Source organism: Mytilus edulis, chromosome 9, assembly GCF_963676685.1.
Source record: "Mytilus edulis chromosome 9, xbMytEdul2.2, whole genome shotgun sequence".
NCBI lineage: Eukaryota > Metazoa > Mollusca > Bivalvia > Mytilida > Mytilidae > Mytilus > Mytilus edulis.
This window is the reverse complement of record NC_092352.1, coordinates 26711081-26999438: the sequence shown is the minus strand read 5'-3', so window position 1 is coordinate 26999438 and position 288358 is coordinate 26711081. Positions and strand designations below refer to the sequence as shown.

Here is a 288358-nt window from a genome sequence, read left to right as displayed (position 1 = left end):
GCCAAACAGTACATCTACATATGGTAATGTCTGTAACATTGGGTCTTTAAAGAACTGACATAAAAATGGTGCCGACAAGTTCATACAGAAAGTTTTATTCTTCTCATGGGAATGTTTAGCTATTCTAAGGATGGATGGTGGTGAAACTGTTAATGCAAATCCCTGTAAAACAACAAAAATCACTCAGTTAATGAACATTTTTGGCATTAATCATTGTCATCAATTTTCAACATTAATCTTAACACAAATAGTTAATTTTTCTAAATTAGTAAATAGTTGCATTTTCTGTGACAAAAATACTGCTACATCGACAACAACACTTATTAAAAGTAAACTGTATCTTTTATTGTCAGCTTTAAGTTAAAAAATATTTTTTTCTAAATAATGACTGATTTTGTTTACAAGTTTTTAAAATTTTAATATACAAATATCTTAGATAAATAAGTAATAACTTACAGCGATGTAATAAAACTGTGCTTTTTCTACCAAAGACCAATTTTCTGGATTATTCAAATGGTCCTCTGTGAAAAGGTTGGCTGCTGCTAAATTTGCACACATTGATCTAAAATAGAAAAAGTCTTCTTTGAAAGAAATATGATAATATCATCTTTATCTTTATATGGATCATTTACAGTCACCCGATATTTCATAAACAGTTGTCTCATTTTCTGATAATACTTAAACCCTTTCCTCCATGTTTTTTTTTTTTACATACTAGATTCGCATAGGATTTTCTCAATAAAAAAAAATCATTAGGTTTAAAGTATTGATGCATTGTGAAAACAAATATTTCATCAATGAAATTCAATTCAGATATTCTCATGGATATCCTTTTCATATTGGATACAACTTTTTCTAAGTCTGATCCATACATTTCGTAGTCAGAGCATTTCAACTGAGGTACTCCACAGGTGTCAAAAGGCGTCATTATGGAGGAAAGGGTTAAATAATTTTTTAACAATGTTTAAACAAAATTCATAACCATCATATAGATGACTGCTGACACAGAAATATGTCTCGACTAATGGTATAAAATTCAGAAAAAGACAATCTGATGGACATCAACATTGCTCATTATTACAAAGTTGCCTGGCAACAAATGAGTGAGCAGGACCTCAATATGGTCAACAAAAGGAGATGTACAGACAGCAACGTGACTATAGAGAACATATCATGGTCTATTGTAAGTAGTTCCTATCAAACTAACTTAAGCTGAAAACTTAACTCGACCATTTTATTGATGCTATGTATAATTCCTTGATAATTCTCACCTGTTTTTTCCAGTAACAATGACAGCACAAGTGCCTGTTGATTCTTTATCTGTGTATTGGAATTTAACATTAACACCTATTTCCTTTGCCTTTTTCTCCAAAATATCACCAAACTCATCTTTTTTTACACAACCAAAGAATGATGTTGCATCAGGAACTCTCAACAACCACTATATTAATTATAAATATAATGCTAAAGCTAATTGCATAAACTTGATGACATATGATTGCAATCATTTTGTTGATCTAAATTTACAGGTTGTTTCTGTTTCACCTTGATGTAATAATTTGACATTTGCAAAACAGTTTGAATATTTCATATATTTTTCTTAGGCCGAGAAAAAAAAGATCGATGTTTCCGGTAACCCGACCGACCCTGTTTTTTTAGCCCCCGACCCTAACTTTTTTATTGGATCTTCAAAAAAAAAAAAAAAATTGTATCAACCGACCCCGTTTTTGAAACAGGCTTCTGATAGATGACATAATATTTTTTCTCTCTTGCTTCTATTTGCATAGAAAGCCAGTAAAACATTTTATTAATGTCAAAAGGTATTCCAAATAGGTTAAAATTCAAGAAATTTGCACAGCAGGTGCTTCAAAAACATTGCAAATGGCACACTTCCGGTTTTTGAAACTAATTACGGATCCGGACTTGGAAAAACCATGATAATTTTTCGGATTTCATTTACGATGTCAAAAAAAAAAAAAAAAAAAAAAAAAAAAGAATTCCGACCTACCGACCCTATTTTTCAAAATGATGTTACTGGAAACACATATCTTTTTTTTTTAGGCCTTAAAAGTTTTTTGCTATTCTGCACTTATTTTTAACCCTGCCACATTATGTGTGTCCCTGTCCCAAGGCAAGAGCCTGCTATTCAGTGGTTATCATTTGTTACCGTATTTCTTATTTATTTTTCATTTAAGGATGTACTTAGGTGAGGTTAGGTGAAAATTGATAAATCAAGAATTCAGAATTAATACTATAACCTGGTACAGGTTAAGGATAAAAAATAGCTAAAGATATTGATAGGTCATGGACCTCTTTTTCGAGATATTTGAGAGTTAAAATATGGCTGGAAAAGGCTCACTCAGACTTTTACCGTATATTTGACTTGGTACTATTTGGGTCTCAAAACAAAAAAAAAGGAAATCAAGAACCTTCTAAAATTTTGGTAAATGAACTTTCATGAGCTATTAAGTCATGTATGAAAAAATAAATGGGTGTTATGGGGCAAAATATCTTACCTTGTATTGTAATCCGAACATTTGACATGAATTTCAAAACCTCACCTAAGTACATCCTTAAGTTGATGTCTCATTGGCATATACCCCACATCCTCCTTTTTTTCATATCAAATATGCAGTGGTAAAAAAATGATGTTAACCTTAATACAACAGACATTCTGACTTCTGGTAGTCAATCTTACCTGTGCTAATTTGATGGCATTTAATGTAGCTCCTCCAGGAATATACTCTACATGATCTGCAAATGTCTTGGCCATGTCACTGTACCTGTGAAGATTATTATCATAATGTGTTATCATTTAAGAATATGAAATGAACAATGGAAACAGTATATATAATTCTCACTTTTATTTCATTTACTTTAAACGTCATAAAATGACAGTGTAGTCTATATCTTCTTTTAAAGACAATAAAAATGTGTTTCATTCATGGCATACATATTGTCAGAATTCCATCACTAGACTAGACTCACTGTTTTGTTATGTATATCACTAGATCTCAAAGATATACACATATCAACTGCATGCTTTACAAAAAATACAAACAATTTGGTGGAATACAACCAACCTTCTTTTATATTCTGTTGATGTAAATATAATACTTACATGGACTTGTGTTTATCTTCTGCCAAAATAGCATTGTCTGGTTTTAAGTCATATCTAAAAGAAAAAAAATTAGCATTTATGATTTAGTATGCTGTACAAATGTAATGAATTGAGAAATTCAGAGATGCAACTAATCGTCGGACCCGTCGGACCTAAGGGGCAGAATTTATGCAGGTCCGGCAAAACTCGTAGCTGTGCAGGACCTGATGGCCGGCAATATTTAAGTCCGCTTGGGTCCGCCAAAACTGAAATCCCGTCGGCCCCGGCAGAGTATTTTGTTTATAAAATTGCGATCATCTTTAATAAAAGTAAATGTCCTGTTCCCCCGCATTTTCTAACTCCGGGAACCAGTATTTCCGCCCAGTAATAGTCTTTCGTACCTTGTCCATCTCGCCCCGAACAATTCTCTGTATTTCCGTCATGTTTTTTGTTTTAGAAATTCGCTCTCTAGGAAGGAGGTCTATTAAGCATAGTTGATAAGTTCAGGAAATATGTCATGGCCGATAAAATTTGTAAGTGGGTCGAAACCCGGTAAAAGACCAAAGGAGAGAGTATGTACATGTAGAGAAAGAGAGGGTAGAGAATGTAGAGGATGAGAGGGTACAGATTGAGATGGTAGAGAATGAGAGGGTAGAGAATGAGAAGGTAGATAATGAGACGAATGAATCTGGGAGTGATAATGATTCTGACTATGAGTCAGATTTTGAATTTGAACAGAATGAAACTACCAATGACTATCTTGTTTCCAAGTACTCTTGTGAAGAATAACTTTTAATCAGATCAATATTATGTAATGTATTATTCAATAAACTACAATTGTTATGAATCACAGGTTATTTTAAAATAATAATAATATCAACAAAATCAAAATTAACGTTTGTTCAATAGCATAATTTCATTTGATTTTTGAGTGAAAATATGGGTCTGGCAGAAATTTGATGGGTCTGGCAAAACTTGGTACCCTGTAGGCCCCATTGTCTGACGGGGAAAAAAAACTGTTTGCATCTCTGGAAATTATGCTGAAATACTAGGATACAATTAATTAAAGATGAAAATACATTTGGTAAGTTTAATCTCAACTAAAAATATGTCTCTTGTTTGATACACTTCTCATAAAAGTACAATATTGATTGTTTCTACTCACTATTGTTGATAATATAAGTACAATCAATATAAAATAGTCTCAATTATAAGGTAAAATTATTTAAAATAGTTTGCATGGATATCCATTTCTTGCAAACAGCAGAATTTGATGGCTTCACTGAGAATGCAAAATGGAAGTGGATGTGTTATGCAAATTAGTACAGCAGGCAATTATCTGACATTTTTTTTTAAAAGATAGTTTCAGATTTGATCAATTATCTTCTTACCAAACCCCTCTTTGGATTTCATAGCATTGCTGATGGAATCCAGAAAATGCTTTTGACACTCCGAATTTTATAAGGTGAAATGTTTGTATTCATTTACTCTTAATCTTTATTCCTATTCATCATTGTTCATAATATATCCTAAAATAAATACTGCTTCATTTTCAATACATCACTGTGTATCTATATTTCCAAAACACAAAATTGTTTCAGTATAAAAGATAAGTAGGTTTATTTGGCACGATATGTATAAAATTTAATGTCACAAACCAAACCATACTTTAAAATGTTTAAAGGTGGCACCCTAAAAATAGTTGGCCACAGTCACACTGATAGTGTGATAGTGGTTCAGGTTGTATAGTTTTAAAACAGAATGTTGTAAATGTACACGTAATGCAGTACTTACTTATTTAGAAATTCTTCTGTTCCATTCACAGAGATATCTAGGAGTGGGTTACCATAACCAAGTAAAATACCTTCCCTGAAATGCAAAAATGTATTCATCATTAGTACAATAGAAAAATTAATATAAACTTATAGTACTTTTATTTTTGCAATTTTAGCAAAAATCTGTTTTACAATTTTTATAATACTTCTGTGAGAGGCATGACAGGTATCATAGTCAAATTATTTAACTACTGTATGCAAGTTTAAAGTGAATCTAGATAAAAATTAAACTATTTGAAACCCAAAATGGCATTTTTTAATAATTAAAGCATAGCAAAAATACTTTATATATTTTCTTTGATCAGGTACATAACAATGTACTACATTGTAGTTTGCAACTAGCTATATGAAAACAAAAACATTTTCCCCTTCAATATCCAAGATTAAATGAAATCTGAAAAATAAAGATCATGGCCTCCCAAAATCGTACTTTTTGATATGTTAGAAGGCTATCAAATTTTACCAAAATGATATTTTCTGTCATGGTGTCTTAAGGCAAAATGTTGTCATTTACCCATGTTTACATGAATGTGTGCTTAATTACAGCGACTTTTGAAATCCAAAATTCATTCTTTAATCACTGAAAATTGCTACATTTTTAGGGGTATATAATATAAAAACTATGATGTCTTGAAGGCTAGGTTTCTACAAGGCCATTACTGCATAAGGTGTAACAAAAAATAAAAAAGCCTTTCAAAGACATATAATTTGGACTCATGTTTACCCATCAATGGGGATAAATCACATTTGTGAGTTTCTTCTCAAACCAGTTGAAGAAAATGACATGAAATAAAATGTGCACATTTTATAAAGTTGAAAAATAATGTATCCTTGATCCTAGAAATGGGTATTGTTACCCATCATTCAAATGTCAATTCCCAATTTGGGTAATTTGTTTAGTTATCCACCTCCTTTATCAGTAAAATTCAGAAAACAAAATCATTCCCGTGACTTGATAAAAAGTTGTACGTGGTGCTTTATACTAGAAAATAAAGTTCGGTATATTGGACTTATCTGTCACTATATATTGACCAAATCCATTATCAGTTAAATAATAACACAACCTTGCCATTCTAGTTGTTTGATAGAGAGAGATTATTTAAAGTAGACTTAGGTAGATATATAGCAATATGCAAATAAGGAGGATTAGTCTATTTCATGACAGGGTTTATTGACGACAGCTTAAATGAGCCACGTGGCCCTTGCATTTTTCTCCGTTCAGTTTTACAAAATAAAACAGAACCAGTGAAGAGTTTGTCGATCTTATGGTGGAAATTTTTTAATTTTCATGTTTACTTTACAGATGGTGATGTCTTCTGCTTCTTTTTGTCTGGTCCAACAATTTCATCATCCCCATTGACAGTGTTGACGTCCGCCATTTTATACAATTTACAGTGAAAGTTCAGTAATCGAACCTGATAAAGATGTTTTCGCGGGAATTTACAAAACAGTGACGCGGACGTCGGAGAGATCACTTTCGTTATCGAATGGATAACGAAAGTGATCTCTCCGACGTCCGCGTCACTGTACAACGTGTTTCAGCTCTTGATTTTGACATTTGATCAGGGAAAAAGTAAAAAACACAAAAATACTGAACTCCGAGGAAAATTAAAAAAGGGAAGTCCCTAATCAAATGGCAAAATGATCCAAAATCAAAAACTCATTTACACCTGTTTTTTTTAGCGATCTAAATCTCACGTCTTGTAACACAGTCGCATCAAATTCCATTATATCGACAACGATGTGTGAACAAATAATTATACAGCGTTATACTGTTGGTTTTCCCGTTTGAATGGTTCTACACTAGTTATTTTGGAGCCTTTTATATCTTGCTGTTCGATATGAGCCAAGGCTCCGTTTTGAAGACCATACTTTGACCTATAATGGTTTTTCTTTTAAAAATTGTGACTTGGATGGATAATTTTATAAGAACAATAAAATATCAAATAAGGAAATGAAAGTTGAAAAATCAAAGAAAATTTACTACAAAACGTTAATAAAATGTATTCACAAATAATCATTAGACGAAAGAGATCCACGTTCAGAGTGCCTGCGAATTCGTCTCATAATTTAAGCTTACTCAATACTTTTTTACATTGTCTTGTACACCGATGAACCTTCGTTGATTTTTGGAAGCAGATCCTCTTGAGGAAATTAACCTACGTCAGTATACTATACCAAGAATTTAAGGACTTTTCAAATATATTAATAATATAAAAATGAGAATTAGGCTGAAAAGAAAATGAATAGCTTGTAAACGTTCAAGACAATCGAACTGGAAGTTATAAACCTTAAATCAAATACAAATAAATATACTTGTTATAGATCATTTATTGTAGCTTAATAATATTTTGTAACTGAATTCTGGTGTATGGTCCATAATCTATTACAATCTGTAAAAACGTGGAGGCCGCTGAAGATCCTCGACACCATAAAAAAATTAGAGGTGAAACACACCAGAAAATATCCCGTACAGTAATCATATAAAACATCAATATAAATAAAAACAATGTCAACAATATATAATCTATGACTATTTCAAAAAATAGTAGCAATGCATATTAGCATATATATATGGAAAGCAAAACAAATACTTTTAAAATTACCAATGCATATGAGCATATAATTATTGAAAATAGTTCAATACTTTCTGCTTGGGTGGTGTGCTTGGATGACGTTTAAATAAAACATATATAAAAAGAATGCATAGTAGAGACCTAGGCTACACGATTTGAAACAATCCCCTGTATATTTTACAAGTCATGATATCGGTTTTCTTGACTATAATATAAAATATGAATGAATAAAATTAAGAAGCATTTTTTTCTAACTATGATCATTTAATGATAATTCAAAGGGGAGGAGGCATGTCTTTTTACATTAATATTTTTGTAAATGTTACATATTTGAATTGTTTTTGTATTTTTTGTGTTTGTATTTAGTAGCAATCCGATTGTCTATACTACTAAAATATCTTTAAAATCAGATTAATGAATTTTGCAAATTTACTAAATTTAAAGCTATATATCCCCAAAGCAATACGTGATTAAAATATGTAGATGGATTTATGCTATTAAATTTTGTTGTAGATAACTAAACACGTGATATTAATTGTTTGATGATATTCAAATGTTGTACATTTTCATCCAAACTCCTTGTTCTACAGAACAACTTTTAAAATCATGTTCTAGTGTATGCGTGGAAAAGTGACCAGCGAGGGAATTGAAGTGGATCTGTTGGGAGCATAGTTAGTCTCGTCTTCAGGCAGCACTCTGTAAGTGTGCAATGATAATAAAATTGAGAATGGAAATGGGGAATGTGTCAAAGAGACAACAACCCGACCAAATAAAAAACAACAGCAGAGGGTCACCAACAGGTCTTCAATGTAGCGAGAAATTCCCGCACCCGGAGACGTCCTTCAGCTGGCCCCTAAACAAATATATACTAGTCCAAGTTTACTAAGTTGTTCAAAACGCAATCCCGTATATATATTGATGGATTTTTGTTAAAGAAAAAAATGAAGAAAAAAAATTATATCAACTCTATGTAAATGTAATAAAACCTTTTAAAAAAGTTTACAGAACACGTTATCGTAATCCATAAAAAGAAGAAACAAATAGACGGATTTACGCACGACATCCGCCCTCCTTTCCGTGACTGTAATCTCCTTCTATCTCCGTTTTAGGTCCGGCATCAAGACGGATAACACTTAAACATTTTCTTAATGTTTGATAAGATTTTGTTAAGTGGTTAGATTTTTTAAACTTGTTTTTATGAGAGGTGGACTGTGAAAAATATTTAGATTGCTTGCCATGTGTAGTGTTCCAGTAATCGATTAAGGAAGTGCAAGTTAGCCGTAACGTCTTTTCTTTGCACGAGTCCGTATATTAATAGAGACAACTGCAAACGGCCAAACACGGTTATGAAAATTTGATTCTAAGAATTCAATAGCTAAATCTTTTTTGCTCTGTGTTGAGACCTCACTTTGTCTTTCAGATGAAGAACAGCAATAAAGCGCTGAATGAGGAATTTGAAGGCAAGATGATTCGTAATACATATTATCTTCCAAAAAGTCGTAAATGTGTTACTTCCCAGGGCTCATTACAAGCAATCAATCAAATTACAGATGCAGACAATACAGTACAACATAATTATGATAAGTTAACAATGTGGATTTTGTTAATGAATAAAACGGAAACTGAGAATCAGTCCATACAGTATACAAAGGAGGATAACTCCAGGTCAACATCTGATTTTCATAAACTTATTTACTAGTATTTGGTTTTTTTTTTTAATTTCAAGATAGAATATGTATGTTCTGATATTTTTTACCCTTTTGTTTCAAAGGATGTATTTTAAATATAATAATTGAATTCAAATCTGTATTGCATGTTATAATTTGACTATTATCCAGATTAAAAGATCCGTCTTGATGCAATTTTCTCACAAGCAATGCAACTTATGAAAACTGTTATTACGATATGATTCTCTTATATCATTATACAGGGGTGCGACACGTTAATAAGAAATGAGCTCCATCTTCAACTGTGTTGAGTGAGCAAACCTTGCAGGTCCCATCATTGGAGAAGAGGTAATACGGCCATCAATTTTCCTCGACTATTAACAATTCTTTCATAGCAAACTCTCTTAATTTTGAGTCTAAATCTACACAAAGGTATTTGGGTTTGTTAGTTTTTTTACATAAATAAAATGTTTAAATTTAAAGTTGAGTTTGAAATTTTAATAGGATTTTTATTTGCCGTGTTGACCATGCGACATGGAAACTGTTATCATAGTGTTTGTCAATGCTAAATAAAATCTAAATTGAGACATGTTTGTAGCAATCTCTTTTTGTTTTCACTTTACTTTTGCAAAAAAGATGGGGCATAAATTATTATTCTCGTTAAAGAATTAAATTTATTATCCCATGAATTGGTTGTAATTACCTCTCCTGTTTGATATTCATTGAAAGCTGATGACAATAACTTTTTGTGGCGAGTTTATAAAGCGGTGCCAATACTCACACATGTAGATAACAATATCGATATAAAAAGGGAATCTTTATTCATAGTTCGGATAAAACCAATATTTATCAAAATTTCAAGAACTTTAACCACATAGTACATATTTCTTCAATGTTTTGTAAAAAATGTATTCAAATATATTTAGCTTCTCTTGCTTCCAATATTTGTAATACCATACTAGTATAAGGACAGATTTATCATTCCTTAGAGTGATGTTTCTAAAATTACATTACCCCTAAATCATCGTTCAGATCTCTCCATTGGGCTTCGCTGTTCATCTTTGGCCATGCTATCCTTTCTTTCTGATGTGATGTCTCTTGCCTTTGCTGTGTAAAGTACTCCTCACCATTCAAGCTTTGACTGCTGTCGTGGAATGTGACTGATGCTGAGAGATTCCTTGCGCTATGGTCTACAAGGACCAAAGAGGCTTAAAGATCCACCAGTCAAGGTATGGATGCAGTCGAGGAATTGTTACAGAGTAGGGCACAGATTTATCTGATGAGACGTAGGAGAATCCTAACCATGACACAAACCATAGCGCAAGGAATCTCTCAGCTTAGAGGTAATGTAATTTTAGAAACATCACTCAAAGGAAGTGTTGAGAGGAGAATAGAAACACTGACTACACTAGTATATAACATCGGGAAGGAGAGATTTGGTGTTGAGGAGAGGAAAGAAAGGAGTAACACCAAGCAGACGCCAAACAGGAGAGAACAAAAGATTAAACAGCCAAGGAAGGAGCTCAAAGACCTAAACAGAAGGTACAAGAAAAGCAATGAGATAGAGAAGTTGGGAATAGCTTGCATTACAGACAGTGTTAGAGAGGAATTGAGAAGAACTAGAAGGGCAGATCAACTCAAGAATAGTAATAAGAAGAAAGCGAAAAATAGAGCAAACTTTATTAAGAATCCATACAACTACACAAAAACACTGTTGTTGGAGAAAGAACAGGGCATCTGCATTGTAGTAAGGACGAAGTAGAAAAGTATCTACATGAAACACACTCAGACAAAGAAAGAAAAACACCTTTGGGATATTGTCCAAGAGTTGAAGAAGAACAACAATAATCGAATTTGAAACAAAGGAACCAACATGGAAGAAAGTTTGTGAGGTGGTAAAAAAGGCAAGAACAGGATCAGCACATGGGTACAGTGATGTACCATACAAAGTCTACAAGAAATGCCCAAAGATACTAAGAAAACTGTGGAAAAAAGGAACCATTCCTGAAAGCTGGAAGAAAGCAGAAGGATGCTTTGTACCAAAAGAAAAGGATTCAAAAGACCACACAAATTGATAGAGATGGCAATGGATCACTACCACATTCCAGAACCCATCAAGAAGATAGTCCAAAAGTATTTTGATGGAATACAGCTGCGATCTACTGTAGATAACAAGACAACATCATGGCAGACGTTAGAAAAATGAATAGTTACAGGTTGTACCATCTCACCGATACTATTTATTATGAGTATGAATATCATCATGAAGGCAGCAGAAAGAGAAACAAGAGGTCCAAAGACAGATTCAGGGATTTTTCTACCAGCACAAGAGGGTTCATGGATGACCTCACAGTAACAACATCATCCCATATTAAAGCAAGATGGATACTGTCAGCACTGGAAGAAGTAGTCAATTGGGCAAGGATGAAATTTAAGCCAAGGACGTCAAGATCAATGATACTGAGAAAGGGTCAGATAACAACGAAGTTCTAGCTTGTGATCCAAGGGGACGAAATACCAACAATAGTAGACAACCCTATACAGTGCCTTGGAAAATGGTTTGATGATACCCTTAAAGACAATACCAGTGTGAAGACAGTACAAACTCATGTTGTGGAATGGCTTAAGAAGGTAGATAAAAGTGGATTGCCTGGGAAGTTTAAGGCTTGGATATACCAACATGGGCTGTTACCAAGACTGACATGGCTTCTCATGATCTATGAAATGACAGCAACTGAACAACAGTCGAATCTATAGAAAGAAAGATAAACAGTCACATAAGAAGATGGCTAGAAGTACCACCAAGTTTTACAGCCATAGGCCTTTACAGTAAATCATCACAACTACAGCTACCTTTAACATCAACCTTGGAGGAATACAAGGTATCAAAGATCAGACTTGTTATGACTCTCAGAGACTCAAAGGATAGCAAGATCAGTAAGGCTGGAATACAGACACGTACTGGGCGGAAATGGTCAGCGAGAACTGCAGTAAATAAAGCTGAAAGTATTCTTCACCACAAAGACATAGTTAGCAACACCTGGTACTGGTAGACAAGGCTTAGGAATGACACATTTCCAACAGTGGTCAAAGGCAACACAAAAAGAAAAGAGCAGCATGGTGCAGTCAAAAATAAGAACAGTAGAAGAAGAACAAAGAAGGGCAAAAGCAGTAGAGCTTAGCCGTCAAGGAGCATGGATGAAGTGGTGGAACTTGCCAGAAAGAAATATCACATGGGAAGAGTTATGGAGGATGGAACCATTCAGAATTTCATTCATGCTTAGGTCAGTGTACGATACACTTCCTTCCCCTTCAAACTTACACCAGTGGGGACTGATAGAAGAACCAAGCTGCAAGTTATGTGGTGAAAGAGGTACTATGGCACATATACTTTCAGGCTGCAAGGTTGCTCTGACACAGGGAAGGTATCGATGGCGGCATGACAAGGTTCTAAAACTTCTAGCAGAGATCCTTGATATTGAGAGAAGAAAGAAGAGACCATCAAAAACAGAGGCAAAGCAGATTCATATGCATTTAACAGTTACTGTAGCTCTAATGGATATAACATTACAATGGGTCGTGTGGTAACTATTCCTCTAGAAGTCCGTACTTTTGCTGCTCGAATAAGTCTATCTCCTCCGTTGAGGACGTCTTCTATTGTTCCTAATCTCTGTAAAAGTCATGGTGATTCGTCAGAGAGGGAGATACGGGACATGCACCAAAGTCACAACAGCACTTCATCTTGGACAAGGGCAGTGAATGGAACACGAGAGCTGACATTGGAAAGAAGCTCGTGTTTCCAGAATGCGTACAACCCTCCGCCCAAACATTGTAGTTTGGTCACAGTCGTCAAAGATGATAGTTGCAATAGAACTGACAGTTCCTTGAGAAGAGAGATGTGAAGAGGCATACTAGCGGAAAAAGGAAAAGTACACAGAGCTGATGACAACATGTAGAGAGAGAGGTTAGAAAGCGTGGCTGTTCCCAGTAGAAGTAGGCTGCAGAGGTTTTCCTGCAGTCAGTATGGAGGATGCTACAGGCAATGGGAATAGTTGGAAAGGCAAGAACGACAGCAGTAAGACAGCTTAATGAAGCAGCAGAACGTTCATCTTGCTGATTATGGCATCGCCGAGATGATCTAAGCTGGAAGCCGAGTGCTGATGAGTAGAGCATTGGCCATCTCTACTGACCCGCCAACCGGAGGCTGTAATGGTACAGGGTCGGAACATCTGGTGTAGGTTGGAACCATCTGAAAATATCAAAGCACCGGAAGAGAGCGACAGGGATTCAGACTGATGAAGGAAGATGACCAGTCAAGAGAATTTGACAGCAGAAAAGCAGAATACCGCCATCTGTAAGTTAATCAGATTCATAAACTATCCTGGATTTTTACAAAACTTGGATAGAAGCTTCTTACAATCAAAAGATAGTATCGAGAGGAATATTTTAATTGATTTTTCTCCTCATTTTTGTTGAGCTTTCGATTAACAGCAAAAGTAGGCGAGACACTGGGTTTCGCGGAACCCTTACGAAATTTTGTTGTTCCATTGAACTTTCCATTGTTACACATCACCAGTCCAAGATATTTATATATTATTCTGTCCTATACACACAAAGAAAAGTAAAATATTCTTTATTTAATGTCGGATTGCATATAAATGCATAAAAACAAGGAACCTGAGCTCTTATTTTCTGTAAAAGATTGATTATTTATAACTTTATGAAGGACAAAATAATAACAGATTATCACACACCAAAGTGCATAATTATCATCATATCATCATAAAAACCACAATCAGACTTTGGACCTACGTCAGCTGATATGGGAGTCATGATATCATATATAATAGTCTCAATGCGATGCAGTTTAAATCAAATCTGCACATGCATTGGCTTAGTACTTTTGTAGTCCTGCGATATTTTGAAACGATTCAGTATAAATCTATGAGTTAGTCCCAAAAATAGTCTTAATGCAACTAAGTATAAATCTAAGATGAGATCATTTATAAACGACGTATTACAAAATTATAACGTTTTATAACGACTTTATAGTTTGCTTACACACAGATTATACAAATAAAATTTAGCATAGTTATAAAGTGTTGGCCGGCCCGGATTAGTTATAATATGATTACATAAACAATATGTGGTTAACAGGAGAGGGAAATTGGGCTAGTGCTCAGCAGACATTATAATGTTTTATGTTATATCTTATTGTTTTTGTTGTTTGGACAACGCACGAAACTACAAACAATACAAAAAGAATACAATAATTCAAAATTGTATTTGAATTCAGAGGTTAAATGTGCAATATACGCAGAAGTTGCAATTCTTGATAAAATTTGAAATTGAAAAATATAATATTGCCGTAAAAGCAAATTTTTTTCTCAGGAATCCGAATTTTTCTAAAATGTCCATGATGGAATAAGCTATCGTTTATAAAGATCTAAGAATGTTTCCATCTGTTCAAACTGCAACTCGTATGAACAATAAGGAGATGTGTGGTGGTTGCCAATACGACAACTATCATCAGAGTTATAAAAGCCGAGTGTGGCCAATTTAGCGTTTTCGCGTTGTTGCAAATGCGAATTCGTAAAAACGCGAAATCAGTTTATATAAAGCAAAAACTACATATTAAGTTAACAGTATGTGATATATTTTTTTTCCAATCTATTAAATGGAACATATATGGATCTTTGAGGAGTTTGGTCCTAAACTTTGCTGCATTACAAACAAGTCATTATTAAAGAGGCACACTTGGTGCCCTTGGGAATATATACTACATTCCCGAAATGCACATAGATGTTGCCAAGGAGAAAACTAACAGCTTTAATCAGATAAGATAAGATAAGATAATTTTATTAACCAATCATGGTGCCCAAAATTTGAGCTATACAATCAAATGAATTACAAAATAAAGCACAGAAAATGATTAGAATGATTAAAGTACATTTAAACAAAAACAAAAAAAAACAACACATGAATACACATTTACACTAATTAACCTGATATAAACCAAGTTATTGACAAAACATAGTTGTTATGGGTGCCACTGTGACCTGGAGAAATTACATAAATCTTTAGGATAGTTTTAGGTCTATGGGAGACAACTCCTGATCAATTTTATTTCCTATATATATATATATATCTATATATATTTTTCTTCTATTTTTTTTTTCTTCTTTTTTTTCAAACAACAATATTTTCTATAATTTTCTTTCGTTCTTCAAAAAGGGAGTGTAATAAATTAGATAAGTTTGAAGTAACAAACAAATCTTCAGATGAAAGAATCCAAACAAATTTCATTTCATCAGATAATCTTGAAAATTTTTTGAATTTAGAATTTAAATTAGATAGATGTTGAGATCGAGTATCTTTTAGAACAGGACATTTTAAAAGAAAATGTAGTTCGTCTTCAACTGCGTTTTTACATAGCTTACACTTTCTGTCTTAATTCCAATATACCTCCCTCTTTCAATTTCAAGATCATGACTGCTAGTTCTAAATCTTGTGATTATTTGCCTGTCTTTTTTTGAATTCATTTTTAAATATGGTTCAAACATAAAAATATTTTTAAATTTTCTGTAAGTTCTTAATTTATTGCCAGATTGTAAATTAGTACACTTCCCAGAATTGCTTTCTAAACTAGCTAACCAGCTTTCTTTAAATTTAATAGTTAAAGATGTTTTTACTTTTTTTAGAATATGGTTTTGTTTAAAGTTTGACTGGTTAACAAATAGATATTCTAAGTCTAGAAATTTAAATATATGTTTAATGCTTCCTATCCAAGATTCCTGGTTATGTTTGTCCATAGAATGAGATAGATTTATGGCTTCCCTTAGAATAATATTTGAAGGTTCAACATCTTTCATAAGATGGATCCAATATTTTACCATATTCATTATTACATAATACTGTGTAGGGAGTGAACCTAGTTCTCCTCTACATGCCATATTTGATGTTTTTATATTAACTCCAAGTGAAAATTTACAAAGCTTAGTATGAATTTTCTCTAGTACAAGATAATCAGTTTCTTTTGATATAAAGTTATCCAAATGTATTTGTTTCTTATGTGGTATATAACCCCAAATTTCAGATCCATACAACAAGATTGGTCGGATTGTATGGTTATAGATGTGTAATAAAGTACTAGGTTTTGGGCTTTCCACTGAAAAGGTCTTCCTTAATTTGAAATATGCTTTCATTCCTTTGTTATAAAGTTCTTTCTTTGCAGTTTGGAAACTTCCAGATGATGAAAAATTTATACCTAAGTATGTGTAGTTCTGTACACATTCTAAAGTCTGGTTTCCTAATGATATTTTAATATTTTTAAGTCTTCCTGATTTGTTAAATACAAGAACCTTGGTCTTTTTTATGTTAACTGTCATTTTATAATCAACTGTAAATTTATTTAATTTGAAGTCCTCTCACCACAGGTCCACTGAGTATTAAAGTGTAAACAAGAATTTCAAGTTCTAGAGGTATAGGGGGAGGGTTGAGATCTCAAAAAAACATGTTTAACCCCGCATCAATTTTGCGCCTATTCCAAGTCAGGAGCCTCAGGCCTTTGTTAGTTTTGTATATTTTTGATTTTAGTTTCTTGTGTATAATTCGGAATTTATAAGTATGACGTCCATTATCACTGAACTAGGATAAATGTACATATTTGTTTAGGTGCCAGCTGAAGGACGCCTCCGGGTGCGCGAGTTTCTCGCTACAATGAAGACGGTGACCCATTGGTGTCCTTCGGTTGTTGTCTGCCCTATGGTCTGGTTGTTGTCGCTATGACACATTCCCAATTTCCATTCTTGATTTTACTTAGGCAGCAACCATTTGATTTTCTGGGGGGGGGGGGGGGGGGGGGGGGGGGCTATGGTTTTTTTTTGGAAAAAAAAGTTTGTTTCCAGTTTTTGGAGAAAAAAATAATTTGTTTTTGATTCTGAGAAAAAAAAATTGTTTGTTTCACCCTTGGCTGCCACTATATGTAATGCTAAAATTGAAAGAAAAAAATAGTTTTCGACTTGTCGCGAAAAAAATAGATTGTTTTTCGCCGCAGGCGAAAAAAAAAGTTTGTACAGAAAAAAAAACCATAGCCCCCCCCCAGAAAATCAAATGGTTGCTGCCTTATTCAGATGAGATTCAGCAAATACATTCGCAGTCAGATTTTTTGAAGGTCCTTTCAGTGATCGAATAAGACAATTACATCCTCTTATGCAGTATTACGAAGATAGATTTTATTTTATGTTGTGTAGTCCGTGCAGGGCCGTAGCGTAATGGAGGCAAATGAGGCAAATGCCTCACTTTTGAAACGACGATCAAACTTTAGAAGTGGCAATTTTTTTTAATTTCATGTATTTTACATTATCAATATGCGAGTTACAAGTTTCAAACTATTTACTGGCACACTACATACAGTGTTTCCAATCTACAGCAGCGATTCTGAATATAATTATTTTACATGCATAGCGGTGACGGTAACAAAAATAAGTGTCCCGATTACAAATCAAAATACACAAATTGAAACAAATCTTATTTATGTCGTTACAAAACTGGTTGAAGACGGGTTCTTTAAAAAGAAAAAAAGATGAAAAGGGAAACTCATGAGTATAAACATCCCCGATAAGTATGCTGGCTTATAACTTTCTTGGTTTATTTTTGAATCTACCAATGTTTACACACTGAACAACAAACATGCCGCAAATGCAAATCGATAAAATATTTCATTGACCAAAAAATAATGATTATTTATAATTAATTTAAACAAAATCATGAAGCGCCTTTTATATGGAAGTCTTTAATGTATAAGGCAATTCATGATTTTTATTTATCTTTAATAAAAGCATGAAATATATTTTTGGTATTGTTTGAAAATATTTTTTTTGTGTTTCTGTGTTTTATTATTATTATTAGCATTGTCTGGATGTATGCTAGCATGTTCCATTGATTATATTGCGGTAGGCCGTGGGTTCGAACCCCGAACGCTAGGTCAGACCAAAGACTTAAAACTTATAATATGTTCTCGTCTTTTAGAAGCTTATAACTTGCTGTTGGACATAAATATATATATATACATCAGAACGTGTGTTGAAGCTTTTTGATAGTACATGTCATAGGAGAATCGGAAAGTTTTGGTTGACCAACAGAGTTGAAACTTGTTTTGTTACTTACTAGGCTAGCTAATAAAAAAAAAACGCATTTAGTCTGTTATATATTTTTTGTTTTTTTATTTAAGATAGTAATGCTGAAATAAGCATGATAAGCTTCTTCCGTTTCATGCATCCGAACCCCGCTAAAAAAAAAAGGGCCCAAAAATTTTTCGCCTCGCTCCGCTCGGCGAAATGCCTCACTTTAAAAGAACACGCGCTACGGCCTTGCCGTGGACTAGTTAATCGCAAAGAACACCTGTTTGAAGCGGAGATAAAAACATAAGTGAGGTTATTTATGTGTAGTTTATATTACCAATACCACAGGCACTTGTCTTTGATTTTTTTTGTCACAAAATTATTTTATACCTCTACCTGTGTGACGACTACGTACTAACGCCAGGCGCGCGATTCTGCGTTAGAGCCATGCTGATCTGGCCATTCGGTCCCAGTGCTTACAGTCTTTCAGTCGTTTAGGGGTGAATTTAACATACATAAACGAAATTCAAAAATAAGAAAGCAACGAATGAGGCTGTTGAGTTTGATATATGCCTTTCTTTGTTTCTTTGTTAAATATTTGTTTGTTTTTATTGTTATTGGGATACTTGTGGTACTTGTACGTCCTGTCATAATTGTTTACGATATTCTCGTATTCTTGTTTATCATTTTTGCTAATGTGCCTTGTCTATACATGCCTTTTGGTGTTACTTGGAACGCTTGTTTGTTCCTTGTCTTTCTTTTTTGATGTGTGCTTTGTCTATATGCCTTTTTATGTTTCTTTGTTACATAATTTACACATGTCACTATAATAAATAATTTACTTACTTATATGACGTGGCTCTGTACTTAAACATCCCGTCAATGTGTTTTTGTACTATGGTAAATTTGTGTACACTTGTCTTTAATTTTTGCTAATATGCTTGGACTATATGCCATTTTGTGCTTCTTTGTTACATATTTGTATGGTTTTGTTTAATGATTAAGATTATAATACATGTTGCCTTACAGGCACTTGTCTCAGAACCCCCCTCATCCATATACCTAAATATGACATTAAGGTATATATAAAAAAAAATCTGAGACAGGTGCCTGTGTGTCGACTGCTGTATTTTTTTTACATTTTTACCTATTATGTCTGATTGTTTTGTTCGCGTATCGTTGTCGATATATTAGAATTTGATGCGACTGTCATACAATTGAGAGGTTTAGTTAACTATAAAAATTATACATAAGAAAATGGTCAGAGACAAGTGCTTGTGACCAATACATGAGGGGGGGGGGACAGGGTGGTACCCTTCTCCCACCCCTCTTCTCCTTTCTCCTACCTCCGTTCTCCTTTCTCCCATTAGAATAAAACATCTCCTTTTGAGATATTTTTTCTTGAAATATTAGATCATTTTTTATAAGGAGAGATATTTTATTTTTTCTCCTTTCTCCCAGCCTTCCTCTCCTTTCTCCTACCCCCTTTCTCCTTTCTCCCACCCCCTTTCTCCTACTCCCTTTTTCCCTGACCCCTGTCCCCCCCTCATACATATAAGCAGACTGCCAGAGACATATTATATGTCTCTGATATAAGCTTGGGACCTTAACAAATTAGAAAAGGCCTTTAATGGCAACGATAGTCTTCTTTTCTTTTCTGTGTTGACTTGAATGTAAAAAAAAAATCTAGTTTGCTTTTTTTATGAACTTCCGTGTAGTATTGGGCGGTTTTGTCGGCTAGTACGAAAACAAAACGCTTTTCACGTTTTGAAAGTTTGTCATCTAATCCTTAAAATGGACCAAGTATTTTGGGATTTTTGTTCCGTAAGGTTGCTGTCTCGTTTATCCCACATCTTCTATATTTATATTTTTGTGAAATTCCATTTCAATATTTAGAGAAATTACAGAATGATACGAATTTTCTGCATTCATTTTACTACATGTATTTCTTTTTATAACCTGCTAAACAATGGACACACACGATAAAATTCCCACAATAAATTAATATATACATGTCAAAATATGACGGACATTCAGTTGTGACATTTCATCCCTCCAGGCCTCGAAAAAAATAATGTATGTTATGTTAACTTACTTGTGTTTTGCCTCATATTACAAGGAAACGTGTAATAGTAAAGCTATAGGATAACACGGGGGATAAAATAACAAACACCGTAGTACAAAGTGGTACCATAACACACAGAAGGTTCTGTAACTATGGCCGAAGCTTCTCCACTCACATCTGGTAAGTAAACCTTAGCTATATATAGAGCAGAAAGAACTGTGCTTCTGTTAAGCCGGTTACACGTATCATACGTTTTTCTAATATTTACCTAAACAATTAAAAGAAGGACTGAAAAAATAGTTCAAAATACCCATAATATGTAATGCAAAAGAAAGGATACGGTGAACTAATTCATGACACAAAATCTCTATGTGCACATATAAAAATTATAAGCAGAGGCCCCTTACAATTTAACAATACTTGTTCTGGATTAAGACATTTCTGAAACAACCTGCCAGTGTCCGGCTACTGCTTTGTATAACCATTCTATATATTACTGATTTTGTTTTGCTCAAAATGTTATACATTTCCATTAGTTCGAAGTATTGCAAAGTTTATACGACTTTTATCAAAACTTTCGAATGTAGTACAGACTATTTGATATTGATATCCAAAATGTTACTTGCCAAGGAAATATCACTGCACCAGTTAAGATAGGTTTCCAAAGCCATTCATAGAATTATGTACTTCTAGGAGTGTCTAAAATAACATCAATGACTCAGCTTATAAAGGGTCAAGCACGATATGGCCATAAAATGTAGACAGTGGGATGTTTATTCACGTCATTTGAACTCTTCAATTATCATTTAAACTCGGTTAATAGTTGTTTCATTGATTGACAATTATATCATACCTCCTTTTTTAATTGTATATCAAAAGCAATTGTAGACACAATATATATAGTGTGGCTGACAGCAATGTACTGGAGAAATGCATCAAAATTGCACCGCAAATTATAAGTTAATACTTTGATTGGACACCTTAAAGCTGGATACTTTCAGCATTGTGAAGAACTGTTCATCCTTGTCATAACATGCTTACCGATGGTTTCACACCAGGGCCATTTCACAAAGTCTTTCAATCTTTACTTAAATTCATCTTATAATTGATTGTTGGTTGCTTAACGTCCAGCGGCAAATATAATTTATCTTATGATAGCTGCATGTGTTTATCAATATCATGGCTTATTTCTAAGCTACATTAACAAATTATTTACTTCTAAATAGAGCCCAATACCAAACTTTTTTGAGACTTTGTCAAAGATTGAATATTTATTTCAAAAAGATATATGAAGGACACTCAAAACCATTTTAAATTCTGTAACTAGTGAAGCTTTATATTGTCCATCATGTAAACATTTAATTAATTTTGGTTAGAGATATCCTTTGATGCAAAATTTTTGCAAAATATCAAAATGCATTAATCATGGCTAAATAGTATTTTGAATTATTGAAATATGTAAAGTTGTCAAGAAATGAAGTAATATAAAAATATGATATAGATCAATTTCAAATTTCCATTTGCATATGATAACTTTTAGTTTTAGACCAAATGAGTGAAACAAGTACAATGTATTAGGCATAGATCACCTTAGCTGTATTAGGGAAAACTTTTAGGAATTTTGGTTCTCAATGCTCTTCAACTTCGTACTTTATTTGGCCCTTTTAACTTTTTTAGATTCTAGCGTCACTGATGAGTCTTTTGTAGACGAAACGCGCGTCTGGCGTATATACTAAATTTAGTCCTGGTATCTATGACGAGTTTATTTAGAAATTAGGCCTACCTCATTGTCTCCTTCTTTAATTTAATTTTTGGATTCACAAAAGCAGAAACACAATACTAAATGCAATACTACGCTACATATATCTATAGAAAACATCATATATATCTGTTGACATCCATTTAGTAACTGTCAACGAAATGTCCATTGAAGATCATAATTTCAGACAAAATGACTGAGCTTCACTGTAGAAGATTATTTTTGTTTTGGTTTAAATTTTGTAGTTGGGTCCCTAAAATTAACTTAGCAAGGCTTATTTGCATGATTTCCAGGCTAAGAAAGTAATATTCTTTCAGAGATGTTGTAGTAATTCTGAGACTGAAAGTTAGAACTTGGTCACATTGTTGTAGTTTTAATACATGGGTCACTTTGGTTTAGTTTTGTGATAATAATATGCTGGTCAATTCTTCTGATTTATTTCCTGGAGGCTTGGATTTTTATTTTCTTGACAAGCGAGATTTGTCAATATTAAACTGATAAAATTTTTAACTTTAAAAACTGATAAAATTTTTAACTTTAAAAACTGAATTAATTTTTAACACATACAGTTGATTTATTTTTGTATCTATAAACTGGTACATGCAATTCTTATTGCAAGTCATTTAAAAAAACTTATTGCATTATTTCATCAAATCAAATAAATATTAAATACAAACTCCCCTAGTAGTTAAATCTTAAAAAAATAGTAATGGTAGTTAACTTCTCTCAAATAGTTAATCAAAATTGTCAAGCTTGCACAATCACATAGTAGTGAGAACAAAAAAAATAACTTTAAATTAAGAATGACAATGGATTCTTTATTATTTGTGGGTAACTGATTTTTATGGATTTTGTAGATATAGAATAACCAAAAATTAACATGTTCAACACTACAAATTTTCAATAGGCTTGTGTGTAAACTTTGGCAAAACCATGAAATAAAATATAGAAAAATACAATTTTTTCTTTATGCATGAAAAAATGATTTTTTGAAAACATGAACATGCAGAGTTAAACTGTTAAATACGGTAAACAAGCAATTTTCAAGGGAGGCAATAAAGTAACAACCATTACAAATTAAAGAATTTATTTATTCACACTCAGTTATCAGTGCACAATTTACAATCACTGCATTATTAACTCACAATGAGAGAGAGTATAATTTACTGTTGTAATGGTTAGGATGCTACAAAATACAGCTAACAAATGATTTTTATTATGATTATTCATAATTTCATAAATTTTCTCATGTTTTAAAGTTGCATGAGTTATTTCCCTTTGACCAATAACAAATTCATGATCTCTTAAGACATAGTATTTCAGACCCAGCAGAACTTTAAACTAAACAGATAATAAATCAATTAAAATGAAGTTTACACTGTTTAATTGTATTAAAATGAAGTTTATACTGTTTAATTGTATTTTTTAGTATACTGAAGCTTATATCTGTCAAAAAAATGTAAAATTATTTATAGCATGATTTTGTAGCACCTAACTTAAACAGTTGTCTGAACATGATTAATGTGGTCATAACAGTAACAACAGACATACACAAACTAAAACAACAAAATCTCACAGCCATCCAATCATGTCATACTAGCATACAGAACAGCCCCTAACATAGGAACACATCAGCTACCTATTAATATATCAACAAATTATTCCTCAAATCAAAAAATAAGTAGATTACTTGATATAGCACCATTGGAATTACAAAAATGAAAAATTATATTTCACGATCTTCATTTTTGAAATTCCATATAAGATATGGCTCTAATATTCTATATCAATTTATAATAAATAAATAACATACCCAAATTTCATGTTATGATCTATAAAAATTGTGTATATCTATTTAAAGCATTGCTATTACAATAAATGAAATATTCTAATTCGAGGAAAAATTCACAAAACTGAAAATTATTCAGAAAAAAAACCCAAAAAACTTAAGTGCAACAAAAATGTAAACAAGTTTGATCACAGAAAATGTTTAGGTTTGCCATTTGTTATAAACATGAAAATGTTAATATTTGCACCACAAAATAGTCTAATTTCATTAAAGCTACCCTTATATTATATATAACAGAAATAGGTAAGAAACATAGTGATGGACAATAAATCTAGACTCAATAAAATATGGTTAGACATGTATATTGGAATGTTTGAAGATAGCCTGCCTTCAGAGCAACACAATATAATATAACATTTAAAATAAATTCAAATGAAAGCTATCATCATATATATTTTTGTAATTAATTTTGCACATATATGCAATGCTAGAAATTTGATCATTAAATATTTAGTATTTCTTGTAAATTCTGTTTTAAAAATATATATTGCTATATAATTCAGCAGCAGTATGTACATTTCGAAACATTATCATGTACTGTACCCCTATTTTTGAACAAAATTAATTTGAACAAATCCAATAAATATTTTATACTTTCGAACTTCTATCTCAATTTTCTTAAATCCTCGAAATCTGTTTTATTTCTTATATTTTATATAAAATCTTTGAATGTCAAACAACAAATATTTTTCTCAAACAACACCCTTAAATAAAAAAAAATTGTTTTGATATACCACTTCATTTTTTGAACTGCCCATTCATCATGCAACGCTAATTTTGCTTGTGTCATTATGAAAAAGATTGAATAGAATTAAACCATGATCAGCGAAGATTTTGGTTTAATGGAGTAAAATAATCTCATATATCCTTTCCAATCTACATGTATAAATGAACACACCCATCACAAATTATCATTATCTGCTAATTCTTATCAAGATCAGCATTTTCTAACCTAAATTACTGATAAAGTCAAATAACTGATAAAAATTATCTTGAAATAATTATAAATACAGAAAATAAAAGTTGTACGGTGAAAATCTCCTTATAAAATGTACATACTGCTTATAAAACCTATAAATGTATAAATATAAACTTATTATATAATTTCTCAGGCAGTAAAACACTAAAGTTTTGAAACCTAGAAAAAGGCAAGAATTTTAAAGAGGTTTTCATTCTCTAACAAAACTGTTGATTATCTCCTGAAATTTAATGAGGTTATACAATTTCTATCACATAACATAACATAATACAATAGTAACTTGTATTTATCACCTTGTAAATAAAATAAGATTTTTCTTTAAAAATAATATTGTATTTTTCTAAGTCTAAAACTTATTCAACAATTATAAAAATTCATAAAGCAAAGCAAAACATTTGTATTTTTAAAACAAATAGGGTTAAAACAATCAAGTTTTCATTAAACAAAAAAGTTAATATTGAATAAAATAATGATTTATCAGATAAAATGTTTCCCTTTATAAGAGATGAAAATGAAAGACTGAACTACAGTATTTATTCTATCACAGTCCTGAACAACAACACTTTAATCACTCCAAAAACAAAATATTTCAACAACTAATCCATAATTTGTATGCCACGATATGGTTTTGTGGTTAAGCACAGTTTATAAAATGAAGAGCTAATATCAATCCTGAGTTAAATTTTGGGTAATTTGGGAGCACTAACTACTGGATTACTCTGCTCTAGTAACTTTCTTCCTTCTGTTTTGTAATCAAAGGTACATTCATGGGATTCTGCATAACGATGAGTAGCACAAAAATTATTACCACACCTGAAAAAGAAAGACAATCTGATTATCTCCCCATTGACCATGTACATTTGTAAATAGAAATCTTTTTTCAGTAACACATTTTTTCAAACTATGCCTCTTTATCATGTTTATTACAAGTTTTATATTTTTAACATCTTAAATAAAATGACAACAGAAATACCATGCAGTTTAATTGAAAATCTGGTTGAAAATTATAAAAAAAATATATGCTTTTTTCAGGTTTTATATTTATGTTTGACAACAAATTAGCTTATGAATAACTGTTAGATACTACAAGACCTACAAAACTCTATATGACTGAAAAGTAATCTTGTGTCCATGCACAGATTTCACGTATATAACAATGCTACTTTCTGTTTTGAAGATTTCAGTCACACAAATAATGATACACACCTCTATTAATTTTGATACAGATGTTTCATTGGTGTAATAATTATCAGAACAGAAGAAGAATAGCAGTCAGATAAATTCTAAGTCCTTGGCTATAGCTACTTAGACACATTGTTTTGAAAATCACTTCAATTTGCACTGTCAGAACTTGGTGTTTATATCATTTAAAAAGGATGAGATTTTGAACATGTGATGTTATCCTAGTTTACAGTGTCATATCATAGCTTTTTACCTGCAAATATAACTTGTTGCTAAACCGGTCTTTTTAGCACAGACAAAGCATCTTTTAGCAGCTTTCTTTTTAGATTTGACAGGAGGAAGTCGGTGGGACGGAGACAATAAACGACCATCTCGACTACTAGCAACACGCTGTAATCTTGCTGACTGTAATAATAAATATTCTCTTTTTATATGAATGGCACAAAAAAGTACATACTAACATAGTGCATATTATTACAATCTAGTATAAATATATACAAAACATTATAAATTCAATTACAACAATCTGGTTGTGAATTGCAGGGTTTCCCGCTGGCAGTCGCCATTTTCGCAATTTGCGAAAAATAATAATTGTGGGGATTAAAATTCGTCATTGGCGAAAGAATTCGATTGAAAATATATAACGATTTATTTTCAACCATCTTGTTTATTTACTTTTTCGGGTTTCTCATACTATACTTGATCAGACAATACTCGGAATTCACCTTGAACTCGTTAAGATTTTGACAGAAAATCAATAATCAGCTGATTGCATTTTATAGCTATCGGCATCAAAGGACTAATTAATAAAGGTGTTGATTGTATTATATGACAAAATGATATGGTTAAATGGCGCCCGTCACATGTCACAAAGGATTTATTAACCACTTTGCGACGTACATGTTTGAAGCAAATTTTGACGACTCCTCTCCTTCTTTTAATGATAGTCCAGAAAAGAAAACTGTTGTTATGACAAAAAATGTACAAAAGCAAGAAAGGTCTCTGATTTAAACTTTATCAATTAACTTTGATATCGATAATTGATTTGAGTGGGTACTTTAAAGTCGTTTCAGTGACACACGTGTTTCAAGCATAGTTTTACATTTTTACGATGATCTAGAAAAGATAATTTAAATGCTTAGTATTTATTCAGTACAATGTAGACTCTAAGACAAGTTTGAGAGAATAGTCATAGACAACAATATAATGGAGCCAACTCACAAAAGGAAAATTTAAAAAGAAATATATATATGTGTTACTAGGCGAAAACAAATAATAAAGAGGCGAAAAATATATATTGTTTTGGCGAAAGTGGTGACGAAAAAAATAATTGACCCAGGGGAAACCCTGGTGAATTGTATTGATTTTATTGAATTCTATTTATCATATTAATTATTAAAACCTTGAATCATAGATGAACAGAAATTAAAATGGTTACAATTAACTGTAGCTATTCTTATCTTCAATATTAATACATATACATTTTGAAATCATCATGAATGTTCCACAATGATGTATATGAAACATATCTGTTGATAGACATCTATGTAGTAATACATGTGTAGTAGAAAGAAGTATTAAATCACTCAATAATGGTCTTTACATGATAGATTGACATATTTAGTGATAATTTCTGCCAACATTGACAACTGCCAAGCATTGATTGAAACGCCAAATAATTCATTGTATTACATAAAATGTATGTTTTTTTAATAATTGAAGATAAAAAGTGAAAATTTACATCCATAAATGTAGCAATTAACGCAACTGACCAATTAAATATATGATGGTCACACTCAATAAATCAGTCAGTATTATTATTGATAATTTGGCACCTCGTAAATTACACTGTTGTGAATTTGACCAAAAAAAATTATCACTAGCTAGCCCCAAAACATTTATTTCTGATTGACACCTGCAGCTGAGTAACACAATCTTATTAAATTTCAATGAAAAAACATACATGAATGGAACAACAGAAAATGTAAAGTTTTATGGCATGAAAGTATTTAGCCACAAAATGCAAGAAAGCTGTAATAAAAATATGAAATAAAAAAAATAATTCTAGCAGGCTTTGTGTATTTCCCCGTATCAGCTCAAATACACTGCCACTGGAATTGCCTTTTAAGTAATTTATTGGAAAAAATTCATGCATCTGGCTGCTACATTTTGTATTTATACATGATATATTTCCCTCTTTTTTACAATGGCAAGTGTGGTGTCTTCAAACATCAGCAAGATTTTAACACATGACTGGGATATTTAATTTCTTGAATGGTAAAACTCACCACAAGTCTTCCTTCTGGAGTTGTTATTCTGCCGTCCTGAACCGTCGATCCTATATTGTAGTTACCCAAACGTGATTTACTACCAGTAAAATTACCTATACGTGAAGAACCAATTTTTTCAAGAGAAGCTTGCCTTAAGAGTCCTGACATTGCTCTTGCTTCACTTGTACTTAAACTTTCTAATGTAAATTCCTTTCTCCTTTCTAGTCCTTTGTATCTGGAAGACGTTGTGGGCCTTCCAAAGGTCTCTTGTAAACTTTCTAACATTAAATCTCTAGAAGAAGTATTTGGTCTACCTAACACTTCTTTTAAATTTTCTATTGTTAGATCATTTTTGAGAAGTTGTTTTGCTTTAGATGTGCTAGGTTTGTTAGTGTCCTTTGAATTATCACTTCCAGTATCCTTTTTACTAGAACTAGAAGTAGGCACAGAATCCTTTTTGCCAAGAGAATTTACAGAGAGCCCAGAATCTTTTTTGGAAAGAGAACTTGCAGAGAGCACAGAATCCTTTTTACAAGGAGAACTTGTGGTTGGCAGTGTGTCCTCAGTTTTTGTTTCACTTAAAGACTTCTCTGAGTCTGATTTTGATATATTTTCTTCTGGTTTTGACAGACTTTTATCAACAGTTTTCTCAGGCAGAGCAGCAGTTTGAAACTGTCCTTCTTTATCTTTGATATCCTTTTTAGCTTCCTTTACACTAGAATTTTCTTTCACACTAGCTAATGTATGACTTAGTCTACTCAAACACTCAGTATTATCCACTAATTTACCACTTCTTGAGGATTTGGCACTTCGACTTTGTTCACCGAAAGAAGATAAAGACAATGGTTCTGTTATATTAGTCCTATCATCCAGGGTAAGAGGAGAATGGCGGGTATGACCAACTGGAGGGAGGCACATATTTCTATTTAAATGTCCAAGAGCTCGTCCAGAACCTGGAACATGTCGTAACCTAGTTGAGTGACCTGTAGAAGGTGGGCGGGGCTTCTTTCTAGGCTGAAATACAAAACATACTTAAATGAAATACATGTAGAACCCAACACAAGTTAATAAAAAACCCATTGATTATATAAATATTATGTTGTAAAACATTTCAAATTTCATTCTTTTGTGCCATTTTAATGACAATGGTTATTTTGATAATCAGCATTCCTGGTTGAATTCTATTTCTCATTAAAAGTTATTTAAATGAGGTTATGATTGTTAACAAACAAACATTTTGGCTTTAGTACTATTTGTTTAGACATTTTGTATGGCCTATTTAAGGTGTATACACACACAATTTGTAATACTACTTCTAATAAGACAGACAATATGTTTAGTATGACTATTTATAACTTTCAGTTTCAGTTAAGAATGTGTCATGATCAATAGTCACACACATGAATAATAAATCTAATCAAAATTGTAACTCTGACTCTATCAATGTTATATAATTCAGCAATACCCCAATTAAACTCACTTTTACTGTGACTTTATTAATGTAGTAAAATTAGCCCATACCACTATTAAATAGCTTAAACACATCGGAGAAGGAAGAATAGTTCATTTACTTGAATACTTCTTTAAGAGGCAATGTAATGAATCAGTGTTCTCCCCAGGGCCTTTTAGCATCCTATGAATGTGATGCTATAATTTCTGAATGTTATGATATCTGAATTTATTTTCTTATAGAATGTGATATGAATGTGATGCTATAATTTTCAGAAACAAGATGGTATTTCAAATTTACTTTTAACAAGGATAATATATAAAATATCTGGGGAGAACACTGATGAATACATGTATGTTCTTTTGTTACATCTTCTGACATCAGTCTTGGACTTCTCTTGAACTGAATTTTAATGTGCGTATTGTTATGCATTTACTTTTCTACATTGGGTAGAGGTATAGGGGGAGGGTTGAGATCTCATAAACATGTTTACCCCGCTGCAATTTTGCGCCTGTCCCAAGTCATGAGCCTCTGGCCTTTGTAAGTCTTGTATGATTTTTAATTTTAGTTTCTTGTGTATAATTCGGAGTTTAGTATGACGTCCATTATCACTGTACTAGTATACATATTTTTAAGGGGCCAGCTGAAGGACGCCTACGGGTGCGGGAATTACTCGCTACATTGAAGACCCATTGGTGGCCTTCGGCTGATGTCTGCTCTATGGTCGGGTTGTTGTCGCTTTGACACATTCCCCATTTCCTTTCTCAATTTTAATTTTATGTATGTTAACAATAATATAACCTTTTTAAGAGTTAATTTTTCCATTTTTCCTCGAAGAGTTTTCATTTTTTCTTTTAGTTGTTCATTTTCTTCCACCTTTTCTTTTGGAGGGGTGTCATCATCTTCTTCTTCATCATTGAAGTTGTACATGGAGGCACCACTAAAATATACATGTTTTGAAAAATATTTTCAGCAGTTAAATTTTGTCTAATTTATTACAATAACACTTTTTCTTAACAGGTGAAGATAATTTTCAACAACTGATAATGTTTACAAAGATTAGTCTTTGATCTATATATATGTTGTGTACAAGATGTAATTTTGTACAAATTATAATTTGTACAGGGTTTTTGTACAAGTTATAAGTATTTTTACATCTACCTTCTTGCAACAAGTGATAAAAGTTAATCTTTTAAAATATATCAGTTTACTGTCTTAAATTCAAATTTATATACTTCAACTTAACATTTTAACTTTAGTGCTATTCTCATTGTCCTCAAACTGGAAATGAGGAGAACCGAATGGTTTAAATTCTAATTTTATTTTTCTCCTTATACCAAAATCATATCCATAAAAAGTCTTTTTGTGTTCTTATAATGTTTTTTTGCATCGATGCTCAGTTTAGACTGTATCATGTAGTTGTGGAAAATGTACAGAAATAAGCAAAACAAAAGACTGTGTGCTTGCATCATACAGTTAGTTGTGTTGAGTAGTTCATGAAACACTGATAACTTGTACAAAAAAATCTGTACAAATTATAATTTATCTGTACAAATTATAATTTTGTACAACATTACAACTTGTACACAACATATACACAACTAAAATATGTTGTTGGTTTTATCATTTTTTTTGTCAAGTCTCTTAAACTTAAATCTTCATGTCCATGTAGGGCACATGAATACATATTATGTATACAATCTTATTAAATGTATGGTTCTTCCTGTAAATTAAATATTCAAACAGCATACATGTAAAAGTAAGGTTTTTGCTTATTCTTGTGCACATAATGATGCACTCATTTTTCTTTGGTAATGCCTTTTAAATAAACCTTTTTAAAACAGTTAGAATGCATGTATATCAATTTTAAGATTGGTTGTCAAAAGCATGCAATGTAGCAAGTATGAAAATACTGACCAAAGAAGGCTTCTGTTATGTTTATCATTATCATTGTATGTAACAATCTACTCTAAAGCATAAGTTTTACCTGGTGATAAATACACCTGTAATCTTTCACCATAAGACTCTTAGGTATCAAAATATATCCTACTATCTGATAGAGACGACCTACATACCTGAGAGACTCGGACAATGGTGTGAGTGTTCCATCTCCTCTATCAACTACACGGAAAAAGTTCAACTGGTCACCCTCTCTGAACACAAGTAAAGTAACCTGTCTGTTTCCTGGTACCTTCTCCCATATTTCATCTCTGTTAGCTTCCACATATTCAGCCATTTCCCTGAGTGTTGGATCTTCCATGGGAACTATAACATAAAGGATTTAATGTATCAAAGATTGAAGTCATGTATCAACAAATGGAAATAGAAAGTCAGTAACAAATATTTATTTCATATCACTTCCTTTGTGTATCTCATTTAATTTACTTTAGCCTTTTTTTCTGCTAGGATATAATATCAATGATCAATCTTTCAACAAATCTGCATTAAAAAGTCTTTACAACACAAACAAGGACAAAAGTAATTTTAGTTAGGGTTTCCTCTCGACATAATAAACATATCTGTGGACCAAATAAATTTTAAAAAGTTTTTGTACTGTACGACCAGTAAAACTTTTAAAGTTCACTTTCTTTCAGTCCTTCATTGTATGTTGGACAGAAAATACTGAAGTTTTACAAACTATTCAAATAAAAAGTCTCTTGGATTCACCAAAATGTAACATGTTCAAAAATAGAAAGCTTTTAGTTCTTATCACTTAAGTTTAATAAGAATTTTTTTAAATTATTTTATTATTTGTACAATACATTTTTGTATTTCATGGAAAAAAGGATTTTCGCAACAAACTATATCAAAAACAAGTTCAGAATAACAATACTAATATCTAGTGTCTGCAGTTTTTGACACACATTGTACAAAGAAAGAAATCTGGGCCTATGTGGTAGTTTTTGAGACTTGTGAATATAAGGAACACCTCATTTCCAGAATAAAATAGATACTATGCATTCAGAAAGATAACATCATTCATGTACTCAGTCACTGGTTTTGGCCTTCATGTACTCTGCTTCTTTTTTGTCTGCCCAAATGAAAATTACCACTTTCATATATGCGATCAGTGATTGAGGGAAAAATGATTGACTGCTTGTTGCTAGACTAACACCCAGTTGGACTCAGTTAATGCATATTCAGGTCAAGAACCTTTTGAGAATTAATACAATTGGTAGGTTCTCCAAGGTGGCAATGCGACACTAATCAGACAAGCAATTACATTGTATAAAGAGGAACTTCTGCAAAATGTCTCAAGTTCACAACTACATTTACTGTAACATTTTGTAAAAACAGTGCTACCAGTTTGAATAAGTTTATGTGAAACAGAGGATCATATGATGAGACTCACTTCTCCTTGTGTTGATGGGTCCTCCCCTCATTGCTAAGACTAGTTTAAGTGTGGCTCCATCATGGATACTATAGTCATGTAGACAGTAGTCATCCTCTAACTCCATAGACTGCCATATCAGATGTTGTTGAGCTATTGGTATTCCTGTAATATAAATATAAGATTTTTAATATTCATTTTATGAAAATCAGACTACAAATTGAGTGCAGGCAATCTTTAAAAGATGGATTCTTCATTGTACACTATATTATGAACATTGTTCATGTACAATGTAGCTTTTACATTTTTGTCATCTGGTACAACTTGTCATTTTGGTTAAAAAAAAAAATGCATCAAAGAAAATCAATCAGATATATGTACAATAAATTACAATGTATCTGACATGTGTTGAAAAATAATTGAGTAACCTTAGCATCCCACCATAAAATTCGCTTGACAATGAACTTAAATGAAATATTCAAATGTGCTTTTTCAATAGTAATCAGTATAAAAAATTATATTCTAAAAACATCAAGAAAAAAAAACGAACTTGTAATTTTATTGCAGATCAATATGCAACACTTAAATAAACTATTTTTTATGTTATCTTATCAAATTTTATGCATTCATTAGTCAGTGAAGTCTGGAGGGGGATGTGATAAAATAAAAGTGTAAAACAGCAGTCAATCCCCAATCTTTCAAACAATTTCTGGGGAAAAACTGGGTCTAGCTTATTCTATTGTAATAATTTGTATTTCCAATTTTGGTCTTTTTTAAATCAGAAAATGAAAAAAAAAACTTGTTTAGGTCAGTTTTTGTTTCATAAAAACAGGATCAAAACAGGTTGATTTTTTTTTTTTTATGGATGTAAGGTCTCCTTTCATGTTTCAATGTAATTTAACAAAATATTGATGGTCTGACTGACTCTGTTGTGTTTGCAATAGAATAAAAAGCTTCAGAAAACCATTATCTAAATAATTTGCTATCTCATATATATATACATAAAATAACTTCACATTTATAAGGTTGCATTTAAAAAGGAAACTAAAATTTGTCAGATTTTTTTATGGCCATAATTCTAATCAGAAGACGAAGCATTACCTACATTTTTGTAATAATGTTGTGACAACTTCATGCATACATGTATGTACAAGCTTTTACATTTATACTTAGGTCTTGAAGCTAGCAAATTTTATTAGGTGTGACAAATTATTACCAGAAATTTTTGTTTTACCGGCCAATACACTTTTTTAAAAAGCTTATCTTTACACAAAACAGTTTGGTCATATATACATGTACATGTATTGTAATTTCATATTAAAAATTATGTTTCTTCTTTTTCTCTAAATAATCCTTTAATTTGTAGACAGAATACAAGTTTTGGGATAATTTGTTATTAATTTATCAAAGATAAAAAGTATTGTTAATTTAATTTCTATACAGACAATCATAATGCTAAATGAATATTCTTAAGGAACATCTTCGAGATAATACAGCTAATTTATGTTGAATGAACGATCTGAATAATTGATCATTAATGTTAATAAATGATTAACTACAAGTATATTGATATTATCCTATTTTAAGCAATATATTAACATGGTTGAATAGTCTACATGATGAATGATATTTTTTTTACACTTTTATACAATAACATAACTTTTTTTATTTCTTTCACTTTGTTTACAGTTTTACCATTTTTGAAAGATTTCCTATAAATCTTAATGGGCAAACTGTGCATGCATGTTTAATTTTTCATGAATAACTAAGAATAAAAGTAACTGGACAAATAGGTTCTCAAATTATTCAATACATGTACATTTTGTACATAAATAATGGCAACAGTACTAGTAGTATAAGCTTTCCAAAATACATCTCAAACTTAAACAAAATTAAAACTTATGAATTAAAATATCATGTCTTCTTATCTTTATGAATTTTATTTGTTATTAATAATTATATCGAACCAGGCCAGTATTTCATATCTATATTTTGCCCATTCTCAAGAAGTGTCAAATATAACATTTTAGATTGAGAATGGAATGTTGTCTTGAGTTATGTCCCCCTGCCATTGTCCCAGGTCAGTTGACTTGCACCTCATGTTGTTCTTTGTTCTCCATATGTTATACAATTATCTTCATACACATGTAAAAAATGAGTACACATTTTTCTTATTATTCTGAGAAATCACGACCATACTGCATAAAATGACCCTTGGAACCTACCTTCGAGCCTTTGAATTTTTGCCTTCACAGACATTATCGTCTCAAAAGGCGACACTCTAAGCTCGAAGAATGTACCAGTCAATGTTTCTATGTAAAGCTCCATCTCTGTGACAGTCTCCTTTGTGCCCACCAACGTATCAGAGAAAGGGAATCAAGTATTTCACGACACACACCCCTCGTTTTCCCTCCATTTATCACAACACTAATGCAAATTAAACAGAAAATTTCCAAAGATTATCATGTTATAGCCATTTCTAATTATGTATTCATTTTTCTAAATAATCCCCTGAGGCTGTATGCAATCGCGTTCTGTGTTGTCAATAAAGGGTTATCAATTATTCCTTTGTTTTCCTCTACTGTTCTAGTTCACTTTAACAAAATGGTGGCTAAATTATTTCCGACACAGGAATTCGGTGCCCGTATGCTGTAGTTACGGACAACATTTTGTCACGTGATGTAAATACGAAATGTGTGTAAACACGTGCACACGTATTGATGACATCCAGCACCGGTGAAATTTATAAGAGAAACCAGACAAAAAGGGATGAAAGGATAAGAAGAACACATCACTAATTGACAAAAATGTCGTTACTTTATTAATCAAACATTTCCCTCCCAGCTGTCAAGAGCTGTACTGCATGGAATCTGTCCATGTGTAAGTTTCAACCTCCCTTATTATTATTATGATTGAGATTGAATATCTTATCTAATATAACATATCCAGAGACATATATATAAATTAACAGTAGAGTGGGGTTCTCATTTTCGCCACATCTTTCCATGTTTTCTACAGTTTATGTTCAGGTCAATGTTTTTGAAGTATACTGATATTTCTATATGAAGATAACTTCAAATGCAAAATATACTTAAGCTTGAAAACCGGTTTGTTTAAGAAAATCATCTGAAAAGTAAGTTGAAAGGGTGTTTGAAATTTCCGGATGTAGTGTCAATGGGGGACACATATTCGCCGTTTTTACACATCTATTTAAAACCAAATAACCGCAGCTTTTAACAATTTTTATCAAATCAATTGCATTATAGATGAATAGCAGACATTTCAAAGGTATAAAGAATTCAAAATTAGGGCATTCAGTCAAATATTTACTTAGAAATACTTCTTTGAAATCGTCCGAAAATCGTTGTCCGTTTTTCGGTCATTTTCGGTAGGAACCGCAATTTTGTCTCAGTTTAAAAAAATATTATATTTGTTATAAAAATATAATTTACGGGTACATTTCTTCCATTTCAGCCATCCTTTGAAGTTTTTACACCTCAAAATCCTTAAACGGCGAAATTGTGTCCCCGGCGAAAATGAGCACCCCACTCTAAATGCTGTGATTATAGTTATCCCAGTTTAACATGAATATACATACAGAGGCAAAAGGCTGAAAAGTAGAAATTAATCTATTCAAACTTATTCGGTTGTTCACAAGGTTGCAAAAATAAACAATAAAATATATCTAACTAATCTTATCAAAGAGAATAGACGAATTTGAATGTGCGCCCTTTTCCCATAAATTTCCTGTCGCATAGCTTAGATATATGTAATTAGTCACAGTCAAAACTGATTTTTCTATCACATCGCTTTGTTCATTCAGACTACATGGTCATCTGGTGTACTTCTTTAATAAAAAAAAAACTCGAGATTGGTGTATATGTGAATTTGAAAGTATTAGAAATATAAATCAAACATGTGTTTAATCATGCACAATCTGTTATATGGCATTAAATTTGGGGAAATCTGTTTACATGGTCTAAGATAAACATATATATGTTTCAAACTGAAATGTCTTCAAAAACAAATGATGGTATTCTTTGCACATTTTGATACAGCATATCAGAATTGACTGTGTAAAACGTTTTAAAGAAAAATCAATGTGAAATCTTTTCTGTATGGCACACCCTTATAGCAGTTCAAAAATTTTGTTAGATCTATAATTCTGAAGTTAAAAAGAACATTCCATGATGGTAAAAACAGTGCTTTAGGATTTTAATCTGACACCCCAAACCCTTGGTATCTTGGATACTTTTCCATAGACTTTTAACATACTTGAACTGTTGACGTCCTAACATGAAAGCAGTGTCATGCGTTCCCCTATGATATTGATGACCTAAGCAAAAATGAAACAAACAAAACATATTGATAAGTAAACAAAAAAGACAAGAATAATCTCTGAATTGCTGATTGCATAAGATTGTTAAAGTTATAAGCAATTGTGAATTATATTTTCTTGTGATAGTTTTACATCCTGCCTATTATTGAACCAGAAATTTGGTAGATAACTCATTTAATCTAAATGAACCAGTAATTCATATCGAAATAATCTAGTAAGGTACGTTTTCTTGTCCTGTCCTAACTAAAATGACCAGTATATCTTTTCTTAATGTTGGAATAACTTTGTACTTTACTCTACCTTGCACGGATGAACAGTAACAAACAAGTATGGAGTTGTCTTTAAGATTTTCCTGAATTTGTTGCTTATTTGTTGGGTTGCTGATTCATTGATGTATTTTAAAACATCTCCTTATATTCATATAATCTTTTCCTGTTTCAGAAAATTCTGAGGACTACAAAGAAGCTTTAATGCTTAAAGAAACCGACACAACAGATAATATGAATGGCGTTATTTTGGAAGAGGATAATGAAGAGACAGAGCAAGAGAGCGCGAGGAAATGTCATGGATGTAGGACATTTTGTCACAACTTATGCATGCCATGCAGAACAAAGTATCACCCTTTACCAGAGAATCCAAACTGTTGGGATAGATTTAAGTTTACATTTATGTGTCCACCACATGGAGTGATTGCTAGATATTTTCAGTTCCTGTTTCTCTGTGGCATAACATTTGGCGTACTATTAGCATTATTTAAGGACTATGCCTTACCCGGAGGAAATTTCTTCTCACTCTATGTGTTATTTTTTGGCTCAGTTCTTGGTGGCTATTTGATATCATTCATCAAATTACCTCCATTATTAGGTTAGTGTTTTGATCAAATGTTTACAAGAAGGATACATGTAGATTCACCATTTATTGTTTTAAGAACTTTTAATTAATAAAAACTTTTTTTTCTTCAGTAGTTTTAATACATGTAATAATAATAAAAAAAAATTTTAATTTAAAAAGCAAGAACTATAACAACTATTATCTTAACTAATGTTGGTAGTTTGTGATAAATGTCATTTATGATTTAACAATTTTAGGTATGTTATTGGTTGGTGCTTTACTCAGAAATGTTCCAGTGATTGATGTAGTGGGCAATCATTTAGATCCCAACTGGTCAGGTGCTTTAAGGTATGTATCAAAGTTTCATTTGAATTTGGACTTTAGTTCTGACAAAAATTCTGTTTAAATAAATTTTACATGAATTTTGTTGTGTTGTCAGCTACAAATGTTGCCCAAAGTGAATAAAAAGTATTCCTTTATGCTGGATACAGCAGCAATTATTTCTTTTTCAGACAAAAAAAAAACACAACTTGCCTTATTCAACAGTTGTGCAAAATTAGGATCATTCATGTTTTCATAATTATTTGTAGGTTCTTTAATTTATGAAGGGATGTGTTTGATTGTCAAGTTTTCTTGTAAGATTAAGTACTTTTACCCACTTTGCCTGCAGGTTTCATTAAATGTTTAGATTTGAAAAAAACTAGTGTCATTTTTGATATTGAATATATCATAGAATGCTTAAACAATGATTGTCTATTCCTCAGCTTTGTGTGTAGCTTAGAGATACTACATACGTACATTGTACAGTTATCTTGCCATTCTTGTTTTTTTTTAGTATGATAGACATCAAAATAAAATTGACACTTTCTTTGCACACAATTTTTTTGTAAATTTTGATACATGTACCAATAGATTTGTTTGACAAGATATGTTTTTTTCTTTACAGACAAATTGCATTGACAGTTATTCTGATACGAGCAGGACTTGGACTAGACCCTGTAGCATTAAGGAAATTGTCTTTCACCGTTGTAAGACTTGCCTGTTCTCCTTGCCTGGTAGAATGTATCGCAGAAGCTATAGCATCACATTTCCTTCTTGGATTACCTTGGGAGTGGGCATTCATGCTTGGGTAAGACTACACTGTTATTTATCTGAAAAGCAACTTTCATGGATCCAAGATTAATTCTGCTTAATTATTCTAAGCAAATGGAAACGCTATGATTTTTGTTGTTTCATAAACATAAATTATCATCCTAAATAAATCTGCTTCCTTCCCTACTGAAATTTCTGAAAATAATATCCCCAGATCTCCATACAGAAAAATTTCAATTCACTCCATACAGATACCTGTCAACTCACTCCATACAGATAAATGTATGTGTCAACTCACTCCATACAGATAAATGTATGTGTCAACTCACTCCATACAGATATCTGTCAAGTCACTCCATACATATATCTGTCAACTCACTCCATACATATTTCTGTCAGTCACTTCATAGTCCATACATATACCTGTCAACTCACTCCATACATATACCTGTCAAGTCACTCCATACATATATCTGTCAACTCACTCCATACATATATCTGTCAAGTCACTCCATACATATATCTGTCAACTCACTCCATACATATTTCTGTCAGTCACTTCATAGTCCATACATATACCTGTCAACTCACTCCATACATATATCTGTCAAGTCACTCCATACATATACCTGTCAACTCACTCCATACATATATCTGTCAAGTCACTCCATACATATATCTGTCAACTCACTCCATACATATATCTGTCAGCTCACTCCATACAGATGTTTGTCAACTCACTCCAAATAGATATCTGTCAGTCACTCCATACAGATATCTGTCAACTCTATCAGTACATATATATGTCAACTCACACCATACAGATACATGTGTCGGTCAATTCACTCCGTATAAATATCTGTCAACTCACACTAAACAGATAGATGTTGTCACACTCCATACAAGTACCTTACACCTCATTCCACAGAGGGGCAGATCCAGGATTTTTGAAAGTAGGGGTGTGAAATTGAATTTGTTTGGACCTTTTTGGGGCTAAAAACATAAAATTTGTGTAAAATGCACTAATTTAACGATGGTTCCTGACGTGGGGCATGTAAATGTTATAATTAAAGTTTAAGGGTTGGAATTTTTGAAGCCGTATTCTCCCCATTAATTGTGTACTATAAAATGATTGGATGGATCCAAAGCTATGTACCAATATATTTGATGTGGGATTTGTCAGTAAAAAATGGAAATGGAAAATTTCTTTTTAGCTAAGTCAGTCACAGAAATAGAAGTCACAACTAACATATTAAGAATGCATTGCAAATTTGTGCATTCTGATATAATTGATCTTTTACTTTATTCAATTATCAATAAAAAAGGAATCTACAAAATCATTCATGTAGAGTTTTCTAGTGATGACTTCTGTACAAATCTCCCGTTAAAGCCATAGGATTCACCAGAAGCATCTTCCTCTGATTTCCTCGAGAAAAATAGTCGTTGATTCTGTCATAGTCAAGTTGAACATTTTTATGGATATCCAAAAGTAAAAGGGCATAAAAAAAAATACGACCTTTTTTAAACATTTAATGCTAAATAATTTTGTTACAATTTTTTTTACTAAAAGCAAAAAACAGAGCAAGATTATTGTTTTCAACCCAGGTACGTCCTCAATGTTTTTAAGGCAAAAATCATTTTTTTCTCTAAAGTATCTGTCTTAGTCCAAACATTGGTGTTTATAAACATTTTTAATACTACCGGTACATACATGTAGGGGATAACAAAACCATTGATGAGTATTATTGTTTTGGAATTATGAATCTAAAAGTCCATTAACCTGAACCAGATTTATACAATTCCTACTTACCACTAAAATTTACATTATATAAATATATGGGTGACTATTTAATGGATTTAGGTACTTTAACAGTTGTTAGTGCCATATAAGTCAACAAGATCATGTGGTGAATTCACGAATAATGTTGTTTACAATTATCCACGTTATAGCTTATTTACAATGTTGTATTTATTTACTTTTGTTAAATATCCTTAAGTAGGTCAATATTTGTAGTAATAGTATACATTGGTATAGGTACAAAATAGTAAGCACTCGGAGAATCCTTTATAGAATTTAATCAAATGTTTTGAACAAAACGACACAACAGGATGAGCGGATCTTGATGATCAAGTTTACATATTAATTCTCAAGCAGGGGTGATTTCTTAAGATAAATTGTACCATAACTTAACTGCATGTGGTAAAGTCAGAAATAAAAGTTGTATGAAGGTGAAAGAATTTAGGTGTATTTTAAAAAGTTCAATCTCAAATTTGGCAAAATCTTCTATGAATAAAGACCTCATGCATGTATGATTAACAGTGGCAGACCCCCCTCTTTTTTGACGATCAATGTATTTGAATGGGGACATTTAGTTAGTACCCCCACTTTATCCTGGGTTAAGATCCCCCCTTTTAAAAATTGTTGGATCCACCCCTGGATTAATGAGGTTTTGGATGCATTTTCAATCAAGATTTTCAGAGTTAAGACTGAACAACTGCAAAACTGAAAATGCAGGAAAATGGAAAAGATTTGACTTGTAGGTGAAATAAGTCTTAAGCTAAACCATTTTAGATGACTACAATAAACTTTCAGTTTTTTCTTGCTTAAATGACCTACAAATTTCTACATCGAAAAACTTTTATCATACAATATCTTCTCGATCCTTTACAAGATAATTGAAATCAAATACATTTGGTGAATTTTTATGTCGATTTTTTTTCTATTTTATGAATATTTTGTCTAATTTGGCATTTTTTCATCAGAAACTGCTTGCTTGTTGTAAGTACAAAAGCACTCACAAAAAACAACTTTCAAGTGATTTTTGGTCAGATATATTATATTTGATATTTGTAAATAACTGACTGCAGTCATTTGTAAGATCTATCAATTTTCCTTGCATGTTATTAGGTTATTATACTTAGCATGATTTTACAAATAATGTATTAGAGCTTTATCAAAGGTCAGTCTTAATTTCTTTAAACTCACATCAAAGAATTTGTAATTCATGATGAAAATAATATATCTATAATAAAAACATTATGAATAAATTGGCGGTAGACTTTTGGGTGTGAACCTTACATTGTTCTATTATTTTAGGATAGCGTTATTAAAGTTCACACACCATAAATATTTTTAAATAACTAGTATTGGAAAGAATTAAATGTATATATTGAAACGAGAAATGGGTTACCTAATAAAAAAAGTACTTATTGTTGCGTTGCTTATTTCTTGACTCATCAGAAGGTTTAACCTTTTCTTCTTTACATTGTGGATTAATTTGTGATAACATGTCTAAGTACTTTTAAATAATGGGTAATTTAAACACTAATTCTATTGTGTGTCACAAATCATGTTTTATAATAGACACGTTTGAAGATGGAGATGAAATAATTGCATGAATTGGTCCCACACCTGAGTACGAGATTTTTACCTATATTTCCCCTGCAGAGTTTGTTCAATTTATTACATATTTAGATCATGGATAGTATTATTTATTAGATGGTATATGATATCTGAGGTTGTATATAAATCTTTTTTGTAATTGTAAAATAAACTGAACTAAATAAATTTGTTTATTCATTTTTGTGTGGCATATTCTTTTAAAGAATTGAGAAATTTACAATCATACCAATGCAGAGAATCACTTGATAGTCAACAATGACAGACAAAATAAACAATAAATCATTGCATTAAACATCCTTTACTGTCATTTGGTTTATTATACTATGGGGAGATCTGGTAATTATGTTGTTATACATATATGCAATAAAAGAATGAAGTGTAATTGTCTTTCTTTAAAGGGCTGCAGCAGTTATTTGTTTAGCTATATATGTTTATACAATATACAAAAAGAAGATGTGGTATGATTGCCAATGAGACAACTATCCACAAAAGACCAAAATGACACAGACATTAACAACTATAGGTCACCGTATACAAAATTGTTTCTAAAATTCAGATTTGTAGGTCGCCTAAACAATCATGCTGTATCAAAGACCCATTGTTGGCCTTCGACTGTTTTCTGCTCTTTGGTTTGGTTGTTGTCTCTTTGTCACATTCCCCATTTTCATTCTCTATTTTATATAACCTTCAATTCAGAAAAAGTTATGTAATCAAAAATCAAAATAATTCAAGCTCGAAATATAGGTCACATTTACATGTACACATGTATTTATTTGAGGCTTGTTCTAGAAACAGTCCAACTAATTGTCGATTCAACTCCGATGAAGTTATGGACAAAATGGAAATTTTATCTTTTTTGTAAATGTTCTAGCTGCAGTGTACAAAATGCTACTTCTATTTTTTATGAATAAAAGGAGATAATGGTATTCAAAATACACAAACACCCATCAACATCTGTCGAGATTGCTTTGTTTATTTGTTCTAGATATGACATTTTAAAATCATTTTGATATTTTTATTACTATGTAGTTGCTTTATTATAACTCTGCACTTTTAATACCATTTCACCTGCAGCTGACACAAAAAAAAACCAATTACAATAATTCTGTGTTTTATTTTTGAAGGTTTGTTTTATCTGCGGTATCCCCTGCAGTTGTAGTACCAAGTCTCTTGAACCTGTCAGACAGAGGTTATGGTATAAATAAAGGAATTCCTACATTAGTGATAGCAGCAGCCAGTATAGACGATGTGTTAGCCATCACTGGTTTTGGTGTTGTACTTGGTATGGCGTTTTCTACAGGTAGGTACTAAATGCTCTCTGCATTATGTCAATGAGAAGGTTTTGTTTCAAATGTTATATGATGGCTGTGAGGCAGTTTTGTTTTGTTTTTTGAAACCATTAAGTTTATTATGAAATGATTTTAAAGGAAACATTTGAATGGTATTTCATATAGGTGAGGTAGTTAATAGTACAGTGGTTTAGAATGTATAGTTATGGTTGTGAAACAGCTTAGCTTTGAATATAGTCAATGTACAAAAACGAATTTGAAGCAGTTTCCCTGCTGCTGGTTTCAAATTGATACTTCTGTTGTACCTTCTTGGCATTCGACATATCCCTATGTTTTACTTTCTATAATCAGTGGCAGATCCAGAACTTTTCCTAAGGGAAAAGCTCCAGTTATGCTTCAATGATTCCCTATATAAGCAACCAAATTTTTCCAACGAAAGGGGGGCCCGGGCCCCCCTGGATCCGCCTATGATAATGACTCTTCTGACTGTAGTTTATCTTATCATTATTTAGCATCATTTGTATGCTTGTTCAAGAGTTACATTGTTATTAATTTGCTGACTGTTCATGCTGTAGGCAAAGATGAAGTCATTTGGGGCGAAAGTAAAAACTTAGCAGTAAAATTTTATTTTCTACGAAGTTGATGAAAAGAAGATTCAGGGTTAACCACATTTTGTGTGTTTCTTTTTAAAATATTTTTCTACTTGAAAAAAATGTATAAAGGATTTCTATGTAAAAATAGGTTCCATCATTTCTCCTAGGTCACTAAAACGACCTTGGATAAATAAGAGACAAGAGTGTATTCAAAACATAATGCTGATCTAGCATATACTGACGTCACATATAAACATTGTCTTCAGTAGGTACTCATTCATTAATTAAAACTGTCTTCAAAAGGTTTTAAATATTTTGTAATAGGGTTTGTATACATGTTATTGCTGATCCATATTGCGTCAGATATATTGATGGTATCAACTCTTATTAAAGACCTAAAGTAGATGATTATTTGATAGGATCTAAGGCGGTTCTTTGATGGTTTTTGGTCTAATCATGTAATGGATGAACATAACCCATGTGACATTTACTTAAATTGTTATATAGCTAGATATGTTTCATAATTTTCAATAACATAAAGGTCACAAAACTTTTGATATACGCTATCAATATTTATCAATATGATTAAAACTCAATTTTATTGATTCTTTGTAAGAAAATGGGTTCACTGACACTTGATAGGTCTACACATTAGGCTTGGTTGGATATGTTCTGTTAAATATTCCAATATCAAGCACAGTCATAAAATGGAATACAAAACAAAAGAAAAATATTTTTGAAAAGAAATGTTTGAACTGTGTTAATGGGTGGATTGTTTTCCCTGATATTATAGACACATTGTCATTAACAAATAACAAAAGCTTCTCATTAACAATTTGAACTTGTTAGTTTCCTTGTTCTTGACTGTAACTGTAAGCAAATTTCTCCTGTATACATAAAAAAATTGAACTTCGTAGTTCTCTTATAAAAAAAAGTTGCTGTTAATGATTGCCAATGTGACAACTTCCCACCAGACCAAATGATGTAGAAAAAAGAAACTATTGTCCATTGTATGGCCTTCCACTATGAGCAATTCCATAATGCAAAGCAAGTAATAAAAGGCCTGACTTGACAAATGTAGCCCAATTTAAAAAAAAAAGGAAACTAAGGTCCTGATTTATGTACAAAACTATTAATAAAATGCAAATATTGTTGTACAGGAACACTTGATTACAGGCTCTTGACTTGGGACAGGCACATACAGAATGTGGCAGGGTAAAACATTTTTGCTCATCATATCGAAACAAAGTCCCATAAAATACAATTAACAAAAAGGCTAAAAATCAAAGAACCGTTCTTAGAGTACTCAGTTACTGCTAAAAGCTAGTTCAAAGCCAACAAACTCTGGTAGAAAAATCTTAATTTGTATACAAGACCAAAATGTCAAACAGTACACATCCAATGGATTTTTTACAGTCAGAGAAAAACACCATCATGCTCCATGCCAAAAAAACAACAACTATCGAGTATATTCCAAAAAGATACTTCTGTAATTATAGTTTCGTATAATTTTTCTGACACTTTTCATCTAATTTTTTAAAGGAAAATAGTTCTTTTTTGCACTCTGTTGAATGCTGTTCTATTATCTATTATTATTTGAGAATATTAGCTACATTATGTATTTAAAAAAGTCTGTTAATTTCCAGTAGAACCAAATTTACTACCTTTAAACAATTACTTTTAATTGTATACCATTAGATAGCTGATTACCAGACAATTCAATTACAAAAGTGTCATTTCAGAGACATCAGTGGTACTAAAGATGTCTCTTGTCTTATGGAACTGTAATCAAAAAGTTTAAGCTATCATTTCAATTTCACAAGGAAATCATAAATAATCAAAATTTCATTTTTTCATCTGACATTTTATTTATTTGACATATTTTGACCACAATCACTCAAACTTTCTAAATAAGTCTTAATTTTAGGATGCTCAAGTGTACAATTCTTCACAGATTTTATAAAACTTATGTTCTATCAGCAATATCTCGAACCACTTCAAATATCAGTGCTGATCAACTATTTTTAAAAGAGTTAATGTCCCTTGGAATATTAATTTATGGAAATGTCATTGTAAGTGCTATCATGTATGCAATTTCTGACATATTTTTATCAAATTTACATAAAGGGTTTCTAAAAGCAATGTCTCTGTCAAATTAGTGCCAATCAAATATTTGTTAAAGAGTTATGTCCCTTGGAAATATAACTTACAATGGAAATTGCTTTGTATTTGCTCTCAAGCCTTCATTTCTCTGGGATATTTATAAAAAGTTTTAAAGAACAAAAAAAAGATAGATAAAAAAATGTGCAGCCTAAGGGAAATTGAAACTCTGCTCTTTTATACCAGTAGTTTATCCTTTCTCATTCCAGATTTTACAATCTGTAATTAAAATTTTAGAAATAATGTGTGAAGAATTTGATAATTCTACATGTGTTACTTGTCTGCAATCAAGTTACCATGTGTGTCCTGTAACTTTGTTGTTCATTTCCATTCTGTAAAAAAAGAGTATGATATAATAATGTACTAAGAGGATTTTGATGAATTTGATTTAAGCATCATTAGTTTCACTGAATTTATTTTTGATATTACTTGACCTTCATCATTATTGATTTAAAATTATCAATAATTTTTATGACAATTTAATAGTTGAAATAATGGACCAAAAAGTTGGAGGTTTAATTTCTGCTATGTCATGATGATAATTCAATATAATCTGTGATATTTTGACATTCTCTTTAAAACTGTATGACAATGAAATATGAATGGTCCATTTTAACAATAGCATTTTGTGATATTTAAGGTAATTAATAAGAACAAAAATAGACTTGCATCATCTGTGTGTGGACATGAATTAATGAATTTTACTGTATCTCTTGTGTGGAACTTTAAATAAAGCAATGATTATTTTCTGTTTATATTAAAGAGAAGCTATTAACAAAACTTCAAGATTCTATTACAAATAAATAAAGGCAACAGTAGTATACAGCTGTTTGAAACTCATAAATTGATTGAGAAGAAAACAAATCTGGGGTTACAAACTAAAACTGAGGGAAACGCATCAAATATAAGAGAAGAACAGAAACACAACATTAAAATGTAACACACACAGAAACGAACTATAATATAACAATGGCCATTTTCTTGACTCGGTACAGGACATTTTAAGAAAAAATGGTGGGTTGAACCGGGTTTTGTGGCATGCCAAACCTCCCGCTTTTATGGCAATGTTAAATATAACATTAAAATGACAACATTACATGACAGGACTACACTACAAATAAATGGGAGAATATGCTAGACGTAAGTTTTGTCCACACAAGACTTACCAGTGACTCTCAGATTAAAAAAGTTCAAAAGCCAAAACAAGTACAAAGTTAAAGAGCACTGAGGACCAAAAGTTCCAAAAAGTGGTGCCCATTAAGGCTAGGGTTTTCTGCCTGGGATGAGAACATCCTTGTTATTTAGAATAATTCATACTTTTGCAAACAGTAAATTTTATAAAATGACTATATTAGAGATATACATGATAAAACTGAAGTGGTGACTAACTACAGAATGAAAACAGATACATTACATATAACAACCTGTTAATATAAGCCTTTAAAAAGATTTTTTTTCAATCCGCATAATCTCTTGAACCCTAGCTTTTCATTGATCTGTCTGTTCAAAAGTATATCTGATTTATCTCTCAGATTTTTTGATCTGTATTTTTATGGAAATATATAACTAAATTAAATGTTTCTATTAAAGATGAAGAAATCAGAGGCAGATTTAGAGGGTTTTTCAGGGGGTCAGGCCCCCCCCCCTTGTTTTGGGGAAAAAATTGGTTGATTATATAGAGAATCACTGAAGTATGACTGAAGCAGGCCCCCTCTTAGGCAGTCAGTGGGCCCCCACTTATGAAAATTTCTGGATCCGCCACTGGAAATTAATGCAATCAGATATTTTATTAATTTGTAGATTCTGTAGATATATGACCTTCCCTTGCCAGCGTTTATAAGATGCTTTTTAAAAACATCAAATACATCTTATCTTATATCATCTTTTAAGTTACAAACCAATCAAAAAGTAGTATTTTTGCCAGACCTTTTATTTTTTTACATGATAGATGGAACATTAAGGAACATACTTAAAAATCTGGTCAGAAAAAACTTTCACCTCTTAGTATGATACCTGTTATAAAAATGACGATAATACAGAAAAATAAAAAAAACTATTCAAAGTTAAGAATGTAAGAAGATACCACCGGAAGCAACTGTTCAATGTACTAAATCGGCTAATATAAAAATATTCTTTTAACGCTTTCCTTCATTGCATTACAGCTTCATATTTTGTCATGAGTTAGGTCTTCAAAAATATTGATTTGAATATCACATCAAACCAAAATAATTTGTACAGATATTTTTTGCTGAAAATTTAAAAATGAGATTTTTATATGGTGTGAATTCTTTTTTGAAGGAAAATCTATAATGAAAAAACGGCAAACTGTATTTCTTTTTATGCTGCTGCTGCTAGGCAAAGGGAGCATTAAGTGTTACCCATAACCGTTGGTCCTTCTGTTTGCTGTCTTTCCATCAGTCCTTCTGTCTTTTTCATATTTTCTCATATTATAAGTAAGCATGAGCAAGGGCATTCACTGTGTCCTCAGACACATTGTTCTTTCTTTTATTAGTATTTTGGTGTAATAAAAATTATATTAAATTTTCAGATTTTATATAAATTTAGGTTGTAATTTGATTAAAACTTTGTAACAATATTGACTGCTGTATGAAGATATCTTTTCTGTTTTTATTCGTAGATTGACTTGAAATGATGCCAAGGTCCAAACAATGACTTATTTAATATATATAAGGCATAAAATTCTGAACTTTGTTTACAAACAACGTATAACATCGGTGAGATTTTGTAAGAGGATAGGTTGCATTATTTCAGTTAAAAACTCCCACCGATTCTATTTATAGATATAAGAATAAAGTACAGAGTTGAGATGATTGTCAGATTTATCTTACAAAACTTTGATGAATAGAATAACCCCCACTATGCGAGGAAACTTTGGGCTACAGTTGTAATCCATATAAGTAAATATAAATAATCTTGCCTTTGTGTTACTCAGAAGGTAGATCAAATATAAAGGTTATATAAATGAATAGATTCACAGGTAGATTGGAATTAAATACGACTGTGAAATGGATTTCTATACATGTAGCTTTTAAAGATCAATCTTGGTCTTTTGTATTCCTCTTGTGAATTATAACTTGCACTACATTTTACTTTTATTTGAAACTGACAGACTTTTAAAAGTCTCAGATTTGTAATTGCTAACTTTTAGGTTAGATTGATTAAATAATTACAGCTTTTTCTACTCTTTCAATAATTCGATTTTGATATGACACATCGAATGATTTCAGCTTAGAAGCTTAGTATTAAATCTTAGTATGCATGATAACATAAAAAAGGAATTGAATGCTTATTCAGCAATATTCTAATCGAATGAAGACATTTAAAGAAATGCACATTAAAATAAAGTTTTGTAAAAAAATACTTGAAGAGATTATATTAGGAATCAAGGTTGTTATATAATAAAGTCATGAGAAACATGCATGGGTTGTAAGCATATTTAATGAACTTGAAGTTATCAGGTGAAAATAACTAATTGAAAATGAAGAGAATTCGATAATGAACCATGTGATGTATTGGGTATGAGTGCTCTTTTTTAGTCATTTTGACATGGTATAAAAATTATAGCATAGCCATACCCATTTCCAATGGTGGACATAATTTATTGTTTTTAAAGGAGTAGGTTCAGTAAGACCCCTTCTTGGCCCCAAAATATAGCAGTTTTACAAAATTGTTAAAATGTAAACCTTTAGTTATTTATTGGACAGTAGAATGCTTCTGCTACATAAATATGAGCTGTTTTTGACCATACAATGCACATATATCCGGTACTAGCACCATTAAGTCATGCTAAATTACTGAAATCCTCATAATTCTAGCATTTTAGTTAAATTTTAGACGGATTTTGTGTAAAACGAAAGTGCCGCATTCGTGTTCATCCTTAATATTGAAATGTAAGTTGTATTTTATGATAATACATAACATATATAAAGGTTGAGGATGAACACGGATGCGGCCACTTTCCTTTTTACCAAAAACCATCTGAAAAGTGACATTTTTCGGCATATTAGGTAGATTTTTCATATTTGAGCTTGAATCGGATCGTTTTTAATGACTTAATTTGTTAAAATCTTTCACATAAACTAATTAATTCAAATAAAATAGACACTTAAGGTTTTAAAAAGTGGTCAAAATCTTTCGTCAGATGAACTTGAAATTTGAGGCCAAAATCGGTCCTTACCGGACCTACTCCTTTGGGATAAAATAGAGCTCTTTATATACATAAAATTGGCACCTGTCTATTGTTAGGACCATATATTGACCTCTATATGTCTGTTTGGCTATTTGTGTAGTTTGGTTGGTGCTTCATTGGTAAATATCCTACATCTCCTGTTAAGTACTTGAATTTCTGGTTCACCCATTATGAAGGAATCTTTGAAAATTAGTATTTACAAATAATAATATATTAAATTCACTGTATCAGTATTCTGTTTCAAGATAACGGTTAACCACTCTTCATACAACACATTACAGTTTAACTCAAATGTATTTTTTCCTTTACCCTGTCAACTTTTATTAGAAAATAAACTTTTCCTCTGAAAAGTACTGTCAATAAGACTAATGTTTAAATACATGTACTGCAAAATGTTTTTAAAGTTGAATATTTCGGAAAATATTCTCAAAATAAGATAAATAACTGACTGGGCCTTACTAAAACTAATGTCAATTCTTACCAAACACTACACTATTCATATAACAATTAATATGGTTAAAACAGGGCACTTTTAATAGACATGATTATGTTTTGGGAAATTTTTGCAATGCTTCCTAGCCATGAAGGGTCTGTGGAATGACTTGACAGGTTTAATTGTACTACAGACAATAAAGTCAAAGCTATGGAACAATAGTAAAGCTTTTAGGTGAAGGCTGCCAGAAGAATCGATTCACAAAGAACATGAAACTAAGATTTGCATTTTTATGAAATTGATAGAAGTTTAGAGAGTGACCTATAAGATATTCAATATAATATGACTTGCATTGATTTTTAAAAGAGACCTTATGCATTCCTTTTGATATTTACTGTGCACCACTTTTTGAAATCAATGATTTTTATTTCGAATCAATAGACCACTTATATTCATAAGAAAATTTAATGAAATTTTAAATACTCTATTGCATGAGTTCTCAAAAGACCCACCTCAAGCAATAAATTGAAATAAGATGTTTAAATCCAGGGGGGTGAATTTTCACTAATTATTTGAATATTCTTCCAAGATAGTTGACAATTAATGGTCATTTGTCAACACAGAATTATTTATCTACAAAGAAATAAGTCACACACATAGAACTATTATTTGTACAAGTCAGTTACAAAATTAATGATCCATAATTTGTTTTTGAAAGAAGAATTTGTGAAGTTCTTTTTAAAATAAAAGAAATATAAAGATAATTTTAACCACAAAATAATGGAAGGCATAAACCTATATAAAGACATATGTCTATCATTGTTGTTTTGATATAAACAAAAATATGCTATACCGAGGGGGGATAGGACCTTAATCGGGACTCCAGGATCGGGTGTTTTTAAGCTCCGGATTTCGTGAATGACCCTTTCAGGATCCGGGAATTTTTTTTCGAATTTCGGGACCTCAGGATTTCGTTTTTTTAAGCCCAGGATTTCGGGATCTGGTGCTTTTAAGCCCGGGATTTCGGGGTCAGGACCCCTCCTACCCCCTCTCTATACTGTAATGGTCATTTATGAAAAACAAGGTTGAGTGGGTCCTGTCTGCAGATTGGGGTGTCCAGTGTTCTTGATTATGTTTTGTTGTTTGTTTTCTATATCATTGACTTGGAAAAGGACATTTAATAGGACCCCCTTCATTCCTGGCAATTTGGTTAGTATGAGGGGTCTATACAAAGACTTATAAAGATCTATTGTGAGTTCAATTTAGATTGGATCAAACCAAAAAAAAAATTATTCAGAAATAGGCTTTTTGGATGTGCACAGTGCAGTCCTCACATCTCTAGGCATACAATTCTGTGAACACCTATCTGGTTCCTCAGCGTTCACCTTAGCCCCAAAAATGCACAACAATTAATTAATTGATTATAATGCATAGTTTATCTGTAATTTTTAAGGCCATATTCTTCAAAATTTCCATTAATGTCTGAAATTACTAAGGATTATCCATTATGAACTCTACGATAAAATTGTTTGCTTTTAATATTGGTGAGAAACAGTAAAAATAAACCTTTCCTTTTAAATCTCTCCTGCTGAGAAAAATCAATGTAATTATTCCTCTCTCAACATTAATCATTTAATGTTAAATTAATGGTAAATAAGCAAAAAACTAAAAGCGCTTTTTAGCTGTGTCATAAAATATGATATAATCACAGCCTTCATAGTAAATATTAATTTTAGTGTAGTGAGCATACTATCAATTTACAATGCAACATCAAATTATTAATTAATAAATCCATAATATTAGTAGAATTTTAACTTTGATATTATTCTGTATGAACCCTACATATTTATAACCATATGTTCTGATTCAAAAGAAAAGTTATCGTTTGCATTAAAGTTTATTAAAGCATTTTATAAGATTACAATATTAACATGTAATATCCAGTCTTGAGAGTTTATTATATCATATCAAAATTTTTAATTAATAAATCCATTATATTAGTTAATAATTTTAACTTTGATATTATTCTGTATGAAGTTTTGAACCCTACATATTTATAACCATATGTCCTGATTCAAAAGAATAGTTTTCGTTTTCATAATAGTCTAGTAAGGCATTTTGTAAGACTATTTTATTTAAACATGTAATATCCAACTTAAGAATTTATAATACATGTAATGATTAATTTTTAAGACTAAGTAGAAGTAATATTGGATGATTGTGTATGCTTTAATCTGCTATTTAAATAATATTTGACAGCTTTATGTTGATTTTCTTTGGATCAGTAATTATTCTGCATTAGGAAATATTAATTCAGTAATCCTTAAATTAACCCTTTCAATGTGAAGTAGATATTGTATAACTTATCTGCTTACAAACCACAGTTTGGTAATTAGTACTGTGCTGTCTTTTAATATTGTCATTAATCCTTAAAGCTAAAGTGAAATTAGAAAAAAAGGGGGATTTTTTTTTTATTGTGGTGCTTAAAGAATTTTAATGTATAATTAAAAACTCATATGTAATGTTTATGTGCCAGAATATCTGGTCTCTTTTTGTTTGAACTGTAGTGTATGTACATACAACGTACAAGTGGAATCCTTTCTAAGTACGTACCAAGTTGTACTTTAAAATAAAAATATCTATCTGTCAATTAGCGTTCTGTTCACAGTGAATAACTGCATTGGTGAATAAATGGTTATTTTAACATCACAGTTTTATCTTTTAGTTGCCTCTATGCTCTGGCTATGCTCTGGTTTCCCCCACCAAGAAAAACTGAGTGCCATAATATAGTGTGCTGAAAGTGTTTTTAAACACCAACATATAATCAATCAATCCAGGCTCAAGAGAAAACAAATACACATCAAAAGTGAGAGAGAGAAAAGGAAAGATGTTTTATGTTATTTTTAGAAGCTTATTTTCCTCCATTGATTAACATTCTAACATTTTATTTTTTTGTAGGTGATATTGCTGTGTCTATAATAAAAGGACCAGCAGAAGCACTTCTAGGTGTGGCATATGGAGTGATTGGTGGAATAGTTCTCTGGTACATTCCAGCTAAAGGGGTAGGATTACAGTCAGAACATATCTCTTCATAAATTGTAGGAAGAAAATAATATCTTTCTTGTATTCAAGCACAAACTTCATTGCTTTGTCCATGCATGAAAGCAATATCATAGTAATAACAAAGCTTTCATTGATCACATGCTAAGAACCAATTACAAATCCATATCTTAAACCAACTAACAAGTAAGAGAGTTGGTAACGAAGAAAAAACCTTTGAAGTGTTATTGTTGTTTTTCCTGTCAATATAACACGGTAATACTTCCATGGTCCAATTGCCAACTAATATATTAGTTAAAGTACACACAAATTTAATGATATATCTGCAATGTATGAAAATTGGCACCAAGAAAAAGAAAGACTTTCATTGGATTAATGTTATAGAAAACAATTTGTCACTAATATAAAATTATGGAGATGTGGTTTGATTGCCTTTGAGACAACTATCAAAGACCAGGTAACCGGGAGTGAAAAAAACTTTTGGGCTTTGTATGGCCTTCAACAATGAGCAAAACCCATGCCATATAAGTTTGGTTTTAGATACTCATTTTTCTTGTATCAATTTCAATCTTGGACATTAAATAAACTTGAAAATATAAATATAGATTCAACTAGTATTTGTTTTCATATTTGTTAGTTACCAGTATGTCCCTTAGAACATATTCATCCATATTTTAAACAACATTGTATACATTATTTTGCAGGATAATTTCATTTTCTACCGAGGTATGACATTACTAGGGGCTGGATTATTGGCAACATTTGGTAGTGCTGCAATAGAACTGTCTGGAGCAGGACCTCTAGGTGTTCTAACTATAGCATTTGTTGCTGCTTTCAGATGGAGGAAAGAGAAAAAAGATAATGATCAGGTTTGTTGAGGACAAATAAAATTCTGTGTATTGAATCTTGACGTATACATGCATGCATATACTTAAATTAGTTGTGTAGTCATCTTAAGTTATACTTTTTTTGGTCACTTAAATTTCAAAATCAAAAATATCTTTCAAATGAAACCCTTCTGTGTTTGTCCTGTTGTTTTTATCCTGCAATATAACATTGAAGCTACAATGTATAATATTCTGGGGACATATTAGTATAGAAGCAAGTCAAGTTCAAAACCAAAATTATTAAAGCAAATAATGTGATGTAAAAATTTCAAAGATTTGAATGAGATTTACTTTCACTAAAAGAATAATATTGAAAAACTTTAAAAAAAAAAATAAAAGAAAATAGGGTCACAATATTTTTTTATGTGAAAAACGCCTGATTGAGTTTATTAAAATCATTGCTAAACAGGAGGCTACCATCCACACTTTAATTATCCCCACTTTAAAAATAGTGAATTTAGCACAGCATTCTCTATATCCTATCCATGAACATTCAAGAAATATATCATTGAAATATTTACTCCAATATTCATGCTGCAAAATAATGTGTAATGATATAACTGCACTGTTTAAGAAAATTACATAAATTGTGCATTGTTTGTAAATCTAGTAGTAGTATATGATAGAAAAATATCAATGTTATTGTTAAAGTCATATTTAAATTTGGAGTTATCTTCCTTTGTACACAATTGTTTCATAGTATTGGCTTCCATTTCACAATTCAATGCAATGTTTAATTTTTAGTTTCCACAGTAAAGTGAATTTATATCAATACCCTTCAGCGCTTATGAGCACTTAAATTTTACTTATTTTTCAATGGTGTCATTTCAGACTTTGCACGCCAAAAGTCTAATATTGATTTTGCTTCAGGTAGTATGATTTGGCAATTATTTTTTCAACATTTCAGGACCCAATCAAAGACATTGTTGCCATATTGTGGATGTTGTTCCAGCCCATTTTATTTGGACTAATCGGTGCTGAAGTACAAATATCAAAAATAGACGGACAGACAGTAGGTAAGTGAAAAGAAATTAAAGGTTAATGATATGAATATACAGCCAAAACAATTGTGTTAAGGTGGCACATCACACTACAGGGAGAAAACTCACGATCTATTGTTACGGAAATATTAAACTTTTCAATCATAAGTGTTTGTCAAACTGCTACATATCCAATGAAATTTTTCCAATAAAGTGTGCAGTTTGAATTTGTTTTTCAAATTTTATATTTTTGTCAAAGGCTAAAAGTGAATATTTTGTTAAAATTGAATGAAAATTGAATGAACCAAATTGATTTGAGTCAATGTGTTTGGTACAACCTTTAAAATATATTCCTTATGAAAATGATAAGAAATCCTTTATAGAAAACAAAGAAAAAGAAGATTTGGGACCAAATTGGCCGTATGGTGAAATATATTTGAAACTTTCTCAAATTTTAAGAATTAAATGTAAAATGTATGAACAAAGCTATTTTGTGAACAAAGCTATTTTAGTTCAGTAAAAATCTTAAACATCTTAGATAAGCAAATTATTTAGTGCATGATTTATATTTCCTAGTATAGCTTAAATCTTTATATGAGAAACCTTTGTAAATGCCAAGAAACATTAACAGCACAAATTAAGTTTATAACACAATTAATTATATATTTTTTGTTCTCCAACCATATTTTAATTTGTTTAATTTTCTTCAGGTTTGGGAATGGCAACTCTTTCCATTGGTATGGTAGTTAGATTGGTCGTATCATTCCTAGCTGTATTTAAATCTGGTCTAAACTTCAAAGAAATGTTATTTATTCCATTTGCATGGTTCCCAAAAGCAACAGTTCAGGTAAGGAGATATTTACATAGTGCATTTATAATGTTGTTAATTTTGTGAAAATTATTTCATATACTTTTAATGACAGAAAATGCTAGTCCTTCTTAAACACTGCTGTAAAAATCAATACAGCAAAAGGTTATAAACACTCCATTAAAACAAACTGACATTAACAAAACTGTATCTGAGATTACCCACAAAGAACTCTGTTCTATGGGTATCTCTTCCACCTTCTAAAAAACATACTCGTACCTAGTCTTATAACCAAGTGCTTTTATTTTGCGAAAATTTATTGGTTCTTTTTAGCAGAATAGTCCAAAACTTTATATGGATGAGAAGATTGTATTGATATTTTTTATGAACAATTTTGACTTTGTGATTTCAGGCTGCTATTGGAGGTGTAGCACTTGATGCCGCCAGAAGGAAAGGAGATGCCACATTAGAAGCATATGGAGAGATCATTCTTACAATGGCTGTCTTATCAATTATCATAACAGCACCAATTGGTGCAATAGCTATTGCCATCACAGGACCAAGGTTATTGAAAAGGACTGTAAAAGACAAAGAATATGACGAGGAAGATGTGCAGAACACTGATGAACAGGCAGAAATCACCAAAGTTTAACATTAATTGTAGTCATTTCATCATTTATAAATATGTTAGCATATCATTTGTGAATAAATACCTCACTATTTTATATTAAGAATTGTTTTATGTTATTGTATATTTGTCTTAATTTACATGATAAACTAGATAAAAGATTATGTGGTAAATATTTTTCTCAGCTTTTTGCCGATTTCAGTCATTTACAAATATTTCATATCTAACAAACCATTCCTTATTAAGATTATGATATGTTATTCAATTTCATAAAATAATGATCAAAGGTTTTATTGGAACAGTTTCAGTGACCTTTTCTTTCTTTTTTTCAAGACATTATAGGGTTTTTGAACCTCATTACATCAATATTCTTAGTCTGTTTTCTAGACATATTGAAGGGGAAGTAATTATGTTTTCTAGACTTATTGTAGGGGAAGTAATTACAAGATTAGAATGAAACTTATCATAAAATGTACAAACACAATGTTGATATTGACATTAACTCTCTATTACTGAATCAGATTTTACTTCTTGATAACTTTAAAGGAGGGGAGAGGGAAGTAATTTATATTTTTAACAAGTATTATTATGAAAAATAGATATTTTTTTATAAACTAAAAGACAGTTTTTAAATGTTCCTATAGTCTAGTCATATTGTGATTGTGGATATTACTGAAAATAAAAACATTTGATAATACATATTTGCTTGCCAATTTCTTTTAAGAGCTTAGATATAAATGACGATATATAAATAAAAATGAGAAGATACAGTATGATTGCAAATGAGACAATCACAAGAGACCAAACGACATACGAGTTAACAACTTTAGGTGACTGTACAAACTTAAAAAATTAGAAGAACACATACAGCATAGTCAACTATAAAAGGCCCTGAAATAAATAATTGGAAAACAATTTCAAATGAGAAAACTAACATTTCCAGATTTAATTATAAATAATGAATGACAAAAAAAAACACCAACAAATGATTTACAGCAACAAGGACAAGTACTGAATTACAGGCTCCTGACTTAGGACAGGCATGTACAGAATGTTGTGGGGTGTAAACTAGTTTGCTGGATTTAAACCCTCCCCCTAACCTGGGACAGTGGTAAAACAGTACAACATAAGAACAAACTATAAAAATCAATTGAACAGGGCTTTACTCATCTGATCAATAAAAAGCTGAAAAACAACTCACAAAAACACAGACCAGATAAAGAAGGGAATTTAATCTAACAATTTATCATTACATTCCACTGTACCAAAAGTCAAAAATTGCTCTGACATCAAATGTATATTTCAGGGACTGATTGAATGCAACTAGTCCCCAAAAGAGGATGTCAGACAATATAATCATCACACTATAACTGAAAAATATCAGCACCAATTCACTGGGATTAAAGGGAGAAGGCAGAAATTAATTGTCTAAATGCAAAAACTGTTTTTCTGTGAAAAGTAAGACAAAACACTAGTCTAATCATTATACAGTATATTACAACAAGAGTGCACATGCTGAAATGTCTCACCTTCTTTACTAATCATTGATATTATGTTGATAGTCCTAAATATAAAGCTTTACTACAACTATCACTTAAACTTAACATGTTCTAAGGAAATGAGGTCAAGGTCATATAAACCAAACAAGAAATACATGCACACCTTACAAACATTCAATACACTAAATATAGTTGACCTCTTGCTTATAGTTTCTAAGAAGCTGACCTAACCAAGTTCAAAATTGTGGTCAAGGTCAAATAACACATGCGTGACTGACATGTACATTATAAAATATTTCCGTACACCAAATATAATTGACCTATTGCATATAGTATCAGAAAAAAAGACCAAAACTGAAAAAACTTAACTTTGACCCCTGAACCATGAAAATAAGGTCAAGGTCAGATGACATGACATGTACACCTTACAATCATTCCATTCACCAAATAATAATAATACTTTATTCAGAAGCAATACAGCTTATAGAATATACAATTTTACAATACTTTTTTGAATGCATCAGTGAAATATAAATACAATAATTATTAATACAAGTACACACCCGTGATATCGCGGGTCCGTGACTGAATTAAAGTACTAGTATATAACTATGCCTAAGCCTTATTTTAGTAATTGGTATTGTCATCTGATAAGTCATGTCGATTATAAGATACACAGTTTTCTCTGCTTTCAAATCTTTCTGTTTGAACCCGTCGACCTGGAACTCATCAGTTATTGGAAATATTAATTATTTGGAAAACAAAAGGTCCTGGCTATCCAGGAATGGAGTATTTTTTAATCAACAGCATTGTCCTATATTAGTTATCTTAGAAAGTCTTGCTGATTGCTGAATAAAACTACAACAGGGAATAATTTGACAATGATTGAATTTAGTAGTGTCAGTCCTTTGATTATGACCCGTGTATATAGCAAAACCCTAAATACACCGTTTGGTGGTGCGCCTGTCAAATGCGAAACGTACAGATCAGGTAATAGCTGAATATACTATTTGTATCGGTATCGGATTCGACCCGGAACTTATTAATTATTGGCAATATTAATTATGCTGAAAACAAAAGGGTCTAGAGTGGTGTAATTTTTAATCTACACCATTGTCCTATATTAGTTATATATAGAGTTGAATTCTTTGATTTTTCGTTTTTACCCGATGACGGCTGACAAATTGGACCTCGTAATTTTAGTATTATAGATAGTAGACCTATTGCATATAGTATAAGAATAAAATGTTTTGCAGAGGTCAAACCCTGAACAGTTGGGGCAGGTATGGACACAACATTCAAGCTTGAACGAATGTGGTCTAAGTACTTACAAATTTTAAATTGGATATTTACCTTTTATGGTCCAATATTCAAAATCTAAATACATGCTTAGATTCAGCATATCAAAGAACCCCAATTTTTGATGAAAAATAACCAAATTTTAATTTTAAACCCTTTTGACCTCAAAGGGGCCCAAAATCATAAATCTAAATACATGGTTATATTTGCAGAAACCCATATATTCAATTTTAACAAGGAATTATTTGAATCTGGAATAATTTTGAATTCAAGAAAATTGATGAGAAATTTATGATGAAAACTAACCCAACTAACCATGCGCGCATGACTAATGGTGGTTAGTTAGTTCATACTGAAATGATAGTGAAAGTAAAATTAACCTTAGCCATGCGTGCAAAGCTAACCCTATTTAGTTAGGTTAGTTTTCATCATACATTTCTAATCAATTTTCCAGAATTCAAAATTATTCCAGATTCAAATAATTCATTGTTTTTTTGTTAAAATCAAACAAAGTTTAATTTTGGACCAACTTGAAAACAGGGCTCATAATCAAAAATCTAAATACATGTTTAGATTCAGCATTTCAAAGAACCCCAAGAAATCATTTTTTGTGAAAATCAAACTACCAGGTAAGTTTAATATTGGACCCTTTGGGGAATTTAACCTTAAACTCAATCCCAACCTTCCCTTTTGTTATATGGAACCTTGTGGTACAATGTCAGAGAGATCCATACACTTACACAAAAGTTATTGTGTGGAAACAAGAAAAATGCTTGTTTTTGGCCCTTTTTTTACCCTTAATTCCTTAACTGTTGGCCCTATAACCCCTAAATTGAATCTTAACCTTTTACTTGTGGTATCAAACATTGTGGTACAATTTTAGAGCAATCGAAATATCTATACACAAGTTATTATCCTGAAACTAGAATAATGCATGTTTCCGGCCCCTTTTGGCCCCCTAATACCTAAACAGTTAGGACCATCGTCCCCAAAATCAATCCCAACTTTCCTTTTGTGGTATTGAACCTTTTTTAAAAATTACAAAGAAATCCATTTACTTAAACTAAAGTTATTATTATTAAAGTCTTTAGACGACCATGCAGACAACTACGAGGATAGGATACCATTATACGATCCAAAATTTTTTTTGCTGTCTTATAAAAACAGACCAAAACACATAGACTTAACTATAACCACTGAACCATAAAAATGAGGTCTAGTTCAGATGACACCTGCCAGTTGAACATGTACACATTACAGTCCTTCCATACACCAAATATACTAGACCTATTGCTTATATTGTCTGAGATGGACTTAACCACCAAAACTTAACTTTGTTCACTGATCTTGAAATGAGGTCCAGGTCAAGTGAAAACTGTCTGACGGGCATGAGTACATTGCATGGTACCCACATACCAAATCTAGTTATCGTATTACTAATAATAAGAGAGAAATTAACATTACAAATTATTTTTTTAAGTAGTCAATGGCCATGTGACAGACAAAAACTTCATAACATGAGGCATCTCTATACAAAAGTATGAAGCATCCAGGTCTACCACCTTCTAAATTATAATGCTTTTAAAGTTAGCTTACACAACCTCTGCCGCCAAATCACTATCCCGATGTCAAGCTTTCTGCTGCAAAAGTCGCAAGCTCCACAAAAACAGTTGAATACAGAACAGAAAACTGTTTTTTCCATGTAATATGTAATATCAAAGGCCATATAAGGTAAAACAAACATCTCTAGGTAAATCTTAATGAAACTCATTTGAGGTTAGTATTTACTTATTAAACCAGATGCTCCACAGGACGACATCAGAGGTTGTACCCTGAACAGTGGGGCATGTATGGACACAACATTCAAGCTGGATAGCTCTAAATTTGGATTGTGATTAAATAGTTAACACAGCATAGGTTTCTGACACAGAATGCATGTAGTCTAATAAACTTAAAAACATTTTTTTTTGCTTTTGAGCAATACACTATGCTGCTGGATATTAAACCTTCACTTTCCCTTATTCCAAAAATAATCTCAATTCAAATTTCTAATGGAGTTACAATAACTACTCATTTTAATACATCATAAAATATTAAAATACAAGAGTGCACACGCTGATATGTCTTGCCTTCTAAACTAATCATTGATATTATGTTGATAGTCCTAAGTATAAAGCTAAGCTTTATTACAACTGTCATATAAACTTAACATTCACCAAAGTAACTACACAAAGACCAATGAACCTTGAAAATGAGGTCAAGGTCAGATGAACCATGCCAGGCAGACATGTACAGCTAACAATGCTTCTATACAACATATTATATAGTTGACCCATTACTTATAGTTGAAGAAAAATAGATCAAAACGCAAAAACTTAACACTGTGCAATGAGCTGTGAAAATGAGGTCATAGTCAAATAAAACCTGCGCGACTGACATGAAGATCATAAAATATTTCCATAAACCAAATATAGTTGACCTATGGCATATAGTATTAGATAAAAAGACCAAATCTCAAAAACTTAACTTTGACCACTGAACCATGAAAATGAGGTCAAAGTCACATGGCATCTGCCCGCTAGACATGTACACCTTGCAATCATTCCATACAACAAATATAGTAGACCTATTGCATATAGTATGAGAAAAACAGACCAAAACACAACCAGGTGCTCCGCAGGGCGCAGCTTTATACGACCGCAGAGGTCGAACCCTGAACAGTTGGGGCAAGTATGGACAAAACATTCAAGCGTGATACAGCTCTGAATTTGGATTGTGATCAAATTTTTGACATTACATGGGTTTTTTTACACAAAACAAATGTCAAGATTTTACAAATCAATTAAAGATTTCTTCTTATTTAAATCTAAAATTAAATAGTTGACACAGCATAGGTTTCTGACACAGAATGAATGTGGTCTAATGAACTTAAAAGTTTTTTTTTGCCTTTGAGCAATTCACTATGCTGTTGAATATTAATCCTCTCAAAAAAATGTTTGAAGAAATTTTCTTTTTATTTATGAAATCTGAAATGAGAAAAATTTAACCCCCCCCCCCCCTTTTTTCACATCCCCGTTTCCCTTTTTCCAAAACTGATATCAATTCAAATTTCTAATGGAGTTTGCAACAATAACTACTCTTTTAAATACATCATAAAATATTAAAATGTAAAATAAAGTGCTTGTTATCACTGAATGGTAAAGATTGGTTGGTAGTAAAAGTGAATATACATTGTTTATTGTATAAAACAATAAAAAAAACTTCATCAGCAACATTTTATATTGGCAAATTTCCAATGAAGTTATTTACATAAAGTTATTGGCAAATAAAAATAGAAAATGACATCATAGTCATGTCTGGCAAATTTCCAACATACATTATCTAAAACATTTTAGATAAGATAAGGAAAAAAAGCTTCATCAGCAACATTTTATATTGGCAAATTTCCAATAAAGTTATTTACATAAAGTTATTGGCAAATAAAAATAGAAAATGACATCATAGTCATGTCTGGCAAATTTCCAACATATATTATCAACTACTATTCTATACAAAGAAAGATAACTCCAATTGAAAATTAATTGCTATTGCACAATATTGTGCAATTAGATATTTCTTGCTATTGTGCAATACTGTGCAATTGAAAATTTCTTGCTATTGCACAATACTTGATATGGAATCCTGATTTGGACCAACTTGAAAACTGGGCCCATAATCAAAAATCAAAGTACATATTTAGATAAAGCATATCAAATAAGCCCAAGAATTCAATTTTTGTTAAAATCAAACTTAGTTTAATTTGGACCCTTTGGACCTTAATGTAGACCAATTTGAAAACTGGACCAAAAATTAAGAATCTACATACACAGTTAGATTTGGCATATCAAAGAACCCATTTATTAAATTTTTGAAGAAATCAAACAAAGTTTAATTTTGGACCCCCATTTGGACCAACTTGAAAACTAGGCCAATAATTAAAAATCTAAGTACATTTTTAAATTCAGCATATCAAAGAACCCCAAGGATTCAATTTTTGTTAAAATCAAACTAAGTTTAATTTTGGACCCTTTGGACCTTAATGTAGACCAATTTGAAAACGGGACCAAAAATTAAGAATCTACATACATAGTTAGATTCGGCATATCAAAGAACCCCAATTATTCAATTTTTGATGAAATCACACAAAGTTCAATTTGGGACCCTTTGGGCCCCTTATTCCTAAACTGTTAGGACCAAAACTCCCAAAATCAAACCCAACCTTCCTTTTATGGTCATAAACCTTGTGTTTAAATTTCATAGATTTCTATTTACTTATACTAAAGTTATGGTGCAAAAACCAAAAATAATGCTTAATAGGGCCCCTTTTTGGCCCCTAATTCATAAACTGTTGTGACCTCAACTCCAAAAATCAATCCCAACCTTCCTTTTGTGGTCATAAACCTTGTGCTAAAATTTCATTGATTTCTATTTACTTATACTAAAGTTATTGTGCGAAAACCAAGAATAATGCTTATTTGGGCCCTTTTTTGGCCCTTAATTCCTAAACTGTTGGAACCAAAACCCCCAAAATCAATCCCAACCTTCCTTTTGTGGTCATAAACCTTGTGTCAAAATTTCATAGATTTCGATTCACTTAAACTAAAGTTATAGTGCGAAAACCAAGAAAATGCTTATTTGGGCCCTTTTTGGCCCCTAATTCCTAAAATGTTGGGACCAAAACTCCCAAAATCAATACCAACCTTCCTTTTGTGGTCATAAACCTTGTGTTTAAATTTCATAGATTTCCATTCACTTTTACTAAAGTTAGAGTGCGAAAACTAAAAGTATTCGGACGCCGGACGACGACGACGACGACGACGACGCCGACGACGACGACGATGACGACGCCGACGCCAACGTGATAGCAATATACGACGAAAAATTTTTCAAATTTTGCGGTCGTATAAAAATTTAACTATAACCACTGAACCATGAAAATGAGGTCAAAGTCAAATGACATCTGCCGGCTAGACATGTACACCTTACAATCATTCCATACAACAAATATAGTAGACCTATTGCATATAGTATGAGAAAAACAGACCAAAACACAAAAATTTAACTATAACAACTGAACCATGAAAATGAGGTCATGGTCAAATAAAACCTGCGCGACTGACATGAAGATCATAAAATATTTCCATACACCAAATATAGTAGACCTATTGCATATAGTATGAGAAAAACAGACCAAAACACAAAAATTTAACTTTGACCACTGAACCATGAAAATGAGGTCAAAGTCAAATGACATCTGCCGGCTAGACATGTACACCTTACAATCATTCCATACAACAAATATAGTAGACCTATTGCATATAGTATGAGAAAAACAGACCAAAACACAAAAATTTAACTATAACCACTGAACCATGAAAATGAGGTCAAGGTAAGATGACACCTGCCAGTTGGACATGTACACCTTACAGTCCTTCCATACACCAATATACTAGCCCTATTGCTTATAGTATCTGAGATATGGACTTGAACACCAAAACTTAACCTTGTTCACTGATCCATGAAATGAGGTTGAGGTCAAGTGAAAACTGTCTGACAGACATGAGGACCTTGCAAGGTACGCACATATCAAATATAGTTATCCTATTACTTATAATAAGAGAGAATTCAACATTACAAAAAATTTGAACTTTTATTTCAAGTGGTCACTGAACCATGAAAATGAGGTCAAGGACATTGGACATGTGACTGACGGAAACTTTGTAAAATGAAGCATCTATATACAAAGTATGAAGCATCCAGGTCTTCCACCTTATAAAGCTTTTAAGAAGTGAGCTAACGCCGCCGCCGTACCTGCCGCCGCCGGATCACTATCCCTATGTTGAGCTTTCTGCAACAAAAGTTGCAGGCTCGACAATAAAATGACATAGTCATGGTTAAAATTAATATTAATTAATAGTAACTTCTAAAAATAATTTAACAGCTAATCATCATTTGTTAATACATAATTTTCAAGCAGTGTAAGGGAGGTAATCAAACATATATTTAACAGTATTCTTGAAATGGAATTGGATTACCACCCTTACACTGCTTTTAAACTATCATAATTGTCCTTTAACCAGAAAAACCTTTGTTTTACCCTTTTTCTGTCCCTAATTGCTAAATGATTTGAGACATAACCCCCATAACCATTCCTTTGTAGTATGGAAATTTGTGGTATAATTTTAGAGAGATTTATACACTTAAACACAAGTTATTGACTGAAACTACACAAATGCTTATTTGGGCCCCTAATTCCTAACCTTTTGGGACCATAACCCCTTAAAACAATCCAAACCTTCCTTTTGTGGACATAAACATTGTGTTAAAATTGTATTGATTTCTATTTACTTATACTAAAGTTATTATCCAGAAACCATGCATCTTCAGATGATGACGCAGACAACGCTGATGTTGCAGATGATGCTGACGACGCAGACAACAACAACATGATTAGCATACTATTGAAACAGCCCTAATACTACCAAAACAACATGTGTCATACTGGTGGTGTCGTACTGGTCATATAAATCACATGATCTATATTGCTGTTCGGCCTGGTCCAATATTTCCAATATGGACTGGCAATGAATCCTGAATTACAAGTAAACATATATTCTGCATGTAATTCAGGATTCATTGCCAGTCTGTATTATACAAATATAGCCTTTGTATGAGGTCGATACAAGGATATATTGACCTGAAAGAAGTATATTGACTGAGGACGAAGTCCGAGGTCGATATACTTCTTTGGGTCGATATATCCTGTATTGACCTCATACAAAGGCTATATTTGTTATATTATTAATTTCTGACCATATTTGTATCAAAATCGTCATTTAGGTTTGTTAAAATTTTATAGATATTACATTGTCTCCTTGACAATAACAAAATATTAGTTGTTATTTCATTTACTTTTTTGTTTTGGACATCTTATGTATTTGAAGATTTTTTTGTCAAATAATCGATCACAGATATCATGTGTTTCAAAACGTTAAACAATATCCTGAAATTCATTACATGACGTCACAAAGTATATTGGTTTTTAGATATTCTAAAAATAACCGTGCAATATGCTTTTTGCAGGTCAATATGCGTTTTGCTATCCGCCGTTTTCTCTCTACCTTCGAAAATATAGTTTAACATCTGACTGTCCCTAAACGAATCAAATTTGTTAAAATATACGAATTAATAATATTAGAAAATATTGGCCCAATATTCACATTTGATGTATGTAATACAGCATTTAGAACAAGTCTATATTGAAATAGTTGGATTACTTCATAAAAGTGTTATGAACTGGTTGTTTCTGTATTGGCACTGGTATAGATTCTTGGTCCGCTGTATTGGCCCTCGAGGCAAACATGTTCAGTTCGGTCAAAATGTTAAAAATTTCTTGCACAGTCTTCTTTTTTTTTTTTATATAGAAGACTTGATATTTGTCAAGTACAAGATACATTTCTAACCATGACATGAACATACAATAGAATCTGAACCTTAAATGTGTCAGAATTTGTCATCTCTTTAGATTATTTTAAAAACTTGATAACAGCATCCACAGACACTTGTCTCAGAAAAATAATTCATATATACCTAAATGCCTTAGAACGTAACTAATGAGTGTCATAAAAATTGTTGTTATATTTCATATATTAACTGAATATTTCATTAAACAAATTAGCTTCATCAGGCGGGTACAGCCATCCAGGTAAAAATTTGGAGGCTGTAAAGGAATTTTTGCAGCTTATTGTACATTACAAATCAAAATAAAAAAATTGGGAATGTGTCAATGGTACACAGATGATGCCCCTGCTTTCATATCATATAAAATGATGAAGGGACATAACTGATGAACGGTCAAAGTGAAGCTACCAAAATTTGTACTTGATCTGTGTTTCGGGTAAAAAATATTGTGTATCAGTTTTATAACATCAAAGCAATCTCAAATTAGAGAACACAAATGATAAATTCAGTAATTTTCCCTTTGGTTAAGGGAAATAACTCTAGAACAATTTAAAGTTACACAACAAAAATTCTAACAACAGTTAGAGAACAAAAACGTTAAAATTCAGCAAATTTTCCATTTGAGAGGGCATAACTTTAGAATGGTCAAAGTGACACAACCAAAATTCAAACCTGATCTGTATTTTGTGGTTATAAGCATTGTGTATACGTTTCATAACAGTTGGTTGAGGCAAACTAAAGTTAGAGAACGGAAATAAAAAATTCAGCAATTATTCTATTTGCAAAGGGACACAACTCTAGAACCATTTGTGTGAAGCCATCAAAATTCAAATTTGATCTGTGTTTTGAAGTAATAAGCATTTTGTATTATAAGTTTCATAACATTTGGTTGAGACAAACTAAAGTTAGAGAACGGAAATAAAAAATTCAGCAATTATTCTATTTGCAAAGGGACACAACTCTAGAACCATTTATGTGAAGCCATCAAAATTCAAATTTAATCTGTGTTTTGAAGTAATAAGCATTTTGTATTATAAGTTTCATAACATTTGGTAGAGGCAAACAAAAGTTAGAGAACAGAAACCAATTTTAGGACATCATACGTATGCACCTACGAACAAGCTAAAAACCTGATGCCCCATGGCTACAGCGTGGGCATAAAATTGTTTTAATTTAGTAGTATGATGTTCAGGTTTTTCTGGATATAAGTGCATGTGATCACACCAATTTAATTAAGGAATAAAATGCTTAAAAAATAAATCCCTCTTTTATTTGTTTAAACCAATCAAATATAGCATATAAAATGTTATAAACATAATAATTTATCACAAAACAGTATAACAAACACATTAAATTTAAATCAAACATTTCTTCAACATTATAAATAACAATGCTTATTCAAGAAGACAAAATCATAAGAACACTTTATTCTCCCTTAAAATTCTGAAATGGCAAACTCATTATTCATCAATTACAAGCATTAAGTTATAATTACATTAGATGTATGTTTCATTATAATACTTCATTCTGATTGGCTAACTGCACATCACTTGTTATTCCGTAGGCAGTTGCATTGTTCAATACAACTTTTCATTCATGATAACACGTGGTCCAACAATAAAGTGCACAGGTGAATCAAATAAAAAAAGATATAAAATTCGTGTGATCATAGCTAACCAGGTGCTCCGCAGGGCGCAGCTTTATACGACCGCAGAGGTCGAACCCTGAACAGTTGGGGCAAGTATGGACAAAACATTCAAGCGTGATACAGCTCTGAATTTGGATTGTGATCAAATTTTTGACATTACATGGTTTTTTTTTACACAAAACAAATGTCAAGATTTTACAAATCAATTAAAGATTTCTTCTTCAAACTTTTTAAATCTAAAATTAAATAGTTGATCATGACACAGCATAGGTTTCTGACACAGAACGAATGTGGTCTAATGAACTTAAAAGTTTTTTTTTGCCTTTGAGCAATTCACTATGCTGTTGAATATTAATCCTCTCAAAAAAATGTTTGAAGAAATTTTCTTTTTATTTATGAAATCTGAAATGAGAAAAATTTAAACCCCCCCCTTTTTTTTTCACATCCCCGTTTCCCTTTTTCCAAAACTGATATCAATTCAAATTTCTAATGGAGTTTGCAACAATAACTACTCTTTTAAATACATCATAAAATATTAAAATGTAAAATAAAGTGCTTGTTATCACTGAATGGTAAAGATTGGTTGGTAGTAAAAGTGAATATACATTGTTTATTGTATAAAACAATAAAAAAAACTTCATCAGCAACATTTTATATTGGCAAATTTCCAATGAAGTTATTTACATAAAGTTATTGGCAAATAAAAATAGAAAATGACATCATAGTCATGTCTGGCAAATGTCCAACATACATTATCTAAAAACATTTTAGATAAGATAAGGAAAAAAAGCTTCATCAGCAACATTTTATATTGGCAAATTTCCAATGAAGTCATTTACATAAAGTTATTGGCAAATAAAAATAGAAAATGACATCATAGTCATGTCTGGCAAATTTCCAACATATATTATCAACTACTATTCTATACAAAGAAAGATAACTCCAATTGAAAATTAATTGCTATTGCACAATATTGTGCAATTAGATATTTCTTGCTATTGTGCAATACTGTGCAATTGAAAATGTCTTGCTATTGCACAATATTTCATATGGAATCCTGATTTGGACCAACTTGAAAACTGGGCCCATAATCAAAAATCAAAGTACATATTTAGATAAAGCATATCAAATAAGCCCAAGAATTTAATTTTTGTTAAAATCAAACTTAGTTTAATTTTGGACCCTTTGGACCTTAATGTAGACCAATTTGAAAACTGGACCAAAAATTAAGAATCTACATACACAGTTAGATTTTGCATATCAAAGAACCCATTTATTCAATTTTTGATGAAATCAAACAAAGTTTAATTTTAGACCCCCATTTGGACCAACTTGAAAACTAGGCCAATAATTAAAAATCTAAGTACATTTTTAAATTCAGCATATCAAAGAACCCCAAGGATTCAATTTTTGTTAAAATCAAACTAAGTTTAATTTTGGACCCTTTGAACCTTAATGTAGACCAATTTGAAAACGGGACCAAAAGTTAAGAATCTACATACATAGTTAGATTCGGCATATCAAAGAACCCCAATTATTCAATTTTTGATGAAATCACACAAAGTTCAATTTTGGACCCTTTGGGCCCCTTATTCCTAAACTGTTAGGACCAAAACTCCCAAAATCAATACCAACCTTCCTTTTGTGGTCATAAACATTGTGTTTAAATTTCATTGATTTCTATTTACTTAAACTAAAGTTATTGTGCGAAAACCTAGAATAATGCTTATTTGGGCCCTTTTTTGGCCCCTAATTCCTAAACTGTAGGAACCAAAACTCCCAAAATCAATCCCAACCTTTCTTTTGTGGTCATAAACCTTGTGTCAAAATTTCATAGATTTCTATTAACTTAAACTAAAGTTATAGTGCGAAAACCAAGAAAATGCTTATTTGGGCCCTTTTTGGCCCCTAATTCCTAAAATGTTGGGACCAAAACTCCCAAAATCAATACCAACCTTCCTTTTGTGGTCATAAACCTTGTGTTAAAATTTCATAGATTTCCATTCACTTTTACTAAAGTTAGAGTGCGAAAACTAAAAGTATTCGGACGCCGGACGACGACGACGACGCCGACGCCAACGTGATAGCAATATACGACGAAAAATTTTTCAAATTTTGCGGTCGTATAAAAAATGTAATTATAAGTATTGAATGCTTCTTTTTGTAACTTTATAGGGTTGTAAAAGCGTTGACCGTGCGCACATTTTTAGAATGAAGCGCTTCCACGCTTCATACAAAATGTACTTCGGTCAACGCTTTTACACCCCAATAAATTTACAAAAAAAAGCATTCAATTCTTAAGTAACATGACATTAGCAACATAATATAATCAACATCTAAGAAAAAGTCTTAAGATGGGAGTCTTAAATGAAATAAGTGTTTTGGCTGCTTAAGTTTTTCATTGAATGACATTGTAATTAAATGGAAAACTTGAAAGAACTATGGAAAAAAATTGAAATCAGAAAGAATAAAAGATGCACATCTGAAGAGAAATTCATTTGTTAAGTTAAGTTCACTTCAACAAAAATCTTTTCCTGACACTACCTAGCCAATTATTTTTATCAAGTGTTGTTGACATTGGGACCCACATTGCTATTCAACAGCTGTTTTTAGAATACACAAATTATTTATTGTGTTATTCAAATGTTTACATTGGTATAAGATAAGATGGTTTAAATTTCACATTAAGAAAACTCTCACCAATAACAAATTAAGACAAATCAAATATAAACAAAAACTGTACAAAACAGTGTAAAAACAATTATTGCATCAATGTCTCCTATGAATAGTATCTTGTAAAGTTTAGATATTTTTCATGCCAATTATATTGTATTCCATTAAAAGCTCATCATCATACATAAATATAATATGAATAAGGAGATGGTGTGGTAGGAGGATTAAACAGGACCCTTGTTGTGTTCACATATTACTACACAAACAGGAACGGCCTAAATACCAGAGTCAGCATTCAGTCTACATGATTTAATAATTTCAGAGACTAGTGCATTTATATGTATCATATTGACAGGAACTCAAATGAGAAATAAGCACATTCTTATCACTACTGAGTTCTCAAAGATAAAAAATATACCCACTTAGTGTGTAAGGAATGTGATAATACAATCGCAAGGCATCAGCATTGACACCATCAGTTTTCAAAAACCATGGTTAATTGTGGATCTTATAAATACAACAGTAATGTTGTTCCACTATATAAATGAAATTGAATGTTCAAAAGATCTTTAAAAAAAACATTGGTAAATATTTGAAAGATCAACCTATACAAATTTTGTATTTCTCTTTCTAGCAATTAGAACTTTCAGTCAGATAAGTTTTGATTTTTTTTTACATCTTCCTAAAATACAAAAAAATGACATGTGCATATCTGGCAATAGTATATACTAAATACATATAATATATCCCAAAAGAGCTAATGTGTATAATAAAAATATATTATGCTTAATCTTGTAGTACGTCCATTTTAGAACACATCCGTATCATGTCTTAAAATGTGCAAGTTGTCAACAAGTTTCTGTCAATTTATAAAATTGTCAATATACATAATTGGTCAATTTCGTAGCAAATCATATAATTTGTAAGACTCGTCCATTTAACGCCAAGGTGACAATGGCTCAAATTCCTTCCTTCAGTGCATAGATTAAGATGGAATGTACAAGTACATTGAACTTATTGATAATCAAACAAAACAAAAATAAAAGTACAATAAAGTTATTCCTAATCAAACAAAACAAAGTACATGTACATGTAATTATTGATAATCAAACAAAACAAAATACATGTGCAATGAACTTATTCCTAATCCAACAAAACAAAGTACATGTACAACGAAGTTATTGATTATAAATGATTATAAAAAATTAATAATAATAGTATAGCAGAGCATAAATAAATCAAATAAAAAGGTGATGATTAAATCACTAACACAAAATAATGCAGAGATGCAATATTATGGATTCAATATTATATCACAAAAAAAGGTAGATTTTCACTAAATATAGATTTGTGACTTCAAAAAATTTGATCTGGATTTAATAAATTTTACCTGATTGTAGCAGGAAAAAGGATTTCATTAACAATTTTGTAGAAAACAGGCATGAACTTTTCAGTATCACAATAATTACATGTATATGTAAAAATAGTATTCTTTACTAATAAATAATAAATTTCTGTTTCATTCTTATTCATGTGATACCATTTTTGGGGGAATTTTGTAGGAAAAGGTGAAGCATGAATTTAAAATCAATTTGTGATAACCATGTATATGTACATATACTTCACAGGGGAAAGGTAAAAAAAAACTGAGCCCAATTTTACAATCAAGACGACTTTATTTTCAAAACTATTGAAGTTAACATAGGTTTTGTAATAATCAAGTTTCAGTATAGAACTTTTGAAGAGAAATGCAGTCACATGTAGGAAAAACTACAGACTCTCTTAATTACATTTCAATTCCAAAACAAATGACTGTGTGTTACAAAGTCATATCACAGAGATCTGAACCTAATTTCAGTGAAGGTGATTTCTGTGTGTTACAAAGTCATATCACAGAGAACTGAACCTAATTTCAGTGAAGGTGATTTCTGTGTGTTACAAAGTCATATCACAAAGAACTGAACCTAATTTCAGTGAAGGTGATTTCTGTGTGTTACAAAGTCATATCACAGAGAACTGAACCTAATTTCAGTGAAGGTGATTTCTGTGTGTTACAAAGTCATATCACAGAGAACTGAACCTAATTTCAGTGAAGGTGATTTCTGTGTGTTACAAAGTCATATCACAGAGAACTGAACCTAATTTCAGTGAAGGTGATTTCTGTGTGTTACAAAGTCATATCACAGAGAACTGAACCTAATTTCAGTGAAGGTGATTTCTGTGTGTTACAAAGTCATATCACAGAGAACTCAACCTAATTTCAGTGAAGGTGATTTCTGTGTGTTACAAAGTCATATCACAAAGAACTGAACCTAATTTCAGTGAAGGTGATTTCTGTGTGTTACAAAGTCATATCACAGAGAACTGAACCTAATTTCAGTGAAGGTGATTTCTGTGTGTTACAAAGTCATATCACAGAGAACTGAACCTAATTTCAGTGAAGGTGATTTCTGTGTGTTACAAAGTCATATCACAGAGAACTCAACCTAATTTCAGTGAAGGTGATTTCTGTGTGTTACAAAGTCATATCACAGAGAACTGAACCTAATTTCAGTGAAGGTGATTTCTGTGTGTTACAAAGTCATATCACAGAGAACTGAACCTAATTTCAGTGAAGGTGATTTCCATTAGGTTATTTACTATTTTAGAAAGCATTTGAATTCATCTGCAATGAATTAAAATCAGGGACCTTAAAGGCTTTGTAGGGCCTTCACAATTTGCAAAATGTATATAATAATTAGTGAAAATGAAGTCCTATTCTTAGACACACCACAACTTGAAAACTTACAGATTTAGAATAAAGAAGTAATTCATGTTAAAAACAAACAAAAAAATTATGTTAAATAACATGATTTTTAAAACAGTATTGGTTAGGCTGTTTCACAGTTTCAGAGGAGGGGATGAAAACGTAGACAATTACTGGATGTACTATTGATGCAGGTGATTTCTCCCAGTGTGGGCCTTTAGAGCCTGGTGAGTTAAAAATAGATTGATCGATTGATTGGTGATTGCTAGATGTTGCATTAGCGAAAAAAAGGCTATATCACAGTATAGCTAAAAACAGAATGTATATGAAAACAATACACTAATATTTGGCATTAAACTTAAATAAATAGTTATTTCATGATCTAATATATTAATTAAGGTTTGAATTTACACTTTTTCATGACTATCAGTCTGTTCTGGTATAGGTTTTAATTTACTAGTACTAGCAGAAGTTTTCAGTGATCCATTGGCGTACTTTCTAAAATCTTCTGCTGTAGATATACTTATAACTTTCTTTAAACTTTCTTCAGATCTGTGTTTTGATTTTCCTTCTGAGAATTTTGAAAAAATATAATACAAGCCACCGCTTAGGTTCATACCAATGCCTACATATGTGGCCATGTTGTGGCTGATGCCACCAAATGTAAACAAACCAAATAATGTCTGTAACATTGCCTTGATGCCACCAACAACACTCGTTGTCAGAGCTGATGTCATGCTAGTACATAGAAATAATGAATAGTTTAACAAACATCCCATAGAGACTGCTGCAAAAAAGACAAACATAAATAATGGATTTCCCAATCTTTCATAATGTACAGCTTCCACGATTTCGTTATTTATTATTGAGTATAACAGGAGGAATGGTAGAGTATTGAAACTGTTTAGTTGTAGCGTTTCCACTGTAGTTATGTCTTTTGCTATATATCTCTGGACAAGGAGGAGATATAATGACTGGGTCAGATTACTAAGACCGCCACACGTATAAGCTGCTAGATTGAATTGCAAATCCCCATATCCTGAAAAATAATGACAAATAGTTATTTACAATAATACATGTAATATAATACTATGTGAAAATTTTTATTATAAAGGTATATAATTTTTTTATAAAAAATATTTGCATGTACAATAGCAAGCACTCGTCTCTGAAGGTTTTTTTTCCCTTTATATATATCTTAATGTAACAGCAGCTTGTGACCAATTGTCAAAGGAAAAAAGAATGTTGATGGATAATATAGAGTTCTAGAATAGTTGTTGTTTCAATGTAGAAAGTGCAAAAAGTACTGTAGTATGTTGTGACATTTTTCAATGCATCCTCTTAAATTATTACACAAGCAAATCAAGCAAATTTAATGATTTCCACTTAATAAAATCGACCACCCTCCTGATGCAACCTTACTGTGAGATCACATTGCATTATGTTGATTTTTCAGGCATACCGGTACCATGTTCAATGATCATGTTGTATTGATCATGGCATAGATTTCTTAGATATCACATGAATTTTATTTGCAATATTAATTTTTAAAATATGGCAAAAACATAATTTTTCTTTAACTAATATATTAACAGCAACACTTTTTCGTACATAAACTGGATATCATTTGATTAAGCTTACCGATATTAATTTGCATGATTTGTAAAACAAGGGATATTATTTATGTAAAAAATATTAAATTAAATCCCTAGCATAAAAACATAGCCGTATTTGACACAACCTTTTTCAACTTTTGATCTTCAGTGCTGTACAACTTTTTACTTTTTTTCACTTTCGATCTTTTATATCAGGGCGTCACTGGTGAGTCTTGTGTGGACGAGGCGCGTTTTTGGCGTATTAATTTTAAACCTGATGCCTTTTGTTATCTATTAATCATGTGTTTCTTTGTCTAATACATTCTCCTATTTATTTGTATTGTAGTCCTGTAATATTATGTTGTCATTTCAATATTATATTTAACATTGCCATTAAGGTGTGAGGTTTGGCATGCCACAAAACCAGGTTCAACCCACCATTTTTATCTTTAAAAATGTCCTGTACCAAGTCAGGAAAATGGCAATTGTTATATTATAGTTCGTTTCTGTGTGTGTAACATTTTAACATTGTGTTTCCGTTGTGTTGTTTGTTTTCTCTTATATTTGAGTATGAATTCACATTACTATAAGACGTGTCAGGTTACTTTTCTATCCCAAATTCATGTATTTGGTTTTGATGTTACATTTGTCATTCTCATCGGAATTTTGTCTAATGCTTAGTCCGTTTCTGTGTATGTTACATTTTAATGTTGTGTCGTTGTTCTCCTCTTATATTTAATGCGTTTCCCTCAGTTTTAGTTTGTTACCCCAATTTTGTTTTTTGTCCATAGACTTACAAGTTTTGAACAGCGGTATACTACTGTTGCCTTTATTTACTGTGTCATTTGGGCTCTTGAGGAGAGTTGTCTTTTTGGCAATTATACCACATCTTCTTTTTTATATTTACAATATTAAATATTAATAATTTACCTGCTACAATACATCCAGAAGTTAAACATATAACACTGGCAATAGTCTTCTTCGATGGAAATCCCTGTTTGAGTATTACAACTGACAAGAACATGGTAACCAGAGGAACACATCTCTTAAGTACACCATACATGGCTACATTCATATGACTTAAAGCAGTTAAACCAAGTACAGAATTCAGTGCATAGAACAATGCTGGCAATGCAAATGATTTTCCTCGACTTAGGGTATATTTTGGCAGTTGAATAAGTTGTAAACAGCTCAATAATTCTAGTATAAAAATGGTAAATACCATTTGCACAACCATGATGAAAACAGGATAGTCGAACTTGAAAGTTGTCATCAAAGCTTTGTTGATAAATGCCATGGAAACTGAACAAGTGCCGTAGAAAACAGCAGAACCAACTGCTTTGATGGAATCACGGGCTTCATCCATACTGATGGTGCGATGGAATACATTTTTCTCCTGATTTGCACTCATTTATACCTGTAAAATAAATCAGTATATGAGTTGTTGATTTATATATATATCATGTGAAAATCTACAATTGTTCACCTTTTCAAATCTGGTCAACACAAAGACCTCTTGCTGATACATTTATGAATCCTGTACATAAATACTGGGATCATACATGTATGTACAACAAAACAATTTTGTAGTCAGATCTAGAAGTTATTGAACAGATCTAAATCCAATATTGTACACATATTGGTGTCCTATTGCTCATATCTATGAAACATCAAATTTTATGAAAATTCTATGTTTTTATATTGGAGATTTTACGATCTAATTAAAAAAAGAAGACTGTTTTTCATTGATTTTATGTGCTCTATATACATGATATATTCATTTGTACATGTGTGTATCTATTTTGGAAGAATTAATCTAGTAGTATTTAATAATAATTTAGAACTAGAGGCTCTAAAGAGCCTGTGTCGCTCACCTTGCTTGGTCTATGTGAATATTAAACAATGGACACAGATGGATTCATGACAAAATTGTGTTTTGGTGATGGTGATGTGTTTGTAGATCTTACTTTACTAAACATTCTTGCTGCTTACAATTATCTCTATCTATAACAGTACTTTCTGTGGAAAATGTTATTGAAAATCTTCAAATTTTAAGAAAATTGTTAAAAATTGACTATGAAGGGCAATAACTCCTTAGGGGGTCAATTGACTATTTTGGTCATACTGACTTATTATTAGTTCTTACTTTGCTGTACATTATTGCTGTTTACAGTTTATCTCTATCTATAATAATATTCAAGATAATAACAAAACCAGTTGCTTTGCAGGGCGCAGCATTATACGACCGCAGAGGTTGAACCCTGAACGGTTGGGGCAAGTATGGACACAACATTCAAGCTGGATTCAGCTCTAAATTTGGATTGTGATTAAATAGTTGACACAGCATAGGTTTCTGACACAGAATGAATGTGGTCTAATGAACTTAAACAAAAAAATTTGCCTTTGAGCAATTCACTATGCTGTTGAATATTAATCCTCTCAAAAAAATGTTTGAAGAAATTTTCTTTTTATTTATGAAATCTGAAATGAAAAAAATTGACCCCCCAATTTTTTTTCACATCCCCCTTTCCCTTATTTCAAAACTGATCTCAATTCAAATTTCTAATGAAGTTTGCAACAATAACTACTCATTTAAATACATCATAAAATATTAAAATGTAAAAAAAGTGCTTGTTATTACTGAATGGTAAAGATTGTTTTAATCTATCAGTTGGTAGTAAAAGTGAATATACATTGTATATTGTATAAAACAATGATTTAAGTTGATTCAACTACTATTCTGGACAAAGAAAGATAACTCCAATTGAAATCCAATTGGAATTTCTTGCTATTGCACAATATTGTGCAATTAGATATTTCTTGCTATTGTGCAATACTGTGCAATTGAAAATATTTGCTATTGCACAATACTGTACAATTGAAGATTTCTTGCTATTGCACAATACTGTGCAATTGAAGATTTCTTGCTATTGCTGAATACTGTGCAATTGAAAATTTCTTGCTATTGCACAATACTTTTAATATAATAATTTTGGATCCTGATTTGGACCAACTTGAAAACTGGGCCCATAATCAAAAATCTAAGTACATGTTTAGATTCAGCATATCAAAGAGGCCCAAGAATTCAATTTTTGTTAAAATCAAACTTAGTTTAATTTTGGACCCTTTGGACTTTAATGTAGTCCAATTTTAAAACGGGACCAACAATTAAGAATCTACATACACAGTTAGATTTGGCATATCAAAGAACCCCAATTATTCAATTTTTGATGAAATCAAACAAAGTTTAATTTTGGACCCCGATTTGGACCAACTTGAAAACTGGGCCAATAATAAAAAATCTAAGTACATTTTTAGATTCAGCATATCAAAGAACCCCAATTATTCAATTTTTGTTAAAATCAAACTAAGTTTAATTTTGGACCCTTTGGACCTTAATGTAGACCAATTTGAAAACGGGACCAAAAATTAAGAATCTACATACACAGTTAGATTCGGCATATCAAAGAACCCCAATTATTCAATTTTTGATGAAATCAAACAAAGTTTAATTTTGGACCCTTTGGGCCCTTTATTCCTAAACTGTTGGGACCAAAACTCCCAAAATCAATACCAACCTTCCTTTTATGGTCATAAACCTTGTGTTTAAATTTCATACATTTCTATTTACTTATACTAAAGTTATGGTGCGAAAACCAAGAAAAATGCTTATTTGGGTCCCTTTTTGGTCCCTAATTCCTAAACTGTTGGGACCTCAACTCCCAAAATCAATACCAACCTTCCTTTTGTGGTCATAAACATTGTGTTTAAATTTCATTGATTTCTATTTACTTAAACTAAAGTTATTGTGCGAAAACCAAGAATAATGCTTATTTGGGCCCTTTTTTGGCCCCTAATTCCTAAACTGTTGGAACCAAAACTCCCAAAATCAATCCCAACCTTTCTTTTGTGTTCATAAACTTTGTGTCAAAATTTCATAGATTTCTATTAACTTAAACTAAAGTTATAGTGCGAAAACCAAGAAAATGCTTATTTGGGCCCTTTTTGGCCCCTAATTCCTAAAATGTTGGGACCAAAACTCCCAAAATCAATCCCAACCTTCCGTTTGTGGTCATAAACCTTGTGTTAAAATTTCATAGATTTCTATTCAGTTTTACTAAAGTTAGAGTGCGAAAACTAAAAGTATTTTCGGACGACGACGACGACGCAGACAACGACGCCAACGTGATAGCAATATACGACGAAAATTTTTTCAAATTTTGCGGTCGTATAAAAACAGCAAAATTTCCTCAAAATTACCAATTCAGGGGCAGCAACCCAACAACCGATAATCCGATTCCTCTAAAAATTCCAGGGCAGATAGATCGTGACCTGATCAACAATTTTACTTCCTGTCAGATTTGCTCTTTTAATGCTTTGGTTTTTGAGTTATAAGCCAAAAACTGCATTTTACCCCCATGTTCTATTTTTAGCCATGGTGGCCATCTTGGTTTGTTGGCCGAGTTACCGACACATTTTTTTAACTAGATACCCCAATGATGATTATGGCTAAGTTTGGTTAAATTTGGCCCAGTAGTTTCAGAGGAGAAGATTTTTCTAAAAGATTACTAAAATTTACGAAAAATGGTTAAAAATTGACTATAAAGGGCAATAACTCCTAAAGTGGTCAACTGACCATTTTGGTCATGTTGACTTATTTGTAGATCTTACTTTGCTGTACATTATTGCTGTTTACAGTTTATCTCTTTCTATAATAATATTCAAGATAATAACAAAAAAACAGCAAAATTTCCTTAAAATTACCAATTCAGGGGCAGCAACCCAACAACCGATTATCTTCCTCTGAAAATTCCAGGGCAGATAGATCGTGACCTGATCAACAATTTTACTTCCTGTCAGATTTGCTCTTAATGCTTTGGTTTTTGAGTTATAAGCCAAAAACTGCATTTTACCCCCATGTTCTATTTTTAGCCATGGCGGCCATCTTGGTTTGTTGGCTGAGTTACCAGACACATTTTTTTAACTAGATACCCCAATGATGATTATGGCCAAGTTTGGTTAAATTTGGCCCAGTAGTTTCAGAGGAGAAGATTTTTCTAAAAGATTACTAAAATTTACGAAAAATGGTTAAAAATTGACTATAAAGGGCAATAACTCCTAAAGTGGTCAAGGTCGTTAAAAACTTCCATATATATGTGGTCAACTGACCATTTTGTCCATGTTGACTTATTTGTAGATCTTACTTTGCTGTACATTATTGCTGTTTACAGTTTATCTCTATCTATAATAATATTCAAGATAATAACAAAACTAGAGGCTCTAAAGAGCCTGTGTCGCTCACCTTGGTCTATGTGAATATTAAAGGAAGCAGATGGATTCATGACAAAATTGTGTTTTGGTGATGGTGATGTGTTTGTACATCTTACTTTACTGAACATTCTTGCTGCTTAAAATTATCTCTATCTATAATGAACTTGGCCCATTAGTTTCAGTGGAAAATGTTAGTAAAAATTTACCAATTTTATGAAAATTGTTAAAAATTGACTATAAAGAACAATAACTCCTAAGGGGGTCAATTGACCATTTCGGTCATGTTGACTTATTTGTAAATCTTACTTTGCTACCGGACACATTTTTCAAACTACTAACCCAAAAGATGATTGTGGCCAAGTTTGGATTAATTTGGCCCAGTAGTTTCAGAGGAGAAGATTTTTGTAAAATATTACTAAGATTTACGAAAAATGGTTAAAAATTTATTATAAAGGGCAATAACTCCTAAAGGGGTCAACTGACCATTTCAGTCATGTTGACTTATTTGTAAATCTTACTTTGCTGAACATTATTGCTGTTTACTGTTTATCTCTATCTATAATAATATTCAAGATAATAACCAAAAACAGCAAAATTTCCTTAAAATTACTAATTCAGGGGCAGCAACCCAACAACGGGTTATCCTATTCATCTGAAAATTTCAGGGCAGATAGATCTTCACCTGTTTAACAATTCTACCCCATGTCAGATTTGCTCTAAATGCTTTGGTTTTTGAATTATAGGCCAAAAACAGTATTTTACCCCTATGTTCTATTTTTAGCCATGGCGGCCATCTTGGATGGTTGGCCGGGTCACCGGACACATTTTTAAAACTAGATACCCCAATGATGATTGTGGCCTAATTTGGTTTAATTTGGCCCAGTAGTTTCAGAATAGAAGATTTTTGTAAAAGTTAATGACGACGACGACGGACGTCAAGTGATGAGAAAAGCTCACTTGGCCTTTAAGGCCAGGTGAGCTAAAAACAGCAAAATTTCCTCAAAATTACCAATTCAGGGGCAGCAACCTAACAACCAATTATCCGATTCATCTGAAAATTTCAGGGCAGATAGATCATGACCTGATCAACAATTTTACTTCCTGTCAGATTTGCTCTAAAGGCTTTGGTTTTTGAGTTATAAGCCAAAAACTGCATTTTACCCCTATGTTCTATTTTTAGCCATGGCGGCCATCTTGGTTGGTTGGGCGGGTCACCGGACACATTTTTAAAACTAGATATCCCAATGATGATTATGGCCAAGTTAGGTTAAATTTGGTCCAGTAGTTTCAGAGGAGAAGATTTTTCTAAAAGATTACTAAGATTTACGAAAAATGGTTAAAAATTGACTATAAAGGGCAATAACTCCTAAAGTGGTCAACTGACCATTTTGGTCATGTTGACTTATTTGTAGATCTTACTTTGCTGAACATTATTGCTGTCTACAGTTTATCTCTATCTATAATAATATTCAAGATAACAACCAAAAACAGCAAAATTTCCTTAAAATTACCATTACTAATGAACTCAAAATCGTTCAATTTTTTTTATGTCATGTTTTAAATTCCTGCATCTGCGCAGAAATCTACAATGTACTTCCTTTTTCCTGTCTTGTTTGTATGAAACTTTGAGTAAAATATCTATTTATCAGTCTAGTATAAAATAGGAAGGAAAGCAATACCAATTTCAGTTTTAATAATTCCTTGATATGAAAAAACGTCACCTGATGGTAGCGTTTCTTTGTTTACATTGCATATGACGTCAAAACTTAAATAACGTCACAACTAAAATCCCTAATAACAGAACCAAAATAGGAAACGTAACAGTATTTCTATTTCTTTTTTTTAACAAATGTTTTTAAGTTACAAAAAAATTATTCATAGACTTCGTCCCCATTTACAGGTAATGCCTGCCTCATATTACTATGAGACTAGTCTCAGTTATACTGCATACATTCCTGATTGACTGAATACAATTATTTTGTTAACAAATATCAATATTAAAGATAAATACATGTACATTGTATTCAAGTATTCTACTCTGCAAATCAAAGGGAAAATGATAAATTGATTGTGGCAATATAAATATTTTGTCAATTTTTCAACAAACTTTAACATATTTTGTTCAAATACTTAAAGTCATAATAAACGAGTGACCAGTGTTATTCCAATTCTTGATCCAATGCGTACAAACATCATACACTTAGTCTTCTGTGCTCGATTTTATCTTTTTTTTCCGCATAAATTTCGTATAATCGTCAATTTTGTTTCAATTGGTCAGTGTTGTTGTGAAAATATGGCAGGTAATTAAAGTTCGTGTTTTTAAGCTGAAGTTAAACGATTGTCACCTGTTTGTCAACAAACAACAAAAAAGCATGGATATTGAGCATGTGTAACATGTACAATCAGATACTATAGTTTATTTTAAGGACATCCATGCATATTGCGATAACCAGATTTTTACGAGATGGGTCACACTGAGGTCACTTTGCATACAGAAAATAAAATAAAGTAATATACATAAGTTTTAGGCCAATTAAAATTAATTGATAGATTTTCTTCCCCGCCCGCCCCTCTGAAATCTTCCCGCCCCGATTTTTTTTGTTGAAAAATTACGATTTCCGGATTTTGTTCATTTCCGTTACCGGTAACCGTCAATAATTTCGTTTTATGTAAAACTTCCTGTTTCAAATTTCGGTTTTCGTATTTCTTAAGAGTATTCTTACTGAATGATTAAGTCAATATATTCTGCTAATCTATGACTATAACAGTAGTCTCAGTCTATGATGACAACATCATCTACCGAGAATAGAGATTATTTACGAGAAGGGCGTGAAATATACGGGTTACGAGTAATACGCTGTGTCTAATAACACAAATCGCTGTATGTCACAAATGACACAAATGTTTGTGAGTAAAACATTGAATTTTATTTATACAACAACTTTGTGTCAAGAAATTTGGACTGTGAATGAAATCCAAAAGCGTAAGAATCGTGGAACACATTTGACTGGAAAAAAGAAATTGACACAAGCATGAACTTTTTAGATTGGTGACCGTATATTGAGTTCAGAAAATCGACAAACATAAGCATTTTTAATTTATTAATTTATAGCAAGCTCTTAGATTTAGATTTAGCCATGCCTTTCGTTTTTTGTATAAAAAAAACAGTAAACATCCTATGTCCCAATACCCACGATAGAGTCATTAAACAACTTTATGTTCTACATTGTAATTATATTTGCATCTTGCATATTTAGGACCAACCCTATTATTTCAACACTGTTTGAGTTTTAATTTTATTCTGTACTTATTGTACTCAGGTTGCATACCAATGCATTAGCTTCATTTTATTAGGACAACAAAACATATTGCTTAGAAAGCAAAATACAGTTGATGTAGGTAGTCCAACTGAAGAGAGCATTTCTCCACATTTCTGCTGTTTACTATAAAATGGGTTTCTAAAGTGGCAATTACATATAGAACAGTGGTTGCCAATCAGAGATATATATTTACGAATTTGAAAAAAGCAGCAGCAGCAGCATATGGAGTATATGTGTCTCAATTGAAACGTAACTCTAGAGCTAGCTCAAAGTACGTTGATTTTGTTGAACGAGGAATACTGCTTTCTCAAAAGTTGCTAAGACAGGGCTACATGTATGAATCAATCAAATTAAGGTCATCACTCAAGCAATTTTATGGTCGCCATCATGAGCTGATTGGTCATTATGACAAACATATATCAGTGATATTCTTCCTCAGTCATAACCACTTTCCATCATTACCGAACTGAACCAAGAAATAACATGACGGGTGCCGTATACGGTGCAGGAAATGCTTACCCTTCCTGAGCACCTGATTTTTAATGGAGGTCGTGTTGTTTCCTACTTATTATTTGTAACTGTTGATGTAAATGTCTTTTGGTTTTATGAGTCTTTGGTTACTCCTTGGTTTTGATTATTATTGTCTTATACACGATTCCTTAAGGATGTATTTAGATGATATAAGCTTATTATTAAACTTGCATATAAGAATAACACGTGACAAGAAGGTTTCATATGAAATAAAATTTAAAAAATCTACTAATTAATTTTAGTTGGCCTTATAATGAAAACTATCCATTGAGTTATAAAAAACATATGCATTATTTTTTTATAACTTGAGGTTTCTTATGACTTTAAAATTATGCGACTAGACAACAATTAGAAAAAAATAAAAATCATGGGAATAGACCCTGAGGCTGAGCAAACAGGTATCAGGGCGTACAAAAAAAAAACCGACCCTGATTCCTATAGGGGGCTCATTACAGGATCATGTCCTCAAGCACCTGTGGATCCAACGAAAACATTCATCGGACGCACAGACTGAATGACCGACGGATATAGTTTTTTTTAATCCCATTTTTTTTTATATAAATCCAAGATTAAAAGTAAATGTTTGACAGGGAGAACCGGAACAAGGGTCGAACTTAGAAAACTATGTTCAAACGGACCCGGATTCAAAAAAATGCATATATACCAGAAAAATGTTACAGTTTCTACGGAGAAATAGTGTGTTTTATCGTCTTAGACTACTTAGAAGAAATGTGCAGGTGGTCTTCTTGGCAGGTGAGACTCGGGTGCAGTCGCCAGTTGCGAATATTTTTTCGGCGTGACAACTGACAACTTCCTGTTACCTGTGATCTCAATCGTGTCGACGTTTTAGAGTTTTTCTAATAAGCAAGTCGGGTACCGTTTGGAACTAACAGATAAACACCAGTAAGCACTGGTAATATTAGTGTGTATTCATATCAAAAGCTATTGCTTAAACTGTCAAACTATTCAACGTTGCAAGTCAATAAAATGAGACTTGTCAATATCCACTTTTTCCAACAGATGACAAGTTTCTTGGTAACTTCTATTTTTCAGGGGGAGATAAGAATAGATGGGTGCAGAACAAGCATAATTTACACCAAGAGGGGTTCTGATCCTGGATTACTCTTACTGTTTGGAAAGATTCCTGTATCCCGCTTACACTGTGTATGTAAGCAATACACCTTATCGCTAATCCCGACTGACCCAGCCGCTTGAACTTTTGACGCATTCAACAATCACTTTTCCTTTGTGGCGTCAGATATTTTGTTTAATAACGTCAAAATTTTACGGGAACCTGATTTTTTCGACACAAGTTGAAACATTTTTTTCCTTTCAATTTTAGCATTACATATAGTGGCAGCTGAGGGTGAAACAAACAATTTTTTTTTCTCCAAAAAATGTAAACAAACTTTTTTTTCCAAAAAAAACATAGTACCCCCCCCCCCCCCCCCCCCCCCCCCCCCCCCCCCACCCCAGAGTTAACGCTGCGTATTCATGAAGTGCACACAATTAAACGCTGTGTTAACTTTTTCCAACTGTCTACATGTAATGCTTGGTGTGCACCCAACTGTAATCGAAAAAATATAACTATGACACCATCACACAAAAAATTTGAATAGCCTTTCAAGATGTATTGAAACCACACAAGAGAATTTCATAAACCTTTGTAGATAATAAGGACATAGTATGTACATGTAGATGTACATATCGGCTTAGATACTTTTGCAACAGTTAATCATCGCAACTTCTCTGAAACAGAATTCCCTGGATCTTTCTAGATAAGATAATATAAGGACATAACATGTAGATGTTTATCCACAAGAAATTATTATCAATTGACTTTTAGAGGAGCTATTAGTCTTTGAACTTAGGAATTTAGTGTGCTTTCATACACTGGTTATAATATATATAATACATTATTATAGAAGGATGCACACACTAGTCTAGCAATAATATAATACAGTAGCATACTTACATCAGAAATTATATAATATGGTAGCATACATAATCATACACAAACAATAATGAAATACTACATACTATGTAACTAATTAATAAAGCCCTGCCTCCCTACTTACCTAATATGGATAATGTACAACCTCCACACGGATGCTTCCTAGAAATGTAAATGAGATAAGATAAAATGGCATAATCCAAAAATAAAAAAAAATATAGGGGTCAATCACTACATACACTGGAAATGATTAAATATAATAGCATACCTACATTAGCGATAATATGCAGTAGCATACTTGCATCATCATTTATATTATACAGTAGCATATAAATGTACACACCAGCAATAATATATTAAATTAGCACAAACTCACCCACAATCATATTATACACCTATTGACTGGTTATGAGGATAATAGCAAGTTTGTTATCCCTGAGATATCAACTATTATTCCATATTGATAGAATTTTAGTAGGGTTTTCTAAATGAATTAGATTTCGAATAAAAAGCATATTCACCTAAGGAAAAAACATATTCACCTAAGGAAAAAGTATATTCACCGCACAAAACAAAACAAAAACATTCAATTGTGTTTTGGTAAATAACTGTTAGTGACTGTTACAGTTATTGAAAACACATTTTTCTCTTTGGGAACATGGAATAAAACAATCATTGTCTTTTGTTTCGGTAAATATGTGGTTTAACTGACTTTTAAAAAAAAATAGTGACATTCACTTCAGTCCTTGGTCTCAGTGAATATCAGTTTGTCAAAAGTCAATAAAACCACACATTTACCTTATAACAATGTATAATCAAAAGACGGTTATTGTAAATTGCTCTAGGTGAAGTCAAGGGCAATAGTATCAAAAGGACAACAAACTTGCTATTACATCACTAACCAGTCAATAAGTGTTTTACTATACTGAACATATCAACTTTCTAAAAACACTAGGGAAAAACAGTCACATAAACAGGTACAAAATGAACTATCAGTGTGGTATTTGTCGATATTTTGATTACTTAATCAAAACTAGGAATCCTTGTGTAAAAACTCCTGTGCATATATAATAAATGCTAGATACCAAGTAATATATTAATTTGAAATTACCACAACAAACACATACACGTTGTACTGTTTACAATACTTCACAGTTAAACATTGCCAAGTGCACAATCAAAGATAAATAGTCAATGATGTCATTGTTGTACATTGAAAATTTAGTATGAAAAAGGTATGGGAAATATGTTAATTAACTATTGACCAGGGTAATAGTCTTTGAAAATATTGACTGGCTAAGTGTCTGTGGAATGAAATAGCACATTATTTTATTCTTTTTTAATAGAAAAAACATACATGTACTGAGCGTATTATAAAAATACAGTGGCATACATAAATAAAAAATTATGTAATACACTGTAGATTACATAATCATACACCAACAAAAGTATAATATGAAAGCATACATATGTACTCCAACAATAATATAATGCAATAGCATACATCATGTACATATCAGCAATGATATAATACAGTATAGTAGCAAACATGTACATGTATATACACTAGCATTAATATTATATGATACAATAGCTTACATGTACATGAATAGACACCAGCAAAAATATAAAAGCATTCATGCACCAGCATAATTAAACAATATCATATGCAAACTATTTATGTCAATGTAATTTTTGTACCCCCAAAAATGTTAAACTTATGATTATACTAACTGTCATGATTTCTTTTACAGTAGAGGCATACACAGAAATGGAATTGAAAGACTGTTTTTCAATTAATAAAGAAAACAATGTTTGGACCGTGTTTATTCCATATCAGTTTCTCAGTCTTCCAAGCTGTCAGTTGAATGGCAAAGTTCACAGAAATTGTCATAGAATATATGTGCTATCTGTAGGAATGTTAGATAACAATTTAGATGCACAAGTTGTTGGAGAATGGACATGTGACATTTCACAACCAATCAGATATTTAAACAAAATATCAAGTGAAAATATATGGATATCTGTATACAAGCTTGATACAGGACAACTGGATTGTATACTAATATCTGGAAAGAGCAGAACATGTGTAGACTGTATACTATTTAATCCTCAAAATATTTTAGAGTCTTACTTTTTACAATCATCAGATATGATTCAGGATGAAAACAACATGATTCAGGATGAAAACAACATGATTCAGCCTCTTGTTAGTTATTCTACTGTTATATGTGATAATGAAAACCAACAACATTCAGCTTCTAGTCAGATTATTAATTATCTGAACAACATCAACATGTCTAGCATATTTCTACAAGTTTTAACAGTTTTGTATTCTCTCCTTACAGTATTAATAGATAATAGGTAATTATATACTTATATGTATAATTTTCATTACACACATTCTATAGAAAAAATTACAGTAATCCAAAATAACATGGCTTATTTACTGATATGTATTTCTCTAGTAAGTGGCTACTTCAAAAAACAGTCTGGATCTGTAGCAAAATGAGCTTATCTAAAAAGGGGCGATAAATCTGGAAATATAAAGCCAAGAAATAAAATAGTTCAATGAAAACAATTTGAAGAACAGACTTAAGATGACAATTAAAAGTATTAGTTCCAACCCAATAAAGATTGATTATGTTTGTTTTTAACTGTCAGATTGCTTTAATTTTTGTTTTACTTTTACAGATTTACAAGGACAGGATTATTAAAAAGTATCACTGAAATCCCATCTTTTTGTCAGCATTTAATTTTAAAGAAAAAAAAACTATACTCTGCAAAAACATCAAAGAACAAACTATTTGAGTAAGTAAATTTGTAATATTGCTAAATACTATGAATTAATTAATATTCATGGAATATAAAATTTTATGGATTTAGTGGTTCCAAGTGAATCACAAATTAAAAACTTCAATGAATTACAATTTTCTATAAGCTGTCAAAACCATGAAATCAAATATCCTGTAAGTTCTATTGTTCTTCAATCCACAAAAGTAAATGATTCCACAGTACTACATTGTTTAAATACGCAAAATATAAAGAAGATATGGTATGAGTGCCAATGAGACAACTCTCCATCCAAGTCACAAACATGTTTCTAATTTAGTAAATGTTTAATTTGCTTTTTGAAATATCACATTTATTGCAATAAAGTTAACTTGGTTAGTTTTACTAGAAAAAAGGATATGAGAATTAACAGAATTCATCATTTTAAATGTATTATACACTGTTTATCAAACTATAAAGTACATCATTGACATTTGATCTTTTTCTTTTCATCAGAACCCAAAATGTAGTAAGTCAGACAGTATTAGATGTGTTATTAGGCATCTTAGTTATGATATTTCTCACCCAGAATGGTTGGATAGACAGCATTACCACTCACTTTTTTTTATGGACAGAGGTTTGTTATGAATTTTTAGCTCACCTGGCCTAAAAGGCCATGTGAGCTTTTCTTATCACTTGGCGTCCGTCGTCGTCGACGTCGTCGTCGTTGTCGTCGTCTGTCGTCGTTAACAATTTTTCAAACATCTTCTCCTCTGAAACTACTGAATGGATTTGAATGAAACTTAGCATGATTGTTCCTTAGAGTATCCTGCACAAAGTGTGCGCTTCGATTTTTGATCCGTCAAAAAACATGGCCGCCGTTACCTAAAATAGAACATAGGGGTCAAATGCAGTTTTTGGCTTATATCTCGAAAACGAAAGCATTTAGAGCAAATCTGACATGGGGTAAAAATGTTCATTAGGTCAAGATCTATCAGCCCTGAAATTTTCAGATGAATCAAACAAACCATTGTCATACCTGCCAACTTTTGAAAGTGCCCATGGGGGTTTTAGTGCGCGAAAACAATTTCAAAGGTTACAACACTTAGCGACGACTATTTTGCGCGTGCTGTTTTGTGGTCTAGAAAAAGTGTCATATTTGTAAGATGAGCTTACATGCCTTTTTCTGAAGTTTATTTGCATGATTCTAGTTATTATATATCAGTAGAAAAGATGAACATGTGGCTGCAAGACCATGAATTAATTTCATGTGTAAGGATATTAAATAATTGTTGACTTTTCCAATTTCAAATTATGCACAAAAAAGGTCCTTTATCAGGTTGGGAACAACACCTAGGGGTAATCCCTCAATGTAAGGACATTAAAAAACACTTTTTAAGTGAAAATGAGCACATATTCATGTTATTTGAAGAAACTTTTCCCAAAGAACTATACATCTTATGATCTATCTGGTATTATGTGGTCAACACATGTCCAGGAATTTTGATATGTTCTTGGCCTTATATCTTCTTTATTTTTCAAATTAATTGGACCCTTCATTTAGAAAAGTTGTTCTAAATATAATGTTAGAATTTCCCATTTTTAAATTAAAAAATCTACATTTAATGATTTTTCTATTTTATTTTATACAAGAGTTAAATGACCCCTTGACTAAGGGAAGTCCCTCATTTAAGAGATTCCTGATGTTGGGGTTGTTGTTTTGTCCATGTGAAAAGTAAAGAATAGTACATTGTACTTTAAATAATTTGGTAATTTAATTGAATACATAAATTTATAACATTTTTACAGCAAGTGTAATATCAATAAATTAGTGAATAAACTACTATTTATTATCTTTATGGTAGTACTGCATCATTAAATTTTATCAATCAGTCATGCTTTTATTATTATTCTGTGCTGAGACTACTATAACACTGTGTTATAGTAGTCTCAGTTCTGTGTAAGAACCCCCTTGCAGGTGAAAACCCATTTGCCATGTTCACGATTTTAACAAACAGAGGAATACAACACAAGTTCAAAATCTAGGATGTTAGAATATTCTTAAGAGAAAACGTTTTTGATTGGCTGATTTATTTGATCATGAGAAACATAGAATTTGATTGGCTGAACACAATTGTACTCCATTGGACACAGTTCAAATCGGGAACAATCATATTTTTCGTGTAGATTTTCAGAAAATCGTGTTTTAGAGGGTTTTTCACGATCACGATCGTGCAATCGTGACAAAGGGTCAAAATCGTGTAGTACACGCCTAAATCATGAAAGTTGGCAGGTATGCATTGTTGGGTTGCTGCCACTTAATTGGTAATTTTAAGGAAATTTTGCAGTTTTTGGTCATTATCTTGAATATTATTATAGATAAAGATAAACTGTAAACAGCAAAAATGATCAGCAAAGTAAGATCTACAAATAAGTTAATATGACCAAAATTGTCAATTGACCCCTTAAGGGGTTATTGTCCTTTAATGGCAATTTTTCACAATTTGTTCATCATATTTGCTAACTTTAAAAAATCTTCTCCTCTGAAACTACTGAATGGATTTGAATGAAACTTAGCATGATTGTTCCTTAGAGTATCCTGCACAAAGTGTTCGCTTCGATTTTTGATCCGTCAAAAAACATGGCCGCCGTTACCTAAAATAGAACATAGGGGTCAAATGCAGTTTTTGGCTTATATCTCGAAAACGAAAGCATTTAGAGCAAATCTGACTTGGGGTAAAAATGTTCATTAGGTCAAGATTTATCAGCCCTGAAATTTTCAGATGAATCAAACAAACCATTGTTGGGTTGCTGCCACTTAAAGGGGCACTAGCTGTCAAATTCATTGTAACCGATTTGACTCAAATTCTCATATTTGGTTTATAACAATGTAAAACATTTATTCAAACTATCAAAAGTCTAAAATAAACAGTTTACAGAGCATGGGGTAGATAATATATAGGTTCGTTTCGTGTGTATTTTAGTCTAGACGCCATCTAATTAACTATCGATTTGACCTCAGATGACCATATAAGCGATGTAAACAAAAATAAAAATACGAATAGATTAAACCAACACGTGCAATTGCATTTTTATAGGTCTGTTTGATTTTATTTTATAGATTAAAAATAGATGTTTCTCATTGTTTTTAACCATATAAGAATGATTTTATGTGCATCGAATTAGTAATCAAATGATTTACCTTAGTTTCACTTTCATTGTTGACATTCTTTTTCTTTAAATAACCAGTACACGTACAATGCATGCGTTGTCAAGCTCTAGCTAGGGGTTAACTTGAAGTTCACATGAATACCGGTTAGAATGATGATGACGTTTTCACTTGCAAGTGAATCAGTCAAAAATTATGTTTAATCGCTTATTTCAACAAAATTAAAGGAAATTGATTGCTAAAAGCAAATTATTATTTCATTATTCCAATTTGATTAATGATTGATCTAAAACAAAATCATACTTTATTTTTTTATATATATCGTAGCTAGTGCCCCTTTAATTGGTAATTTTAAGGAAATTTTGCAGTTTTTGGTCATTATCTTGAATATTATTATAGATAAAGATAAACTGTAAACAGCAAAAATGATCAGCAAAGTAAGATCTACAAATAAGTCAATTTGACCAAAATTGTCAATTGACCTCTTAAGGAGTTATTGCCCTTTAAAAACTTTTTTCACAATTTGTTCATCATGTTGACTTACTTTAAAAAATCTTCTCCTTTGAAACTGCTGTATCAATTTCAGCCAAACTTAGGCTAAATGAGTTTCAGAGTTTCAGAGTATCTAGTATAAATTTTATATTTCATTTCCTTGTATGTCAAGAAACATAGCTCCTATGGCTAAAATAGAACATAGGAGAAATTGATTTTTTTTTTGGCTTTTGAAGAGAATAGGATGATTTCAAGAACATTTAAATAAATTGAAAAGCCAAAATAATCATTGATGAGAGATTAAACCAAAAAAATTCAGGTGAGCGATTCAGGCTCTTGAGAGCCTCTTGTTTGAACTCATCTGGGACAATTTTGCCACTTGAATTATTCCCATAATTTTGGTTTCATTATTGTCCATTGTTATTAAAAAAAAGTTCTTCTCTGAAACAATTGAAACTGTGTATGTTAAGATTGTAGTTTTACTGGCCTACATATTCTCTAGTTTTAAAGATATATTTTGATTACTGTAAATTCCTATGTAGATCATTGCATCATCAATTTTATTTGTTTGTCTCGTTTGATGCAGATTTACCTGGTCTTGCTATTGTCCACTATTGAAATGATATTCATGAAATTCTACAAATGAACGAAAGTGGCATGAAATGGCATATATAATAAATTAGCAACAACAAAAATTGTCCCTGGAAATAAAATATGTTTGTAACTACTTTAAGGTTGTTGAAGGCCAATTTTAAGATGGTAAGATTATTCTAAGAAGAGAGTGGTAAAGGGTTATTTTCATGCCATGAAAAAAAATCGTTATTCACAGTGTTTCAAGAAATCGGTAAAAAGATTGTAGTGCAGGAATTTTTTGATTGTTTGTTCATCGTGAAATAGCAATTTTATTTGCGTTCTTCCGTGCAGATACCCCCCTTTACGCCCCTCTAAGAATATATACATTTTATATCTTTCCTTATTAAACAGTTTCTATCTATGATCAAAAAGTTCTTTATTTAATGTTTTATTTTATTTAAGAAAAAATTGATGCAAGGCATTGCAAGCTATACTTCATTGTAGTTTTAACATGGGTAGGCATTATATTCGTGATTATTTTTGCCTGAGCAATAGTGAGGGCTAAAATAACTAGTATATAATGCCTATACCCATGTTAAAACTATAATAAAGTATAGCTTTTATCAATTATTTTGATTCTGATTAGTACAATCAAGGTAATTTCTATGTCTGATGTGTATAGGTGTAGAGGGTTTGTGTACTCTCTACCATGAAACCCCTTTTTGTTTGTAAACAAGCAAATGACTGGCATTGTGATTTTTCAGAGGGAGGAGTTTGAACAGCCAGCATGAACGGATGTTGTATCTAGGTCAAATATGTCCATTTCAAATTGCAACACATTTCAGTCATAATAAATGAATTAGTTACACCATGTGCATCATTTAAGAGTTTGGAAGTATTTAAGTTAATGAAATATATCAAATGCATGCCAATTTGATAAAATTCATTATTCTGCAGTAGTCAATATATGCATGTGCAAACAAATTTTATTGGATTTAGAGCATGGGTTTATTCACAAAGCAAAAGAAGCATGTCATATTAGAATCTAGCTATATTTACTTCACACACAGTGCTTTCTTGGCATCCTTTACATCGGTTGACATTTGTATTGCTTGTTTTAGTCAAAACATGTTCATTGTCATTAGAAAGTTTGATTTATTTTATAGAAAGTAGCCAGTGAGTTAGACATACTGTTGAACTGGTTGATGGGAGCACCTGCTGGTCTCAAACTAAATAAACCTTTAACAGAATTCCTGGGTCATTTCTTTATGTACCACATCTACTTATGGAAAGGTTTGCTATAATGATTATATAGATATTTTATTCATTGCAATTACACAATGTTTCTGTGGCTTAGATATACATTTTTATCATTCTGTGTGCTTGTTTTTATAAGTTTTGCATTTGTACAAATGAAAGGGTTTTGAAGTGAACATCTACAGTAACACAATGACCAAAAAATAAATTGTTTCACAAAAAGTTAGTTACAGCCATTTTACTTCCACAAACAATAAATTTGTTTTATTATTTTTCATTAATTTTTATTGGTTTGTATTACCAGTGTTTTTTTTTTTGTGCTAGTTAAACTGATTTTTCAAGGGCAAAGTCAGTAGTTATATATATACAATGATGATTTAACACAAATGTAACCAAAATATTTTCAAATAACCAATGGGCCATTACACATTAATCTTTAATGTTTGTGTTTACAGGATATCTACATTTATTGAAGCCGCCAGTATTCAATACTTTATTGTGGTGCTCTTCCTGTGTTGGTGTACTTGGTCTGTCTGCACAAATTTGTCTTTTAAAGGACATTATCTCCACAACTACTCTACACATTTACTGCTATTATGTGTACGCTGCTAGGTAAGCTGTAAGTCATTACAGAAGAAGATACAAAATGTATAACCAGATAGAGTTGTGGCACATCTAGAGTCTAACTATTCAACAAAAACAAGAATAGGGTCTATACCACGTTACAAACTAGGTTTTATAAAATTACAAATAGGAACTTTTCTCTAGATTATACAAATTACATATGTGAACTTTTCTGTAGGTTATACAAATTACATGTGTTAAGTTTTCTGTAGGCTATACAGATTACATATGTGAACTTTTCTGTAGGTTATACATTGTACAAATGACATGTCTGAACTTTTCTGTAGTTATACAAATTACATGTGTTAAGTTTTCTGTAGGCTATACAGATTACATATGTGAACTTTTCTGTAGGTTATACAAATAACATGTGTGAACTTTTCTGTAGGTTATACAAATTACATGTGTGAAGTTTTCTGTAGGCTATACAGATTACATATGTGAACTTTTCTGTAGGTTATACAAATAACATGTGTGAACTTTTCTGTAGATTATACAAATTACATGTGTGAAGTTTTCTGTAGGCTTTACAGATTACATATGTGAACTTTTCTCTAGATTATACATATATCAAAAGTGCACTTTTCTCTTGATCGTACAAATATCAGTTTTGAACTTTATCTCGATTATATAAATAACATGCATGAACTTTTTCTTTAGATTATAATTATACAAATACATATGTGAACTTAAATCTAGATTATACAAATATCATTTGTCAACTTTTCATTAGGTTATATAAATTACATATATGTGAACTTTTCTATAGATCATACAAATAACAAATGTGAATTCTTCTCTAGGTTATACAGATTGCAAGTGTATGTGTTATCTGCCTTGTGGAGGTTATTTAGAGGGAAGAAATGGAATGTATTACGTCGACGTGTAGACTCAGCATCATTTGATGTAGATCAGCTGTTTGTAGGAACATTGTTATTTACAATTTTCTTATTTCTATTGCCAACAACAGCACTGTATTATACAGTTTTCACCTTGGTAAGTTTTGTTGATGAATTCTATTTGCATGCATATCCATTGACAAGCCAGTTGAATCATGGAAGTAATATTGAAAGGAATAACATCGTCATCACTTCAAAGGTTTCATCTGCGTTACCGCCCATCTTTCAATAACTTGTTAATTGGTTCAATATCTGGCATGGAAGTTGATTCTCTGCATGTGATCGATCAAATCACTGACACTTATCTGTCATTTTCGTGTTCACGGAGAACTACGAACAGACAAGTTTTTGTCGTTTATACGTGCGAAGTAACCCGAATAGTCCATTCGTTACATTCCGTTGATGTACGCTGCCGAAAAGATTCATTCGTTCAATTTTTACTCTACCATTTTTCCCTATTTTTGGTTAGTTTGATCATGATAGTTTAAACAGACAGCTATCACATACGAAATTGGAGAACACGATTGTGTCATTTCAATTTTAATATTTACAGACATTTAAAAAAACATTTCCGTAAGTTAAAAAGATGATTGTAAAAAAAATACGTTTGGACCCCCTTTATTAAAAACGAAAAATCTAAATCCTTCGTGTATTTATAGTCAATTAAAATATTCACAATTCTTAACGGTTCTATCCTTCAAATTTTTTAAGTTCTTGATACATAAACTAATTTGTGTAAAAATGAATTTACCGTAAGACAGATAGATTCAAGCCCATTTCGTCGGTTTGTTATAATTTTTGCTGTATAGCTTATTATATTAATACTTGTGAGCATTCCACAATAATATATATTTACGAAAATATTATCCCCATTTTAGTTGTCCAGTTTCAATAATGCAATCAATGACATTTATGACATATACATAAATTTAGAATACTTGAAAGTAAATATTCTTTTATTCAATCTCGATTAACTTTGCACATTTCAACAGTAAAAAAATCTATGCCTACATTTGCCTACATTATTTTGTTAAACATCATGTGAAACCTGATCGATTCATCGGTATTTATCTGTTTAACTCGGGATCCGCTTTTAACCGGAAAATACTTTTAAAACAGTTTAAAACAAACGGTAAAAAGCAAAAATATGCTAAATTAAATACAATTTTCCATGTTAAACTGCTGTAGTTTGAACAATTCTCGTCCGTTTTTCAAGTTTTTTTTTACATCATACGACTTCATCTGAAGGCAGAGGTTTTATATGATACAGCGCCACCTCCTTATTAATAAACCTCGGATTTCACACAGGTACTTTAAAATTACCGGACTCGATAAAATCATGTGACTGATAAGAAATTGCAGATGCCATTTTACAACCGCGGTATCACAGATAGTAACCAAAGGGGTCTTACCGCTGAGACTATAATTGGATAAAATCATATGACTTTAGTACAGGGCTCTACATGATGTTAATACATGCTAATTACTCGATGTTATTCCTTTTAAATATTACTTCCATGGTTGAATTTACAGTCAGAAATTTAAGTTCCAGAATTAAAAAAAATTATTATCAAATTTTAACTGAACAGAAATGCTGCCTACAAAAACTAACAAGGCAAATTACAACTGAAGTGTTAGTATAAGAGTTCAATAACAACTATACCATGCGCGTAGCTACGTTTACGTCAAAATGCCCAGGCGTACACTTGAATTTTGATAAAAAGATATAAAATAAAAAGAACTGGAAAAAACACATCAGCCATGCAATTCTTTCTTCATTTGCTTGTAATTTCGACTGAAAGTAACAAACTTTCCCTATTTCAACCAAATGTTATCAAATTATATTTTTGTTCATATTATGTCAAAGTCTGAAATATGTGAATTCTAATCACTTTGCTTTTCTTTAAAGCAATATATTATCTCCTGAAATTGGATATGTGGTTTGCCTTATTTTTCGAGCCTGTGACAAACGTGTCGCAAAAGCGAGACAAATCGATTCTAATATAAGGTTCAGTAAGGGGTAAACAAATATATCAATAACTTTGTCATTCCTTCTTTAAATTTTATGGAAGTTGGACCGAAACTGTTTATGATCAAATGAGTATCCAGAGGATTATGATGAAATGATGGGTACATTGTATTTACTATCCAGTATTTGACCGATAATATGAATTTCTTAGCAAAATTTTGAAAGTTTTTTTTCTTTCATTTTTCAGTATTATATTCACTATATTCACAGACATACTTTTATTCCGCAATTAACAGACCGTCCGGAATTTAAGTTCACATAATAAATTTATAAACCTTCATATGTTGTCATGAAACTTGACCAGTTCAAGAAAATATAGGCCTTATTAAGCTTTGGCGGAAAGCAATCCCAGGCGTGAACCAGGGTTTCGCAGAACACTTTACGAATTCTAATAGTGCGCCTTAACATTTCTGAAAATTAAGTATACATTTCCATGTTCATTAAATAACATGTTTGTACATAAAAAGGTGTTTTTGTCGATTAATTGTTTTACCCCATGGTAACTTTAATTTTATAATAAACATATTTTAAAGAAACTGCTTTGGACATTTTCTCTAAAACCAATGACCATTAGATTCCAAATTAACACAATCATGACAATGAATGAATTAAACATAAAAAAGTTTTAGATTCTTAATAGCAATGGTATCTTATAATCGATATCTCGCCCCCTCCCTTCGAAATTATATCAGCAGGTGCTATGAAATGAATCCGCTTAGAACCCTCAGAATCCCTCGCCGAGGTTCGGGCGTACACATAAAAATGACCTAGCTACGCCACTGTATACATCAACAAATACTAGTACATAATTATAATTTTGCCAGCATGTCTAATTGCATGTATAAATAAATAAATGAGCAGTATAAATACAATACAACCAAAATATACAACAATTAGTTATGCAGTCTGTGTAATAAGTGATATGAGCTTCTGACTGACATTTTCTATATTTTCCATCCCTCTAAATGTTTAATCAAATCTGCTATCTTGTTGTAAGAAAGAGAACACAGATTAAAAATTCTTATTTATTATTTTTAGTTGAGGATGGTGGTTTTACGGTTTCAAGGTTTCCTGTCCACAGTTGTTTACATAATCAACCATGTACCAATGTATTCTATTTTTAGTTAAGAATGGTGGTTTTACTGTTTCAAGGTTTCCTGTCCACAGTTGTTTACATAATCAACCATGTACCAATGTATTCTATTTTTAGTTAAGAATGGTGGTTTTACGGTTTCAAGGTTTCCTGTCCACAGTTGTTTACATAATCAACCATGTACCAATGTATTCTATTTTTAGTTAAGAATGGTGGTTTTACTGTTTCAAGGTTTCCTGTCCACAGTTGTTTACATAATCAACCATGTACCAATGTATTCTATTTTTAGTTAAGAATGGTGGTTCTACTGTTTCAAGGTTTCCTGTCCACAGGGTGCTATAAACAGTTTCGTATAAAAAACTAGGGGTTATTCCCCAACTAAAAATAGACATGGAGGGAAGTTCCTTTTTAACCAGATTTTTGTGTCAAAAATGTCGGTTATTGATTTGGGGATATACGGCGGGCGGCAACCAAGTGTTGTCCGTGCATTTACTCATTAAGCGTTCAACCAAACCTTTTAAAATTTTAATATGTTGTTACTGACAACAAAATGGAGGTCAAGTTCAATAATGACGATTTTGACTTTTACCGTTCAGGAGTTACGGTTCTTGAAAGTTTAAAAATGTTATGTCCGTGCATTTACTCATGAACCGTTCAACCAAACCTTTTAAAATTTTAATTAATATGTTGATACTGATGACAAAATGGAGGTCAAATTTGATATTGACGATTTTCACTTTCTTTGTTCATCAGTTATGGTTCTTGTGATATTGCCAGGACACAAATAAATGTTAATAAATCCAGTTTGCTGTCGTTATGACAGCCTCTTGTTATCAACATAATTGGTGAAAAAGTATCATGTTTTTTGTATTTGGTTGGAAAGCTATGTTAATTAACTTCAATTAAAGCAGGTTGAATGATTAAACTAATTTTAAAAATTAGATTAAATATACATGTTTTGAGAGGAGACAACACTGTAAACAGTCTGTTTTTTTGGCAGTGAAAATTGAAAACTTATTTGCAGCCACTGTAGCTCTTTTTGGAGCAGGCGAACGTACCCTGAAGCATGAATTTTTTGAAAGACCAGGTAAAAATCTATGGAATTCATACAATTTTGATTATGAAAAATGTGCAGGTATCATGTCTTCAGGGGTGTGCACATGACCTGATTTCAGGTTTTTTAAGCTTAAATTAGGCAATGTTTTTCCGAGTTTCTCTGGATTAAACTTTTTTATACCATTAAAAGTACACTTTTTTTTATTCCATTATAAACTAGAGAACATTCTGATTCCAGTGATATCTAGTTTTATACAAGTATCTTTATTAATCAGTCCACCACTAAGGGTCACTTATACATGGTCCCTCAAAATATGACATCATAGAAAAAAAAACTGTTGATTGCACCCACAGTTGTTTACATTATCAACCATGTACCAATGTATTCTATTTTTAGTTAAGAATGGTGGTTTTACTGTTTCAAGGTTTCCTGTCCACAGTTGTTTACATTATCAACCATGTACCAATGTATTCTATTTTTAGCTAAGAATGGTGGTTTTACTGTTTCAAGGTTTTCTGTCCACAGTTGTTTACATTATCAACCATGTACCAATGTATTCTATTCTACTATGGGTCATTGGTTCTAATAAAGTTTCAGGTAAGTGAAACTATTATATCTTAAATGAATATGATAACAGGATTTTAGGTCACCTGGCCCAGATCACTGCAGGGTCATCATTGAGTATGGAGTCTTATTTAAATCTACATTAATCTAGTTATCTTAATAATTTAACAAAACTTTATTAAAAGCCCTAATAACATATTCCCATGAAAACTTCTGTAGGTACACTCAATGCAAAAGTTTGAAAAACTATTGGGAGCTTGAAGAGCAAAAATTACTTAATTTGGATACCAAAATCTTTCAAGAATACCTTGCCTATTACAATTCCAGAAAATTAAATTTAGCTTTAGTGTTTCATGCTGTTTTGAAATTCAGGGTACACATCACATGTTTCTTTTATAAGCTTCTTCATGTGCAATTTAAGCACAACATTTGGAAAGCTATAAACATAGAAGTAATTGAGGCAAGAAAGAGCATCATAAACAATTAAAAGTTTTAAGAAATAAAATTGAGAATGGAAATGGGGAATGTGCCAAAGAGACAACAATCCGACCATAGAAAAAAACAACAGCAGAAGGTCACCAACAGGTCACCAACAGGTCTTCAATGTAGCGAGAAATTCCCGCACCCGGAGGCATCCTTCAGCTGGCCCCTAAACAAATATATACTAGTTCAGTGATAATGAACGCCATACTAATTTCCAAATTGTACACAAGAAACTAAAATTAAAATAATACAAGACTAACAAAGGCCAGAGGCTCCTGACTTGGGACAGGCGCAAAAATGCCCTCCCCCTATACCTCTAGCCAATGTAGAAAAGTAAACGCATAACAGTACGCACATTAAAATTCAGTTCAAGAGAACTCCGAGTCTGATGTCAGAAGATGTAACCAAAGAAAATAAACAAAATAACAATAATACATAAATAACAACAGACTACTAGCAGTTAACTGACATGCCAGGGGTTTAGTATCATACCATCATAACATATATGAGAAGAACATAACCCGTGTCATGCCAACAACTGGTTTTTGAATAAATGTGTTTAGTTCCGATGCAAAGACCCTATAAGTGAATAAATATTAACGCCAAAATATATAATCTTTAATGACCTGACAACAGTATCATAACTATATCCCTTGTTAATAAGTCTATTCAAAGGTTTTGTAAGTTTTTGAGGTGAATACTGACACCTTTGTTCTTTATAAAAAATATTTCCATAAAAAATTGGATGTGAAATACCTGAACGTATATGAAGTCTGCATGTTGAGCTATATTTACGAATGATGTCCTTATACCGATGATAAAATTTAGTAAATATTTTGACTAGTTTGTGATATCGAAAACCCTTTTGTAATAATTTTTCAGTAATACATAAATTTCTCGCGTTAAAATCAAAAACATTGTTACATACACGAGCGAATCGTACAAGTTGAGATATATATATAAACACCGTAAGATGGTGACAAGGGAACGTCACCATCTAAAAATGGATAATTAACGATAGGAAATGAAAAATCATCTCTTTTATCATAAATTTTAGTATTCAGCTTTCTGTTAGTAATAAGGATATCAAGATCGAGGAAAGGGCAGTGGTCATTGTTAGGATTAGCTTTATTTAAAGTAAGTTCAACAGGATAAATTTCTTTAATATACATACTGAAGTCGTCATTATTGAGAGCCAAAATATCATCCAAATATCTAAAAGTATTATTAAATTTGTTTATCAGATGTTGTTTCGATGGGTCTTTGCTCATTTTTGTCATAAATTGTAACTCGTAGCAATACAAAAACAGGTCCATAGTTTATGTTTGATACGAGAAATAGGTTTATTGTGGTTATTGTTAATAGTAAAATGTTCTTTAAAATGTTGAATACGTATATCAACTATCTTCATTACTGAATTAAAAAAAGAGTCCAAAGACTTTTTGTCAGCTTTTTCCCGTTTTATCCATTTCATACAGTAAGTAAAGAGTGAGTCGTGGATGATACTACGACACTCATTCCAATTAATAATTGACGGGGGACGATATTTAGGTCCTTTACTGAGTATTATTTCGCTCAATAAGTTTATTATATCTTTGAAAAATAATGGCCAAAAGAGAAAATTTGGTAACTGTATTGTATTTTAAACCAACAGCATCAATTGGTGATTTGATGCCGTCAGAGCTCAAAATACAATATTGTTTTCTCCATTCTTATGAAACCGAGAAGAGTAAACAACGTTAAAACATACAACTTAAATATGTCATATGTCGTCTGCGCTTGAGCAAAACTTTTTATAGAATCAATTGTGAATTGATGCCATGAAAATTAGTCAAAATGAATGTTACAAACCATGTTGCATTAGAATTATGATTTTCCTATGTTTTTCATATATAAGGAATGATTATGTTTTTTCAGGAGAAATATCATTGGAAGTTGTACTTTCAGATAAAATGACAGACTGCCAAGTATTTTCACTACAGGTCAGTAATATGGACACAGCCTTCTTTAACAGTGTGTTTTTTTGTCTCTTATATAAATATGCTCATCAAGTTCCAGTTATCATCTGGAATTCATTGGTTTTTTTCATATTGTTTTACAGTTTTGAAATATTCTTGTAAGATATAAAGGCTTACCAAAAGTTATGTTGAGTAACATAGAATCTGACCATAAATAACATAAATTGGTTTTAACTATAAAATATGAACCTCAAGTTACAACTATTCTATTTGAAATTAGGTGGATATTTGTCTCCTTTGTAATCATACCACATCTGATAAATTATATTGAAATTATACTGTGTTTGTTGTAGGTTCACAAAGTTCCTCTTAGAAAGATAATGAAAATGTCATCATCCAATCAAATTGATTCAATGTCACAACCGTTATTGTCATGGCAACACTTCCTGCTGAATTTAATGAAAGGACATCTTGTGTATCCATGGATAGATCTTCATAAACAATTATAATGTCATTTCCAATTAAAAATATTATTTATTTACAATACCAACCTGTGTTTTATATTCTACCTCAAGGAGTATAAAGACTGTACAGTGCAATTATCTTCGTCATTTGAACTCTGGTTGATAGTTGCCTCATTAGTAATCTTACCATATCTCCTTATTTTTATACAACCGCAAAAATTCTTGCGGTCGTATATTGGTATTACGTTGTAGTCAGCATTGTCCAAAGACGGATGGTTTCCGGATAATAACTTTAGTATAAGAAAATAGAAATCAATAAAATTTTAACACAATGTTTATAACCACAAAAGGAATGTTGGGATTGAATTTGGGGGTTATGGTCCCATCGATTTAGGAAAAAGGGTCCCAAAACATACATTTATCTAGTTTCAGGACAATAAGTTGTGTATAAGTATTTCAACTACTCTGAAATAGTACCACAATGTTCATACTATTAAGTAGAAGGTTGGGATTTATTTTAACCCTTTCCTCCATAATGACGCTTTTTGACGCCACCCCCTTTACTCCATAATGACGCCTTTTGACGCCTGTGTAGTACCTCAGTTGAAATGCTTTGACTACAAAATGTCTGCATCAGACTTTAAACAGTTTGTATCCAATATGAAAAGAACATTTATGAGAATATTTGACTTGAATTTCATTGATGAAATATTCATTTTCACAATGCATAAATACTTTAAACCTGATGATTTTTTTTATTGAAAAAAATCCTTATGCGAATCAAGTATGTGAAGAAAAAAAATCCATGGAGGAAAGGGTTAAGGGTTATGTAGCTAACAGTCTAGGAATTAAGGGCCAAAAACAAGCATTTTTGAAGTTTCGGGACAATAACAATAACAATGTTTAACTGTATGGATCTCTCTGACATTGTACCACAAGGTTCCATATAATGAAGGGAAAGCTTGGTGTCAGTTTGGGTTTAATATCCCTGAACATTTAGGAATAAGGGGCCATAAAGAAGCATTTTTATAAACCGCAAAAATTAAAAAAAATTTGGTCGTATATTGGTATCACGTTGGCGTCGTCGTCCGAATACTTTTAGTTTTCGCACTCTAACTTTAGTAAAAGTTAATAGAAATCTATGAAATTTTAACACAAGGTTTATGACCACAAAAGGAAGGTTGGGATTAATTTTTGGAGTTTTGGTCCCAACATTTTAGGAATTAGGGGCCAAAAAGGGTCCAAATAAGCATTTTCTTGGTTTTTCGCACTATAACTTTAGTTTAAGTAAATAGAAATCTATGAAATTTTGACACAAGGTTTATGACCACAAAAGGAAGGTTGGGATTGATTTTGGGAGTTTTAGTTCAAACAGTTTAGGAATAAGGGGCCAAAAAGGGGCCCAAGTAAGCATTATTCTTGGTTTTCGCACAATAACTTTAGTATAGGTAAATAGAAATCTATGAAATCTAAACACAAGGTTTATGACCACTAAAGGAAGGTTGGGTTTGATTTTGGGAGTTTTAGTCCCAACAGTTTAGGAATAAGGGGCCCAAAGGGTCCAAAATTGAACTTTGTTTGATTTCATCAAAAATTGAATAATTGGGGTTCTTTGATATGCCGAATCTAACTGTGTATGTAGATTCTTAATTTTTGGTCCCGTTTTCAAATTGGTCTACATTAAGGTCCAAAGGGTCCAAAATTAAACTTAGTTTGATTTAACAAAAAATGAATCCTTGGGGTTCTTTGATATGCTGAATTTAAAAATGTACTTAGATTTTTGATTATTGGCCCAGTTTTCAAGTTGGTCCAAATCAGGATCCAAAATTATTATATTAAGTATTGTGCAATAGCAAGAAATTTTCAATTGCACAGTATTCAGCAATAGCAAAAAATCTTCAATGCACAGTATTGTGCAATAGCAAGAAATTTTCAATTGCACAGTATTGCGCAATAGCAAGAAATTTTCAATTGGAGTTATCTTTCTTTGTCCAGAATAGGAGTTGAAATAAGTTAAATCATTGATTTATACAATATACAATGTATATTCACTTTAACTACCAACTGATAAATTAAAATTTACCATTCAGTGATAACAAGCACTTTTTTTACATTTTAATATTTTATGATGTATTTAAATGAGTAGTAATTGTTGCAAACTCCATTAGAAATTTGAATTGAGATCAGTTTTAGAATAAGGAAAAGGGGGATGTGAAAAAAAAATTAGGGGGGGGGGGGGGGGGGGTTCAATTTTTCTCATTTCAGATTTCATAAATAAAAAGAAAATTTCTTCAAACATTTTTTTGAGAGGATTAATATTCAACAGCATAGTGAATTGCTCAAAGGCAAAAAAAAACCTATGCTGTGTCAACTATTTAATCACAATCCAAATTTAGAGCTGGATCCAGCTTGAATGTTGTGTCCATACTTGCCCCAACAATTCAGGGTTCAACCTCTGCGGTCGTATAAAGCTGCGCCCTGCAGAGCATTTGGTTTTCTATTCAAATGTATAAGTAAAAATAATTAATCACCCAGATCATTTATAATATTTATTTATTCTAGAGTGAAGCAACTTAACGTACACGATTTATTTGTTTTACAGTTTGATTTAGAAGAAATACCGACATAGCTAAAATTAGATAATTAATTGTATTATTTTATATAATACAATTAATTATCTAATTACTAACACAATTCTATATAAATAGTCTTGTAATTGTTATAAAATACATTTAATACCATAATTACACTTCGTGGCGTCGATTCAGTCGTTTGACAGACAATGCGTTGTTAATTCTGCTGTGCTGTTTGTATGTGCTGCCCTGGGTTGTTTTACGTGTTCGTTTTTATTCTGTAATTAGTCAGCACTTTGGTGTTTACATGAATATCAATTATACGGTATTTTTTATAGATATACTGTTTTGCAAAGTATGAATTATTCTAAATACTAAAGATTTTCTTATCCCTGGAATAGATAACCTAAGCCGTATTTGGCACATTTTTTTTGAATTTTGGATCAGCAATGCTCTTTAATTTAATTTTGTACTTGTTTGGCTTTCTGACTACTGTAGATTCAGAGGTTATTGCGTGCATTTTTTACTACAATTGTGTTATTTTAGACTAAGCGATTTTAATTTTTGCGATATTGAGAAAAATCCTGATTAATTCATATAAAAAAATTCAACATGTATAACTTTAAATTATTGCCATTATAACCCTGTCGAATTTCTCGCAATGAAACATCGCAATAATTTCTGAATTTACAGTATTTTGATTTGAGCGTCACTAATAAGTATTATATTGACGAAACGCGTCTGGTGTATGAAATTCTAAGGGTCAGTTCAAAGTTTTAAAAAGTTTTCAAATTTTTGATTTTTGGAATTTTGATCAAAGTTTTAAAATATCAAAATTCCAAATTGTGTAAAAGTTTTAAAATATTGAAATTTTAACCAAATAATTAAAATATTAAAATTCTAATTATCGTTTTTAAATTTGATAGTTTAGATATATCAAACTTTAAAAATACTACACCTAACGTGCAATTTTGATTATTTCACTTTTTGAAAGATTGATTTTTTAAATTTTTGATTACGATATCAAAAATAGAAAAGGGGCTAAAAGATTATAATCATTCTTAGTTAGGAATAAATAGCACGAAATATATGAAATCATTTTAATTACAAAATGAATATGCATCTATTAAAAAAAATATTTAAACCTATTTAACCGGTATCAAATAAGTTGGTTTAAATCTCTAATCTACGTGAGCGTTTGATATAAATAATACAGAGCTATTTGGTGTCCCCAGTGCCCAACATTTAGAAGTAACAGTGAAAACTGACCAACTCGCAGTACATGCAGTAGGCAAAATAGTATTATTCGCCTTTTTGATGTTCCTGATAAAGGTAGATCAAGAAAAAGCGCTTCGGTCACATGCATCTTTAAACGTTTTGTTTTCATTTTTATCGATCGCATGACGATAATATATTGCCTTGGTTCTTATATTCACTTGACTTTCAAATATTCAGTTTTCTGCGTTCTGTAGGTTAATGCTTTACTTAAAATTCAGAGTTTTACATTGTACTGGTTTTTCGAGAGCAACATTGGTGTAGGACCAAAATGGAAAAATCCATCATGCAGATGTCAGCGTGGTACTCTCTTCACAGACCCAATTCTGACTGGACGTACCTGTGTTCTTTTACTTTGCTTAAAGGTGATTTTCGTACGGTAACTTAAAAATGCACAAATAACAAATACGGAACAATGATATCCCTTAATTAACAAAAATCCCTTTTCCTTTTATTTGCTATTTAAAAACAGTGGTTGTAAACATAATGGAGCTACGTATATGATAAATGCATATCGTCGCTGTTATGCAAAAACCTCGTATCTCAATTTTTTGTGGAAATCTTTTTATTGATTATTTAGAATTAAATATGTATGTTCCACTGTATGCGAAAATATCTGATCTTCTAACCAATCATTAACCTGAATTCTGACATGTGACGAAAAAGTGTAGTCGGATTGGTGAGACATTTTGTTGTTCGAAAATATCGTATCTCAAAAGAAAAACACACGGCACGGCAGCTGACATCATAACAGCTACAGTTTAATCAATTTTAGGTTCTCAAAGCTAATAAAGTTTAGAAATAATGTGAAAAGCTTTCAAAATACAATATAGGTGCAGACATTTTTGCTCGTCTTGGTAATTGATTGGTTAGAAGATCAGATATTTTCGCATACAGTGGAACATAGTATTACACATTTAATTCTAAATAATCGATAAAAAGATTTCAGTTTTTACTGCCTGGTGTAAAATAATCAAAACCTTAGATACGAGGTTTTTGTATAACAGCGATGATATGCTTTTTACAAGCATCAGTCCAAACGTTTTATAAGGGATCAGTCATTTAACTTCAAAAGTGGGAATATGTTTGTTTTGTCGAAGTGTGGGGGGGGGGGGAATTCGCGCGAAGCGCTAAAAAATTTATTAAGTTTTTCATTGCTATTAATCAAATTATTTGGTTCAAAATTAAACACTATAAAGCATGGGGAAAATCTGGATTCAGAAAATTTGTTGGTCCTCTGCTTGCACAGATTTTTTTTCTCTCTCATCAAATTGGAGATCAGAATATTTTTATGTACCTTTATTGAAGCCCCTCGTGGAAGTATCCAAGTAAAAAAAAAGTGTCACCTAAGTGACAATATTTATATATCAGATTCCCCAAAAAATTACCATTTATCGCTGATATAAACTTTTGAAAATAATTTTCAGTTTTCAAAATGCCGACACCTACAAATGAATAGATGGACGCTTAATGTACATCGGCAACTATTACAGAACTATGAAGGTTGAAAATAATGTTATGGTAAACGTTGATATGATATGAATGTGTTCACTTTTTACAAAACCAGAACGATACATTGGATGTTAACGCTTACTTAATTTGTATTTGACTTTATTGGCCTCTTCAACTTAATTTGATTCGAGCGTCACTGATAAGTCACTGAAACGAGCGACTGGCGCAAATACAAAATTTACATCCTGGTACCTATCTATGATGAGTTTATGTAGATGAGACAATATCTGAAAAAGTCTAATTTTTGGAAATAAGAAAAAACAAATTTTTTTTGTTTAGACCCAGTATTTTAATAGCACAAATCGAAGAACACACATTGGGGATCTAGGAACTGTTGTCTGTAATTCAAACAATTGTTTAATAAGGAAACAATGGCTATTTTAAAAATGGTACAAGAAAATCCAGTTCTTTCCTGTTACCAAAGTGAATCAATTTTAAAAAGTTACTAATGGGAATAAGGAATAAGTTTAAGACAATATTTGTGGTTTACTAGTATATCCTGCAATAGTTTATCAAATGCCAATTATTGATTTTAGCATTTGCAATACAAAAGGTTTAGAAATATACTTAAATATAGTCAGACTATGTCGGTAACATGAAAGAATCTTGAGTAACAGCACAACGGTAACAGGACAGAGTTGGTAACAGAAAGGATTTTTCTGCTTTATTTTAAAGTTTAAGAAAAATACATCATTTTAAATTGGTCACAATTGGAAGATAACAGCAAGCAATGTCATTTATCCTTTGAAACTGTATTTGCAAGATGAAAAATCTGCCTAGGTAATGAAAAATTCTAAAATAAATTCCTTTCTGTTACTATCTACTAAACTAGAATTGCACAATGTTCTCTGCTGTTATCAAAAGCAAAAAACCTATTTTTTTATTTTATATACTTTATATTATTTTGAAATTTATTTAATATGGTGGTGATAACTTATATTAAATGAAATGGTTGGCATATAGTAGATTAACTTTTCGATTCTTCAGTGAAATTGTCTTGAACATCCTTCCTGTTACTGATGATGGTTATGCTGTTACTTTTTATCAGGTAACATGACAGAACGTAACAGAAAGGAATTACGCGATAGTTTTTGTCCTTTTTATCACATTAAATGTAAGTGTATTTCCTGTGACATATAACTTTTAAAAAGATGATATAAAAACACACCTAATGCTGTGGTGAACACTTAAAAATATTCTCAGAAAGTGTAAGAAAAGGCTGTAACAGGATAGAACACCAATAAGTATTTTTCTATAAATTCTTACCTTGGATGGGCTTGAATTTTCAAACCTGGCCGCCTTTCCAACTATTTCTTTGTACTAATGCATTCAGGAAATGATGCTCTTCACAATACATAATGGGAAAATAACTCTTGGTCTTGTAAACGTTTCCACAGGTAAAAAAAACCCAGTGGTAACAGGAGGGAAATCACCCCTGGGGACAAATTTTTTTTCTCTTAAAATTTGCAAAATTTTATTACATGCTATAGTTATAATATAAAAAGACAAATTAGGGGCAATTTTATTATATAATATATCATATATGTGAGAATCGGACGCCTGTTTAATTAATTTGGATATTATTTGAATGATTTAGTTTTCAAAAAAAAACACAGGGGACAACATAATTTTAGGGGGGGGGTTGAACATTTAAATTACAATATTTTATTGGAAGAAATATAAGAATGAGTGTTTAATTGGCAGGACATGGTGCATTATATAACTTAGTTTATACTGAAACTTAAAATTTTCAAAAAAGATGGTTGAATAAAAAAATAATTGCTGGTGAAGTGCGGGACATGGAAATTAGACTTTTTCAGATATTGTCTCAGATACCTTATATTATAACAGTGTCCTGGCTCCAAACTACTAATATTTGATCTTACTCTTAATTTCAGCTTTAAAAAAATATATTAAAAACCTCCCACATTCCAGACTAGCACATGCACGTTCATTGCAACACCATGAATTCAGTATTCCTACCGTACCAATACTTAGAACTGAAATCATTGATACAAGGCAAAATATTTTCTTCATGAACGCTCAATGCTGAATATTTAAGGTCAACAATTTATAAAGAACAGAAATAGTTGATTTAAACGTTAAAGATGATCGTTCAAAACGTACATGGAATGATATATTCATCTGCCGACATGATTGCAGAAAGTAAGAAGTCGTAGAGCAAAACAGAAAAAATTGAAATTAAATGAGATAATACAAATGGGTGCTGTTTTTAAATGAATTCTCATCTTTTGAGAAATATTTATTTTGTCATCCAATTTTTCACCGCCTACAACTGTCTGCCTGTGGTTTTTATTTTATACAACTTTTAAGTATCAGTATATTTTATTTCATTTTGTTTCGTTTCGTTCCGCTTTTATTTCGTTTCGAAGTTTACAGGTGCCCCTCTTTTCGACCCTTTTCTATTTTTGATATCTTAATCAAAAATTTAAAAAATCAAACTTTCAAAAAGTAAAATAATCAAAATTGCAAGTTAGGTTTAGTGATCAAATTTCTAAACGATCAAATTTAAAAACGATATTTATAATTTTAATATTTTTAATTATTTGGTTCAAATTTCAAAATTTTAAAACTTTTTATTGTTTATTTGTACTGTAGTCCTGTCATGTAATGTTGTCATTTTAGTGTTAAATTTAACATTGCCATACAAGCGCGAGGTTTGGCTAGCCACAAAACCAGGTTCTACTCACCATATTTAAAAAAAAATGTCATGTACCAAGTCAGGAAAATGGCAGTTGTTATCTTAGAGTTCGTTTCTGTGTGTGTTGCATTGTTGTTTGTTTTTTGTTGCACTTCAGTATTTCTGTTGTTTCGTTGAATTCCTCTTATAGTTGATGTGTTTCCCTCTGTTTTGGTTTGTAACCCAGATTTGTTTTCTCTCGATCGATTTATGACTTTCGAACAGTAGTATACTATTGTTGCATTTATGTATAGGATACTTGTAGAAAGCCTTCATATTACAGATCTTTATTAATGTGAGTTTACAAAAATTTGATTGTTAGTTTTCTCGTTCGGTCAGTCTATGCTCATTGTCCAATTCATTGTATTGCAACATGTAACTTATTATATTAAAGGACTATCACAGTTTTCATATTTGATAAGTGGACATTTCAATAGAAATTGGGAAATGACAACTGTACTACAGCAAACTACACAAAGTATATTTTGAGAAAAATAACATCCCAATAAACTTATGTCTTCTATTAATAGGCGAGTGTAATATTTGAAAAAGACGTCTAGTTAAGGACTTTAATGCACCCACCTAACACACGGCTAATTTCTTTTTTAAATGAAAGAATAATGATTTAACTTTGATTTTTGCCCGGTCGTCACAAAATCGTACGGTGCAGTTTTTGTAAAATTGACGTTTATTTCAGAAATTTTAGTTTATTTTTTGAAAATTATAAAATTACGACATGTTTTTCAAGCAAAGGAAATTAGTTGTAAGTTTTCTTTTAGACAGAATAGTTAAGTGAATTAGATTCTTAAAATAATGAAAAACAATATATACAACTGTAAGTCCGCATGCTTTTGCATTCCTTCTAAATATTTGACATTTTGTACGAAAATTTTCATAATCCTGACCTTTTCGGATCTACAATTAAATTTTTATCAAATGCTTTTGCATTCTATCCGTTTTAGAACACACCAAATTACTCATCAGTTATCGTTTTTTCATTCAAGATCAAGACTTTATCTCAACATTTCTTAAAATCACGAATTTCTGTAATTTTATGATGTTGGGTAAAATCACTATAAGTTTCCGGAATCCCTTATCTATTTCGTTATCGTTTTTGTACTGAATATATTAGTCGATTTCCGTGTACTTAATAGTGCTATTAGAGTACGATAAATCATATGTAAACGGTTCTTTATCTATCTTTAACTTCAGTGTAGCTTAAATATATATAAAATCGTCCGAAATTAAGATAAAATCAAAGTAAAACACAGTTTTTGAGTTCTGTAGAATCCACCCCTTTCTAAATAAGGAATCGTATCGGAAAATTGTAGAAAATCTTCCGAGTCGTGTCAAATTTTCACAGTCCAGTTCACAAGGAAACCATTCCTATGCTAAAAATCAAAAACTATCCATTGATTGACAAAGATATGCATAGTCTGTCATGCATTTACTACATAGAAACTATGTAGTTAAACACTAAAGTGAAGATACAGTTGTATTCAATGCCGCAGTGGAAAAAACGAAAAGATGAAGTTTACAGAAGACTGGTCGATGAATATGAAAAAAATGAAAACATCCCATTTGAAAATACAAAATATCATAAGAGTTGTTATAAATATTTTTTGTCTGTACAAAGATTTTGTACTACATGTACCAATTCTACCGACCAGTCTCTTCTTATATATCAACGAGGGCAGTAGATCTACAACTCATTCTGATTTGTCTGTTTGTATATTTTGCAAATGTATAAAGCCTATAAGCAAGTTACACAACTTCATAAGATATTCCCTAAGGGGCAAACTCAAGCTGTATTGAGTGTTACTACATATATATCTCCTACCATGATCTGATTTACAAAATAACTCATAACAATTTTACTATTAAATCTTTATACCATCGAGCTTGCATCGCTAAATATTTGATACAAAATTTGAAAGTAAAGTGCTATTCAATTCTGAACATAAAACAGCTTTTACTAACATTTCGACGATTAAAGATGACGTGCCTGTACACAAGAAAGTATTCTGGTTAACAACTTTAATTACTTGATCAGTTAACAGGGCTTAATTTCTGCCCGAGTATCGCCGCCAAGAAAACTACACAACATATTATCAGCTTCAACAAAAACTAAAAATATATGGTCAATTTATAGTTGCATGTATACAGCATCAACAAGGCCAAGACACATCCAATATTGTATACAGTAGCTCTATAATTTTGTCTTATGCCGTAATGACAGAAAATAACTCGTTTAAAATGACTGTGATATACAGTCTGCCATATTTAAAGATCTGAGCAGTGACTGCGAAACTGGTTGCAAGCACTTTATACAGCTACTAGTATTTTACGGAAGCAGATATAGGGTAAAGTTGTAATCCAAAGATGAATATCCATTATCTAAAAACATTTCACTGGATTATTCAATTGAAATTATGCCACCTGCTTTAAAAACATTTCTGTATTGTCTTTTGGATGATGGCGCATCTGCGGCAGTTAATAAAGCGCACGATATTCCTATTGACAAAGTTCTTAGATGTATGGCTTTAGTAGAATGTATATTATCTATAAATATCTTTTTTTACTCTTTTTCATTAAGGTTTTATTATTACAAATGCACCGTATTTATGTACACACCTTTGAGATACTATTAACAAGTTTGACTGCTCAGGAGATTAGAAAATTTAAAATGGGGCATACATTCTACATGGCAGTATTTTTCTTCTGGGGGTCAACATTTTATCCAAGATTGATTGATTGATTGTTAGTTGCTTAACGTCCAGTGGCAAATATTTCATGCATATTCAGGACGAGAACAAGTTCACAACAAATACAATAGGCAGGTCTTTTCACAACAGAGGCCAAAAGGGACGATAGCCGTAGCAATTTCGACTGCCACCGGAAAATGAGGGCACATTTGATAGGGACAGACATTTTGCTTTACAACAGGCCACCTACGAGCCCTCAAAGAGTTGTTGTAAGGGTTCTTAACGTGCAAAGAGTGTGGCACTTTCTTTACACGAGACATCGGATTTAACGTCCCCATTCTGACCGGACGTGACTGCGAACTTAATACATCACGCACAGCTAAACGGACACCCCACTTCGGCAAGCGTTTTACTGCCGGTCTGGAGAAGACCAAGTGACCATATTTCTATTCCCCAGTCACCCTTGGGGGTTTTATACAAGACAATGTCGACCTTACTACAGAAACAATAAAAGTTCTCCGTATGACTTTGGTTGGCTAAAAGGCAACATCGGTCCGGTATGATGTCATCCAACTTTCCACAAGATTTGATCTGTTCACGCATTGGTATAGGTATAGGGGGAGGGTTGAGATTTCCAAAAACATGTTAACCCCGCCGCAATTTTGAACTTGTCCCAAATAAGGAGCCTCTGGCCTTTCTTTGTTTTGTATGATTTTTTATTGGAATTTTTTGAGTATATTTCGAAGCGTAGCATGACGTCCATTATCATTTCAAACTAGTAGATTTTTGGGGCCAGCTGAAGAACGCCTCCGGGTTTTGGAGTTTCTTGCTGCATTGATGACCCATTGGTGGTCTTCGGCCGTTGCCTGCTTTTTGAACGGGTTGGTGTCTCTTTGACAAATCCCTCATGTCCATTCCCAATTTTTAATTCAATCGTATATAGTAGATCTTGTGTCCGCTTTGAGCAAAACCTCTGCTGTACTGGTATATGCCCATGCCAAGGAAGTTGTCTTTGTATGGATATTTTGACCGATAAGAATGATGAGATTACAAGTTAAAATGAAGCTAAAATATTCCGATATCGCAATATTCCGACACCTAAATGGTCCAACATCCCATTGGTCCGACGTTTCGATCATTTAGGTTATAAGCTAACGGGATTTTAACATAAGAAAGCCAAATAGATATTGGGATAACCTTGTCCTCCGTTTGAAGCGGTGCCAAAGTAGCCGAACGTCATCACTAGCGTAATTTAAAAAAGTACAAACTACTTTGTCAAGTGTTGTTTAATTAATTAGATATCTCAAGATACACGGCGGCAGACTAAAGTAAAATCAAACACAGTTTGACGTACAATGAGTGATCATTTTTTCCTTGTGATGTTTTATATTAAAATTGTCACAATTTTGTTGATATAAATATACTAGTAGCACTTTACTCATTTCAGTAATGTTAGTTAGTACTCTTATCATATCTGATTTAGTGATGTAAATGAAATTGCGGTATGATCCAGACTCAACATATTGCACTACAATAATATAAAAAAATCTGCCCTATTGTTGTCTGATCTTGAAGCGGTTGGCAGGCTTTCAAACTAACAGGAGACCATAGGCTTCCTCAATTTTAATGTACAGCTCATCATGGGACTTTTCTTAACAATTAAAAACACGTCATATGTTATATTTCCCCCTTGCTTCAAATATATTGTTTCGGATTATTTATATCAAATTTGCAGATATATGTTTGTAAATACGTTCAATCAAATGATATGGAGGTATTATAATATTTAGATAATGCAAGGGCGACTACAGATACATTTGTGTGACTTAATGGTTGATTTTCAAAGACTCCGAGAGAAAACGTTACGTAACATGCGTTATCGTTAACATCAACCAAAATTAATTAATACTATGATAGAAATATATTTTCCCAACAGTAATACAGCATTCCTGTAAAATTGTTTCGTTTTTGCATTTGTTTTAACTTTATTTTTCTACTGGAAGTATCTGTGAATTGAAATTGCACCCATGACCTTTGACCTCGATTTAAAAAAAGTGCACCATAATTTCTTTTGACGACCGGGATATTTAGAAAGTACACATTCTTAGCTTTCCAGTGATATATAATTTAGCCGTGTGTTAGGTAGGTGCATTAAAAATGTAAATTTGGCTCTCATATCACTCGCCTATAAAAATATTCTACGAAAACCATTCAAGTTGAAACAGTACTATAATAAACCTGTGAAAATATAACTTTAATTGCAATAGAATATCTTTTTTAAGTTGCTAAAAGTGTGATGCAACTCAAGAAAAAGACGGAAATGCTTTTGCTGCATACTACAGGCTATAAGAAATTGATAAACTTTATTTTTCAAAAAGGTTTCTCTAACAAAATCTTAATTAAGGTGCAGTTTTTGTCGAGCCTGTAACATTTGTGTTGTGAAAGCGAGACATGTATAGAGATCCTAGATTTCGGCGTCAGTGGCATTAACATTTTGGTTCAGTCTGTCTGCTGCTAGACATCAAGAACTTTTTCAAATTATGAAATTTGGACAGGAGCTTGTTAGTAACCAAAATACAGTATTCAGAGCTAAATTTTGATATTACTTTGTTTTTATTTTCAAGTAATTTACTGATATATGAACTGAGTTTATTTTTTACAATAAACAAGTAGATATACTGTTGTTTATCTGTTTGTCTTGGTTTTTTTTAAGCCATGGCGTTGTCAGTTTGTTTTCGATCTATAAGTATGAATGTCCCTCTAGTATCTTTCGCCCTTCATAAGTTTTATATCATAACTACTCTTAATGTCAATAAACAATGATAAATCCGCAAAATTTTGTTCTTCACTAGCCTTGATTTGAACTCATGATATTGGGATATCGAAAAAAACACCGCCTGCACCGTGGCCATCGCTTTAGACATATATATAAACATCTACTATACACATACATGTCTCTGAAACGATTAACGGATTTCACTTTTTTAATTGAGGAACTTCTTGGTGTATTCTCATTTTGAGGACCACTTCAGTTAAACTGGTTTGTGCAAACAGGCCATGGACCGCTATTGTGGCAAACACATAGTACTGCCATATACTTGTTTGTTATTAAAATTTTTTGGCGACTCGATCTTTTCCTTTCTCATCATTTTTTTTATTTTGCAGTTAGACTATATTAATCTTTAATAAGCACCAGGAGCGCATTATTCGTCCGAATTGTGCATACTGAAACTAATACGAAATTTTTTTCAATATTTAGAAAGCATCTATAATAAGCAGCTATAGTAATATAAATGATGGGGATATCAGTAAATAAACCGTTATGATTGTTAGAACTCCGAAAACTAATCTGAAAAAAATAGAAAATCAAAATGCAGTCTATTTCACAAGTCCCAACAACAGTTTTAGTAAATTGATCCAAGCATACTCAAGTTAGGTTTTGACATATGCAGTTGTCAAAACCTAACTTTAGTATGCTGGGATCAATTTACTAAAAAAAATGGTTGAAGAAAGATGAGGTAAGATTATAAAAATCTTCCTAATCATCTCTTCATTAAGATACTTTTACATGTTATGTAATAGCACTGGTATTTTTGTATTCTCTTATTTGCAAAACAACATGTGAATTGACAGACAGTATTCTGTATTTGACAGGTTCATGAAAGAGACTTGATCAGAAAAAGCTGGTTTGAATTACTAACACTGATGTTGTTGGAGGTAGCTGTGGCTTCTGAAAGAGATAAAAACAAATTTAAACGACACAACACCATAGCCAAGTCATTTTAAACCTCTGTTATACCTTAAAAGATGTCATGCATTAAATGGAAACCGCATTGTCAGATGGATCATTCATATGTTTACTGTAAACGGTTTTAACATGTAAACGTATTTTTAAATATTTCGTTTGAAAGTCATTCTCCATACAGACTTATAAACTGAAATTTTGATAAATGATTGGAATTTTGTCAGGATAACCATTCTAAACCAAAACCAACTTTCTATTGGAAGAAATAATATAAATAACCTTTCAGATACAACTTAATTTATTTTTGGTTGAAAGAAGTCTTCTGTCTGTAAAAATTTGAAATGAGCACAGTATAATTAAAATGATACTATATAAATAACACAAAGCTGAGAGGGTGATACCCCGAGAAAACATTGTCAACCGCGGCGAAGACAATGCATTTTCGAGGGTTACCAATCTGCTCTATCACCCTCTAAGCTATGTGCTATTTAATTTGTTATACTGAATGTCCTATCATATAGTCTTTTACAGAATAATTTTATTTTAAAAGTAATTTCTATGACGTCACGTAATGTTCAACGTTACGGGTATTAGAAAAAACACCAAAAGTGTTTATTTTTTTTATTTTGACAGTCAGATAATAAATTCTAGCTGAGCCAAAACGTAGAACTTAAGCACTGTATGTAATTACTTGATGTACTTTCAATTCATTGTCCTTTAAACTATCGATTTGATTGGTCTAGACGAGAGGGTAACATTAAGAAAAATTGTCACCCTCTCAGCCATGTGATAGAGTAAATTAACATTTTTACGTGAAGTATAATAAAATTGGATACAGGTAACCTATGCCCCTAGAACAGGACTTTGCAATACCTACAGATTCTTATCATCGATGCATTTATATACAATTTGCAGTAATTATTGATAACAAGGCGATGTATTTCAAGTCAGGCTGTACGCAAATAGGGACAAAAACACAGGCACTTGTTTCTATCCATTGGAAGGTCGACTTTCCATATATAGTGGACAAAAAGACAAAAAATAACACTAATTCCGTAAAACATTACAGTATTTTTTTCCTAACAAAATAAGGATATATATACCATCAGGAACAGATATTATAACACAGTTTCTAAAGGAACTTTTGTTAGAAGGAACAAATATATACGTTAACAAAGTGATCACATTTGCGAGATTGAAATTATGGGCTCTTTTTTTCAGAATACACATACGAAAAAGTAAAGTAACAAAGATCCCGAACTTCAAGGAAAATTCAAAACGGAGTCTCTTGTCAACTGAATCATGTGAATGACAAAAAGATTGCGACATAAGGGTACTTTGAAATTAATTCACCATGTTTTCTGGTATTTTTTCTGTCTATTCGAAATAACCTCCTAGATGTGGTGTACATTTTAAAATAAAACGATCAGCGATGCGGTATATTCAGTGTGCATCACAATTATAATGTTATTGTTTCATAGAAAGAAAAGATATCACAGTCATTCCTAACAAGTGTGCACACTCTGAAATGTCTCGCCTTCTTTACTAATAATTGATATTATGTTGATAGTACTAAAAATAAAGCTTTATTACAACTGTCACATAAACTCAACATTAACCAAGAAAACTTAAAACATTGATCAATGAACCATGAAAATGAGGTCAAGGTCAGATGAACCATGCCAGGCAGACATGTACAGCTAACAATTCTTCCATACAACAAATATAGTTGACCTATTGCTTATAAATTAAGAAAAACAGACCAAAACACAAATACTTTATACTTAGCAATGAACCGTGAAAATAAGGTCAAGGTCAAATAAAACCTGCGCGACAGACATATATATCATAAAATATTTCCATACACCAAATATAGTTGACCTATTGCAATTAGTATTAGAAAAAAAGACCAAAACACAAAAACTTAACTATAACCACACAAAAACTTAACTATAACCACTGAACCATGAAAATGAGGTCAAGGTCAGATGACACATGCCAGTTGGACATGTACACCTTACAGTCCTTCCATACACCGAGAATACTAGACCTCTTGCTTATAGTATCTGAGATATGGACTTGACCACCAAAACTTAACCTTGTTCACTGATCCATGAAATTAGGTCATGGTCAAGTGAAAACTGTCTGACAGGCATGAGGACCTTGCAAGGTACACACATACCAAATATAGTTATCCTATTACTTATAATAAGAGAGAATTTAACATTACAAAAAATCTTAACCTTTTTTTTCAAGTAGTCACTGAACCATGAAAATGAGGTCAAGGACATTGGACATGTGACTGACGAAAACTTCGTAACATGAGGCATCTATATACAAAGTGTGAAGCATCCAGGTCTTCCACCTTCTAAAATATATAGCTTTTAAGAAGTTAGCTAACGCCGCCGCCGCCGGAACACTATCCCTATGTCGAGCTTTCTGCAACAAAAGTTGCAGGCGCGACAAAAACCACGATAAAACAAATATTATAACTTTCCGTTATGATCTCTATTGCTAATAAAGTGTACTGTCTCTGAGAAGTCATCGCCTGATATCTGGGGACAATAAAATATTTCGCCGGTCAATTAAGGGCAATAATTCCTATAAGGAATCAATTGGTGGCTACAGTATAGTCTTGTAAGAACTTTTGTATTCTGACCAATTATCCTATTCATAGTGTTTAATATTGCATTTCTCAAAAGAGAGGACGAAAGATACCAAAGGGACAGTCAAACTCATAAATCTAAAACAAACTGACGACAACGCCATGGCTAAAAATGAAAAAGACAAACAGAAAAACAAAAGTAAACATGACACAACATAGAAAACTAAAGAATAAACAACACGAACCATGGTGACCATCGAACAAGGTGACCATCAAAAGAAAGTGACACAGACTCATTTAAAATCTCCAGTTAATCATGGCAACAGTAGTATACCTCTGTTTAGAAACCAAATTTTATAGATATAAGAAGATGTGGTATGAGTGCAAATCATCGCAGACAACTCTCCACCAAGTCATAATCTGTAAAAGTAAACCATGATAGGTCAAAGTACGGTCTTCAACACGGAACCTTACCAGCCAGCTATAAAGTGCCCCAAAAATGACCAGTGTACAACCATTCAAACGGGAAAATTACCGGTCTAGTCTATACGAGAAACATGAAAAAAATGGGCCCCAACTTATGAAAATTTCTGGATCCGCCACTGGAAACAATAGTGTAACATCACAACATAGAAATACACACTATAAAATATCAATAGAAATGGCTCACCTCAATCAAGACATATTACACACAAGTGAACATACTCTAAACCAATAAATTTGATCTATGACACAATGTAAATACAAAATCGATTATCGGTGAATAAATAAAGGCAACAGTAATATACTTATGTGTGATGTTAAACAATTTCAGAAAAAAATACAATAACATAGAAGAAAAAGTCGCCAAATAGAATAATGACCACAGGTAAATGAAAATTATTTTGTTGTAAGGTATACAGTTTAAATGGATAATCGAAATATTTTTTTACAAAACAAATATTTGTTTTAATAGTACAAGAACAGAAAAGAAAATGTATAGTCATACCAAACACTTGTCAAAGCTGGTATATATTAAAAATAGAGAGACGAGATTTGGTTATTTTTGTTGTTTTTTCTCAAAATTTAAGACGTTTGAAGCCTAAACCATATTTGAGTATCTTTATCATTATTGTTATTTCGTTTTACAGTTTCTGACTATTTGTATAGTTTTTGATGAGCAAAACACTAATATATTGGTAACAATCATTATCAAAGAGCAGTAACTCCAAATAGAAACTAACATCAACTTGCCTAAATCACACCCAGCGTTGTTATCGTTTTCAAGATTATACTACGGAAACATGCTAAGATCGGCATGCAAGGTCATTAACTCCTTCAATGAGTCAAAGGAGAGTTCTTATCAATTATTCTAATATAACGTGCTTCTTTCGCTTTATAAATAAACCCATGCTCTAAATCCAATAATTTTTATTTGCACATGCGTATATTGACTACTGCAGAATAATGAATTTTATCAAATTGGCATGCATTTAATATATTTCATTAACTTAAAACATTACCAAACTCTTAAATGATACACATGTTGTAACTAATTCATTTATTATGACTGTAATGTGTTGCATTCCGAAATTGAAATATTTGACCTAGATACGACAACCGTTCATGCTGGCTGTTAAAAAACTCCTCCCTCTGAAAAATCACAGTGCCAACCGCTTCCTTGTTTACAAACAAAAAAGGGAGGTTCATGGAAGAGCCTACACAATCGCTTTACCCTTATACACATCGGACATATAAATTACCTTAATTGTCCTAATCAGAATCGAAATAATTGATGCAAGCTATACTTTATTGTAGTTTTAACATGGGTAGGCATTATATTCGTGTTATTTTAGCCCTCACTATCGCTCGGGCAAAAATAATCACGAATATAATGTCTACTAATGTTAAAACTACAATAAAGTATAGCTTGCATCAATTATTTCTTAAATATTTTCGACAATCTTACTTTGATCATCATGTATTTTTTTTACTGTAAGATGATAGGCAACATTAAGATAAGTCGAAACATCAAAGGGCAATAACCCCTGTAAAATAATAATAATAATTTTCTTACAAACTCTTTTTCACCTGGTCAATTTGAATATGTAATAAAAAATATATCTTCATGTGCGATTTTTTAACGTATCAAAATGTTTAACATTTACTTAACATTTCTCTCCATAGGATAGACATATTTAACTTTTTTGTTTCAAAAGATACACACACAGATTTTTGGAAACACATTTGGAATATATTCTTTACATTAGAATCCCAGGCTAACATTGAAGTGTACAGGAATTTTTTAATTCTGAAACAAGTGCCTGTGATTGGAATGCATTACATTTGAGTTGTAATTATTTGAAATTAATCATTTTTTTATATATATTTTTTTTTAACCTTTTATACGACTGCAGAGGACAAACCCTCACAATTTGTTAAATTGGACTTTTACATTTTATGATCCAATATATATACACGCTTCGATTGAGCAAACCCAAGTATAAATAACTTATACATAACAACAAACAAACCTACCATGTTGTTTTTCAAAAAAATAGAAGAATTGTTTTTTCTTCAAATATCATGCATCATAACTATGTTTTTCCATTTTTGTTTTAAACGTATCTTTATGTCAAGCCGTTTTGCTATTTATTCTTACTTCAAGATATCTCATAAACTTTATAAGATATCTTATATAGTTTATAAGATATCTTATATAGTTTATAAGTTTATGAACGTATAAGAAGTCTGCATGTTGAGCTATATTTACGAATGATATCCTTATACCGATGATAAAATTTAGTAAATATTTTGACTAGTTTGTGATATCGAAAGCCCTGGTGTAATAATTTTTCAGTAATACATAAATGTCTCTCGTTAAAATCTAAAACATTGTTATATACACGAGCGAATCGTACACGTTGAGATATATAAACACCGTAAGATGGTGACAAGGGAACGTCACCATCTAAAAATGGATAATTAAGGATGTTCGCTACTCTGTGTCAAAATAACAAGCTTTTTAAAAGAAGGTTATAAATTGATAGTATATAAGTAAAGAAACTAGAAAAGCAGAAAAAAATTAGGGGTCCGTGTGCTTGTTTTCGAGATATAAGCCATTGAAAATTTGGCGGGAAATATTTCTCTCTAGATTTTTCATACAATTAACATTGTCATCATTTGTCTTTCAAAACCAATGAAAAAATAACAAGGATTTTATAAGATTTTCAAATATGACCTATAAATCTACATGTAATAAAATTATGGAAAGAAAAATAGGGCTTAAATTTTAGTATTCAGCTTTCCGTTAGTGATGTAGATATCAAGATCGAGGAAAGGGCAGTGGTCATTGTTAGTATTAACTTTATTCAAAGTAAGTTCAACAGGATAGATTTCTTTAATATACATACTGAAGTCGTCATTATTGAGAGCCAAAATACCATCCAAATATCTAAAAGTATTATTAAATTTGTTTAACAGATGTTGTTTCGATGGGTCTTTGCTTATTTTTGTCATAAATTGTAACTCGTAGCAATACAAAAACAGGTCCGCAATAAGTGGTGCACAGTTAGTCCCCATTGGAATTCCGATAACCTGACGATATACGGAATCCCCAAAGCGAACATAAGATTTATAAGATATCTCATAAACTATATAAGATATCTTATAAACTATATGAGATATCTTATAAACTGTATAAGATATCTTATAAACTATATAAGATATCTTATAAATCATATAAGATATCTTATAAATCATATAAGATATCTTATAAATCATATAAGATATCTTATAAATCATATAAGATATCTTATAAATCATATAAGATATCTTATAAATCATATAATTCTGCTCAAGATAACAAAATTAGACAGTTGCAGAAAGATGTATTGGATATACGAGATGCTGAAAATAATACAACAGAATTAAAAGAGAAAATACTAGATCTACAATGCAGGTCTATGAGGAACAGTTTGGTATTTACAGGTCTGGAAGAGTCTGCAGAAGAAAACACCAAACAAGTGCTGCATAAATTTATTAGGGAAGAACTCAATATAAGAAAAGAAATTCAACTTGGAACCGTTCATCGATTTGGACAAAAAGATAACAATGGTAGGCACAGACCTATTGTGGCGAGCTTTATTTTTTAAATACTCAGTTCCCAAGAGAGATTGAAGAGAGAAGAAAAAAATTGTACCCCGTGATGAAAGAGGCAAAGAAAAAAGGAAAAAGAGCATACATGATAAAAAATAAGCTGTTTATCGAAGGAAATATTTTTAAACCGGAAATTAAGAAACAATCACCTGGTGAACAAAAAAGCCAACAGTCGACTTCCCTCTCAGGAACACCACCAACAGATAACAGGAAATCACAAAAACGAGCAAGACATGGGTCCGAAGCAGAATCATAGGGGCACGAAGAAGGAGTAGCTGATGAAAATGAAAAAAGATGTAATTGTGTGTCTATAAACAATAGTTTTTGTAAATTAAATATTCTTAGTTTAAATGTCTGTGGCATAAAAAAACGACTACAATATCCTGAATTTATAGAATTAATCAATCGTTATGATATAATATGTCTCCAAGAAAGTAAAACTGACAATTGTGATGAAATTTCCGTACCTGGCTATATCAGTAAAATGAAAAACAGACACGATATGACATTTAGAAAATCTGGTGGACTTATGGTTCTTTACAAAGAAAAATTATGCAATCATATAAAATTCCTATCGAGTGATAGTAATTTTGTTATATGGTTTGAAATCTCATCTTCATATACTAAACTTGATGCTGAAATAGTCATTGGGTCTGTTTATATTCCACCGGAAAACACAAAATATAGTTCACCCGACGCCTTTCGCGAAATCGAAACTGATATTCTAAAATTTTCCACTAAATGCAAATATATGTGCTTAAATGGCGATTTCAACAGTAGAACATCGACTGATGCTGATTTTATCCCAACTGATGGAAATGATATTTCTGATATTCTGAATTTACCGGAAATCACAGAAAACGACACCTATAAATTCGAAATCTATAACATACCGATAGCAAGAAATAATAAAGATAAAACAAAAAATAATTATGGGAAACTATTACTTGATTTATGCAAATTTACAAATATGTATATTATAAACGGCCGCATAGGAGAAAATATGGCGGGGGAACGGACGAGCAAAAATGCTGCAGTTGTTGATTATTTCATAGAGTCGCTAGATTTTTTAACATTATCTCAAATTCGAAAGTTTTAGATTTTAGTTGTTTATATTCCGATATCCACAGCCCTATAGATATAGATGTCGACATAAATAAATGTACATGTGAATATGGATCTGTGCCGATTAATTCGATGAGCGGAGAGAAAATAAAGAAATGGGATATAAACAAGAAAGAAGATTTTATTACAAATTTAGACAGAGAAAAGATTTCTGAATTAGAAAATTATCTTGAAGAAACCAAATCTTTTCCTGCTGATTCGAACATTATTAACAACGTTGTAGAAAATATTACGAACATATTTGTTACTTCTGCAAAGAAAACATTCGGAACATTAAAAAACAAGTCAAAGAACGAAAATACCCCGCTGAGTACAAGATCACAAGATGAAAAACCATGGTTTAACATAGATTGTAGAATTGCTAGGAAAAATGCGAGAAAATACAGAAGAAAATATAAATTAAACAACTCCATTGTAAACCAGGAATATAAAAAAACGCAGTGAAAGACAATACAAAAATACCATGAACAGAAATATAAAAAAGTATAGGAAAAATGTGCGGAATGATATGAAAAATATGAAAACCACGAACTCAAAAGAGTACTGGAAAATTCTAAATGGAGGCTCTAGGAAGAAACAACCAAATATTTCAATTGAAAAACTTTATGATTTCTTCAAAAATTTAAATCAAGGAAATATAGAAGAAGAACAAGAGCTAAACCACGAAGAGATTGAAAGAAATATCGAAAATAATTTATTAAATGAAATGATTACGCCCGATGAAATAATACAAAATATAAAAAACTTGAAAAATAACAAGGCAAGCGGTGATGACCTGATTATAAACGAATTCTTCAAAGCTACGTGTGCTTCATCAGAAATCATTAATATCTTCGTAAAGTTATTCAATCTTATATTTGGTACAGGAATCATACCAGACAGTTGGTTATCTGGAAATATACACCCTTTATTTAAAAATAAAGGAAATCAACAAGATCCGCAAAATTATAGACCTATCACTATTCTTAGCTGTTTTGGAAAACTTTTTACGTCCATCCTAAATGAACGATTAACGAACCATTTCGAGAACTTTTCAATAATACATAACAATCAAAGTGGCTTTAGGAAAAAATATTCAACAACAGATAACATATTTATATTACAAAGTCTCTTCGACCTAGCTAGATCGCAAAAGAAAAAGTTATTCTGTGTTTTTATTGATTTTGCTAAGGCGTTCGACACAGTTTGGAGAAACGGCCTATGGTTTAAGATGGCATTGAATCACATTGATGGAAAAATGCATACAGTAATACATAGTATGTACAACAATATAAAATCAAGAGTTACATACAATAATCAAAAATCTGATTTTTTCCCATGTAACACTGGAGTTCCCCTCTATTATTCTCTTTATATATCAATGACCTCACCGATTTTTTGCTATCACATAATGTGAAAGGTTTGTCGTCAATATCGAACTCCCTTGAAACTAGCCTCAATATCTATTTAAAGCTGTTCATTTTATTATATGCCGATGATACTGTTCTAATGTCAGAAACAAAGGAAGACCTTCAAATGCAATTAAATTGCTTCAGTGAATATTGTGATACTTGGAAACTTAAAGTAAACACATCTAAGACTAAAGTTTTAATTTTCTCTAATGCCCGCGTCACACTGTCCCGATTTTTATATACGATGGACACCCGAATGCGAAAATTGTAAGTTCGTACGAAGTTGGTCCCGATCTCGTTTAAATACCAAAAAGTGACCGAAGCAAGTACGATGAATAACGAAGTCTATACGATGGTGCCGAAATTATATACGATAGCAAAAAGATGGACATACGAAGGTTAACCGACGGTTATTTAAGCTTCATATATCAGCCGAAGCCTACACGATGGATCACGAAGGCTACACGATGGATTACGATGATGGCGCGATGGCCATACGATGTCTAAAAGATACGAACAGAATTTCGACAACATATCGTTTCTGTACAAGTCTGCCATGCATGGCGGGAAATCGATCTTTTTGTCTAATTCTTATAAAACTTAGTTTATTATCCCCTCGCCTACTACATGTAAGTTGTGTGTAGATAAAATTGTTATGGACACTCTATAACCAAAATGCTCAACACTTGGTATGGTGTTACGCGTTAAGAATATCTTAAGCGCTATTGACTTTAAAGTTCAAAGGTCAAGGTCACAGTGGCAGTTGTAATACAAGGCAATATCACCCTTGTGGACACTCTAAAACCAATATGCTTCAAAAGATTTTAACCACATTTGGTATATTGTTCCTCCTTGTAATGATCTGACATTTTTTACGTTCAAGGCCAAAGGTCAAGGTCATGCAGATGGACTTATTTTTTCTCCTTGAAATAGCATAATACACAGGAAATTGGTTGCTCATTTTTTTACCTGCTGGTTCTAAAGACAATATTAAAGGTATTTCCAGTTACTGAATGTTTTGGTTGATTTCTAAAAAAATAGTTTATGTATCAAATATGCATATTCAATTTACCATTTTCTGCATGTGTCATATACAAATATAGTGTCCATATTTGTCCCCAATATGTTACCTACGAGGGGATGCCACGCGCGGCATTGCCTTGTTTAAACTGTAAAATGTGTGCACTAGTCTGAATAATCACCCATAAGTATGCCCATGTTTACTGATCTATCTTAAAGGTAAGGTAATGGGTTCGTTGATCCCTTTTATTCAAAAAGAGCTCTTTCCAGGAGAATATCATAATAATATAGACAAAAGGAAGGATGAGGGGAAAGAAACAAATGCGGCAAAATATGACATATAGAAAACAAAATGGTTATGGAGTAAACATTCGTGTGACAACAACTCAGACGATACATAAAAAATCAGAATAATGAAGAAAAAGTTGGTTTCCCTATATACGCGTACCTGCAGTGTTGGTGTACGAGGCGCGTTTATGATTTTCATTATGTTACTTGATATGAAAAATTGACAAAAAATAATATTTTACTTGTAAAAGAAAATCCTGAGCCTGTAATAGCTGCTCTTCTTGTTCCATTTGAATTAATAGAAACAACGCTGTCGCCTTTCTTGTTCTCATAGAATCATATGATATGAGCTCCATGTTTTGTGAACCGGTCTTTCTTAACTGTCGTATTAGACTGACCAGTGCATATCGCGCATGGCACTTTAAATGTATTTTAGCGCGAAAATTAACTTATATTTAGCTGGATTTATTGCCGTCGTAGTTCCATCTTGTCGCCTTCGTACTTTTATTCGATGGCAACACGACGGGATTACAAGGTCTTCACGAAGTCGTTTTGCCACCGTAAGACCTTCGGGTATCTTCGGGATTCATTCGTGTAGACATCGTAATGTCAAAACTGCCCGATGGAAACGACGGAAACACGAATGCAATACGATGTGCAAAGATGCATTCCCGGTGACAATACGATGGCGAGGATGGTGATACGAACTCAATACGAACCCTCAACATCGGACCCACCTTTGGGGATTTTATAACATGTTAAAAAATTTAGAACCCTTCCCGAAGGCTAGAAAAAGTGGCCGATGGTTTTACGATGGATAAAGATGGCACTACGAATAGCCCGATCTGGATACGATTAGTCCCGATTTTGAAAATTTCCATTATCGTGTTGCCATCGGCGTAAAAATCGGGACAGTGTGACGCGGGCATAAAGGAAGACAGCCTAATAATATTAATTTCATTTATGAAGAAAATGAAATTGAAATAGTGAAAGAATTTAACTACCTTGGACTATTGCATATCCAACAGTTTATTTCTGACGGTGAGAATTTTTTCCCTTTAAGATATTTCATTCTTCAGTTGACAGAGAATCAAATTTTGCAAAAAAAAATATATGTTGTCGATTTCGTTTTTGCAAAAATTACTGCTGAAAATTGAACATTTTTTGCAATTTTGGAGTAAAAAACGTTTGTTATTGAAAAAAATAAATATGATTTTTTAATCAACATATACTTATATAATTGGGCTCAAAATGAAGCAAAATAATTGAAGATGGTAAGAAAAATCTAACTTTACCATTTAAAGCATTAATTCTTACTCAAATAAAGCCAAAAACGTTATGGTGGACCTCAAACAACGGCAAGGAATGAATATATGAAATGCACATTTTTGATTTTTTGAAATATTTCTAACGGTGTCGATTTGCCCAAAGTAAGATATGTGTTTCTTTTAAAAAAATGGAACTACATAACGTTTTGAAAAATATTTGTCACCATACTCGTTTTTGAGAAAAATGGAGTAATATAATACTGTTTACTCAATCCCTCCCGTAAGCCTCACAAATTGCGCCAAAAATTAAGACGTTTCGGAAAATAACGTTATATTTCCCCGCTAATTTTTCAAAGGCAGTGCGACGGTGTGGCAGACAAATGTATTTATACAATTTGACTTTGTTGGGTATTTGTCTGGATAGCACTCGTATCGCATCTTCTTATTTATAATGAACCAGTATCTGGACGAGATAACAATTCAGATAGTTTTACTATTGTGTTCGTCAAAATTGTAAAACCCGATAGTGAAAAACTCACGGACTCCGTATTAATTCATTTGCAGTTTCGGGCTTTTTATTCTTTATAGGCTTCTAGCTATAACAAAAATCTGTATGTTGACTCTTAGTGTTTTGAATTATATGGGTTGTTGGGTTGCTGTCGTATTAAGTATACCTTTAAAATCTTTTTCAAAACAAAAGGATTGATTGGGTATAGAAATATTCACATCTCTGGACTTCCCATCCGAGAAGTATATCTTTGCTAAAATTTGGTGCGGCCGTTTAGCTGCTCGGATGTATAAATTTGCAGCCTCGTTTAGTTGAAATAAAAATGTATATCCGATGCATATCGCAGTTAGTTTCGCGCTGTCTATATGTTAAAAAACCAATTAAATAAATGGTTGAAGTGATATACGAACTTCGAATAAAATCTCTAAACAACAACATGAATCTTCAATAAGTCACATGGCTGATTTTAACACATCTGTTGCGCCTTTTGCAGTTGAAGATAAAAAAAAAAAACCAGCTTTATTTAAAAAAAAAAAAAGCAGATCAGTAAGACAAAAGCTTGAGAATAAACGAAAGGGCCGAAAAACGAGCTTGACTGCCGTTGTTTTACGCTTCAATATATGAGTTACTGCATATATACACAATGGAGATTGTTTTCTGTTCTACTGCCCTCCACCTAGTTTGACTGCATACAATGTAACCACTGATGTAGACTACTATATTATGTTTGATTATTCAAACAAATGAATTCAAAGAGAAAGATGCGGAAAGAAATTCTAAAATTATCGTTCAAAAACAAAATATAAATAAAAATAAAATACCAAAACTGGAAAATTGTTTGAGACAATTATCCGTTGAAAACTGATGATTATGCATCACTGTATGAAACTGATAACTTGATTGCTCCCGTGCTCCAGTGGCAAATATATCACGCATATTTATAGGGCGAGGCGAAAGTGGAACTGAAGTAAATCATTGATACATTATTAAGATAAAGAGTTTGCTAGCGGTAAAACGTATGCCGTACTAGAATAAAGTTGAATAAGATCGAAGTCTTGAGTTAAGCTATTAGCCCTCCCCACTTTTCCCCAATTTTGAATTATGGTATTTTGATGGCTGTTTTTTCCCTATCCTATTATGGACCCGCTGATTTTATGAGAGTGTGTCTAATTAGTCAAGACCTACATCAAGACCTACACCGGGTTTTTTTTGCTAAATTATATTTGTTCCTCATACATAAGTAAACATTAAAATCGTCAGATATTTTCTACTTGCATGTCAGTGTATATATTACAATGTTTTCCTATTTCAATTTATTACAGTGTCATCTTTTGTTTACCAGTTAAAGGTCGTATTCATTTAAAGATCTACTATATTATGTATATACTGTATATTAGGACTGCAACGCAAAGCTAGATGCATGATAAATGTTAGTTTACGCCGTATCTTATTTTTTCTCAAGAAACCAGTTTTTTCATCTTTCTTAAGTAAAACCAAACTTTGAGTTTTCTATCCTGAATGACAAAATCTCGGAAAAGTTTGGTAAAGAATTTATTACAATTTGCATTCTAATGCAATAATATATCATTACGCATTTGTTCTCGTTGTTCTCTACTGTATTGAAGATAATTTCAATAAAACGGAAACTTAAGTGAGTATGGTCTATAATGATCAAGATAATTGTGGTTCTTTTATAATAGACCAAGACGACAAAGATATCTTTAAAGATTTGAGTTCTATTTCTGTTAATATTCTGTATGAGTTTTTTGCCGATTCCCGCTGTACCCTTTCCTTTGATGAAAGAACCCGCCCTTTCCAGACGGCCAAAGCAATTCCAATGGTGATTCCGTTATGACGTCGTTGAAACAACGTTAAATTACGGGAAACAATAGACGACGTTTACGTTTGTTATTACCTCCCCTGAAACTGTTGGATATGCCCTTAACCCTTTCAGCGTCGAGACGTTGTTTTTTCACATGATTACGTTGCCATACATATTTCAATGACGTTACTAAAATGATACGTAACGTAACGTCAACACATTATCGTACAAGCACATGCACGCTATCCTCCGTAATCGATTAATTGGACATCTCATATATTCGGGGAAATTTCCCATATCTCCGGCCATGCACCTTTGAATTAACTTGAGTTCACGTAGCGAATGCGTATTTCCAGTGATTTTTGTTTAATTTTCAGGCTAGAATTCGAAGTTTTTTTTTTTTTTTAATTCTTTTTAAAACACCCGACAATATGGAAATAAATGAAGATTCTTATAGCATGATGAATAACATTATCAATGAAGATATATTGATGAAACTATAGCTCAATTTCTGTATTTTGATATAAAGAGGGTGGTACATGTAAAGGGTTATTTTCGTGCAACATGTTTTGACATTTTTTTTCCACGTGCAGCCGTGAAAAAGGTTGTCGTTATTCATCGTAATTTGTGAAATCGGTAAAAAGATATTTCGCCTTCTTTCGTGTAGTTAGGGGAACATGGTGTAACTCGCACCATAAGAACTATTCAAACTGATGCATTTTCCCGTCACAACTTTCGTGAAACTTTTTCATGCGATACTCAAGTGTATACAGTGTTCTACAAATACCAAAATCAATTGTATGTTTATACTCTATGATAAGAGCCTACCCCCTCTCTTTACTCCCTCTATAAAGCATCATCAAATGTAAGATTTGATATCATTGAATGATTAAAAAAAACGAGCAGTGTTCTCAGTTTCTTCATACTTGGCGCGGGTCTGTTTTTTTCTTAAGCACCATCGATGAAGAGTTCGACTGAACACTTTGCAGATGTTTACATATCACCACAAAATTAGGGATACCAGTATATAGCATTGTTATAATTCAACCATCATATAAGTCTCAACTTATTGAGTAATAAATAGTTCAGCGGCAAATATTTCACGAATACACAACACTAACTTATCTTTTTTCTGATGTATAATCTGAAATAAGTTTGCTTTAACATTACAATTGTGTGACTTATCTTTCATTTTGATTTGCCGGTTTGGTTTTGAAGAATGTCACTTTTTCTGACTAGACCAGTACATGTAGTTGAAAATATCTAGCATTCATTTTGCTTCTTTTTTTATATAGCTTAAAATTATTTTATTTTTTGGTATTCTATAATTCAAGTCAATTAATGTTTTTCAACGGCATGCAAATTTTCATGATTTCACTAAATATTTATTTACGAAGCACTTGGTGTCTAAATTTAATGTATTAATACCTGTGGTTTAAACTGTCTTGACCTTTTTATCGAGTAAGCCGATTTTTTTCCAGATACTATTTCTAAAATGTGTACAATTAAAGGTACAGTTTTAAGAAATACTTTGCTGTGCTAAATACATGTCTGACCTAACCTCAGTTTTGTCATTAAATGAGGCCTGTCGCTAAATAATTTTATGTTTCTTGTTGCGATCATTGACATCGAAAATCTGATATGAACCCCTTTTTCATGGGTGTGATTTCGGCAGAAAATGAGGAGAAACTATCTCATCGTATAAATACACATTCTTTTGGCAAGGGTTTATTTAGGAATTTCGTTAAAATCGATATAGCCCTAAATGCTTGAACTATTTTCCTTCATTGATTCCTACATTAGGATGTATAGTGTCTAATTACTAGTACATGTACACAGTTAGTTTGAAGTTTGAAATAAAAGAGGTAAATGTTGGTACCAATAGTTTACTCCAATCATAATAACGGACAAAGTACTTTCCTTTTTACTGAGATTAATTCTTCAAGTAATGAATTTGATTTTAATAAATGCACAAATATAATCACAAACTGGTTGACTTACATTAGAAGCCCTTCTCTAAATTTTAAAAAGAGATCCATGCATGCCAGACTCAGTGAAAATGAGACTTTAACTCCAGTACACAAACAAATTTACAAAGATATATAGAGGTCAACTTACAGTCTAAAAAAAAGATAGTCGGAAATATGCATTATACGATATTTCAAACTCTAAAAGCAAAAGTATAAATTGACTGCGATTAAATTATTGGAGGCTACACATATTTGTTATACCATTCACTTCCTAAATTAAAATTTAGAAGTCTGATATTAACGAACACAACCGCTTAGGCAATAAAAACAAAACCAACGACTGGACTGGGACAATGAACAACTCTCAGACATGAGAGGAAAACATCGCTGTTGACTGACACAGATAAATGGTCCCGGGTTAAAGTGTAGTCATTCATATCCTATCCATAGTTAGATAGAAGATTGGACTTGTGTGAATAAAACGCAAATTTAGACGACCCTTTATTTTCAAGTTGAAAATTTGATTTTTAAACCAAACGGAAACATTTAAAAACACTGGAATTACAAGAGATGCCTCATTATATGTTATTATATTTTCATCTTTTTTCCTTAGCTCTATTTGATTATATCTTATTTTTTTTTATATTTAGTCATACGAAGTAGCTAGATTGCAGTCTTGTTTAGTCTTTCTTAGTAACGAAAAAAAACGATTCAAAATTACGACAATAATGTAATAATTTTAATGGATCAGATGGACTGATCTGCATGCTAACTTCTGTATATAAACAAGTTCGTATATCAATTGCGTGTGTTGGGTTTGAATTGTCAGTACTAGTATTAGCTTGTACAAATGTATGTAATTTATATATGGAGAATTATGCACTGCCGTCCGTGTCTATATATTGTTTTATTCTTTAGCTGTTTTTTTTTTTATCAATAATGGTTGTAAAAATAAACAATTCAGAATTTTCTTTTGGCACCACTATTATTTTTGAAAGAGTTCGTTATAATAAGTCATGATAGCTGTACGTATGGTAACAAATGAGTCACTTAGAGCCACCAAAGTCATCGGGACAAGGCTATAAATTACGGGTCGTCGTACTGCCTTATTCAATAGTTATGTATACATGATCTCCCCCAGTTTTTGGTTGGGTTGATGCTGCTCAGTCTTTAGTATTCTTTTCTGCCTGTGTAAATTTAACTTGTCTTTTCTGCCTGTATTATTTTTTTGCCATGGCATTGACTTTTGAGTTTGAATATCTCTTTGGTATCTTTAAGTTTTACCTCTCTTTTTGTATGCACGATTGGTCACGTTATAATTCAATGTGAAACATTTAAAATGAGATGATCATGACATGTCGGGTACCAGTTTAATATTAGAACAGATAGAAAAAAACTTTTAAAAAGAGCTTGACTTGTCAAAATTGGACCAAGCACCAAAAAAAAACCAAAAAACAACACAGTAACAAAGGACAAAAATAAATCCAAAAATACGCAGTAAGTGATGGGTAAATCAAAACACGATCTTAACTCAAAATTGAATATGTATTCTAATATTGGATTGACAACAAAGTGAGACACATGGACACATAAGGCGGAGTATGCAGATTGTATGCCATAATTAAGTATTAGAATGATAAATACAAAAATCCGGGTCAAGTTTGTTTGGTTTTCGCAGAAATTATTTTAGAAGACCGGCATTGTCAAAATTATTCATTATAAGTTATAACTTAAATATTTGTTGTTTTTAAAACCCATGTTTAAGCCAACCCCAGATGGCTAAATTTCTCAAGAAATATGAGGGGTAAAATAGTGCATTTAAAAAGAGATATTCCCGGATTCTATATACCGACTATATTTGCAGAGCTAACCATCTAAAAAACTAAGTTTTATTGAATAAATTAATAAACAACAAACTATTAAACAAATTATCGAATGATATTCGATCTGTAACACTTCACATTGTAAAAATCGGTAAAAACTCAATGGTTTTACTGCAAAACGTTTCCAGTAATATCAAGTACCTGCCACTTTCATACGCATAAACGTCACACACAGCATCAGTTTTGATGACGTCATTCAGATAAACGTTACAATTTTAAAAATAAAATAACAACTTTTTTTTTTACAGTCAACCATGTGAGATAATTTCATTCAGTTAATTTAATAAATAAAGGCATACAAAGTTTATAATTGGAGTATAGATTGTGTAAAAAGTTGCACATTATCTCAGACAAAAATAGTTTTCATCCCCAAAATTCAATATATAATTTGAGACTTTTATGTTTATTCTTGAATAACAGAACAAAGTCAATTATTTTTCTTTAAACCTAATATGGTTTCGGCAGTCAAATGAAGTTTTTTATATACGTTTTTAATGCTTCGTATGTTCTACTGAAAAACGACAAAAATGTCGTTTTGGCGTGCTAGCGGTAAACGACAAAAATGTCGTTTTGGCGCCGAAAGGGTTAACAAGATCCGGATCCTTCAATAAAGCAAAGAAAGGACTATCAGAAAAAGCAACAAAAGCCATGTACAACGTTATTAAAAAAGGGAGGCAGTGTAATTTATCAATTGAATGCCAATTAGAGTTATTTGACAAACTGGTGAAACCAATTCTTCTATACGGATGTGAAGTATGGGGATTTGGAAAAAATGACATTATTGAACAAGTTCATCTCAAATTTTTAAAGCATTTACTACACCTCAAGAGATCTACCCCAAGCATAATTGTGTACGGTGAAACTGGACGATACCCATTGGAAATAAGCATTAAATGTCGAATGATAACATATTGATGCAGACTGCTTATAGATGAAAACAAGTTATCATCAATATTATACAAATTTGTATATTACCGATATCACACAAACAATGATGATATTTTATGGATAAAGAACATTAAAAATATATTGGACAATGCCGGATTTTCAAACTTATTTTATGTGCAAAATACAGACCTCACCAAATGGTTACCAAAAAGTATCAAACTTAGATTAATTGACCAGTTTAAACAAATTTTGAACTCAGCTATTCAGAACACATCAAAATGCATTACATATAGGCTCTTTAAGGAACATTTTGAATTTGAGAATTATTTCAACATCATAAATGACCGAGATATATATACACTTTGTAAATTCCGAACATCGAATCATTCACTGCCAATAGAAAAGGGGAGATGGTATAACATTGAAAGAAGTGATAGAAAATGTTCAATATGTACAAAAAGAGATATCGGAGACGAATACCACTATATTTTTGTTTGCCCGGCTGTACAAGATGAAAGAAGAAGATTTATTCCAAATGGACTAATACCAAGACATAACATTTTTACATTCAACAAACTGTTTAATTCAAAAAAACCAAAGACACTAAGAAACCTCTGCAATTTTATAAGATGTATTAATAGTAAGCTCACTCCTTCTTAACAACCATAATTTATTTAACATACTTATAGAAAGTATTTCTTTATACAATTTTAGCTTTTACATTTGACTATACAAGTCTATATATATATTCTTTATATGTTATCTCATCCGAAATTTTGAATTTTATGCATTTTTAATGCATTTTTTTATTTTTATGTATACTATTTTTTTTTAACTTCTCTGTAACCTTTGTACTTTCATGGTTTTATGAAAATAAACTATCTATCTATCTATAAGAGATTTTATATAAAATTGTTTATAAGATATCTTATATAAAAATTGTTAATAAGATATCTCATATACTTTATAAGATATCTTATAAACTATATCAGAAATCTTATAAATTTTAGGAGATATCTTATATAACATTAAAGATATCTTATATAAGATATAAGATAACTCATATATAATATATAAGATATCTCATAAAAATGAAATTATATAAGATATCTTATATATTGTAGGAGATATCTTATTCAGATTATTATATATCTCATAAAGTTTATAAGATATCTTCTTAAGTTTATAAGATATCTTCTTAAGTTTATAAGATATCTTCTTAAGTTTATAAGATATATTATATAGTTTATAAGATATCTTATATAATTTATCAGATATCTTATATAATTGTCTTTATAAGGTATCTCATAAACTATATAAGATATCTTATAAACTATATGAGATATCTTATAAACTTTATAAGATATCTTACAAACTATATAAGATATCTTATTAATTATATAAGATATCTTATATAAAAATTGTTTATAAGATATCTCATATACTTTATAGAATATCTTATCATATACTTAGACTAAATAACATATGATTTTTACTGTATGATAATAGCATTAAATTAACACGGGCTGATATGAAAAGTTTATCACATGCTTCGATTGTTATCACATGCCTTTCCGTAACGTTATCACATGGCATTCCGGTGATACTCGGCAAATTCCGGAAAATACACCCAAATGCTACGTTTTCAGTGAAAAACATTACGAAATAGTGTACAAAACAATTATTTACTAAGTCTGATACTGAAAAGTATATTATGTAAATTAATAACAAAAAAAAATAAAAATAAAAAAACCAAACAAATTATTAAATAAATGCATTCTTTATAAGTTTCAAACATAATTTAGAAAGTTACTTTGAAAAGGTTGACTTTTCCAAACAGTGTTCATTATGTATATTGTTGGTTTTTTTTTTTTTTTTGGTTTGTCGAGTCGTCCATATTAAAAATGTGTTCTACTCTGCTGAGGCATATGGTAGAAAGATTTGATATCGAATGTACTAAATTTGGGTCCGACGTCCTTGAACTTTTCAATCTTTGAACTTCTATTTGGGAACCACGTAAAAGGATCAATATATGAATCTGTTATTTTTCTCCATTGTTGAAGCATATGATAAAAAGATCATAACATGTCATTTTTCATATCGCATGTATTATCAGCCCTCGGTCAATATCAGCCCTCGAGCCATGCGGCTCTTGGGCTGATATTGAACCTAGGGCTGATAATACATGCGATATGAAAAATGCCATGTAATAATCTGATATTATACACTTTATAAGATATCTTATAAAGTATATAAGATATCATATAAACTTTATGAGATATCTTATATAACATTAAAGATATCTCATATAACATTAAATATATCTTATATAATATATGAGATATCTCATGAAAATGAAATTATATAAGATATCTTATATATTAAAGGAGATATCTTATATATTATAGGAGATATCTTGAAATTCGAATAAATAGTAAAACGGCTTGCTATATACCTTACATCAGTTTTAAAATATCATATAATGAACAGTCAACTTATATTCATACAAAACTTATTTAAAAATACAATTTATGTTGTATCTATTTTAAACTATGAACCTACGTTACAAATTTTTTGAAATGTGCAAAACAGATACGAGTTTGGATTACGATTAAATATTTGATATAACATACGTAGGTTTCTGACACAGAATGGATGTGGTATAGGAATTTGAAATTGTACATTTACCTATTATGGTCCAATATCAAAAATCTAGATACATGGTCAGATTCAGCATATTCAAGAACCTCAATAATTAGTTTTGTGAAATCAAACAAAAATGTTTAATTTTGGACTCTCTGGGCCTCAATGTGGACAATTAAACAGGAACAAAATTCAAAAATCTAAATACACGGTCATATTTTAATTTTTTTTTTAAATTCAAGACTTTGAATAAAACCCCTTAGAAATTAGTCAAGAAATTAGCAATGTTATACAAAATGTTTAAAGAGTATTGTGTTTGGTCCCTCATTCCAAAACGGTGAGTATAGATAAGGCCCCCAAAATCAATCCCAATCATCTTTTTTTAAGAATGGAACCTTGTGGTACAATTTTATAGAGATCCATAGACTTATTTAAAAATATTGTCTTGAAAACAGAAATTCTTAATTTGTTGTCCCTTTCTTGGCCTCCAATTCCTATACAGTTTGGGCCATAACTCCCAAAAAAAGCAATCCCAACCTTCATTTTGAGGCATGGAACATTGCTTTTCAATCTCATAAAGATCTATACACTTATAATTACATAAGTTATTTAACTGGAACATGAACAATACAGGTTTGTTGCCCCTTTTTGGTTCCTAATTCGTAATCGTTAAGGAACATTACCTCCCAAAAACAATCTTAACCTTCATTTCGTGGTATCGAACATTGTGGTACAACTTCACAAAGACCTTTACTCAAGTTATTGTCCGACACTAAACGAAGACGACGGCGCTGACAACGTAAACTTGAACATTATACCACCGCAAAAACAAAATTAAAATTTTAGATGTTGTCGGTCGATTTAAAAATCATCACCCCCTGGTTTTAATAAATAGAGGGTTTTCAATGTTTGTCTTTGTCAACATTAATTATGGTTAAAGTCAGTCTAAAATGCATCTTTTCTCGATATGTCAGTTTGTAAAATATCATTTTACGTTACGAGGCGACGTGACGTCATTACCTCTCCTGTAACTGTATGGTATCTAAGGGGCATACGATACAGTTTTGATCCCGTATTTAAATTTTGATGAAAATTTGCATGTAGGCTATTTTCACCTGATTAAATCAAATATGTAATAAAAAAATATACCTTCTTGTGCTACTTTTTGAGTAAATTGAGGTTCAAATTTCAGATTTCCTCAAAATACGAGTTTGTGGACGTATTTTTCCTTTTGATAGAAATACATTAAAAGATAAACACGATCTGTTTTTGTTAAATTATTTGTAATTTATGTGTTATATAAATATTGCATAAATTTGCAATTTTATTTTTACAAATAACTCAAATTTATCAAATGATCATGAATGTAGGAAAAAACCGTCATTTTGTTCTGTATATTAATCAAATAAAAAAAAAAGAGCACTATTTACGTTTTCATGAAAATTGGTTCACATAATCTTCTTACGTAACCAAACCAAATGTCATTTTAAAAAAGAGGGGTCCATGAATTTGTTTTCAAGTTAAATCAGTTTGAATGATAAAAATCAGCCGAAAACTGCATCTTTTCCCGATAAAAGTCACCGTTTGACGTCGGGGAGGTAATGACATTGCTAACTTAGATTGTTATTTTCGCGACGTCAAACTATGACTTATCGGTTTTTTTCTACATTCATGAACATTTGATAAATATGAGTTATTTCTGAATAAAAAATGTATAAATTTTTTGGATACTTATAAAATACAGAAATTACATATTATTTAACAAAAACAATTTGTGTTTATCTTTTCAAACAAAAAAGTCTTTCTTTCGAAAGCGAAAATACGGCCACAAATCCGAATTTTGAGTAAATATACAAAATTTTGACCTCATTTTACTCATATGACGGTATTTTTTTTTTATTACATATTGGATTTAATCAGGTAAAAAAATAGTCTATATGGAAATTTTTCATCAAAATGTAAATACGGGATCAAAACTGTATCGTATGCCCTTAAAATTTCTCACATGAACATGATTGTAGCATTGTCAAGGGGTACAATCAAAATCACGTGATGGATATACACACACCGGAAGTAACAGTCGAGCAGACCGCTTGAAAGGCAAGTAGTCGTATTTACTTGTTTATATCAATAAAATTTAATAAATAAGGTAGTGCACCGAATGTAGGATACTGTCTAGTTTTGAAATACACAATTATCCTTGCTGGAAAGCGTGCAGTTAATGCGAACACTTCGACACAGTTCCAAAATTTCACCGTCGAAGTGTTTGCAATAACTGCACGCTTTCTAGCAAAAACAATTGTGTATTTTAAAACTACATACTATCCGACATTCGGTGTGCCAACTTATTAATCAAAATTTAATTGATATAAACAAGAAAATGCAACTACTAACCTTTCAAGCGGCGAGTTCTACTGTAACTTCCGGTGTGTGTATATCCATCACGTGATTTTGATTGTACCCCTTGATTGTGTTTTGAATAATTTTACATTTCGACCATTTTTTAAATCATAAAACCATTCCATACATTTATTGTAGAATAATAAACAGATTTCTTATAAAAAAAAATTAACATTTGGTTTTGGCTGAGATAACTACAACACTACAGTACACATAGTAATAGTAATCTCAGGTTTTGGTAAACATAAATTGTAAGAAAATGATCCTAAATTGTCGTTCTGAACATCATTATAAGTTATCAGGTATCAGTCGTTTGGCAATTTTGTACAAGATACAATATAGTGTACTGGCCAATTATGGCGCCCATTGCTGAGCATAGTAATTATATAGAACAATAAAGGCAACAGTAGTATACCGCTGTTCGAAAGTCTTAAAAATATCGATTGAGAGAAAACAAATCCGGATTACAAACTAAAACTGAGGTAATAACATCAACTATTAGAGTAAAACAACGAAACAACAGAAACACTGAAGTGCAACAAAAACCAGATGCTCCACAGGGCGCAGCTTTATACGACCGCAGAGGTTGAACCCTGAACGGTTGGGGCAAGTATGGACACAACATTCAAGCTGTATTCAGCTCTAAATTTGGATTGTGATTAAAAAGTTGACACAGCATAGGTTTCGGACACAGAATGAATGTGGTCTAATGAACTTAAAATATTTTTTTTGCCTTTGAGCAATTCACTATGCTATTGAATATTAGTCCTTTCAAAAAAGTGTTTGAAGAAATTTTCTTTATATTTATGAAATCTGAAATGAGAAAAATTTAACCCCTCCCATTTGTTTTCACATCCCCCTTTCCTTTTTTCCAAAACTGATCTCAATTCAAATTTCTAATGGAGTTTGCAACAATAACTTCTCATTGTATAAAACAATGATTTAAGTTGATTCAACTACTATTCTGGACAAAGAAAGATAACTCCAATCAATTGAAAATTTCTTGCTATCGCACAATATTGTGCAATTAGATATTTCTTGCTATTGCGCAATACTGTGCAATTGAAAATATGTCTTGCTATTGCACAAAACTGTGCAATTGAAGATTTCTTGCTATTGCTGAATACTGTGCAATTGAAAATTTCTTGCTATTGCACAATACTTAAAATACAATGTATAATAATTTTGGATCCTGATTTGAACCAACTTGAAAACTGGGCCAATAATCAAAAATCTAAGTACATGGATAGATTCAGCATATCAAAAAAGCCCAAGAATTCAATTTTTGTTAAAATCAAACTTAGTTTAATTTTGGACCCTTTGGACTTTAATGTAGACCAATTTGAAAACGGGACTAAAAATTAAGAATCTACATACACAGTTAGATTTGGCATATCAAAGAACCCCAATTATTCAATTTTTGATGAAATCAAACAAAGTTTAATTTTGGACCCAGATTTGGACCAACTTGAAAACTGGGCCAATAATCAAAAATCTAAGAACATTTTTAGATTCAGCATATCAAAGAACCCCAAATATTCAATTTTTGTTAAAATCAAACTTAAGTTTAATTTTGGACCCTTTGGACCTTAATGTAGACCAATTTGAAAACGGGACCAAACATTAAGAATCTACATACATAGTTAGATTCAGCATATCAAAGAACCCCAATTATTCAATTTTTGAGAAAATCAAACAAAGTTCAATTTTGGACCCTTTGGGCCCATTATTCCTAAACTGTGGGGACCAAAACTCCCAAAATCAAACACAACCATCCTTTAGTGGTCATAAACCTTGTGTTTAAATTTCATAGATTTCTATTTACTTATACTAAAGTTATGGTACGAAAACCAAGAATAATGCTTACTTGGGCCCCTTTTTGGTCCCTTATTCCTAAACTGTTCAGACCTCAACTCCCAAAATCAATCCCAACCTTCCTTTTGTGGTCATATACCTTGTGTTTAAATTTCATTGATTTCTATTTACTTATACTAAAGTTATTGTGCGAAAACCAAGAAAAGAATAACTTGATGCTTATTTGGGCCCTTTTTAGTCCCTAATTCCTAAACTGTTTGAACTAAAACTTCCAAAATCAATCCCAACCTTCCTTTTGTGGTCATAAACCTTGTGACAAAATTTCATAGATTTCTATTTACTTAAACTAAAGTTATAGTGCGAAAACCAAGAAAATGCTTATTTGGGCCCTTTTTGGCCCCTAATTCCTAAAATGTTGGGACCGAAACTCCCAAAATCAATCCCAACCTTCATTTTGTCGTCATAAACCTTGTGTTAAAATTTCATAGATTTCTATTCACTTTTACTAAAGTTAGAGTGCGAAAACTAAAAGTATTCGGACGACGACGACGACGCAGACGACGACGCCAACATGATACCAATATACGACCAAAAAATTTCAATTTTTGCGGTCGTATAAAAACGACAACGCAACACACAGAGAAACGAACTAATAGTATAAGATAACAATTGCCATTTTCCTGATTTTGTACAGGACATATTAAGAAAAAATGTTGGGTTGAACCTAGTTGTACGGCTAGCCAAACCTCGCGCTTTTGTGGCGATGTTAAATATAACACTGAAATGACAACACTACATGACAGGAATACAGTACAAACAAATACAAGAACACTCAGAATAGAAAAACACACAAATACACATTACAATACGACATGTCAACATGATAATAGTTAACAAAACAAAATAAATACATTGGCACTCATACCATATCTTCCTATATCTATTAAGGTCATATGTATGAAACGAGTTTCTTGTAATTCCTTTATAGTTCAGGAAATTATTGAACGAATACATGCAAAGACATTAAATTAGGTTCTTATTGCACTTTTTTTTATTACATTTATTACGAATCGACAATTAATAATTCATTATTGATTGTTGATCGCAATCTTACTAATTTTCTAAAGTTTGCCGCCGGAAGTTTACCGGAATGTGACATTGATAACCAATCAACACAGAATCATGGAAAACATGGCAAATGAGTATATTGATGGATCAATGTAAAAAAAAATGATTGATTTTTTGTATGAGTTTATATTTGTTGATTGAATTTCATATAGTTGTTTCAAGAATTAATTATTACTAATTATCTTGTTTCATGGAACCTTCTTTGACATTCATTCATGACCAGGGGCGGATGCAGGAATTTTCGAAAGGGGGGGGGGTGCTAACCCAGGGCAAAGGGGGGGTGCAGGGGGGTGCAAAACATATGTCCCGATACAAATGCATTGATCGGCAAAAATAAAGGGGGGGTGCGCACCCCCGGAACCCCCCCCCCCCCCCCCCCCCCCTGGATCCGCCACTGCATGACGGATTTTCCCTCACTCTTGCTCTGTGCGGTTGCCGAAGTTTTTACGAATGATCTCGTAGTTAAGTTCACTGTAATCGATAGAATATCGTTGAATTACGGTACGGGACGACAAGAATTCCATAGCAGTACATTTCTAATTTTTTTAAAGTCCTTAACTATTGTTTTAAGGTAAATAGTAAATAAAACATTTTCAACTTTTTTTATTTGAACTACCATAATATGACTTATATAGACAAAATAAAAATCTTTGATTAACAATTAGTTAGAATAAAATGACAAAATAATATGACAAAAAGAAAACAAAACTTAAAAAAAACAACATTACGGCCCACCAAGGAGGGGGGTATCCATAATTGTCAACCATGCTACTTAGGGTTATTTCCCCGAGGGCTGATATTCAAAATTGTCAACCCTGCTAAGATTATGCCTTGGATTCAAGTTGGCCACACCGGCGGTGGATAATAGGGTTATTCACCCGACGAAACAATTTGTCGAGGTTATTCACAAGCCCTGTCGAATTAGACGAAATTAATACCACGTGATTTTTTACAAGCCAATGCTTTTTTTCAATGATACTGTGAGGTGTGATAATATCGAATTATTACATGGCATTTTTTGTATTAGATGTATTATCAGCCGAAGAGGCGAAGGCTAAAGATATTCGATATGAAATATTTCTATCATATGCCTCAACAGACGCGGAAAAACTAACAGTATAATATGTTTACAATTGTATCTCAGTATGTTTTTTCTACATAAAAAAGCATGAATTATTTGGAACTACTTCCTTCCACGGACTATTTTCCAGACTGAGTGTAATAATCTGTTGATTTTCATTCAACCTACAACATATATTAGTTTGTATAACAATGATTTTTACCTATGATGAGTCACACTGCGGTCATAATACACCAAAATATACATTTTAATATATTACTTCTTAGTTCTTACGAATAATGAAAATCATTCCAAAGTGCAAGATGAAAACATAAAATTTGAATTGAAATGTAACGTTCAATATTATTCGTGTTGATCTTTTCTGGAATAATATAGATCAAGGATTTGTTTAGTAAGCCCTATATAAATCCTTGTATGTATTATATATACACTACCTTTTTTATACAAACAGTTACACATTTACATTAAATGATATTGGTTATAGCGATAACTATTATTAAGAAAACGTGTCATGTAAGTCACTAAGTGTGTTTACTTTTAAACATGAGCATTCTCATATGATTAATGATTATAAGAATACACACAAAAAAAATCATTTTGAAATCACTGCATGTCACTCATGTATGTTTTGAAGTCTTGTAACCATATTATAATGATAAATTTCCCAGTTTATACGATTGGTCGCGGTCGTATATGTTGTTTCGTCTTAGAACAATATATAACGTATGTATAAGTGTATGGATTACTATGAAATTGTACTCAATATCACAAACGGATGGTTGGGGTTGATTTTGGGGGTTATGACCCAAACTGCATAGGATTTAGGGGCAACAAATCTAGGATTTTCTGGTATACAGACAATAACTTGAATATAAGTTTATTGATTTTTGTGAAATTGATCCGCAAGCTTCAATACCACAAAAAAAGAAGGAAAGTTGGGATTGATTTTGGGGGTTATGACCGGAGCCATTTAGTAAAGGAACCACAAACAATACTTTCTAATGCTTTTTATAAATTGCTTATTTCTTGACCATATTCAGGTTGCACTCCTGTAAATATATAGATTTAGTAATACGTTGTATGTTTCCAATAAGAACTCCCTTAGCGGCTAAAACTGTTCCACTTTTACTTTGAAGTTTCGTAAAAAAACCCAGATCCCAAGTTTTATTATGATACAATTTTTTGATTGGCTAACAACAATCTCGGTCCTTCTGTATAATTATCATTCATTATAGATCATTATACCATAAAATGTAACATTCATGATGACACGAGCTTCCACAATAAATATAATAATAATCTTTATTTGTCATATAAGTAACATTATACTTGTGACATAAACAATAAAAGTGCACAGGTATTACAGAAAATCTTTTCATGATCCCAGCAAAAAAATGTAATTTTCAGTATTTAATGCTTCTTTTTGTAATGTTATAGGGTTGTAAAAACGTTGACCGTGCGCACGGAAAAATGTACTTCGGTCACTTGACGCTTTACACCACAATGAATTTACAAAAAGAAGCATTCGATTCTTAAATGAAGGTTAATTTCAGAATGACGCGCGATTGCAGTTAGCCAATCAAAGTAACGTAATTATTATAACAAAACATACATCTTATGTAATCATTATATAAATAGGTTATTGATTTTGACCCACATCTGCGTTATATTAAGTTAAGTTTTTCTGTACTTATGTCAGTGTCTTTATTTGTAGTTAGCGGTATGATTACATGATAAATAAGAATGAATGCTTTTTGTGATTTCATTGGGTAGTTGACCGAACGACATTTTGAATGAGCAAACCGGCGAACAAAGCTTTTACAACCTATATAATTGCATAAGGAAGCATTAAATCTCTACAATGACATGTGTATGCTACAACCATGACATTATCAAAGTACGAACAAACAAACAAACAATTTATTAACCAATCAGGTCGCCCAAAATGAGCAGAATAATTATATGATAATTTTCAAACGTGATCATATTAAAGTAAATTCTATAAATTTCGTTTACATATTATTATTTTGTACAGGTTATCATACTTGTATGATGCCATCATACAAGTTATTACATGGACAAATATAACTATACTTATAGATTATCAGTGAATCATCTCAACGAGATTGATTTTCTCGCTTGAGCCGGGACGGCGAAAGCGAGAAAGGCAATTGAGTTGAGATGAACTATGATAATCATTTTATCGCTATTTTACCTATGACGACGTTGTCAATTTCATGTCAATTTCGTTAGCAACGCTACGTGCATGCTTTGTTTCTATCGATAATTTTCCATCTCAAGCGAGAAGCATGATATGAAAATTATCACAAAAAAAGATCAAAGGAAAAATGCACAAAATAGCGATAAAAGTAATTATTTGTACAATTTCTGTGGAGAATAAGATAATAACTTGTACAACTCAATATCTTTGAGTTGTATTTGTAACTTCTTCTGTTTCAAATGTTTTATTCAAACACTCCTTTCTTTGGCTTTGTTAGTTTTGGGATATTTTTCTCATTTGTCAGGTTTTATTTTCATTTACTATTTTCTCTTATTTACTTATTTGTTGGTTTATTTTTTCTTTGTAGGTATCACTCAGTGTATGTATTTTGAATTTTTTATTGTGTTTGTTTTTCTTTTCTTTCAAGTGTTTATTTGTGTTGATTTTGGAATGTTAGAGGAGATTTCAGACGAGTGCAATGTATTCATAACATAAGCTTGGTCAAATTTAGCTTAACAGATATACATTTGCCTGTTTTACAGCCACCCCGACAGCGCTGCGGTGAACATGGCCTTGACCACCATTTGCAATTGCAATATTGTACTGTTTTCCTGATGTTAACTTCGATTATTTAGTGAGAGAACATCATCTATATATAGCGGAAAGTAAAGTTACAGGATATTGCTACCTTTTTCTTTCTTCTTAAGAAGTTCCCTTGTAAAGTCAGCCTCATAAGAATAAAGTAACAAGTAGGGAAGAAGAAGACCACAGTTTGTTCTCATTGTAATGCCGATAGTTTGTTTGATAAACACGTTCACCAAACGTAACAAATAAGTTGTCAATCAAGAAATTAAGTATCTTGATAATTATAAAGTAGAGGCTCCAAGGAGCCTGTGTCACTCACAGGGGCTTGTTACAATTGCCGGGTTTACTATCCATACGAACCCCTAAAAAAACACCCGGCAATTGTAACAAGCCCCTGTGTGTCACTCACATGATATTTTTATTTACAATTGATGCTTGAAATAGTGCAACCGTTATTATTTTGCTCTAGTTTCAGAGATACAAGTCAAAAACTTAATTTTCCTCCTATGTTCTATTTTTAGCCATGTCTGCCATGTTGGTTGGCAGGCAGGGTCTCAGACACATTTTTAAAAACTAAATACCCTTATATGCTTATTTGTGGCCAAGTTTGGTTAAATTTGTCTCAGTTGTTTTAGAAGAAGACTTTAGTAAAAGATTACAAAAATTTACGAAAAACTGTTAAATTTGAATTTAAAGGGGAATAACTCCTTATGGGGTCAATTGACCATATTGGTCATGTTGACTTATTTGTAGATCTTACTTTGCTGAACATCATTTTGTTTAAAATTATCTCTATCTATAATAATATTCAAAATATTAGCCAAAAGCAACAAAATTTCCTTACTAATTCAGGAACAGCAACCTAACAACAGTTTGTCCAATTTGTCTGAAAATTTCAGGACACATATATTTTAACCTGATAAACTGGTGTAACAGTTCAATAGCCTTTAGGCTAAGTAATACATTATTTGTTTAAAGGGAAACAATTTCATGTTAACATCAAATAAGTCATAGTAGAATAATGATTTGTACAAGTTATTATCTTTTTCTGAGTAAACATTGTACTAGTAATTACTTGTACAATTGTAATTGTACAAGTAATAACCTGTATGATGGCTTCATACAAGTAATTACTGTACAAAATAACAACATGTACACGACATAAATATATAAATTATATAAATACATAAATTATATAAATTATATAAATATATAAATTATATAAATTAAATAAATATATATATTATATAAATATATAAATTATATAACTTATATAAATTATATAAATAAAATAAAATAAAATAAATGATATTATAAAAATTTTGTAATGATCAAAATATATATGACCCATTGGTTTGTTATCATAGTACGAATTGTAGCTATTAATTATTTGTTTGTTGATTAACCTATGCATTGTTGTGAATTTGTCGTGAGAAGAACGTGCTGCCACGTATATTGAATTTTATTGAGAAATACAATTTGACATTAAAGTCATATAAAACCTCAAATTAAAAAAAATGAAGCATTTGGTTTTTTTTTATAACAAAATGGATAGTTTTCATTATTAAACTTATATAGATATAGGAAGATGTGATATGAGTGCCCATGAGACAACTCTCCATCCAAATAACAATTTATAAAAGTAAATCATTATATGTCAAGGTACGGCCTTCAACACGGAATATTGGCTCACATCGAACAACAAGCTATAAAGGACCCAACAAATTACTAGTGTAAAACCATTCAAACGGAAAAACCAACGGTCTAATCTATAAAAAAAAAACCGAGAAACGAGAAACACGTATAAATTACATATACAAACGACAACTACTGTACATCAGATTCCTGACTTACGACAGGTGCAAACATTTGCAGCGGGATTAAACGTTTTAATGGTACCAAACCTTCTCCCTTTTCTGAAAAAATAGTATAACATCACAACATAGAAAAACACACGATAAAATATCAATTGGAAGTCCTAACTCAATCAAAAAAACGTAAATAAACACAATATGCACATATTCTTTTTTCTGAAGAAAATTCTTTAATCTGTCCACTACTTTTTTTTTAATTGCTTGCTTCCAGGAAGCAATTCGCCGACATATTTTTTCCGTATGCAAAGTGACCTTAGCGTGACCCTACTCGTAAAAACCCGGTGATTGCAATACGCATGGATCTGTCACTGAAATAAACTATTATCTGATTGTACATGTTAAACACGTGCTCAATATCCATGCTTTTTTGTTGATTGTTTACAAATCGGCGACAATCGTTAAACTGAGTTCGGCTTTAAAACACGAACTTTAATTACCTGCATTTTTTTCACAACAAAAATTGACGATTATACGAAATTTATGCGAAAAAAATGATAAAAACGTGCACAGACGACTAAGTTTATAATATATGTATGCATTTGTTCAAGAATTGGAAGTTAACATTATTTTTCACCGGTCACTCGTTTCATAAGACTTTAAAATGCCTTGCGGTTGTTTTTAGCCAATCAAAGTAACGGACTTTTATGAAACATACATACATGTATAGTAATTATACATTACATTATTGTCATATGCATTATACAAATATTACATATGTCGTGTAAATTTCATTATTTTGTGCACGTTATTACTTGTACAAAACTTTGTACAAGTAATTACCTGTACGATGTCATCATACCAGTTAATTATAACTTGTTCAAATATGATTGTACAAGTAATTACTTGTACAATTTCTGTTGAGAAAAAGATTATAACTTTTACAACTCAATATCTTTGAATTATATTTGTTCCTCACTTCTGTGTTTACCGACTGTTTTATTCAAAAACTCATCTCTTTGGGTTTGTTAATATTTGATTATTTCAAATAAGCTTTTTGCTCGTGGTGCAAAGTAATAAAGTAGTTAAAAGGAACAATAATATGAAACCCTTCTACCATTTATTTTCAAACATAAATCATGTTAAAAAGTTTCATACTGTATACATGTATGATATCATATATTGGAAAATCAAGCGACAGTCAATCGTTATAAATCAAATAAACCAATTTTGTGCACAAGACATGGCATCTGTAATTCCATCTTTTGGATTTACATCTGCCTTGATTACAGATGTACAGTGAATATGACCTTGACCGTCACTTAGAGAAAGCAATTGCAACTTTCGCGTGTGAATACTGATTCATTGGCATTTCAAAATTTCATTTTTTCATCATGAAATTTCTTTTTCTATACTGTTTTCCAACTCATTTCATTTATGCCTATTAAACTACATAGCTTAGCTCACATATGTTTAGCATAAAAAGTTCTCACATGTTAAAAATGTATACCTTTTGACTATGTACTAATAGTTGTTTAAAGGGGAAAAAATTGTTGTGAACATCAAGTAGGCCAAGAAAAAATACATTTGTAATGATTTGTACCTGAAGTTATTATCTTTGTTCAAGTCATTATACTTGTTTGATGTTTGATGGCATCATACAAGTATTTTTTAACAAAATGTGTATACGAGTAATAATTTGTACAAAATAAAAACATATAAAAGAGCGTTGAACGAAGAACTTATAATTCCGAGCTTCATATTAGAAATATGCGCACGATCAGTGCTTTTCCTGCATATAAAAGTATATAAATTAAGAAGCATTAATTTTTATGAGCACATGTTTATTTTACTTGCAAGACAACAAAACATGCAAATTCATATCCAATTCCTTTATAAAAGTAACATTATCAGCTTTCGCAATCCAAGAAGGGAGAAGACCTCACGATAATACGCTTTTATAAATTAAGTGTTAACCAGGTGCTCCGCAGGGCGCAGCTTTATACGACCGCTGAGGTTGAACCCTGAATATTTGTGGCAATTATGGACACAACATTCAACCTTGATACAGATCTGAATTTGGGTTGTGATCAACTTTTTGACATAATATTAGTTTTTGACACAAAACAAATGTCAAGATCTTACAAATTTATTGCGCAATATTGTGCAATTAAAGATTTCTTCTTCAAACTTGTCAATGAAAAGATTTGGAATTTGAGAAATTTGGAAAAAGAAATTGAAAACTACTTCCACCCCCCTTTTTTTGTAATTTGTCCAAAACCTGACATTTCTTTATACATAAATTACAAGTAGTGTAATCTGAACATACCCAACGTTGTATGTTAAAAGATTTTGAATTACCTCCCTTACACTGCTTTTAAATTGTTTTAATTGTCCATTGACCAGAAAAACCTAGTTTTCTCCCTTTTTTTTGGCCCTTTTGCTCCTAATTCCAAAACATTTTGAGCAATAACTCCCCACTGTCAATACTAACCATCCCTTCATGGTATTGAAACTTGTGGTATAATGTCAGAGAGATTCATACACTTAAACACAAGCTATTGTTTGAAAACTACAAAAATGCTTATTTTGGGATCCCCTTTTTGGCCCTCAACTATTGGGACCATAACCCCCAAAATCAATCCCAACCTTCCTATAGTGGTATTGAACCTTCTGATTAAAATTTATAGAGATCCATTCACGTAAACAAAAGTTATTGTCCGGAAACTAAATGAGTCTTCGAACGACGACGACACAGACGACAACATGATACCAGTCGTATAAAACAATTGTATCCAATACCAATCCAGTTATAACATAAATCTCTGATATCGTTATGATTATATTGGTCTCAGTGCTTATAAAGACGAGAATGAAAAAATTATCTTACAGGTGGTAATCAGTAATGCCTCGTTTACACGGACATTTAATTCGAATTGAATTCGAATCGAATGCGAATAAAATTCACTAATCGCGTTCACACTCTTCTTTTTTAATTCGAATTGATTCGAATTATCGAATTAACTAATTCGAATTAGTCAATTCGCATTAGAAATACGTATTTTGTTAATACGAATTAAAAGTTAACGTCGTTTGGACAGTTAAGCGAATTTGACGCGCATTGCAATTCGAATTAGAATTGACGTTAGGACGTAAAACGTTTCGAATGCGAATTAAACTTCATTTATCATACATCTAGTTTTAGCCTTGTGAATAAATATTAAAAGGCTACATGTACTTCATGACTTCATAAATTGTTCTGTCATTTTCAAATTGACAAAACACTTTTTTTCATAATGAGAGGGGGCTGGCAGATTTTTAAAATGCATATTTGGTACCATTTATATCTTGGAAATAAATACTTATATCTAATCACACATAAAAATTAAATTATACAAAATATGTTTGGCTTGCTACGGTAGTCAAATTTACAAGATGTAGTACGCAATAGTATTGTCACTTAAAATGAGAGAGAGAGAAAATTGCCCCCAAAAAAACGTTAAAAGATCGTACGGAAGATGGCGAACTTTTTGTACGAACAGAAAGTAAACTTCACGATATCATGGATATTCTGGTGCTGGGGTCAGAGTGCATAAAGTAAACGAAGTGATTCAAATTTCAGAATGAAATAGTTTTGTAGGTAATAGATCACCAGATAGATCAATAGATCATTTAACGCAACTTTAAAGAATAATCAATATGTAAATGATGTATCTAACAGTTTTATTAGCTCCTATACGTGGTATTAAACGGATGATATTCTTTCGTCTAAGAGTTCTTTGTTTAAAAGATCAGCCTGGTTTCATTTCTTGTGTTTTAATCTGTTGTTACGTACCTCATAGATGTAATACCATCTATGCCTACCCCGGGGAGTATCTAGATTTAAGTGTTGGGCGTGGTTAGATATCATTTTGGGACGTAATTCTTTTTAGAAGAGACTATTAAGTGCACTAGCACTATCACCTCATCATTTACCCACGTCATATTAAAATAAAATGTGTTTTCTTTAATACAACAGACACATATTTATAAGTGATCAATACATTCTTGCATTTAAATCACTTCCCTAGTCAACAAGATTATACACTATACCAACTGACCTAAATATATTCTAAACGTGTTACTTCATGACATACACAAAACACGTATGTGTTATGCACACGTACAAATATAGCAGCGACAAGTTACAAGTTGTATCTACTATTATTAAATTTACATGGTTTATCGCCTTTTGTGATTGTTAAAGTAGGTCCAATTTGTATATGATTTGATGATTTAGCTTCCAAGATCGATAACCTATGTAAAATGTTAACGATCCCTCGGCTGCCTCTTACTGATGACTCATCATGTAGATAAATGTATGCCGACTTTTCAGTGATATTTTTTCTATCTCTGACATATATCTGCGTGTTTTATTAGTCGAATATCTGGTCTCTATCGTAAAATTAACTTATACATATTACACCCTACGTTATCATATTAGTATGACTGTGTACATGGAGACATTTTGAGGTTGATTGGTTTATTATTGAATCGTAATTTTGATTGACTACATGGGATCGACAGAATATAAAATGACTCATTTGAATGTTGTTTTTTGGAGAGTTCAGTTGTAACTGTTACAACTCGGATTCACTAACTATGATATTGACGTCTTTAAATTCCGGGTCTGATCTATTTATCAATGAATCGTGTCACCATAGACTAACGTTTGACATTCGCAGATTCGGATTTACTGTCGGCTGCTCTACCATTAATATAAATTAAGACATGCAATGAGACCAATGAGAGTTATATTGATTTATGCATATAAAATACATTTTATTTAAAAAAATGTTTAATTGTTATGTCGCGATTGTTATAAACGTTACAGTACGGTACTCTTGGATAGAACATATAATATTGTAGTAAGTGGTAGCATTGAATAAACCAACGATAATGAAAAATGATTGCATTGATAAAATGACCTCGACCTTTAAACTGCTGTGCATTAATTAATGTTTCAAACCAGATACACACGAATGTTTTGAACCTTAGGTAAACATCAGTGTGGTAAGTTTGGGGTGGTGGACATGCCCCTTTTTTGACGAGATAGTAAATAATTTTAACACTACAATCAGACAAGGTATTACATATGAAGAGAGTACATTAAAAAAAAAAAGGGGGGGGGGGCATTTATCATTTCGAAACCTCCTTTCATTAGAAATTCGTAAATGGATGTTATTCAAAATTAAAATATTCTTTACTCCAAGATTTTGTATAAACTCGACCCTACTCAAATCGCATAAATAAATTGATTTTGTAAGCCCATGTATCACTATGTGCTGTATGGTCAACATGTTGTGGAACAAGTATGTCAATAAAGGCTCGGTCCCCCTTTTCTACAATAGGTAAACTGCTTCGACAACCTTCGAGTACTGAGTACTGAGGAGGTAGAGTTGGACACTCCTTGAGCACTCGTACGTCACTGGATTCCATTGGTTGAGCAACAGATTTGCATATTGAATTTAGCGCATGCGCTTACTTATCAAATTGTAGCCATTTTGGACCTTTGAATCCGACCAGATCAACCAACCTGCAAAATGACAAAAGAAGATAAGCTATATTGACATGGTGAGTTAATATTTTTTAACTATTATGATATTCATTTCAAAAGCGTCAATTATTGTGCGATCGTCTGCTGACATTTTCGTCGTTTTCATTGTTTACACCAACGACGTCGATAACATTACATCCCGACGATCGCCGACGCTGAAATTTGACGGTAGAAACGACAGAATACTTACAATTACATGGAAATGCATGAAAAATGAAGAATATTTAACCACCCATTCCACAAAAGAACAGCCATGTTGTTTTGATAACGAGCTTGTATGTTGTGAGTCGACCCCTTGTACGCAGACCACGTGACCGTTGACGAACTTACACGGGCTACATGCAGGTTAAAAAATGATTAATAATATGAAATTAGAAAAAGAAATATGTCCATATTAGACGAAATACAGACCTTTTTTAGGAGATTTGTAAATTGTAACAGTGGGACTATTTAATTCCCTAAAGTGTACCATAGTTTAAAGATATACTGACAGCCACCCCCCTTTTATAAACTTAGTTACACTTTTGTTTTAATATTAATTTCATTTTGTAAGAAAAAAAATAAAAATTCTTGTTATAAACCAGAGATTGCTGTAAAATCTATAATTGATAAAAATATAATAAACAATTATTTTTGATATTTTAATCACTAAACCATGAATTAAGATAGCCAGAATTTTTTTAAAATTATTATTGGCCAAAATAATGCATATTTAATATTGAGGATGGAAAAATAGAATTTGAAAATTGTCCCAATTTTAGTGAAATTTATGAAAATAAGACTTTGTACGTCATTTTAAGTCTGTAGAAATTTTTTTTTTAATTATTATTGGCCAAAATAATGCATATTTAATATTGAGGATGGAAAAATAGAATTTGAAAATTGTCCCAATTTTAGTGAAATTTATGAAAATAAGACTTCGTACGTCATTTTAAGTCTGTAGAAAAATTTAATTCCAGGGAAAAGGTTCTCATTTGTTGATTAATATGATACAAATGTAGTTCCTATTTTTTTTCATTTTGGAAGATATGTCTAATTTGATGAATATGTAATCAACTAGGAAAATTGTGATCATTATTTTCTGAAACCATTGCAGTGGGGTAGCAGTGTTCTCATTCCAAGAAAATAATACTAAATCTTGAATTCCTCAAAAAATGTGTCCTTTTCCCCATCACAATATAATTATTATTATAGTCTCAAAACAACATACATGTACATTTGAGATAGATGGATCCTCATTTTTGTTTACACACTTTATGATCTTGCCGCAGTGTGATACAAATGTATTTTCATCTCAGACTATTTGAACTTCAAGCAAATAATGAAAGGTGTCTCAAATGTTACCAAAAGTACAAAGATGACATTTTATTTATAATTTTTATCAATGTAATACAACTCCCTGGGACCTATTGGCAGGCCATATCATTTCTGGTTCAATATTACATAGAATATTTTTTTCGTGCGTATCAACGACTTCCAAATGATATTCAAAATTCAATTAAACATTCAATGGTCTTGGAAAATTGAAGTAGATTAAAATCATCCTTGTAATTTTCCTGAATTTTTAGATTTCTCCCTTTTTTAAATGGATTTTACTAGTGATTACCAATATTTGGTTGATTTATTGATTGAATGAAAGGCATACATCCTTTTACCTGCAAGGGAGAAGAAATGAAATCTTTTTTTAAGTATAAAAGACATTTATACATCATTTTACTTTACAGTGAGCTTAGGGAAGGCAAACACCCTAACAATAATATGTAAGGTAAGTATTAAACAGTGGATTGTTGCTGGTTTGCTAAATAGACCCAAAAAATGCAATGTATATAGATATAGAACAGTGAGATAATAATTCAGCCAGAATGGTTTAATTTTGATAAAATAAGCTAAGAAACATCGCTGATGAATTATTTACTTGCAAGTGAATAATTCAACATCATTAAATCTGTATTCATGTGACCTTAAATCTAACCCCTTAGCTAGAGATGGGTTACCCATGAATTAGGCTTGTTCTGTAATTAAAAGAAAAGAATGCCAAAATTGAAAGTGAAACAAGAGCAAACCATTTTATTGACAAATTCAATCCATTAAAACTGGTTCTTATACAGGTAATTTAAAAGGATGATTAACCTTAAAAAATCCAATGACACAAGTTAGTTATCTATTTATATCTTATCTTTATGTTTATATCAGGTTATGACAGTCTGTAGTCTTCGGAGGATATCTTGATGGTAAATTAGACTAGTCTATATAAAAAAAGATGTGGTATAATTGCCAACGAGACAACTCTCCACAAGAGGATTTCAACAGTGAGCAAAGCTCAAACCACATAGTCAGCTATATAAGGCCCCGAAATGAGTAGTCTGATAACACTATAAATGTGAAAATTTGCATTTTAAATTGTTAATTTTAGACTTTTATAATTAAGGACATTAAGATATACAGTTTAGTATGTTTGTTACTAATCAAATATGAGAATTTGAGTCAAATGGGTGAACATGAATTTGACAGCTAATGCCCCTTTAAGATATGTTTAAGTTTTTATTGTTAACACCCCTATCCAAATGTAATAATGCAATAACACAAGAAAAATTAATTGTTCATTTATATTTGCATATTGATTTAAAAAACAACTATAATCAACAAATCAGAAAATTCTTTCTAGTTATTTAAATTTTCTTTATAAATCTACAATTATTTTATTGTTGATCCCCCACGTGCACACTACTCTCAGATGGACTTTCCAGGAAATTTCTAAATAGAATACACTTTTTGTTGCCATGAAAACCGTGCTTGAGAAACAAAGAAATTGTTATTTGGATGGAGAGTTGTCTCATTGGCACTCATACGGTGTCATACCACATCTTCCTATATCTACATATAGACATTAATAGGATTCAATTTGTCAAATTCAGTTTTAACTTTATATGGTAGCTTTGATGATGTTGCAAAGAAGTTAAAATATATCATGGGTAGCAGTGACCTATATAGTTGTTAATTTCTAAGAAATTTGGTCTCTGTTGGAGACTTATATATAGTTGTTAATTTCTAAGAAATTTGGTCTCTGTTAGAGACTTATCTCCTTGGCAATCATACCAGCTTATCATTTTTGATGAATGTAAGAGAAATGGGTTTTTTTAAAAGCCACTAATTAAACAAGCAATAGACTTTTTACAGAATTGAGAATGAATTGATATATTTCAAAGTTCAATTAGGTAAGATATATGTTTGTCTTTGAAGAAGACCAAACAAATGAAAAGTTTTGTACATACTTGTATAAATTTTTACCATGGTTAATCTATACTGAATATTTGTAGCGCTTGACTACTTGATACCCAGTCTAACAAAACTGATATAAGCCCATTATAAACCGGTCTTAAACCTTTACCAGAAATTGCCCTGCCATCTAGTTAAGCACTTCCTAACATTTAATAAATGCTAATTTAAAGTCAGGCAAGCTTTTTGAAAAGCTTATACAATGTACTTGTAATAATATATTTGAAAACCAAATTCTGACAGACCATGGCCAATTCTAATTAAATTAGTCATAGTGTAGGTGCATTCTCGAGTCAATGAAAGGGGACAGTAAGTTAGGATGTTCAAACATGGAGTACTGTGATTATTGTTGGTATTATTTTTGTATCAATATTTTAAGTACAAATCAAGTACTGGGAAATACAAGTACATAAAAAAATTAATATTACAATAATTCTAAAGTAAGGAAATAGTACTAAATAGTAAAAGTAAATTTCCAGTACTACAGACTTTAAGGATGTACTAAGGTGAGGTTTTTGAATTTGTGTCAAATGTTCGAACTCCTTGGTGTTTTTCCATACAATACAATGTAAAATATTTTGCCCCATAACACCCATTCATTTTTATACGACCGCAAAATTTGAAAATTTTTTCGTCGTATATTGCAATCACTTTGGCGTCGGCGTCGTCGTCCGGCGTCCGAATACTTTTAGTTTTAGCACTCTAACTTTAGTAAAAGTGAATGGAAATCTATGAAATTTTAACACAAGGTTTATGACCACAAAAGGAAGGTTGGTATTGATTTTGGGAGTTTTGGTCCCAACATTTTAGGAATTAGGGGCCAAAAAGGGCCCAAATAAGCATTTTCTCGGTTTTCGCACTATAACTTTAGTTTAAGTTAATAGAAATCTATGAAATTTTGACACAAGGTTTATGACCACAAAAGAACGGTTGGGATTGATTTTGGGAGTTTAGGTTTCAACAGTTTAGGAATTAGGGGCCAAAAAAGGGCCCAAATAAGCATTATTCTTGGTTTTCGCACAATAACTTTAGTTTAAGTAAATAGAAATCAATGAAATTTAAACACAATGTTAATGACTACAAAAGGAAGGTTGGTATTGATTTTGGGAGTTTAGGTCCCAACAGTTTAGGAATTAGGGGCCAAAAAGGGACCCAAATAAGCATTATTCTTGGTTTTCGCACCATAACGTTAGTATAAGTAAATAGAAATCTATGAAATTTAAACACAAGGTTTATGACCATGAAAGGAAGGTTGGTATTGATTTTGGGAGTTTTGGTCCCAACAGAATAAGGGGCCCAAAGGGTCCAAAATTAAACTTTGTTTGATTTCATCAAAATTGAATAATTGGGGTTCTTTGATATGCCGAATCTAACTGTCATGACTGTGTATGTAGATTCTTAACTTTTGGTCCCGTTTTCAAATTGGTCTACATTAAGGTCCAAAGGGTCCAAAATTAAACTTAGTTTGATTTTGACAAAAAATGAATCAGTTAGGTTCTTTGATATGCTGAATCTAAAAATGTACTTAGATTCTTGATTATTGGCCCAGTTTTCAAGTTGGTCCAAATCGGGGTCCAAAATTAAACTTTGTTTGATTTCATCAAAAATTGAATAAATGGGGTTCTTTGATATACCAAATCTAACTGTGTATGTAGATTCTTCATTTTTGGTCCTGTTTTCAAATTGGTCTACACTAAAGTCCAAAGGGTCCAAAATTAAACTTAGTCTGATTTCAACAAAAATTGAAATCTTGGGGTTCTTTGATATGCTGAATCCAAAAATGTACTTAGATTTTTTATTATGGGCCCAGTTTTCAAGTTGGTCCAAATCAGGATCTAAAATTATTATATAAAGTATTGTGCAATAGCAAGTCTTTTCAATTGCACAGTATTGCGCAATGGCAAGAAATATCTAATTGCACAATATTGTGAAATAGCAAAATTTTTTTTAATTAGAGTTATCTTTCTTTGTCCAGAATAGTAAGCAAGAAATATCTAATTGCAAAATATTGTGCAATAGCAAGATTTTTTTTTAATTGGAGTTATCTTTCTTTGTCCAGAATCAACTTAAATCTTTGTTATATACAATATACAATGTATATTCACTTTTTACTACCAACTGATAAATTATAATAAATAACATTCAGTGATAACAAGCAGTTTTTTTTACATCTTAATATTTTATGATGTATTTAAATGAGTAGTTATTGCAAACTCCATTAGAAATTTTAATTGAGATTAGTTTTGGAATAAGGGAAAGGGGGATGTGATTAAAAAAATTGGGTTCAATTTTCTCATTTGAAATTTCATAAATAAAAAAGAAAATTTCTTCAAACATTTTTATGCCCCACCTACGATAGTAGGGGGGCATAATGTTTTCTGGTCTGTCCGTCCGTCTGTCCGTTCGTTCGTCCGTCCGTTCGTCCGTCCGTCCGTCTGTCGCGCTTCAGGTTAAAGTTTTTGGTCAAGGTAGTTTTTGATGAAGTTTAAGTCCAATCGACTTCAAACTTAGTACACATGTCCCCTATGATATGATCTTTCTTATTTTAATGCCAAATTAGAGTTTTTACCCCAATTTCACGGTCCACTGAACATGGAAAATGATAGTGCGAGTGGGGCATTCGTGTACTGAGGACACATTCTTGTTTTGAGAGGATTAATATTCAACAGCATAGTGAATTGCTCTAAGAGAAAACAAAAATTTTAAGTTCATTAGAACACATTCATTCTGTGTCAGAAACCTATGCTGTGTCAACTTTTTAATCACAATCCAAATTTAGAGCTGAATCCAGCTTGAATGTTGTGTCCATACTTGCCCCAACCGTTCAGGGTTCAACCTCTGCGGTCGTATAAAGCTACGCCCTGCGGAGCATCTGGTTTCATATAAGACTTAAAGCTCATGAAAGGCCATTTACCAAAATTTTAGAAGATTCTTGATTTTCTTTCTTTTGTTTTGAGACCCAAATAATACCAATGCAAATTTAAGGTAAAAGTCTGAATCAGCCTTTTCCCGCCATATTTTAAATCTCAAAAATCTCGAAAAGGAGGTCCATGAATTATCAATATTTTTTACTTATCTTTATCCTTAATTGATGCTCTACCAGCTTATAGTATCATTTTTAATTTCTTAATTTCTTAATTTTTACCTAACCTCACCTAAGTACATCCTTAAGTACAGAAATAGTACCAATGCTGTGCACCTTAAGCAACTGCCCTTGCTTAGTCTATTGACACTGAAACTTTTGCTAAGGAATTTATATGTAATTTAGTAAAAAAAATGTGATTAGGTCAGTGTAAGGGGAACCCATTTAGTTAATTTTTATGTTTGCATAATTTCTATTTGGGTGCAAAAACAGATTAAGTAAGATTTTAAAGAGGTTGTGGTTTGGTATGATTGTCAACTGTCCATCAAAGCTAAAATAAGAGAATCAAGGCTTCTAAAACAGTCATATAATCTGGACAATTTAAAAATGTCTGTACATTGTCCATTTGAGAGAAGCATGAACATCTACAATTTTTTTCAAGGCTTTCTAAATAAGAGACGGTCATTTTAACATAATTCACTAATCAATTTCGAAGTTTATGCGATCTTTTTTATGTACAAAAAATGTATACATTAATGCCAAATATAAGGAAAAGAGGATACACAAACGACATGGTGATAGATGTGAAAAATTCCCAACAAACCTGTTTCAGACCATAAAAGAACTTTAAGAAGGAGATACCTGTTTCAGGCCATAATAGAAGAAAATACCTGTTTCAGGCCATAATAAAAGAAAATACCTGTTACAGGACATAAAAGAAGAAATACCTGTTCTAGGCACTTGGTATCAATAACAGGAAAATACAATTGTAACACATCAGCCATTAGGATTGTATTTATACAGTCTCTTTTAAGCTTTAATAGACACAGAGACCATGGAAGTATTATATTCAATATAATACTTCCAAGCGAAGTCGTATACATTTGTACATTCAGCAGAAGACAAGTCATGATTTATAGGTGATGGGATCAACATGAATTTGGATTCTCAATTTCCTCCCTTATCTTTGACAATGCAGTACTTTAATAGCAAATTATGTAATCAACTTTATATGAAACCACAAGGCCAAGGAAATCTAAAGAAAACAACCGGCCAGAAATAAAAATTACGAATTATAATCAGAATTTATTGTAACGGATAGTTCTGCACTTCACTATTTATATATATATTTGTTTCCCAGAAACCAACATAGATTTTCAACTTGTTATCTGTAATATAAAAGGACAAGGATACTAAAATAAACATCAGACAAAAGTACAACAGCTCTTTTCTGATTACACAAAAGAAGTATGATGATCAAAATATACAGAAATATTCATAAACATGCAATCCAAGAAATGAACGAACCGGTTCAATGTTCAATTTTTGCATTGGATAGGCATTAGGCTTCTACTTTATATACTGGTTGCAATCAACTAGACAGAATAAAGTTTTTAAGTGAGACCAATTTATTTAAATGGGCCTAAGATTATTTTTTTAAATTGTCAGGTTACATACCAATTGGCAAAAAGTCTGAACTCAGTACCCAGGTATGTGTTATGGAAAAACAAACTTCAGAATTCATCATAGCATCAAACTTCTCAATGCATTAAAGCATTTGCAAGAAAGAAAAACACACATTCTTTCTTTGCTCATTATTGAAGGGTGTATGGTGACCTATAGTTGTAAATTTCTGTGTTATTTTGGCCTCTTGTGGAGAGTTGTCTCATGGCAATCATACCACATCTTCTTTTTTTTATATTTATCACTTCCTTAAAAATCTATTTTCCCAGGTAGATACACAAATATGTAAAATCTCTAATTTGGATTAAAATTGGAAAGATCATATTATAGGAAACATGTGTACTAAGTTTCAATTGATTGGACTTCAACTTTATCAAAAACTACCTCAACCAAAAACGTTAACCTGAAGCGAGACGGGACGAACTGATGGACGTACACATGTGAACATATATTTGTTCCGCATAATATTTGTTCCCCCTGGAACAAAATTATGGATAACAAAAGTTCTTGGGAACAAACATTACATAATATTAATTCCACCTTCATAAGATATTTTCCTGGAACTAAACTATCATATTGTTTCATGATATTTGTTCCTTTTAAAAAGAGTGTCATTTGATTTTTTACACCTGATTAGATCTTAATTAATGTCCCCATTAATGTTCACCTCACATGACATTTACCTGTTCATGTAGTACAAACAAAGAATGGAGTCTGAGGAATGCATTTTTTTTTTACACATTTAAACGATGGCTCTTATTCTAGACAAGGTAAGAATATATGTTTTTAATATTTTATTACTGCACACTCCACTGTGACTAACTAAACTAAATGGTCCATTAGTCTGTACCAATTTAGAAAGTTTAGCTTATACATTAGTCAAGCATGAAGTTGGCCACAAATTTCAGATGAAAATGCCTGTATTTTATTATTGGTAATTTACTTCCATACATTTGTAGCTAGAAATAATTTTGGATATTGTAGTATATATTCCTAGAACTTTGATCATATATTAAATATTTCTAAAATTTTAATCATCTAAATAACCATGATATTAAACTATTCCTGGAACATTTATCAAATAGCCAAATTATTCCAATATGCCTGGAACATTTTTAATACAACAAATATTCTTAGAACTTTTATAATATAACAAATATTCCTGGAGCTTTTTTAAATATAAAAATTTTCCTGGAACTTTTATAATATAATAAATATTCCTGGAACTTTTATAATATAATAAATATTCCTTGAACTTTTATTATATAAAACATTGTCCATAATAATATTTCAAAGAACTTTTAGCATATGACAAAAGTTCCATTTGGAACTTTCCTTATGTAATATTTTATCCTTTGTGAAGGACATTTTCTTATAGCATTGGATAAAATACTATATGAGGAAAGTTCCCAATAGAACTTTTGTCATATGCTAAAAGTTCTTTGTAAAAAATATTATGGGGGAACTTATATTCTGTCACACACACTGACAAGTAAACATACGGGCATACGAAATCATCCTTTCCCCAACAAATTATATGAATGGTTGGTGTCTTATATAATTAGTTTCCAGGATAACATAAAAGTTTTGTTGCTGGCCCTTTATAGTCTCGACTTACACTGCAAATAAAATAGCATGCTTCAATGTATATAACTCCATGGCATACCTTCAAAGTTGTAACATATATTTGAACAGTTATTGAATTTGAAAAAGGTTTCAATATTCTAGCCTTTGATACAAAATGTGAAAATAGAGTTAGTGTCTGAAACTTGCACAAAAACTCCTCAACGCTATTTACAACATTTCTGCCAGTGAATCCGTACACATCAAAATACTTTTTATCACATAATTATCAGAATCAATTGGAATTGTGAGCAAGCTGATGTCGCACTTTACGTAAGGAACCTTTATTCTAATATGGATGAAATAATGATATAAAACGCATGCAACCAAATGCATACGATAATAGACTTTAGACATGATACGCTCTTAGCGCTACTTTTATAATCTCGGCACAGGGCGGTTAAGATGCAACTGATGATTGGTATACGCTTCAATGATCTCCAATATTGGACAGCAACCCTGTTTTCTCAACGACAGCAATAAACAATATACTCAGACAATAATCATTTAGAGTTACACAAGACATAAACCGTCTGCAGGAAATGTTAAGACGGGGAAAGTATCGAACATAGTTTTGGGATTACACTAGGTACATCTCCGTGAACTTTTGTGCATTATTGTATTTGTAATAATGTAATGCATCTGTTGAGTTAATTTGAATATTGATTCTCAGTCTGTTTCGCGTTGGAAATGCCATGCGATGTACATGCTCAGACAGTAATAGGTACGGTAATAAATGTCTTATAATATATTGATCACGAGTTCTTTTTTTTAATTTCTTTTCAATATAACCGGCAAAAACATTGTAAGATTTAATGTCTATTACAGAGTTGAAATAATATATTGTTATATCCTAAGATCTATTGGGGTAAAGAAAACGGGACTTTGTATTGTAAATAATGTAAAAACTGATATTATGTATGTAAATAACTTGACGTTGGAGAGAATTTTCAATAGCCAATCGTGTGTGGTTTACCTTGCTGGTACACACAAAATACAGATAACATTAAAATTTATATTTCACAAATAAACGATTAACAAGTTTATACGTTATATACTGCTTGGCATATATAAATACGAGAGAAACGTCAGAAAAGTTACAGATTTAAAATGATCCAAGTGGGTCATGACCTCGTTTACGTTTATTTTTAGAATGCAATATCGCCATTCGTCGACATGTTCAATGACCTAAAATGGAAACTATATCAACGGTTAAAGCAGAATACAGCCAAAACCCGAAACTGGTTTAAAAAAGAAAAGTGTACTGAATAATCTTATGAAAATATATGTATCGTACACAATTATTTAAATTTTCATTTTGTTAAAGGTTTAATTTCCGACATTCATTTAAAGTGCGTTACGTATATATATATACTAATTATATATTCACGTGAACATCTTGTGCAGTAAAAAAAGTCGTTGATCATTTTGAAATTTTGAAAAAAAGGCTTTCTCTAAATTCCCTGAACTTTTGGTCACTCTTCCTTTTTGAGATTTTCCCTGCATTTTGTTGTCTAAAATGTCAATTCGGTCCGCATGCGCAGACAAATAAACCAATATTAGAATATCTGAAGCAACTAACTGACTTGGAAATCTAATTAAAAAAAAGAGAAAAATAAGAATGAGGCTTTTTATTTTGGGTATGTTGTCAGTTAAGTACCACGAACCCCCCCCCCCCCCCCCCCCAAAAAAAAACCCCGACTTTTCTAAAATATCGCATTCTGCAGCGTCGTATTTTATTATGAAACCTGAAATGATAAATTTTGCAATGTAAGCAAATATCTCCAACCTCTCGCTTATATGAGACCATATGTTAGATAAATAATTTTAAGCATAAATCGGAAACAAAATACGATTAAACAAAAAAAGAAATGCCAAATAAATTGGATATTAGGTGTATGGGACAAATGAGATAAATAATGAAGGCACATAAATATTTTTTTACAATTTGTTTAATTTGCTTATTATCTGAAACCGTTGACAAATCAAACATAAGACATTTACATGTCTTGTATGGTCAGCACACAAACAAAAATTTAATTTATGCACGCGGTTTTAGTGTGTACATTTTTGTACGTTGATAACTGAGTCTGAATTTTATTATTGCAGTTACAAATCGTCATGTATATCTCTGTTGTTAAAATAAATCAGTTGGTAAATATCTTCTGTTATTTTACCATCATTATTTATTTTCATTAATCCCGTTGGAAGCCCCAATGAAAAATCTTATTTCTCTTTGTGTATTTTATAGGTGTGCTAATATCAGCCGGAAAATCAATATTGCTCTGTATCACGTGACACGCGTATCATTCTGAAGATTGACGAACAATTACTTAATAAATGACAATAAAATATCTTTTTCAACATGTTTTGTTTCAATTTTTCTCACAAAAAAAATTTTGGTAGTCGTACGAACACTTCTGATTGGTCACGTTTGATGAAGCTTCTTATGAACTTTTGAAGATTCATAAAAAAAAATTATGCAGTTTCAAGAGTTACGACCCCTACGCCACGTTGAACATTTGACAGACGAGGAAATCATGCACCGGGCATCCCTTTGTATAATTTACTTGCGAAGAATGTCTGACATTGTGCGTGTCGCGGCGTCCAATCATGAAATACATTCGGAAAATGACAACCTAGGCAAATCGTTTAGTGGACAATCTAGCACAAGTGTTCGATTTGATCAAAGCTAAGTTCTACCGAGAGAAAAAAAAAATATTAAAAGAAAATGTGATTGTTTTTCAGAAACAAGACATTTATTAGTGTAAAATCCAAACAACCGGATTTTATTAAATGTAAAATAATCGGATTATTTTAAACATGTTAAATGTATACACGATAGTTCACAAATACAAAAACAATACAAATAAACTTTTGTTGGTTATTTTCGAACGGGAAACAAATATGCATGCGTAGCAACAGATGAAAATAGATGACTAATCCGGAATAATTACCCCCCCCCCTTTTCTCTCCGAATAGGCCCTACTGATATTATTTTGTTTAAAGAGCTGCTTGTGATTGGGGCGTGTATGGAATCGCGGCTCTGAGGCAGTAACATGCATACGCCACGTCTTTTACATAAAACGGTTTTATGTTTTCAAAGATGCAAATTCCGTTCACCGTTTTACGCTAACCAGCAAATCGGGTAGCTCAAAATACGATGTGACCGGATCGGCGATATAAAAAAAATCAGATCTTTTGACGCCAACTGTAGAAAAAAGTAGTTTTATGCTGGTGCCTGACACTAGTGAGCTATCCTACTCTCTTAGAATAGATAAAACTAAGAAGAAAGCATCATCAGTAAAATAAGTTTTGACCTCTTAGAAAAATATAAAGTCCGTGTGTCAAAATATTTTATACAATTAGGGTATAAACTAGTATATTGGATGGCAGTTTTGTTTTTTATTTAAGGGTAAATCATACATGGGTTATTAAACGACATATTTCTGAATTTCAGTACCATTAGTTTCTTGTTAAAAATTACTAAGGATATTCTCAATCAGAGAAAAAAAAACATTCGTGCAAAATGAAATAAACTTGATCTCCAGCAATAACAAGCGAGACATGCCTACGTACCAACATGCGGTAATTGACTTTTCAATTTGATGTGACAGTGTTTGTCCTACTGTCCGGGTTTATTGCGGTGACTATACGGAGTACGCGGCGCTGAGTATTTTATCATTGTGGAAAGGGAGACAACTCGTGCTTTTTTATATATTTTTTTAATTAAAATGTTTAAATAAATCATGCAAAATAAAAAATGATATAAACATTTAATTTTCGTATATTAAGTCTACACTCATAATCCAACGCGCACTTGCCGAGACATAACGTGTGCTATCCTTGATGTTAATGCCTTCAGCGACATTAACATTAATTTAAGTCTGTGGTTATCGTTTATTTGAACATCAATATGTTTATCTAACCTTGATGGAATTCCCTGAAACATCACAGAAACTATTTCATTATCAAAAGTCAGAGCAATATTTTGAAATACCTATTTTCGTTTTTGTCGAGCCTGCGACTTTTGTCGAAGTAAGCTCGGCATAGGGACCGTGTTCCGGCGGCGACGTTACCTGACTTCTTAAAAGGTTATATTTTAGAAGGTGGAAGACCTGGGTGCTTCATACTTTGTATATGGATGCCTCATGTTACGAAGTTTCCGTCAGTCACATGTCCAATGTCCTTGACCTCATTTTCATGGTTCAGTGACTACTTGGAAAAAAAGTTAAGAATTTTTCGAATGTTAAATTCTCTCTTATTATAAGTAATAGGATAACTATATTTGGTATGTGCGTACCTTGCAAGGTCCGCATGCCCGTCAGACAGTTTTCACTTGACCTCGACCTCATTTCATGGATCAGTGAACAAGGTTAAGTTTTGGTGGTCAAGTCCATATCTCATATACTACATGTATAAGCAATAGGTCTAGTATATTCAGTGTATGGAAGGATTGTAAGGTGTACATGTCCAAATGGCAGGTGTCATCTGACCTTGACCTCATTTTCATGGTTCAGTGGTTATAGTTGAGTTTTTGTGTTTTGGTCTCTTTTTCTCATACTGTATGCAATAGGTCTACTATATTTGGTGTATGAAATGATTGTAAGGTGTACATATGTAGCTTTAAATTTAGGTTTATCAACATAATATCAATGTTTAGTATTAAGAAGGCGAGACATTTCAGCGTGTGCACTCTTGTCTTATATTTCCCCGATAATTCGACTTTTTTAAATTTAAAATTTACACACATTTTCATAGTCAAACTGTCTGGGATGTATTTTTTTTGGCATAACTTTTTTTTTTTTTTTTTTTTTTAATAACTTTTATGGATTTTTATTAACTTGGACAAAGCTTACATAAGCTCAGGAAAAAAAATCATAAAATTTTAGAGTCAGTATTTTACTGATAAATATAAAATTTTATGCTGACATCAGAATTACCAGTCGAGACACGTTTCCGGAGAACCTAATAATTTTTCTTGGAATCTTCTGTTGCAATTGCTTGCATTTATATTTTTAGTACCTAATTGTAGCGTTGAGGATTGCATAGTGTGGTGGTATTTGGTGTTGTGTAAATTCTTCTACATAATATATAGTCCCTTCATCCGTCTCTCATAATACATACAAATTGAAAAATTGAGTTGCTCGTTGGAATTATAAAACTAAACAGGCAATGCTCCACTTCGACGTGCACTTTTCAATGCAAGGGTTCTCTTTTTAATCATATTTTATTCAGTCTATTGCGACATAAAAGTGAGACATATATGCGTTCTGATTTCATCTACATCAATGATTGTAAAACTGTTAAAAACGAACTATTAGCTGTCATATATTTTAATACGATCGCAAAAAATTTTAAATTTTTTTGGTCGTTTATTGGTATCACGTTGGCGTCGTCTGCGTCGTCGTCGTCCGAATACTTTTAGTTTTCGCACTCTAACTTTAGTAAAAGTGAATAGAAATCTATGAAATTCTAACACAAGGTTTATGACCACAAAAAGAAGGTTGGGATTGATTTTGGGAGTTTTGGTCCCTACATTTTAGGAATTAGGGGCCAAAAAGTGCCCAAATAAGCATTTTCTTGGTTTTCGCACTATAACTTTAGTTTAAGTAAATAGAAATCAATGAAATTTAAACACAAGGTTTATGACCACAAAAGGAAGGATGGGATTGATTTTGGGAGTTGAGGTCCCAACAGTTTAGGAATTAGGGGCCCAAATAAGCATTATTCTTGGTTTTCACACCATAACTTTAGTATAAGTAAATAGAAATCTATGAAATTTAAACACAAGGTTTATGACCATAAAAGGAATATTGGGTTTGATTTGGGGAGTTTTGGTCCCAACAGTTTAGGAATAAGGGGCCCAAAGGGTCCAAAATTGAACTTTGTTTGATTTCATCAAAAATTGAATAATTGGGGTTCTTTGATATGCCGAATCTAACTGTGTATGTAGATTCTTAATTTTTGGTCCTGTTTTCAAATTGGTCTACATTAAGGTCCAAAGGGTCCAAAATTAAACTTAGTTTGATTTTAACTAAATTGAATCCTTGGGGTTCTTTGATATGCTTAATCTAAAAATGTACTTAGATTTCTGATTATTGGCCCAGTTTTCAAGTTGGTCCAAATTGGGGTCCAAAATTAAACTTTGTTTGATTTCATCAAAAATTGAATAATTGGGGCTCTTTGATATTCCAAATCTAACTGTGTATGTATAGATTCTTAATTTTTGGTCCTGTTTTCAAATTGGTCTACATTAAAGTCCAAAGGGTCCAAAATTAAACTAAGTTTGATTTTAACAAAAATTGAATTCTTGGGCTGTTTTGATATGCTGAATCTATCCATGTACTTAGATTTTTGATTATGGGCCCAGTTTTCAAGTTGGTTCAAATCAGGATCCAAAATTATTATAGTAAGTATTGTGCAATAGCAAGTCTTTTCAATTGCACAGTATTGCGCAATGGCAAGAAATATTTAATTGCACAATATTGTGAAATAGCAAATTTTTTTTTAATTAGAGTTATCTTTCTTTGTCCAGAATAGTAAGCAAGAAATATCTAATTGCAAAATATTGTGCAATAGCAAGATTTTTTTTTAATTGGAGTTATCTTTCTTTGTCCAGAATCAACTTAAATCTTTGTTATATACAATATACAATGTATATTCACTTTTTAGCTCACCTGGCCCGAAGGGCCAAGTGAGCTTTTCTCATCACTTGGCGTCCGTCGTCCGTCGTCGTCGTCGTCGTCCGTCGTCGTTAACTTTTACAAAAATCTTTTTGGAATTTTGGGTCCTCAATGCTCTTCAACTTTGTATTTGTTTGGCTTTTTTAACGATTTTGATCTGAGCGTCACTGATGAGTCTTATGTAGACGAAACGCGCGTCTGGCGTATAAAATTATAATCCTGGTATTTTTTATAACTATTAGGAGTTATTGCCCTTTATAGTCAATTTTTAACCATTTTTCGTTAATTAAAGTAATCTTTTACAAAAATCTTCTCCTCTGAAACTACTTGGCCAAATTAATCCAAACTTGGCCACAATCATCTTTGGGGTATCTAGTTTAAAAAATGTGTGGCGTGACCCGGTCAACCAACCAAGATGGCCGCCACGGCTAAAAATAGAACATAGGGGTAAAATGCAGTTTTTGGCTTATAACTCAAAAACCAAAGCATTTTGAGGAAATCTGACATGGGATAAAAATGTTTATCAGGTCAAGATCTATCTGCCCTAAAATTTTCAGATGAATCGGTCAATCGGTTGTTGGGTTGCTGCCCCTGAATTGGTAATTTTGAGGAAATTTTGCTGTTTTTGGTTATTATCTTGAATATTATTATAGATAGAGATAAACTGTAAACAGCAATAATGTTCAGCAAAGTAAGATCTACAAATAAGTCAACATGACCAAAATGGTCAGTTGACCCGTTTAGGAGTTATTGCCCTTTATAGTCAATTTTTAACCATTTTTCGTAAATTAAAGTAATCTTTTACAAAAATCTTCTCCTCTGAAACTACTTGGCCAAATTAATCCAAACTTGGCCACAATCATCTTTGGGGTATCTAGTTTAAAAAATGTGTGGCGTGACCTGGTCAACCAACCAAGATGGCCGCCACCGCTAAAAATAGAACATAGGGGTAAAATGCAGTTTTTGGCTTATAACTCAAAAACCAAAGCATTTTGAGGAAATCTGACATGGGATAAAAATGTTTATCAGGTCAAGAACTATCTGCCCTGAAATTTTCAGATGAATCGGTCAATCGGTTGTTGGGTTGCTGCCCCTGAATTGGTAATTTTGAGGAAATTTTGCTGTTTTTGGTTATTATCTTGAATATTATTATAGATAGAGATAAATTGTAAACAGCAATAATGTTCAGCAAAGTAAGATCTACAAATAAGTCAACATGACCAAAATGGTCAGTTGACCCCTTTAGGAGTTATTGCCCTTTATAGTCAATCTTTAACCATTTTTCATAAATCTAAGTAATCTTTTACAAAATCTCCACTGAAACTACTAGGCCACAATCATCTTTGGGGTATCTAGTTTGAAAAATGTGTCCGATGACCTGGCCATTCAACCAAGATGGCCGCCACGGCTAAAAATAGAACATAGGGGTAAAATGCAGTTTTTTGCTTATAACTATGAAACCAAAGCATCTAGAGCAAATCTGACAAGAAGTTAAATTGTTAATCAAGTCAATATCTATCTGCCCTGAATTTTTCAGATGAATTGGACAACTGGTTGTTGGGTTGCTGCCCTCCAATTGGTAATTTTTAAAGAAATTTTGCCGTTTTTGGTTATCTTGAATACTATTATAGATAGCGATAAACTGTAAACAGCAATAATGTTCAGCAAAGTAAGATCTACAAATAAGTCAACATGACCTAAATGGTCAATTGACCCCTTAAGGAGTTATTGCCCTTTATAGTCAATTTTTAACAATTTTCATTAATTTGGTAAATTTATGTAAATTTTTACCAAATATAGTTCTCTGTTACTAATGGGCAAAGTTCATGATAGATATAATTGTAAGAAGCAAAATCGTTCAGTAAAGTAAGAACTTCAAACACATCACCATCACCAAAATACAATTTTGTCATGAATCCATTTGTGTCCTTTGTTTAATATGCACATAGACCAAGGTGAGCGACACAGGCTCTTTAGAGCCTCTAGTTACTACCAACTGATAAATTAAAATAATTTTAACCATTCAGTGATAACAAGCAGTTTTTTACATCTTAATATTTTATGATGTATTTAAATGAGTAGTTATTGTTGCAATAGCAAGAAATCTTCAATTGCACAGTATTGTGCAATAGCAAATATTTTCAATTGCACAGTATTGCGCAATAGCAAGAAATCATCAATTGCACAGTATTGTGCAATAGCAAGAAATATCTAATTGCACAATAGAAAAAAATTTCAATTTGGAGTTATCTTTCTTTGTCCAGAATAGCAGTTGAATCAACTTAAATCATTGTATTATACAATATACAATGTATATTCACTACCAACTGATAAATTAAAACAATCTTTACTGTTCAGTGATTACACGCACTTTATTTTACATTTTGATATTTTATGATGTATTTAAATGAGTAGTTATTGTTGCAAACTCCATCAGAAATTTGAATTGAGATCAGTTTTGGAAAAAGGGAAAGGGGATGTGAAAAAAAATGGGGGAGGGGGGGGGGGGGGGGGGGGAGGGGTTAAATTTTTCTCATTTCCGATTTTATAAATAAAAATAAAATTTCTTCAAACATTTTTTTGAGAGGATTAATATTCGACAGGATAGTGAATTGCTCGAAGGCAAAAAAATATTTTAAGTTCATTAGACCACATTCATTCTGTGTCCGAAACCTATGCTGTGTCAACTATTTAATCACAATCCAAATTTAGAGCTGAATCCAGCTTGAATGTTGTGTCCATACTTGCCCCAACTGTTCAGGGTTCAAGCTCTGCGGTCGTATAAAGCTGCGCCCTGTGGAGCATCTGGTTTTATCTAAAAGGATTTTTTTTTCTTTTACAGATATTGCTTAAAAGGACATGGTTTTATAGAAGTGCATGTGGACATTGATTAATTTCAGTTGAAGGTATGTAACTGAAGGTTGTCTGCAAAATTAATCTAGGTCGCACCAATTAAATGTCGGAAGAAAAAATACAAAAATAGAGCTTTTAAAAGAAAGAAAAAAATACTGATTTTCTATTGCACTTGAGCAGATGTTGCTTAATACATATTTCATCTCACTTTCTATTGTGTTGCATACTATGCCGCAGTTATCCTACGCATATATATGTATATATAGATGTTCATTTCTGTATCACATTTTTGGTGTTTTTCTTCATAGACAGAACAAATTATTTTAGTAATTCTTTAAATAAATAACAAAACCACAAAATAATTTCCTCGTTTGGAAAATTAAAATCTGAGGCAAATGATGAAAATAGATGAACAAAAAAACAAAAAAGACCAAAACGGATTTTTTTTTTAAATTGATTTGATGATAAAAGGCGACAGGCGTATGTATCATGCACTCATGGCAGAGCTCTTTATCAAATTTTAATATGTTGCTGATGACGAAGTTGAGGTCAAGTTCGATATTGGTGATTTTCACTTTATTAAACCGTTTTTGTCCTTTGATAACTTGGACAATGACACATAATTGGACCATGACACATAATATCCTCTCAGTGAATTAACTTTTTAATCGAATAATCAATGCTCTTTAAATTTTAATATGTTGTTATCTAGTGATTATACGACCAACCGCAAAAAAATTAATTTTTTTGCGTCTTATAATAGTATGTCGTCGTCGTCGTCCGAAGAAGCATGTAGTTTCCGTACAATAACTTAATATTTTTTGAATGGATCTATATAAATTTTTACCAGAAGGTTCAATACCACTAAAGAAAGGTTGGGATTGATTTTGGGGGTTATGGTCACAATAGTGAAGGAATTAGGGGCCAAAAAGGGGCCCAAAATAAGCATTTTTGTAGTTTTCAAACAATAACCTGTGTTTAAGCGTATGAATCTCTCTGAAATTATACCACAAGTTTCCATACCATGAAGGGATTGTTAGTTATGACTTTGGGGGGGGGGGAGGGGTTATTGATCTTAATGTTATGGAATTAGGGGCAAAAAAGGGGAAAAACTTGGTTTTTCTGGTCAATGGACAATTAAGACAATTTAAAAGCAGTGTAAGGGAGGTAATTCAAAAACAGTTAACATACAAAGTTGGTATGTTCGCATTTACCGCCCTTACACTACTTGTAAATAATGTATAAAGAAATGTCAGGTTTTTGACTAATTGCAAAAAAAAAAGGGGGGGTGGTAGTAGTTTTCATATTTTCCCCAAAATTTTTTGAAAACTTTGAAGAAGTTCATTGCACAATATTGCATAATAGATTTGTAAGATCTTGACATTTGTTTTGTGTCAGAAACTCATATTATGTCAAGAATTTTATCACAATCCAAGTTTTGAGCTGTATCAAGCTTGAATATTGTGTCCATACTTGCCCCAACTGTTCAGGGTTCGACCTCTACGGTCATATTAAGCTGCGCCCTGCGGAGCACCTGGTTACAAATAGTGTTGATTTTCATGTTCAATCAATATGCTTTTCACATTTTATTCTGTTGTAAGTGATGACAAAATTGATTTCCAGTTCAATATTGCCGATTTTCATATTTATCGTTCAGGAGTTATAGTTCTTGATAGTTTGGAAAATAGTTTCAGAACGTAGCAGGTGAAACAAGCTGGCAATTGACAGGATATTTTTTGTCTGTCTGATCACTTAATTTAGTTTTGATTAACATACAGATAACTATCAAAATCCAGTTACAGCATTTTTCAAATTTAGATATGTTGTTTTCTGTGACAAAATACAGGTCAGGTTTAATTTTCACGATTTTAGCGTTTTTTGTTGTTGATTATTTGCCGTCCTTTTTAGTAGCCACAATTGGTACTTGTTATGTGTTTGAGTTACTTCCCTTTGCAAAGAAATGGTTAATTATGTATAATGTCAAAAGTTTTCACCTGTTATCAGGTTACAAAACATGTGGTAAATATCTTATCACACAATTATAATTGGAGTCACAGACTTAATGACCCATTTATAGGCATTATGTTTTCTGGTCTGTGCGTCCTTTCGTCCGTCCGTCTGTCCCGCTTCAGGTTGAAGTTTTTGGTCGAGGTAGTTTTTGATGAAGTTGAAGTCCAATCAACCTGAAATTTGGCACACATGTTCCCAATAATATGATCTTTCTAATTGTAATTCCAAATTAGATATTTTACTTCATTTTCAAGGTCAACTGAACATGGAAAATTATAGTGCGGATTGGGCATCCGTGTACTATGTACACGTTCTTGTTTTGAAACATTTCTGTTTCCGAAGTGTTGATGATTAGAAGTTTATAAGTAGGACTGTATAAATAAAGTTAGAAATTTACTGTCCACTATTAGACATTTTGCAGATAATTAATGCAGATATTTAAAAGACTTTGTAATAATGATTAATAAAATTTTGGATTTTTTTTCTGTTCTTTTGTAAATTATTTGAAGCATTTTGTGGTAGGTTTGTTTGTTATTCTGTATAAACTCATTTCTGAATGCTATTCATGTTATTATTTTTTTTGATGAATTGAACTTCTTTAAAAACTAAGCTTATAAGTTATATTGCCTTTTATTAAACATATTTAGATTTCTGATTTTGGGCCCTAGTTGGTCCAAATCAGGGTCCAAAATTAAACTTTGTTTGATTTCACCATAAATTGAATGTATTATATATATAAGGTTTTTTAAATGCTGATTCTACAAAATCAGTTTGAAACGTTGATGGTTGATACAGAATGGAATGGTTTATGGATTAGCTACCTAAAGACATTTCTAGCGTCAATGAAAAATGGGTACGAATACATGTCCAGCGTATAAATACATTTGATTATCATCTCTATACTGATTTTCTGAATCACGGTAACTTTACTCTATTTCCACATTTATCATACAAATACGCACACTGGAGTAATAGTTTTAGTCTTAAAGTTTATTCGGAATAAGCGTATATTTATATAAGTCTGTCATGTCCAAATAATCATAGGAATCTATGGAAGTTATTCCAATATTGGCTGTGACTGTCTGAGTATTGTTGTGAGAGTTAATTACCCACCTTAGATTTCTGATCATGGGCTATTAGCAGGTCCAAATACCTGATTCAGTAAGTATGATCGACTGAATACTGGTGATAAAGCATGCACTGTTGCAGCGAACTAGACAGGACTGTGAATGTCACGATTTGTACTTCTGATGCAAGTTATGTTTCCTCGCTTCGAGGGGCGTGCCCTTCGAGGGAAACATGACATGTTGAGGGTGAACAAATCGTCATGTTTGGTTCATTGCAAGGGTCTTTGAATGCTTTTATCATATCGAAATTATCACTCCTTAAAGATGGCCGCTTTTCGATGTTCAGTTAATGATTATGGTTATTGAGAATGGAAACGGGGAATGCGAAAAGAGAGTCGGACAACAACTCGGCCAAAGATTAGAAAAGACAAAGACCACCAATGGGTCTTCACAGCAACGAAAAACCACGCACCCGAAACTGGCGTTATATTAAAAATGATTGAAATGTTACCGGGCATTTTACATAGTAGTTTTAAAGCGTATGAAATGAGGGATACGCATTGAGACTTCTGATGCTTAACAAACTCTAAAAATGATTTTGCCTCCAGAAAAGTGCTTCCGACATATAAACGCATAAAGTGTTATTTTCAAATCTCGTTATCTAAGCAGAGATCTTGAGTATTTCAACTCTCAAATATTGAAACTATACTGAGAAATAGTAATAGTAAGCAAGGTGTAGACTGCATCACATTAGACCTAGGAGATAAGCGACCTACATTACATACTGGAACGATTGTGATTTCATAGATACATTTGATGTAACCGTCAGTCGAAGAAAAAAACCCAGTTACATGTATATAAATAAAGATGGTTTGGTGGACACTAGGATGACCAGAACAGCAGATTTAGTGTGGACGTATATATCTCCTATGCAACAGCAGATGATTTCCAGATTACCATTATACAGTCAAATAGAAAAAGGAACGATATGTCGGCTATGCGTATTTGTAGCAGATAGTACATTAAGTGATTTCTTTAAAGTGATTTCCATTTAAAAAAATACATGAAATCGATATAAACTAAAGAGAAGATTTTTAAAGACGAAACTTCCTTAAAACTGTTCAACGGTAGGAAAGTAATGCATTACATTACGTACGTCATTTGTTATAACTACTGCCAGTATTTGCATTTAAGATCGAATCTATTTGTCCTTCTTGGAACTTGTGATTTTCTAGAACCGTTGTATACTGCCTGATGAAAACATAATTTATTTCCTATATCAGTAAAGCAATGATTTAAAAGCTAACATATTCTAACAACTGCACAACGTACCTTGATAAAACAAGATTGAAACACCAAATAAAGACAACCAATCTTAATTATCAAATAAACTACGCATCACAACCTTTGTTTTGTTATGTCACCGCCGTAGGGGGCATACCATTTTACCCATGCTCGTCTGAACTTCGGTACGCTCCGAAATGGGTTAAGTTTAGTTTGTTGCAACCAAATTTTATAAAACATACGAAAAGCTTATAACAAGAAAACATCGATGAAGTTTGAATTTTGGTTGCGTTACTTTGGCCTTTTCAGAGTTGTGCCCGTATACAACTGAAAAAATGCTGATTTTTTTTTCGTTTCCGTTCTCTAATTTTATTTTGCCTCAACCAAATGTTATGAAAAAAACATCACTTTTACTGATCTGTAGAGTTTTACCCTTTACAAATGGAAAAAATGCTGAATTTTTCGTTTCGGTTTTTATACGCCCGGGACGGGACGTATTATGGTATACCGTTGTCCGTCCGTCCGTCTGTCCGTCCGCCCGTCTGTCCGTCGTCCACACTTCGGACAATAACTAAAAAACGCTTTCACTAATTTCCATGAAACTTAAGTGAATTGTTTATATCTATTGACGTAAGCTCCCTTTCGTTTTTTTTTAAATTCAGATTTTAGGTTTTGGATTTATGGGGCTTTATTCATAAAAAAGGGGGGATTTTTAACACTTCGGACAATAACTCAAAAAGGCTTTCACCAATGTCCATGAAACTTTGGTGAATTGTTTATATCTATTGACGTAAGCTCCCTTTCGTTTTTTTTTAATTTCAGATTTTAAGTTTTGGATTTATGGGGCTTTATTCATAAAAAAAGAGGGATTTTCAACACTTCGGACAATTACTCAAAAAGGCTTTCACTAATGTCCATGAAACTTTGGTGAATTGAATATATCTATTGATGTAAGCTCCCTTTCAATTTTTATAAATTTCAGATTTTAAGTTTTGGATTTATGGGGCTTTATTCATAAAAAAGGGGGATTTTTAACACTTCTGACAATAACTCGAAAAGGCTTTCACCAATGTCCATGAAACTTTGGTGAATTGTTTATATCTATTGATGTAAGCTCCCTTTCAATTTTTATAAATTTCAAATTTTAAGTTTTGGATTTATGGGGCTTTATTCATAAAAAAGGGGGATTTTTAACACTTCGGACAATAACTCAAAAAGGCTTTCACCAATGTCCTTGAAACTTTGGTGAATTGTTTATTTCTTTTGATGTAAGCTCCCTTTCAGATTTTACATTTCCGTGTTATGAATTTTAATGCTTAAAAAAGGAGGGATTTTCCAATAAAAGACAAGTTAAAAGAGCAACGGGCGTATCATGCGCTAAAGCGCAGCCCTTTATTTAACTTAAGTTTGACTATAAACCCGATGTTGTTAAACTTATACACAATGCTTATTACCACAAAAACCAGAACAAGTACAAATTAGGGTAGCGTCAGTTTAACGCTTCTTCAGTTATGTCACTTTATAACGTTCAATGCAAGAGGAGGCATCATCTGTGTCCCATGATCACATTCCCCATTTATTTTCATATAATTAGGGTCAAAGAAAGATAATCCAATTTTAATATATTTTTTTTTAATATGTTTCTCACCTTGGTACAATACAAAATGAATGATAAAAGCAATATTTGTCCTCGTGGTGTGTAATGATTAATGCAATATATATTTAAGGAACCAGTCATAAAACATATTTAAAACTATACATATCAGTGTTTAAGATATACATGAAATATTTTAAACTGCATCATATTTATCAATAGCGTTGGAGATAAAAAGATAACGACAAAGATAGTCTTAAGGATTTCAAGTGCATTGAAAGAAAACAAAATGACGAAAAGAATAGTTTGTCAGATTAGAAGAACGTTCGTCTGTAATGCCCACTTGTTATATCGTACGTGTTATGGACATTCAAACTGTGGGAGTCGCCAAAGGTTCTATATGCCTAAACAAAAAAAATACGAATAACTGACAGAGGACTAAATCTTGTGTGTCGATTTAAATGTTGAATAATAATCTTTTTTTTTTTTTTTTATCATGCACCTGCATGTTCTTTAATTTCTTATTCAATTAAATTCCCATTGGAAGGCCTCTGACAGATTGAGTAAGCGTAAATCGCTGTTATCGATAGCCGATGACAAACAAGTTAAAGGTAAATGATTCAGTATTATTACCAACATAAATATTGCGGTTGTTTACTACGCTGCTATGAAAATGATTCTATCACAGTACTGCACGTGTTCGGTATTTTTTTCATATGACCAATACAATTCCAAATATGTTGTTTGTATTTTATTTTATTTGGGGAAAATGTTCTTGTTAAACTTAATCAATATTCCCTGACAGTTGGTTGAACAGGACTTATTTGCTAGAGAAAGAACACTAGAGGAAAGAAATTAATGATAGTTTACACCGTTTTTATACGACCGCAAAATTTGAAAAAATGTTCGTCGTATATTGCTATCACGTTTGCGTCGTCGTCGTCGTCGCCGTCCGAATACTTTTAGTTTTCGCACTCTAACTTTAGTAAAAGTGAATGGAAATCTATGAAATTTTAACACAAGGTTTATGACCACAAAAGGAAGGTTGGTATTGATTTTGGGAGTTTTGGTCCCAACATTTTAGGAATTAGGGGCCAAAAAGGGCCCAAATAAGCATTTTCTTGGTTTTCGCACTATAACTTTAGTTTAAGTTAAAAGAAATCTATGAAATTTTGACACAAGGTTTATGACCACAAAAGAACGGTTGGGATTGATTTTGGGAGTTTTTGGTTTCAACAGTTTAGGAATTAGGGGCCAAAAAAGGGCTCAAATAAGCATTATTCTTGGTTTTCGCACAATAACTTTAGTTTAAGTAAATAGAAATCAATGAAATTTAAACACAATGTTAATGACTACAAAAGAAAGGTTGGTATTGATTTTGGGAGTTTAGATCCCAACAGTTTAGGAATTGGGGGCCAAAAAGGGACCCAAATAAGCATTTTTCTTGGTTTTCGCACCATAACGTTAGTATAAGTAAATAGAAATCTATGAAATTTAAATACAAGGTTTATGACCATAAAAGGAAGGTTGGTATTGATTTTGGGAGTTTTGGTCCCAACAGAATAAGGGGCCCAAAGGGTCCAAAATTAAACTTTGTTTGATTTCATCAAAATTGAATAATTGGGGTTCTTTGATATGCCGAATCTAACTGTCATGACTGTGTTTGTAGATTCTTAACTTTTGGTCCCGTTTTCAAATTGGTCTACATTAAGGTCCAAAGGGTCCAAAATTAAACTTAGTTTGATTTTGACAAAAAATGAATCAGTTAGGTTCTTTGATATGCTGAATCTAAAAATGTACTTAGATTCTTGATTATTGGCCCAGTTTTCAAGTTGGTCCAAATCGGGGTCCAAAATAAAACTTTGTTTGATTTCATCAAAAATTGAATAAATGGGGTTCTTTGATATACCAAATCTAACTGTGTATGTAGATTCTTCATTTTTGGTCCTGTTTTCAAATTGGTCTACACTAAAGTCCAAAGGGTCCAAAATTAAACTTAGTCTGATTTGAACAAAAATTGAAATCTTGGGGTTCTTTGATATGCTGAATCCAAAAATGTACTTAGATTTTTGGGGAAAGACGGCTTCAAGCCGTCAATCCCCTATGGGGTTGACCAGAGTGACACTCCCTCACATCATTCATTTTGTTTTTATACATGTTATAATGTGGAAAACCCCCCAACAAACCTTACTTAGATTGAAGAGAAGGAGACCCAGAAATAAATAGTTTGACTTTAAACACTTTTTTACACATTTCCCTTCTGCTTCTCACGAAACTATCGTATCTTGAACTCTCCTTTACACTATTTACGTTTATTTTACAATCCGGAAAAATTAGTATGACGAGATATTCTAAATATATCCAACCTACATTGTATTTTATAGTGACGTCATTCTTGGAAGAAGCAGGGATATCCTTCACAAGTTCACTGGTTATTTAAATCAATCTTAGAGATCGTGCACTAATAACAAATTGGTATTTGTTAAATCTAAACATAATATTGTTTACTGTAGATGATTTAAACATCAACATGCAATACTTTAATTTGTAGGTCAATAACTTTCAAAATAAACAAAGATCGTGGGGTTACATGAGACAGGGGAAAGAAACGATTTTATTACTTTTTTCGGGTCTCACTAATTAGAGACAAAAAGCGTCAAGAAGCGACAAGAAGCGTCAAAAAGACTATTTAGCGACAAGAAAAAAAAAATTCTTATTGTCGCTTCTTGTCGCTAAAATTCTTCTTGTCGCTAATTAGTGAGACCACTTTTTTCTGTAAAAATTCTGAGAATCTTCCTCCAATTCAGGAGCACCTCAATTGATGAGTTATCCACTAAAATAAAAGTTAATGTTTTTAAACACTTCAAATGTGACATTTCATTGGATAAGTAGTCTTCTATTAAAACTAAATGTTTGTGTACCTACATAATCATTGTAATGGTAAAAAAATAAATAATAAAAATTTGCATTTTGTAGTTTTAACATATTTATTATTTACAAATATTTCAAAATTAAGATTTGGAAACAAGCTTCACACAGTTTACATCACTCTTAATGGTTTTTTTTTTTATAAGTACCTGTTTCCCTGTGATGAAAGTTGTAACTCGGAATTTTAACAATGGAAATTTAAAACTGAATAGATTTTTCAGTCCACACTTTCTAAAGAAAAAACTTAAAAATCCAAGAGTACTGTCACAAAAAATGGAAAATGGCCCTAGCCTGCAGTTCAGTGATACACAATCAAGATTTCAAAAAATATTGTAGTTGTTGTGAAATGACAGAATTCAGTTGAGTTTTAGATAATTAGCTATCAACGTTAATCAAATGTTTAGATTTAGAAGATGCAAATCTCTTTCATTGGTCCAAATTGAATCCTAAACTAAGGAAATGAAATTACATAAACAACAATTGATTTCAATATTGTCAACCTTTCTACATGTTCTAGCTGTTCTCTTTTTCATTCTTCATATGAAAACTATCAAAAGATACCCCCCCCCCTTTTCCAAAAACATAATTAAATAGAAACAAGGGCCGTCTTTCCCCTTAGAGCTATTCAGCTCTTTGATTTTATTATGGGCCCAGTTTTCAAGTTGGTCCAAATCAGGATCCAAAATTATTATATTAAGTATTGTGCAATAGCAAGTCTTTTCAATTGCACAGTATTGCGCAATGGCAAGAAATATTTAATTGCACAATATTGTGAAATAGCAAATTTTTTTTTAATTAGAGTTATCTTTCTTTGTCCAGAATAGTAAGCAAGAAATATCTAATTGCAAAATATTGTGCAATAGCAAGATTTTTTTTTAATTGGAGTTATCTTTCTTTGTCCAGAATCAACTTAAATCTTTGTTATATACAATATACAATGTATATTCACTTTTTACTACCAACTGATAAATTAAAATAATTTTAACCATTCAGTGATAACAAGCAGTTTTTTACATCTTAATATTTTATGATGTATTTAAATGAGTAGTTATTGTTGCAAACTCCATTAGAAATTTTAATTGAGATTAGTTTTGGAATAAGGGAAAGGGGGATGTGATTAAAAAAATTGTGTTCAATTTTTCTCATTTGAAATTTCATAAATAAAAAAGAAAATTTCTTCAAACATTTTTTTGAGAGGATTAATATTCAACAGCATAGCTCTAAGAGAAAACAAAAATTTTAAGTTCATTAGAACACATTCATTCTGTGTCAGAAACCTATGCTGTGTCAACTATTTAATCACAATCCAAATTTAGAGCTGAATCCAGCTTGAATGTTGTGTCCATACTTGCCCCAACCGTTCAGGGTTCAACCTCTGCGGTCGTATAAAGCTACGCCCTGCGGAGCATCTGGTTTTATTTAATATCCCATTTGGTTTAATTTCATGTTAAAATCAACACAGGGGTTTGGTTGCTAACCAAATCCCTCCAAGAACCGTGCAATCAATGATTTTCAGATTTTAGTATAAATGTTTCTAATGACAAAGTCGAAGACAAGTTCGGTAATTGACGCATTTAGGTATCTTGGTCTCCGATCCTTTTGAAAAAGGGTACTTTATATGCCGTTGCCATTACTTCGTAATTGTTCAACAACTGCTTCTCAAATGTTAAAATATGCTGTTACTGGTGACAAATTGAAGGTCCAGTTCGATATTGATTATTTAAACTTATACTATTCGTGATTTTCCTTGGTAGTTTGGAAAAGTAAAAGTATTCCTGAATGGCCTGAATAGCCACGCCACGGGCAGCATAACCTGTAAAGACCGATCAGTGTTGTGTTTGCTGGAAGTTTAGGTATTCTATATATAATCTTTATAATAACCATGCTTATCATTTTCATTCAGACGCTTAATAATGCATCTTCATAATTCAAAACATATGGTCAAGGATTGATGTAATTTGTGGCAAAGATCGAAAACAGTGCAACCGAATTCATATTGTTATTGACTATTGAGCAATCTGGCCTCTTCTTTACACACAAAATTACAGTGAGTTGAACATACACCAATATTTTGTCAATTTTAAACAATTTAATAATGATAGTGCAATGCATATATGCTGCATACAATACAATATATAAGTTTATTTTTGAATTCCCTATTTAAAATGAAAGCAATCTTTACTTTGGTTCACAATCACTTTGACTTTAGCTGATCCTTCTGATTTTCCATTTTATTTATGAAATTCTGTGTCTTAGTGTCCTTTCACATATTCATTATAATATTTTTCAGCCAATGTCAATCGATTATACAATAATTCTATCAACTACGGGTAAAAATGCCGAAACAAATAAGATATAAAAATGAGATTTCAAACTTTCCCAAATCTACCGGTATATAAAAAAACAGCATTACGAAAATAATTGAAGATATCTTTCACATTTTAATTATACGTGGATACTTGGATAACCAAATAAAAAGAGTATATGCATTTTTTGTTCCACCTTAGCTCCTTTAAAACATCGAGTAGCGGCTTGTCAAATGTATCTTGTCTTTCCTTGAGATTTTACCAAAAATCAGCCCATGATACCCTAACACTGGTACATAACTAGAAATCAAAACAGGATGTTATTACAGACTTTTCGGTCCTAGCCACTGAAAATAAAAATAAATCAGAAATTATAGCTAAAGGAAATCATTAAAAAAAAACCCCAGAGATAATGATTCTTCTTCTTTGAGTTTCTAGCGATCCTTCAATTATTAAAGATTATTCGCCGGGCGTCGACTATAAAATTTATAATTTACACTAGCAAGAAAAAATCAAAAATAACTAAATCAAAAAATCAAAATAACGTATGTACATTTGAAAAATAAATTTTGATAAACTAGATTACGTAGAAGAGATATTTATTTTTCAAAGTATAAGATTCTAGTAGGAATGAAGGATTAAAATAACATCAATATTAATTAAGCATATTTGACCGCTTCATATCTGATGTGCCTATCGTTTCTCGGAATAAAAAAATGAATTTAAGTAGCTTGTAAATCTCCATTGCAAAAGTACGTATTTAATGATTTCAAAAGACGGTAAATTTTATATTTCCAATACGAATTGAGTCTTTTTGAATAAAAAAAATGTAATCTCATCGCACAGCTGTATGTAATACATTTTATGCCCCGCCGTAGCGGAGGGGCCATTCATTTAAACTTCCAAAACATTGGTTTCCGTTCTCAGTCTTACTTTAGTTTGCTTCAACCAAATGTTATGAATCTTGTACACAATGCTTATATCCACAAAACACACATCACGTTTGAATTTCGATGGAGTCATTTTAAGGTAAATGCAATCTAATACCTATGTTACTGACGTGATATCTAAATCTTCCAAGGCTTATCACTACCTTTTTGATACACAACATATAGTGCATTGATCATTAAATTCTATACATCCTATCCATGAATTTTTATACGACCGCAAAATTTGAAAAAATTTTCGTCGTATATTGCTATCACGTTGGCGTCAGCGTCGTCGTCGTCGTCGTCGTCGTCGTCGTCGTCCGGCGTCCGGCGTCCGAATACTTTTAGTTTTCGCACTCTAACTTTAGTAAAAGTGAATGGAAATCTATGAAATTTTAACACAAGGTTTATGACCACAAAAGAAAGGTTGGTATTGATTTTGGGAGTTTTGGTCCCAACATTTTAGGAATTAGGGGCCAAAAAGGGCCCAAATAAGCATTTTCTTGGTTTTCGCACTATAACTTTAGTTTAAGTTAATAGAAATCTATGAAATTTTGACACAAGGTTTATGACCACAAAAGAAAGGTTGGGGTTGATTTTGGGAGTTTTGGTTCCAACAGTTTAGGAATTAGGGGCCAAAAAAGGGCCCAAATAAGCATTATTCTAGGTTTTCGCACAATAACTTTAGTTTAAGTAAATAGAAATCAATGAAATTTAAACACAATGTTTATGACCACAAAAGGAAGGTTGGTATTGATTTTGGGAGTTTTGGTCCTAACAGTTTAGGAATAAGGGGCCCAAAGGGTCCAAAATTGAACTTTGTGTGATTTCATCAAAAATTGAATAATTGGGGTTCTTTGATATGCCGAATCTAACTATGTATGTAGATTCTTAACTTTTGGTCCCGTTTTCAAATTGGTCTACATTAAGGTCCAAAGGGTCCAAAATTAAACTTAGTTTGATTTTAACAAAAATTGAATCCTTGGGGTTCTTTGATATGCTGAATTTAAAAATGTACTTAGATTTTTAATTATTGGCCTAGTTTTCAAGTTGGTCCAAATGGGGGTCTAAAATTAAACTTTGTTTGATTTCATCAAAAATTGAATAAATGGGTTCTTTGATATGCAAAATCTAACTGTGTATGTAGATTCTTAATTTTTGGTCCAGTTTTCAAATTGGTCTACATTAAGGTCCAAAGGGTCCAAAATTAAACTAAGTTTGATTTTAACAAAAATTAAATTCTTGGGCTTATTTGATATGCTTTATCTAAATATGTACTTTGATTTTTGATTATGGGCCCAGTTTTCAAGTTGGTCCAAATCAGGGTTCCATATGAAATATTGTGCAATAGCAAGAAATTTTCAATTGCACAGTATTGCACAATAGCAAGAAATATCTAATTGCACAATATTGTGCAATAGCAATTAATTTTCAATTGGAGTTATCTTTCTTTGTATAGAATAGTAGTTGATAATATATGTTGGAAATTTGCCAGACATGACTATGATGTCATTTTCTATTTTTATTTGCCAATAACTTTATGTAAATGACTTCATTGGAAATTTGCCAATATAAAATGTTGCTGATGAAGCTTTTTTTCCTTATCTTATCTAAAATGTTTTTATACGACCGCAAATTTTGAAAAAATTTTCGTCGTATATTGCTATCACGTTGGCGTCGGCGTCGTCGTCGTCGTCGTCGTCGTCGTCGTCGTCGTCCGGCGTCCGAATACTTTTAGTTTTCGCACTCTAACTTTAGTAAAAGTGAATGGAAATCTATGAAATTTTAACACAAGGTTTATGACCACAAAAGGAAGGTTGGTATTGATTTTGGGAGTTTTGGTCCCAACATTTTAGGAATTAGGGGCCAAAAAGGGCCCAAATAAGCATTTTCTTGGTTTTCGCACTATAACTTTAGTTTAAGTTAATAGAAATCTATGAAATTTTGACACAAGGTTTATGACCACAAAAGAACGGTTGGGATTGATTTTGGGAGTTTTGGTCTCAACAGTTTAGGAATTAGGGGCCAAAAAAGGGCCCAAATAAGCATTATTCTTGGTTTTCGCACAATAACATTAGTTTAAGTAAATAGAAATCAATGAAATTTAAACACAATGTTAATGACTACAAAAGGAAGGTTGGTATTGATTTTGGGAGTTTAGGTCCCAACAGTTTAGGAATTAGGGGCCAAAAAGGGACCCAAATAAGCATTTTTCTTGGTTTTCGCACCATAACGTTAGTATAAGTAAATAGAAATCTATGAAATTTAAACACAAGGTTTATGACCATAAAAAAAAGGTTGGGTTTGATTTTGGGAGTTTTGGTCCCAACATAATAAGGGGCCCAAAGGGTCCAAAGGGTCCAAAATTAAACTTTTGTTTGATTTCATCAAAATTGAATAATTGGGGTTCTTTGATATGCTGAATCTAACTGTCATGACTGTGTATGTAGATTCTTAACTTTTGGTCCCGTTTTCATATTGGTCTACGTTAAGGTCCAAAGGGTCCAAAATTAAACTTAGTTTGATTTTGACAAAAAATGAATCAGTTAGGTTCTTTGATATGCTGAATCTAAAAATGTACTTAGATTCTTGATTATTGGCCCAGTTTTCAAGTTGGTCCAAATCGGGGTCCAAAATTAAACTTTGTTTGATTTCATCAAAAATTGAATAAATGGGGTTCTTTGATATACCAAATCTAACTGTGTATGTAGATTCTTCATTTTTGGTCCTGTTTTCAAATTGGTCTACACTAAAGTCCAAAGGGTCCAAAATTAAACTTAGTCTGATTTTAACAAAAATTGAAATCTTGAAGTTCTTTGATATGCTGAATCCAAAAATGTACTTAGATTTTTTATTATGGGCCCAGTTTTCAAGTTGGTCCAAATCAGGATCTAAAATTATTATATTAAGTATTGTGCAATAGCAAGTCTTTTCAATTGCACAGTATTGCGCAATGGCAAGAAATATCTAATTGCACAATATTGTGAAATATCAAATTTTTTTTTAATTAGAGTTATCTTTCTTTGTCCAGAATAGTAAGCAAGAAATATCTAATTGCAAAATATTGTGCAATAGCAAGATTTTTTTTTTAATTGGAGTTATCTTTCTTTGTCCAGAATCAACTTAAATCTTTGTTATATACAATATACAATGTATATTCACTTTTTACTACCAACTGATAAATTAAAATAATCTTTACCATTCAGTGATAACAAGCAGTTTTTTTTACATCTTAATATTTTATGATGTATTTAAATGAGTAGTTATTGTTGCAAACTCCATTAGAAATTTTAATTGAGATTAGTTTTGGAATAAGGGAAAGGGGGATGTGATTAAAAAAATTGGGTTCAATTTTTCTCATTTGAAATTTCATAAATAAAAAAGAAAATTTCTTCAAACATTTTTTTGAGAGGATTAATATTCAACAGCATAGTGAATTGCTCTAAGAGAAACAAAAATTTTAAGTTCATTAGAACACATTCATTCTGTGTCAGAAACCTATGCTGTGTCAACTATTTAATCACAATCCAAATTTAGAGCTGAATCCAGCTTGAATGTTGTGTCCATACTTGCCCTAACCGTTCAGGGTTCAACCTCTGCGGTCGTATAAAGCTACGCCCTGCGGAGCATCTGGTTAGATAATGTATGTTGGACATTTGCCAGACATGACTATGATGTCATTTTCTATTTTTATTTGCCAATAACTTTATGTAAATAACTTCATTGGAAATTTGCCAATATAAAATGTTGCTGATGAAGTTTTTTTTATTGTTTTATACAATAAACAATGTATATTAACTTTTACTACCAACCAATCTTTACCATTCAGTGATAACAAGCACTTTATTTTACATTTTAATATTTTATGATGTATTTAAAAGAGTAGTTATTGTTGCAAACTCCATTAGAAATTTGAATTGATATCAGTTTTGGAAAAAGGGAAACGGGGATGTGAAAAAAAGGGGGGGGGGGTTAAATTTTTCTCATTTCAGATTTCATAAATAAAAAGAAAATTTCTTCAAAAATTTTTTTGAGAGGATTAATATTCAACAGCATAGTGAATTGCTCAAAGGCAAAAAAAAACTTTTAAGTTCATTAGACCACATTCGTTCTGTGTCAGAAACCTATGCTGTGTCATGATCAACTATTTAATTTTAGATTTAAAAAGTTTGAAGAAGAAATCTATAATTGATTTGTAAAATCTTGACATTTGTTTTGTGTAAAAAAAAACCATGTAATGTCAAAAATTTGATCACAATCCAAATTCAGAGCTGTATCACGCTTGAATGTTTTGTCCATACTTGCCCCAACTGTTCAGGGTTCGACCTCTGCGGTCGTATAAAGCTGCGCCCTGCGGAGCACCTGGTTCATTGTAATATATGCTCAGATACTCAAGTCATACAACAATATTACACCTGTCAAGTAAATAACATAACTTTTGCAAGGTGCAGGAATTTAAAATCTGTTCTTAAAGTTTAAATGATGTCATTGTTAAAGTCATCTTTAAAAATTAGAGTTATCTCCCATTGTCCAGAATAGTTGAATCAATTTATTGACAATGCAATATTTAATTTGACGTCCCACTGATTAATTAACGCAATCCTACCGTTCTGTGCTTACAAACACTTTGAATGATTACCGTTCTATGCTTACAAGCACTTTGAATGATTACCGTTCTAGAGTTATGCACCTTTACAAATGGAGAAAGTGTTGAATTTTGTTTCCGCCTCTTGAGTTTACCTCAACCAAATGTTATAAAACTTATTCACAATGCTTAATACCACAACGCACAGATCAAATTTGAATTTCGGTGGCGTCACATTTATCAAGTCAGGAATAGGACAGTTGTTATCCATTCGTTTGATGTGTTTGAGCTTTTGATTTTGCCATTTGATTAGAGACTTTTGGTTTTGCATTTTCCTCGCAGTTCAGCATTTTTGTGATTTTACTTTTAACCGTTTGAGACTCGTTTTCGTTTCCTTACTATAGTTTGTCCCAACCAAATGGTATGAAACATATACACAATGCTTATTACCACAAAACACAGATCTATGGAGCTTGAATTTCGGTGGCAAGTTGTATGTAAGCGGGGGATTCATCTGTATCCATGGGGACACATTCCCCATTTACCTTTAAAATATCATTTCGAAAAACCACGTAATCAGTGAAGCATCCATTGTTAAAGTGTTTATCCTTAATTTGATTGTCTGTATTCCCTGCGACAAACATCTCAGAAGGCAATACATAGGGATTCCAATCTCAGAATGCAATACATAGGGATTCTAATCACCAACGACGGCGTAAACTAGTAATGTTAAAGCATTATATTTCTGGGGACGTTTATTCTCTACCAGATATAATTAAATTTCCATTGTCCTCGACGAATTTTTTAATGATTCAACGACTGTCCCGAAATTTTATAGATTTTTTGTCCTGTGAATACCTCGCTAATAAAATCATAAAAATATCTAGTATATCTATCTATAATACTAAAATGACGAGGTCCAATTTGTCAGCCGTCATCACGTAAAAACAATGAATCAAAGAATTCAACTTTATATATAACTAATATAGTACAATCCTGTTGATTAAAAATTGCACCACTCCAGACCCTTTTGTTTTCCACATAATTAATATTACCAATAATTAAGAAGTTCCGGGTCGAATCCGATACCGATACCAATAGTATATTAACCTGTTACCCATTACCTTATCTGTACGTTCCGCATCTGACAGGCGGAGCACCAAACGCTGTATTTAGGATTTTGCTATATACACGGTTCGTCATCACAGGGTTGACACTACTAAATTCATGACTTTATCAAATGACAATACCAATACTAAAATAAGGCTCACGCATAGTTATATTCTTTAATTCAGTCACAGACCCGCGATATCACGGGTGTGTTCTAGTATATTTGTATTATTCAAGGTATACATATCCGATACTGCATTTCTTGTATAAGTGATCAAGGTTATGTTTTCGTGATTAAGTCTATATCTGAGATACTGTAAGGAATAGATTTTTGGTGTGGACTGACAAAGATGTACTTGTTGTGGATTGATTAAAAGATGTATATATCCGACTTGCAGGATTAACCTGACCTTGACCTCATTTTCATGGTACATAGAATAATGTTTTTTCCTTTTGTTAGTTTATGAGATACTATAAGCATTAGGTCATATATATGTTTTGTATATGGAATGATTATGATGTGTTTATATGACCTTGACCTCATTTTGATGGTTTATCGGTCCAAGTAACTTTTTTTGTGGTTTGTAGTCTGTTGTGTAATTTAAGCAAATCATATGACCACTATGTTAAGTGTGTGGAATCGTTGTAGTTTCAGTGCACCTTTCTGTCTAGCAGGGTTCATTTGACATGGACCACATTTTCATAGACTGTGTGCGATACTGCCGGTAGTAAAATATAAGTTCAATCATGACAAACTAAAGCAGGCGAGACATTGCAGATGGTACTCTTGTTTATTAACAAATATATAGATTTTAAAAAGTTGCTTTCGAGAAATCATTGCCTAGTTAATAATGCAGTTATCCTCCATCGACCAGAACTGAATCGTCTAATGGGGAGGCTGCTGATTTTCTATATAAACAACATAAGGGTCAATAATGTTATAATGTAACTTATAGGGTAAGATGAATACAGGATTTAAAAAAGGGGTTTGAGGGCATAAACCATATACATAACTCCATTTAGGGGACCGCCCGCAATGCCCGCTGAAATTGCCCACTGAAATTTACATTTAGCACAGTTCATAATACATCACAAGAATATTAAGAGTACAAGACGTAATGTACAAATCATGTAGTTGCAGAGTCCACTCTCTTCAGTGTCCTGATTTTTTGTCGAGCCTGCAACTTTTGTTGCAGAAAGCTCGACATAGGGATAGTGATCCGGCGGCGGCGGTGTTAGCTCACTTCTTAAAAGCTATATATTTTAGAAGGTGGAAGACCTGGATGCTTCATATTTTGTATATAGATGCCTCATGTTACGAAGTTTCCGTCAGTCACATGTCCAATGTCCTTGACCTCATTTTCATGGTTCAGTGACCACTTGAAAAGAAAGTTCAGAATTTTTGTAACGTTGAATTCTCTCTTATTATAAGTAATAGGATAACTATATTTGGTATGTGCGTACCTTGCAAGGTCCTCATGCCCGTCAGACAGTTTTCACTTGACCTCGACCTCATTTCATGGATCAGTGAACAAGGTTAAGTTTTGGTGGTCAAGTCCATATCTCAGATACTATAAGCAATAGGGCTAGTATATTTGGTGTATGGAAGGACTGGAAGGTGTACATGTCCAACTGGCAGGTGTCATCTGACCTTGACCTCATTTTCATGGTTCAGTGGTTATAGTTAAGTTTTTGTGTTTTGGTCTGTTTTTCTCATACTTTATGCAATAGCCTATTAGGTCTACTATATTTGTTGTATGGAATGATTGTAAGGTGTACATGTCTAGCGGGCATGACCTCATTTTCATGGTTCAGTGGTCAAAGTTAAGTTTTTAAGTTTTGATCTTTTTATCTAATATTATATGCCAAAGGTCAACTATATTTGGTGTATGGAAATATATTATGATCTATATGTCAGTCCCGCAGGTTTTATTTGACCATGACATCAATTGCACGGTTCATTGAACAGTGTTAAGTTTTTGTGTTTTGGTCTATTTTTCTTAAACTATAGAAGAAGAAGAAAAAGAAGATGCTTTATTTCCATAAAATGGGCTCACAAGGAGCATAATATAATATCATTGTAACATAATATTCTTTTACAAATATAATAAACAACACATAGTTACAAACACAAATAAGGAACAACAGTTTTCACATATAAGTAATAGGTCTACTATATTTGTTGTATGGAAGCATTGTTAGCTGTACATGTCTGCCTGGCATGGTTCATCTGACCTAGACCTCATTTTCATGGTTCATTGGTTTCTGTTTAGTTATCTTGGTTAAAGTTAAGTTTATGAGACAGTTGTAATAAAGCTTTATACTTAGGACAATCAACAAAATAATAATGATTAGTATAGAAGGCGAGACATTTCAGCGTGTGCACTCTTGTTTAAAGATTTGAATGGCATACATAATAACTCATAACTGTTAACAAAGTTATAGATATCTGTTTGATTCATTGCAGTATGTCATTTCGCGTCTTTAAGTTGAAAAATACGGGAGAGTGTTTTTCATGTTTAGACTATGGTTCTCGTTGGCAGTTAATTTAAGGAAACATTCGCTGATCAATGTTCAGAGTGTATGAATCGTCCAATCAGAATTTATTCTATTTGCACGTGGTATTGCTGAAGCGTAACGCGTATTTTACCAGAACGCCCGAGAAGAACGTGCAAATAAATATTTCTTTTGTACTTACAGGATGTCTAGTTAATGGCCATGCCAGCGTCGGATTCTACATGTGATTCAACTTCACAACCAAAAGATTATATGCAGGCATTAGACGAAGCTGATCCGAACAACGAGTTTAATCGGAATTTTAATCAGAGTTTACTTGGGTTAAAGGCACTCAACAGTCAGACGGGGCACGATTTAGACTTTAGTGAATATCTAAGTCTAAAGATGGAAAAGAAAGAGGATGACTTGGTCATATTGGACGACACACCAACAATTCTTCAGAAAAATGGAAACGACCTTGACCTTCTCTCAATGCCGAAAAAATTCACAATTAACGATAGTATCAGGAATTCATTCAAGGATATCATGACAAATGTCAAAAACGTTAAACTGAAACCCCAAGATAATTCAAATGATGCCAACAGTCTCGGAAATCTCTTAGCTCAAACAAAATCTATAGGATTGGAATCCCGCAATAAGTGTAATATTATCAAGAACAGTAATTCACTAAATGGTATGACAGAGAAGCATTTGGGAAACAATTTATTTGAAAACTTAAAAGACATTCAGGGTACACAAGAAACCTCAGACAAAGTTTTAAATAATTCAAGCGTGAAGACAGGTATGTATTGTCTGAGAAAACTCCTGTACTTACTATATTGATAGAATTTATAAACCTTCATTTGTCATTAATACATATGTACATGAAAGCATTTGAAAAGTTCAGAGATTTCCATAAACACAATTAGAATGTTGGGTGTATAATGCTACAATTGTTTGATTTTGCAAAACTTACAAATACAACATTTAAGAAAATGCAATTCCTTAATCTTTCGCATCAAGATACTTCAACAATTAACATAAATACAAAAAATTTGTAAGGGTTCCACCGAACCCAGTGTCTCGCCTACATTTGCTGTAAATTGCAGGCTCAACAAAAAAGAGGAAACAAATCAATAAAAATATTCCTCTTGATACTATCTTTTGATTGTAAGAAGCTTCTGTCCAAGTTTGGTAAAAATGCAGGATAGTTTATGAATATTATAAATGTTTTAAAAACTTTTAACTGCAGACTGTATGTTATGTTAACTGGAAGAAAAACTAAGTCCATTTATAAGTAAAATACAGATACACAGGTACAAAGTATTAACAAAATTTCCTTCTAGATACTAGCTTTTGATCATAAACAAGCTTCTGTCCATGTTTGGTTCAAATTAAAAATAGTATAAGAAAGTTATTAAAATTTGTTGAAAATTAACCACAGAGTGAATGTGTTGTTTCCTGGCAGAAAGTCCATTTATACATGTAAGTAAAATATGGAAAAAAAGGGATTTATTTTTTTACAAAATTTACTTCTGGATACTATCTTATAATCATAAACAAGCTTCTGTCCAAATTTGGTACAAACCCAGGATAATAGTTTAAGAAAGTTATTAAAATTTTAAAAACTTTAACCACAGAGTGAATGTAATGTTTCCCCGCAGAAAAACTAAGTCCATTTTAATATAAGTAAAATATGGAAAAAATGAAATTTTATTTTTTCAAAATTTACTTCTGGATACTATCTTATGATCATAAACAAGCATCTGTCCAAGTTTGGTAGAAATCCAGTATAGTTTAAGAAAGTTATTAAAATTTCAAAAACTTTAACCACAGAGTGAATATTTGTGGACGACACCGAGGCAGACGGAATGTAGGATCGCTTAGTCTCGCTTTTTCAACAAGTCAGGCTCGACAAAAAGTGACCTTAAAATGAACTCATTGAATTTGAATCAGTATTAATGATGCAATGAACTTATTGAATTTGAATTGGTGTTAATCATTGTTAATGATGTAATGAGACATTGCATTTTGAATCATTGTTAAAGATGTAACGAGTTTGAATTTGAATCAGTGTTAATGATGTAATGATACATTGAATTTAAATCAGTGTTAATTTTGCAATGAAACATTGCATTTGATTCTGTGTTAATGATGCAATGATACAAATGCACATTGAATTTGAATAATTGTTTATGCTGCAATAATACTTTGAATTTGATTCAGTGTTTATTATGTAAGACCATAATAAAGAATAGGTTTGGTTGTCCTAATCCTACCTACCCAGAAAAAAGCTGCCTACTCGAAATCTTATATTGTCCTGATGTGAATTTTTTTGTTAATCAGTAGAATGAAGAGTAAAATAACATCTGACACATCAATTTCTCTGTTTTTAGAAAATGCCTACCTACCTACACACTGTCTTTACCTTTGGGTAGGGTTTTGGCAAACAAAAATATTTTTAAGTGTGGCCTAATGAGACATTGCATTTGAATCAGTGTTAATGATGCAATGATACATATGTACATAGCATTTGATTCAGTGTTTATGATGTAATGAGACATTGAATTTGAATCAGTGTTAATTATGCAAAAAAACATTGAATTTGAATCAGTGATACAGTGATAGTGATGCAATGAGACAAATATGAACACAAATGATGAAGATGGAAAATTGTTAGTGATTTTGTTTTTTTTCTTCAAAGATTATCAACTCAGTTTCAACAAGTGTTCAGAAAACTATACATGTCTAATAAGATTATCTATGAGCATAATTGTTTTTAAAACATCAAGTTTAAAAAAAAAAAGGTATTTCTTACAATTATCCCCCCCCCCTTTATGTTAAAAAATATTCCTAAGAATGATATCACTTCACACATATTTTATATGCCTTACAGTGGATACAAACTCAAATCCAGATGTTGTAGAACTTGATGACTCCATTGAAGATGAACTTCTCAAGTGTAATGGAGACTCACAGTCACAAACCAAAAATTGTGAAGATGATTTGGATAAGAAAGAGGAAGATAAACTTCTACAGATGGAAGTTGATATGGACTTAGATAGTAAGGGCAACACAGCTGATCTCAAAGAAGAAAATAAACTTTTAGAGTTAGACAATGAGAATTCTAACCATAGTGTGACTAGTGTAAAAAGTAATCACAGTATAACTAGTGTAAAAAGTAATCAAAGTGTGAAAAGTAATCACAGTATAAATAGTAATCATAGTATGAAAAGTAATCATAGTGTGAAATCAGAAGCAAGTGTTAAATCAATAGATAGTGATAAATCTGTTAAAAGTATTCATAGTGTGAAGTCTGTAAATAGTGATAAGTCTGAAAAAAGTAATCATAGCATCATTTCAGAAACTAGTGTTCATAGCATAAGTTCAGTTCATAATAAAAAAAAAGATGATATTTCAATTCAAAGTGATTCAAGTAATCATAGTCATAACTCAGACATTAGTGAACCATCTAATACGAATCATAGTCTTAACTCTGAAATTAGTGTTAAATCTAATAGTAGTACAAAATCTGACATTAGCATTCATAATGGAAAGCCAGAAGTTTATATTTCTAGTACAAAATTAGACATTCACAATGAATCTAGCAGTCATAGCATTAAATCGGACTCGAACGACCAATCAACTTGTAAAGTTGTGGAACCTGAGTCAAAATGTGATAAATTAACAAAAGTTGAAAATGATCTTACAAATGATGATGTCACAAAGTCTGCAAGAAGTGAAAAAGACACTGATAGTCAAGACGACACAAAAGAGATGGATGTTTTGGAGCCTTCAGAAGATAGTCAAGATGCAAAGTCCATGGCAAGCTCCATATCTGATGATAAAGAGGAGAAAATGGATATTGATTCTGATGAAGAGAAAGATGATGCTCTATCTTCAGCAAAAAACTCATCTGATTCCAAAGATACAAGTGATAATGAACAATGCTCAATCAAATCAGAAAGCTGTGATTCAGACTTAAAATCAAATAATAAAGGGTCGGAAAAGTGCAAAATTGAAGAAAATGAAAATGACACTAAAAGTGATGGATCTGATAGAAAGAGACCTGCAGAGTCAGAAGACTCAGGGTCGCCAGAATCAAAAAAATCTCGTTTAGATGAAGTTATAGGTAAGCTAGGAACACAAATAGGGATTCCATTAGATAAAGTGAAAGCCATGGAGGAATTATCAGACACTGATGCAAGTCACCTTGACAGTGAAGTGACAGAGTCAAAGTCAGAGGAAACTGAAACTTCATCAGATACAGATGTAGATGAGGAAGATGATGATGATGATGTTGCTGAAATGAAAACACCTGTAAAATCTCCAAAGAAAAGCAGGAGAGTTTCTCGAAAGGTAATTGATATTACAAAATTTCTCATCAATTTTATTTTAAATATTAATTATTTTCTATTTAAATGAAAATGAAATGATGTGGTATCGTTGAGTCCAAATAAAAATACTAAACCTGTTAGTTATGTCAAAGGATAATTTCACTATAATTCTTTTCAATTCCATGATTTTAAATATAAAAAATTTCAAAATGGGAGTTTAAATTATTGCGTTTACATCGCATTTTAAGCAAAAATAAAAAAGTTTTTTATGAATTATTCGACATGAGCATGTACATGTAACTGAAACAAAACTGTTTTATAGGAATTATCAATGCTAGTAAAGGCCAAGGTCATGTTGTATTTGAGAACATACAGAGATGAAACTATCAAAGATCTCCACAGAAAGATTGATGACCTTCAAAGCAGCAATGAAATGTGGAAAAACAAAGCTAGAGATCTGGAAAGAAAAATGTTAGAACTAACTGTGCTACAACAAAAACATGAGAAACGGAAAGCAAAAACTGCAGCACTCAGGGTAAGTGTTTTTGGTTTGTACTAACACCATTTCATCTATTTAATATGGTGAATCTGACCATGACCTCATTTTCATGGTTCATTGATTAAGATTTTGTGGTTTAGGCTGTTTCTCAGATTTTTTATAAGGTCATCTATTTTTAATGTGCTGAATGACAGAGTAGTACATGTCTATCTGGCAGCATTCATTTGACCTTGACCTTATTTTCATTGATCAATGTGAAGTTTTAGTGGTTTGGTTTGTTTCTCAAGCAGGTCAGCTATAATGATGAATGTAATGATTGTTTAGTGTATATCTCTGTCTGGCAGGGTTTATCTGTCCTTGACCCAATTTACATGGATCATCCATTAATGGCATAATGTTAAAATTATATGATACTTGTATTAAAACTTATCTTAAGAACTTTCAAGCATTGTTGTGGTAATATTATGAAGAAGTTTGGAAAAAGAAGAACACAATTTTCTTCAAAATCTACAATGATATTTTTTTTGCATGTAAACAAATATGTAAATTTCACTTGTAGCAAATTAGCACAAAATCCATTGGTGTACAGGTGGATGAAAACAAAGTGGAAAAGGTATGTTTTACTTTCACACATATATTTGGCTAATTTATATCCATTGCTATGTGTAATAATTGTAATATAGAGCTTTAAATTTAACTAGTGAGGGTTTTAAAATTTTTCTTGGGGTTATTGCTATATATATATAACATAAGTCAAAAAATTATTAATATGGGTACTGGTATAATTTATAAGAGGAAAAGTCTAAATGGCTAATGTTGTCTGAAAGAAGAATGTCAAATATATTGTAAAGTTCTACATTAAAAGCTGTGTTATTCCTGTAAATTCAAATTGGATGTTTGAAGGCCCTTTATAAGAAGGAATCTTCAGAGTTCGGACACCCTTTCTTCTTCAGCAATATATTGCTGCATTGTTTATTTTAAATAATTTTTTTTTTAGAAATGACCCATGTTAATATTGGTGCAATTTTATCCCGAAATATTTCTTCTTGAAAAATCATTAACAGTTAATCTGACTACACATATAAAAAAAAATGGGAAATTTAAAAATCAAGATTTTCAATGAGAATGATTAGTTTTGGCACAACTTTTTGGAATTTTGGGTCCTCAATGCTCACCAACTTTGTACTTGTTTGGTTTTATAAATATTTTGATCAGAGCGTCACTGATGAGTCTTATGTAGACGAAACTCGCGTCTAGCATATTAAATTATAATCCTGGTACCTTGGAATACTGTTTACACCCATTTGATACAAAAAAATATTATTGATAAGAAATTATTTGAATTCCAGCAACCAATAGCTTCTCCTACACACACCATGGTAAGCTTGCATTAATAAGTTCTGAATTTTGGATGGTTTTATGTTTATTCTGTGGTAAACTACCTGGATTACAACAATCAAGATATAAAAAATATACAAACCTTTTTTCATACAGTATAATAAAGTAGATTTTGCTATCTCTACTGTACAAATTTTAATATTTATGTAACATTTTAAACTAAAATAAAAATTAATTTAATGTCGAAATACTATGGCAAAGTTTAATAGTGTGGCTTGCTTGTAAAATATTTAAATTTAAACTTCTACATGTGAAAAATAAACAAACAACATAGAAATGATCTGTATATAACAAGAGGCATGTAATCCAGATAGTTTACTTTTTGGTCATTTGATGGTATTCAATAATAGTCACATATATAGCTACTGTAAACTCAGAAATGTATCTTTTAATATTGCCATTGTTGATAAAATGGATATAAATTTGATATAAGTTATTACAATTTTGGGAAATGTAGTATAGAAAAATTTCTGTTGCTATATTTGCACAAATTAAATTATTGCAAAAAATTTCTGATTTTACAGTAGGTTGAGTTGCAGATTATCCAGTTTAAATCATACATTAGAAAATAATCAGCCAAAATGAAAATTTGTTTGTTTTTCTCACTCCTGCCAAGTACAGAAAATGTTTTGGTGCTTTTTTCCTCCATCAATTCAAAAACTTTTGGGCATCAGACTTTGCTTCAGCAGTTATGATAAGTCTGGCTTGGAGCAAAAATCTTGTTTCTTTTCGAAATTAAAAATTCTGACCAAGAGTGAGGAAACAGACATATATTTTTTTTTTTTTGGCCTATAACCTATGAAAATGTGACATAGGAGTGATGTCCAACATGTCCAAAGTCTGAATTATTTCTACTATATATCCATAATATAAAGTGTGAAACAGATACCAAATATACCATTTAGCAGCTAGTATTATAGCCATACTCTGGAAGAAATTATTATATGTAAATTGCATATCACTAGTTAACTCTCCTTAAAATTGATTTTAGAAATGTGGATAGTGTGTTAAATTTCCTGACTGATAATTCATGTGTGTGGACATGTTAGTCATAACATGCATGTGAAAGTATTGACAAGATCTCAAAATGAAGCCATTAATAAAGCAATTATGTATTAAATGCAAGAAGTTTGAGTCTTATAGGATAAATTCAAAATGTAATGTACTAATCTGACAAACCAATGACATGTGAATATTTGATAAATTATAATCACTTTGTTAAATATTGTGTTACTGTTGAAAATAGGAATCACATTCAAATTCATTGTCAGAGATTATCAGAAAAATGTTCAGGATCTCAATTTTGGCATTAATAATAAATTCGTTAGAGGTAAAAAAAGAAAAAGAAAAAAAAAGTCATTTCTAGAAAATTTGGTGTGATTGTGCGCTGGAAAAAGTAACTTATGTAACAAGTCCACAAAACATAGAATGCTGAAAAATAGGATGAATTTTGAGGTATCCTTGATGAGTTTCTACAGTTAATGCATGAACCAAACAAAACTAACATTATTATCTAACAGGTTGTTGCACTTTATCTTCAAAAATATATTTAACCTTTTAAAATCATTTAGAATCATTCTTTCTAAAATTGGCAGATCAGACAGACTTTGTAATCAGTATTGTAGGTTATCTTTTTCCAAGTAGCTCACATATAGTGTAGCGTGAAGATATAAAACTATTGTAAATTTAATTCATTCTTTTGTGTAATCCATATACATTTAAAAGGCAGTCATTCCAAAACTTACAGGATCTAGCTGCTGATCAGCCAACTTTAAATATTGAAAATATTGAAAACGGATTAAAAATTAAACATTAGATAGCAATCTGTGCTCAAGTGGGAAAGTAATGATCCCATGTGGAGAAATACATTTGTTGACCAAACTGCTTTCAATATTGACCTATAATGTTCCTGAAACTAAAAATGTTGATAGTAGTAGTTGTAGTCCTAATGATGATCCATACCTCAAATCATGGCCGACTATATTACTATAATAGAATTGAAATTTAATAAGAAATTTTGATAAAAAAAAAAGAAGGGCAAATTGTTACCACACCTGAGGAATATTAAAGGGGTCTGTGGTATACGACACACTTAACAGTAATTTCATAATGTATGCATTGTAGATATTTGTAGCTGCTCATCTGTAAATTTTAAAGATGTTTTTCAGTGTTTAAGTAAGTTCATGTTATTTGTCTTATATACCTGCTTTGTAGTATCAATATTTAGCCAGATAGAATATTATTGAACTTTATCTTGCAGAGTAAAGGAATTGCTCAGCAGCAAAGTCAAAATCAGACAACACCAAATAAAAGTGGAACCAAAACACCACCAAGATCAAGTGCTCCAGTTGTTTGCCAGTCTCCACAAGGAACACAAGTGCCTGTCATGATCCAGTCACCTCCAGCTGTCACGAGACAGTTAATACCTATCACCTCCAACCTTACAAGACCCACTTATAGTGTCACAACACAGTCACAAATAAAACAAGCTTTAAGTGTAAGTAGCCAATCACCTCCAACCTTACAAGACCCACTTACAGTGTCACAACACAGTCACAAATAAAACAAGCTTTAAGTGTAAGTAGCCAATCACCTCCAACCTTACAAGACCCACTTATAGTGTCACAAAACAGTCACAAATAAAACAAGCTTTAAGTGTAAGTAGCCAATCACCTCCAACCTTACAAGACCCACTTACAGTGTCACAACACAGTCACAAATAAAACAAGCTTTAAGTGTAAGTAGCCAATCACCTCCAACCTTACAAGACCCACTTATAGTGTCACAAAACAGTCACAAATAAAACAAGCTTTAAGTGTAAGTAGCCAATCACCTCCAACCTTACAAGACCCACTTACAGTGTCACAACACAGTCACAAATAAAACAAGCTTTAAGTGTAAGTAGCCAATCACCTCCAACCTTACAAGACCCACTTACAGTGTCACAACACAGTCACAAATAAAACAAGCTTTAAGTGTAAGTAGCAAATCACCTCCAACCTTACAAGACCCACTTATAGTGTCACAACACAGTCACAAATAAACCAAGCTTTAAGTGTAAGTATGACTCATTAATATGGTCAAACTGTAGAAGGGTAATTTTTAGGCTGGCCAAATAATTTCATAATTTAAACATGGTAAAAATCAGTGATCCTAAATTCATTTGATATGTCATCTGCAAGGACAGAATTACAGAATTAAAAAGAGGAAAACATGAGTACCACTAGGGTACCCTACTCAAGTTGCAAGTACCTTTGAAAAATGCTTCAGGTCAATTTTTTAGCAAATTTAAGTTAGTCTCTTAAGTCAGTGTTTTGAATGTCACTGTCACTGATAATTTTAAGTGAGACATCAGATCGCAAGGTCGTCCCCAAACCTCTCAAAGTCACAGGTTGGAATTGATCATGTTTTAGCCACATAATTGGTTGAAAGACTTGTATTTAAAACTTTTCCAATTAATATTACAGTTACCTCCACAAAAGACACAGATTTTATTGTCACCTACACAAAAACCTCCGGAACCTCCAATTGGACAATATCCTTGTAACAAAACTGTCAAAAGTTTACTGGATACATCTAGACAACAACAACAGATTATAGTGTCAAACAGTACAAAGGCCATGTTGTTTCCAACATCAAATAATCCTAAAGTTGGACAGGTTCCTCAACAGTTTATAATGGTCACATCTACTCCGTCCATGCCAACAAAAACAAATATGGTAACAGCAATTTCAAATGCTGCCAGGCCTTCAGCAAAGATTATTGATCTGACAGATGAAGAAGAAAAACAGATTGTGTCACATGTTGCCAGAACTCCTTCCATTCCTTCTGTTGTATCCAGTATTCAGTCTCAGGGAAATGTTCGTAACTTAACTCCACAACAGGCAATGTTACCTCAACAGAATATCATATTTAATGGCCCAGGTGGTACTCGATTTGTAAACCCTAATCAACAACCTTTACAGTTGGTATTTAATTCTGGTGCCCAGCAAATACGACCAGGAAGTCTGCTTACTGTTGTAACAACCCCAACATCAGCTGGTGTTCGTCCTCCAGTTATATCACAACAACCAAATGTTGGACCTCCTCAATTAAGAGCAGCACAACTGGTGCCCCTGGCTTCCCTTCCAAGAGGTACTTTACCAGGCACTACAATGGTAACTGGTGCCCAACAATATAATATGATGAGAACAGTAAGACCTCCACCACCATTACAATCAGCACCAAATAACCAGAATAACCAACAGGTAACTAAAATGTAGCAATTTCTACATGTTTTATTAAAGATCTATTTAAGAATCAGTTCCTTCAATAATTACACAGCTTTCTTGGAATTTGAGTAAAGTATTTATATAAAAAAAAATATAACATGAATATAAACTATAATATTAACTAATAATTTTATGTATACATTACATGAATATAGAATGTTAGTTTTAACTATTTCCTTGGTAATGCTAATAGTGGAGAGCCATATTTGATAACCAAAATGTCAAATACCATATATACACAAAGAGTGCATCAAACTATTAAACTGATGTTATGACAAATCTTTGATGAAGTTTACATTTTGTATCACATTACCCAAGTTTCCCGTAGTATCCAGTCCAAAATGCGGACAAAATCAAAACATCAGTATAATATCAAACCAAATGTTAATGTAGGATTCAGGGTCAAACCAAGGATTTGTATACTATACGAATCCCTGGTCAAACCGACACTAAAATTGATAATATTTAGAAATTTGATTAAATATATATATATGATATTTTCATTTCTTTTCCCATCATTATTTTGGCTACTTGAGAGATTTAAAGAATAAAAAGATGAATTGTTTAATGTATACTTGACCTCTTATGAGATAAACCAGAGATATAAAATGTTGCTTAGATCAGGGTTTGTATTACTTTTAGATTTGTCTTCATCTGTTTCAGAAGTCACAGCTACCTCCAAATCCATCACAGTTAGTCCATCCACCACCAACTCAGAAACAAAGCCATCCTGCTCCATTACCTGTACAAGATCCACCAGCCATCAAACCAGGAGAAAAACCATTAGCTCCTAAACCTACACTGAAAATTTCTAGAGTTAGTCAAGGTAGGTATCTAGATATTCAGTTTTCATTTTACTACTGTTCCAAAGGAATAGGTAAAGCCGGTTTACCTGTCTGTCCCAACACATTTTTGTCATCAACAAGTTATAGTGTCTTGTAATATGGTAACAAGCTACATGGTTCCATTGAATTTGCATCCATATTGTTCCATTCAAATAAATATGTGTCATGGATTTCAAAATATTGACTCTTCAAGTGTGAAGTTGTATTTATATAATATGATATACCTGATAATATATATATAATGATGTAGTTTATATGAACTTGTGATCACATCAATTTAAAACTAAAAACACTTTTCATCAGTATATTCTGTTTTTGTAGGCATTGTTTTATCATGGAATATGACCTATATTGCTAAAAATCATGCAGAAATACAGTCATATCAACTATTCGCTTATCAAGAAACTGCAGCACCTTCTACTCCTAGTCTGTGGAAAAAGGTAAGTTCATTTGATGCAAGCCTGTCCCAGGTAAGTATTAAATACATTTACAATACTAACAATATACCAAAGAAAAAATAACTACGTTAATAATGAATCTGGTTTAAAATAAAAGTCGCTTGCATTTTAAACAACACCAGGTATATGTATTAATGTACATGTAAACAAAAATTCCTATCCAACAACTGTTCAAAGTTTTATGTGCCCTAGCCATGACATGTATATATTCCATTTGAGAGATTGAAGTTCATAAATATCTGATTGATTGATTGGTTTGACCCATTTAATGTTATTACAGGTAGGAGATGTCAAAGCTTTACCTTTACCTATGGCTTGTACACTGACACAGTTCCAAGAAGGAAATCGTTACCATTTTGCTGTAAGGCCAGTTGATACTCATGGGCGACCTGGACCATTCAGTGAACCAAGCTCTATACATCTAATGCCAATGAAGTAGACGTGCATTATCAATATGGCAAAGATTCCCAGTCTTAATTTACTAAATGTATCCAGACAATATAGGAATCTTGTTTAGTATGTAAAGAATTCCACCAGGAATTCTATTGAACAATAAATTTGATAGAGACAATAGTTTCCTGTGAGGAAAATCTACAATTTCTCTCTTCTTGTGAATATATTGCATTCTAAACAGGGGTGCTAATGGCCAGAAATGATCTTAATGTTTTACTTGTGCATTTTATTTTTGTATGTTATAATTTTATTGTGGAGGTAAATGTGATATTTTTTTTATCAATAATAGTTCTGTCAAATTGTATGGAGTAAATACTATCAAGTACTTGCAGTGCTATTAAGATGTTTATAAAGTAATAGTATTTGAAAAAAATAAAATGAGAAGGTACTAATTACCTATAAACCAACAATGTTTGTTGAAAAATAACTTCTAGAATAACATTTCGAAATAATGTAAATCAGATGGGTTTACATGAACTGAAAATAACATATCCATACCTTTGAAAATCAGATGTTTTTATCTTATATGACAAGTATACAGTTTTGTATGCATGACCATGGTGAAAATTTAATTTTATTAAAAAAAATTCCAATAAATATTTGTCCTATAGACGTTTACACTGTTTTCTTCTGTCCACCATTGCCTCATGCTATTAAATTCAGAAAACATAATGTATCATTATGTGTATATGTGTTTGGTAGACTGGTAGACATGCATTTAGAATGAAAATTTTTAAACTTTGAAGGAGTGATTGTGTTTTATGTTCTATACAAGTACAGTTGTGTCAGTATAAAGAATTGTTGTTTACAATCGGTCGATTTTGATGATTTTATTGTACATAGAAATTAGCATATATTTATGTCCAGTATTTAGATGTTAATTTACAAATAAATTTCTAAATACTTTAGTTCTGTCTATTTTTAACAAGACCGGAGAGAGTTTTTACTGCTAACTAGTTTATCAACAACCAAGTAAGTATTAATTATAAACTCACTATAGAAACCAGGTTTGAAATTTTATATTTGCGCCAGACACGTGTTTGGTCTACAATAGACTCATCAGTGAAGCTCAAATCAAAAATGTTAAAAAGGCCAAATAAAGAACAAAGTTATTTACTTTATAGTTTTGCTTGAAGGCACATCCACATGTGAACCAAAATGGATAAACAAATAAAATCTTACTATGTAGAAATTCTCAACTAGTAGCATTGATACAATTGACTTGGAGAATGTTGCTGCATCATACTTTTGTTCTTTTAAAAAGAAGATAGGAACATACCCCGGTAGTGCACCACAAGTCTACTCTTGTTTATAAAGGATTTCAGTTCAGAGCACCACACATGTCCTCTTATAGTAAAAAGCACCACACATTATCTATTATAATAAAAGTGCATCCCATATGTCCTATGTAAATAAAAAGTGTGCAACATATGACCCTGTTATTAAAAAATGCATCCTATTATCCCCTGCTAAAAAAAAAGTGCAACATATGACCCTGTTAATAAAAAAAATGCATCCCATGTGTTCCCTGCTAATAAAATAAACTCATAGATACCAGGATTAAATTTTGAATCTACGCCAGACGTGCTTTTCGTCTACAAAAAAGTGCATCTAGACCCTGTTCATAAAAATGCATCCCGTACGTCCCTGTTAATTAAAAGTGAATCCCATATATCCTATGTAAATAAAAAGTGTACCACATACTCTCCTATTAATAAACATGTCACTCATCCAATATGTCCTCTGTTAATAAAAAGTGTGCCACATATGACCCTGTTGATAAACACTTCATCTCATATGTCCAATGTATATAAAAAGTGAGCCACATCTCCCCTGTTAATAAACATTTCATCCCATATGTCCTCTGTTAATAAAAAGTGTGCTAAATACCCCACTATTTATAAACATTTCATCCCATATATCATCTTTTAAAATAAAGTACATGTAATTAAAAAGTGCAACACACATGTCAGTTCTATGTTGATAGTAAGAAAGGACATTGGTGCAAACCTCATCTTCCCTTAATGAGGAATGGAAACTTCTGCATTAAAAAAAATCTGTTTAAAGTTTTGCACAAGTATGTACAGTGTATAAGGTTTATAATTTCTGAATCATGTGTATATCTGCATCCTGTTTAACAGTTGTTCAATTACACCTGTGTCCAGTTTGTTCAGGAAAGGGAAAGCCTGCATGTGTTGACAAAATAAGCACAAACTTACTCGAGAAGGTTTGACATGAACGAAGACAGTTTTGCTAAGGATGGGGAATCCTGTTCCATGCAGTCATGTCCTGGGAAGAAATTTCCTATGCCAACACAGACATATCCTTGGTAAGAAATATGGTATTGAGTTTATTTGTTGTGATATTTGTTTTTAAAGGAATCTGGATGGTAAGTTATGAGACACACAGTAAGTTGTACATTAAGTTTTCACAAAACCAACATCATGTTGTAGGACAAAGATTAATATTTAGAATCGTATCTATGTCTTCATGTAGTTATTTAACCTTTACTAGAATGAAATGTGTGCATGAAAGTTTTATCAACTACAAAATTTTACCGGAAACAAGCCTCTTGAATAATGTTTCAGCTTTATGATGATAGCAAATCCATGAATTTTAACAGGATTTTCGAAAGACAAAAATCGGTTATTGATTTGGGCATGTACGGCGGGCAACCTTTAAATAAACAGTTAGTTCATTTACATCAAAACGCTTTGACGGCAGTAAATGAACACGCTTTGACGACATCTTTTCAATATAGATATGTTGTTTCCTGTGACTAAATGTAGGACAAGTTAAATTTTCACGATTTTAGCTGTTTTCGTTGTTGAGTTGTAGACCTTTCAGTAGCAAAAGTGATGGTTATTACTAGTAATACTAGTATATGAATTTGAGTTATTTCTCTTTGAACAGAAATGATGATATTTCTATGCCATTTGATCTCCTGTTTATTTTGAGTTATTTCATCAAAAAATGAATCCTGTATTGATATGCTGATCCAATGTACCAAGATTTTGAATATTAGACCATAATACTAGTAGGTAAATGTCGAATTTCAAATTTTCACTAAAATGTTGTTCCCATACTTGCTCAATTGTTCATGTTTTAACCTCTGCAGGAAAATCTTGTTTGCTGTCACTCTGCCAGCTTCTTGTTGGTTTATAATCCGGATGAAACTCCCGTAAATTTGACGACCGATGTCTATATGAACTGGGACTATTATACTGTACTGATATTACATGTAGTATTATTATTCAAGAATTTTTATCCAAAGTTCATAGGTCGGACTCATTATTAAAATTATACCTAAGGCCTTACTTTGACTTGAAAGAGCAATTTATACTTGTCCTGGTCTTTGTTCTTGTTTATAGCTGCTCAAGTAAGACGACACAGTGAAATTAGAGTACTAAAAACATGGATTTTCGCACCGCGGAAGTCCCGAGTGATAATGAGCCACCTTTCCTTTCCTTTTAAATATACAATTCCTCGATCCCACACATATCCATTTTTATTATTGTATATAGTCTCATTGTATTATGGAGAAGACTTCATAAGAGTGATTTACTCATCTCAACCATTTTTCTTTAATTTAGCAAATAATTTTTTTTAAACTATTAAATCTAATGGATTATATAAGTACAAAACCAATGTAATATCTTTGGTGAATTGAAATCCTTTCAAAAATAAACTAATGATATGGAACGCACTATTGTATAAAATACACAAAGATGAAAGGACCTGTATCTTTGGTGAGTGTTGATTTCTAGTTGAAAATATACAACTGAAATGGAACGCTCCGTTGTAGATAGTAAACAACGAGTATGTAATCTATCTGGTGAGTGTTGATACCCAGTTGAAATTAAACAACATCAATTGAACGCTCCGTTGTAGAAAGTAAGGAGAAGACATCTCTAATGATGTTATTTGTTGTGTCCAATCCCTTTAGCTGCAAATATGAATTGTTTTAACTAAACTAAGAAAGTAGGCAACGATGAAAGTGGCATTTGTGGACTCATTTACATCTGCGTAGGATGTTCATTATTTTAAAAGTGTATTGCTGTCATATTCATGATTTTAAACAAATTAATTTTATCAACTTGTATACACTTATATTATACAACGGACCTTATAATTAAGGTACATCTTTTTACATTGAGGATAGTTTGAATCTACTAGTCATGTAATGAGGTGGAATCCAGCACATGACAGGTGCGCTCGACTCCAGTCTTCATTGTTTGTTGTATCTTTCAAACCTCATTACTGCCATTGAGTCTAGACAACATAGTGCCTTGAGTTGAACATTATTTTAAGGTCGTATTCAGGCCCCTTTCAATAAGTTTAATATGTACTCATATATTCAAAGTGCACACAAGTGCGGATGTGTATAACCATACATGTCGGAAAAACATTTTATTGAAATTTAAATAAGTTGTACATGGTTAATTTCAACAACAAATAAGAATAAAGGTAAATAACTCCAATTCTATTATGTGTAATTTAAAAATGTTAAATTTTAAGTTTACATGGCAAAATAAAAGATATCGCGATCTCTCGGTGCTCACACGCACTTTGATTTTCTTGCTGTATTAAAAAATAGAACAGAAAAAAATTACTCAACGTTCATTCATAAGATCATTTCATTATTTGAATTATCTCTCCTTTAAGGGTATATATATAAAAAAAAAAAAAAAAGCAATTAAAAATTATTCTGTATTTGCTTAAACAATCGTAATATGATATTACACAATTTACTTCCTTTAAATTGAAGTCTGACAACTAGATTTCATTCTTTTCTTAATATTTGCTTATTTCATTTAAATCTAGACTGGTTGTTTTCTGCTTTCAATTTAAGATAAAAAAATGACTGAAGATTCCATATGATATTTTTTACAGTTCTAAGTATTACTTTTGTTTTTAAAGAAACTTGGTTTTTGCCCTTGTAACAATTGTTTTTAACTGGGATCCAGCAGCCAAAACTGTGAAACATATACTGTACTGTTATGAATTTGCTACAAAAAAAACTCATCAATGGCACTGAAGTATTACAGCAAGAAACTCAAAGCCAAAAATATCATACTTACTTAAACTATTCAATTTCTGTCCAAAGGGAAATAACTCAAATGCATATTTTACAAAAATCATTTTATACGACCGCAAAAAAAAAAAAAATTTTTTGGATAGTATAATGGTATGATGTTGTCGTCTGCGTCGTCGTCGTCCGAAGACACATTTGGTTTCCGGACAATAACTTAAGTTTACAATTTTTTAAGGGGATGCATATATTTTTTTTCTTCAAATTTCAAATTTTTGAAAAGTTTTAAAGATGAAATCTTCAATTTCACACTGACGGTAACGAGCAATAGATTTGCAAAGTTTTTTACCACATTTATTTTGTGTTAAAAACCTTTATTATGTCATAAATTTGACCACAATCCAAAATCAGACAGTATCAATCTTGAATGTTGTGTCCATACTTGCCCAACTGTTCAGGGTTCGACCTCTGCGGTCGTATAAAGCTGCGCCCTGCGGAGCATCTGGTTCATTTTAGTTTTTTTTTCTTTGAACAGAAACGGTGTAATTGATAAGTATTATGATATATAGTCAAGTTTTAAGGATATACACAATGAATCCGAATCACATCTCTATGTATAGCCAGTCAAGGTCGTTAAAAACTTCTATTTGTCGCATCTCTAGTCCAATCCACATAAGGATTGCCAAAAACATCGTATATAGTGTCAGGCCTACATATGGGTATGTATAATTTTAAAATGTTCATAAACAACCTTAAAAGAATGACAGCATTAATTTACGTCCTTAATAAATAATTAAACGCTTCAACCAATTACAGCCACTTAATCCTGGTTTCAATGTCATTGAGAATACATTTTAAAGTATCTTAATCGTGTCTGGGCAGCTTTGTTTGACAGACCGAGTAGAAAAGGAGTCTTATTTTCATCCTTAATAAATAATTAAACGCTTCAACCAATTACAGTAACAGGTATACTATAACAATCGGAAAGAACAAATGTTTTCAGATCCAGGGGCGTAGCTACCCGGAGGCACGTGCATCCACGTCGTTTTCACAATAAAAAAAAAAAAAAAAAAAAAAAAAAATCAGAAGAGAGAGAGAGATGATTTGGTCAATCGGATCGGAGACTCTTGGTGTCTTTTCCGTCTATCCCGGATATTAGTTTGACAACCTAGTTACAAGTGTTGATGAAGCTGTTCATTCAGAAAAAGATCGTAGCTCCGAAGTTGCGTGCACATTGATTCGGCATGCAAAAAAAGAAATGGCAAAATAAAAATTTATAGATTGTCAATTTGAATGTTAAAGGAAACATCTATGTTGTCACTTTTTTTAATTGATGAAATATCATTAAATAACGACATTTGGTTTCAAAATAATTTTTTTTGTGGACATTATGACAAAATCGGAAGGTTACTTGTATCTTTTACAAGATTTTTACTTTTGAATTTGTAATACTCAGTCTAAGATATGTAGTTTTGGAGCACATTTTACAGTGTACAGTTCATCAGTTTGGAATGAGATGTACCAATCGGCATTAGAATTATCAGATCCCTTCGATATCGTTGAAAAAATGCCGAGGCGATGTGGTTGACAGTAGCGATTATACTTCACATGATCACATAGTGCCTCCACTCTCGACTACAGAAGAGACTCGGACAGCAATCTAATTAAAAACCGATCTCTCAGAGATCGATTTTTAATTAGATTGCTCGGACAGCAAAATAGAAAATTTGAAAATTTACATGTAATTGTCTTAAGAGCAGAAATATCGTATACCATTGTAGAATCTATATATAAAATATCTAATACTGTCGTAAGGTCAAGGCTCTGCAATAAATGAGGTCAGAAGCCGATAATAACAATATAGTTATCGATTATTTATATTATAGTAACCTACATTCTTCACGAACTGTGTGTAATTAGTTTCATTCATTTGTATCACAGTATCTTTACAGATAATTTTGGCCATTTTCTTTCGAATGTATATTTGAATTCCATATTCACTAAGATGGGTAAATACTTGATACAATACGGATATCCCAACCAACGTCAAACTGTAATCACTGTAGTATACAGATATAAATCGCTATTCAGGAAAGCTAGGCCGTGACGTATATTTGTCTTTGAGGAAAGGAAGAAAACACAATCGTGAGTATTTTTATTTCCATGTTAGCAGAAAAATAAACATATATATACACACAAATAAACAGAAGCGTCGCAGAAGCGTATTAGCGCCACACATTTTTTTTTTAATTTTTCTTCCTGTTTGCGTTATAACGCAAACCTTTACGTTATAACGCAAACCTTTACGTTATAACGCAAACCTTTGCGTTTAACGCAAATATCTTGATTTCAATTATGCATTAAGTTTTGTATATATGTCCGTCTGTCATTCATTTCGGATGTGATTTACTAGTAGATAAAAAAAAAAAGAAACATACATACAAGGCCAAATCATTATAATAAATATGCATAGGAATAATGGAATACTTGAAGTGCAATTATACATAAATTAAGACTGATTTATGCATCAGAAAAGTATATAATTTAACAAGAAAATAGATATAGTTTAGTATATAGTCATATTCAAATTGAAAGATCAAAAATAATGTCATACAATTGCGAAACCTCCAAGTCAAATAGACAAAATGGTCTTTCTGAACATTTTTTTAAATCTCAGAATATGATCAAGATTTTTTGATAGAAAGTCATTGAATTTTCATTTCAATATAATGAAGTATTTTTAAGATGCTTGGGTAGCAATTCGAATAGAGAGAACATAATTTTATTAATATAACATCTTCATTCTATACATTTATTGCCAAAGGGTAGATTGTTTGAATCTAACCTACTTTACACAGTTCTCAAACGAGAGCTTACTTTGGAAGTATATTTATATTCGGTTATAGCTATACGTTACGCACGCTGTTCCTACAACCCCTAGGATTTGTAACACAATCTTTGAAATTTCCTCCGCAAAACAAAATAAAAATGTTAGCAAACACGAACCACTATTAAAACAAATTCAATATATGTTTTAAATAATGTTTTTATAGCTCTTGATCATATACTAAGTAATATCTAGTATATTTGAGGATTAAAATAACAAAGCTATGTAAAAAAAAACCGGATGTCCAACGTTACATTTATGAAAAACTGTTTTAACTCTTATGTATAGTGATCATATTTCTTATTCCCTGATCTTCCGGAAACTTGGCAGAAACAACGGCATGTGTCGGTTCTTTGTGGCGTTAAAGCATTTTGCCAAATTTCATTTGACTCGGTGGCCGCATATTAAGCTGGAATAAGAAAAATGTCCAACGACGTTTTTCGGTAACTTAACGACTGAAAGTGATTTTTTTAAGTAGATATAGCGGAAAACGAATAAAGAGAGTAAGACAATAATAACATCTACCAAAAGTACAAATATTTGCCTCATTGTTCGTGAGTTCAAATATTGCAGATTTTATAAAATCTTCTCTACACAGTCGTTTTTCAAGCGGTAGCCATTTTGTCCAAGTTGATATTTCATTTTTCAAAGCAGTTCACGCGTATTTTTTAACTGATATTTCAATAAGTTATTTATAATTGATCAAAACAAAAGTTATATACACGAAGAGTACAAAATGCCAAAATTCTTTTCTTATTAACTACATATTTGGGTCTTAAAGGAATAATTTTTTTCAACACATTACAAAACGGTAGCCATTTTGTCCAAACGTCTAAAAACGTCGAAAAATCTGACAAACGATAATTTCCGACGTTACATTTCCTGAAGTTTCAATTAAATGTTCATGATAATTAAAACAAATCGTTTGGTCAAATTTGGAAAAAGATGTTGATGGCTGCCGAAAAAAAAGAATAGTGCATGTTGCTACATGTATAGACTCCGGCCGGGACATAAATTCGACACAGGTTAAATTTTGCAATTTTTATTGATCGTTTATAGTTTTTATCGATTTATTTAAAAAAAAAACGTGAAAAGGGAAATTAATTCTCATTACATGAACTTCGTTCAACTTTTTCCGACAAATTGGAAACACCAAGACATTCCTCTAAATGTAAAATGCGAATTTTGATTTATTTTGCGGAAGGACTACGAAATAGATCATTTAAAGTCGTCACTTCAGTAAGGTGCATTCACCAATTATAAAAATTTATAAAAGACTTAATACAAGTCCACGGAATGTTTTACTTCGCAATTCGTCCTGCTATTCATGTTATAACTGAAAGTAATTCCTGTACTACATGTAATAGCGAAGCCGGAACTTTTCGTCAATATTAACTTGTGCATGAAATTGAGGTAATTGAAAGACAAATCCAAAACAGCGACGAAAAACCGTTTCATTGAATTAATAAAACCCGGGATTATATTAGACGTTTTTACGGACAATTCAGGAGTAGATTACTATATTTTAAAATGTATATCAGAAGTTAAACAATTTAAGCAAGCAACTTAAGAAAACTTGGAAAATAATTCAAGATTCAAGAAATTGAAGGGGTGTATTTCGACAAATTATGTGCCAAGAAAAATACAATTCTATTCAAATTAATTAAGGTTAAAAATGTTTCGATTTACTTGCAGAGTGTCAGATATATTTGTATTGGGGTTGAATTAAGATATAGAAATTTTACAATAACAAATGATATGCACCATGAAAGTTAAACATCCTATGATAAAAGTTTTGCACATTATTTATGGGAACCGAATACATGTACTTCCGTCAAATGTTTCCTTCCTACATTACTTGCGACAGTAAGCACTGCATTTTTAGGTGAAATAACTTAAAAGGTAAACATTATTAAATCGATTTCAACAACTTGAGGTAATTTATGATAAAATGATATCACAAAAAGAACAGAACCAGAATCAACCAACAACATATAAAAAAACGAATAAAACTTGCAAAAATTAATCGAAGTCAAAAACTCTCTTTGACGCCGCATTTTTAGTGTAACGTCATGTTGTAGGAACATCGTGCACAACGTTACTATTAGCAGGGTTGATTTGTTTTCTTCGGTATAACCTCAATTTACTCAATTTTCTTTGTAATATATATACTAGTGGTAACATGGATATCGTTTTTGGGGACCTTTATAGTTTGTTGTTCAGTGTGAGCCAATGCTCCGTGTTGAAGACCGTACTTTGGCCTATGATGGTTTACTTTTACAAATAGTGACTTAGATGGAGAGTTTTCTTATTTGCACTCATACCACATCTTCTTATATTATTCTGCTCATTATTAGTCAATGATATGATCTAATTTTTCAAGCATTTTACTTTGCAATGACTACAAAGGTGATAAATTTTAATATATACAGCCTCCTCCATTAATAACTACTGTTTCCTTTGAATCTTAAATAAGAAATAAGATAAAACAAATGTTTGCGTTAAAACGCAAACGTTTGCGTTATAACGCAAAGGTTGCGTTATATCGCAAAGGTTTGCGTTGTAACGCAAAGGTTTGCGTTATATCGCAAAGGTTTGCGTTGTAACGCAAAGGTTTGCGTTATATCGCAAAGGTTTGCGTTATGTAACGCAACCTTTGCGTTATAACGCAAACATTTGTTTTATCTTATTTCTTATTTAACGCAAAAGTTTGCGTTACAACGCAAACATAGGAAGAAAAATTAAAAAAAAATGAGTGGCGCTAATACGCTTCCGTACGATAGTAGAGGGGCATTATGTTTTCTGGTCTGTGCTTCCGTTCGTGCGTGCGTTCGTTCGTCAGTCCGTTCGTTCGTCCGTCCGTTCGTTCGTCTGTGCCGCGTCCGTTCAGGTTAAAGTTTTTGGTCAAGGTAGTTTGCGAGTACTTTGGACACATTCTTGTTTGATTTTCAATGAAATTGTTGATTTGTGGGAAGTTAGCTTAAGTTTTAATTTACAGCAGACTCCCAACATATGAATGACTTTGTGAGAGTTGGGTCTTACAGACAAGACAACTTAGCCCTTAGTACTAAAAAGGGGGGGGGGTCTAATTTAAAATTTAAAAAATTTCCAAATTAGACAAAACACATAATAAATCGTGGACACATGTAATATTCCTTGGATGATTATAACAATCTGGGATCATTTGCTTGTGATTTATTATATTTTTTCCCCATAATATACACTTCGCAAACAATGGTCATCATATTTTATCTGTATATATATGTCTTCTGTCACTATTGTCTTCCTTCTATTTCAGAAACAAAGAAAGATGAATGAACTACACATAAGCCGTCGTATTTATACTAAAGACAAACTTGACTCTTTGTTTGAAGTTCAAGAAACACCAAAAGAATCTCTCCTCACGAGATTGAGAAAGCAGTGCTTTTGTTCAAAAAGAAGAATGTGGAAGTTCTTTACTTCTTTCTTTCCAATTATTAAGATAGTGAAAGGCTACAAGAAGGACTATATATTGGGTGATTTAATAGCTGGTTTGACTGTCAGCTTCATGCATTTGCCACAAGGATTGGCTTTCTCTGTTCTGGCCGGTTTACCAGCCGTGTTTGGACTTTACACTACATTCTTCCCCTTATTATTTTATACATTCTTTGGAACATCACCATATGTAGCATTTGCAACAAATGCAGTGATTGCTTTAATCGTACAAAAGATTGTTTTGTCAGAAGCCGTTCTTTTCAAATCAGCTTTACCGGATTCAGCTTTTAACACCACCGTGTTTATAAACATGTCTGATATAAACAATAACTCGTTAAACTTAGTTATAAGTGAATATGATATCATTGCTAACAAGGCTTCCACTGCTATGGCGGCATCATTACTGGTCGGAATAATACTAACAACCCTCGGTTTGCTGCGTCTCGGCTTTCTTTTGACATATATGTCAGAAAGTTTTATCGGAGGATTTACCACGGCTGCTGGAATCCACATTGTGTCCAGTCAGGTGCCGAAAATGTTTGGTATAGAGGTGTCCGCACACACTGGGGCTGGAAAGCTTGTGAAGATGTATATAGAATTATTCTCCAATCTAGAAAAGACTGTGGTTTCCGATGTTGTTATTACTGTGATATGTATAGCGGTGATACTTGTAGTAAAAGTTTGTGTTAATGATCGATTCAAAAAACGGATGAAGATTCCTATTCCGATTGATTTGATCGTAGTTGTGGTTTCTACGTTAATATCACATTTTGCAAAGTTTGAGGAAAATCTTGGTGTTGATGTCATTGGTGATATTCCTTCTGGATTCCGACCTCCGGCTGTCCCATCTTTAGATATAGCTCCAAGAATTCTAGTCGATTGCTTTGTCATGGCTATTCTTACTCTGATGCTGACTATATCATTGGCTAAATTAACTGCAAAAACTCACAATCAACGTATAAATGACAACCAGGAAATGGTGGCATACGGGTTAACTAATATTCTCTCGTCTTTCTTCTCTTGTTTCCCACAGTCGGCCACCCCAAGCAGAACAATGTTAGACAGTGATCTAGGTGCTGAGACAACTCTGAATTCTATACCGACAATTGTGTTCATGCTTCTTGTTATTTTATGGATCGGGCAATTATTTCATTCGTTACCGATGTCAGTATTAGCGGCAATGATAACTGTTGCTATGAAAAACTTAATTTTACAATTCGGTGATCTGCCAAAGATATGGCGAATAAACAAATTAGATTTTTTTATTTGGATAATTTCGTGCTTTGTCTCTGTGCTTGTAAATCTGGACTATGGTATAATCGCAGGAATAGCATTTTCTATAACTTCCGTCGTTATTCAGCATCAAGTGTCATCAGGTATTCTGATTGGTCAAGCAGGAAATGAAAATCTGTTTTTGGATTTCGAGAAAAGGAAAAATGTACGAGACCATGAGAGCATTAAGATATTTCGGTTTCAAGCACCGTTATATTTTGCAAATGCAGGACAATTTAAAACACAAATAAACAGAAAAGTGATAGATCCAATGAAATTGAAAAAAATATCAAAGAACAAGACCGATGCTATGGAAATGGGAAATGGTCAATCTAATGGAAACAGCAAATTATCAGAAGATATTGAAAACGGTATAGACTCAAAAAATCTGGTCCAAAGTACAATACATTATATCATTTTAGATTGCCAGATGATATCTCATATAGATCTCTCAGGAATAAGCATGCTTTCTCAGGTTATTAAGGAGTACAAATCTGTTGAAATTGAAATATTTTTAACAAACTGCTCATCAGCGTTTCTCGATACTTTGACATCAGCAGGAGTTTTCGAGAATTTTCCATCAGAATCTGTATTCTATGACATTTCAGATGCATTACACTTTATTCAAAAATCTAAAGAATCCGAGAGAGCGGAAGCATAGAAAAGTTTACATTTCCATTCATAGAAAGATTTAATAAAAACTTTCTAGTTGATATCATCCTCAAACACGTATGGGACATCCATCATCCCTTAATTATACGTTTAACGGTTAAACAAAATATAGTATACGTGTGAGAAACATTTTCTTCGTAAATTGTGCTAATAAAGTTATTGTACTGTGTACAAAGTTTCCACAGAAACAATCAAATTGAAGTCCTTTTGTATATTGGACGCGGAATAATATTTAAAAGACGTATTTCGCTATCTAATTTAAAGAACATGTTGTTCGTAAAGGCATTATATATTTTTAATAAAGTTTTGCATAAAATCGGAAGTTTTTAGTCCTAAAGCAGATACACAAAACACAACGCAAAAGATTCCATTTTTTTACCATTTATTTATAGTTCAAAACATATATCCATACATATCCTTATAACTGTCACACCAATGACATGCCAAAATTCGAATGATCTTATTTGATAGATTTAAAAATCTTTTTAAAATTTAAAGCTACCATAAATAGAAAAAAAAAATATGTATGTTTTTGTCCTATCATTAATGAAAGTGAGATAGTGAAGTAAAAATTCCCTTTAGCAACCAGTTTAGTTCAGTTTTGTCAAAATAAGCAAAGAAACATTGCTTATGAATTATTCACTTGCAAGTGTATAATTGGACCTCATTAAAACCTCAAGCATGTGAACTTCAATTTAACCTCTTAGTTAGAGATGGAATTTGCATGCACTAGGCGTGATCAGCTAGTAAAAGGAAAAGAATGTCAACATTAAAAGTGTAACAAGGGTAAACTATTTGATTGACTGATTCGATCTACAAAAACTTATTCTTATACAGATAATAAAATGCTTCGCCGAGCGCAGCCTGATACGACCGCAGAGGTCGAACCCTGAACAGTTGGTACAGGTTTGGATACAATATTCAAGCTTGATACTGTGAATTTGAAGTGTGGTCAAATTTTTGACATAATATAGGTTTCTGGCACAAAATAAACGTGGTGAAAGATCTTCGAAATGGGTTGAAATATTTGTATTAATTTTCAATTGAAGATTTCTTGCTATTGCGCAATACTGTGATATTGTTAAAAAAAAAATGAATGAAAAAAAATATGTAACACATCAACAAAATGGAACCACTGAATTACAGGCTCCTGACTTGGGACAGGCACTTACAATCATAATGTGGCTGGGTTAAATATGTAAGCGGGATCCCAACCCTCCCCCTAACCTGGGACAATGGACTGGTGTATCAGTACAACATAAGAACGGACTATAAAAATCAGTTGAAAAAGGATCAACTCATCAGATGGATACAATAGAACTACATCTAACAAGAACACAGAGTGGACGTGGCCGGGTACTTGTATATTCAAACAACAAAAAGACACCAAGTACTGATCTGAGAGTACTCGAAGTTAATGACAGCTATAGTTCAAAGCCACTAACAATTAATAAAAAATCATGCATCTAAGTATAAATTATCAATCTGTACACCATGTGCACATCCACATCCAATGGATTTAGTGTAAAGACGTCAGAAACAGTCAGAAAAAAACATGACCCTGTGAAATGCCAAAATACAAATATCGACAGATTGTAGATCCATAAATGTGTAAATGTATATAGCAATAATATTTAATTAGCTTTCATTTACTGATAACAAAATCAATATTAATACCAATAAAAACAATATTCAATGATCTAATTACAGTTTTGAATTAATTTAGAATCAGTTTATTTAAAGGATCGATAAGTTTACCAGGATCGTTTCTAAATTTCCAGGCACGGTAAACAACATTTTCGTAAAAATGAGGATGTGCTATCCCTTTTGAAAAACGTTTTCTACAGGTACAACTAAACTTCAAAAGCAAATCTTTAGATCTTTGGAAGAATTTAGTAAAGGTTTTACGTAATTTGTGGTAACGAAATCACTGGCGTAATAATTTACAAGTAATACCAGGAACTTTCTATACTATCACCACCCATATTAAAGGGGAAATTAACAATAGGGAACGAAAAAAACGTCCCTTTTGTCATAAATCGTAGTGTGGAGTTTCGCATGTAAAACCGAAATATCTAAATCCAGGAAAGGACAGTTATTACCGTTTAAATTTGATTGATAGTCTGTTGATGTATCCTTGACAAAGAATAATGAAATTGCAAGAAACAATTACACATATTTCTTTGATGTTTTTTTAGATTGCTCAGGTAGTTTTGAGCTTCTTTTTTGTACAACAGAACAACTAGTAGTCATCTTCACTTCACTTCACACACAAACACATATATATGTATATATACTGCAGCTGTCCCATTTGAGCAGTCAAATTGCATTGACTGTATATTCATATGTGATATACAGTCACTGACCGTATATCACCTTGTTTATGACGTTGACAATGCGTTTCCGTAGAGTTTTATTTATGACGTCAATAAAACATACAGGTTCGCGGCACAGCCTCGCTTTCTACCTGTTTCTAAGCCTTGTACAAATAACATTGATATTTCGAGACAATGTATGGTTATTCTATACATATATATATATATATATATATATATATATATATAAAGATCACTATAATAAATGTTCTTGTGTATAGAAATATATATAGATTACTAAAAAATCCAACATTTCCGGTATGAATAGTTTTAATTCACTAGTACTTTCATGTTTAAATAACAATCTTCAGGTGAAACTATACATGAATAACGTAACTATGTAACGGTAGGTATGTAACGTCATAGTTGTCGTTGAGTATATAAAGGGAGATAAATCGTATTACACTTAGTCTATATATAGAAGTATGGAGCGTCATTATTACACAATAGAAAATGCATAGTTTGCATTCAATCGTGATTTAAATTTTGAAATAAAATGTTTTTCCTTTACTTCTCGTGTAATGTCACAACCCATATTCATTTTATAAAATGGGAATATTTTAAAAAATCCCCCTCCACATTCGTCTAAATGTTTGCTTAGGGGGATTTTTCTGTATTGTGGCTGCCTTATATGTTGTCTATGAATGCGCACTCTTTCTGTTACACTGTTCCCTGTTTGGCCGATATAAATTTCCTGGCAACCATTACATTTAATGCAATAAATTAAGTTCTCGGATTTACAGGTAATGTCTTCGTTGGTAAAAAGTGATAGACCATTAGGTATGTCCATTCCCTTGCCGACATGGATATACGGACATGCTCCACAACGACTGTCTCGACATTTTGACACACTGAATGTTCTTTGTTGGTCGAATCGTGCTCGGGTCAATAGTCGTTTAAGGTTTTGTGGTTGCCGTTTACTTTGTAGAAGTGTTTCTGTATTAATTAAACGGCGCATCTTTTCATCCTGATCAAGAATAGGTAAATGTGCCTTTGCAACGGGAATTATTTTAAAGTTCCGGGGATTATGTGTAATAACGAACGGTATTTTATCGTTGTTATTACTCTGCTCCTCGCAGGTGGAGCGTAGTTGGTTGGTTGGGATCTGTTTTGCCATTTGAATTCCCCTTTCTATTAAAGTCTCTGGATAGTTTTGCTTGATCAAAAATGATTGTAGTTCCTCTAGACGGTCTTCTCTCAAATGTTCATCCTCGACTACTGTACATATTTTTCTTGCTAAACAATAGGGGATATTCCTTTTGGTATGAGATGGGTGGCACGAATTAAAATCTAAATACTGATGAGTATCAGTACCTTTGTAAAAAATATCGGTTTTAATTTCAGTGCCATCTTTAATAACAAGAATGTCTAGAAACGGTAATTGGTTAAAATTTTCATCCTTCGTAAATTTTATGGAGGTATGAAGGTTATTTAGTATGTCCGAAAATAGTTGGAGTTCTTCGTCGGATTTGTTCCAGATAATGAAGCAATCATCAAGGTATCTTTTCCATGATAATTCGAATTCTCTTGCAAATTCAACTCCAAAATTATTTTCAACTTCTTGATACAGTCTTTGTTCAAGGAAGCCCATGACTAATGTTGCATAGGTTGGTGCAAATTTTGTTCCCATTGCTGTCCCCCGATGTTGCAAATAGTTCTTGCCATTGAAATAGAAAGAATTGTTTTCAAGAATTAGTTTAGTAGAATCGAGTATAAAGTCAACAGTGAATCGATTTGGTATTGCATCTCGATGTTTTGCAACCCAATATTGTATTGCCTCTATTCCTAAATCGTGTGGAATGTTCGTATATAGGCTTGTGACATCGAAGCTTACTAAACGAGCGTGAACCGGTGCTATTTTTGGCAGGTGTGAGAGAAAATCTATATCGTCTCTTATATAGCTCGGTACATATTTACACAATGGTTTCAAAATTATGTCTAAAAAGTTGCTTAGTCTGTGAGTGGGACTTGCTGGACCTGCAATGATGGGTCTAAGTTTAAGATCCGTCGGTTTTTGCACTTTTATGTATTCGTTTTGCTGAGAATTAATAGCCGATTGGATCTCCTTTGATTTATGGATTTTTGGAAGGCCATAAAAGTTACTCGTTTTCCTTTCGAAATTTTTCAAGTAATCATACTCTTTTTCCGTAGTGGCCGTTGTGTATTTGTTCAGTACGGTATTCATTCTTCTCTTGACTAGATGATCTATATTATCAGGAATTTCTGAGTAAAATGTCGAATCATTGAGTTGTTCTTCAACTTTAATTCTATAGTAGTCTGAATCCATTATTACTATTGCCCCACCTTTATCGGCCTGCTTAATTACTATGCTTTTATCGTTTCTTAGATTTTGGAGTGCTGACTTTTCGCCTTTAGTTAAGTTGTGGTTGACTTTAATTGGTGTAAGTGGGTAGTTGACTAAGCAACTTTTTAGACATAATTTTGAAACCATTGTGTAAATATGTACCGAGCTATATAAGAGACGATATAGATTTTCTCTCACACCTGCCAAAAATAGCACCGGTTCACGCTCGTTTAGTAAGCTTCGATGTCACAAGCCTATATACGAACATTCCACACGATTTAGGAATAGAGGCAATACAATATTGGGTTGCAAAACATCGAGATGCAATACCAAATCGATTCACTGTTGACTTTATACTCGATTCTACTAAACTAATTCTTGAAAACAATTCTTTCTATTTCAATGGCAAGAACTATTTGCAACATCGGGGAACAGCAATGGGAACAAAATTTGCACCAACCTATGCAACATTAGTCATGGGCTTCCTTGAACAAAGACTGTATCAAGAAGTTGAAAATAATTTTGGAGTTGAATTTGCAAGAGAATTCGAATTATCATGGAAAAGATACCTTGATGATTGCTTCATTATCTGGAACAAATCCGACGAAGAACTCCAACTATTTTCGGACATACTAAATAACCTTCATACCTCCATAAAATTTACGAAGGATGAAAATTTTAACCAATTACCGTTTCTAGACATTCTTGTTATTAAAGATGGCACTGAAATTAAAACCGATATTTTTTACAAAGGTACTGATACTCATCAGTATTTAGATTTTAATTCGTGCCACCCATCTCATACCAAAAGGAATATCCCCTATTGTTTAGCAAGAAAAATATGTACAGTAGTCGAGGATGAACATTTGAGAGAAGACCGTCTAGAGGAACTACAATCATTTTTGATCAAGCAAAACTATCCAGAGACTTTAATAGAAAGGGGAATTCAAATGGCAAAACAGATCCCAACCAACCAACTACGCTCCACCTGCGAGGAGCAGAGTAATAACAACGATAAAATACCGTTCGTTATTACACATAATCCCCGGAACTTTAAAATAATTCCCGTTGCAAAGGCACATTTACCTATTCTTGATCAGGATGAAAAGATGCGCCGTTTAATTAATACAGAAACACTTCTACAAAGTAAACGGCAACCACAAAACCTTAAACGACTATTGACCCGAGCACGATTCGACCAACAAAGAACATTCAGTGTGTCAAAATGTCGAGACAGTCGTTGTGGAGCATGTCCGTATATCCATGTCGGCAAGGGAATGGACATACCTAATGGTCTATCACTTTTTACCAACGAAGACATTACCTGTAAATCCGAGAACTTAATTTATTGCATTAAATGTAATGGTTGCCAGGAAATTTATATCGGCCAAACAGGGAACAGTGTAACAGAAAGAGTGCGCATTCATAGACAACATATAAGGCAGCCACAATACAGAAAAATCCCCCTAAGCAAACATTTAGACGAATGTGGAGGGGGATTTTTTAAAATATTCCCATTTTATAAAATGAATATGGGTTGTGACATTACACGAGAAGTAAAGGAAAAACATTTTATTTCAAAATTTAAATCACGATTGAATGCAAACTATGCATTTTCTATTGTGTAATAATGACGCTCCATACTTCTATATATAGACTAAGTGTAATACGATTTATCTCCCTTTATATACTCAACGACAACTATGACGTTACATACCTACCGTTACATAGTTACGTTATTCATGTATAGTTTCACCTGAAGATTGTTATTTAAACATGAAAGTACTAGTGAATTAAAACTATTCATACCGGAAATGTTGGATTTTTTAGTAATCTATATATATATATATATATATATATATATATATGACAAACAAATAAAAAAAGCCATAGACATTGAAAACAATGCACATCTATTATATAGTCAGTCAGACTACCTACGACGAACTGAAAAGTCTCCTAAGATTCAGTAGCCGTGTAGGTAAATTATGTGAAAATCAAGACTTGCATAAAAAATATACCAATATTAGAGACAATGGCGTCATTTTCCTCAGAGCTCTCAGCTCCTTGATTGAGAATGTCAGTCTTAATAAATACACAAAGACATCATTATTTGAATTGTTATTTTATTACTATGCAAAACTTAACAAACAACAAACAGGTAATCAATATCTATTCTAAATCATTATTATTAGTATTTTCTTCTCCGTCATTCGATACTTCTCCGTCGTTTTCCTCTTGGATAGCCCCTAAATTATCAACAGTTGTCTGCTCTTCAGTAGGGTCATTACTATAGTTATCTGCAGTATCTATAAAATCACCGTCACCATGACCCGCCTCCTCGACATATGGATCCTCAAAGTGGTCCTGTGAAGCTTGTAAATCCTTGAATTCATCGAAAGCAGCCATTAGTCTGACAAGTGATTCATTCAGTGGTGTCATGAACAAAATAAGGCAGGCTGACATCAAAAAGCTGTTGAAGGCAACAAATAGCCCCTGAAATGCAAAGTTGAATTGACTTATGATTATGTGTGCGTTTCCAATCCCTTTATTTTCTTGAATGTTCTAACCTAAGTAAATCGGTATTAACTGCGCTATCATTTGCATTAAAAAGAGTCCTAAAAGTCAAACGTAAAGGGTTTCATTTAGTTCTGTGATATTAATGTTAACATGTGACTTGAAACAAAAGTAAACCATACATATTGATGAAACATAGATTTATTATCTTCTTAGCTTGTTTGGAAATTTCCCGTCTATTTATATACCATGACTAGTCTCCCTTTGCTGAAGTTATCCCCTCACACCATAATGATTTAAGTGACCGTTACGGGATATATGTGTCACATATGACCACGAAAATGTTCCATGTATGTAGCCACATTGCCCTCCTTTTCTCTACGATCGTGGCATCAATGAATACTACTTATCTTGAATATTAACTTTGCATGACTGATGAGCAACACAACGGCTTTATACATGTGGTGCAGGAACAACTTGCATCTTTTGCATCTGAGTAAACCCTCAATTTTGAATGATTCGTGTTGCTTGCTTAGTTGTTCAGTATAGCGTTAAGCTGTTTTGTCAATTTCTTTCGGCCACGGTGTTGTCTGTTTTTTTTTTCGACTTATGTTTTTTGCGTTTTTTTTTTTAAATCACCCTTGGTATAGTCTTCTATCCTTTTGTGAATAGGTTTGTTAACGACACTTGTTTCCTTATCAAAATAATGATTCATGGTAAGACTGCAGTAAAGGGGCACGATTTAGGTAGCAACAAACAGTTAGGGGGGGGGGGGGGGGGGGGGGTTGACACTCCTAATGTATTTTCTCGGTGCGAATAGGTTGATTAGTGACATGGGCAAAACCAAATTAGCAAAAATAGTTTCTATAGTCAAATTCCACAGGCACATGTCTCAGAAAAAAAATTATTCCTGTATACCTTTATATAACTCAGTGTTATATAAAGGTATACAAGAAAAAAAATTCTGAGACGAGTGCCTGTGTCCAATTCCCCGAAGATGAGACCGTAACAGAGTGAGAGGGATGAAACCTCGGATACGAAGTGTAATTTTTCAGTCTATCTGACAAGAGTAATTTGTAATTACTGAACGACAAAAGTCAAAAATCTGCAATATCGAACTTTACCTCCATTTTAAAGTACCTTCCGTGCATCTTAATTTTGAAAGTTTGGTTACAGAGAAGTAGATGAAAATGTGAAAGTGTAATGATAAGGACGACGGACGTCAGGATGTGACAATAGCTCGCCTGGCCTGAAAGCCCAGGAAGGCTAACACTATCACCATCGCAACGTTACAAATCTTATTTTAATTATTATTTACCTCCCACATCCGTGAAAACAGCATTCTAGATAGGAAATATCCCATCCAACCTACAACCATTGGTCCAAACAAAATCATGAGGTCGCGAATTATCTCCCATAACAAAGAGATCTCCCTTTGCAAATGTTCGACCTGAAAATAAAAACAAATCACTCATTCCATAATTTACTATTTTCACAGTCTTTAAACTTTCTGCAATTAATTGGTTTTCAAAAGTTATTGATTCAGGTGTAAATATCAGGGAATTGTTTTAACAAGACGGAAAGACATGATAGGAGAAATCAAGGTACTTGACAATGCTTTGCACTTGTAACTTGCTCTGACTGAATGCTGGACCGTTTGTGCTGGCGTGTCTGCATTTTTGTTAGCTTGATTGCCTTGATAAGCTACGAGTTTTAAAATAATTCAAAATAAGATTATTTTTTTTATAATCAATGAAAGTGAAATAGTGAAATAATAAATTCACTTTTAGCAGCCAGTTTGGTTCATTTTTTGTCATAATAAGCTATGAGAAAACCGCTGGTGCATTTTTTTTTTTATCTTTAATACAGATTTAAGATTTAAGAATTAAGATTTCAAAACATTTTACTGGTCATCTCGTGGTGTACACATGCTAAGAAGTACTGTCCAGATCTTTATTGAGTTACCTGACGTTGAATTTGTTCTTGTGAAAACTTAAATTCTGCTTTGATCTTTTCTCCATAGTCTATAACGAGATAGCCTGAAAGATAAATATATATATGTAAACGATAGCAAACTCCTCCATTCAAATGTATAAAAAATCAGAGATGTCGTAATTCACGTGCTCCGTCAAAAAGAAATATGAAATCATTGGTTTATTATAAGATTGAAAAATCATCGGAATACGTCCAGTCACATATATTACATACACTGTTGAGATCTCAGTCCCTGTATGTGTGTTGATTAATTTATTACCACTAGGGAAAACCAAATATTCACGAAAAAATAGAATTTCAAGATTTTTAAGCAGGCGTCATAATGTTTGCTAAACGTTTGAGGGGAAAGGGATAAGGGGACCAGGACCGGTGTGCCATTTTTTTCTCAGTTATGTAGTATATAATTATTATCAGTCGGAGTCCCAGAGAGAACAGATATTTACATAATGAAATGCACTTTCTTTGTTCCTATAATTATAGAAGTCCACGATTATTTTAAAATTATTCAAACACACCTAATCTGAAACAAATATTCAAATATTTTTTTGTAAGTTAGTTTGTAACGGAGATGCTGAAATTAGACTATGTCTCTTGTCAAGAATATTGGATGACGCAAAATGAAATATATCACTGTGCAAGTGCGGAATAATCGGAATTGAATATTTAAATAAAATTATATTGTGAAAATTGTATAGACGTTTCTTCAACTTACTAGATATTTTGTATAAGACTTTGACATCCTTATGGAGGAATTATACCTACTAAGATGTACCTGTGAAAGACACGTTTGGTATTGGGTCTGAATTAGACGAAGAGGAATTGAAATAGCTCCTCACTATTTGACTGTTAATTTTATTACCTAAATTATGGTTTGGCTTCATCATACATGTATAAATTTTATTTAGAATATTAAAGTATCTGAACGTCTGTATTTGGTCTCATTTGTCAAATAGAAAATTGCTCAGACCAAATAGAAAGAACTTTTATCCGGGTGAGCAGGACACGCCCAATCAACACGAGAGGGTGGTGACGCATAGCCACCCGACCCTCTTGTTATTCAATCTGTTCGCTTATTTATATTAAATATGGCAAAAATGCTTAGTTGCAAGTATTCCAATGGAAGTGACGATGGAAGATAATTCAATATGTACCGATTCGAAAATTGTTTTAGATAAATGGAAATGTGATTTTTCAAATATGTTAAATTCTGGAAATTTATATGAAGCTACGGAAAAAGATGTTAACAGTTGCATAATAACCGATGGTATTCTTGATAGTGAAATAACCAATGATGAAGTTCTCAATATTTTAAAATTGTCAAAAGCGGGAAAATCTCCTGGTTGTGATGAAATTCCAATGGAGATGTATAAAAATCAGACAGCTATAAGCGCCCTTACTCAAGTGTTCAACATTTGTTACAATTCAGGAATGATACCGGAGCTATGGAGTAGAGGAATAATCACCCCAATACCGAAGAGTTCGACTTCCGACCCTCGAGACCCGATGTCTTACAGAGGAATAACATTGGCGCCAACCTCATATAAACTGTATTGCGGAGTACTGAATTCAAGATTAACTGTAAAGCTTGATGAACTAAATTGTATACATGATGAACAAAATGGTTTTAGATCTAATCGCAGTATTATAGATCATTTGTCAACAATTACAAGTATTATTGAAACAAGAAAAATGTGTAAAGTGTCTACTTTTGCAGCTTTTATTGATTTCAAAAAAGCATATGATACTGTAAACAGATTTTTATTATTTTGTAAACTTGAGTCAATAGGAATTAGTAGTAAAATGTTGAATGCTTTAAAATCTTTATATCATAAAGTACAGTCATGTGTTAAAGTAAATGGGAAAATAACCCAATGGTTTGATGTTCAATGTGGTTTAAAACAAGGGTGTGTGTTATCGCCAATTTTATTCAATACTTTTATTAATAATTTAGTAAGTGAGGTTATAAGTTTAAATTTTGGTATTCCGATAGAGGAAGAGAAGATATGTATTTTGCTCTATGCTGATGATATTGTTTTACTTGTTGAAAATGAATCAGACTTGCAGATGCTCTTAGATATTATACATATGTGGTGTCATAAAAATGATATTAGTGTTAATTTGAGTAAATCTAAGATTATTCATTTTAGACCACCTTCATTTCCAAGGTCTATTTATACATTTATGCTGGGTAATGATAATATTGAAATTGTAATACAATAAACTTACCTTGGTTTACATCTTACAGAATTTTTAAATTATGATTTAATGGAAACAGCTATTGCCAGGTCGGCAAGTAGAGCTCTTGGGTTATTGATCGCAAAATGTAAATCAAATGGTGGTTTTTGTTACTCTACTTATACAAAGCTTTATGACACACTTGTATGGTCAGTCATCCATTATGGTGCTTCAATATGGAGAACAAGGGAATTATCTTGCATAAATGCCGTTAAAAACAGAGCGATGAGATTTTTTATGGGTGTAGGAAAGTATACACCAAACTTATCTCTGTATGGTGATATGGGCTGGATTCCATGCAATGTAAAGCAATGGTCAGACGTTTTTAGATTATGGTCCAGATTTTGTAAAATGGACAATGATAGATTGAACAGAAGAGTATTTATGTGGTCATACAAGTATGGAAATAAGCCAATTAAAAACTGGTGCTTCAGAGTAATGACTAAGTTTAAAGAGTATAATATTGAACCATATTGTAATTGTGATATATTGTTAACTAAAAATAAAAGGATATAGAATGCTTAGCTATTGATTTATATAAAACTGAATGGCATAATAAGTTGGCTTCGAATGAATATGCCAAACTACGTACTTATAAATTATTTAAAACAGAATTTAAGGTAGAAAATTACATTAAATTTGTTAAACTGTTGCAGGGAAATATAGAAGTGCTTTTGCAAAATTTTGCTGTGGTGTTGCGCCCCTAAAAATTTAAATAGGCCGGTATCAGAACTTACCTATTAATGAAAGAACATGTTTTAGTTGTAATGATACCATTGAAGATGTGAAACATGTAATTTTGAAATGTCCACTATATGCAGATTTTCGTGCTGTGTTGTTTAGTCATGCTAATTCTTTTTGTCATGATTTTAGTAGTATTTCAGATTACGATAAATTTGTATTTTTACTTACTGATGAAAATGTTTACTTTTATCTGCTATAATATTTTACTGAAAAGAAAATATTTATTATATTCTTAAAATTTGTAAACTTTTGATGTTTTATGTTTTATATTTTATGTGTCTGTGTATATACATTGTATATATATATATATATATATATGTAAATGTATATACCATTTTTTGTAGTATCTCATAACTCTTTTTAGAGTGGCTCTTGTTTTATTTTGGAAATTGTAATATTATGTACAAAAAAAATGTTTTATAAGAGGTGAGACTCAAATAAAATATTGCCTTGTCTTGTCTTGTCTTGCAAAAATGCTATTCGTTCTACATGTTTCATTACATGTTGGAATTGTATTTTTTATTTTTATTTTCGATGCATGATTTTTTCATCAGTTGTTTTTTTGCTTTATACTTCCAATCCCGTCAGTAACTGCAGGAACTCTCAGATCTGTACTACCGTACATGTAAATGTCTTCTTAGTTGTGGGGATGTATAAATACCCTGCTACGTCTGGTTTGTGGGTAAATTGTGCTTTTGTTACTGTTAGTGTTACTGTTAAGATGTTTTTCTGCTTTGTATCGATCTGATGAGTTTTGCCCTTCTCAACTGATTTTTATGTTGTGTTCTTATGTTGTACTATTACACCACTGTCGGTGGTTAGGGGAGGTCTTGGCGTCAGCAATCTAGTTTAATCTACCACATTCTGTATGTGCCTGTTTAGTTTCTATGCTGTGTTTTGTAAACTGTTGTTTTTATTTTTATATATAGTCTTTCCGCCAGTTTCCGTTTCGCAACGGTTTTGTCAGTTTATTTTCTATTTTGTGAGTTGGAAGATCTTAGAATGTCCCTTTGGTATCTTTCATTTTTCTTTTGTGTTCGTAAAATTGTTAAATAATCCAACGAACGAAGTGAACCAGTTACCTTTTGTTTTATCTTGATTTGTATTGTTTGAGTTTTTCAAACCGAGATCAACTTCGTCAGCCATTTTGTCTGTTTATGTCACGTGTTTATTTCTAAACGTCAACGGGGTTGAGTGACGTCATAACTGAAATTAGATCACATGACGTTGTCGCGCACAACATGGTATATCTATGCACCAGTCTCCACTTTCGGGTTTTTCAACTCCCCTGATTTGTATTTTTTAAACAATCAGTTTTGGTCTCTAACGTCAAATATTGCCTGACGAACGTTACATGCTAGATATGGCCTTCTACACAGGTTCTGGTCTTAAGAAATTTAAAACAGACAGACCATTCTTTTTATGAGGGGGAGGGGAAGCGGGGGCTAGAGGGGGTCTCATCCCGAATTCCCGTTTTTTTTTAATCTCCACCTGGTGTTTTTCAGAAAAATGTACATGCAGTTCTTGTAAATAATGTACTTACTTGCTGCCCCATAACTTGATCTCAAACCTGCTGTGGTTTTTTTTTATGTTTTATCTTTTTGCAGTTATTTTTATTTTTTTATTTAGCTATTTATTTCTTTTGCTTATGCATTACCTTTGCTATAGCTGCATGCAGTCTTTTGTTGGTGCTTACAATGTTAAATTTTGCATGTGCTGCTCCGATATGAATACTATGACTTGTGACTTAATGTTTTACCAATAATTCGTAATACATGTAGAAATCGTAAAATGGTACCAAAGGAACATTACTATCTCAAATCGGAAAATTAACAATAGGGAACGAAAAGTTATTTTCCCTGTGTAAATTTTTGTGTAAAGTTTCTGCGTAAAAGTTAAATATCAAAATCTAGGAAAGATCGACAGTTATAATTACCGTCTATATTTATTTTATTTCAAGTAAGTTCCTTGTGTCAAATTTCGGCAGTATATTTAAAAATGAAAAAAAACATCATCAAGATATATCTAATATTCCTGGACTTATATTTAATATTTATAATAAGTGGGCCCCTCTTTTAGAAAAGTTCTCCTTAATATAAGCTAGGGGCCTCGGTGGTCGAGTGGTCTATAAGTAATCGCTAGCCAGTCAACACTGAGGTTGTGAGTTTGAACCCGGTCCGCTCCTGCGGATGCACTTGACTCCAATCTTATTTTTTTGTAGGATTGTCAGTCTTCCTATCGGAGGTCGGTGGTTTTCTCCGTGCACTCTGGCTTCCTCCACCAATAAAAAAACTGACCACCACGAAAGAGCCTAAATGCGGTACTTAAAAGTGGCGTTAAAACACCAAAAATCAAACCAAATACTTGTATATAATAATTAATAATCTAATTTTCTTTTTTCTTTGAAGTCTACAACAGTAATATGGCCCCCTTGTCTGAAGGAAGTCATTCATTTAAGGGATATCTCTCATTTCTCAACCGGTTAAATAGGCCTATAACGTTTTTTCTCTAATTTTTGTGCTATTTTCACATTTCCTGACCGGTGTGAGAAAAATATTTCTCCTCACTATAGTGAAAAATCTGTTCTCGGCAAATGATTAGTCGAAATTTGATTATGACGTCTAAATGTTTTGTTTTCTTCTGAATTTTCCTATTGTGACGTCATGAAAAAAGGCGACCATGCCTGATGACGTCGCATATAAAGAACACAAGTTTCTGAAAATCTTTGAAAAAGAAGGATAAAAATCAATAGAGAAACAGATTCCTACACTATAACTCGTGTATTAAGATATTTCTCCACTCTCGACAGTTAAATTTTAGTTATTTAAAGAGCTCGGCAAGCCTCGCGCTTTAAATAATAAAATTTAACTGTCTCGAGTGGAGAAATATCGTAATACACTTGTTGCAGTGTTGGAATCTATATTTCTTAATGGACACATCTGATGGTTTGATCGAGTCTACAGCTCATTTCTTATTGCATTGTAAAAAATATGACGAATTGCGTAATGACATTATTTTCTCAATTAATTATCCAGTCACACTAAACACGGATTTACTTTTATTTGGATCACAAGCTCTAAATTTAGACCAAAATAAGGATATTTTTGGAAAAGTACAAAAATTCTTACTTAAGTGCAAGAGATTTACAAGATAAATTGTTATTCACTATTTTCAGAAAGTTGCATTTCATCTAAACATGTGTATTACATAGTATTTCAGTGTAGTTTCTTTTTTCTTTCTTTTTACTTTTTTTTTCTTCTTTTGTTGTATTTATTTTCATTATTTTAGAATAATTTTTTTTTTCTCCTTTCTTTTTTAGTTACATAGTAACTTATTTATTCTTGTTCCATATCATTGTAATATTGCATGCTATATTTATGTAATAGTTAACTGGAGTTGGTATTTCAAGGAAACGGATTAATATAAGCTATATATAGCTTGTTTCTGAATCCTGTTATTATTGTGTATTTTGTATGATTATATATTTGTATTGATGATGAATAAATATGTTTAAACTAATGGACACATCTTTTCATAGTAAAAGGAAGACAACTCGTTCTTGAAAATACATGTATCAATAAGATGTGATCTGCGTGCCATTGAGACAAGTAAACAATTATAGGTCAAAGTACGGTCTTCAACACGGAGTCTTGGCTCACGCCAAACAGCAAGCCGCTATAAAGGGTCCCAAAATGAGAAGTGTAAAACAATGAAAACAGGAAAACCAATGGTCTAATCTATATGAAAAACGAGAAACACTTATCATTGAACCACATCAACATACGACAACCACTGAACAATACGTTCCTGTGCAAACAAATACAGTGAGTTTAAACTGGAGCCAACTTTCACCCTAACCTGAAGAATTGGCGTAACATCTTGTGAAAAGACACGTTATAAAATATCAATCACCATACTTGATATTAGTGACAAGGGAACGTCAACATCTAAAATTGGATAAAACAGGAAATAAAAAATCATCTCTTTTCAGATAAAGATATCAAGATACAGAAAAGGGTAGTGTTCGCTGTTGGTATTTGCTTTATTTAAAGTCTGTTCAGGTCAGCAGGATACATCTCGTTACAACTGTCAGACAACTTCTTCATTTTTTTTCTTCATTTGTGTCCATTATTTTTTAAACCTATTTAAATAGAAAGAAACTTTAAATAACAAAAATGATCGAGATAAGTTCTACCAATAGGTCAACATGATTGAAACTGTTTTTCGACACCTAATTGAAGTTAATGCCCTTTAATAATGATTTCGCCATTATTTTGCGTATTTATACGACCGCCAAATTTAAAATATTTTTGTCGTATATTGGTATCGTCGTCGTCAGCGTCAGCGTCGTCCGAAGACCGATGGTTTCCGGATAATAACTTTAGTATAAGATAATAGAAATCAATAGAATTTTTTTAACACAATGTTTATAACCACAAAAGGAAGGTTGGGATTGGTTTTGGGGGTTATGGTCCCACATGTTTATGAATAAGGGGTCAAAAGGGGGCCCAAATAAGCATTTTTGTAGTTTGCAGTCAATGTAAGTGTATAAATCTCTGAGATTATATCACAAGTTTCCATACTACAAAGGGATAGTTATGGAGTGTTATGGCTCAAATCATTTAGCAATTAGGGGCAAAAAAAGGGGAAAAACGAGGGTTTTTCTGGTTAGAGGACAATTTAGACAATTTAAAAGTAGTGTAAGGGAGGTAATCCAATTCCGTTTAAAGAATACTATTATATACATATGTTTGATTACATCCCTTACACTGCTTGAAAATTATGTATTAAGGAATGATGATTAGCTGTTTTGTTTTTAGAAGTTACTATTAATTTTAGCAATCAAATTTATATTGCAATATTTTTATGATGTATTTAAACAGGTCGAGAACTCTAGATTTCTTTACGTCAGAATATACTTGCATAGTAATTTCCCAAACACAAGGCCAATACGGCCTTGAAAAACTGACCAATCGACTCAATGAGCTACAATGCATTGTGGGCTACTACGAATTTACTACAACCGGAAAACACGTGGAATTAGTGGAAGAACTGTCAACTAATATAGTGTCTGGGATTCTCAAAATATATGGGGTTTTTTCTGTGAATGTGATTATTGTTAAATATATAACATAATCTTCAATTTGCATGCTCAGATTAAAAAAGTATTGTTTACGGGCTTCACTATTCGACTTTCTTTTTCGCCTTGTTAAAGTTGTTTAACAGGTTTTTTTCCATTGTTATGCATTATCCCTGTGCAATAATTTTACGACCTGAAACTGAAATTTCAGATGAAATGACCACTGTCCACATAAAAAAAATTGAGCTCTTTTAAACCTGTATAATGTCATTCCAAACTCATTTCTGCCTAGAAAAACACGAAAACTTTCATTGAAACTCTTCTTTCTGTACTGGATGTGTAAAATTTTTATCAGGACCTGAACTGAAAGTAAGAACATCATAATATTAAGAATGCTAAAAAAAGTGTTATGAAAGCGGCAAGGCGGATCCAGCCATTTTAAAAAGGGGGGTCCTAAACCAGAACAAAAAAGGGGGTTGGGCTTCCAACTACATGTCCCCATTCAAATGCATTGATCGTTCAAAAAAAGGGGATCCAAGCCCCGGAACACCCCCTTGGATGAGCGGGTACGGTATATAGCTTAATACATTTAGTATATCTTCATCCATCGATAAAGTCCGTTTCTTGCTAATTTTATCACAAAATATACCTCATAGGTTTTTTATCGTTCGGCTGCTGTCATGTTGACGTATGTGAAATATCTCAAATATTTATAGCCTCTGGATCACAGTAGGTGCCATATTACCTATCATTTTTATTTTAAAACGTGCTTTGTATGTAGAAAAAAGAAGATGTGAGGTATGAGTGCCAAATGAGACATCTTTCAAAAAAAGACATAATTTAATACGTAAGCAGTCATAGATTCTAGTACGCTATAAATGACACAATCCAAACAACAACAAAAAAAAAACAAAAAAAAAACAACGGCCCAATATAATAATATATATAAGGAGAAGAAATCTGTCTAATAAAAAAACAACGTTTATAGGTTTGTATATATAGGAGCCTATATTTCAGTGGTTGTCGTTTGTTTTTGTGTTACATATTCGTTTTTCGTTCATTTTTTTCATATAATTAAGGCCGTTTTCCCGTTTGAATTATTTTACATTGTCATATCGGGGTCTTTTATAGCTGACTATGCGTATGGGCTTTGCTCATTGTTGAAGGCCGTACGATGACCTATAAATGTTAATTTCTGTGTCATTTTGGTCTCTTGTGGACAGTTGTCCCATTGGCAATCATACCACATCTTCTTTTTTATATTAGATCCAACGCTGCAATTTTCACAAAACATATCAAATTTTCCACCTCGTCGCACATACATATGGATAACATCATTACAGCTTATTTTCTAATACTTGTAGAGCAAAACTTTGTTTAGCTTGCTTGCTTTGTTTGTATATAGTACAATCATATTAGGATAACAACCAATTAAATTCAAATATAAAATATACAAGTTAAACTATGCCAAATATATATATTGTTTAAAGATGTCAATCTTATTTTCAAAGCTTGAATAAACAATTATACACACAAAGCAAGCAAGCCAACCAAAATTTTACTTTGCAAGCATTAGGAAATCAGCTGTAATGATTTTATTCAGTTTGGCAAATGTCCGAGCCCGTTAAAAAACGAAAACAAAATGAAACTACAGTTGCTGACTTCACTACCTTTGGAACAGTTTGGAAGTCTCATATACTAAAATGTGACAAAAATAAATACATTTGTACTTATAGATTTTGTCAACACTGCCATGTATGTACATATTTCTTCGCCTTTTTTACGAACACAAAATTCAAGGATCACACATTTGCCTTTAATTATCTATACGGAAATTGCTGTACTCGTGAATATTAGCACCGGCTGTTATCGACGGCTTAATTTACACAAGTAAGATTATCTCATGGGTGTTTGTGTTTTTCGCTGTTGTTTCGTTGCTGTCTGGTGGGCGAATACATGAAATCTCCGTGCCATCATCAAACATATTAATGGCTATATATCGGGTTATTCAAACCCTTTTTTCTTCGCATAGAAACAACTCTTCGTTAATCTGAGCATGGAAGGAATACTTAGTATCACGAACTATAAATGAGGATACACAAAATGAAAAACTAAGCGAAATTGTGAATCCCGCATTGCACGAAAAATGTGTTGTATTTCAGTAAATAACACGTGTTCTCGGTTGATTGTAAACACGTAGTAGTCCATCATGCATCGTTACTCATTGAGTGGATTGGTCAAAAACCTAGGTAAATTGCGTCACATGTCAATAAACAATTACATGTGCGAGAACATAAGTATGCTAATTTATGCATTTCCATATAAGGTAGTGGTCCCGACCTGTTAAATGAGTAGTTATTGTTGCAAACTCCATTACAAATTTGAATTGGGATTATATTTTGGAATAAGGGAATGGGGGGGGGGGGGGGTTGAGAAAAAAAGGGGGTAATAAAAATTTGGGGGGAGTACAATTTTTCTCATCTCAGATTTCAGAAATTAAAAAGAAAATTTCTTCAAATATTTTTTAAGGGATTATTAAACATTCAATAGCATAGTGTATTGCAAAAGCAAAAAACAATGATTTAAGTTCATTAGACCGCATTCATTCTTTGTCAGAAACCTATGCTGGGTCAACTATTTAATCACAATCCAAATTCAGAGCTGTATCAAGCTTGAAGGTTATGTCCATACTTGCCCCAACTGTTCAGGGTTCGACCTCTGCCGTCGTATAAAGATGCGCCCTGCGGATCATCTGGTTGCTTAATATTATCTTGAAAACTCTAGATGGAAATTTGTAAGAGCAAATAAGATCAACAAGACAATCTCTACAAACAAGTCAGCAATACCGAAGATTTTAGTCGACTCCTCATTGAAGTTTTCACCTTTTTGTAACGATTTCCGATTTTTTTCAATTTTACCTATTATTATTATCTTGAAAATTATTAATAGATAGATAGAAATTTAAAAAAAATTGATCAGCAAGACACGAGCTCTCTCAGATCTGTTCCTGGTGTCTTTTTTGTTGTTGGGATATACAAGTACCCGGCCACGTCCACTTGTATTTTTGTCCATCTGATGAGTTGAGCCTTTTTCAAATGATTTTTATAGTTCGATCTTATGTTGTACTGTTATACCACTGTCCCAGCTTAGGGGGAGGGTTGGGATCCTGCTAACATATTTAACCCCGCCACATTATGTATGTATGTGCCTGTCCCAAGTCAGGAGCCTGTAATTCAGTGGTTGTCGTTTGTTTATGTGTTACATATTTGTTTTTCGTTCATTTTTTTTATATATAAATAAGGCCGTTGGTTTTCTCGTTTGAATTGTTTTACATTGTCATTTCGGGTCCTTTTATAGCTGACTATGTGGTATGGGCTTTGCTCATTGTTGAATGCCGTACGGTGACCTATAGTTGTTAATGTCTGTGTCATTTTGGTCTCTTGTGGAGAGTTGTCTCATTAGCAATCATACCACATCTTCTTTTTTTTTATATGATCTACAAATAAGATACTTGGTCGAAATCTTCTATCGACCATTTATTGCCATTGCTTGCATTTAAATCAGAACCCTTTCATGATGATTTTGACCAAAAAATCAAGTGGCAATATTAATGAAGGTGTAGGTGAATTAGAACCTTTAGAACCTATAAGTTTGCTGATGTTATTTTTTTAAATATTTTGTTTCGTTTATTTTATTCATTTTAATATGTATTTCATTATTGTTGTTTGAAAAAAACTAAGTCACCTGAATTAGAAAAACATTGATTTTTAAAGGAATTAAAGGAAAAATTTGACTGTGAAAATCACAATGTTAGCTACCGGTCAAAAATCTAATATAAGTCTATAATAGTCACGATTGAAAAGTCTCCAACATTGAGGATGCATGTTGATGCCCATTACTAACACTAAAAAGGGCTATATTTCGTTCCAAAGTTTATGACAAATCTCTATACTTTAAGTAGATACAACTAATACCTGGATATTAAAATTGGATGCGTATTAAGATAAGAAGATATTACGTAACAATTATCCTTCTTAGTCTAAAAATTATAGATCCGGCTCTTATATATATATATATAAAAAGAAGATTTGAATGTACTTATGTAAATCGTTGTACGTGTTTCGAGATTGATCGAATTTTTGTACGAAATTTGATTGAACTTTGGATTTGTTAAAAAAAACTCTAGTGGAAAAGTCTCTTATACTTTTATATATTGTTAGTAATAAGACGATGGCAAATAAAACTTAAGAAACATTTGGAAATGATATAAATCTATATTATCAAAAGCAACGAAGAAATCAATCGTTAAATATAAGGTCAATATTTATATAGGAAAATCATTCTGAATGTACGTCCGAAAGTAAATCATAAATATAATTGTTTAGAAGTAAACTTAATTGTTTATAAGTAAACTCAACTTCAAATGTTTAACGCCTTGTAAACGATCTGCTGTTTGTCAATTATAGTAATTTGATCATAAGATAAATAGTTTTTGACACTGCTATAAAAATTGGATCGAAAATAAGAATTTATTCAAGGTTTTATTTATTACTTCTATTTAAATAGTAGTATAAGGTGACTTTTGTTAAGTGTTATTATTCGAGATAAGTCATTTTAGTTCACCGATTTACTATCATGGAGGAATTGCAGTAAATTGTCTTTTCTATTTTTTCACTTTCCGGCAAATGGTTTTGAAAAGTCATTTTATAAGGATCATTAATTCTATAACGGTTTGACAGAATTTTGCGTAGTAAATGAGATTTCTTCGTTTAAACACGAACTCTCTGCGGTAACAATTGACAATTTCCAATAGATTGTGGATATACATTGTGCATGTATGAGATTTTCACATGCAGTTTATAGAGTGGTTTAATTTTTAATTTATGGAATTTGTCGGAGTGATCAACTTAAATGGCATCTTCTATAAATGAGATCTGTGTTGAAGTTGATGGTGAGTACACTTACCTTTAAAATGCAGATATTTATAAGTTATTTTGTATATATTTACTTTAAAATGCAGATATTTATCAGTTATTTTGTATATTAACTTTAAAAATTCAGACTTTTATTAAACATTTTGGTACATTAAACTTTAAAATACAGACATTTATGAGTCATTTTTGTCAATACTCATTCTGTAAAGTAAAAATATCAAGCATTAATAAAGTAACGTTTAGATATGATTTTGTTTTTTATTGGGTATATTTCATTGTGTATTGACTTTTCTTTATTGATGTAGAGGGAGGAACACCTACAAAAAAATACTTATATGATCTCCTTGCTTTGTGACCATGGAGGTGTATAACAAAACTGAGTTTTATCTACTAAAAGATCTTAACTGAAGAATAACTAGAGTGGTAAATTCCACATAACATAAATGGAAAATGTTTTTCTTACAGATTTTAATTGTATATAGGTCAAGTAATATTGGGGATAAAGTGACAATTAAAATTACCACATTTTTATTCATTTTGAAAGTATTGAAATTAAAAAGAAAAAAATTGTCATAAGTCGTCGAGCAATTTTCTTTTCTTCAAACATTAAATAGATTACTCTACGAGTATTTAAAACGCTTGGGGACATATTTACATCAATTGAAAAATATCAAATTAAAGCAATAGCCGACCTAGGCGAAATACTTTCTACATGATCTTAATCAGATTAATTTGTTAGTAAATAATCTTCAAATAGGTATTGTTATTATTTTAATTAGTTTTATTCATTTCTTACATTATTATTGATAATACTTAGTATAGAATTATTGGACGCAGAGTTTATTTGATTTATTTGATTCGTGATTTTTAATGGTAGTTAATCGTAAAACTTGGAAATCGCCAGGTAAGTTGGACAAGAAATGTCTCTTTAAGTACCCCAAATTGGAGGAAAAATTAAGGTTTAACTAATATGTTCGGAATGAGTTCCTTATGCATGGCACTCCCATGGAATAAATTGTAATACATTATTGGGTTCTTTTAGTATGGTTGATTGATTGTTGGTTGTTTAACGTCCAGTGGCAAATATGTCATGTATGTTCAGGACCAGAACTAGTTAACAATAAATATAATAGGTAGGCTGGTAATAATAGATGCCATCCAGGATGGTGGTCGGGGAAATTTGGACTGCCACTGGAAAATGAGGGTATATTGGATAGGGACAGAAATTTCCCTGCAACCGGCCAACTACGGACCCCTCAACGAGTTGTTGCAAGGGTTCTCAACTTGCAAAGAGCACGGCACTATCTTTACCCGAGGCATCGGATTTAACGTCCCCATTCTGACCGGACGTGGCTGCAAACTTGATACATTCCGCACAGCCAAACGTACGCCCCACTTCGGAAAGCGTTTTACTGCCGGTTGAAAGAAGATCAAGTGACCATATTTCTATTCCCCTGTCACCCTTGGGGAGCTTTTAGTATAGAGAGGGTGCCATGTGAAACTCGACCAGATATTCAAAATTGTGTTAATGTGACTGTGGTATCATGTTGTATCCCAGTGATGCAGCTGATCATTTCCTAGGTTGCTATAAAAGTAATTAAGAACCGAGATGTTTTATAATGTGTATTGAATCTTTTTAAAATTGTGTTTACTTGTAATTTTCGTTTTTAGATATTCGTGAAATATTTCGACAAATATGCCCTTACATTATAAGACAATGGAAAGAAGTGTGTCGGAAGCTGGGCATACAGGAATTAGAATTGGCCCAGTTAGAAGCCCATGAATATCATGCATCAAAAGCACATCTAGCATTTAAAGGGCTGAGTTTATGGTACGAACATGTTGGAAAGTCTGCGACTAAAGACAAACTTGTGTCGGCCCTCAAACAGTGTGGTTTATACAGAGCAGAAGGTACGTGCGCATGCATCCTCTTTTTGCTAGATTGTGAGTTCAATGGTACACGTGTAACTGTACTTTCGTCAAATTTCTGGTATATGCAATGCACTAGTATATTCTTTCTATACAAACGTGTGTGCATTCCGTTATTACACGCATACATTGATTGATCGCTTGTTGCTTAATGATGTACTAAGGTGAAATTAAATAATTCAGGAAATTAAAATTGATTCTATAACTCGTAAGAACATTAGTTTAGAAACAAAATAAGCTTAAAATATTGATAGCATATGGATCTCCTTTTCAAGATATTTGGATTTAAAAAAAATGAAAAAGGCTGACTCGGACTTTTACCTTATATTTGCATTGATATTATAAGGTTCTCAAATCCAAAGAAGTGAAATTAAAGAATCTGCTTAAATTTTGGTTAATGACCTTTTAGGAGCTATTGAAGTTTTATATGAAAAGAAAAAAGGAGGTTATGGGGCAAAATATTTTACCCTACATTGATAGAACACAAATCCCTAAACCTCCTCAACGTCCATTGGCAAATAGTTCATTCACCTTTGTAACACATGTGAAGACAATATTATTAACGTGAATTTAGTTGCATATCGCGTTTGATAACCTTGTAGTTTGTTATGTCATCAGAGCAGAGTTATTTACAATTTCTATAAAGTTGATTTTATACAATGGACTGTTGTTTTATTTATGAATAGAAACATTGTTTTATCGTTATGATGACTCTTTATTTAATATGTTCTCGTAGGGACAAAGTCCATGACCGTAATCAATCAATCAATCAATCATCAAACCTGTAAATCACTAAGCAAGCAAATTTTAAGCTTCGTCATCGGATAAGTTGAATGTGACATACCGTTAAAAAATGATAAACTGATCGGCAATATCGATCGAGTACTCATTGGTCTCCCGCTAAGTGGTCAATAATCACTCGTGGTCACCTAAAACACTCTACATTTAAAAACACTCTCCTTCCGAGGTGGGGGTGACATTTACAGATTTTGTGATTGATCAGGGCTTAAAAGCCAAAATAACTCGCATGCCTGTTATTCCTTCTAAAGTTTCGCTCCGAATGTTAAATGTCTCGCAAGGATTTAAAAACCAAAATCTCAAAAAGTAGTTAAGATTTTGATGGGATGATTTATCTGAAAGTTCCAGGAATCTGCTGTTCACAAGGAGATCATGACATCTCTTTACTTTAAATTGAAACTATTTATTAAGATTTATGACAGTAAATTAAAAAAATGCACGGTATTTTCCTTCAAATCAATGCTTCTAGTGTAGAGCGATAAGTGAACAAAACAGGCGTCCAGTTAAACGCCCACAAAGGAAACATTGACTCTGTCACACGATTGCTAGACATGTCTTCTTTTTTTTTTTTTTGGTAATGCACTATTGTTTTAGGTAAGGGTGAAGGTTGGTACCTATTCAAACGTTTAAACCCGCTGAATGTGTTTCCACTGTCTAAAGTCAGAAACCTGATTGTTAGTGGTTGTCGTTTGTTGATTTGGTTCATAAATGTTCCTCGTTTTTATATAGATTATAGACCGTTGGTTTTCCCGTTTGAATGGTTTCACACAAGTCATTGTGGGGCCCTTTCAGCTAGCTTGCTGTTCGGTGTGACCCAAGGCTTCATGCTGAAGACCGTACTTTGACCTACAGTGGTTTACTTTTACAAATTATGACCTGGGTGGATAGTTGTCTCATTTGCACTCATACCACATCATCTTGTATCTAAGTACTATTCTATGACTCGTACTTCATTTTTTTTCTTTATGAGTTTTTTCCATGCCGATCTGACGAGTCAAGCTTTTTTGTTACAAATCTGTGCTAGGCTGTTAACAGATCACAAGCACGTTTAACCCGCCAAATTCTGTATTTGCCTGTCCCAATTTTAATAGGAGTCCATTATTCAGATGTTGTAGTTTGTCGCTATCTGCAATATTTGGTTTTCGTTAATTGTTTAAGCATAAATTAGGTCGTTGAGTTTCTCGTTTGTATTTGTTTAACATTTTATCATTCAGTTGTCAGTTATTGCACGAGTGATAAATACTTGTCATATATCCCACTTTAAAAACAGGTTTGTTATTTCACACTTTCTCAAATTCTCAGTTGATAACTTTTGAAATAATAAAGCATATAAGGTCTCAACTCTCCCATTCGAGTAGGCTGTATGTGGTATTAACTGGTTTAACAATTCCTTTTTTAATGGCCCTTTTGTTTATTTACCTCCATATTTAATATAATATAAAGTGTTATATTCAATTTGCATAGTTTTCATTTAAAAGCTATAAATATTGAAACTTTCTCTCTTTATATATATACTTAATAACTTATAAGTCATCTGATTTCAATTGCCATATGGTTTTAACCAACCTATCTTTAAAAAGACTATTACCACATACTTTTAAATCAGTGTTTGCTGAGCAATAATAATGTAATTATAAACACTATCAAGAGGTCAGGAAGCATACATGATTCGAATAACTCTAGATCTGTCTATAAGGGGTGATACATGTTTAAACGGACAGTGCTCAATTAGTCCCATAATAATTATAATAATCGAATCAGATAAAAGGAGATTTGGGGTCACAAAAATCCCCAAATGACCTCTACAGCTCACGTAGAGGTCCAGTTTTATTTTGGATTAACTGTTTGCTGTCATACAATTTGATTAAACTCATCTTGACAGTTATCATCGTTAAGTAAAGGTAGATATTTCTTTTCTTCTGATAATGCCCTTCGGATTTTTTATGATCACAAAATATCTATGCATTTGATTGCTCCAACTTTTGATATCGAGCATACCTGATAAAGATAATATAAGTCTCCAACAGTACACGGGAAATTATATGCAATACGTTTAAGCTTTAATACCAAAGTTGTGAAAAGTTTAACAGAACCAATATAAGATATCCCGTCACACCAAATACTAGCTAGTTTGTTGAGTTATCAACCTTTCCCATTTTTAGTCTTGGTCAAAACAAACAATACAAATCAGTACAGGAAAAGTCACTTATGGCTTATTTCGCGTTTCCGCGATTTCGTCTCTTCCTTTGAATATACAACGCGAAATCGCCAAAATGCGAAATTAGAAGTATCCGGCCATCATACTCAACTCTAAAATAAAAGTATTATAGATAACACTGACAGGCACAAATTGAATTAAATTTTCTCAAATTTAAGTGTCAGAAATTGTTAATTTACTTTTTATAGCCGTTATTGTCCAGAAATGCTGTTTTGATTAAATTGTTTTCTATGTGGATTTTTATTATACTATTGTGTTTAAAAAGGGCTGCCACTGCTGCTAAGCGTTTTAATGTTATTCATATAGTCTTACTAGGAGAGCGATTTGGACTCTTGAGGGCCTCTAGATTTTTAATCTACTATTAGCATTGTTGTATCCTCCTCTTATTAAAGCCACTTTACAAACTACTTACAAATATAAGTGCTTGCTTATAATGTCTCCATACGTTATTTTGTAGAAGAAATAGAACGTCTTGAGTTACGGACACTGAAAGTCAGTCCTTCGACCATACGTCCATCGTCCCGTCAACCATCAGCTTCAAAACGTCGGCCTGGAACTGGACACAGAGAACCAAATGGTAATAGAATGAAATTCAAAACAGTGTGGCTGTGGCCATTGATTGACACATTAAATTCATCCATTGACTGGGACAATTTACGTGAACGTGTGTCTGTAACGACCACTGTTCACGACGTACCTACGATAGACATTTAAACTGTGGGGTCACCAAAGGTTTCTTAACGCCTTTAATTATAAAATAGTTCGAAAAATTAATCAGGAATAACCTTTATGTTTTGATTTATATAATTGATATAAATCAAAACATCGTGTTATTTCTGATTAATTTTTCGAATTACTTTATTAAGGTGTTGAGAACCTTTGGTGACCCCATAGTTTAAGTGTCTTTAAAAAGTACATAGTGAGAAGTGGTCGTTACATACAAACGTTCACCTAAATTGTCCCAGTCAATGGATGAATTTAATGTGTCAATCAATGGCCGCAGCCACACTGTTTTGAATTTCATTCTATCGTAAAATTATAGTTATGACAAAAAGGAGACTTGCGGTAATACCAATTAGTCCAAATCATACTGAAGCCTTGATCAACTACAACTATTTTATTTTTGTACATGCATGCTTTTACTATTACTGCACATTAACCAATTAACATCAATTATTTGATATGCATGATTTGGGACAGAGTTTTAAGCTAACATTTATATACCTTGGTAGCTATTACACCCAAAATATGTCCTGTTAATCTTGCATGAACAATAATTGTTATTGTAGTTGTGTGCATTTAACCAATAATGAATTTGTGTACAGTTGAATATTGCAATTTATTTAAGTTGAAAATTACAGGGGTGCAATTGTGGAATGCAGGTCTCATTGGCAATATACCACATCTAAAAAAAATCAATTAGCAAAGATAAACTAGAGGCTTCAAAGAGCTTATATGTTAAAACAATATATACCAAATTGATAGTTGCAGTGAATTCAAGGCAAAATCTACAAATTTTCCATGATTTTTTTTATAGATCTTTAATTGCTTATCTTTTTTTTTTTTAAGTTTGTGTCTACTATAACAATTTTAAAACAAACAGGCAAAATGAAATTAGTCGAAAGTAGTCATTCATTAAAGAGCAATAACTCCTTGAAATTTTTTTTAGACGTAGTAATGTAGATCTTTTGCTGTGTTTACAATTTTTGCTTAACGAGTTTTCAAAAGATGACTATAAGGGGACAACAAAAATCTATTCACAATCGTCATCCATTCGAAGGCAATAACTCTTATTAGTAGCCAATAATTTTTCAATAATTTTGCTTTTTATGCATATCTTTTGTTGCTGAATATCTGTCACAATTATTTCGGTATAAATACTCAAAATTTGCTTGCAAAATTATGGCAAGCCGTTTTGCTATTTATTCTTACTTCAAGATATCTCATAAACTTTATAAGATATCTTATAAAGTTTATAAGATATCTTATATAGTTTATAAAATATCTTATATAGTTTATAAGATATCTTATATAGTTTATAAGATAAGATATCTCATATAATTTATCAGATATCTCATATAATTTATCAGATATCTTATATAATTGTCTTTTAAGATATCTCATAAACTATATAAGATATCTTATAAACTATATGAGATATCTTATTAACTATATAAGATATCTTATAAATTATATAAGATATCTTATATAAAAATTGTTTATAAGATAGCTCATATACTTTATAAGATATCTTATAAACTTTAGAAGATATCTTATAAAGTATATAAGATATTTTATAAATTTTAGGAGATATCTTATATAACATTAAAGATATCTTATATGATATATAGGATATCTCATATAATATATAAGATATCTCATACAAATGAAATTATATAAGTTATCTTATATATTATAGGAGATATCTTATATATTATAGGAGATATCATATATATTATAGGAGATATCTTATATATTATAGGAGATATCTTATTTAGTTTATAAGATAACTCATAAAGTTTATACGATATCTTATATAGTTTTTATGATATCTCCTAAAGTTTATAAGATATCTCATATAATTTATCAGATATCTTATATAATTGTCTTTATAAGATATCTCATAAACTATATAAGATATCTTATAAACTATATGAGATATCTTATAAACTATATAAGATATCTTATATAAAAATTGTTTATAAGATAGCTCATATACTTTATAAGATATCTTATAAACTTTAGAAGATATCTTATAAGTTTTAGGAAATATCTTATATAATATATAAGATATCTCATACAAATGAAATTATATAAGTTATCTTATATATTATAGGAGATATCTTATATATTATAGGAGATATCTTATTTAGTTTATAAGATAACTCATTAAGTTTATACGATATCTTATATAGTTTTTATGATATCTCCTAAAGTTTATAAGATATCTCATATAATTTATCAGATATCTTATATAATTGTCTTTATAAGATATCTCATAAACTATATAAGATATCTTATAAATTATATAAGATATCTTATATAAAAATTGATTATAAGATATCTTATATAAAAATTGATTATAAGATATCTCATATACTTTATAAGATATCTTATAAACTTTAGAAAATATCTTATAAAGTATAAAAGACATCATATAAACTTTATGAGATATCTTATATAACATTAAAGATATCTTATATAACATTAAAGATATCTTATATAACATTAAAGATATCTTATATAACATTAAAGATATCTCATTTAACATTAAAGATATCTTATATATTAAAGGAGATATCTTATATATTATAGGAGATATCTTGAAATTCGAATAAATAGTAAAACGGCTTGCCATACAAAATAGCAATTTGTTCAATTTTCTGGTGTTTATAATTACAAATGAGACATCATATTGTTAAACAATTGAAGTATACAGACATGGGGCTGTGATAAAGTAACTAGTACTTTAAGTTAAGATTAAAGACTTTTTGAAAATGGTCTGTGTGTGAAACGAATATATATATATATATATATGAGAAATTGGTCATACTACTATTATATGTATTCCCTTCGAAGCCCATTGGAAATCACAATGTTAATCTAGACAAGTTTTGGTAAAAAAATATTGATGGATCTTTTCAAAGTCTTTTTAGTCGTAGAAAAATAACATCACTAGAGACAATTCTCGAATTGGTCAATTTCCCTCTGTTTACGAGTTATTACTGTTATATAATCCAGACTGATCGAAATCAATGTTCCTTTACCCATGCAATTATATCATAAGCGTTTTATGATAAGGTCATTTTGGTGTTCATACTTACGCTTATCAATATGTATCCAAGTTACTTATCATTCATTCTTAAAGATCGTGGCAGTCAGGGATTTATATTTTTAGAAATGCACTTGTCTGCATATATTAAATGAACTTGTATGCATATATTAAATGTTTAGATCAATACAAATTATCGTGTTTAACACTGAATTGACCTGCTAAGCACTCAAACAAAACACATATAATAACTGCAGTACACGAAGTCAAAGAGATTAGGGTCAATATTGGATATATCATATTCTCAGATCAATTATTTATTTTTCTGAAGTCATGGATGGTCTTTATTCAACACAATACGTGTTATACTGTTCAAATATATCTTTTGTGATCTTAAATGGTAGTTTTAATCAAAACAAACATGAACATGTTTTCGGACAAAATCCGTTCTTTTAACTACTATGTCTGCCGTACGTTTGCCGCCTATCAATCAGAATAATTCTGGTAAGAACATTTTATTCTTTTTCAAAATATCTTTATTTGTCCATTTTTAAACATTTTTATACATTTATAGACAGCGAGGATGATATTAAGATATGAGATGTGCACACTTTATTAATTGACTGAGTGTTCTTTTCATGTGTTCTATGATATGCAATCCGTCTTCAAATTTTAAAATTAACGTATATTGGGGATTAGAATGCTTATTTTCAGGTAAAATACACATAATAAAAATGTCACTTACAGCTAATGTCCTAATGCATGTAAAGCAATACTTTGGTAAGCTTGCTTGCTTTGTTTGTATATTGTACAATTGTAATTGGGACATTGTGCAATCAATGCATAATATATACAGGTTAAAATATGCGTATATGTATTGTTTGAAGATGTCAATGTTAATTATGAAGCTTGAATTAAAGTTTATACTGACAGAGAAAGCAAGCCTACCGATGTTTTACTCTACAAGCATTAGGAAATTAGCTGTAAAGAAATTGTATGCATCCGAAACGCGTTTATGGCAACACACCTCAGTTAAATAAAAGTCGAAAAGACGATGCGTACCTTACAATTTACCGTTAGGACCCTGTGCTGGAATGTTGTTGCATAAAAAAAGGAAGTCCAAAGTGTAAACTTCTTTTACTATTCCACTTGTAGCACCGGTCGTGGTGCTCATGATATGGCATACAAGAAAAAACGATGGTTGGATTGTGCATGTTGACGCCAAAATGAAACATAATCGCAGACACACGTAACACCATTTTTTTTACATGACGAAGTGCATCTATATTTTTTTTTATTGCAACAACTTCTACTTTACCGTTACGAATCCTTTCTGGATTAGTGTTTCACAAGAATTGAAAGTATTTTCTTTCGTCATACGGTTCAGTATTAAATCGGCCATTCCAATGGGTTCTAGATGTGGATTAATGTATGAAGCGGACTTCTCTGTCACAATAACATCTTATACTAGTAATTGAAATGTTATAGGACTTTCAACATAATCACCAAAGGTTGAACTATTCAATAAAAAGTCACTATCTATAAAGCATGTAGTGTTGAGTCTAAAGAAAGGGCTAGGTCATTTCATATTATTTTCGCGAAGCCCAGCCATATAGTTTCAAAGAGTCTTCGTGCGAATAAATAATAAACAAAGCGGCAAGAAGAAGGGCACATTTTTTCCCACAAGAATGTCGACTGTCTGGAGAGAAACACATCAACCAGACGTAGCAAATATGTATAACAAAAATATTGATGATGCAAGTTTCTGTAATCGTTATGTTTAAAGAAAGAGTGATACCTGTTTTTTACGGAAGTCATTCTATTCAATGAAAAAACCATGAGTTAATTCTTTAAAAACTTGTCATAAGCGAACACAGATCTAAAAAGATCTTACAAAATTAAGAAATATCTAAAAGAAAATCTATCAAAACAATATTAGTTTTTTAGAATGTCAGGGAAAAGGGTTATGTATGAGTCTTTCATTATGATTATTTTTGTTGAAGGGTATATTTCACGTCCGCCGAGCCGAACGGGGAGTGCAAATAGTCAACCAAGAAGAGGGCATAGTTCAAAAGGGAGACAACCATATTCAAATAGAGGAGTAAATTCGTGTGAGTATTCAAATACATGGATTAAACTTAACACACACAATATATAGTATTATGCCTTTAGTTCAAACAAGATTTATTTTTTTCAAAAGTTATCAACTGACAAACATACAAAAGGAACATAAACTGATTCGAAAAGAAGAAAAAATTATAGAAATAATGTGCACCCAATTTGTACATCGATACTGAAATGCAGGAGGGGAAGTGCCCTATGTTGAAAGTTTAATTGACGATTGAGAGATCCCTAAAATACTAATGTGTCTGTGCAAGTGTGTGTTTGTAGTTTCTTTGGAGTATTTTTTTTTTATTGCCAGTAAGAATTAGAATATGAATATTTATCATTCCAATCACGGGCCCTGAATGGACTGTAAATCAATACATTGTGATTTGTAACCTAACACTGTTTTTTTAACATTGAAATGAAATATTAAAAGTTCCGATAGATGTTATCATGATAGAGCTACATATATTTTTCATTTTTTATAAGTCATGTATATTTAATTCCAGTTAGGACCAGAACCACAAACTCATTACAATAATTATCGTCATTACGTATATTAATTTACATTTCGTCTAACATCTAGATATTTAATAATATAGTTCCCTAAATATTTTAGGACAGACAAATTTCAATTTGCATATAACAAATCAATGATATTACTTTTTTAAAAGTGATCGAAATGAGACAAAATTTTGATACAAAGTCTCAAATCATACACACCAAATTTTTTGAAATTGACATATCAAAGACTTGATTTTAGACTTTTAACTTTTGAATTTGAAATCTTCATTGTCGCCACAAAAATGTGAATTTCTTGTAAACTCTCCATTAATTTGAATCTTATGCTTTACATATTCGACATTTCTACAAATTTGTATCAAAAACAAGGAATTATGGATACTAATATGGATTTTTGACGTGGTCAATACATATATATGGACCTGTTCAGATTATATTGACCGAGGACGAAGTCCTAGTGTGAATATAATCCAACAGGTACATATATAACATATTGACTGAGTGAAAGTCTTTAATTTATAAATTACATATATGTTGATAATATATTAGGTAAATGGCGTTCAATGTTCTTTCTGTGTATTTTTAAATTGTATTTTGCAAAAATTTTAACATGTTATTGAAATTATATAGTAAGATATGGTGCGCTATTTTTGTTGTTAAGTATGATTCGGGTATGGTTCAATGAAACAGCAATACTACAACACAACCAAACAATAAAAGCTAGATTTAGATGCGCAATATGTTAATGTCTGTACCATATTTATGAAGCTGTAAATCGTGTGATTTATGACAAATTGTGAACATGTTAAACAAAAAATACACAAAGGTCTAGTAAACCCTTATTTCTAAATCGGTATAAATATATACTGGTATTTTATAACGCAGCCATGTATTTGAAAGTTGATCAGTGGTAAATAACTTGTCTTACTATGGTTCTATATGTATACACGAAGAGTCATGAAGCTATTATAAAAAAATCACAAAATAACAAGCTTCACTTATAGATCTGAATATAATGAAATATTTATGAATAAAAGGAGATGATGAGAAGAGCAGAACCTCTACAGCATAAAAAAGCTTATTTTTTTCAGTTTCATAGTGACATAGAAACCTCATTTGTTTACGATTTACGCTTTAGCAAACCAAGACTTAAATCAACCATGACAATTATACTTTATAATAATATGAGAGTAAAAGCAAAAGCTATCTGGTTACTATTATTTTCTGTTTATATTGATTTGGACGAGAAATTAGCTATATTAATTGATAAAGTATAGATTCATAGCATTGACTCAAATATCCAGTTTCATTTGTATTGAATTTTCTGTTTTAGGTGAAATGTGTTTAAAAATATCAGTCACAAATATTGATCCCTTAAATGAAGTAGCGGGAGTTTGGAGAGAAAAACTTAAAGAAATGACAGAAACATTTTATGAAGCTATTTTGGTAAATACAGAAGTTCATATGAGAGCCTTAGAAAATGCTCTTAACATTCGTGAAATATCTGTCACAGACATTCAAGCAGGAAGCCTGTTGGTACGATTAAAACTTTTAACATTAGGAGCATTGGAATCTTTTAATCAAATGTACAAAACTCGTCGTCTGCTGGCTATTTGCCAAAATGTATTCATCACAGAAAATGCTTTGAAAACTACTGGTGCTAAAAATGTAGGAATAAAAGTAGAATTATCTACCGAGGTCCTTGATCATTGTCGAGAGTTCTTCTTGTCCCGAAAGTTCAAAGAGAGTGTTCATCCAACAGACACATTACCACCGCCATCGTTTGAATATAATCCTTGCTTAGAATCTTCTATTGATGGTATGTATTAACATTTATCTTACTGGAGTGAAACATACGCGACTAATCTAGCAATTTGATTGGTTAACTAAACCGGAGGTATGAGACCATATCCCCTGTGAAGGAAAGCATGCAGTGATAAAATGGTACTAAATAATTAGTGTTGAAATCGGGACATTCCAGTATAATATAATTGTTATTTGGGCGTCACAGGGGGTATGGGCTGATATTCCTTGTCAGTGCCTATATCCCCTTGTCCGGCGGCTCAGCAGATATACAACATTGACAAGGAGTTTGAGTCCAAATCCCCTATGAGGATACCGAATAACACATAGTATTATATTACTTATATAATATTTTGATAAAATAGCAAACATTAGCCTACTCTAAAGAAGCAAATCGACATATCGAAACAATTAGATATCGACCAACAAATTAAAACTAAAAGCGATATACATGGATGTCGAAACTAATTGCTGGTGCTATATTTTACACGTCAAATTAAACATAAGTATTTATACTGTATTTCATTTTTATTTGTTGATTCACTTTGGTACGTTGCTCCAATACAAAACGGCAATTATCCTTAAATCTACAGAAGCTGTTAGTGCTATATATGGGTATACTAAAGTAGAAGCACGGTTTGTGTCTCACGAAGACTTTGATGGGTACTATACGGCGCGATACCAAGTTAGCTACTACACCCTGATAATAAGCGGCTTCCGTATCCTACAATAACCTTACGATTGGTTTTTTTAAAGTCTTATCAGTGTTATGTGAAATCTCTGGATGGTATCATCTGGGACTATTATACTTATATATAATATGCATTTTGTTATCCGTTGAATCATATACTATATAGATCGACAAAGTTCTTATGATTTTGCAGCCTCGCAATATTTCAATACTAGTAACTAGTTTCGATTTCAAAGAAAGAAACAAAAATAGTTTGAAAGGGTAAGCCGGAGAGGAGATCGGTATCCCTGAACGGTTTATATTTGATGGTTACTACAATTATAGCGTCTTATTTCGTCTTTGAAGAGATATATAAGGGTAAACGTTTTGCAGTTATGTACTGGGTGTGTCATGTAAAAACCTTACATGTTACCATTATTTGAGTAGCAACCACTTTTAGGTAAAGTATATGCGGTTCGAACTTACACGTTTACAGTGTATGGTATCTACAAAGATAGCTGGTTCATTGTTAATCAATAATCATTCACTTATCTGAAGACTATTTTAACTTCCTAAGAACGTGTTTAAACTAAGGAGATTTATAATAGATAAATTTATGACTTTATTTTACAATATTAGGCGACAGGTTGGTAACATAACTTGCAGTATACACGTTTCCCTTGGAAAATAGAATAAATATTTAATCCTACAACAAACTTCACACGAGTTTAATATATGCACGATAATTCAATATTCAACACAACTATCACAAGTAGTTATTATCAAATGTCATCTCACTTAATTCGGCCTGGCATCAAGTAAGACATGTCAATTCTTCGCCCATGCAAGTTCATGTCTATTTCAGTTAGATCTTAATGTAAGAATTTAAGATTTAACAATATGTAGGCAGAATCGGACATCAAGACCTTGTCGAAAAGTTTTTAAAAAAAATAACGATATCCAAATATGTTAAATAAAGGGTATGTGTCAGTGATACAATATCACCAACAACATAGTCAAACTAAAATAAGACATTTACATACATGTATACTTATTCTTACACTGGTGTGTCGTAAAAAATGTAACATACTTTTGATTATGTTTGACAAGTCATGACAGTATTTCTCTGATTGTTTCTAACATTATTTATTTGTTTTTGTCCTGTTATTTCAGATTACACTCGCATAAATAGTGTGTTTAATGAAAAGTGGAGAGCAACAATTCTTCAAGATGTGCAGAGAATACAAGAACGAAGTACGAATTTCGATGAAACAATGGACGAATACATTCGAATACTAAATATTATTATGCCAAAGGGTAAAGAAGAAATTAATTCTCTGTCGGAACTTTTACAGTTATATACATATTTGAACAAGACTCATGGTGTGTCGTCTGGTGTTCGTCTTGATTTGTTTAGAGAATATCTTATGATTGTAAACAGCATACGTTTAACAGTAGACGAAGTTAAGGCAAAGTTGCAGACGACAGTTCAGAGAGTTCATGAGTCTGACGATATGGACGATTTGAGTGTCGTACAGTGTTTAGTAGATGACTTAGAACATATGTTACAACCTGATACCATATTTGAGGAAGATTTTAGTGCTATGAACCGAACAATTAATCCTTCAGAGAAACAGTTCTCAAAATTAGTTTGCTTCATTCCTTTACTCCTTGAAAGGTTATCGACTGTTTTATTTACTCTTTCTCCGTCAGTACATGAGCCAGTTTCTGAATAAAAAATATATATTTATCTCTTAACCTTAAAAGTGATATACCCGTTTCCAATTGCATGTGTTTCGCTTATAAGGTCGATATCCGCCTGTCATATGGGATTTGAACATTCAAGCGTATATATCAAAATGTTGTTTTCAAAATTTAAAAAAAAACTAATACCAGGGTCATCCATAACATTCATTTTTAGAATATACTGTGGAAAGACAGACAAAGTGCGAAAAGACAGACATCACTATGCCAAATGACGAAAAGACAGACAACCCTATTTCAAAGGGCTTTAAGACAGCCCTAAAACAAAGGATGAAAAGATAGACAGCCCTAAAACAAAGGGTGAAAAGATAGACAGCACAATGACAAAGGGCGTAATAACAGAAAACACTATGCCAAAGGGTGAAAAGACAGAAAGCATTATGCCAAAGGGCGTAAAGCCAGACTACACTATGACAAAGGGCGAAAAGACAGACAGCACTATGACAAAGGGCTAAAGACAGACAACGCCTTGCCAAAGGGCGTAAAGCCAGACTACACTATGACAAAGGTCAAAAATACAGACAGTACAATGTCAGATGACGAAAATACAGACAACACTATGCCAAAGGCAAAGGGCAAAAAAAAAAGACAGATAGAACTATGACAAATGGCTAAAGATAGACAGCACTTGTACACAGTGCGTAAGGCCAGACAACACTATGACAAACGGTGAAAAAGTAGGCAGCATTATGAAAAAGGAAGTAAAAACAGACAATACTATGAAAAATGGCAAAAGATAGACAATACTATGCCAAAGTACGTAAAGACAGACAATACAATGACAAAGGACAAAAAGACAGACAGCACTACGTCAAGGGGCCGGTGAAAAGATAGACATCGCTATGACGAAGGGTGTAAAGACATACAGCACTTTGCCAGAAAAGATAACCAACACTATGCCAATGTGCAGAAAGACAGAGATCACTATGGTAAAAGGATAAGGACAGACAACACTTCGACAAAGTGCGAAAAGACAATTATTGAGGGATGAAATGCATAAAACAGTTCATAATAATTAAGGCCCATACGCATGGTGGGAACAAAACCCTGTGTCATCAACATATGTGGCTAAAACATAATCAGCAAAAGCTTCTATTTTTTTCTCTATTGGCATATCTTTATCAAATATTCAGCAAAGCAATAAGTTTTATTCTCTCTCTGTACATTGACTGTCTAATGCATTTTAAGTCATATCTCTACAGATGCTCATCTTCATGGTGAAATATCTCCGAACATATGATACTTTTTAAGCCAAAAATAAGAATAAATATATTTTAATCATTGGTATTTATGATAGATATTTGTACAGGTAAATTGGCGCAAATGAGTTCCGAATATTGGCGCAATTGATACATTTGGAAAACAAAATTTGGCGCAAATGATACCCCTGAAAAACAGTAATTGGCGCAAAAGGACTGCTGTCGAAGTGCCACTGTAATGGGGTCGTTTTTGAGAAGTTCTGGGAAAGGGTGTCACTTCAGTTCCTATTATATATACAGAAGTGCCGGTGTAATAGTTTATGAGATGTCAAATGTAAGATTGGGTGGGAATATTTACACCAAATAATTATGAATTAAATGATGGAGGTTTCGAGAAAACAATAAAATTCTATTGGAAATATAATTATATGAATTGGTGGATATTTTGAAATTAAACAAAAATCTAACCAGTGTCGGATTCTGGAGGAGTACATGTTCTTACAGGATAAATGTCTAAAAAAAAATTAATTTTCTGCATAAAATGGTCCAAAATGAAGGCATCCCCATCATTTCGAACCTGGCTACGCCACTGGAATTTCTGTTGAAAAGAAATATTCACCATATTCAACACATATGTTGTCAAGCATTTTGATGATGTCAGTCTCATGTATATTTTTGTAAGACCAGAATGCCATTGGACTTTACAAAGAACACTTTGTCTCATCATGAAACAAGATATTTGTTTTCGTCATGGTCAGTGGCGGATTCAAAACTTTTTATAAGGGGAGCCCGCTGACTGACATGAAAATCGGGGCTCCAGTAACGCTTCAGTGATTTCCTATATGATCAACCAAATTGTCCACACTAAAGGGGGCGGGCATCCCCCCGGGTCTACCTATAATGGTCATTCTCTTTTATAAGATTTTGTGTATAAAACGTTAAGTTGGGAACAGTATATCCAACGTCAATATATATGTTCCTGGTAAAAGTCAAATGATTAGGCCACACTTAAAAATATTTTGTTTTGCCCAAACCCTACCCAATGGTAAACACAGTGGGAAGGTAGGCATTTTCTTTTATTTTAAAACCAAGAGAAATTGAAGTGTCAGGTGTTATTTACTCTTCTTGCATATCTGCTTAAAAAAAGTTTTTCATATCAGGCCAATAAAAGATTTTGGAGAGGCAGCTATTTTCTGGGTAGGTAGGGTTAGGGCAAACAAACATATTCTTTTTTTATGGCCTTAATACATATGCATGGAGTTTGAATAGCACGAACACGTTAAAACAGATATTTCGATTTTTAGAATCTAAAATTGATTTTACCACCTCAGCGGTAGGTGATTACATAGTAGCTGTCAAGCACAATTTGTATTGCTGATAGAATATGTGTTAGTTTTGTGGAAAATTAATTGCGTGTAGCATTTGATAGACATTATTGTAATTCTCGAATCTATTCAGTAGATATCAGATAGGATGACACATATTTTCATCTTTCGTTAAAATCTAAAAGGACATAAAAAATACATTGAAGCGTATTGACCTTCCAACTAGTCGGTGCATCACACAAAGAGCAAATAGTGAATTTGACATGCCATTCCACTCAAAGGAGTTGCTGAAACACTTTTCTACGTTCTGCGTTCCTCTTTAACGGTCTCGTCCGTCGAAGACAATTAGAAAAATGATGTTCTGTCTAATGTTGAACATGTCTTCATCATACACACTATTGTATACTCATCTGATAGTTACCATTTTTCACAATTTTTTTTCACATCTCAATATTAAAAACTTCACACTTACATTAAATTTGCTTTTAATTCAATTCTGGTTTTAAAAATAAAGGTCAGAAGATATGGAACCATTTAAAATGTTGACACTATGTGATATCATGCATGTATATTATAGTATCTATGATATATCATAAGTAAGTTAAGCACGAAAATTTTTCAAGGGGCCTTCTTTTGCCTGGTTGTTTGTATATTTATTGAAAAGTTTGTCCAATATGAAAACACTCACAACGTACTCGATTTTTATATTTCAATCCAAAAAAAAAACCCTATTACTATCATAATATTTGACTATAGTTGTAAAGAGTTGGAGACAACAATGTGTCCGGTTAGGTGGCATGTCTTTTATCTGTAAATTTTTTGCAATTAATTATACAATTTCCTTATATTTTCTTAATAGGTTTCATGTATTACAATTTTGTTTGTCCTTCGGGTACAAGTATAATTAAAGCAAGTTTTGTTTGTATGTTTGACTTGGCAATTTTTTTACAGTATTGTTGTCAATTGATCAGTTGAAGTTGATAACTTAGTATTCATCCAATATAAGGATACATTAATCTCGAACTTATGTAATGTGACTGTTTTATTTTTTCATTGTATTTCATTAAACAAAAAGTATTGATTTTGTTAACAAGGTCTCGGAATTAAATCAGAAAATCTGTAAAACAATCTTATTTACTTCAGCGATTTTGTGTACTTCCCTATTCGGAGATTTAATAAAAGCAATAATCAGTTAAATGATTACACAAAACTCCTGGTTTTACCAATTCACACTTATATAACGGTAATTTAAAGTAAACATTCGGGACATTCGAAATTATTTTCTGCATGTTATAAAGATAACCTTGTGGTAAAAAAAAATAATGCTTTTAGACACATAACTCCAAAAGTTGTGATTCGAAAAGCAAATTGTTTTCTTGTCAATTAACGTTGTTGACAGAGTAAAATTGGAATAATTTCAGTAAAAGTTATTATAGATAGTTTTTATAGGAAACATTCAAAAGATCGTCCTTTTCAGAATTCTAATCTTAATCGGAATATAATATTAAATACAGTTTTACAGCCGATTCCATCGTGTATGTAGGCAAAGGTAATATATTTGGTTAGCTTGCTTGCTAGCTAAACCGTGAAGTCATTATTAGTTTACCTAACCTAATAAATTATTTATGACTTCACGGTTCAGCTAGCAAGCTAACCAAACAAACTATACCTTTGCCAACACACTCAATGGAATCGGCTGTAAGTGGAATTAGAAATAAACTTGAACTTGAATACTTTTTTGTGTTTATGCTTCGTACCAGTCATACCTGCCAACTTTCACGATTTATGCGTGTACTACACGATTTTGATCCTGTCACGATTGCACGATCGTGATCGTGAAAAAACCTAAAACACTTGATACGGTACCAATCTGAAGAATCATGTCTTTTAAAACTTATTTTTCTAGTAAAATATTGACGACAAAATCTTAATTTGGACATATTTTCCGGTTTCCTGTTGACGAAAATTAAACGATAAAATTCCTTTATTTTAACTCAAAATAATACTTATTTGGTCATGATATTTTTCAGTTTCATTATTCAATCATCATTATTATCTTTGTTAAATCAAAGATACAATGAGGAAACATTTCCGTTTTCCTCTTTCTGAGAATTTATGATGATACAGGAACAGCCTATACTAAGACTAGTATAAAAAGGGCCCTTTATGTTTTGTCTCAAAATACTAGCTGCTCTTTGGTCATGAACTCTTGTCAGTTTCCTTATATACAATCACGTGTGTGATGTTTCATATAAAGTTGATATATATAGTTATGAAAGATGTTGCTCCAATCAATACCATACATAGATATTAAAATTTCCCAGTTTTTGCAGATTTCATTGAATTTTTGTATCAAACTTGCAAACGATTTTTTTTACACAAACTCATCTTTGTCCACCACTTTTAAGTTGAAAGACTTTTAGTAAATATAAACTAGGATGACATACTGGACACAAACACACTCTTTTCATGTGCAGTTTTGTTAATTCGTGCATAGATCGACTAAGTTTTACTCAGACACATTTAAGTTCATTTCCAGTATAATACAGATAAGCCACCAGTCATCGATTTAAAATAAAAGTTTCACCATGGATAAATATGAGGTAACACATTTCAACAATAAAAACTGTGGACACAGAGATGTGTCTCACCTTTCAGTGTGTAATTTTGAAAGCATAATGTAAATGTTGAATCAAAATGGCAATAGGTGACATGTTAAAACTATGCAAAACATCCAGTCAATGACTTAAAGTGCACGTTATATTTGTACATATTACAAAGAGTAATGTTATTGACTATGATAAGGATAGGGAGAGAATTTATGTCTCATGTTAAGGACCCATTTGTGACGGGTGCAGTCGAATTATAAACGGAAGCTTAAACTTGTGTAATTAGGATGATTAAACTTGAAGTCGTCAATGTGTAATTTTGAAAGGATTGATGAGTCTTATGAAGACGAAACGCGCGTCTGGCGTACTAAATTATAATCCTGGTACATTTGATAACTATTGAGATTCGGTAGTACGTGTTTGTTGTTGAACTTGTATAGTTTGTCTAGGTGTGGTACATGTGCATGTATAAGAGAGATTTGAAAGTCAACAAAATGAGATGTAATATTTGTCTTCTATTAATTTCATTAACTGTAAAATCTTAATGTAAATGCTTAAATCTAGAACTGGTTCTAAACATACATTGCACAGTTCTCCCAGTAATCTTTATAACGCACTTGTGATGTTTTTTTTATTAAAAGTGCATGCAAAGCTGTTTTACTGTGAATTTTAGATTTATAGTATTTTTTTGGGGTCTTTGTTAAAATAATATTGTCTATGAGATATAACAAAGGCTCTTTCCTTTTTTTACAATGAATAAAATCTCTTTTAATATCAGAAATAAACTACAAAATGCTGCATGAAACTGCAAAATCTACATTAAACTTTCTGTGCCACAACTGAAAAGGAATAAGACACAAACACACAACATGTTATTTATATATTTATTTTACTGTAGGCAAAAAATAAATGCATATACATTCATGTACAATTTACCATGTATTATCAACACAACTACATTTGTACAAAGTAAATGCAAGACATACAACTAGAAGCCCTTTGATAGACTTTATCACTAACTTATCTGATGTATGATCATAACCTATCATTTTCTATAACAAAAATCATTAATTAGGCACTTTTAAATCATACATGTGCAAAGGATAATATTATATCCAACCAGTTTGATATTTCGTTGGGATGAAAAACAAATATTGTGGTTTTAAATATGGCAATTGTCTAATAATCCTTACACCTTACTTATTCAGACTCTGTAATGTTTTGATTAATCTGATTTTTATGTATTTTCCAGACGTGATGTCTCTTCATAATTCTGGGTCACCAAAATTTTGTGTTCTAACAATATTTATTCCTGTCATGTTTGGTGAAAATTGTATATAACCTAGTTATGGTATAGTAGTTTAAAACAGAGAAAGAAGCCCATGATAATAATCTTAATCTCAATGGAACTGTCATTTTGCATGCCTTGAGTGTATTATCACAAAATGAGAAATCTTTGCATCATTTCTAGAAGTTTAAATCGTTTACTAGTCCAATTCAAACCATATAATTTGCATACACTGGAATTCTCTTTTACCTCACATCTGTTATGTGAACCGACTGATCAGAATTTAGTGAAGAATATTTAATGGTCTCCTAATGAATTTCCCCAAAAAGTTTGTTCTTTGCAATTACAGAAGGATTGACCAGTCAAAATAAAAGATATACTCTTTCTTTCTTGAAAGGTTTTTCTCCTAAATAGGATTAGATTTTTATCAAAGGGGGCTTTCTATTTATCATTTCTACCATGTTTGTTTAGCCATGAGTCCCATGAAAAAATAAAGAGGAGGTTTAGATGAGAGCAAATGACAAGTGATCTTAAAATGAAATGTTTGTTAAAAGAACCATTTTTTACAAGCAAGTCAGTTTCATAGTACATGTAATTGAAATGATTTTTTTTTTAAGTAAAGATTTATAATTTTATCCTTTGAGTTTTTTATCAAATGAAATCAAAAACAAAATCTAAAAAAGAGTTCATGATGTCAAATGTTATATTTCTTGATACTAAGGTAAACTGTCACATGACTAAATTTCTACTTTTATCTACATTAATAAATTACATCAAAGGCGAATATATAAAAATATAAAGCATAATATATTACAGGTCATATATACATATAATACACACAAAAATTGTGTAAATATAAGCACTCTTGCACCGGTCACATAACAACCATATATAAGATAAATATAATATTATATGGGACCATAATACAGTGTCTCTACACCTCATATTATTGATGTCAATGCCCAGGTTTCTAAATGTAGATGAACATTTTGATGCAAATTAGTTATTTCTAAGTAACTCAATCCATCCCAAACTTTTTTGACAAAAAAAAATTTGAAATGTTGCTTTGTTAGAATGATATGAATATGATTCCATCCCACCCACAGAAAGATAAGTTAAAATTTATAAAAGTAAGTAAACTTAAACAAAAACCATATTTGACCCTTACCCATAATGTAAAAATGACCTATGACCTAGCTAATGGTGAAGGCAAAAGATAAAAAGTACCATCCCAAAAAATTGAAGTCAATACGATAAAATTAGTTTAAAGTTTAAACTCGCGAGTATCATGACCGAGTATCCGAGTATTAAATTTCCGATTTTTTGACATCCCTACTTTAAACTTAACGAAATTAATTTTGAATCAGTAACTCGTTATTATGCAATTACAGACCCAACAGGGACATAGAAATGGACTAAAAAGTTGGGAGTAGTGGCAAGCTTCTGAAAGTGATTAAGTGAAAAACACAAAGATATTCTACAGTTCAATTATCTAAGAGGTAGTCTTGCCCAAGGCTAGCCCAAAATTTGTCATTATCTGACATGCTATTTAAAAGTGTGTAAAACATATGGAAGGAAGGCAAAAGTATGAGTAAATTATAAGCCCTACCACTAAGAAATATGGGTTTAAACAATTAATTATTCACATGACAATAAAATCAAAACAGATATCCTTATTCATCTGCAAAAATGTATCCATGGAAACCAACACATTGTAAAATAAAATGAACAATGTCATAAAATGTCATGACTGAAAATAGAAATAAAGAAAAACTATCAAATAGTAACAAGAATATATGTGGATAAAAATGATAGAAAAAAGTAATAAAAAAGAGAAGGAAAGTAAGAGACATTCTCATAAATCTGAGACATAAAAGTGAAAAAAAATAAATGAGGAATGATATTTGACCATAACCAGAAATTGGTTTCTTTTTATGTTCACTTTAGGACAATTTTTTGCCATGTCATGTTTATAGAAAAATAAATAGAAAAAAAAATTATATAAACATCTTAGAGGTAGGATGTATTTCAAAATATATACAAAAATACAAATCCAGGGCAAGACTCATCCATTCATCATGATGGTTAAAGGTACAAACATAAAATAGTGATACCACAAGGCAATGCTGCCATTATACAACTAAAAGTTTTCAGAAACCATAAACACCCAAATGGAAAGCAAAATAACATGTATAATTGTAACTCTTCTCAACACCATTTGTAAATTAAGGTACTAAAAGAAAATATTACCCTATTTTAAAAACTAGGTAATCAAAAGTTTAAAATCCTTTAATGACGCCTTTTGATTGCAGGGATGACATTACAATATAGAAAAGCCAAAGGCATACAAAGATAATTCCACAGATAATTTTTGGAATTTTTGGTCCACCAAGTTCTGCATTTCCAAATACACCTGTAAATCTACGTAGCACTAAGAGTCCAATAGCTATAACTGCACATGCTGTATAGATTACAACAGAAAATCCTAAGGAACCAGCATTGACATTAAATGAGCCACCCGTCTGGAAAAAATAATGAATCAATATATTATTCATATAAATAAAAATATATATACATCTGTTTTGCATTACTGTAAATTCAGAAATTATTGCAAGGTTTTTAGAATTGCGAAAAATGCGAAAGGGTTATAATCACAATAATTTAAAATCACATTTTAAATTAGACAGGATTTTTCTCAATATAGCAAAAAATGAAATTGCATTTTAATCTAAAATGACAAAATCACTAAAATACATGCACACAATAATTTCTGAATTGACAGTATTTTTATACTTAATAATGTTATTGCTGATTTCACCGGGTTTGTTGTAGAAAACCTTCATCTTCAATAAAGCAAAGGTAGTCCCTTGTTTCAACTTCAGAGGAACTTTTATAGTCGTTAATAATCCCTACACAGATTATTTTAAAAGAGACAATATGCAGGATATCAAATTAAATGCAAACACAAGTTTCAGAAATATTGTCTCATTTATAGCTTACTTATTTTTGATATAGATTCTACTGAAGAGGATAGTTAACACTAGGCTAATGAAAGCTGAATTTGTAGTTCAGTCTAGGTGGTCCAGTGATCTAGAGCGCTGGACACATTCAGGCGGTTTTGTCACTACATTTTGTATATCAAAATAGATTGAGTTCGAATCAAGCGAGAGGGACTCCGAAGAACAAAAAAATTGCTTCTTTAAAGTTTCAGATTTAACATTGTTGTGCTGATACATAGTGTTATTATAAATATAATAAGTGTTTTCAGCAGTGCACTAGGGATCCAATGAGTGGAACAGTCATAGAGTTGTCACTTGTTTAGGTGTACTTATATACATGTATATAATTTTACATGTATATAAAATTGTAACTTTAACAAGTGTGGACACAGATCAGTGTGGATAGTATATTTGAATGTTAGACTGTGTTTTCTGACAGAAAGAGTTATCTGGTTTTAACATTGAATATATAACTTACCTTTACGGCATGATATATTGCGGCAAACGTCCACGGTAAGCCTAAACCTAGGAACACATTGACAGAGTTACTACCGTTGATATTACCAACAGAACTATCAGCATTTTTTTCATTTATGGCCGCTGTCTTACTGGCAAAAGTATCAGGCATACTGGTTCCTAAGGCAACAAATGTGATGGCAGTGATAGAATTAGGAAGATCAATTAAACATCCAAAAATACCAGCAAGGTCACCAATGATAGCTGTCATAAAACCAATCACGGCCAGAGAGATAAGAAATGTTGGCCATCCTCCAAGGTATTTACATGGTGGAATAAAAGCAAACAGTACCTGCAGAAAAAAAGTAACTATATTATTTTACTCAGCTAAAATAGAATAACACATTATATTAATGGAACATCTTAGCATCTCTCACACAAATATTAGTTTTGTTCTCATCTTTTTTGTATATGTAACAAATTATAAGCCTAGTAATATATATATATTTTTTACAAAGTCAACGATTCTTTGTGTCTATTCATTATTTGTCATTTGTTTTTTTGACTGGAAAATCTTTTTACATACCTTCCAGAAAAATGTCATGAAATGCATGATATAGTCCAAAACAGTAGCTCCTTGTAAGTCACCACCATTAACGTTTAATGCTTCAACAAATTGTGCAGGGTATGATGATTCTTCAATTTGAAGGGCGTCCATGTTTGCTTTGGTGAGATTCATGATTCTGCTAACAAGACCATTAAATTCTGAAATCAGAGAATAGACCATTTAATTACAATAAACTCAAATACAACAGCATACTGAATGTTCACTCAGCACAAAATTACTTTTTAAAGTATGTAGTATTCAAAGTAGATTATAATTTTCTAATTAATGATTGACTGTAATATTGTTACTGTCTATCAAGAAATAACATCAAAAATGTGGTGCACACTGAATAATCAGTGTAGCTTGTTATTTTACACTGTGCACCACATTTTTTATGTTAATTCGAATAGACTGAAAAATATATTACTGTTATTTCTTATAATTGAATTCTAAATTCCATTTTAAACCGGAGTAAACCATGAAAAAACGTTGATGACGTCAAGGTCACATGACTAAATTATGTCTATGAGCTAATAAATAAAACAATGTCAGCCAAACAGAAGACGCATTACATCCAAAATTAAATTATCAAATGATAAACTTTTGTCTTTGCAAACACAGAGTCAGCCGTATATTAGTTATGTCTGAATAAGAATCAGTCAAACACAAACCTTCATCAATAACTATAGTAACTATTGTCTTGGTGATTTTTCCCAATACAGCTCCACCATCACAGTCTCCCAAAGTAATCTGGAAACTTTCATCTCTTTCCTTTTTCTAAAAAAAATATTTAAATTTGTTATTACCTTGACCTTTACATTTATAAAAATATTTCAGATTTTTCAAAGTTTGTATATTAGTTTTCTCGTTTGAATTGTTTTACATTGTCTTATCGGGGCCTTTTATAGCTGACTATGCCGTATGGGCTTTGTTCATTGTTGAAGGCCGTACGGTGACCTATAGTTGTTAATGTCTGTGTCATTTTGGTCTTTTGTGGATAGTTGTCTCATTGGCAATCATACCACATCTTCTTTTTTATATATAGTATATATTGTAACTATCTCAAGTTGATTTTTAGAAATTATATAAAAGTGATTGAATTTCAAAAACACAGACTTGAAATATTTCACAACAAAGTTGCCATACCTTACTATCATGGATAACAATGTCGATTGTTTTTATTGTTTCTCCATGATCAAACTTTAGTTCTCCCTCGCTGCCTTCGTAGTCAGCACCAGAAACAGCCGAGATATCTTTTGTACTCCATTTGACTGACACATGACCATCAGCTCCACCTGTTCTCACCACTGGGACTCGAACTTTTCTTCCACTCTCTTGGGCAATAATACTTGGTTTCTGAAATTCTAGTTTACCAGGTTCTGTGGAAAATAAAATTTTAATTTGAGAATAATTTTACATGAAGATATTAAAACACTGAATCATCGAAGTCTTAGTCTCACCTGTTAAATTTTAACTTTATATGTAAATTTTAAAATTTACCAGAAATTTAATCATAAAATTTGTATGAATATGAATTCAAATAGTAAATGATTTAAATATTTACCATCATCATTGATTATAATGACTTGTGTAATTGCCATATTTCCCAGACTAACATGTTGTTCTTCGCCAGAATCTGTCTTTGGTACATGTAATTTGACAAAAAAGAATTCATCGGGCTCCCACTCATTGTCATCAACAATTTCAATATAAACCTGTCGTAGTTCTTCGTTTTCTGCAAACTTCACCTCTTGGTCAAATGGAATATAATCTTCATGAGCAACAGCAGTACCATTCAATGTTTCTATCCTGTAATTGTATCAAAGATGCTCAATCTTGAAGATTTAGAAAAAAACTGATAAAAAAAGAACATGGAAGGAAAAATAAATTTTCAATTAAAACAATTTTGAAAGTATTTGCCATTAAATTTAGTGTTTATTTCTAAATTTGAATCAAAATATAAATATTAAATTTGAGTGTTGAAAAAAGTTTGATGAATAAAATTCAGAATCAAATAAAATCAATACCCCCTCCACTCCCCTCAAAGTTAAATACTCATTCCTTTACTTATAGACTATAATGAACAGGGTTTAAAGAACAATAATTTTACCTGACAGTACAAGGTATCCCCACTTTTCCATGACGACGAATACCAATTCTGACCCTTTTTTCAGACTCTAATACAGCTGTCTCAGCTGCAGTAAACTCAACTACGGCTTTTGTTCCTCCTTCAGAATGATCTTTCTTCTTTGTTACTGCCAAATCTCCACGTTCCTCCTCTGGTGTTTGGATGTGGTCATAAATCTACACAAGAAAATGTTTCATTTTTTGTTATTTCATCTTTTTTTTTACTATACAACAAATAATTCTGTCATTTTTGCTCACTTACATCATCCATTATGTACAGAGAGGAGTCATATGAACCGACCTCCCCCTTTTGAAAACAAATAAGCACTGTTAAAGTCAAAGTTCTGTTTGAATTGTGACTGTCAAAGTTGAGTTCTCAAGTCCAAATACACCCCCCTTTGAAATTCCTGGCTTACCGACCTAAGTCATCACTTAATTGGCAAATCTATATAAGATAACCAAAGCAGAGTTAATAATTTACATGTGCTATTATTATATTAGTGTTAGAATCTATTGTGTTTCATTATAAGACTGGCATCTTCTGAAAAAATGTCAAGACAATAGTCATCAAATCTATTGTGATTTGTGTAGGTCATTTAACATGATTGACCATTAGGATGAGAAAAAGAGGACAGATTTAAAACACCAAAGGGACAATCAAAATTCATAAGTCTTTAAAAGAAAATCCAATATCAATACATGAAGAAAAAGAAAGAAAACACAACCCTAACAAAATCTGTGGGGGGATAAAATTAGCTGTATTCCCAAAAAGATAAATACAAATGCATGGTTTGGCATAACAATACAAGTAATGGTAATGGTAATTGTTCAATACATTTTTTAAAAAAAATCTAATTTTTAAGAATCGCATTATAAAAAAAAACTTGTTAAAAAAAACATGAAATATTTGCCACTGGATTTTAATCAACCAACAATCAATCAATTAATTAAAAAGCATGCAGTCAACTAAAACTTTAGAGCTAAAGTAATTACTCCAAATTCATTTGCACATTACTGGAATAAAATAGTCGCCATATTTCCTCAAGAGATATAATGTGATATGTGACATCAGAGAATATTTATATTATTATATTATGGTAAACTTGGCAATCCATTCTACATTAAGCTGTTTGTGTTATGATCTATTTATCTATTTTTGTTTAAACACAATTAACTTTATAGCCTGATAAGCTTTTCCATAACCAAGGATAATTTCAACAGCTTAACTATAAAATCAAAATAGAAATAAAAGTTATAGTGCCCTTTTAATGTCAACTGACCAGGAAATCATAACCTTATCATGCACATAGAGATATCAATGGTTAATTGGCAGATCCAGGGGGAGGGGGGGGGGAGGCAGTAAGAACTGAATGAGACCAGCCAATGTTAAGCCTAATTGTGTAAATGTTGGAATTTCATGATATATGTACCTCTTGGAATGTTCCAAGTACTCTTGGTATGAGCTTCTTTCTGCCACCAAATGTTCTTGTAGCATTTATTCTGTACCATAAATGATCATGACTTTGATCCATTGTCATCTTCCTGGCAGCCATTTGTGCAGCTTCTTCTGGTGGTAATCCTTCATCTTTTACATCATGTCCAAGTTCCTTAAATAAATAATCAAATTCTAAATATTGCAAAAAATATATATTTCTGTAAGTAAATCTCAACTTTGAAATTTCAACAATAATCCATGTTTTTAAGATGATAACAACATATATTATTAAGATCAAAGAACTCTCTAATGCTATTTAGTATACGTGACAAACTAACCCAGGGCAGTTTTTTTTTATATATATATTTCATAGTTACATAGGTATATTATACAATTTATACATAGTGGTGTTATGGTGAAAAAGGGAACAGCACCGTTCAATGTGTCAATGACTAGTTTATGCATTTGCATTTGATAACCAGCATTACATCTCAGTAACCAGAGGCATATACCACTAAGAGTAATATTTCTGTGTTCTGAATCATCAAAATATTACTACGCACTGAGTTGTGTACTTTTCTAATATGAGTTTATTTACCTTGCACAGTCTCATAATCTCAGCATTGTCCTCATCATCGGAATCTTTATCTAGAGCTTGAGTTTCCTCATCACCCTTCTCAGCTAGAAAATAATGAACAAACTCAATACTATTTTGCATAGTTCAACTATCAAATAAAGTTTAATCTATACTCTAAATTATTTTTTTGCTACTGAGAATTATTTTCAGTTTCCCAGAGAAATTGAGTCGTGTGCCTTATTGATCCTCATTTATACTAGATACTTTAAAGCGACCCAACATTCTACTAATCTGAAATCTAAATCTGAATATACTTATTTACTTTTAACCATCATGCATACTTTTATTCAAAAAACATTGCACGTATAATATAGGGTCACATCGATATTGCCCAGTACAATATCTAACCTTTGTATCAGTTTTGCTTGCTACACTTATACACGAGTGTAAAATGCATGTAACAGAGACTAATAAAGTGTATGGCACATGTTTAATACAAATAGAACAGTATGTTAACTCACACTTGTCCCTTAAAGAATAAGAAAACTAACCATGCATCTTAAATCCCACCATCGAAGGTTGTTCATGTTCAAGTTCCTTTTTCTTCAGGCAAAATCCTCTGTCAGCTACGTATGCTACCAGGATCAGTGCAGGGAACATCAACAACGTCAGGACAGCTTCTTCAATAGTAACAATATTAGGGGTCCATACAATCAACACTATGATTAACCAAACATAGGCCCAAATGCAACAGAAAGACGTAACAGCAAAGACTTTCATACTTTTAACACGGCGTACTTCTCCATCAGGGATACACACAATGCAGATGCCAGAGATAACTAGCAAATTAAAAGCAGCCGAGCCTACTATAGTACTTGGTCCAAGTTCTCCCGCCTCAAAATTGTTAAATATAATCTCAATACACGAAAGCAGAATTTCTGGTGCACTCGTACCCAAAGCTAGCAGACTGAGATTGGCCACTGTATTGTTCCATACTTTTACTCGTAGGATTCGGAAACCACTCGATTCATTTGCATCTGGAACTCTTACTTTTGCCGTCTTGCTAGTTATCTTTTCAATAGAGCACATGAATACATCAGCAAGTATTGCAACACCTAGGAAACACCACAACATTCCAATTAAATACAAGAATATACGTACTGATTTTGACCATGTATATTCTGATATTGCAGGAAGTAGAAGTCCTACATGACTACACGTGTATACACTAATGTCAAATGGAGTAGTAGTGCTTAGGTTGCTCATCATTGATGTCGTGTTGTTGGCGGCCATCTTGCTGTGTCTTTATTGCAGACTGAAATATAGGGTTTTACATTAAACATCGTAATTGAAAGTTCGCAGAATGCATCGTCTAAAATTGATAGCACATGCACACTCAATCATCAAATAATTCATTCGGAAATGCCGGACCCTTCAAAAGACACTTTGAAACAGATGTTGTGAAAATTTTCATTGAATAACAAATTCACGCATTACTAAAGGCCATTTTTAGAAGTCTTAAAATCTTTACTAAACGTATATATGATTGTGGGTTGTTCCATATTGTAGAAACATTATAACTTATTCAATACTGCAATTTTTATAGATATTTTCTATTTTGAGTACTGATTTATACAAAAAAATATATCCTTAACCAAATCCAAGTTATTTCTAGCTGCATTTCAGATACTTGTACCAATTTGGTTTATATGGATGTCATACTCTATACCAAAAACTGTATTTTCAATTTTATTCAACATTGCTTTCATTTATAATATAACCCACCTCCAACTTTCTTAGTTTGCCCCTCTCCCTTTTTCACAAAATCGTGTCAGAATGAAACAGATTCTGGTCACACATCTTTCAAAATTATTCAACAATGCATGAGTGCACCTGTATTTCAGTTGCCAAATTAAAAAAAAAATGGATATATTATTGGAATTTGAGACCACAGGTACAGGTACAATTTCAATTCTGACATTCCTTGAATAGCACTTATATTTTTATTGACATCTTTATAAAGAAAGTCGATGTTCTGTAGGTTAGTCACATCAAAATGATATACATATTAAGTCATAAAGTATGTCAAATAGGTCATTCGGAAAATGATAACTTGTATGTAAAAATGAATACATTATATCGTTTTATGTAGGTGTATGAAGGCACTAGTAACGTCTTCACACGGAATACCTACACAGGTAATTAAGCAAAAGTTACCAAGCAACGAGCAACAATAAAGTTTAAACCAAATTCATCCCAATAAAAACATCTATAATAGTTTATAACTAACAAATCTATCATTTTATAAGGGATTAGTGTGCCGGATTATATCCTTAAATATAGGTAATCAATATAAACTGATAGCTCCACCCAATATTAAAGGTTTCAAATAGACAATATGCTTATTTTAAAGTTTATGTGGTACATCTCCCATAAGTTTTAAAATATTTAGTCTGATAGTGTGCTAACTTTTAAATAAGTAGCGTTTCGATGCATATAATGATTCACAAAAATCAGATGCCACACGCACCCTCTTACACGGTTACAGGACAGTATTTAAAGGTGTGTATACATAGGGACTCGGGGACTGTGCATACTACACAGGCAAATTTCATTCACATCAATTTCACGTGAATTTAAATTCATGTGAATCTCACGTGAAATTCACATGAATTTCACCTCAAACGAGCTTATACGTGAAACTCACGTGAAATCAGTTTATGTTAGTTTCACATTAATCTCATGTGAATCTCACCTGAATTTCATATGAAAATCACATGAAATTTGTTCACGTGAAATTCACATGAATTTTTGAAATAAAGTAATTCAAACAACATCTAAATTTTCATACTAAAGTAAAATCATTCAAAATTCCATTTTTTTTTGGAAAAGTTCATGTGAAATTCATGTGAAATTTTTCACGTGAGAAACATGTGAATCTCAATTCACGTGAAATTCACACGAAAATTTTCATGTGAGTTTCATGTATAAGCTCGTTTGAGGTGAATCTCGCATGAAATTTTTCATGTGAATTTCATGTGAGATTCGTGTGAAATTCACGTGAGCAAATTTTGCCTGTGTAGGGCCTTCAACGAAGGAAAAAGGAAATGTCTTTTTCACAAAACTTTGAAATTTAGTCCACTATTATAAGCCTTGTGTTAATTCTTTCGCACTCTATATTGGAAAAGAAGTATAAGTATAAAGTTAAGGAAGTATATGTAGGAAAATTCCCCTGGTTTGTCCATGACTGAGATAATTAGTAATTAATTCAAGCATTAAATACATCTATCATTTCGTTACCTGTAATAATAAGAATGTAAACATTTTAAGCCGCCTTTATAAATCATCTTATTACATAATGTAGCATAAGAACTATCTTAGATGGAGAGGAATTTGTAAAAGTGATAATTCTCTAGTTTTCTTATCCTACTTGAACTATCTGTATAAATGTTTATGTTATGATTATTACAATATAATATTGTATGTACACTAACAAATCAACACACATACTTAATTTAGATTTAAGATCCGATCCAAGTTTCTTTCATCCTTTTCCCTAAGGACATTTCAAATTCTAAATTGATTTTCTGATGAATTTTTCACCTCTAGATAATTTTAATAGCAACGTCTTAAGAAAGTTTGATTGGAATTATATTTTACTGCAGGTTTGTTTTTTTGTCATCGTAAATATGCTCGACTTAATTATTGAAGCCTCGAGATTGAACGTTTAAATTGTAGTGTATAGTGGCTGGAATGCGAGCTAGGCCGAGTACAGAAAGTTGACTCGGTGCCTTAGGAGAAAATGGTGTACCGAATTGGTCCGTTGGGTAAAGAAGAAATGTCTTATGGTTTATCAGAAGGTTTAAGCAAATTAGTCAGAATGACATATTTGCACTGACGAGAAAAACATTCTAGACTACTTCGTGAGGAAAACAGCAGAAAATATACAAAAAATCGTACACCACGTTTCAATAAAATGCAATGATTATAGTAATATGCAATTATAATAAAGCAGTTCAACAAACAATACCTTCTGAGAAGATATGATTACATACAAGTCAGTCTGCTATTTACAATAGTACATTCCTTAATTTACACTCACACAACACTGTATTTAGATGAATGTTTCCTTTCACAATGACATCAAAGTGTAAAGATACAGCATATGATATGTAGATTATACTAAATCAATAAGATTGTCTACACTACTTCATATAAAGTTTCTAAGCATATGGTTTAAGTGTAACATATCCTCATGAGGCCTCAAAGTGGTGTATAACAATTCATATTCTTATTCACACAAGCACATACAAACAAACCAATATTATTTCGATTTTACTTACGGTTACCAGGCATATGAAATAATCTCTCCAAAAATGCAATTACTTGCAAAATAAATTATTTATACGGTAAATGCGGGTTGCAATAGGTTCAAATTTACTACGTTAAGTACAATTACTATACATCGTTAACCGCCTCATTGCATACTTGGAATTTTTAAAATAATTGACAAAAATCAACGAACAATAACCACAACAGATTAGCCTACCTTTTCAGCAAGTGGTTTCCTTAAAAGTGATAGATTCAATTAAATGCATCCATATAAAAAAGAAATTCGATTTTCCTTAAGGCCAAGAGAAGTAAGCAACAATAAAGACCACGCCCGTCAGCAAACTTCTAAATTGTTTGTGTGTATTTCCTGCAGTCATCTATGACATATGTATCTATATAATTTTTACCTATCTCACAGGTAAATAAGAACCAAAACCAGATTTGTCACGGCATTCAATATTTCTATCAAAGTCCTCCTTAGGCGTGGTGACAATCATATATATGTAATAAAAAAATCTGAAGGTGTTCTACAAAGATATGTTTGAAATTCATATTAAAAATCGCGTGGGTTCATATAATTTTATTCGTTTACCTAGTGCATTCTTTAGTAAAAGATGCTCTTTGACCAATTAATTATAATATGTAAGACACATATTATGACGTATTGTTCGAAATTGTGGGCGGTATTTGCATATTTTTGTTTACACAATAGCTGACAATATTTGTTTTGCCTTTATACTTTAAACCATTATCTCCAATATTTCGTTTACTTTATCAAATTTATCGGTATGGACAGTTTAACTATTTTCTGTGTTTTTATATATCACGTTTTCAAGGTTGACCTCAAATGGTTTGGTTATCTTTCTCATTTTTTCCCCATGTTTTCGACCGTCTTTGTGTGACCAAACATTCGTTGTAACATAGATTAATCAAGAACTTGCCCTTGAATCCAATGCAAGAGAAAAAATGCGTTTTCAAATATCCTGGTTAATTGATAGTCAGTTTAGAAACAATGTGCAATATCCCTTTGAAAAAAACACTGCTAGACAGATTTACCTGTTTGGTACCTTAAACCGGAAGTAGTATGTTGTTGGGTTTTTTCCTGAGATTTATAGTATAACATGAAAATTGCCCACAGTAATGTTGCACTTGTAAAAATGATTGACACATAGAATGCCATCATGTTTGGTCTACCACTGGAGAATTCGGGTAGTCTGGATAGGGTTCAAACTTTATCATGGAACAGGACAGCTATACAGACCCTCAGATTGTTCAAGTGATGGAAGGGTTCTTAAACATACAAATAGCGTGGATCTCTTTCCACTACCATCATATTTACGTTCCCATGGCGAACCGATGTGGACTATTTTCTTATACACCCCGTACAGCTCAACGGACACCTTACTTTGGCAGGCGAGAAAAGTCCGAAAATGGCAAACTGATTTCTATACCTCACTCAGTTAACCTTCGGGACGCAGATTTGATATGTGTGTTGTCTGCTTTCTTTCCCACGGAATGTCCACTTTGGTCAATATATCCAAACTTTAAGCCAATGCATTGTTTTTTCTTTTATTAAAACTAAAAAACTACATCACTGAAGTGTTGTAATAATTCATTGCAAGCTAGCGCTGAGGTCTAGTGATGCAGATCGGTTGATACACTCGACATGCTTGAGTTCACATGTTCGAGGACACAAACAGACCATAACTTAATAAAATATTTATAACATGTATTGTTTCATTTCCATTAAATGCTAAAAATATGAAACAATATAACTATTAATTTCCCTGGAGAGATTTGTACCATATTAGGCCATCTGTATTAATAGACAATTATTGTATAACGTAAATACCTTTGATTTCATCAAATAAAAAACAAGCAAAAGGATTTATTTTGATTGATCCCTAAAACAATAATAGAGAGAACGCATTTTGTTCATCTCCAATGAAAATTCTATAATTATAATTTTGTAAAACGTATCCCGCTTGAACAGTTGGTTGCATCTAGGGTTGCATTTTATGAGTTCCAATTCCAATACGTCTTTAGCGTGGGAAAAAAATAGGCATTCATGCTTCATGTACTGTGTCCCACCATGAATGCGATGAGATTTACAACAGACATACTTATGTAAAAATTCGACATGGCAAAACAATCTTAGAAATGTATTACGTATAGGATTTTGCTGGAGACAGTCCAACAAGTTCAAACGGTTGTAAAAAATAAAAGGATGAGCTACTAAAGCAACAGTAGAAAATAAAATGTTTAAACGATGAATCTTCACATTCACACTGCTGAAGCAGCCCACTCATGATAATGATGACAAGTATGTGAGAAGATATTATAAAACGCTTTTTATCTTATAATCTTTAACCGGATTAATGTACTAACCGAGGTACTAACATGGAGAGATGGAGTCCTAAATACCATAATGTCAGATGCATTTTGCATAAAAAGTCAAACTATCCGGTATTCAGTAATTTTTCAAGAAATATCATTGTACTCGACTTACTCTATTGTAAATATCTTCAATTTGTGCTCATATTTCCTCATTCATGCACTATTAGTTTAGTCATATATAATGTTTTAACTATCTACGATTTAGATGAAATCAATAGCCATTTGAAACGATGCAAACTATTTTAAGAGTGCATATAAATTTCCAACAATAATTAATGTAATTTCTAGTAAATTTTCTTATAATTATAACATAATTCTTACCTGTTTAAAATCAATCGCGTGCTATGTCAACCTGTTACATCTTCACTACACAAAATATTTTACACTAGTATGAATAATCCATCAACTACGCCCTATGTTGAGGTATGAGTCAAAGGGAGGTAATACAATAAAAGCTGGTGATGTCATTTGGTATGAGGAACCACATATACGCCAACCTAGTATATTTAATAAGAAAGTGTGAAGAAATTACCTGCATTCATATCAAGAGGGAAGTTTGCTTTCCTATAAACCTATCATAATATTCTTCCTGTTTAGTTTGTTGTTCTGTTTTATCTAGTATATAAAGTTAATCACTAGTAATGGGTTTTCAGATGAAAAGACATGGAGTAAGTGGTGTTTTCTATTTATGCATCGACTATTCATCTTTTGTGATAACATAAATGTAATACCCATCATATATGGGTATTACATCTATGGTGATAAGGATATTGCATGCTTTTTTTGTTGAATAAATTAATTATTGAACATAACATTTAAATAGGAAACATTGGTGTTTTGTGTAGATAAATATATATTTCTAACACAAAACATATTCCTCACGGTAAACTTTACAGGAAAATCCAATACTACCGTCACTATGTACACGAACGAAGCTAGACAATGCATTTGAAGATAACGTTTAAGACACAAGCACAGATTTACATTTGAAATTATAGCCACCTAGACAAATTGAAGCAGACGATTATTAAGAATGCAATATGCGAATAAATCGACTATTTTATATCAGTACCGTCTACACTGTATTCTAAGAGGGGGGCAAGGGGTTTAGCTGTTATGGGGCATTTTAATTCTTTGTTATCTGTTATTCTGAAAATATATTTGCTGTTAGCTGTTATTGTCTTATTCTTTGTTAGCTGTTATTGTCTTATTCTTTGTTAGCTGTTATTGGGTTTTTAGTTTTTTTGTTATCTGTTATTGTGATAATGTATTTGCTGTTAACTGTTATTGAAATATGGAATGTTAACATTTTTGAGACAGCCAAAATTCGGTAGAAATTGAAGATCATTGGACACAGAAGTCTACCACTATTAATATGTTGGTCCCGTATTCGGAGAAGGATTCCATTAACATATATACCATCACAAAAGTGAGGTCCAGGACAATTCCATTATATCTTATGATTATCCTTCGTAATACATTCCATTTTTTTTGGAACATTTATTTAGAATTATATTATTTTTTTGTATGAGGATAATGTTCCTTGTTTCCCGTACGAACATATTAAATTAGAACAATTCTTAATATGACAAAAAGGAAAACATATGGCCAGAAATATCTGACAAGGATCTCAATTAAGGACTAGGTCCTTACAACCAGTTAACCTTTATATTATATGGTACATAGACTCAGCTCTTTCCAAAGCAGAACCAAATACATTGTACAATGAAAGTTCCTACCATGTACTGGGTTCAGAAGCTGCACATAACTCATTACAAACAAAGATTTATTTCGTCTTCAAGCCATTGTTCCCCTATTAAACTATGTATTCTACTTACTATAGTAGACTTGGTACAATAAAAAACCTGATAAAAATTTGTTCAAATAAGGCCTTGGAAAATAGTGGAATAAATTACTTTTGGAGTGTCAAAATTGGTCCTACTTGATAAATTGCATTCTTATAGTTGGTGCTTTTGATTTTTCTACCCTATATACAACTTTGCCACATAGTTTTATTCAGAAAAATTCACACACCTAATTAAATGGGCATTTAAAAAAGTCAGAATGAGAATATATATATTCAAACTCTTTTAGGTCATTTTTTAGTAGCAACAAACACAAGAACTATGTCAATTTGACCTACTTTGATTCCATAACTGCCCTTGAATTTTTACTAGATATAAGTTTTGTCTCTTTGACATATTCCTCATTTCCATTCTCAATTTTATTACACATTATTTAAATTACAAGCATGTGTGAGTTTCGATATTTGTACAAAAATAAATGCTGAAAAAAGTATTCTATAACAAATCAACAGTCAGCTACGCCATGAGTGCATGATACGCCCGTCACCTTTTTAAAATATTCGATAACTTCTCAATGTCATATCAGATATTTATTAAAATCAGTCAATATATATATCATATGTATATAATAAACAATACATCAAATTTTCATGAGAACTGCTGAGAACATTTTTGAGTTATTGTCCGAAAACTGGAAAATACCATCTTTTTTAATGAATAAACTCCTTAACTGAATAAAATAAAATCGGAAATAAAAAAATTCGAAAGGGTGCTTACAACAATAGATATAATCAATTCAGCAAAGTTTCATGAGAACTGCTGAAAATGTTTTTGTGTTAATGTCCGAAAACTAGAAAATCCCCCCTTTTTAATTAATAAAACCCCTTAACTCGGAAACGTAAAATCTAAAATTTATAAAAATTGAAAGGGAGCTCATGTCAATAGATATAAACAATTCACCAAAATTCCTTGCAAATTTGTGAAAGGATTTTTGAGATATTATCAGAAAACAGGAAAAAAAACACCATTTTTATTGAATCAAACCCCATTACTCAGAAACTTAAAATCTAAAATTTACAAAAAAAAAAAAACGATAGGGAGCTCACGTTAATAGATATAAACAATTTCCCAAAGTTTTATGTAAATTGGTTAAAGAATGTTTGAGTTAATGTCCGACATGTTGACGACGGACAGACAAGAATATACCAAATACATATCTAGATACATAATTCTGAAAACCATGTTCATAGAAAATGGAATTCATCACAAAGGATTATACCCGTAATAAGAAATACTGGATTTGTCAAGGACCCGACTTATTTTAATATTTCATTTACTGTTATCTGTTTTTGTCCATTTTAATTCCTTGTTATCTATTATAAGCCAAATCAATTTGCTGTTTTGCTGTTATTGGGACCCCCTTTGCCCCCCCCCCCCTCTTCTAATAGAACTAAAAGTCACTATAGTATACTGACAACTCTAGACTGACAACCCAAAAGGACATGCTTTTCTCCAAGATAGTATGGGCAGACAATGAGGCGCAATGCAAATAACCTCAGCAAATAACATGCTACATTATAAGTATTATCAAAGACATAAACCCGAAATTCTAAATGCAATATAATGCTAGCGACATACTATGACTTGTCAAACGTACTTAACTTAGGCCTATAAATATCAGAAAACCTGAAAAGGAACACTCTTAAATATGGTCCAAAGTTATGAAAGTGGCGAGCACAACAAAAGGCTTCCCGAGCCGAAATTCGAGATACTACCTACAGGAATCCAAGAAAACATTCGGTCTGGTCTACAATGGAGTAAAAGTCGATAGTGAGATACCCCTTTACATCTTCAAAAAACGTATATGCTTTGTCTACAATAGAATCAGACATATATATTAAGAAATCGCAGTCCAAAGAGAACAATTACTGACAGGAAGTAATGTACAACACATAGTGTAGTGTGGTAAAACCAGTAAAAGGACAATATTTTGACATTCCAACAAGCATTACACTTCTGTAATAAAGGTTGTTAAAGTTTAAGGGACCAGTGGCGGATCCAGAAGGGGAGGGGGTCAAGGGTTCAACCCCCTTTTAAAAATGGCTGGATCCGCCCCTGGGGACAAGAGAAAAAAAAAGAAAAAAAAACTTAATAGTGAGCAAAGCCCATACCGCATAGTGATCCATAGCTATAAACTTTAGAAAATTCAAACGGTGAATACAATAGTTCCAATCAGCACGTGATGCTGGGTTTAAAAAGGGAAGACAGCAAACTCCCAACATCATATATTACACGAGATATTACACTTCAAGTTTGATTGCTGTTTGGAATAAATCATTAAAACATCTTTGTATTTTATTCACCACTGTTCAGGTATGTAAATTGTTTACGTGTTAACTTTTTTAATTGAATTTTAAAGTAAGAATTTATCTTCTGATTAAACAACTTAAGTTTAATATTTAAAACTTGACCTATAGTGCATTTCTTTCTAACACATACGCTAACACATACGATGCAAATGGCTAAGCGCGCACATGTTTTGATCATTTGTTTGCAAAGTTTACATAAACTTTGACAAACTATGCACACGCTAACTTGACATGCGTCTACAGTTTGTCGTTCATCGTTTGTTAGTAAAACGCTACCTGATTACACGATGTATTTCTTTCTACTTTTGTAATAAGTCTGTTTACCAACAACATGTGCATGTATTATTGAAAGTTCAAACAGGGTCATTAAATTATGGTGGCCGATTAAGGCCATTTCGCCCTTCATATTCTATAGGGCGAAAACGCGATATCGCGAAGTCAAAAATGCGAAAACGCGAAGTCGAAAACGCAAAAACGCGAAATTGATAACGCGAAAAGGCGAAATATTTTCCTTTCCGATTTCGCGTTTTCGCGTTTTGGCGTTTTGGCGATTTCGCCTTTTCGCGATAATCATGTTTATATTGTAACATAACATTTTAAATATATTTGGAGACAAGACTACAAAGTATAAGTCATTCTAATTATTGCCATATAAATTTCATATCTGTGACGTATTTTAAATATTTTCATAAATTAGACAATTCCTAAATTACATTTTTTGTTGACTGAACAAATTTAAAAACAGATGCATTTGTATAAAATGCCTTTGAATATACAATTTGCTTGAAATCATCTTTTTGACATTTTAGAATATATTTGTTAATTGACCGGATTCACTTTCTCTATTTATTTTGTTCATCTGGGGTGGAGTTCTCGAAGCTATCTTAGGATTAGGACGTGTCCTAAGACCATCTTATGACAAGTCTTTGTCCTAAGTCGTGTTCTCGACGCTCTCTTAACTTAGGGTATATCGCATTTTTCGTCCTAACTTTAGTACACCTAATTATGTGTCTTAAGATCATCCTATTTTCATCCTAGCTTAATAAAGTTTAAATTTCACTTTTTGCCAAGTTTTTTACGTGTAGATGGACATAAAATGAAACGCACACTCGGTTAGTAACTCCTCGTATATAAAGAAATTGTGCATGATTTTAAACTTTAAACTTCGTGTTTCACGATACGATGACACTACAAAATCAACTCTCATTTCTAAACAAATTGTTTTTCCGTCTTTCTCAGACGCATCTTATGTTAGGACGTCCTAAACATATCTTAAGGTTTATGACACCTTCTGTAGCCATTTTTGTACGAATTTTTCAAAATTCAATTGTATCAAAACTACAGATATAACGAATAAATTGTGCAACACGAAGTTTAAAGTTTAAAATCATGCACAAATTATAAATTGTAAATTTACAATTCTTTTTGATATAATTTTATAATTACATTTGAAATTATGCATTTAATTTTATACATATATTGATAAAATTTGTAAAGAAATGTTTTATCAAAAAAATTTAAATTTCGTACTTAAGGATTATGTACCCTTGTTGATTCAATGCTAAACATATGGAAATTTTATAGAAAATCCACAGCCTTTATCCTTGCACTCTCATATTTGGCAATTTGATGACTGATAGATATAGGATATTGCATGCAGTGCTAGCATTGATTTCCATAAAACAAGTTTATTAATGTAGTTATTGGTTAAAACAAATAAAAATATGGACCAAATCAAGTACACCTTTTAGGGTGCGTTCGACTTTATTGACTCAGCACGAGGTATTTTGGAATTTACAGGTTGGTTTGAACTTTTTGTAAAAAATAAACACTAGCACATCATAGAAAAGCAAGTGAGTAATCTATGTTTCAAATTTTATTACAAAAATCTCTGTATTGAAGGCTGTGGATTTTCTATAAAAATATTGGTTTATTTGCCACTAAGTACTCTTTTTCTATTAAATAAAATGAAACAGTAAATAATAATGCTTTGCATCAAGTTTCCCCTTGGTGTATGTACAAAATGGCCTATCTCTTTTATTCGTTTTATCTGTAGTTTTGATACAATTGAAGTTTGAAAAATTCGTACAAAAATGGCTACAGAAGGTGTC

The 288358-nt window shown here is 31.9% G+C and overlaps 12 protein-coding genes and 1 long non-coding RNA gene across 27 annotated transcripts in view; 6 read left to right on the top strand and 7 right to left on the bottom strand.

Annotated features, from left to right (window-relative positions):
• The window catches only part of LOC139487934 (uncharacterized), a 9863-nt gene extending 3478 nt beyond the window's left edge, over positions 1–6385 (bottom strand). The window contains exons 1-7 of one of the 2 annotated variants that reach the window (XM_071273174.1): positions 6232–6385; positions 4895–4969; positions 3122–3175; positions 2699–2783; positions 1272–1441; positions 457–562; positions 1–162 (exon numbers count right to left, since the gene is read on the bottom strand). The exon at positions 1–162 is cut by the window's left edge and continues 9 nt beyond it. In XM_071273174.1, coding sequence (XP_071129275.1) covers positions 1–162; positions 457–562; positions 1272–1441; positions 2699–2783; positions 3122–3175; positions 4895–4969; positions 6232–6314 — 735 coding nt within the window. In that variant the 5' untranslated portion in view covers positions 6315–6385. Of the gene's footprint in view, positions 163–456; positions 563–1271; positions 1442–2698; positions 2784–3121; positions 3176–4894; positions 4970–5999; positions 6065–6231 lie in introns of those variants that run through there. The other variant, XM_071273175.1, reaches the window with a different exon arrangement.
• A 5859-nt stretch (positions 6386–12244) lies between these two features.
• Positions 12245–12766, top strand: LOC139489891 (uncharacterized). The gene has a single exon (XM_071276737.1). The coding sequence runs from the start codon at positions 12245–12247 to the stop codon at positions 12764–12766; it is 522 nt and encodes a 173-aa protein (XP_071132838.1).
• Positions 12767–20502: 7736 nt separating this feature from the next.
• Positions 20503–58595, top strand: LOC139487933 (sodium/hydrogen exchanger 9B2-like). Of its 2 annotated transcripts, none has more exons than XM_071273172.1 (10): positions 20503–20545; positions 37966–38388; positions 38613–38703; positions 39302–39484; positions 43975–44150; positions 54494–54597; positions 55300–55464; positions 56390–56498; positions 57173–57309; positions 57683–58595. In XM_071273172.1, the coding sequence occupies exons 1-10, from the start codon at positions 20518–20520 to the stop codon at positions 57920–57922; spliced, it is 1656 nt and encodes a 551-aa protein (XP_071129273.1). In that variant the 5' UTR covers positions 20503–20517; the 3' UTR covers positions 57923–58595. The 2 variants fall into 2 exon arrangements, with proteins under 2 accessions (XP_071129273.1, XP_071129274.1); XM_071273173.1 differs by lacking the exon at positions 20503–20545 and adding an exon at positions 35845–36065.
• LOC139487932 (AN1-type zinc finger protein 4-like) lies at positions 23195–35878 on the bottom strand. Its single transcript, XM_071273170.1, has 7 exons — positions 35411–35878; positions 33207–33350; positions 31930–32119; positions 30656–30794; positions 28423–29418; positions 26388–26539; positions 23195–25765 (listed from the first exon to the last, which is right to left on the bottom strand). Exons 1-7 carry the CDS (start codon positions 35511–35513, stop codon positions 25630–25632), a joined length of 1860 nt encoding a protein of 619 aa, XP_071129271.1. The 5' UTR covers positions 35514–35878; the 3' UTR covers positions 23195–25629.
• Positions 58596–72196: 13601 nt separating the features above from the next.
• On the bottom strand, positions 72197–86777 carry LOC139487951 (uncharacterized). The gene is made up of 4 exons (XM_071273221.1): positions 86645–86777; positions 77789–78275; positions 75120–76302; positions 72197–74365 (listed from the first exon to the last, which is right to left on the bottom strand). Exons 2-3 carry the CDS (start codon positions 78267–78269, stop codon positions 75671–75673), a joined length of 1113 nt encoding a protein of 370 aa, XP_071129322.1. The 5' UTR covers positions 78270–78275; positions 86645–86777; the 3' UTR covers positions 72197–74365; positions 75120–75670.
• Positions 86778–86784: 7 nt separating this feature from the next.
• LOC139487950 (phosphatidylinositol N-acetylglucosaminyltransferase subunit Q-like) lies at positions 86785–105454 on the top strand. 6 transcript variants are annotated; one of them, XM_071273215.1, is made up of 10 exons: positions 86785–86893; positions 89689–90298; positions 90629–90745; positions 91223–91343; positions 96107–96233; positions 96653–96809; positions 97625–97817; positions 102382–102496; positions 104864–104928; positions 105258–105454. In XM_071273215.1, exons 2-10 carry the CDS (start codon positions 89706–89708, stop codon positions 105411–105413), a joined length of 1644 nt encoding a protein of 547 aa, XP_071129316.1. In that variant the 5' UTR covers positions 86785–86893; positions 89689–89705; the 3' UTR covers positions 105414–105454. The 6 variants fall into 6 exon arrangements, with proteins under 6 accessions (XP_071129316.1, XP_071129320.1, XP_071129321.1 ...); XM_071273216.1 differs by having other exon boundaries at positions 86793–86883; XM_071273217.1 differs by lacking the exon at positions 86785–86893 and adding an exon at positions 86896–87015.
• A 14183-nt stretch (positions 105455–119637) lies between these two features.
• Positions 119638–158364, bottom strand: LOC139487952 (uncharacterized). Its single transcript, XR_011655903.1, has 3 exons — positions 158255–158364; positions 157993–158043; positions 119638–119864 (listed from the first exon to the last, which is right to left on the bottom strand). It is a non-coding gene; the product is annotated as an uncharacterized lncRNA (long non-coding RNA).
• Positions 157954–210526, top strand: LOC139487948 (activating transcription factor 7-interacting protein 1-like). Of its 6 annotated transcripts, XM_071273207.1 has the most exons (13): positions 157997–158081; positions 159789–159829; positions 177038–177101; positions 197562–198159; positions 200254–201716; positions 202017–202229; positions 202753–202806; positions 203543–203572; positions 205852–206088; positions 207059–207838; positions 208526–208688; positions 209029–209147; positions 209446–210526. In XM_071273207.1, the coding sequence occupies exons 4-13, from the start codon at positions 197574–197576 to the stop codon at positions 209602–209604; spliced, it is 3804 nt and encodes a 1267-aa protein (XP_071129308.1). In that variant the 5' UTR covers positions 157997–158081; positions 159789–159829; positions 177038–177101; positions 197562–197573; the 3' UTR covers positions 209605–210526. The 6 variants fall into 6 exon arrangements, with proteins under 6 accessions (XP_071129312.1, XP_071129307.1, XP_071129313.1 ...); XM_071273206.1 differs by lacking the exon at positions 159789–159829 and having other exon boundaries at positions 157955–158081; XM_071273212.1 differs by lacking the exons at positions 159789–159829; positions 203543–203572 and adding an exon at positions 165074–165912 and having other exon boundaries at positions 157992–158081.
• Positions 209915–223271, top strand: LOC139487949 (prestin-like). Its single transcript, XM_071273214.1, has 3 exons — positions 209915–211947; positions 216603–216795; positions 220836–223271. The coding sequence occupies exon 3, from the start codon at positions 220848–220850 to the stop codon at positions 222942–222944; it is 2097 nt and encodes a 698-aa protein (XP_071129315.1). The 5' UTR covers positions 209915–211947; positions 216603–216795; positions 220836–220847; the 3' UTR covers positions 222945–223271.
• Positions 223272–225769: 2498 nt separating this feature from the next.
• Positions 225770–227617, bottom strand: LOC139489890 (uncharacterized). The gene has a single exon (XM_071276736.1). The coding sequence runs from the start codon at positions 227615–227617 to the stop codon at positions 225770–225772; it is 1848 nt and encodes a 615-aa protein (XP_071132837.1).
• Positions 227618–229744: 2127 nt separating this feature from the next.
• On the bottom strand, positions 229745–236343 carry LOC139487931 (uncharacterized). Its single transcript, XM_071273169.1, has 4 exons — positions 236209–236343; positions 232118–232191; positions 231471–231602; positions 229745–230131 (listed from the first exon to the last, which is right to left on the bottom strand). The coding sequence occupies exons 1-4, from the start codon at positions 236270–236272 to the stop codon at positions 229808–229810; spliced, it is 594 nt and encodes a 197-aa protein (XP_071129270.1). The 5' UTR covers positions 236273–236343; the 3' UTR covers positions 229745–229807.
• An 8454-nt stretch (positions 236344–244797) lies between these two features.
• LOC139487930 (uncharacterized) lies at positions 244798–260708 on the top strand. Its single transcript, XM_071273168.1, has 6 exons — positions 244798–245157; positions 246812–247051; positions 250543–250662; positions 255861–255968; positions 257819–258304; positions 260132–260708. The coding sequence occupies exons 1-6, from the start codon at positions 245118–245120 to the stop codon at positions 260692–260694; spliced, it is 1557 nt and encodes a 518-aa protein (XP_071129269.1). The 5' UTR covers positions 244798–245117; the 3' UTR covers positions 260695–260708.
• A 6017-nt stretch (positions 260709–266725) lies between these two features.
• Positions 266726–282747, bottom strand: LOC139487928 (sodium/calcium exchanger Calx-like). Of its 3 annotated transcripts, none has more exons than XM_071273165.1 (11): positions 282395–282747; positions 275896–276659; positions 275366–275448; positions 274763–274939; positions 273316–273509; positions 272770–273014; positions 272352–272584; positions 271877–271982; positions 271185–271363; positions 270621–270950; positions 266726–269665 (listed from the first exon to the last, which is right to left on the bottom strand). In XM_071273165.1, the coding sequence occupies exons 2-11, from the start codon at positions 276635–276637 to the stop codon at positions 269423–269425; spliced, it is 2532 nt and encodes an 843-aa protein (XP_071129266.1). In that variant the 5' UTR covers positions 276638–276659; positions 282395–282747; the 3' UTR covers positions 266726–269422. The 3 variants fall into 3 exon arrangements, with proteins under 3 accessions (XP_071129266.1, XP_071129267.1, XP_071129268.1); XM_071273166.1 differs by lacking the exon at positions 282395–282747 and adding an exon at positions 279894–280190; XM_071273167.1 differs by lacking the exon at positions 282395–282747 and adding an exon at positions 280084–280105.
• Between the last annotated feature and the right edge of the window lie 5611 nt (positions 282748–288358).

What these genes read in the sequence shown, in the direction of transcription:
- LOC139487930 (XM_071273168.1), top strand. Translation starts at nt 245,118, where the DNA reads ATGGCATCTTCTATAAATGAGATCTGTGTTGAAGTTGATG. An exon ending in TGGACACAGAGAACCAAATG is followed by an intron (nt 250,663 to 255,860) that starts GTAATAGAATGA and finishes TTTTTGTTGAAG; the next exon opens with GGTATATTTCACGTCCGCCG. An exon ending in AAATAGAGGAGTAAATTCGT is followed by an intron (nt 255,969 to 257,818) that starts GTGAGTATTCAA and finishes TTTCTGTTTTAG; the next exon opens with GTGAAATGTGTTTAAAAATA.
- LOC139487950 (XM_071273215.1), top strand. Translation starts at nt 89,706, where the DNA reads ATGGAATTGAAAGACTGTTTTTCAATTAATAAAGAAAACAATGTTTGG. An exon ending in ACTTTTTTTTATGGACAGAG is followed by an intron (nt 91,344 to 96,106) that starts GTTTGTTATGAA and finishes TTTATTTTATAG; the next exon opens with AAAGTAGCCAGTGAGTTAGA. An exon ending in ATTATACAGTTTTCACCTTG is followed by an intron (nt 97,818 to 102,381) that starts GTAAGTTTTGTT and finishes TTCTATTTTTAG; the next exon opens with CTAAGAATGGTGGTTTTACT.
- LOC139489891 (XM_071276737.1), top strand. Translation starts at nt 12,245, where the DNA reads ATGACACATTTCCAACAGTGGTCAAAGGCAACACAAAAAGAAAAGAGC.
- LOC139487933 (XM_071273172.1), top strand. Translation starts at nt 20,518, where the DNA reads ATGGCCGAAGCTTCTCCACTCACATCTG. An exon ending in AATAGACGGACAGACAGTAG is followed by an intron (nt 56,499 to 57,172) that starts GTAAGTGAAAAG and finishes AATTTTCTTCAG; the next exon opens with GTTTGGGAATGGCAACTCTT. An exon ending in TCCCAAAAGCAACAGTTCAG is followed by an intron (nt 57,310 to 57,682) that starts GTAAGGAGATAT and finishes TTGTGATTTCAG; the next exon opens with GCTGCTATTGGAGGTGTAGC.
- LOC139487928 (XM_071273165.1), bottom strand. Translation starts at nt 276,637, where the DNA reads ATGGCCGCCAACAACACGACATCAATGATGAGCAACCTAAGCACTACT. An exon ending in GGTGGGATTTAAGATGCATG is followed by an intron (nt 275,449 to 275,895) that starts GTTAGTTTTCTT and finishes ATTATTTTCTAG; the next exon opens with CTGAGAAGGGTGATGAGGAA. An exon ending in AGATTATGAGACTGTGCAAG is followed by an intron (nt 274,940 to 275,365) that starts GTAAATAAACTC and finishes TATTTATTTAAG; the next exon opens with GAACTTGGACATGATGTAAA.
- LOC139487931 (XM_071273169.1), bottom strand. Translation starts at nt 236,272, where the DNA reads ATGGCTGACGAAGTTGATCTCGGTTTGAAAAACTCAAACAATACAAAT. An exon ending in AAGAACAAATTCAACGTCAG is followed by an intron (nt 231,603 to 232,117) that starts GTAACTCAATAA and finishes TTTTATTTTCAG; the next exon opens with GTCGAACATTTGCAAAGGGA. An exon ending in TGTTTTCACGGATGTGGGAG is followed by an intron (nt 230,132 to 231,470) that starts GTAAATAATAAT and finishes TTTGCATTTCAG; the next exon opens with GGGCTATTTGTTGCCTTCAA.
- LOC139487951 (XM_071273221.1), bottom strand. Translation starts at nt 78,269, where the DNA reads ATGAGTGCAAATCAGGAGAAAAATGTATTCCATCGCACCATCAGTATG. An exon ending in TTCTGGATGTATTGTAGCAG is followed by an intron (nt 76,303 to 77,788) that starts GTAAATTATTAA and finishes ATTATTTTTCAG; the next exon opens with GATATGGGGATTTGCAATTC.
- LOC139489890 (XM_071276736.1), bottom strand. Translation starts at nt 227,617, where the DNA reads ATGGATTCAGACTACTATAGAATTAAAGTTGAAGAACAACTCAATGAT.
- LOC139487949 (XM_071273214.1), top strand. Translation starts at nt 220,848, where the DNA reads ATGAATGAACTACACATAAGCCGTCGTATTTATACTAAAGACAAACTT.
- LOC139487948 (XM_071273206.1), top strand. Translation starts at nt 197,574, where the DNA reads ATGGCCATGCCAGCGTCGGATTCTACATGTGATTCAACTTCACAACCA. An exon ending in GCAGGAGAGTTTCTCGAAAG is followed by an intron (nt 201,717 to 202,016) that starts GTAATTGATATT and finishes ACTGTTTTATAG; the next exon opens with GAATTATCAATGCTAGTAAA. An exon ending in CAAAAACTGCAGCACTCAGG is followed by an intron (nt 202,230 to 202,752) that starts GTAAGTGTTTTT and finishes TTTCACTTGTAG; the next exon opens with CAAATTAGCACAAAATCCAT.
- LOC139487932 (XM_071273170.1), bottom strand. Translation starts at nt 35,513, where the DNA reads ATGGAGCTTTACATAGAAACATTGACTGGTACATTCTTCGAGCTTAGA. An exon ending in AAAAATTAACTCTTAAAAAG is followed by an intron (nt 29,419 to 30,655) that starts GTTATATTATTG and finishes TTTGTATTTCAG; the next exon opens with CCTAGAAAGAAGCCCCGCCC. An exon ending in GCAACAAGTTATATTTGCAG is followed by an intron (nt 25,766 to 26,387) that starts GTAAAAAGCTAT and finishes TTTCTTTTTCAG; the next exon opens with GTGTGGTAATAATTTTTGTG.